The sequence below is a fragment of the Calonectris borealis genome, chromosome 10 (genome assembly GCF_964195595.1).
Source record: "Calonectris borealis chromosome 10, bCalBor7.hap1.2, whole genome shotgun sequence".
NCBI lineage: Eukaryota > Metazoa > Chordata > Aves > Procellariiformes > Procellariidae > Calonectris > Calonectris borealis.
In genome coordinates, this window is record NC_134321.1 from 22,921,657 (window position 1) to 23,210,014 (window position 288,358).

The window sequence follows — 288,358 nt, forward strand, 5'->3', positions numbered from 1 at the left end:
CTTTGTAACTACATTTGGAACAGATTGATTATTGTTATGCTTTATTTACTACGAAGGGGCTCTATTTTACCTGCATTATGAGGTGCTTCCAATACAAGATAACGTTAGGCTAGCCCCCTTGGTGTCTTGCTTACAGAAATATGCCACTTCAATGTGACTATTCACTCATGAAAACAAAGTGAATTTGATCCTTTCCCCCCATTTCCAGTTATTTAATCTTTTCTATTTTTGCTTCTTCTACACCTACGGCAACAAAAGAGCAAAATCAAGATGTCTACATGTATAACTGTAGCTTGTTGAGGTTGCCCAGCACAGATTGTTCATTTGTATCTCCTTAGAACTGGTCCAAAATCCAACTTACAGAAAATCATCTGTAGAGCCTGTATCCCATGAATATACAGTCACGATTGATATAAAATTTTAATAGTCAACTGTGACTAAATGAGATAAGTATATTACAAAGAACGAGGCTCATAATAAAATTCATTATCCAAGGTCCAATTTGAAAAAAGCAGCTCATCTCTTTCACACAAGGAATATCATTCTGACTTGAAAAAAAGTTTTTGAGTCTGAATCATTCAGATTTGCTTTTTTTTGTTATTGAGATTTTCAGTCTTTTTTTTTTTTAAAAAAAAAAAAACCCAAACCTAATTTGTTTAGGAAAAGGAGGCTCAGATAAAGAATAGCCCAAAGAAAAAAGGTGCAAGAAAAATACTGCCCTACAATAAAAAAAGTAAAGTTCAACAGAAATTCTTATATTTTCTTACAAACAGCATCACCCCTGTAAACAATTAGAGCACTTATGTATTCTGGACTTGACTTATTTTGACAAAAGGCCCAGCAGTCAGAAGACTGGCAAAGTCCAATAGATTGCAACAAAACTAGTTATACCTCAATATGATTTGGAAGACAATAGCCTAGCCACCTAGGATGAATTAAATGTTATGCGATGACTTTATCTTGGATGGTTTTTTATTATGTGTATATTAAAAGCAGGACGTTTTCATCTACTATGGGGTAATGTTAAAGTAACATCATTTTTATCCCACTAAGTGATTGATGGAGAAGCACAGTCCTTATGTCTCCTCAAGGTCAAAACTTTGTAGACAGCTTTTGCTTTGCTGGACAATTATTTGGATTGTCTGACTCGACCAGAGTCTTGTGTAGTTCAAGGAAGCCGTATTACCTAAAAGATAAATATTTTGAAGAAAATATTTTCAAATATTCCCCTTTTTCCAGATAAGGCACATGAGCTGCAGTAAGGCTAACATTTTGACATGTCTCCTGCTGGCATGTTTGAGCTGTTGCACGATGACATTGATCAGGCAGCTGTTCTGGCTGAAGAAATACCCCCCCCCTTCTCCAACACCACCTTTGGGGGGGGGGGGGATGTTTCTTTTTTTTTCTTTTTCAGCTGATCAGTTCCCCCATCTGGTTCATGGCCCTGCCTCACACACTGGCACTACTGCTTGTCAGCACAGCACAGAACCAAGAACTGCTTGTTTTAGGGAGGCAGAGCCCATTTAAATGTGCGTCACACTATGACATCGCTTGCCAAAGAGCAATTATGAGCCAGCCGCAAAGCTAGAAATAGAACTCGTGTCTCTTGACTTTCAATCCTTGGTATAATAATTAATTTTTATTCATTTTAAATAACTTTAAATAACCCTTCTTCTCCTCCTACTAAGTAAAGAAGAGATGGTCTCTTTCCATCTTTACAAAAAGGAAAAGCTAGGGAAATAGAGCTAGAGAAATCCATAAAAAGTATCAATATTTGAATAGTATTTAGAGTTCTCCTTCCTATCTCCCAAAATTACATACAGACTGCTCACTAAGATGTATTCCTCCTCCTTTCAGGAACAGACTTTCATATGCCTAATAACATGTACAAGTTATGATGTATGGTATTTTTAGAAACCTATGAGCTACAGTGCATTATAAAATATATTATTAAAAACTACTAGAAAAAACACCAAAAAAAGAATATTTCCATCGATACCAAAATTGCCTAAAGGACAGATGAACCAGGTAGTTAAAGCGTTCCTTACTTCACCAGAACCCTTTGTGTTCTCTGGCCGATGGGCTTTTAACCGTAGCCTCCTCTTCCCGCTCCCTGCCAAAAGCTGAAGACGACTTGTTTAATTTTCCAATAGTTACATTACATACAACATAGGATAACATGTTAAAGGACTTGATCTATGAAATCAGAGATCACATAGCAAACGAAATCACATGGGTCTGGCAACAGAATCTATGTTTACAAATGTAGAGATGACAGTAAAGTATAAAAAGAGCCATTTCCTTCTGGAATCAGTTCAGTTGTACCTTGAAGAGAAGAGTCATCAAAAGACACTGCTTGTTGCCACAGAGACTATATGGCAGGGTGGTTAGACAAATCAAGCAATGACCTGGCATCTAGACTACAGGCCATTTGCCCGTGAGCCTTTCTGTTTTAATCTATTCGAAGTGTAAGAAAGCAAAATAGCTGGTTACACATCTACAAACACAGAGCAGGTCTATGAATTCTTACAGAATCTACAGCAGCCACAAATTGTACCTAAACGCATTTCCAAGTACAATGAAATTACATGCAAGTTAAACATGGGCTCTACAAGTTTAAAAAGGTGCTTCGCGTTCTTATTAAACTATTCAAAATGGCATTTTATGCCATTCACGTTATTTACCAGCACACCTAGTGAACCAGCCTTCTGTTTCCTTTAGCTTCCTCACAGAAAGACAGCCTTGCGGTCCAGACAGTCCTATCTCTATATACTTGATCCAACTTGGGAAGCATGGCTAACTTAACAGGAGTGACTGGTTCGTCATTCAAACACAACTGGTGTTTGACTTTTTGGTATTAGAAGTCGCCAAAACCAGTTGTAGAATTACTCTGTCATCTGCCTATTCTACAGAAAAGCAGCAGCCTCTGTTTTCTGACCATAGTTTTCCCTTTCACTTGCTTGCTGATGATAATGTGGGCATCTCTTTAAAGTGTTCCTCTCCATTAGAAAAACCTCGCAAGGGTCGAGTACATCAGCAGAAACTCGTGAAAGAGCAGACTGCAGCAACAGTTGTCGTGTATGTTCTGTGCTAATGCTATGCACCACCTCCTTAGATAAAAGGAGATGTTTTGGAGCAAAAGATCAAATTTATTTCAAAAGTCCTTCAAGACTTCACTTCTTAAAATTTATTTAAAGTGAAGAAATAGAAAGATTGCGTTTCCAAATAAGAGTGTATGCACACGTACATATATACAGTTCCTGCAGTGCCTACAGTTTATTATGTGTTTATTGCGCTTCCCTGGCAGATACCCCACAGCACTAAAAATCTGAGAGAAACAGATAAGGCAGGATAATATTACTACAGGGATTTTAAGGTGCATTACTTTGCTGGAAGCATCAAACTAGTAGTTGTAAAAATTATATGCTGTAGGGAAGGGTTTGTTTCTTTTTTCAGTATAACTGTCAATCCAAGATATAGGGATATACAGAAAAGCCTGCAAGTTAGGCATTAAAAACCCTAAAGATATTCACGTCAGACTGCCAGAAGGCAGGCCGGCAAGAAACCATTCTACTGGAACCCACAGAAAACAGTGTAGGCAGTCATCGTTTGTCAGCTGCCTCCAGTTCTCCAGCAAGATACTTGCACCAAGTTGCTTCCCTCTGGGAACACTGGCTGCTCTCGCTGCTTATTTAAACTTAGTTGCCATGCCTGTTCTTCAGCGATACGCTTTTAAAACAAGGGTGAGATCTCAGCTAGAATAACTGCATCGGTCTTCCAAATTTAAGGAAAAGTAAATCAAACTCTGCACTGGGTGCAAAGAAGGCCTCTTTGGATGACTGAAGAAATGGAAAGCTTCTCTGGCAACTGTGGACTGCAAAAGATCGGCTCATTGAGACTGACAGCGCCCTGAAAAAGGATCAGAATTGCTTTTTCAGTACATACTGGTGGGGTGAGCAAATGGGCTAGAAATGAAGAAATAGCATTGGCACAAGAAGAAATGTGCACAAGTTGGAACTGAATTAAGATAGAAATAAAAAGATTTCTAGCTCTGTGAGCAGCAAAACTGTGGAAAATAACTGGATTATGAGAAGAAAACATACAACATGCTTGCCTGAAGGGATTAGTGTTGATAGCCCAGAAACTCCCATTTCAGTCATATCTTCCTATAGTTGCTGCTGCTTTCAATGTTTATTAATCACCCAGCAGCATCTTTCCCTCTAATTTAGTTCTTACAAGTGTCAGGCATAGGTTTGGCATCAGCAAGCGTCATTCTTTCAGTCGTCTTCTATCAATGGATGGAAGGCTGGACACCAGACTCGCGGTCTATTAGAACTCCCAGGTCTTCACAAGTTTAGCATCCATTCGTGCATATGGGTCCCCCTTCCTGCACCACCCATGCACCCATTTTCCCACAAATGCTACATCATAGCATCATGCCTTGCCTACATGAAGGGACTTCATGGGGTGTATCTGTGCACCAGGAAAGACACAGCATGAACTTTGACAGAGGATAGAGATGGAACTGTTGCTAAAAAATATTCAATGTATTTTGAAAAGAAAATGTAGACACTGATGACTTTCAAGCTGTTGCACTCTTTCCAAAGGAGTAAGTGCTCTTTGGAAATAAATACCAGCAAGTATGACAAATGGGAAGGAAGAACAACATCTTTTCCATTTCCCTCTTGATGAGTGCACTTCATAATCTGTCAATGCAGCATATATATAGCTCTTCCCGGTTGTTATACTGATTAAAAAGATCAATTCTTTAGATTAATCTGTTAAAAAAAAATGTTTTATTGTTTTACCAGTCCTTTCTTTCTAAAATTGCTTTTAAGAAACTTGGTGTTATACATAAATTCAGTAAGCTACGAAAGAAAGAACCTAACTTTCCTTTGTCTGTACTACTCATTTATGTATATTCGGTTGTATGCATGTGCTTAGAGCTTTGCTGAATCAAGTAAAAGAGCGGGATCATGACAAATGCTTGAGATACACAGCAAATGGGAATTCATTCTTTGTTTTGGAATCAGGTGAGTTTTAAAAACCCCTGCTATTAACATGCCAAATAGTCAGTTCAAGAATAGAAATACAGGAAGAATGGTGCTAATTCACAGTTCCTAAAAAGATACATATTTTCAAAAGGGTATTTATGTTAACAAGATAAAGGTAAGATCGGTCTGGTGTCATCTCGTTACGTCATCTCACTGCACTTTGCCACAGCCATATTTTCAAAATCCCAGGAGGGCTCACCTCAAACAGCCATCCTTCAGCCTCACGTAGCCTTCAAAGGACAGAAGTCAAAGCTATTCAAAAAGCCCAGGACGGCACTGAACATTAGGGCAGCTTTTCTATTTTTGTTTCCAAATGGTGATCTCTGTGTAGCCTACGGAAATAACTCCGTTCCCAATTAACTCTGCATGACCTGTAACTTCATTTCATGCGCTTTCTTACAGAAGGTATCAAGTGTGTCAGTAGGAAACAGAATAAGAGTAGCATTGCAGGATCTATAGAGAAGAGTGAAATGGCCGCACTAAAAAAATATTGAAAATGGTTCTGTGATGAATTTGCAAAATCTGCAGCCTCTCCCTACCTTTAGCGAATGAATAGCATTAATCTTCCCTTCATGCTCTTCAAAAAGCTTTTTCACTGGTGTACGAATCAGCAAAACCAGCAACTTGCCAATGTTTTCACAATAAGAAACCTACTCTGTTGTATATATTGAGAAAGGCAACAAGCTTTAACTTCTTGGTGATGCTAGGAGAAAACTGAATTTACACAAAGGACACAGCACACGTAGGTGCATATTTTTAACACCTGGTGCCATGGCCGCCAATAACTGTGCTTAGCACTTCCCATGTTAGCATCTTTATGGAGGTATCAAACTTCTCAGGACCTCCAAGATGAATTTTTTTTTTTCTTTTTATGATGACATACCAATGTAAACAATACAAGTCAGCAATGCTTAAGCTTGGTGTTAAAGTAAAACAATTTGGGTTAGGGTGTTCAGAATCAATTATGAGGTATGAGAAAGATATTACCCCCTATTTTAGTGATGGAGACCTATCGCACTGAAAGCTCAGATAATGACAGAGAAAGCCCATTGTGGAGCACGGCAATGAAATAGGAGGCTCTAAACCAGCACCTTGCCCATAGACTCTTCTTACCTTATCCAAAAATGGGATTAGTCTGTACTTCTGCAAAGCTGGTGCAGACTCTGCACAAATCACAGCTATATACATAAAGATATCCCCAAAACTACAGTGGAGACAGTGAGTCGCCAGAAACAGATATCCATAGTACAACTGGCAGTTAGCACCTCAGGTGCCTAATGGGCATGGTTTAAAAAAGCAAGTTTTAAAAATTAACAAAGAGGAAATAAGGAACTTGCACATGTTGACTGCTTGCACCAAGTCATTTCTGCGTGCATATATAAGGCAACAGTCAAATCTGGCACTTGATGGAGCATAACATTAATTTACACAAGTATCTAGAACACCCTGAGGTCAAATCCTTGCAGGGTCTGTCCAGCACATCATCCACAGCAAATATGTGATGTGCAGGTCTATGCTCAGATGGACTAAAGCAACACAGTCCTCTTCGAATGTAAAAACTTCCATCACACAGGGGATCGTGGCCCTGGTACACTGCAAGGCTCTTCACTAAGAGTTAAGTTAGAATTCTTGAGGCATTGGCACATCTTCATTACAGCTAGAAATGCTTTATTCATTCTAATTAGACAGATTTATTTTAGCTTGGCAGCTAGTAAAACCTGGTCTTAAGTAGTAATAAGGGATACTTCGATTTGTAACTAGAGGAAATTATTAGAAAAAAGAAAAATTGTCCTCAAAGCCTCAACCAGGGCTTACTGTGCAGTTTAAGATTTCAGTTCTAAGAGTACCACCAGGCCATGAAGTCACTTGTCTCAAGTCACAATTGATGACATGGTGCTCTAAAACCATGCATATGTCACATCTGTAATTGCCTCCAAAAAAATTCACCATATGTGCAATGAGTTATTAATGAAACTGCCCAGAGAGAACAGAAAATAGGAATCTCGTCAGCAATTTGTCCCGTTATCGGAAAACATATCCTAGACCTAGCAGTTTCCAAAGTTAGAAGCTACCAAGATTATTTCAGCCTTCCTAAATGCTGAAAGTATTCAGAGCAAATCAGTTCACATCGCCTCTACCAAAGCTTAGTTTGCCTCTTATCAGTTTGCTGATTACTCACCATGACTCCCTGGACCTTTACAGAACCAACTGCTTGGGACAGAGTCCCCATTCTTCTAAGTGTGGGCTTCAACCCTACTTTACAGACACTCAGCTTTACATTCAAATGTATTAAAATACACACATCGTTTGCTTGTGCTCTACTGACCAAACTATCCTATAGCTGTCCTCTTTGGCCCTGTATTGTGTCATCTACATAGATTACAATTATTTTCTTACTAGAACATTAAAATTTATGTAGTGTGATATCCCTATGACTCCACTTAAACTCATCTGCTCTGCAATAATTCTAATTTACAGCTATGTTTTGGGAACTATCAAAATTACATCTACCAAGAGGGTTTGTGGATTCTAGTTGCTTAGACCAGTGGTCTCTGAAGTGGGGTGCACACCCCCCCGGGGATTTGCATCATGATCCACTGGGGCATGGGAAGAAGATCTTAGAACTTCAGTAACACACGTATATAATTTACAAATATATATACCTACATCGGGAGTGCGTGCTCAAACATTTTTTTACTGATGGGGTGCTCAATCAAAAAAGTTTGGAGACCACTGGCTTGGACAACTCACACGCTGTACAAATCCACCATAAGCAATACCACCTCGCTTACACAATGTCTGTTAGAAACAGAAGCCACGTCTGTTTCAATTTCGTTCAATAAATGCCATATCAATTAAAGACAAAGGATACCATAATTAACTTGCATACTGGCTGTTCTACAATTCTGTCAAAAATCAGTAGCAGGCTCACACATTATCAATTGTCTAAATCACTCCTTTCTTCTCAAACATGGATATTGCATCAACTTGCACTGCTATGGCTTCTGTTTTCCCCATCCCCACAAAATAATTAAGTATTACGTGTTGGAGAGAATTCGTTGGCCAACTCTTCTAAAAGCATTTGGATACAATTTATCCAGATGTGCTGCTTTGACAGGTGCTCTTTATCTTCTGGAAACACAGACTAGAAAATATTACTTCGTAAGAATTAATTTTGTTTCCAAACCACAATAAGTAAGTTGAATTCATTTTTTCTGCCCTTATTGACCAATTTACCAACTGTACTTAATACCATTAGAATTCTTTTTGTTTTAATGTTTAAAATGTTGCCCCTAACCGTGGTGGCATAAATTTGCACTCCTTTGCTTCGCTTATCACTCAGAACAGGTTTTTACTTGTATAATATATTCATCAGAGTCCCCTTCCTCTTTTCCATTTCTATGCACTTAGATTTGTGTAAGTACTTGCATCCCCCTGAGCTACTTAGATAACAAAAAGGCCCCATGAACAGCTTGGACTTTTACTTAATCAGAACATAGTAATTGCTGTTCAGAAATTAATAATTACCATTCACAACCCCTAGATTATATTCCTAATCAAAGTAATATAGTTTATAAACCATGTGACTATAACTTTAAGCATCTTAACACATTACTATTCAGATTAATCAAGACTATGGGACTGATTTTTAGACATAAGCACAGCTTTTATTCATTTTTGTCGGAGGAAATGAAATGCCCCTTACCCTGGCAAATCCAGACATGTTTAGATCAAACGAAACAAGAATGAAGTGTCTGCTTTTTAATTCTAAGCGAATTTACAAAATAAAATTGGCGAAGTCTGTAACCGTTTAAGTTTGAGAAATGCCTTCATCCCGAACTTCACCGCTTGTAAAGAACCGGGACAGCTCCCGGGTGCAGGGGCTAGGCTGGCCGCGCGGGGGGGTTTCCCGGGAAAGCGGCACCACCGGCTGCGGGCTCCGGGCCTGCGCCAGGCTGCCGGGGCCGGCGGAGGGCCGTGGCTGAACCTAACTTCTGTTCCCATAAACATCCCTTCTGTAGGCACGATTTATTTTACTGCATTTATTTCCACTGGAATACAAATTCACCTTTTCACTAGCAAACTAGGAACACGTGCGCTTGTCCTGCTTTCGGCTGGGATGGAGTTGATTTTCTTCCTATTAACTGGTGCAGTGCTGTGTTTTGGATTAGTGTGGGAATAGTGTTGATGACACACTGATGTTTTGTTGTTGCTAAGTAGTGTTTACGCTCGTCAAGGACTTTTCAGCTTCCCGTGCCCTGCTGGGTGCACGGGGGGCTGGGAGGGAGCGTGGCCGGGATGGTTGGCCCAACTGACCAATGGGGTATTCCATACCATATGATGTCATGCTCAGTATATAAGGCTGGGTGAAGAAGAAGGAGGGGGGGATGTTTGGAGTGATGGCGTTTGTCTTCCCACGTCACCGTTACGCGTGATGGAGCCCTGCGCTCCTGGCGATGGCTGAACACCTGCCTGCCGAGGGGAAGCAGTGAATGAATTCCCTGTTGTGCTTTGCTGGCGCGCGGGGCTTTTGCTTTCCCTATTGAACTGTCTTTATCTCAACCCACGAGTTTTCTCACTTTTACCCTTCTGATTCTCTCCCCCATCCCACCGGGGGGAGAGAGCGAGCGGCTGGGTGGGGCTCAGTGGCCGGCTGGGGTTAAACCACAACAGCACTGTTCATACGATGACGGGTATTTTACTGTTGGAAGTTATTGTCAAATTTTTTGCGTATGTTAAAAAAAAAAAGTATATTTGTCTTGTATGTGACCTCCAGAATGCATGATATAGCAGGACAATTTTCTAATTTTACATAAATACCCGCATTAAAATACAACCCACTTCAAGAATTAAAATTATTTTGTGGGACTAAATCTTCAAGTTCTCAGGATCTCCTGAGTGGAAATGAGCACGGAACAGAGGATTTTACATCAAGCTAGCAGAGCGCTTAAATGGTAGTTTAAAAGCATGAGTAATTCCCACAGCCAGGGACATGTAGGATACTGCACTGTCAGTAGTAGTGCTGGCTATCTCTTTAAATTATCCGTCGAGCTGTGGCATTTTACACTTAATATTCCTGCTAAATAAAGAATTTTCTTTTCAGATGCTACAGCATCTTCCTTTAACAGCTGACCCACTCGTTACATTTTTCACTAGAAACAAGCCTGAACCAAAACTCAGCCCTCCTCAAACCTATCAAAGTTCACGTACGGGTGTCAGTTTTGATCCTTGAGCTAATCTAGAAAGGCTTTAAAAGACACTGCTTTATCTCAAGAATTTCAGCCTAAGTCATACATGAGGGTAAACACCAAATATGCAGCTTTGAGAGCAGGCCTGACGTACAGGCTTTGCACTTCATTAGCTGTGGAGGTAATAAAAGTATTGAACTGAACGAATTTGATCTCACCTCAAAACAGTAAGACTTTCTTTTGGAGTCTTTTGTATATTGTTTTGTATGTAAATACACACACACATGTTGATATATACTTATAAACATGCAGATGTGCGCATATAAACACACAGACTGTTCTCCCTTACCTGGAGCAGTTGAATTGTTACACTATAGACTGTATGCAATATTTAAACTGCAAACATCTTTCAGATCTTCATATTTTTTTTATATTTCCAGAATAAATTCCACTAGGCAGATATGCAATTGACTAAATGCCTATAATTAATAATTTTTACCTCTGTCAAGCAGTATAATTGCTTGTGGCTTCTGTTACACAGACGCAACTATTTGCCATCTGAAAACATACTATTTAACTTCAAACCACCAAAATATCCATACTGTATTTCACTGCGACGTAGCATAGTGGAAAGATTACATTTTGCAAAGCAGTATATGGCAAGGGAGGGCATTTTGACTCAGTAAAGACGACTGAGGACTTAATACGATTCACTTGAATTCCTCAAGAGATTTGAGATCTCCCCAAACACCTCTTTCATTCTGGCTCAAGCTCCTCATTTCCCATTTCTTCCTTGTTCCGAGCTTGCATTATCTCTCCCAGATGCCAGTACTTGGGTTTGTTTTCTTTTTCACCCTTTCCATTCTGTACTAAGTCATAGTGGAGGAAGAATGGCCTGAATCACATGGCTGAAAACACAACCTGACCACCCAAATTTACGGTTAGCTCCTTGATTTGGTTTAGTTCCACCCAAAAATGTTGTAATTCTTTTAGTTAATCTCTTTAGAGAGAAAGGAATAACAAAATGGCCGTGTTCCTCTGTGCTCCTCAACATGCGCAAGATCGACCTAACACAGCCTACGCTGAGTTCCCCTCAGGAACACGCCTGGAGGTGGGGGGAGGTTTTGGCAGAATCCCAGCCGGACCACACTACCCCGTATTTATGCCCTTTGGTATCATACAATGAACCTCTCGAATGAATCTTGGCACGACACACTGCAACTCTGAGGTTACTGTACTATTCCTACGAGGACTGACAGCACCTGTAGCTGTTCCGAAAGACTGGAACAAAGGCAAAGGTCTAAACTTCCCACCAACGTGCTCAGCGGCAGAGCTCTCCTTCCCTGGCACATTGGGAGTACTCAGCCGCACGACTGCCCACCACGCAACTTCTCTAGCATATTGCTCTATCAAATATTTTTGTTTTATTTCTGCCCCAAACTGTTAAAAACCACACAAACCCCAAAACCCAACAGAGACCAGCAGTTGATGGGGAAGTAGCAGAATCCCAAGTTTCCATTGCCAACAAAACATCTGCAACTTCATTACATGAAGATTTTGAAAGCTTGCTCACCATAACAGAAATAATTTAATAGCCATAGAAATCACATAAGACATACAATAATTGCTATATCGTTGAACTATAAACATGAACATGTTTATATATATTCCACAGTCTCTAGATGAAGTTTGTGCGATAAGACGATCGTTTTCAACACCCACTGTATTCTTGTAACATCTGTAGCTGTGGGAACTAAGGAACTTACTTATGTGCCACATCGTTACAGCATGTGACATTTAAATATTGCCTTGACAGAATTTCCAAACAATTATTTGGACACTCAAGATGTGCTTGGGAATACTGAAGGAGGAAGGAGGGATACTTTGAAGAGGGAAACAGATATAAAAGCTATGCAAGTTCATGGCAAGTGCCGGAAAAAGTAATTATCTCAACGTCTCCGTTCCAAAGTACCAGAAGTCTTTTTTCAGTGTGAAAGCATATTTAGGCACTGTGTAGGTTAAAAAGTAACGCTATTAAACAGCAGAAAAATTAAAACAAATGCAAGAAAGAAGCTTATCTTGCAGCATTATCTCATGGCACTCTGAATTTACAGTCCTTCACACAGTCAATGCAGCCACGTGAGGCACTGAATGAAGGAGCCACAGTGTAAGCTTAAATCCTAGGCAACACTGCAGCTTAAAGGCTAATGTTTAGCATCTTTTGTTGCTCAAAAATGATCTTGGTTTAGAACACTTTCTATTGAACGGGTGTAATTTTGAGAAAATGATTGTTCCTTTCTGAATCACAGAACACAAAATGATAGGATGCATGTCCTTTTGCCTTCCTACACTCTTTGTTCTCCACACCCCTTGCACTGTCTTATTATACAGCTAATCACATGCTAAACCTGCTTTTAATTCAGCCTGTGAAGACAGATTGCTGTATGTGGACCACTGAGTGGGAGCAGGGTTTCGCTTATATTAAAACGACGAAGTGGTCCTACCAGCTGCCCAGGCAGCTTGTCAGTCCCCTCTGGTACTACAAGCAATCAGAAAGTTAAACACATGCATGGCTTTTGTTTTTACAGCCAAGTTAAAAAAACAACAAACAAACCCCCCAAAACCAGGGGTATCATCTGTGGAACAGCCAGCTGATCACATTCGGTATGACGGCCATTTGGAAAGGATATTAACAGAGCACAGAGATCTGTTCGCCCGATAACAGGGTTGAACACTGTAAATGCAACTAAAAATGTAAAATAAATGGAGTTGCTTAGTTTTAAAAAAGGGAAAACAGGGAAGGGGGGACGGGTCGGGGGGGATAGGGAGAAACAGGGTGGGGGGAACACTAAACAAAAAAACAGCACTTCCAAAGCTCACCCATTAAGAGTTCCCTGTAGATGAGCAGACGCTGAAGTGCTCCTACAAGGGCTCTTGTTTATGTTCCATTCCTCTGTCGAGTCTTTATACACTCAGGCTTAGACTGTTTTTTTTTTAAATTCTTCCTTCAAAGACAATTTTGGGTAAATATTTTAAAAGCTTGTGAGCTGGATGCTATATGACTACAGAAAGGCTCAAAAGCTGGGATAGAAAGCTCTTTGGAACTGCCTGTCAGCTTTCACATCACTTTTGAAATTAAGCACGTTAACTATAATTAAAACAGATTATCAGCCACCTGCGCTTATAGCTTTAGCAAGGTGCTTGGCCCAGGCACTACTTACATTCCAAGAGATATCGGAGTTAGCCCACATCCACATCCAGCTTGTGGATGGAGAGGAAACTCGACCGGCAGCATTCGGAAACGCACAGCAGGGCTGACCCTACAAAGCGCACTGACATTGTGTGCGGTGTCTTCGTACCCAGCAGGAAGAACGCAGCAGTGTTCGTTACCCATATACATCATATGTCAAACTCAGGTTTACTGCTGAACACCTATATATAGAAAAAAACCTCCTTACAAATATAACAAAACATCTATTTTTGTGGCCTGCCTCATTTGGATTTATTATGTCTTTAAACACATTCTTTTTATGACATGCTGATGTGTTTACTAAGGAATATCTTTATACTATAAGCCCAGATGATGGTTTGTTGAGAGAGCTCTAGAGCAGGAGGGTTTCAGTGATTGACATTTTTACTGCCTTGCCTGACATGGTCTGCTTCAAGTTCCTAAATCTACCTAAAGAAACTAAGCAATATTGCACAAAATAAGGTTTGTCTTTTCACTAAAGCGTTTAGCTCTCAGGTTTGCTGTGGCATTCAGCACATCCCAAACCCAATTGCTTAAGTAGCTTTCTGTGAGAATGTGTCTACTGCAATCACTGTATTTCTACCCCTGAGCCATACAGACACAATAAGAGGGCACAGAAGAAAAGATGAAAAGGTCTTCCCTTGTGAAGATCACTGAAAGGAATGTTTCTCTGGGTTAGTATCACGTTGTTGTACACATTTAATTGAATCTACAGTTACAATATTTAAAGCTAAAAGAGACACGGTAAAATTAGCAGAAAAGAGACACCACACATCGGCCAAATGAGCAAAAATTGTTAACTATAAAGAAGAAAGAGGCTCTTCTACACATCCTGTTAACAAATTAATTCCTTCAACTTCAGACAGCCGTTTATTTCTAATGGTATCTTTCCAGTTCTGCATGGTCAGAACAGACTAGCTCACAAACTAGTTCATATAAGAAATATTTTACTGCTGTTGTAGCAAGAGTTCCAAAGTTTGCTTTATTTTTGAAAACAAAGGAAGGATAAAGATAACTGAAAACTGTAAGACAGCAGAATGATTTCAAAAGCCATCAGTTTAAGGATACTAAGATCAGGCACACTTCATATCATTTTCCAAGTTCATTGGTTCCCTCCTGAGGACAAAAGTGAAATCCTTGTTGAAGTTAGTGGGAGTTTCCCCACCGAATTTCAATGGCACCAAAACAGTCCCTTATATATTGCATTTATCATTCATTTGAGCCACATTTAAACGACAGATATATTTAGAGATGGATTCAACAAAAGAATGACCACAGTACCTGACAGAATGAAAATTCATCCTTATTCCTAATTCCAAGTGCAGCATACAATTAGCATGGACAGACTATCGCAGAGCACCTGCAAATGTACCGGCAAAACCCACCACCCTTGGGATAAACATTCACGCTGAGCAAATTCAGGCAAATCTGTCTTCCAGGTTTATGGAAGCTTAAAATTTAACAGTGTGTGTGCGCGGTTAGTTGGGTTTTTTCCTTGTTGTTTTTTTTTGGGTTCCCCCCCCCCCCTTCTTTTCATGTTTGATATGATTTTTCTAGTGATAAAAGCAAGAATACTGTAACTTTCAAACACAAAACCACAAAAGATCTAAACCAGCATTTCTCTACACCGTTTAATTCAGTTTCTAACCTAACTTAGATTTTGAATCTGAAGTCTTGAAGGTATTTTTAATACTAACTACAGTTTGGGAATACCACCAGTTTGACTTTTGTACTTAATGCAATGTAAAATAGGTTACAGAAAAGTAATGAATGCAATATACAGCTTCTGCTCCGTTAAGGCCTTCTTGCCATATTTTCTAGAGTTCAGAATCTGTTTCTGTCTTGCTTATTGATTATATGTAATCTCCTGAACCACTTTGTTTTTGGAATTTGAACCAAAAGAAACTGTAACCTCCTACCATGTAATCTTCCAAAACTCAGAAAGGCTAGAAACACCAGGAATTAGAAATCCAAGTCCTCATCTCCATGAGAAAGCTCACTCTACAATATTTAAGATCTATTTAAAAAATACACAATTAAATAAACATGTCACCATTTGCGTTAGCTAGGCTGTTTAATAGCAGCATATAATAAAAAATAAATCCAAAGACAGACACTGTATTGCTATATTTTTATATAGCTACCAGTGATTATAAGCTTTAGAGTCAGCTTGTGCTTCATCAGTGGTAATCATCAAAATGGTTTTAAATTTCAATTGATTACCCTATAAAAACACATAGGCCTTAACTATCCACACAAACAGTAAAAGCAAATACTAACAATGTTACCCCTCTTTCTCCTGACTCCCATGATCGTGTGCCTTTTATTCCTGTCCTTTTTTTAGGGCACCCTTGGAAACTCTGACTGTAGAAACTGCTAGGAAGGGAATGCCGGACAAAGTAGCTCTCAAGCAGTAGAAGGTATGCTCTGGGGAAACCTTTCCTCCTAGGTAAGTAATTCTTAGCAAAAGTCAATAGAAAAACAATATAAATATTTGATAGGAATATAACAAATTGCCTTAATACTGGAAGGGCGAGAGAAAAGAATAAAAAAATCCAGTGGAACATTTGAACCCATCTGGTAGATAAGTCATGTACAGATATCAACCATCTGGGATTTGAACTTTATACCTGACCCTCGGCTGGACAGCATTTGTTGCCATAGCTGTTTAATTAGAAGGATCTCCAGCTTGAAGAGGAGGAAACACTTGAAAAATATTTGCCAAAGAACACTATGCCTTAGTTTGAGATTTTTCCAGTGTCTTCCTTCTATTCAAGAACTAATGTAGTTATATTTATTTGCATGTGGACTGATTATATTAAGCCTTTCGCAGCCTTTGCGAGGAATTATTTTGTGACACGTAGGTTGAGGGGGAAAAAAAAAAAAAACAGTCTTCATCAGCAGCAAATTCCCAAGACACACCACTGATTCGTTCAACAAAAGTAATTACTTTAGCAAATGTTTGTGTATTTTAATGCCAAGAGGAGGATTCCAGGTATTTTTAAAGCTGGTTAGAGCTTGTCAGTCTAGTTTATATCCAGAAACTGCTAGTCAATGTGATGTAAAATTGACACACCACTTAATCAGAAAAATAAAATGTTTCTCTGATGAACAGATTTTATCTTTAACAAATGTTACATTTCATTGTTATTAATGTATTCAGACCTGACATCATATGGTCCCTAGATTTCCCCCTGGAGGTATAGATTTTAAAAGTCCAGAGGGAAATGATAATACCATACACTGATTTGTTGACACATGAGCTCTGAAATTACCATTGGAAAAAAATTCCAAGGTCTGCAAAGATAATTTCACAACCCAAAGTGCATCCTAGCCCTGTGCTTAGGAGTTTTAAAAGCTTTTTGAAAGGAAAGTTATGAAGAATGAATGAATAGCACACATCGGGGCAAGATTTTAAAGTAATTTTTTAAAGCACTGTGCAAAGTTCATCTTCCTTTTTAATGAACGCCGATTACTTGGACAAAATGTTTCCCTCCCTTCCCTCTCAGCATATTTACACACAGTGAAATCCATCTTTTGTGCTTTGATAGACATGAAAAATTGGAGACAGACATGGAAAAGGCTGAGACTACCATCACAGATCTCTTGTTTTCTTACCAGTCTCATCTGTTTTAGACACATATGGATATCAGTACCCTAAGGACATAGATACATTTTTCCTATTTCTTTGACGGAAAATTAGGTACACAGGTCCTTTTATTAATAGCATCATTAGCCACTGGTATGGAGGAGGCAAAGACTACGTACCTGACCTCACCACTTAGAAAATGAAAGACAGAATAGCCCCAGTGAGCTAATGCTTCTGAGCAGGCACCAATAGATAGCAGCTCATCACCTCGCAAAAAAATGTCTCTTGAAAGGTTAGACATAAGGGAGAGAAGTGCGTTAGCAGTCCTTTTTCATTCCCTAAAAGTATAAGAAGTCATGAAAGGTTTTCTTCTCCCCTCCTGAGCTTATTTATTTTCATTTCAGAAAATTCTGCTTTATGCTACCCCAGAATTATTACTAGATAGTAATAGATACTAGAAAACTAGATAGTCCAGATACTACATACCTTCAGACCCTGAATTCAGATCATTTTCAGTCACCAATAATCAGATGAAAGCTTCTATAAAATAATGAGCTGTGTTAAGGTTGCAGGACTCCCTGTTCTGAGAGCTTTCTTAGTCCTCATCTGTAGGATGACTAACATGACTATCCAAATTACTCAATTAACAAAAACCACCAACAAACCAGCAACCCTTCAGTATATTTACAAATACCACGCATCTTTCCCCTCCTCAAACCTTTATGACATTGACCACCCACGGCGCTTTCCCAGTGCGCTCAGAGCTTTCCCATAAGGCTCCTAAGTGCCTCACGGATACCGTCTTTGCTTTAAAGTCTGAGGAAATGATCAAATATTGATACAAAACACTACTAAGCCAGTAAGCTTATTTAACGGTTGAATACATACTATGAAATATAGAGTATCAGATACAGAAATAACTTGCATAGGGGTTTTTATGTGTGTGTGTGTTTTGTTGGCTTGTTTTTTGGTTTAAAGAAGCAGCTGAATAGCCACACGCTAGCTACTACCGCTGTTTAATGCCTGGGTCCTCTCCTAACAGTACTGGGACTTATATTAATAAGAGATCTGTGTGTCTTTCAGCACCGTATGATTTTCATTTTGGATATCTTTGCACGAACAGCCATCTCCATCTTAGCTTCCAAATGGCACATATGGCACATAAATTTTAAGGGAGCCCACTCCCAATTTCTTTAAAAGCTTCATTGTTTCACTATTTTGGAGGAAATGGCCCTGCCAGTGTGGTTATGCTTTTGTTTGCTGAATGTTTCCTCCAGAAGTGACAATGGCGTAAGAAGCCCTGGTCACGCTAACCCATCAGCTCTGACCCATTTTTTTGGCAGTCTACTTTTACCACGGATTCTTTTCCTTATCTATCACCACGTAGCATATCGGATTGTTACACCGACAAAACCAATGTGTCAGGACAGCCAGATGAGAGGAAGCAGGCTAGCACAGCATAGGCACAAAAAGTACTTATGAACTATCATTTATGCCCCTTTCAGCACAATTTCTCACTCTCCATCCCATTCTTATTCCAAGAAACACGAAGGCTATGCCTGTCCCTGCAAGACAGGCATTAAGTCGAATAGTCTCACAAGGCGTGGATATGAGCTGCTGTGCAAGACTCAATAATCCGAGTAACAAATCTGCTCAAGTACTTAGAATATGCAGGTGGAATAACAGTAAAATGCAGTGGTTTCAGAGCCTGAAAGAGGCTAAACAACTCGGGACAAGTTTTTCAAGAGGTTGCCTTTAATGTTCGGGTTCTTTTCCATGTGTTTGTTTTTAAAGAATTAACACTGGCCATTTGGAGAGAATTCAAGTATTTATCTCCATCTCACTGGCCCCTTTCCTCCACAAGTGTTTGTTACATTAACTTGAAAATACACAGACAGTGAAATTCTATCATCAGGTCTTTGTACACATGTCCAGAAAAATCAGCTGAGTACACTGCTATTGAGTATTGCTATTTGCAGAAAAGTGCTTAAATTCAGAGCTGTGTGCCTATGGCAGTTCAGATTAAGCTCTCCTAAATAGTCAGATTAAAAAGTATGCTTTTCATAATGCCTAGTTTTCACTTATTTTGAAATATCCAAAGATAATCTCAGACAGATAATAAACTGTGGAAAACATCGTTCTGCCCGTATTTCATTGATTTGGGGGAATAGTTCATTCTTCCTGATTTAAACACGGAAGGAAATTAGGCCATGCAAACATCTGCTGATACAAATGCATCTACCTATGCAGAATTCATATTTAGCAGTACACCGGCCTTCAGGCATTCTGTGGACATCCAATAATTCTAAATAAATTGCAACTGAGCTTTAAATCTAACCTGAATGCCTAAGATTAAAAATGTGCAATTTAACAAATGGTAACTGTTAATTTGGTTCTCAAACTTCTGTTAAACCAGCTTCCATTTCCTTAGGAACATAATAAAACCCAACAATAACAGCGCTGAAGCTGTTTTTATGGCTTTCATAAAGTTTTTTTATAACTATATCTGCCAATAATAGCTATTATTTCTACCCACTTCTTCCAAAGGCAAGCAAGACTCGCTCTTAGACAAGAGGATCCAAGGCAAAAGTACAAACATGCCTTTTCTCTTCCAGGAGGCATCAGAAGCTCAGCATCTCCTTCTGCAGCCGTCTGAAACGGCCCAGATGCTCTACCCATAGCTGCAGCGGGCAGGGGGCTGGCTGCACCTCCCAGCTGGACCGCTGAAAGGCGGTCAATAAACACCTTCCTGCTGGGGAAGGACTGCCCACAGACACACACTTCCCCCGCCAGCTACCCAGAGAGGGGAAAGAGCCAGAGAGTCATTTAAAAGCCAGAGGTGGAACAAACGTTCAGAAAACTTGGGCCAAAGAGATCCTCTTCCAAGGCTTGTGGGCAACGGACAAATTACAGTGTATATAAGGACAGTAGTTCATGGCTGAGATTGCAACCCCACTGACCTTTTAATAGAAAAATGTATTATCCGTAAGACTCAGGATATATTCTGAAGGTTCCCAAGCCACAGAAAGGTCATATTTCCCTTTGCACCAGCCTGCACTGGCTTTGTGCTCTGCCTTTTTGACAGAGCTATCACAACCCGCTCGCATTTTTCGAAATATCTCTTGCTTTAACGCAAAAACCATACAGGCTGCAGGTGAAATAGTACCGTCAGATCTCTGCTAAAGGTCATAGCGAAACGCTTCTTGTCAAGGAAGTGGCAGTGTGCGCAGCTGACGCTAACTGATCATGGAGCACAGACAGTGGCGCAGTTTCTCAGACAACTGAGTTGTCACACTGGTTTTGCTTTACGTACGACATTCAGCCAACCGGCAGCCAACGCAGAACAGGTATCACAGGTACTTCATGGTCACAGTAGCTCATGCCGCCTTCATTCAGCAGCGTAAGTGTTTGGATGCTTTTATCAAGGATCTCCTCTGAAAGATGGCATTTCTTGCTATCTGAATAATGTGGGAAAGCAAATGGTGTCAGAACTGTGGCTGTGAACGTAACCTGCTCCTCAAGATGATATGGTAAACAATTGTGTCCGGGAAGATTTCCATATTAGAAAAACAATTTATGTGAAAATAAGTAACTTTCAGGAGAGCTGAACCAGAATGCTTCGTGTCAGCGTGGCAATTCCTCCCGTGTAATTTGCAGTCATGGTATTGCTCCCTGTACAAAACAGGCCCCATTAGAGCATGAAAGTGGCCCCCTGATGATATGAAAGAATACTATTCATTACTCTGATATCACAAACTAATGAGAATTCATTAAATGCAAAATGCCATGCATGCTGCTGAGACTTTTCCAGAAGATCAACGCAGGTGTGACTAACTCAAGAGCATATTTAATTTTTAATTGATCAGTTTGCAGCATGCAGGTTTACACCTCAGTACGCTCAGCATGGAAATGCTCCGCGAGCGTAGCAGGTCAGGCAATCGTGCCTTGCCTACCTCACGTTTTGCTTAGGTTTCATTAACCAGTCAGATTCGAGAGTCTGAAGTAAATACATAGGTGATGAGCTTTGATTTTTTTTTTTTATTTGCCTGTTACTGCAGTTGTTACTACTCTCCTAATTAAGCGGGTCTGCCTTCCCCCCCACCAGTGGTGAGCACAGGAAAAACCCCAACAATCTAATAACACTTCAAACACTTAAGTCACTGATACCTGTCAGGCAGTTAATTATATGAATGAATTTATCGTCTCCTGCTAAAAGGCGACTGAACACAGGACACTTTGCTTACTGCATAAATTCTTGCTGGTTTTATCATTATTGTCAAAGAAAATGATTAATAGGCAGATACTGCATGGAGAACAGCAAAAGATTATTTACGTAGTATTCAAAAAACATATCAAGAATTAAAAATGACACTTGTATAGCAAAATGAATTCCTATTAGAAAAGGAATAAAACCTTCACCAGGCGTTTAAGGAGAAGTCTTTTTCATTAAAATAATTTCACATACCATGCTTTTCATACTATGATCAATTCACAGTATTCACTCATGTTAATCACATGATTCACAGCATTAAATTGATCAGTACTCACCAATTACTAAAACGTCATCTGACTCCTCCTGGAAAATGCATGATCTTCTTAAAACCAGATAAGCTCAGAGCTTTTTTTTCTCGCTACCTAATTTGCTTTACAGTCCACTAGTCCTCTTCAAACTGAAGAGCAGTAACACTTCCATATAATTTGTTCCTTGTCTATATGTTCAGAGCAGAAAGACACAAGCTGAAAGGCTGCTTCAGGAGTTCTTAAAATATAAAAAATACAAACCAAACAATTGGGTAATCTAAGAGCAACAGCAGAAGCGGTATCCTTTCAAAACAAATCCTAAATGCCAATTTCTAGGTAGATATGAGAAGACATCGAGCAATAGGACTAGCAGTGGAAGTATTAGAAACCTTGAAAGTAGTTCTGTTCTAAAAGTTGCCACGTACATTTTTACCATATGCATCACCTACAGCAAGCATTAAAATACAAAAAGCTACCTTAAATATAATTGAACGCCCCCATCACTAGACAAACAATTTTACCAGCTCAATAACCTATGGTTCTGCATCAACAAGCTCTTTTGAAAGGTCTGTGTAAATAAATAATAAAACAGTCTGTTAACTTCTCTAGACTGCCTTGGATCAGGTTTCTGACTTCTAGGGTTCCAATGCATATCATTACACCCTGCGTTGTGAAAGGACAGAGCTTCAGCATAGTTGAAACCCAGGGCTGCTCTTAGCCCAAACTAAAGGTTTGAGCTAAACATTGATGCAACTATTTTAATGCAAAGACATGAAAACTCAGAAGAGGCCTAGAAGCTGATTCCATTTTTAGCTAATTAACCAAACTGCCTTCAGGTCCTTTTACACTGGAACAGCTCAGTAGACTCAGCCTTAAAAAGAACAAAACTTTTAGAATAAAACTGATGTGGGGAGTGACTAAAAACAGCCTTCAGCTCTCACACTGGTCCATCGCTTCCACATTTTGCGATTATTTGACCCTTCTTAAAAAACATGCAGTCTTTAAGTTCCTAAGGTACCTTGACTTTTGCCCAGGGAAGCACAGCAACAGGAAGCCCTGCTGCTGGAGGGAGAGTTTCTGTGCGCTTCTGAGGCAGCTGACCCTCACCTGCAAGACTTTTACGTGAAGAAAGGCTTAATTATGTCCAAATATTGCAACTTCTGTGGTAGTCTTTACACTAAAACTCAAGCAAGGATTAAACTGAAATCACTTACTGACTCTAATAGCCCCTGCCTGTATATTTTTAGCTTTTAGCAGTAACACAGCAAGTGGTGCACAAAGACAAAGAGAGCGTGGTATAAGACAAAAAGAGCACATGAAAATACTAAGTAGGAGCACTTTAAAGAGTGCTCATAACAAAAAAAGCAAAAGGAGCTAATGAGGTTCTGGTCCTCTGCTCTAACAGATCTGTAACCCGTAACCTGTTCAAGCTCATTGTGCCCTTCCTGAACATAAATCACAAACCACTAATTTACATCAACAATCAGATTGAAATAATCCAGCCGTGTAAACACAGATAAGGTCTAGTTGAACAGAAGCAACATTTAAAGACAGTTAAATGAGTTAAAAAAATATCAATCCAAAACAAAACCAAAGCCATGTGTAATTCACCCCTTGAACAAGTCTGCTTTAGGTAGCGCAACTGAGCTCAGAGGAATTAATGCCATAATGATTTCCTCTCCAGATTCCGATGCATAGACCAGACAATAGGAGAAACACCAAAATAATGTATTTTAGTTTGCAAAATGCACAGGACACATTCACACACTCCTAACACAGGATTCTAAAGATACCACCTTCATCTTAACCTCACAATGATTTGTTATACTGGCATCAAGAGCTCATTAAAAATTCCTTAAGTGCTATGTGGCTACTGGCACTGTCGTGCTGAAGAGATCTTTTAACCCAAAGGAAGGTTTGCACTAGGATAATTGCAGTTGTACTATGTGAAAATACAAGACTAATGCTATAGAAAGCCATGCACCATATGAAGATTAAAGCATCCAGACTACTAATGATGACTACTTGCCTTCAGTTTTGTCTTGTAGCTTCTCAAGTGCAGCATTTTGCAGACGACAAAGAAACCCACATAGAAACTGAATACAAAAATAAACAACATTCTGGAGATACAGGAGTCAACATGGAAGTTTGTGGTTTATTTTTGGTTTTTTTTTAAAAACTTAGAAGTGAATTTTTAGTAATTCTTGCTAGTGTTTAAATCATAAAATAGCTATAGGAAAACCACTTTGTAAATGTCTGATCTTAATGGAAGGTGTCTATTGCTTATTACTGCAACAATACATAACATATATTCTCCTTTTCTGAGATAAGTTGCACAAACATTAACCCTGTAGGTGTCAGGAGGAATATCTGAGGTGGGTATTTTAGTTTCCATTTCAGATGAAAACTGAAATGCATAAATTAAGTATCTGATTACATACCCCATTATCGTTGGTTACATGTGGCAGTTAAATAGCCATAAGAAGAGAACACTACTGATATTTGCCAATGAACTACAGAGCAAACTATCTCTAGCCTTGGCTCTTAGTCCTGTCTCTTCAGCCCATGCTACCTCCCATAAGGTAAAGTCACACTTCAGCTGTGTGAGCACCGCGTCCCCCTGCTCTCCCACCATCGCTTGTTATACTCCCTTGCCAATGCGAACACAAGCTTTTTTGTGGGGCCTTGTGGTGAACCCTACCACTGCAACCACCTGGATGGAAACCCACCCCTTCTTCTCCCGCCGGCTTTGCCGCACGGCTGTACAACGCCTGCGCTGGCACCGCGCATGGACGGTCTGGAAGCAGGAGCAAGGAGCTGCAATAATGTATGGGAGCAATACTGAACATGGACTGTGGACTAACCTACTCATTGTAGTATCCCTTTACATTGACCCGTTTAATGCATTATTATTTAGAGTAGTTTGAGCTTTCACGATGCAGTGTGGATGCTCAGAACGTTTATGAATAAGCCCCTACACAAGATACACCAAACTGCCTTCATGCGCTCCAAACTTCCACGACTGCCCCTCCCCTACACAGCCACAGTAGCTCGTGCTGCCCAAAATGCAATTAAAGCCCAACTGAGACCCTTTCACTTGTCAGGGTGTTATTTTTCCTCGATGAAAACGCAGCACTGTTCTGTCAGTCTTCAGAAAAAACCCCAAAGCAGACAACCAAAAATAAAGTATGACTGAACCAAGATGGAAAATGTTTGTAGCAGAAGGAAAATAAGTGAAGAAATTCCATGACAACTCATACCGAGGACTAATTCTTACTTTTTTCCAGATGTGCAGAGCACTAAGAACTAACTATTGACTGTTTTCCTCCATTACTTGCAAATGGAACTTAAAGATGCAAGTAGAAAACTATGTATTACATTATAACAAACCCTTCAATTTATTCTCTGCGGGCTGTGGATCTGCTGATTCAGATGTCTCCAGTCTGCTCCTCTAACCACTAACCTCACCCTTACAGCTGGCTGGCATATAGCACGTTACCGAGGGAAGGAGTAATTCGCACACAGCTGATCAGCTCCCCATCTTTATATAGCACGTGTTCCTCTGTTTCACATGACCCTATAAATACAATGGTTAATCTGAACCTGTTGACAAACAATTTCCTAATTATATATTTGCCTAGCGCCCATCTATGATGGGTTACTAAAATGTAACTTTAACAGAAGTAAACGACTACTGATGCTTTAACCCCAGTTCCGCTTTCATGCTTTGCCAACTCTCTGATTTTGGGAGAGCTTTCCACCTGCAAATATCATCACAAGTGGAGATTCACCAGCAGAGGAAAGCGCTGTTATTTAGCACAATATTCCCTCACGGTGACCTTCAGAGCACTGGGAAGGGCTCCGTTTGCCCTCCGCACACGTACTGGGACAGCAGTGGGTTCAGTGCGAAGGGCAGCGACTCAAGCGGCGGCTGCTGTGACAGCACAGCCAGCGACGCTGCCTGCCCCTCGCTCAGCAATAGTGCCGCTGACAAACACCATTATTCCCCTGTTCAGAAATATCAGAGGCAACTCGCGGTGCTCTGGGCAGGAACACTTACCACCTCCTGTGCAGTAGTGACTGCTGTCACCAAGGAGAGTCCAAAATACCGCGGTGTGGCATGAGTCACGGCTGGCCAAGGCAAGGGGATAACCATCCTGTGTCCCGTAAGGTGGAAACCCAGTGCGAATCGGTCAGGAGGGACAACTCTCCCCCCGGATACCTGGGAACACCAGCCCCAGGTGGGTGCTGTCCCGGGGCTCGGGGATCATCCTGCTGCCCGCTCTAGGTTTTGGGGGTGAGCAGACCCTGCCCCTCCCAGCGTGCCTCGGGAGCTGACCTGGTCGTATCGTAGGCTTCACCTGGGCTCAGAGAACCGAGCTCTTTGAAAGGACAGAAGTTTCACCTTCAGTGTCTCAAGCTCAGCTTTGGTACATTAGTGAAGAAATCCCTTCACCTTTGTAATTTTTGCAGTTTTCCTCTAGGAGTAGGCCAACACCCCACAGAAGAAAAAAAAGACGTCGCTTAGACCGTGCAGTACATTTCTACATTACACCGCGCTGCTCGCTCCTACGCTTATTCCAGCGTTACCTAAACCTCCCCTACGCAAAAAGCAAACCACTGCATTTTCTTCTAGTACCACACATGTATTTCACCTTGCTAACAGGCATGGCCCCACGATTTTAAGGTCTAGTCATGTAAACTTAAACACATATACATGGACGTAGACGATCTCTCTGCCCCCAAGCCGCACGGTCTAATTAAAACAGACAACAAAGACTCAGTCAAATTTTTTTTTAAAGCTGTTGGAGTCCAATGGAAACAAGACCAACCCTAAAACCCAGTTAATAATAATTTTCCTTTTGGAGAGGGACTGTTTTCTCAGTGAGGCATAAAACCCCTCATTGAGGCCCTGCGCACACGTAAGGACTGCAGTACAAGCGGTCCAGTGTAGTCAATGCGATACACAGTGCAGCGGCACCGAGGGCGTGTAGAAATGCTTTTACCAGGGCAGCTGACACGCAGGGGGAAAAAACCACCTCGCTCCACTAGTATAAAACACACAGAGGCTGACTGCAGTCTCCAGCAGGGGCTGCATGGGCTTCACCGTTTTCTAGAAATGGGAGGAGGCGGGGAGGGAGAAAGACTGGGATAGCCTCATACTTGATGGATAAGAACATGAGCCAGAATGGTTACCGAAGCGTTCCAAAATGCAGGGAGAGTTCCAGGATTTCTGAAGGATATCAGAAAAGCAAATTAAGGTGGTAGAGACCTTTTTCCACAAAAGAAAAATTCTTTTTTTACGCTCTCAAACTCATTGGTGTCACTGCCAAAGAAAATAGGATCTGTTAAAACAACCAAAACCATTACTTGAAAATACTCATAGTGCTGTAACAAAGAGGAATGTTACTTTGCATTATGCTAGCTGTCAGGGCCAGCAAGCTGCTCTATAAATAAGCCCTGCTGTAAGCAATTACGCTAATATTCAACCTACAGATTCTGAACAGTAGTAAGGTCACTGATAAAGGAGAGAAGTGGCTGTTTGCAGGTGAGCACAACTTGCACGTTAAGCTTCAGAAAAACAGCCGCACCCAAGCGCTCCGAGGAACCTTTGAAACTTAGTCTTAGTAGGAACATACACCTTTATAACTTAGGAGTTTTGCACCGGACTTTTCTCAGACATTTCCAGCAGCACTGAGGTCAGGATGAACATCTGTGCTGTAAAGACTGTCTCTCTGGATTTAAGCACTGATCCCGTTTGTTTCAGGCTTTCCCTCTGCGTCTGGTTCTAAACCCAGATCATAAATAAAATGACTTTTATCTTAATTGAATCCTCTCTCAGGGATTATTTCCAGTTTCTATTATATTGACTCACTGTCTGCTGGGAACTAAGGGACTTTTTAGTTTTATTTTGGTATCCTGATGGTAAGAAGCTCTCCACAGTCTCATTCTGGTTGTAATGAAAGTTCATGCAGGAATTGAGGCTCTCTAAACTATTTCCTCAGCACAGAATAATTATGCAGTGTGAAATGCAGTAATTACTTAGATTATGTGATTTCTCAAGGGAAGCTTGCATGACAAAACGTACCATTCAAATCATATAACCGTGTAACATGAAAAAACTATAGCATGAAAATGGTTAGCTATTTTTAAATATATAAAATTGCTGTGAGAACGCACAATCACCAAGCGTCTCGCTTAATAGCTCCATTCCTGGAATAAACTCTACTGGAATCCACAGCAACTGCTCTTGGCAGGGAGCAGGCAGCATGTCAAACTCGAACCACTCAAAGAATGTGCCCAGCGATGCACAGCAGCCACAGCCTCTCATCTTATTTAAGTCGGCTGCGTTTTCACATACGCACACAGGTAAGATTGTAGCACTACACTAGCTTACAGACATTTGAAACTTCAGAGTTTTATTCTGCCATAAAAGCCACCTTCTTTTCTCCCCCCTTCCCCTTTGTCTGAAGCAAATGATGCTTGTGGTGTGCTAAGAACACATGCTGTATCTTTGGATTTGGGAGATACAATAAATAGAAGATTATAGTAGGCAAGTATTCATGAAAATAAGGTTTCTTTCATATTCCAATTTTTGACTGCTTGTAAATGAGGCAGAGGTATTTCCAAGACTCTGAAATCAGGAAAACTCCACTTTCCTTGAAGACTTTTTGCAATAATCCTGCATTTTTCTTTTCACAGCTTTAGTATAAGGACAAGTAAGACTCTAGCCTAACAATCATCTCAGACTACTTAGAGTTAACTATGCAGGGTGAAAGAATACAAGCAGTAGGACAGATCTTTAATGCATGCAGTTTTCAGACTTACCACAAAATAAAGTTTTATATATTCTTACCGTACCTGATTGTCCTGACAGAAATGCAGTATTTCCACATCAGATTCCACATTGCACTGCCATCTCCCTTCATGACCTTCTCTGAAGTGTTTGCAAAGTGAAAAAGATTCCAAGTAGCTCAAGGAACAAGTAAGTCTAGCAGCACACGACAAAGTTAGTCCAAGGTTCACGCAGCAGCCAAGCACTGATTCACGATTTCCAAGTGATTCCTCCGACCTCCACTCAAATGAACTCAGAGAGAAGCCAGCTTTCTCATCTGAAGTCTCGGGTTACTTCTTTCTTCATGATTTACAAGACTCGTTGTTTACATTATTTGCAAGCCAGAAGAGATTATTAGAGGCTGTTCAGAAAGCTACATATAATATTGCTCCAAGCTGTCAAGTAAGAAAACCCTACCTATGCAGCACCTACGAAAAGTTATTCTAATTTATTTCACTTCAAAAAAAAAAAAAAAGTCCAGTAACACAGCCCTAGAAAACCACTTACGAGAACTGTAAATGCTTACCAAATACACACTAAATCAAATGGTTTAGGCTGAATAAACTCTCAACTGTTTGCAAAATTTCTTCTGTACTGTAATAAACTTTTTAGTGCCAAAAGAAGTAATGAGTCATTTTCCAAAGCCGTATTTGAACACATACGAAGTTATGACTTTCAATAGTGAGTATCAGCTATGACACTTACCCTATAAATTACATCAAAAATAAAATGGTGAGAACTGACAAAAAAAAAAACCAACCCAAAAACTAAAAAACCAAACCAAACCCCAACTTATTCATTATGCATATGGAATTCTCTTACTGTGCTGAAACCTCGTGGACAGGTAAATGATAACGGGGTTTTGTCTTCATGACAGTATATATCCCTCAAAAACCCAAACCACATACATGATGTAGCACGCAATTTCTCCATGACGATGAGGATTTATGAGCAAACATAAATATTTACACTGATTATTTTTTTTTTTATATCAAGCTGAAGAATTTTGCCCATAGCTTTTCTAGGAGTAAGTTTAAACACACAGCATTTATTGCCAAAAGTTTGAATAGCATTTGAGCCTCAACGCACACTCACATGGAATCAACCTTAGAAAAAAGTATTATTATTGTTGTTGTAATTATTGTGAATCATTAACTGAAGGACAAGCCCTTTGAATTCTGCCCTGGTTTATCCAAGACCACCCTGAAAGTTAGTGTTGTTGCTATGACAGATTAAAACTTCCTAAGCCTTCGCCGAGCCCACTGGACCGCACTCTCCTCTCTACAAAGAGGTCAACAGCACGATCATCAGGGGCTCTGCTGGATCAAAGACATTAGATACATATTTATATTAAAAAACTTAAGCAAGAAGCTAAGTTCATGCTACTTCTTCATAGAACAGTATGTTTTTATGATTAACTATCTGTTTTCTGTTGCGTAACTCTACTTTGTATAAGACCATTTTATCCAGGATCTCATGACCGTTACTACTGTCTGAAATATATTCTGTTTCGGGGGTTTTTGACAACTGTTCCTGGAGCAAGCTATTGATGGCTCATAAAAAAAGTCAAAACAAGTTGCACAGCATGTTGTACATTTTAAATCAGTAGGCTTAATGAAGAAAAATTACATGAGAAAACTTACACATCTGTTCTTAACATAATCATTGAAATGCATTTCAATGATGGAAAAAGCTACATAAATTCAGGCAGACCAGCTGAACCCTGTCCATTACCTTAACTTGCAAATTTGAGAGATGAAGTGCCTACAAGATAGATTTTCTGACTTTTGTATGGCGCACATTTGAAATATTTCATTTAGCATAAATAAGCTCATTATATACAGAGTATAAAACTAGTAGTTTATTTTCTGTGTAGCATAAAGGTATCAAACAGCATGCTCAGTGGTGTCAACCACATCTCTTTGAGCTTATACTTGAGGCTTCAATGTAATCGAAGTATTTAGATTATACATTCCTTGATTCACCTTCAACTGCAATATTTTGATATTACCAGCATCAGCAGGAATAGCATTTTTATCTGTCTCTAAAGATAGATTAAGGTGGATGAGATCTACAAGAGAACAGTATTTTAATCACCTTCTTCATCCACGTTTCTAAAATTTGTGCACGACCAGTGACCAAATGGATTAAAATAACACATGATAGCATCATAGGACAGAAGTGAGATGCTGTGGGGTGGTTTGTGTGTGGGTTGTTGTGTTTTGTTTTGTTTTTTAAATTATTGCTGCAGCATTTCCCATGGTAAATTTATGAAATAGGGAAGAGAGTATTTCAGCTCCTGTCCTGATGAGCTGAGTTTGCCCACTAATTCCCAATGAGACCTGGAAAAATCAAGGCAGCCCTCCTCTAAGCAAGCATTAATTCTGCAGGGAACAGCAGGCCCAAATTTGGAATATAGAAGTGACGGACAACCTGCAAAGACAAAATAACATACCTCCAGAAAATGCTGAATACCATGCAAATCACATAATGAGTTAATATGACTCTAGTACTTCAGTTCTATGATTAAATCTCGGATGTAAATAAATGCTATTTATTCTGATGTAAATATGAAGAACAGATTGCTGTGATACGCTCCTTGAAATGATATTGGAGAGGTATGCTTAAAGCTAACAGCATCCTGTAAAGCTTCAGGAGGGCTGGGAGAACAATGCTAGATTTGACCACGCGCAGGTGCTAACAGCATCAGCTAATAGCTGATGATTTCTGTACATACACAGATGTGAAGAACTGGTGATTAATCAAAACCTACGGCTAATTCTGTCTCTCACGATGGGCTGCCTTTTCTAAAAACAGCTCCTTCATAGTATGATTACCAAGGAGGAAACAGAACGGGTATCAAAGAGGAAACTGACTGATCAACTATTTCTTACCATTAAGAAAAATCTTATTCAGGAATAGAGGAACTTTTCCAGCAGCAATAAGACAGTAAGTCCCTTTTGTCTTAGCTGTTTACTTTCTTTCCCTTTGTTCACAGTGACATTACTATGCCTGAAACAAGGCGCAGATTAGCATATCAAATGATTTCACTTTTTTGAAGCCTTGTTTGCTTTCCCTGTATGACAAGTCAAGATGAGCCCCAGCACTGCAGGCGCCATTTGGCATCATGTCTGTCTTTGACATGGATTTTCCATTTTGTACATCAATCATAATCTATTGTAATGATTCCAGTGACAACCTTCTCCCACACTCGCACGTTTGGCCAAGAAATCCCAGCCAATGCAGAGACTGTGGGCTGGTAACAAGGGCTGTTTGGAGACAGTTGCTGCCTGGCTGGCTTATTATTTGTCTTTGGGTGTGGCAATGAAAACTTCAGTTATCTCTTCCCCTTGAAATAAAACAACAGATTCCATTCACAGGACATCATTGCATCCACCCAGTCACACTGCGTGGGACCATGCTCCATATGAGGCAGAACTCCCCAAACAGATAGACTCAGTTTGCTAATTTTTTTTCTCCCATTATACTCCCTGGAAATCTTTATTAGACATGCCCTGCTTGCCAGCATCTACAGCACAACTCTCATCCTCAGTAGCCTGTCAGCACCGCTGTGTCTGGACCACAACAGTGTCCTGCTAATGCTTCACGTGCTACAAGCTGTCTTCGTCCTGCCGACCAGCCACAGGAAGGTGCAAGGAGAAGTTCCGCCTCCTTCCAAAATTTCTTCCCACTTCAGCATCATTATGCCTCCCTAGGACACTGAGTGACTGTTTTATTTTCAGTGGATAAATTAATAGGCACAATCGTGAAGGGCTGCCCCCTGCATCCAGTTTATTTCCACATTTCTACATTGAGCGGACGGACCAGGTCTCTTGGAGCTGCATTTCACTGTCTGTAAAACAGGGAAAGCAATTCTCAACTTTGTAAAATGTTTTGCATCTTTTTTAGGAAGAAATCTTGAATTCAAACAGCCGCAATCACTAATTCAAAGACGATGCTATGATACCGGCACTCTCAAGCGGCTTATGACAACGGAGCAAACAGTTGGGGCAACTGAAGACGCATCCACTGCCTTGCTGCCAGGTTGTTGCTGCCTACTGCAAAGTCAGCATAAAGGACTGTCTGCTGCTCGGCTGCTCTACCTGCGGTCTGGAGCACTGGCGGAAACTGCTGATGCAGGTGAGTTTGCACCAAGACAACCTGGAACAGCTCAGACAGACACACATTTTTTGTTTTGCTGACTGTACACAGAAGCGGTGAGCCGTCGCAGGGGAGTAAAAACAATTGGAAGAATCAATATCTCAAAAACGCTGGAACAAAATTCACCAGAAGTTGTTTGTCAGAGCCCTCAACTTGGCCGCTTCCAAGCACACACCACACATTTTAGTAACAATAATGGGATTCTCCCAATGTTTTTGATTGCCAAGAGAATCCAGAGCAATTACTAGCCCACTATGCGATGGAGAGTGCTTAAGGATTCTTTTTTTTTTTTTTTAAAAAAAAAAAAAAAAAGTTGGGGGAGAGGGTAGGGAGGTAATGGACAGAAAAGAACTGGAGGATTTTATTCTATTTTCTATTTTTTTTACACTGAAAACCAAAGCTGCTGCAGGCAAAGATATTACAGGGGACATAAATCATTCTAAGCATTTAAAAATGCTAGAGCTAAGGTTCCTTTACAAGTTGCAGGTGATGTATTACTTCTAAATGATATTAATAGAAAAGCAGCGCTTAATTTGGAGTCTCACATTCTATTATTCTCCCCCCTCCTGAGATTCATTTGTATTTTGCAGGAAAGCCTGCACGATAAGCAGAGTGCTCTGCTGGTACAGCCAGGGAGAGGAGCTGAGCGTGTCCAGCCCCTGCCGCGGAAGTCACTACGAAGTGGCGCAGAGGAACCGAGCGCCCAGGACGCCTTATCTGATTTGCTTTTTGATAAAGTCATGTGCTCCGGATGCGTGCATCACTTTACACATGACATGTGCAGCTGAGATAATCTTACTACTTCAACCGTGCATAGGCTCATCCTAAATTAGGTTGGTCTAACATTCCTATGAAGAGGAAAACGAGTATACTGCAGCCTTCAAGAGCGAAGAAGGCAATTTGCTTATTTTCCTGAAGTTTCTAACCAGGACAAAATGATCACAAAACAGAATTTAACAGCATTTCTATTATTATGTAGGTTATATTTATAGGTCATTTGACAAAAGGAAAATGTGAATGTTAGAGCTAGCGTGTTTTTGGAACTGTCAGGACAGTTCCAGACCTATTTTTAACTTAGGTAGCATTCCCTTTATACAACAGCTATTACCAATTATGGATTGAAAGGAGTCTTACAAATAGATGGGTTTTAAATTTTTAGATTGAAAAGCATTCTGGCTTTTTAGACAGTTTGGGGTATCTTTAAGTCTTCAGCTTGTAACAAAGCAACATTTTTAGTAGATAGGAGAAGGGGTTTAAATTAAATATTTTCACCACACGTTTTTTCCTTAGCCTTCACTGTGTTTTCTTTCCTTCCCTTTTAAACTTCCTTTTCTGATTTTTCACAAACATTCCGAAGAGTATGCAAAACACAAGGTTTCCTGGGAGTTTATAGCAGTGACATCCACATACCAGTCCTTCTGAGGAACAAAGTCAGCATGATTTTGGCATTTTGATAAAGGGCATCCCCTCCCATCCCCACAAGCTGGCAAGTTTGTGTTGCTTCGAAGAGGCCCCTCCAGCACCCTTCCAGCTGCCGCTTCTGAGTGACTCCTCGTATGTCTCCAGGCCTCCACCATGCTCCCAGACTCCCTTTTCTGTGACTTAATCTTGGAAGGCTATCAAAGGAAACTCAGAAAGCTTCCAATCCCCCTCTGCAGGGCACATAGCCAAACGCACGATTAAAATGTGACTGCTCCAGGGTCTGCCCAGCAGTTGCATCTAAATACAGTAGAGATCAGATACGGAGAGAAGAGCCTGGCAAACAACGTGCTCTCTAGGGCGCAGCGAAAGGGCAGGCACCACCAGCTACGCATCTGTGAGAGCCCCAGTGCAGATACCACAGTTCTTCAAAATCCTAACGTGAATCTTTAAAGCTCTGTTTGTGGAAGGTTAAAATCTGTACAAGTGAGAAGAACGGAGAACCTGAAGACTCACAGATGGTTCCTGGGTGAGAGGGAAGGGGGTGAAGAAGAGGAAGGTTTCAGAAAGCCTAGAGACTTGACTTACTGAAGACTGCAGAGAGGCAGGAAAAAGAAAGGCATATACACAAAGAACTGTCACCGGTCTGAAACCCAGTTTATCAGTTACAGCAGTGGTAAGGGGCAAGACATCAACAGCCCTATGTATGTGTGCAGGATTTTTGCCCAGCAATGCCGAAGTCCCCCAGCACACCGCGGTGAAATCAGGGGATGGAAAGTTAAGGGATCCTGCAAGATGTGTGTCCACCAGGTAGGAAGGACGAGCACCCTGGAAAGTTAAGACAACCAGAAGTATGAATTTAAGGCATGTGAACAATGTGTTTTGAACACTTGCACAAAGTGCACAAATGCTCTTCTAGATACAAAGTAGCATTAATTACATTACAATGAAGGCTTCAACCAGATTAACAGCTATTTTGGGTATTTTAATTTAAATTTCTCAACTTGAAATCACTTTACTTCCCAGAGTGTAGACAAGTCCTCTGATTGCTTTTAAGGCATTTTGCTACTTCGTATATTTATTTGAGGGTTTCCTCTTAATCATTGTTATGCTGAATGTGGGAATACTGCAATCTGCACTGTTTGCAGGCTGTACTTCAAGAGGATGGGGGATTTGGGGGGATAAGGAGGAGGAGAGAATTTTATGCTCTCAGCTGCTCTGCAATTGCATAAACATTGCCAACACGAACCTCCGGAGAGAGAGCTGTACTATAGGCGTATGACTCAGCCCTGCTCTGGATGAAGTCACTGTCAAGTGAAAGCAAACTATTTGTTTCTAACAACATATATGGTGAACTCTAAATGCAAGTTCAAGACAAAGCTTTGGTAATTTTTCCCACCCACTTTGCTATTGTTTTGTTCAAGATATTGCAAAGGAGCTCGTAATTTAAATGACAGCAAGAAGAACAGCAAACCAACTGACATCACTGTCTATAAGGGCACAAAAGAAATTCCCTGCTCTCATGAACTAGAACCTAAGGATTTCCCCCCCCGCTCACTGTTACTGAGATTTGTAAATAGCATACAGCTATTGTTTCCAGGAATACAGGATTATAGTATTGTATATAACACACTACCTATAACTTTTTTTTCCTTTATTAAATCTGTTTCTAAATAATGTATTTAACAATAGCATTCCCTTTAACAACTATGTAGGTAACACATGAGTCCTTTGCATCTTTTTTAATCTGCATTTTACTTAAAGGAAACAGCAGTACTGCTCCTTGCCTGTTACCAAGCACATTATCTGGCACATCTGAACCCACCTCACATAATCCTAGAAGCAGAGTCCATGCTGTTAACACCAGAAATGAGGAACAAAGATGATCAAAGCACAGTCTTTTTAACAGAGTTAACTAGAGGACAATCCTGACATAGGTAATTTAAAGCACACGTGCTGTCTTTGAAACTGCATCTAAATTAAGGCTGGCAATTCCTTTAACGGCTTCAAATGCTACAAATTTGTCTTGCGTAACAGAGTGGGAAAGAGGATGAGCACAGAGCTGCAGATGCCCTGCAGAGTGCAATATCAGAGTGGCTTAAGTAGCTTCTGACACCTAGTTACTTGGTGATTTTCTAGTATGGCAGCAATAAGGTGCTCCTATACCAAGTAAATTCATGAAAGCACTTTCATGTATAATCATCACTGAAACATCTTAATGGGACTGAATCATACACCAAAATATAGACCTGTTCTTGCCCGGAGATGGGCTTAAGCACATGATTCAGTCTATCCTGAATCACAATGTCGGGACTGCTAGTCCCAATTGAAGACTAGCAGAAACAATTTCAATTAGCCCCTGCTTCAAAAAAACAGTCATCTCTCACTTACCTTATTCCATCAGGGTGCCTGGAATCAGATGCTTGTTAGAAATGGCCCTAACTGTTCTGTAAGAGACTCATGCCTCCTTTAGACAGACCAAACTGATGAAAGAAAAATGAAAAATGAGAAGAAATAATTTAAAAACTGTTTTGTTTGTCAAGCAACTGGATTCCAGTAAAGTAGCCTTTACAAACTTGGCACTTTCTTTATGTTTTTTAAAATACTCTTATCTTAGCAAGAAGACAGAAGACATTCTGGGAGGAAAAATCCTCCCCAAAGTACACATTATAGTCGCCTTCACTGCCAGTCACAAATTTTCTCACCTTATGCTTTATCTTTAATGCAATGCTAATGGTAACAATTTCTCGCTTGGGCTATTACACACCAGCTGGCAGAAGCACAGCACGATGCACCCACTGGCTAAAGAAAATCTTCACTTCACATGCTAAACCTGAAGTCACATGACTTTAAAATAATCCATTGAGTAAAGCATGAGACATTCATCCTCAAAATCCCACAGAAACCCTACAGTGATTTGCTCATCTTACACTTTAATCTGTTAGAGAAATACATCTCTACACTTTTAGTATTTGTATTCAAAGGACACTGAAAACCAGCACTTAGGTGAGGGGTTATACAGCACTGACCAAAATGCACTCAGTGTTAATGGTAACAAAGAGCTGAAATTTGATTTTCATAAATTAGTGAATTACCAAACACTTTTTGGACCAGGTTTCTACCCCAGTCTCGCCAGTTTGCTGTATACAGACTGCTGCAACTTGGATAAAAGCAGCTTGTTAGTTTACATACACATTATTGGAGGCATCAGCATCATTGCTTTGTTTTGTGAATATGCATGTGATGGGCAAAGTCCTTGGCTACTGAAGCCGCTGCCAAATTTAAGAAATGGACTAAAAGTGCAGCTAGTTTACTCTGTCCTATTTCCCCCTTTCCCTTGCTGTGTTGAGGAAATAAACCTCACTGAATCAATTCTCACAAAGGGCTGCAAACTCTACGCTAGGTCGGGTGGCTGCCCTTAGCTGGGCTTCTCTTTAGGAATGTCACATGCACAGCTTGCTATAAAGAGTTTTGGAATTGGATTTTTACCTTGTAAACCTGAATACATTTGAAAACTAGCACCTCAGAAGGCAAAAATTGTCCTAGTTTTACTCTGTCCCATCACCCAGAATCACTGTTTTCCTGCAGTGCCCGAACTGGCTCTACAACTACAGGCAGGGAGCGGGACCGGCTCATTTGCCCTGCCCCCCGATCCCGCTCCCAGCCCCACAGCTCTGGGCAGCAGGGACAGGCCACCACCACCGTCTGCCTGAGCCTCTCGCTGTAATCTTGTTCTCAAGGGTTTGAGGAAGAAGCACACCTCCCAAACAGCAACACAGCGCGCCAGCCCTGTCCCGCCACTCCGCTCCGAGCAGGGTGTACGCGTTGTGTGTGCGCCCTGTCGCACACCCAGCACAAGCAGCCAACGCTGCTATGCAAGAAAGTTTGGAGACCTAGCACACCCTGCATGGACTTCTCTTGAAGTCCATGGATTTCAATACAGATGCACAGTTCCATGCAAGTGGCTCCCAGTGCAAGACAAAATTATACCATAAATCAGAATTGTCCGGGTCAGGCAACAGACATGATCCCACAAGACTTCCCTGAGTAACAAAAGCTGGAAAACACAGCTTGATTTCTGAACGTCGAGCAGCAAGCCACAGAGCTTCTGAAGCAACAAGAAACATTTACCACAGTTTTGAGCACTGACTGCAACTGAAAAGAAAAGTCATGCTCTGCTCAGACAGTCCACAAAAGGAGAGAGAACAGTCACATTTCTTGTCACGTACGGCTTGCTAAGCACTGCTGGGGAGGGCGAGTGCACGAGGAGCGATGAGCAGAGCTCTCATGGCCGAGCAATGAGTCTCTGAGTCATCCCACAGGATCAGAAACACATGGCTTAAGTGGGAGGTGGGCAGCTATTCCACGGCATCCCTACGTCTGCTCTGAACAGTCATCTGCTGTCATAACACTGCCCGTACATGGGGAAGGCTTAGGGGTTTGGTGCTGCTTCCCCCATGACTTGTCACTGCACCTCTCCACCTGAAGCCACGGCTGGTCACCAGGTAATAGTGGTGGCACGAGGGAATGTCATACAGGGATGTCTGAAGTTGGCTCCTGCCTACGTTCTCTGACACATCTTCCCCCGCACCATTAAGGTACAACAGAGGGCAGGCAATAACCCTATTGCTAATACTAAAAATTCATGTAGTACCACATGGAAATGCTACTCCAGTCCTGTTTTGGTTATCTGACTTTATACATAAAAATAAAAAATATATATGCCCAGGCACACACAAAACTCTTCGCCCCAGCTGCTCGGCTCTTTTCCAAGAGCATTTTAAACAATCTACAATTACTAGTAAAAAGTAATTGAAAGCAAGTCTCAAGAAAGTTTTTTTTTCTTTTTAATATGAACTTCCTTACATTTGGTTCGTTATTCTGGACCATTTGCTTTTCATGCTTGTTTGTCACTGTTCTTTAATCAAGAAATTATTTTGTTTAAAACGTGAGAAAGTTGCAACTTTCCTTCAATTTTCCTTTCCTCAAAATGATGAGAGCAAAGTGCTTCTATCTGATATTTGAGTGCTTAAGTCCTCTTTTTACTTCTGTTCATGCAAACACACTCCAGGAGGAGGGCTCAAGTACATCTAGGTTTTGATGACAAATAAATTAATTATCTGGAAGGAAATAGATGGACAGTCCTTAGCTATTGCAGAGGTTTCCATTAGGAGACGTAAAATAACTCTACATTCTCTCATTCATTGGCAACAAAACTGGGATTTCGCCGGGAATCCAAGACTTTAGTTTAGTTGTATTTATTTGTATTTATTTATTTAGTTGTATTTATTTGTGTCAAAACAGTCTGGCTACATTTTTATTATTTTATATGGTTTCTCAGCAAGGCAGACATTACAATGGGCTGGGAATAGGTTGGAAAATTTTTGGCTTAGAAATGAAATCTGTGAAAAGCTGCAAGAAGGGGAGAATAAAGCTATCTTTTGAAACTTCACGAGCCAATGGTCACAGATGAGGGTCCTATATTACTCAATGCCAGAAAGTGCGGGGCACCCCTTAAACCTTGAAAAAGATTGGAACCGTTCCCTTTTCCAGCCTTCAGTCACTGCATGAAAAATTCAACTGCAATTAGCATTTAGTACAAAGCACTTTCTGTAGGCTGACAATAGGTAGTCAGAGCAGAAAGTGTACATAACAAGAACAGAATCTTATGTTAAAGAATTGCATGGGTTTTGTTAACAATGAAGCCATCCCCACTTCTTCCCCAGAAAATTCAAATACATATAATTCCCTCTGCTTAGTAGCGTAAATCAAGACAAGAAAACAGAAGTTTAGATTAAAAAGCATCAGGCTAAGTTCAGGGACATGTTAAATGGAATTGCTTATTTTGCTGTTCCATTAAATAGGCAAGCTCAATGCATCTGACACCCAGTCCTATTCTTTATGATCACTATTCACCATCAATCATTTAAGCTGTATGTCAGACCTGCCTAAGTGAAGTGCCCATTGCTCTGAATGACTGTGATGTGCACTTTGTGCTGGGAGGAGATGAAAGATGAACTATTATATTACTAAATATCTCTGGGAAAAAAGGATCTTCTTTGCATTACATAGATTTCCATGACATTTCAATTAATCTCCTAGTGCTATATACAGTCTGTACACTACACAACACAAGCTAGCGTGCCTAAGGATAAAATATCAGAGAAGAAAAAGTACCAACTGAGCCTTAGCTGAGATGATGTGACTTAAAGTAAATGTTAAAACCAAACAGCATCATCACCTTTCACATCTGCATGCACAGAGACAAAAGTGGCTGATAATTAATGCAATAAAAAAGCAGCTTTACAATCTTTGTCACAAGTTCTCATTAATTCTCTACCACTCCCTTCTCCCCTGCATATTTGCCTTTCAGCAATAGAGTAGAATAGCAAGTAAAAGCACTGGTGGCATCATGTGCAGCCACCCAGTTCTGAAAAGCATTTCAGAGTTAATGTTTTCTTACCTTTTATAGAAACCGTGAAGAGGCTGGAGACATAAAAACTGCCAGTAATCCAAGCAGAAGGCCTTTAACTTCAGCATTTTCAAATACTTCTACTGCAGCAACTGTAGTCTGCAGCTAGGTTTTAACAACAGAAGACCTCTTTTTGTTATGATTTGAATGACTCAAATCCAGTCCAACACACTCCTCTCCTTATTGCTGCAGCGTAAGTATTTCTAATTGCTCCCAATATGTGCAGCTAGTCCTGCACATGGCACAGCACCTGCACAGTTACACTATCCTACTTTAATACAAAGAGGCAGTCGCACAAAGGATACAAATTCTTTGTATTGCTCTTTGATCCCGATTGCAGTTTATCTTTCCAAAAGTCCCCAATACTACCCGGATAACTGTTATTACACAGAAATCCCACTTCTCCTTTTGGCTATTTTAGGCCATTCTAAAAGCCCTCTGGTCAAACAACGTCTAAATATTCCAGTTAAGGTTTTTGAAGGACCTTTGGAAAGCATCCTTAAAGCTCACAGAACTTTGGAAAATGCAGGCAATTATCTCAATCAGACCTGACAACAACTGCCCTATAATCACAGCAGTGCTATGATCCCATCACATGGGAACTGCAGGCTTTTTGCCTTTCTCTATTTTTTTTTTTTTTTTTAATAGAGCAGCACACCACTCTGTTAATCGGCTCCTCCCGTGTAAATCACATCAGCCCCATTGTCTGCCAGCACCTATGAAAACTGTGGGCTCCTTATGACAGGGGAGGGAAAAAAAGGAGGGAGAAAAAAAAAAAAAAAGCCGGCAGAGGCGCAGCCCCTCCCCGCTGCCGGGCCCCTGCTGCCCCGCACGCCGCCCGCAGCGCTGCGGGAGCCGGCGCACGGCGGGGGGACCGGCCGGGCGGGGAGGGGGACAGCCGCGGGGAGCGCAGGGCCATCAGCCCGGGGCCGCCTTAAAGGGAGCCGCCACATTAGCAGCGTTCGCCATTTAAAGCCTCTGGCTAGGCGGGATGAAAGCAGGTTGCTCCTGCTCTGAAAGGACAGGCGTCCGAATGTAACGTCTATCTTTTATGAAAGACACTGGCCCAATTCTACCACCCTTTTTCCCCCCTCTTGCTCTTTCCTCCCTCTGCCAACGCGCACGGTTATTTCTCCGGAGTTCCCCCGGCCTGGCAGGACACGCGAGCGAGAGCGAACCACGCACAACCGCTGTTCCGCGGACACGTCACTGGCACAAGAGAAGGCTTCAATAGCAATTTATCGTTTTTTGGAAAGTTTTTGTTGTTGCTGTTAAATAACAACCAGTGTCCTAGTGGAGACTGACTGACTCTCGTGTCCAGTTTGCTGCTAAGTTTACTTTTCCAGAAGCTACAATTTGGGTATTTCTTATTCTGCTGAGTTTTTGATAATCACTAATGGTAAACATTTAGGATATAGCTTGCAATAGTATCAAAAAGGTATAGGAACTTACGAGTTCAACAGACACAACAAAACCAAAATCAGAATCTGAAGAAATACTTAAGAGCAAAGATTCTGGCACTTGGACAGGTGGTTTTTTTTTAAAAAAAAAAAGTTAACACTGTTTAAAAAATATGAAAAGAAACCCAAACTCCTAAAGCTTAACTTGAGGCTCTTTTCCATGCACACATATCTAGTTCCCCAAGTGCCTGGATAATAAGCTATATTTAGGGATCCTTTTGGTTTCTGGTTTTACTCATTGTCACTGTTCAGTTACGTAACTGCCTTGCAACTTCTTAGAAAACTGGTTTGTGTAAGTTTACTTGAAATGAAATTATAAATATATTTGAGTAAGAATTGGCAGTTTCTTTAGTGAAGTAAAGAAATAGGTGAATTATGCCTAGACAACATTCAAAAATGTTCATGTCACACTTTGTCCGGGATTTCCCTAAAAATATATTATACAGTATAGGGTGAGCGGTGGAAACGAACAGATCACGAGAAAAGCAACTTGCATGAAAAAGCACAAACGTGACGTGCATTTGATTTGGGCCTTTTAAAAAATAATTTCTTTTAAAGATTCTCTTTAAAATAATCAATTGCCTGTGATGCCTGCATTTACATATTGTGATTTCCTTCAGACCAGCATCAGAGCTGGTCCTGCTGCAGTGATTCCTAAGAAAACATTATCGCTTACTTTTAAGAAGCAAGTCCCCTAACAATATTAAATACTGTGAAAGTTCAAGCCTATTTTTCCTCCTGAACTTGTGTTCCCTTGGGCTTCATTAGCTTGGCAATTTTGAAGACAGTGATGCCATCATGCTAAGGTTATTTAGATTTTCATATCAAAATCTTCCATCCCAGCTTTTCATCCCTAATACCAGCCCTTGTTTTCCAGGGATAGTTTTATCTAAAGAGGAGCTGAATGAAAGGCCCTTGAGATCCAGTGCCTCCTGGCGAGCCCCAGCCTTCCCCAGTCTCCCTGGTGCTGCCTCTTGGCTTGGGCTGGTCCATTCCAAAGGCTTGGTCTACTGCCAAGAGGATAACACGGAAACCTTTTTCCCTTTATTTTCGAGAACAAACAGAGAGCAAAACAAATTTACGCTTGAGTTTTCCCTATTGGAACATTCTTCTGCCTGAATTTCTTGAGATTGCTTTTAAAGAAAAAAAAGGAGAAAAAAGGAAGAAAAAAAGCAGCAGCAGCAAGGAATGCCTTGCCCCGTAACCAGGAACAGCTATTCTCAGGATCAAGGAAGGAGAAGGGGAAAGCCATACTTTTAAGTATGACAGTTAAGCTCAAGAGACACCATCCAAGGATTTCATCCTGAAATGAGACTTTTCTGAAAACTTATCCTTTGACTGTTCACATTGCAACCATCATATCCTTTCAAAAAAAAAAAAAAAAAGCTATTTGTCACCTTAATTCCTTACTTCTAAATACTGGACTTTCCATGAGTAGAAGCTATGTACCCATGAATTTTCTGACAGCAACCAATGCTGATTATACCGCACTGCATGCAGAGAAAATGCTAATTAGGACTTTTGCAAATGAAAAGCACCACGCTCTCAACATACTCTTCATTTTTACTTGTCTTCCATAGGGAAACAACAAAGAAAATTAAGCTTCATCTCACGCTCAGCCTGGATATAAAACTAGCTCTTTCAGAAAGGCATTTACTGAAACCTTTGACTTAGAATTCCCAGGCCTAATAAGAGTAGGAATGTTTGGATGTGCTGCAGCTTCAGCGCTGGTACTGTAAGTGAGCAGTTCGCTGAAAATGTCCATAGTCATTTAGAGTTCTGCTATGCAGAGGCAGCTCTGGCAGCAATCTGCTGAAGCCTCTGACAAGTCTTTCAATAACAGCCACTAAAAAAAGGGCAAAGCGAAAATCATATAGTACAACACCTCCTTTTATAGGGATGCTTGTCTTGTCAATCCATGAAGCTCTGAGGCTTTACTCATGGAAGTAAAACAATCCACTGATGAGGGAGAGCGTTGTATGAAATAACCCCAGCGTGAAGTCAGTGCCTGCTAGAGTTACCAATATACTGATTTCAGATGTTGGGGTTGGGGAAAATCAGGAAAATTGACTTGTCTAGCTACATCTTTAACCCTTCATAAAATACATAAATTAAACTACTGTTGTTTACTTACTTACTCCCTTATAGTGATATGCCAGGAACATTCCTGAAAAATATTTCACTTGCCCAGAAAAACAGCGTATCCGCCTGCTTACGTGCAGTACAGAAATTGTAGGCCTGAAGCAAGAAAGCTGTTTTCCATGAGTCTTTCATGATTCCGTGGTGAAATACTTCAATAGCCACACACAAAAACTTCACGCTAGCGATTCGTGCATTGTGGAGCTCAAGAATATCACGAGACCAAGATAGCGTGGTTTCCATACTAATTCCATGATACTCCCTGTGCACACATTAAAAAGTGGGGATCATACAAGGAATACATATAAGGTGTACAAACCAAGATTTTGTGCAACCAAACAGATGCTGACCTAGTTCCTGGGAGGCTTAAAGGCCTCATTGCTCACAGAATACAGCAGCACACAAAGCTCCTGTACATTGGGTCCCTTGCTTGACACTGGAAATCAAATAGTCTCCACCTGCAAGTTGGTGGGAACAGTTCCTAGGTTGCTCATACGAAGAATAAGGAAGACTTCCACGTTAAAGGCTCTGGCAAACCAGATCTCTCTTCCTGGCCCCCTTACACATTTCTGGGTACCACTTCAGCAAGTATCCCTTCCCAATCGGGGAAAATGGAAGAGCTGTGTTCAAACAGAGCTCTCGGGTGCTGCTGCACTGTTGTGACACCCAGGCACGTTGGTGACATGCTCTACAGAGACGCCCGGAGAATCAGGGACAGAAAATCAAGCTCTCTTCCCCCCCACCCCTTTACTTGAAGGGAAACTCTGCTGCCTAGAAATACTCCAGTAGCTCAAAGCAAAGTTATTTTGCTTCAAACTTATTTTGCTTCAAACAGCTCTCAGATTTATGCACTCCCCCACAGATTAATATTAATCGCCATTTTTGGTTATTAACCTTCACTTTTGGTTATTAACCCTCTAAGCTGCCAAAATTTTATTAAGTAGAACAGTAAGAAATTTGCTGTTCTCTTAATGCTGAGTATCTTTTCTGCATGTCTGTTCTCTAAACTCATACAAACACTAGTTGATCAATTTGTTACAGAAGACAACAAATATGCCACGAATATCTGCAAAGCTTAAATATTTAAATTTCTGGATCATTTGAAACAGGTCTGGTAATACAACACTCCAGAAGGCCCACATTAAGATTTAGATATTAGGAAACAAAATATTTTCAGATACCAGCTGAAAGCTGACAGAGTCCAACTTAAAATATCCAGACCAAATACTGTGCAGACTATGAAAGAAATTGGGCAAAACAAAATATACACAGATAGATATGTATATAGCATGCCAATTTGTACAGATTTTTCTCTTCATAATGGACATAAGCATATTTTTCACATTAGCCCTTACTCTTCACAGCACTGGGCTTTTCTCTGATCTCACAACTGTGTAACTTCCAAATTGAACCTACAGAATCCGAGTGCAGTCTAAATAAATCCAGGGGAAACAAATGGATCTGTCTGGTGGGGAATCTACACACAACTGAAATTTAATAAAATCACAAATCTGGATTACGATGTTCCAGAGCAGGCGAGAACTAGAAGAGTGGTTCTTCGAGGGCAAACTTACCTTGTTGATGAGGACAGGAACTTAGTGAGCAAAATGCAAGAAAATTAGCCTGAGTAGAAAATACTAATTGCTTGACAGGACACTGGATGGGTTCATATTAATTGGTACACTCCATTTTATGGGTCATTCAAAGGCAAATTTGCTCAATAGGTTCATGAGAACACATTCAGTAACAAGAAGTCTTCTACTATCTTTCATTTTACTTAAAAATAATAGCCTTAATTCTGTTTAATTACAGCTCCAGAACAGCTTTATTTGACCTGCTGAAGTCAACTAGATTTTACATGCTGTTTCTTCAATAATTATTTAATCCTGGGAAAAATTCAGTGGTTTAGCTGATATAAGCTGGAAATTTCTTTAATGTCTCCTTTATGATTGTTTTGCTCTAGAGACTTACACCACGTGCAGGTGCATTTACTTCCAAATACCTTTTTATAAAGACAGTTCTCTAAAAAAATTTACAAGTATTCTCAAGATTATCTGTTTGAATTAGTTTAGGAAATGTCTGAGCACAGAGGTTTTATAAAAGTGAAGGGGATAAAGAAGAAGGTCTCAAAATCGCTGATAACTTACAGCTTAAAACAATTTTGTAAAAGAAGGTAGAATATAAGCTATTATAAAACTATTGTTTGAAATATAAAGAAGTGCAATCAAGGATTCCATACCAGCCTGCATCTCTCTGTTGCAGGCTTAAGAAAGCGTTACCCACTGAATGCGTACCAGTGAGAGCCAATGCCATAGAACTTAACAGAGAGACTGTGGGCGTTAAACTTTCTGGTTCATGAGGCCATGCGGCAATGGCAGCGGCCATACTGGTGGACATTAAATCACGTGGTGTCATTTTATTGAAAATAGTTTAAAACAAGGAAATATGCCTACATTTTTATGATCCCAGAGCAACTTAAAATGATTCAACCGCTGCAGTTTCTAGAAAACATCTCTATTCAGTGCAACTGAATCTATTCCTTTTCCCACCAAATGTTAAAATTCAGCCACTTACATCTATCTAATTCTTCCCCGTCTTTCTCATGAAAAAAATTCCACCAGAAAGAAAGACATTGTAATAAAATCTGCTATTTTCACAAAGATTTACCTAGCCTGGAATAAGATGTCAGCAATACCTGGTTCTGGGAACCTTATCCCAGAGAATGGTAAATCACAAACCAGCTACATGATGTTCTTGCTAAAATAAGTTTGCAGAAAAGCGGGGCGGGGGGAAGTTGACGTTGTTTCCTGCATTGTCCTACCACACAAAGAAACAGTGTTCCACTCAAACTGGGAGATGGGAACAAAACTACAGTCATGACTGGACATTGTCCAGTGTTGCTATGCTGAGCTGAAGACAAAGATGATATTACAACATGGGGGGGGGGGTGGGTGGTGTGTTTTTAGGAGATGATAGTAAGGCATACTCTTTACTCTCAGAAGACCACACACTGGAAAATAATGGAAGATTAAGAATAGAGAGGGCCTTTAATTTGAATAAGGTTAAACAGAACAGTTCTCACTAATGTTTTGTTCAAGCAAGCTTAAAACTACACAATGTGGGAAAAAGTCACATCCTCAGCCCATAACATCTCCAAAGGAAGACTTTTACCAAAACAACTGTCAATTTGAGAGGAAGGGACTCTGCCCTAACTTAATCAAAGGAAGTCTGCGACTTTGATGCACTCTTTAATGTGCAAATATGAGAATAAAAGATGCAAGGTGCCCATTTGATATGCAGTGTTAACAGCGCGAAGCATTTTTTTTCTAAATTGAGCGATCAAAGTAAAATCGCAGTGACTGCAATGACTCATACGACAGTACTCTCTGAAGTTTATACATGTGCTTTTATCAAAACGCTGAGCAATGGAAAACATGAATGACATTTCGACACAATCAGTATTGTTCACTCAAAGCAGTACAAAACTGCCAGGGAAGGTCAAATGTTTTCAGGACAGTCTAAGGTCATAAAAATCTGAGAGAGAGATGGTTTGCCCATGTGCGTGCACAAACACACCTTCCCTCCCTCCCCTTCATGCTCCTCTGAAAACGAATACAGTGTTTGAAGCTAGAACTGAATTTCAAGTTGGAAATCCTAGAAGAGAACGAACTAACCCCTCTCAAACAGAAAAATCCAACTATTTGGTCAATGCCTTTAATGGCTGTGCATTGTGAGATAAAGTTATATGATGTACAGCTGATACAGAATAGAGGTAATTTCTATGATTTCAAACCTAAAATTAACATCTGTATTATGACAGTACCTGAGCGGATCAGTTGAGATGCTGCTTCGTGTTTCCAGTGAGGTCCTGAGATGATAGCAAAAGAATAAAATTATAAAGTATTAAACCTATTCAAAACCACTATGTCCTTAAACGTCAAATGCTTAATGACTTTACAGTTTCTTCGTTTTTATTGACATTTTATAATACTTAGCATGCCATTAAACATGGATGGAAAAAAAACCAACCAAACAAAAAACCCAACAGCCATTTCCTGTACACTAGAGAAAGAGGAATTACAGAAACATTTTTCTGAGCTCGTCAGATCGTGATCAATTTTTAATATTCTAAAAGCACTCTACCTTTCCGTATTTGTTATACGTGAATGACAATACTTTGTTCTATGAATGACTGACACAAGTTCTACTGTATGCACCATTATATCAAGCATTTCCAGAACCTGTCTTCTACTTTCGGTCTTGCACTGTGCGCACTTAGCCGTAAAATCTCAGCTCAGTTCACCTGGGAATATACTGGCATATGCAAGTATTACAGCCTGCCTTAGGCAGCGTCAGAAACCTTCACACTGTAGGTGCTTGAAAACTTCAGGCAGTGCAAACACCCTTCTTGGAGGTGCCAGCTTGCTCCACAGCAGACACGTCTGCGTTACTCTGATCACGTTTGCTGGGATTTGTGCCTGAGCACAAACTGCCTTTCACCAAGCTGTGAAGTTAAACTAGATGCTTAGTTTAGGTCCCTCTGTAATTTCGAAATGCAAAAAGCGTCCTCACCAGAAGGCTTACTGGCAAAGAGTAGGGCCAGAACAGGGCAGTGTACATAAACCAAATCAGATCAGAACAGCCTTGTGCAGCTTACAAGTACATGTTCCTGGCCATATTGCTTCCATCCTCAGTACATCCACTAAGCAAAGATCGCACAGCTGCATACAGCAGGGAGCTGGGCAAAATTCTGCGAGAGCCTCGTCAAGTTCCGTTCTTCCATCCTACCCTCTTGCTGGCTTTTCTCACACTGGGCATTAGATTCCTTAATTTATTCACCGACAGAAGAGCCACCCTTACATTCTGTGGCTTTGTGTTCTCTACCCAAAAAGGCAACTACAGAGTCTTCCTAAAGAATTACTGCAGCAGAAAGTTTAGTTAAGATACTGGAAGTACAGAGGTGATTACAACAACGCTTGTATTCAAATAGCAATATTTTAAGGTGTAGTGTGGTATTACTAATTAGACTTGCTCTCATTGTGAATGACTTCAGGTTTAATATAGATATACATATGATATAGAGTTAAATTTTTTGGGTGAAAACAGTTTTCCCACAGGCTGTACTAAAACATTAGCCAAAGCCTCATAATGAACACTCCACCATCATCATGTTAGAAATTTTTAAATCATTATTTGTACTTATCCATTTATATCCCTTACACAAACTGCCATAGATCCACCTTTGCTTATATACTCATAAATACGTATGGTCTATGGAAGTCTATAAAATCAGCATTAGAATTACATTAGTTATATTTACAGTGGGTATTTGTAAATTAATTGCAAATCTTTACTTTTAATCCCAAGATTACTGGTATGTTTACAAAAATAAACAGGGTTGTGTGAAGGGAGGAGGCCATAAACGCAGCACATGCAAGAATTAGCTGTACAGGAATGGAAACAAACCATATTGTCCAAATAGCTTTCAAATAAAGCACTAAAGCTTTAAAATAGCTTTTAGGAGCTTATTCCACCCTGTAATTTGTTTGCTTTCAGAGTTCAAGACTTGTGAATAATGACGAATATTGAGGGGGTGGCTTACATATGTTGGCTTTGTGGCTTGTTGTTAGTTTAACAATTGAAAAGGATGAACTTAATTTACTTATAATTAAGTTTACTGCTTAACACAGTGTGCTGTGGAAGTGCCAGCCTGCTCACTGAGCGTGACTTTTTGCCTTGCTTTTAACACAGATTTAAAAATCTGCTCTTAACATTTTTGGCCCTTCTTACTATAAATAAATATTCAACAGACTCTGTCTTTGTGCAGTGACAATATGTCGTGCATAAAGAAGAGACGGTAATGAGACACAAGGCAGCGCTGATTAGCCCCCACCCCAGCGCAACCTTGATTGTGGTGCCGAATGACATTGAGCACGTTGTGACCTCAGGGACTCCTTATATAACCACAAACAGCAGGATTACAGCTTCATTAAAAATGCCTCCTTTTCTTTCTGAAGACAGACACCTAAGGCAGGCTGCCCAACGACCAAAAGCTTCAGTCAGGAGATGCATATATTTTCAAATACATAGGCAAAAGCACAGTTCCCACAGCAAAAATACCCATTTTGGGGCTGTCCTGAAACATGGCTAAAAGGTTCTGGTTTTAGCGAGATAGTTTTCTAGACATTTCCCTGCTGCTGCTAAGAGCAGTTCTGCGTGCTATTAGTAACAGCGTTTATGTACTTGGTAACTGCAGTTAAAAAGCCCCAAACACAAGAGGCCACAGATCTAATCAATTTGGGAGCTGGCCACACAGCGCCGCGATAGCTGCCAACGTGCTCAGCGCCCACCACGTCCCACAGGCACCGCCGTGGTGGAAGGGCTTCAGAAGTTTAACTGCTTTCAAGAAGCTGCGTACGTGGTGGGCAGCCTGGGCGACGGAGAGACCCCGCTGTAGCTTTGGCCCCCGCGCTGCCTCGCCGGGGAGCCCTTCTGCCAGGGGCACGGAGCCAGACGATGGGGTCTCGTCTGGTAAAGTCTCTATGTTAGAAACTTCCCATCCTTGTACAATTAATTTCTTCAATCAAATACAGAATCAAAGCAGCCCTATGGAGAAAGGCTTCTTACTGGTTTTCTTACGTGAAGATCAGATATGAAAACAGTGTCAAACACAGAAAAAGCTACATGAGCTGAAGTGAAGAAATCTCCCTGGATGAGAGCCACAACTACTGGAGAGGAAGACAGAAACCAAGACACACACGAAGGAGAGTTATGCACCCAAAGCTAAAGCCCGGCTTTTTAACCTGGTCACCCACCCCCAGATTCAACTTGCCATTGTGGAAAATCTCAGGAGTAGACTGACAACATGAAAAACAAAGTTTAATGGCCAAGGAAAAAAGCCAGGAGAGACAGGAGGAATAAAGTTTAAGATCTATTGAAAGATCAGGATTTGGGGTACAGAAAGTTAGTTAATTCTTATTGAATTTGCAGAATAATTTTAGTACAATCACATAATCATTGCCCTTCTTTCTTTACATCTAAAATCCCATTTAAATCTTTTGGTTTCTTTCCAAACACTGCTCAAAGATGGAAAGTTAATTTAAAGCATAAAAATAACCCAAATCCTGAACATAGTATCATTAAGCTACAGCAAACAAAATGTCTCATTCTACCCAAAGTAATTTCAGGAATGTCTGTTTCAGGAAAAATAAAAATATATCTATTTTAGGTTACTTCAAAACAAGGTTTGTTTGTTTTGTTTTGTTTTGTTTTTTTTTAACAAATTAACTGGACAGGGAAAAAAATATTGCACTGCTCTAAAGAAAGCAAGCAGGAAGGCCTAACAATCCTATTTGTTTATCCTAATGGGCACTGACTCAGGACATTTGTAGTCCAGAAAAAAATCCATACACTGTCTACTGATAAAGCTATTAAAAATATACTAGGCTTGTCTATATATGTACAATTTCCAGTTTGTACACACACAAGAAATGAAAGAAATAAATACTGTAGAACTATGCCCAAGGAATTGGCTGAAAATTGAGCTAAAAGATTAAACAGAAGAAAACAAACTGCAGAACAATCCTGCATTACCAGGGAAATGCTCTAAACAACCCTGCAGGCTGCGTGACTTTGTTTCCATGGAGTTTGCAAGGGCCGTCTAAGTAGGGAGTTGAGGAAATCTGCCCCAATTTCACTGTTGAGTCAGTTGAATGACATCTCTTCTTCATGCAAATTCTTGACATTTTAGAGAAAACGCAGAGGAATCATTGCATGAACTGTAACTAAAGCTGGCACACTGGGCTATATGCAGTTGGATTATTTGGCACTAACATGGTCAGCATGAAACTTGAAGAATGGGTGTAATTGTTGGTAATAACAACCTCTTTCAAGGCTAAAAAAATTTTACAAAATATGGATACACATAACTCCTGAATTACAAACTTGCTTAGCGCTTGCATCTATTTTCATCAGCTAGCACAGAAAACATAAATAGCCTACTTCTGCAGAATATTATGCAGGAGCAAATAAAAACATTACCAAGAAATCATTGGTCTAAAATTCAGACAGTTGCTGTCTTATTCAGTAGGCTTTAGGTATCCATAGACAAAGGAGTAAATACAATTCTAGTTGAGAGTCCTGTCCTGAAGCAGAAAACAAGACCAGGGGCTGTAACACCTGTTATTCGCACTGTGTATACGTGTTGCTCATGGAAGTTGTGTAGTGAGCGAACCCGAGGGTACAGGATTCCTAGCAATTGGGTATTTAAAAGATCATATTCCAAAATGTCTTAGTAGATTTAAGACACACAATTAGCTTCTCAGTACCTTGAGTAATGACACAAGTTCTGTTTTATTTTGCTTTTTTGTGATGAAAGAAACTGTTTTTCATAAATACAAAAATCAGTCTTATTGAAGATTACTTCTGAAACTGCATGGGATGGAGTTCCTTATACCATATGGACATAGAGAAGGTAGAGAATGAATACTTTGAAGAATCGACAATCTTAAATCTTGCTTTCCTCAGCTGTGATAGTAGACAGGGAGTGTTATTGATCTGGGAGACAGCATTACAGACAGAATCCTTAAACTATTCTGTCTCTCAGTATGGAACAGTGACAATGTAAATCATTAAGACATTTCTAAGGAGGATGTCAATGTGACTGCGGCAAGCACCAGCGTAACAGAACCACAGAGGAACTACGTTCTCGCTGACTGGATAAACAGAATATAGTACTTCTAGTAGTCCAGCATTGTCTCTATGCTATAAACCTTTTACAGAGAATTTGTTAACTCTCTTGATGGAATGCAAAGTTATATGGAGGTTGTTACTATGCCGAGTGGATAATCTTGTGAGAGTCCCCACGCCGAGACAGCTCAGTACGGCCGCCTCCCCTTCTCAGGGTCCCGTGGGCAACTTCCAGCCCTCCAGGCTCAATTCTACTGAATAACGCTTAGCTGGGATAGGAGCAGTCCATTTCCATCAGTGCAGATGGCCGCAACTGCTTCATTAGCTGTTAACCAGAGGATAAATGAGACCACAGTACTGCCTATTGTATTGCTGACGGAGGCTACACATAACTACATATCATAACCAGACATTCTGCAAACAGCAAGAAAAATTTCCAATTTGAGAAAAGCCAAGATGTTCTTCTGGCATGAAAATGCACAATGGTGGCAGATGAAATAATTGTAGTTGAAGCAAATCCACAGCTTGATCCCAAATAAAGATTGTTTAAATATATAATCTTTTGGCTAAGAAGTGAAATTCACTTGGAGCATCACAGTACAAAGATATGCCGTCTGCAAATGACAACTCAGAGTGCCTGTGTGTGACGGGAAAAGACAGCTCTGACTCTATCAAACCTTTTGTGCTAGAAGCAGCATGGTGTTGCATCTTTTTAATGCTGAGGAAAGGAACGCAGAATAATATATTAAATATTTAAGACACTGTGCTAGATATTGCTCAGTGAATAATTGCTGCTTGTCACAGTTTCTTTGTATGAACTGGCAGCACAGAAGAACAGGAATCCTTCAATCACAGAAGAAAGGCTGATGCAGTGATACTCCACACATTCAGTTACAAAGAAGGACCAAATTATTTCTTTCTATTCCAAAGTGCAGCTTCCTTAAATGGAAATATTTACCCTTGCTTGAGGACTGTCTGAAACCTAGCACTGCTGAACACTTTGGATCCCAGCCTTAGTACTCCACTTGGTAGGTAAAGCCAAAGCATCTCATCGTTACAGGCAAAAAGAAGGTAACAGAAGGGTCATACTCAGCCAGAACAACATTCTCCCACAGAAACAAAACTATATTCCAGCCATTACACTGGTCGTCAAACAAAATCATCCCTTCATATTCTGTGTGAACTTGCTGGAAGTCACTTCTGTGAGCACTGGTAGGATTCCAGGATGTCCAGCTTGACACCCCACACGCGTTAGCTCCAAGTGAAAGCCATAACACCGAGGTATCAAGCGCTGCACAGTATGATGCCTTCTGCATAACGCTGTAGTTCAACCACACACAGAAAGCTGCACCGTCTTCAGTCTGCTCCCCTCTGATTAGTGGCTCAGTGACCAAGTCCCCAAAGCACCCACAACACGGTGAAGTTACTTAGCACAGAACTAACAGAAAAAAGTAACAAGGCAACAATTTGGCCTCCCATCTCTAAATTCTGCTCAGCCATCATCTCAGCTCGAGTTCCCCCTCATTAGCGGAGCCTGGCTTTGCCCAGAGATCTGCCAAGCCATCAGGGAGGACATATTCCTGAAGAAACTCAGAAGGGCCCTGAGCCAAAGGGACGCGGTGGCTAGCAGTTCAGCATTTGCTTTTATTGCACAGTCCTTCGCCTGATATCACAAAGAAATGGCTCTGAAGGAACAAGCTGTGGGAAATTCTAATTTGAATATCATGGACCAGAAACTAATGACGAGATTGGGCTCCTCCCAGAAATTAGGAGAATCTGATGGATATATGGCTAGAAGCTCTGCTGTAATGTCTTTTCTGGCTGGAGCATCGTTTATCAGACATGCAGCTGTGTCCTGCATTAATTGGTGCAATATAAGTGAATCAAGATATCTTCCAGAACTGAAGGCAGACTTGTCTTACTCCTATACGTCTGGCACTGCTATGGACCACTGTCAGAGATCCAGTACTGCCTGGACGGATGTTTGCCCTGACGTGGCATGGCTATTCTGACCCAGTTTCCACCAACTCATTTCCATGTTGTCGTTCAGTTCTGGGGGCGACACACTGCAATCCTAAAACAGGTACGCTACAAAGGCAGAAGCTCTCAGGAAACCCGTAATGCTTCTGGCAGCTACATTCACGTGTGGATTCAATTCAGAAAACCTGTCTCACCGTAGCCTGTCTGAACCGTAGATCTAAAAGTAGAACATCCCAGCTCCAGAGGTTTCTGCAGAATTGCGTGGGTAAGTAGGCCAGAACTAAACATCACTCAATTGAGATTAGTCATTGGAACAAAAACTTACACAAGCTGAAAATATAGTTCAAATTAAACCTTTCTTTTGGATATACAACTTAATAGCTTTACTGACATAACTGGCACTGTTCACCTATGAAAAGGCAGCATTCAGAAGGAAGGACCAAGAACTTTAAAGAATACCATTGAAATTCTTGCTTCTAATTTTCTCTTCTCATACATTATGCTCCAAATATTTCAATGAACCATTTAGACAAGCAAGTACTTAAATACACTCACTTGGGGCTTGAATGACTTGGATTCCTCACTTGGGGCTTGAATGACTTGGATTCCTCACTTGGGGCTTGAATGACTTGGATTCCCAACTACAGTTCTGCTGGGTCTACAGGTTTTGTGCATCTCTGAGCTGGAAAGCCCGTGTTGCCTGTCCTCAGAGTGCAGCTCATTTTCCCAGGTCTCTACAGTTAAAGCTGGATTACAAATCTAAGCAGGCAACTGATTGTTCAGAAAATCAACTGGTTGATAAAAAGTTTTTGGTGGATCGCTTCCAGACACCACATGGCTCAGCGACCAAAAGGTTTGCTTCAAAGACAGAAACAGATCAGAGAAAAACAAGAGCTTTAGGAAAACTCTGAACACACTTTTCTACTTGCCATACTAGAAACGTAACTGAATTTGGTTGGGCTATATGCAAGCTATACGCACAAGCTTTCTTTCAGTTTTCCTCCTTCAGGAGGCTCCCCTTTGCATCACAGGGTTCTGTCATAATTTCGGCAGCGTTCAGCACAGAAACATGACCAAACACTCATTTTTATGACATGCTTTACAAATCAAAATATAATCACACTATCTCAAAGAGATTTTAAATCTCTAAGAAAAGCAGTATCTAGGAAACAAAGCCATCCCAACACAAACCTAAAAGCCATGAGGAAATAGCCAGACTAGGAAGCTCAGTTGGCTTTATTAATTTGAGAAGATTGTGCACAAGTAAAACTGCATTTCTGTGCAGAGACAACAGAATTATATTAAATAAAACTCAGTTTGTGCTTACAAAGTTGGGGCCTGCATTCCAAGAGCAATCTGCGAGAGTAACAACAGGGGGACTTGGAGAAGCTTAGAAGCTTCCTTTTCAAGAAATGGTCTAATTTCAGTTTTGTAGTAACACATTGTACAGTGAAAGATGTTATTTGAAAAATTAATTTTAAAAAATTCCCACCAGCTAGATTAACTCTGGCAATAACTTCCAAAGGTTAATGGCCCTGCCGCTTAAGACTCTTCACCACTATGCCTCACGATACACTTTCAGAGTTCACACCAACCATGTATGCCTTGTATTTAGCCACCCCAGCCTTCTACCAGGTTTTCCAAAGGAGCTGCAAGTCCCCCAGCTCTGAACCCTGAAAAATATATCTTTATCAAGGAACCACCCCCATGACAACAAACGGTTTAGAATTTATTATCCGCTGAACAGCTAATCAGCATTGTTTTTCACAGTGACATCTTGCCAAAAGAACTGATTTCATATTAAAATATTGCAGTGATGTGGTTTTGGGTTTGTTAGAAGTAAAGCCCGTTATTTGAATTACACTTATTCCCAGAGTTACATGAAGATCAGATGTTTATTAACAAGCTTCACTACTATTTGCAGCTCAAATTTAGACCCATGAAAACAAAACCAAACCATACATGCAACACGGGAATTGAGGTTTTCCAAAGAAGGAAGAGAAAGTGCGTTGCTGATAGCAGCAGCCAATTGTATATAATTCAATCTGAAGACATTAAAGTTTCCAGATCTATGTTTAATCCTCCGTGAGGCAAAGGTCCAGCAGGCTAATGTAATCTGAGAACTGAAGTGTTTGAAAACGTCTTGTTCAACAATATGGCTGGACAAACTTACTCTCCATCAGAAGTTCTCTTTTGTGTCTACTGTGGCCAGAGGCAGCTACCTTTACCTTCTTTTTTGTTTGGGTATCATCTGCAAAGAAAGTGCTGTTTATGAAAGTCATAAATCTGAAAACGCTTTAACATTATGTGTAAGGTTTCTTGATTACTCTGAATGAAGCGCTTACAGTAACCAAGTTAGTCTAACTGCTATCATTTGTGTGACTGCTTACCCACAGTGTAAGCGAAATCGTATCACTTGCAAGGAAAAAGCACAGAAGCTTCAGTATAGACAGAAGGGCACGCTCTGCACAAGTCCCCAGACCAGTATCCACCCATCTACCACAAAGATCTAAATTCTACAAGTATCCTTGCATGGCTTTTGAGATCACTTGACTGAAAAATAACAAAACAAAGGCTGTTGAGTAAAACTAAAATGGATGTGTAATTTAAAACAAGTGTTTGAATATAGTGTTACTATATATAGTGCGAGCTATAGTGTTACTACTGGCCTCCTAAAACAGCTAGGTCTGTACAAGAGTGATGCAGCGAAGTAAAAAAATGACATCAAATTGAATATGCAAATGAATACACCAAATTGGCCCCAATACGTTATATCCTAAGAGCAGAGACTTACGACTTCATCCTTTAAAATATGGAGACCATTTCTGTTGGGTATATCTCCTTCACGCGTACGTAAGAACATGATGGCAGACAGTTCAAAGCCTAAAAGATCTGTTGGCATAGAGCAGTACATGGCTGCACCACAGGAGTGGTTCAGTGACAGACTTTACTCCACTTTTCGTACTGGTTTATAGACTAGTAATTTGTCTCTCCTCCTCACATCAGCAGATTTTAAATCCCCAGTTCAGAATGAGTGCTGTGAGAGAAGTTTGCAGCTTAAGTATTTGCCATGTATTACCATATGCTGCAGGCACCTGCCTGTAGTTTGCATACAGCACATGCTTACATACGTACAGAAAAAAACAAAAGGCTTAAAGAGGAGCCTTATTCCCTTGCACAGATCTGCCGGCAGCATGAGCCACGGTCTGTGCTGCCAGAAGCATGTCAGGTACCACGACAAAGCTATTCATTCCTGTAGATGCCCAGAAACATCAGTATTACAATTTAAGAATTCATGTGACTTTCAGCCTATTTCAATACACTCACTTGCAATCAATGATTATTTCCCTGCATGTCAGTGATATTTTTCTTTGATTACCTAGCATTTAACAAGCAGCAGCAGATTAGAAGAAAGATACTATAGATCAATGTGCATGACCCTTTTGTTTCCCTGGAAATATAACGGAATTACACGAGCTGTTAAGTGGATTCAAAGACCTCGATCAATGTGCAATTTCCCTATTACTCTGTAAATCTGCACCTATTATATTAATTTCATCATTTCTGAAAAAGAAAATTGACAGAGATTCAATGATTTAAATTGTAGTGCGCCATATCAGTCTGTCAGAGGTTATGGTGCTTCTTTTAAATATGGAAAGCAACCTTTTTATCACTACACAAGCACAGTAAATGTTTTAGTAATTCTGCTCCTTCTGTAGGCTACAAACCTGCTGAATTGAAAATGGAGTTAGCTTTTTTTAAAACCATCATTGTTTTCTGTAAGGAAAGGCTTACAAATGTAAGTTAAATAACATGCAACTAGCAAACTACTACAGACTCTGAAAACAAGCACAACTGGAGCTACATCAGCATGTCTGTGGCAAAACAACAGAAAGGGGGTTAGCAGTGTGCGTGCTGGAAGCAGGATGGGGAAGCTACAGAGCAGCCTCGTCCATAGAAAGCAAACATGATTTTTCAGCTAACTGGCAGTTTACACTTATCAAGTGTGCTGAGCGAATGTACAGAGGCACATTGACTTTTAAACATGCCTGAGAAGTTGAGACAAGCACTTCCCTGAGAGTACCAAAGGGATCCCGCAGGCTACAGGCTCTTCTGCAGGGGTGCAGGGTTTCACCGAGGGCAGCCGCAGGACCACAGCTCGGGGGTTCTGCACAGGCCCACTTCATAGAGGCTCTTGTCCAACATTTAGAAACCCCAGCTTTAGGAAGTTATGCAAATACCAGTGTATAAGTGTATAAGTATAAATACCAGATTTAAAAAAATTATATATTTATATATTTGTGTGTATATCTACACGTATATTTATACAGTATAGTATATATAAAAATTCAATTTACCGTAATAATAATTTTCACTACCCTGACTTTTCATAATAAAAGGGGCCAGTTGAAACCACAATAAGATGACTACATGCTTTACATAACTTCAGAGTTCAAAAGTGATTGCCATATTCATTCTAAGTCCCAAACAGTATTTACAGTAGAACAGTTCAGGGTGCCTTTGTACCCATGGGCACTAGTACAGCTTCAATGTAACCCAAGAAATCAGAACATGCAGTGCCAGATGTGCCCGAGAGGGCCAAAGGTTCCGACTGCCATCTGGATGCAGCTGGACATGTTCGGAGAACAATCATACTTGGGAAACTGCTATATATGTGTATATATATATGTATACACACAATACTGAAATTGTTTTGGAAAAGCCCTCAAAACACAAAGAACATGGAAGGAAAATGTCAAAATACCTAAAGACAGGAAGCTTTAAATGAATCTTCCCCGTTCCTCAATTTCATACTTATTACCCAAATTCTATTATACCATTTAACTTTTCAGTACCAGAGAATTAGGTGAAACAAACAACTGGCAGAAACGTGCACACCTGGCTAGAGCAGGCACCACTTCATCTTCAGTTCTAGCCTCCACAGCTACATATTTTACCACTCCAAGTTTTGACAAATAAAGCATCTTACATGGAGACTAGTAAAAATTGCCTCCCAAATTTTCCTATTCATGGCTAAGCTAACTGTGGGCTTTCTCAAGCTGGACTAAGTTTTGTGGCCGAGACAAGTGCCTAATGAAACATGAAAGCAAAGCTCGGGATTCATTTAGCCTCATCTGTAATGAAGTGACAGGCTTCCTGCTGCTCCGCTTACACACCTAAACCTTTGCCTCCCTTGTTGGGTCTTTGATCATCCTTAAGTCTTTGATGAAAAATGTTAAAGGAGTTGACAATGCCTATTACTCAGCTGTTTTCAGTTTTATTTTAAAAAGTACTGGCTATTTTGTTGCCTTGAAGCACTGGAGTAATCTAACCAAGCAGTTTGTGGGAAGAACTATTACTGTTCATGTCTTACTTGGAATCCAGTATGTATTGGCAGCACTAAATTAAATATGTATTTTCACTGAGCTCCCCAAAATCAAAAAAAAAAAAAAAAAAGCGCCTTCAATAATAAAGTCTGATTATAAAGCAGAAGACATGTCTTTGTGGGCTTCAGAAGAGCTAAACACATGTGGAGAGCACCTCAATTTCACGCTGAGTCCTAGAGGCACCAACAGCAATCTCGTGGCTTCCACGGCCAGCTGACAGCAGCGGGCACAGCTGAGAGCTCACCCAGAAACAAAGAACAAAGCCGAGCGAAATTGCTTTAATCAGACACCTCGTGACCAACAAGCAAACAAACTTGTTTGTCAGAAACATCTGCTACATCTAAGAGAGTGAGCAGTGGGCTAGCTGCCCATTCTCTCCAGTGTCGGAATACATGCCATCTGATTAAAAATACTGCTTGTAGGATTACAAAATAAAACTATTTAAATAACATTTCCTGACTGAGATTAATTTTCTGTACTACACCAGCCTCTGGCAAAATCTTGTCATAAAATATCAATTATAACTAATTGAATTCTCCATAAAGATGAATTTAATTGAGGAAGCGAGCAAGATAGATTTCAACACTATCTCATTTTCAGGTGTGCAATGCTCCAGTGATTGGCTAGGAAAAAAAATCAGAAGTGAATGAAATGTGACATAATTTCTTTAGGAAAAAATGCTTACATTAATGGGTCATTAATTGGGTTGATTTTGTGCATTTGTTCTATGAATGCATCAGCCAAAAATCACTACAGGCCAAAGAGCATACAAGTAACATCAAAAAAATAAAAACAAAGAACTCTAATGGGTGTGGAAACATCAGTACTTGCTTGAAACACTAGAAATTAAAGAGACATATTTTTCATGAAAAGTATCTTGTGTACAAATTTTCACTTGAATACGGAAATTAAACAAAACTGTAGGAAGAAATGGTGTTTGGTTATTTGAAATTTCAGCTTCTCAGCTTGTTTAGTAAACACAGACAGTTATTTCCGAATTTTCTAAAATCTCATGCCCAACTCTAAAGGGAAAACCGCAACACCCATATTTTACAGAAATGACCAAGATAAAACATTAATTGCAGATAAAGATTCTAGCTGAGCACAAAGAAGGAAGCCATACTAATCAGGATCTTTGAAACCTCCCACCCTTATTAGCATCTTTATTTAATAGAAGCCATCTTTAATGAGGACCCAAATGTTTGCTGTACACTGACTATGCAAACCAGAACACGTTAGCTGTATAGCTACTCTTTCCTTCTGACCCTGTGGCATCCTGTTGTGAAAAACAAAAATAACTCACTGTGCGGGAGACCCTCCCATCCCCAAGAAGGTCTCCAAAGTCTCCTTTGAGGATCAGTAAATGAACATCTCTATGTTAGGGGTGGAAACTGAGTAGCAGCAGGACCGAGTCATAAAAGGTCAACTAGTAGCAGAGAGCAGGAGGCTGAATTTGATCCAGACATAGCCAGGAAACACTCTCACTGAACTCATTAGATGTTGTTTCTCCTTGCGGATTGACCCAATTAATCTCTTAATCTTCATCTATCCATTTCTGTCAGCTCATCAGGACTCGTGATCCCTGATCACAGCTCGGAACCGGCTCCTACAAGCACTAAGCTCAGTACCTGGCACAGTCAGGTAATCCTGTCTGGTACCGCGGCCTCCTTCAGAAGGGAAGGCAAAGTGTCCTTCACCAAGCAGCAGAGGAGGGGAAGGGGGGAATAAAAATCAAGCTTCTGTTCAGCTGAGTCACATTAAGCTATTACCGCTGCAGATGATTCAAACTTTCTGCGCAGCTGTGCTTGCTTACAGATTCCCCACCCAGTACTGAGCAACTGCTGTGCACATTTTGTGAAGTTAAAATGTGAAACATACCTGCTCACGAGAGAAAAAGTTCATAAAGCCAAATGCCCTGTAAATACAGGTGTGGTACCCTTAACTGAATTATTATAATTAATTCAGGAGAGGTAGAAAAGTCAAATGAGAATTTCTGCTGCTTTGACAGCAGAAACATCTATCTAATAGTTTTGAAATTGTTTCTTGCTTTTTTTTTTTAATAGCAATTATCAATTTCTTTATTTGAAAACCTACTAGACATCACCTATGGATTAGTTTCTTGCCAAAATTTCCTGGAGCCTAGGAGAAGTATCATTGTATGTTTGTCTTGTTTTTATACTCCTTTCCACATAACCATCAGACATCTGACAGTAGGATATACAATACCCCATATGGCTATTCATATATTGTTGAACGCATGCACCTTCCTTGGAATATATTCTGCATTACAACTTGCGAAATGTAGAGGCAGATCAAACTACACAAGCAAACGGTGTATTTATGATAATCATTATAAAATATAAAAAACTACATTGACTGCAGGGCATGCCGGCATATATATCCATTTTGTCATTCCACATGATCAAAAACTTCTCCATCTCCAGTGTTACTAGCATGCAAAAATAAATATAGATGGCTTCCTCCTTTGTTTTCATCTACAGCTTCGTGTACTAAAATAGGCCATGTTTGTAATGACTGACGGACTGCGAAAGCTTTGAAACAGGCTGCATTGGAGCTCCCTCTAGCCACCATTTCAGGAACTGTTCAATTACTGTAAAAAACTCGAAAAATTCTACCACCACTCGCGATCCTGGCAACAACGCAAAGATGGTAAGTTCTTTCACAGATGCTTGTGTAGGTATCTTTGGGTTTACATTTTCTGAGAGCTTCCTGCTCCCTTTCAGTACTTGAGGTGAAAAGGGACTTAGTGCAGCACTTCAAATGGTCCGTTTGGCAAATTGGTATTACGTATCACGAATGTCACCCTTTCTAAACTGAGTCCGGAGGTTTCAGAGGGGACTTTTCAGGCAGGCAGTGTCTTCTGAACGTGCGCTCTGAGCAGCCAAGTCCCCACCTCTTGACAATGACCTCTATGAGTCACCTTAAATGCTACTGTAATGCTGCTTCCTTCTGATCAGCAGATGACATTCTGCCATCCGCAGGCACCTAGGCAAGTAAGGGGCTTCCTTGGCCATAAACTATATACATAATTCAAATTCATTATGAATCTTGAGTGGCTTGAAATTGTGGCAATCCATATTCAATTACATAGCTGGTGGAATGGCTAAGGGAAAGTTTTAAAAGGTTGATTTCAGTCACGTTTACTACATTTTTCAGGGGATTATTTCTTCTCGTATTACACAATATTTTGCTTCAGCTAGTTAAGAGTTATTTTCAAGTCTGCTTTGGGAGATGACTAATTTATCACAGTTGAACTGTTTTTTTTTGCTCCATCTAGCGGTGCATAAAAATCCATACCATTCAGGCACAGTGTCTGTACATACTGCTCTGAGCCGTTTTAATGACTTCCCACAGTCAGTTACAGAGAGAAAATAATACATGTGCAGAAAATAACAGCAAGTCAGTAGTTGCTCTGCAAAACTGAAGTCTCACCCACCTATTTTAGGCAAAACCACCCAAAAGAATGTAAGAGCTGAGTATGTTTGCAAAGGAGAACTCCACATTGCAGAAGAAAAACAAAATAGCCTGATCCCATTAGGTGCAAGTGCCTAAAGGTGCCAAAGGAGAAATTCCCTAACTGAATTCCCCCAAAGCAGCAGCTTTTCTTCAATCCTTTGAGTTCGTGAAAGAAGAAATTTGGTCTATAAAAATATGAAAAATGACATTCCTACTCCACCTTCCATACCAGAATGCACGGTAAGACAGTCTTCACTCTTCACAAAAACAGTGCAAATTCATCTAGGAATCAGGAGAAAGGAAATTTTTCCACTGGTACCTTTCTCTGTTTCATCATAACGTGCAGCATTTAGGTCATCTACTTTTAAACTCTGGTTAACTAAAAGAGAACCCCTGCTAGGCTCTACTGCTAAATCCTGAGGTTCACAGCATGTTTTATTTAGCCAGCCATGATTTATTTAAATAGGAAAATGTTTACTTCTGCATTTCTGACTTTCACTGCATCAGAAAAGCTCAGCTTCTCTATTTGCTCCACGAAGAGTAAATGCCAGGATTTGATGATGCTACGGATACCAACTCAAATTGTTTCAAATGCCAGCAACTTATAATGAAACTACTTTCCCTTAATTGGAAAACTACCATAGAAAACAACCAATGATGGTGTCCTGTTACAGCTAATAACACGGATCAGTCTTTAGCTTCATTTTCTCCCGAGACACATCATTAACTATAACCAAATTCAGGATAATCAACTGCCGTCACTTCAAGGTAAAAGGGCTGGTGCCTAGAGTTGGTGGCTTTAATTTTCGTATTTAAACAGCAGTCTTTCTTCTTTGTTTTCCTTTACACAAATATATAAAAGATACTTATTGAAAGATTGGACAAATCCTACCCTATGGAAGAGAATAATTACAGTGCTTCAGTTCAGTACACTGAATAGAGTGAGTTAATTACTGTTTACATTTGGGAGGGAGATAAGCAAGTCAAAATATCAGAAATTCCTACTGTTTCTATCTTTGGGAAGCAACTCTGAGAAACTCTTAATTATACAGTAAAAGACCAAAACTGTCAGCAACATTTAGATATTTCAGTGTTTCACCCTGCCCAGTAAACATCAGAGCAGTTCCAGGGATATATTAAACTGCAGTAATCTACTATACAATTTTTGCATACATAATTTTCAAATTTTACAGTGGGAATGAAAGTACTTCATATATAGTAATGCCAAGTGATTAAGAAACACATGAAACTAAGGAACATTCAATACCAAATAACAGAAGAAACCATATATTGTTTACAGTCTGCAGTCAGAATAAAGGACATAGATAAACTGTTACAAAATCATGAAGGCAGATTAGTCTTCTGCGAGCAAATTCTTCCCTAGGCCTTGGACATTTCACAATCATACCTAAGGCAAGCACAAGAAACAGGAAGGGTAATATTGGTACAATGCTAACAAACAGCAGATCAAATCTAACTGAAAAGCAAATAACTTGTATTCTGTTTTTTCTGTAGATTCCTTCAGGGTCATAAAATAGCACATTATACAGGATGAGAATGAGCCTTATGCTACCTTCGCAGTTCTTCCCTTCTTGATCCTGATGATTCTCCTTTTATCCCATCCTCAAAGCCACATGTAACTATAAATAAGTATCAGCTTTTCACTTACACCCTGCCTTTTCACTTACACCACCTCTGCCTTTACATGAGCTCCAGACAGTTTGGAGTAGTATTTTAACTTACGATAGCAACAGCAGACTTAAGAGCCTTTCCCACGCCCCTGCCCCAGACAGTTTTTCTTTCTTGCTAGCTTCAGGGTCGTAAATGCCACTTCACAGAAATTCTGTTTCCAGGTATGTCTGCTGTTTAAGTTTGGAAGATCCAACCAGTAGAAATCCTCCAGTTATTTTAGAGCCACAAGATGCGTCTGGAAAGATGTAATCAACAAAGTGCCTTTTGGGCAATGGTAGCTTGGACTCTATCCTTAGACACCCATGGATACGTTCACATTCATCTGGTGGCAGTTACAGGGCCATTCAAGTACAAGTTCATTCCTTCGACAACAATTTTGTGCTCAGCTTAGAGAAAAATATTTTCATCAATTAGGTGACAGAAGTACATGAGTAATGATCTTGAACTTTTGCTAATGCTTAACACAAGACTTTCACAAACATAGGCAAACAAAATCAGAAGACAGACCTCGAAGCTTAGAAATGTAATCACTCATAGCTAGAGTATCTGCTGTAACAACGTAAACGTGCTGGTTTCAGAATAATCAAAAAGCAAAGAAAGAATGGTTAATCTCTATATAGTAACATCCATAAAATCTCATGTGGTGTTTGCCCAACCTTGAAACAGATTTCTAGGACTGTTAGCGGTAAAAACAACCTAATACAGATTATAAGAAACAGCCCCCCTCCCACCCCATATCCTCAACATTTGGGGAAGAAGAAATCACATTAGTTTGTACCCTTCATACCACATGACCATGTACATACAGTAACAAAACTCACAGTACACTTAAAGACTTATGGTACTGTTTATTTTAGTTCAAAATAAACTGCATTTTACGTATTTGTTTACAGTTTGCGTGTGTTTTAAATACTGGACACAAGGAAGAGAGCTGTAGAAAAGCATGGAGAGGAGATTACCAAGCATTGATGGCAAAAATTTACGGCTGTGCCATTCTGAATAACTCAAACTTGACATGAATCAGAATCCCATGGCATCCATGCAAGTGTCAGTCCCATACACACCAGTAAGAGAGGAGAGGAGAGATGGACTATACAGATGTAGCACTGACTGCGCACTTAGCGACCCCGAGCTTCTCTGTTATCTTGAAGATGGACTACTAGACCCCGAAGGTGGACAGCAGAACTGGTGCAGAACATTATCTTCCCTGCCAAGGAAGAGGGGGGCAAGAAAGAAAAAAGACAGAGGAACAGAATCATAGGGAACAGCGTTAGGAAAATTAAGCTTGAGAGTTTTTTGGTTTTGTTTTTAAATCCACAAATAGTGTCACTTGTTTGTAAGTACCATCCGATTAACCCATTTCAATCTCAGAGACAGGACTTGCAACACAATGAAGAACAACCAAATGAGCCTAGGCCAACACTTAGAGTTAAACTCTGAGGCAAAAGCTGTTTTGAAAGGGCAATTTCTGTTTTTCCCATAAGAAAAATTACATTAAGTAGTCATATACATACCCAGCCTACTGTGGCCATGGCTCCTTTATTTTTAACATGTTTAAAAGAAACTTCCCACAGGGATTTTCAGGGCCCATATTCCACTGAACATGCAGAACAGGTGCATTCCCCTTCTGTTGGTGATTTACATACAGAGATATTGATGATTAACATATCTGCACTTTACTCCTCCCCCCACCTTCTTTTAAAGTAGAAAGAACTGAGTTGCCAGCATCATGAATGGTGCTACAAACCAGAAGGCACAAAGGCTATTAAAGAAGCAGTTTGGAATACCTACATCTGTAATGCTATAATGTGCTTTATGGTGGGTGGAGGAAGGGATGCCGTCTTAGCAGGAAACTTGTACGAGGTCACTTCTTTATCAGTAACACAACCATAAGTGGTCATTTCCTTTAAACTAAATAACAAGCTAAATGAGGAGGATGGAAAGGAACACAATGAAGGAAGAAAACCAAGAAAATCCAAAAACAAATAGTAAATTTCATTATATTCTGCCAACTCCTGATTGTTTTCAAATAGCTTGCTGCGTATGAACACAATTCACCATTTTTGCATCACTAGATCACGTAGGCATCGAGTGGAAAATTACAAGTGTTACTGTAATTATGCTAGCTTTCCTTTGCCATAGGGTTTGAACACAGATGCCTTGCATAATCATCGGAACCTCATGCTGACTTAGCACAGAGTATATGATTTGGTCAGAATTCGGATCTGTTTTGCTTTGTTCATCTGCATATTGCATCTTTGTTGCAATACGCTGGCTCAGCTGAGCTACGTTGCTTTCCCTCCTTTGCTCAATTTGAAAAATAGTCAACCTTTTAAATCTCTGCATATTATAAAGAGAGGCTACAGTGCTTACATGTGCTAAGTTATATAGCTAGGCAATTGCTATTCAGTTAGAATTAAGATTCCTATTCAACATTTTTTTTGGTAGAAAATTTCAATAAGTAGTCATATCGATAGTATAAAGGATTCTGAAGTACAGCTCCTGCAGCTACAGCTTCGCCTGTGACTAATCATCGGCTGGGAAACTCCCACAGGACTGAGGAGTCTGCTGCGTAGTGGGGGACGACTTTAGAGATGCTTGTATGAAGGACATGTCAAATATTTGCTATGTGTCTAAGCCTGGGAAACAGCACAGTGCTCATCAGGGGAAAAAGTAAACCGAGAGTTGCAAAGAATCAAATTCATCTGTAAATACGTATTTTTCACTTTCAGGAATCTACGCAAAAAGTTCCCAATTTTCCCTGGCTGTGCCTAGTATGCAAGAATTCCCCCCGTGCTCTTGAAAAAACTAACGAAAAACCAAACCACTCTAATACAATATAGAAGCATCTGTCAGCTAGACACCATTGTACGTTAAGCTTCTGTGTTAACCAGTTATGGTAACAAAACAGCTACAATGCCTACCAGTGGCTCAGACAAAAAGAAATAGCACAATCAATCCTCCTATCATCTTCCATACAGTGGTTTGTTGCATGTAAGCCAACATTACCTGGTGAAACAAAGATTCCACGTTAAAATTTCACATAAGTACAGTATTTTCAGAATAATGTTTTTACCTCCCAGAGGTGCTGATTAAACATTAAGCAGGTAGAGACTGCAAGAAAATGATGGGATTTCTTTGGTACTATAACATCCTTTGCATTATCTTTTTGTTTTCACAGGTATCACTGGGGGAAAAAAAAAAAAAGAAAAGAAAAATCTCTAGCTTCAAGATTTTGAAAACGGTCTTTGGACATAAGGGCATCAAATTTAATGTTAGAAGGATGGAAGGTAAAGTGAATGGAGAAAGGAATGACTGACAGCCAACATTTCATGCAAATCAGAACAAGGAAATCATAATTATGAATAACACATGAGATGAAAAGATGCTTGGATATTAGTGGTAAGCAAATCTGTCCACAGTTGTGGCTGCATATATCAGCCTATTACATATCCATACAAAGAATATGGATATGAATAAAACTTGATTTTCCCAAGCATGGGCATTCTTCTACATTATATCTTCCTGTGTGGAGCCATTCCTACAGCCATTTCTGCTGTAACACTCATCACACAAAAGCCTGAACAGCTGACAGCTACAGCAGCATTAGGGCTACAGGGCATTAGAACCAAAATGAAAACAAACAAAACCCCCTAATTTCAGCAGAGTAGGCAGCCTTCTCCAAGGGTGGGCTGGTGAACTACCCTCAGACTGTAAACGAACCCTGCACGTGCAGGAGTGGTGTGAACAGCTGAGTAACTTGAAGGTTCAAGTGATATACTCCAAGTCGACAGCTATCAGGTGCACCGAAGTGTGTGTATGTTATAGGGTATCTAGTGCCTATACAGATAGGCTGAAGTACTAACTGAAGTTTGTTTATACAGAAGATGTGTTTAGAAAATGCTGGGAACACACCGTTCTTCAAACAAGAAACAGGATGATTAAGTTTACTTTCTCTGAATGCCATTACACCTCTGGGCTTTGCTTTGCACGTATTCTTGCTGCAAGGCCACGGAGATAATGAAGGCCATGTCAAGCAAGAGGCTCAGCAACTCCAGTACAAGACTGCATGGATCCAGGCCCCTTTGGAAGCCTCTCCAGGGCGTACCACCATCTCCTTTACTTTGCCTTTCACACCAGACGTCAAACCTGTATTCAAATGATCACTGACAAATACAGAGGACCCCACGGAATTTGCAGCTTCACACTAGTGTACGTTGTTTTTAAGGCTCTACTTTGGGAGGCAGGAAGGGAAAGGGAGGCAAAGAAGCCAAGCTACGGACATTACTGGTATTTTTTTTTTTATTTTAATTTCCAAACAAAAATAAATCAAAAAGAGCAAACACAGGAGGCATACGGGCTAACTGGAACACAAACAGACAAGTAACTAGCTGGAAGTACATTATATGCTTAGGCTTCCTAAGACTTCTCTTGTAATAGGAGAATGCAAGATAACTTGCATTATTTCTGTCTATTTTGAACATTGTAAAATGAGCAAGCAAGGGATTACTGCAATAACTGGAGTTATTAAAAGTGCATTATTTCCCTATTAACAATTCAAAACAGATGCCAAAGATAGTCTTGACTAGAAATAAAACTGCTGGAGTGAATAAAACATCCAGCAATTAGCTAACAGCAAATCAGAGATGCTCCAGATTTCACTGTAGTGCATTCATTAATTGCTTCTTTCAGAGCAAATTTAATTTTTAAGTCTGGACTACAAAATTAATCCCACTGCGTCTTTTCTAAATAAAGCCTCAAAACTGAAGTTAGAACGAAGCATCCGTTTCTGTTAGTTTTGTTTCTAATGACTTCTATTTATAAATTGATAAACTGAAAGACTAAAAGCTAAATTTAATACTATTAAATCTATGTGGAAATTTAAAGCCCAATCTTGATAGTTCTAGTAGCTGATTTTCATTCACAGCAATAGCATTCCCATATGCAGATCTGTTACAAAAACAGGTGCGTAATTTGTACTTGACTAAGAGATTACATATAGTGATGTCAAGTTGTAACAATCAGTTTGGATACAACAAGCTTCAGAAATCTAACTCATGGGTAAACTGAACAAATTCCTGACATGAGGAAGACGATAACAGTCTGGCTTTAACACGCCACCACATTTGTGGGACGGCATTAACATCACTGTGTAATTTGAAACTAAATTCTACAGAACTTGCAGCTCTTTTTTTCCTTCCCAAGAACAGAGTACTTCAGGATCACAGGGTAATTCGTGTTAGAAGGGACTTCTGGAGGTATCTATACCTTTGAGCAGTCCCCTGCAGGGCTACCGAGTTGCTCAGGGCTGTGTCCAGTTGAACTGAGTATTGTTGAAGACAGAGGTACCACTGCCTCTCCTGGCCACTCTTCCAGTCTTTAACCACGCTCGTGGTGGAATTCCCTCCTCTCCCCTGCCTTGCATCTAATTGGAATTTTCCTTACTGCAGTCTGCTTTTGTTGCTTCTTGTCCTATCCTCTCCTCGAAGAGGCTGGCTGCACCTTTTCCACACTCTCCTATTAAGGAGCTGGAGACAGCACCAGCCCTGAGACTTCTCCAGGCTGAACAGCCCACCTTCTCTCAGCCTCTCCTCACTTGTCATGTGCTCTGGCCCCCAGACACCTCGGTGGCCCTTTGCTGGACTTGCTCCAGTTTCCTGATGCCTTTCAAAAAGCCAGACGGTCCAGAGGAGGTTTTGCAAGTGGTGACAGAAGGGAGGAAAACCCTCACTCTTGCTCATACAGCCCGGGATGCGGTCGGCCACCTTTGCCACAGACGTGCTCTGCTGGCTCATAAACATCTTTTGCAAAGCTCATCTTACACCCAGGTAACTTGTGTGTTGGGCTGGGGGAAAGAGGTAAGAGGAGAACAAGGCCGTATCTAATCCCTGAACTCCCTTATCTAATCACTCATAAAAAAGGAGGTTAGCACAGATCGTGTGCTGCTGGTTAGCCAGGGAAGGGGGTGAGTGAGATGTAGAGCACATTAAGTGCTGGCAGCCAGTGACTGACCCACTGATTGCTCCATTACCATTAGGTGAATACGGGCAACGCTACTATATCATGAATTGTTGGAAGTTACCGCATCTCCACTGATTCTAGTTAGGGCTATGTATGTACACACAGTTGGAGTGTTTGAGACCTAAACTTCCTTGAGAGCAAACAAGGTCAATGATGAGTTTCCTTCACACACCCCAATCCTTAAACAAAAGCTGAAGGTCTTGCGGCATATGTTTGGGCATTATCCAAATCTGTATGTTGTTTTATGCATTAGCACTCTAAGAACTGTACATGCTTTACAGATCCCAGCCACCCTTAGGGCATTTATTTTTTACACAAAGACAGAAACACAAAAAAAGCTAGGGAAGTTGAAGATTTTTTAAGCACAAAGTTATGCTGCTATAAGTTTTAATTCCAGAAGAAATACTACCAATAAAAGTAGTAACTTACGTGGAGCAAGATATTGAAACATTCAAGAAACAACTGGTTTCCCCATCAACATCCCTATAGGAAGATCTCTAACAAGTCCTTAAAATTAAAACATTATAAACTAAGGACAAAGGAAAAATAAAAGCCTCATTAAAAAGCAAGTGGAGAACCTAACAGTGTTCAGGCCCTGCTCCTCACTGAAGGAATACTAAATTGTCTTACCACTTAACTGCGGATTCAGTACCACCAAATAAAACTGAGAGCACTGATGGGAGAAAAAAAACCCAAACATACAAACAGATGCTGCAATGTAAAACAACAGGATGAATCCAAACATGCATGGTTAGAGATAACTAAGAGATGAAAGATTCAAATCAGAAATAGGTTTATGCATTTACAGATTTAGGATTCATTGTTTGTTTTTGTCTTTCCTTATTACCAGTGCAAAGTGATTTGATTTTTCAGCACCAGACTTCCAATATTTTGATATTATTCATGAGCTGGCAATTACCACTAAGTTAATCACTAATAGTAAAAGTAAAAATTAAAGACAATTTTTTCATGACATGCACAATTTCTTAACAGTTTTCACATTTCTAATTACTTAGGTTAGCTGTCCTTTGATGCTTCTATAAGATGACTGTTGAAATAAACACTGGCCCTGACAACGAATTGTACTAAGTTGCGTAGTTACTGCTCTTCACATTTGATCAAAGAGAACTTGGAAAACACATAGTAAAGACATCTATGTTAAATAAAGCATTATTAGTTGAAAACATACATTTTTCGATATATTCAGGGCAGACTCTGCTTGGCATCAAGGGCCTGCATCTGTTTAAAAACCCCTTACTTCCATTCAAATCAAAAGGCAGTGCTGAGCCTTTTGCAGGTCCATGCCTTGAACCTTCAGAGTGCCACAATACATGGCTTACCTCACATACTGTCATATACTGAAATATTCAGGGGTTAAAAAAAGTGTTGCTCAGAACAACAGCAATATCCTACATAAATTATATAAACATTTCAATATATTTTTTATGTGAGAACTAAACCTACAACTAGCTTCTTCCTACCTTTCAGAGGCTAGGGGGATGTGCCTCTTAAAGCACATGAAACTCATTTTACTGTATAATTCAAGAGTGCCTGAGAGAAGTGAATAGAACTATCCTATGAGATGTTAAAAATGTTTGATATGTTTTTCTAGTACTCTTTTTTTTTTTCTTTTAACATGTAAACTACTATACCTTTTCTTATGTCAAATTGTAACATTAGATCTCTCTTCAAAAATAAAAAGCGGGTGGACCATATCTACTCTTACCTGTACTCTGAGTGTGTGGCAGGGACAGCTAGCTGGGTATGGTACAATGGAGCTGGACAGCAAAACTGGTGCAGAGTATTTAAAGACCTACGACACAAGGAAAAACACAAAGTCAAAACACCAAGTGTTTAGAAAGGGGCTTTTTAGGGAAAAGCAGGTGCTAATAGGTATATTTGAAACTCATAATAACTTTGAAATTTGATGTACAGCTGTCAATTCTGAATCCCAGGAAATAAAGAGGGAAATAGTCCCATGGTTTAAATAGACACATCAAGAATGACAGTGATGAACTGTTGCAATGAAGAATCAAAGTTTTGTTGCAAGATTAAGGTAAAATGCCAATTTAAGACTTTGTTTTTGCCTTGCCATGTGGAACAGAGGCAAAAGCTAAACACTGAGGGTTAAAATTCCTATGGAAATGAAGCTTCAGACTTGCATGTTACTCTGCACCAGTCAAGCTGTTTCTCTGTTAATGGAATTACAAACACAGTGCTTAAACATGAGGAGGAATAATGTGATGAATATGGACATAAGCTTTCTTCAGGCCCAGCAATTATAAACATATTGCAATATGCCACTTATAAATTTGAAAGAATCTAAGTTTCACCCAAGTTTTAAACAATATTCTGAAATGTGCAACACTAATTTAATTGCTGTCATTTGTTCAAAGCATGGAAAAATAAAAAAAGCTTTACAACACAAAAAGATATTCTGCACCCCAGATCATTATGTTTGTATTTTTTCATTAAAACCACAGAAAAGTTGCAAATGCAAAACAAGACAAGATATTGCATCTGAAGTAAAGCTCAGAAAATCTTTAAGCAACACACAGTCCACTTCTCAGCGTTTTTGATGTTTGTGCCAGGAAGCATTAAACAAGGTTTAGCACACTAAGTCCTCCATGATAAAACCACCTAATCAAATTTCTTAAGACACAGCATTCTTCTAGGAAATCATAAAAAAATTAAACAGTATTTCCTAGCTCTTAGAGCACATGGAAGAAGTATCCGTTAAATTGAAACTCCTCATTTAACTTGTAAGCATCCAAACTGACTATTAATAGAGAATGCGTGTATGCGTACATACATGCACCTCCCCCCCCCATCTTTTGCTTGGCATCTGGACAAACGTTTCAGAAGATTGATTTTGATTCTTCTGCATCCCTGAAGCTTAAAGTGAATCCTGAGAGGTCACTTTCTTATAAGATCAAACAGAGTGGTTAAGCAAAAAAAGTCAGTCTTTGTTCAGAAAGGAGTCAGTTACTAATCCTTTTAAAAAAAAAACCCAAGGTCAGCCTGTTCTGATTTCTGTTACCAACAGCGTGTCAGCAACTGCACAGCCAAGATGAGTTAGATTTTCTGTTTAAAGACAGCAACCGATGGTAACTCTACTATAAAGTACTTGAGCTTTTGGAAACAGAAGCGCAACCCAATTCAGTCACGAGGCAGACTGCCTTCATGGGACATACCCTGCTAATGCCTCGCAGCGCACAGTTACTAATTGGTGGCACCTTCAAACCACTTGGAAAGATGACACAATTCTAAAGAAAGATGGACAATGTTACTGAAAACATTGCTGGACCATGAGAGAAGCAGTTAGAACACACAAAAGCTGTATTTTCTGACAAGAAAAACATACGATGTTCACACAATTTGCTCCACACAATTCACAGAACAGGGCAGTACATCGTAAGTGTGCATTGCACGAGTCTCACAGTGGGTGGGGAACTGATCACACTGACGAAATCGCTGCTTCCTGCTTTGCGATTACCTAATTTCTTTCAGTAGAAGCAAAAGGAGGAAATTAGTATGCGGGTGTCCCAGATTCCCTTCCCACCATCTTTTTCCCCCATACAAACCCCTCTCTTCTCATCAATAGTACGTCTTTCTTCAGAGAATAAACCAGTAAACATATGGAAGAATCTGTCTGGATTCAGTTCTGCTCAACAAAGCATTTTGAACAGAGCTTGCTCCTGGCCATTCCAAAAAGAATCTGCCCACAAGGTTCCATAAATCTGTCCTACTCTGACTTTTCTAGGTTCCAAAAAAAAAATCAAAACAATAAAGAAGAAAGTTCTCCCTATAATCTCAGCTTGCTCATCGGCAGTTAAGGTTAATACTCACCTATCGCACAAGACTGGTTAGGAGCTCAACTGCTTTGAGTTTCTTTTCGAAGGCGCAGTAGAAATGCAAAAGTCCAGTCACCTTGACAGCAAAATGAAGTGCCAGAGGTTTGTCAAGCAGTAACTACACTGGCACTCTGTGTGTCATAGGTGGAGGTATGGAGTAGATAAAACAGATGACAATGTTCAACTGCAGGTTTGTAATTAAGTTACCACATATCATTGCTGTGTTCCAACAAGAACATCTCAGATGTCGAAGATGTATGTTCAATATATAAGGTTAGATTTCAACCTTTCCTTAGGCTGTTCAAAGATACGCTCTTTGTCCAACTAGTTACAGAAGCAAACATGAGGTTTGGACTCTGCTCCAAATTTTAAAATTCAGGGATATCTTGACTCAGTGGTTTGGTTCCTCTAGATCCCGCTGACTGATGCCCAATAAGCCCAGCAAAAGATGAGGCTCAGGCTTTACAGCCTCTGTCATAGCATACTAATTTCACCCAAAGCAAATAGACCTTCTGCTGGCGCAATCTAAGATCCATACGTGGCATTTTGTGCCTTCAATCACAGGCTAAAACAGTACTTCCATTCATTTCTTCCTCTGGAACCTATCAGAAAGTTCAAGATTCAAATGCCCTTTTTTTTTTTTTTAACTGTATAGCTAGATTTTTCAATCAGCCTTCAACACAAGTTCGCATTCAAAACAGAATCGATTTGTTAAGTTTTAACACCTAAAGACATCAGAAGAAATATATTTAAATAATTCGGAGAAGTAGTAATCATTTGCCTAATAATCTAGTATTATAGATCCTTGGCCCTATCAAGTTTAGTTTCTACATTTCTAATCTGTGGTCTTCAAAAGCTGATTTAAGATTATAAACAGAGCACAGCTACTTCAGCACTGACACAAGACAAGTGACTAAATTGATGAATGCTTCTTCCAGTAATTTCAGCTTCTGAAACATTACCGCAACACCCCAGGGGACATGGAACCTTCCCAATTTCCTGCTTCCAGGCCAAGTTTCTTCCAGCTCTCCCCAAGTACTCACAGACAGGTAACCACTTATCAATTTTTAAAGAAAGTTCTTTGGAGAACAGATGAGTCAAACGGTAAAAACAGAACCAAATCTAATCAATCTTGAAATCAGATCTCCCTCAGGATACCAACGTAACGAGAAAAATTCAGCTATGAAGTTAAGTATGCAGAGCCAAAGTAGGTTTAACTGTTCCTGTCACTTCTGTATAAATTCCATTATGTTTGCCATTAGAAACCACTCATTTTAACAACACTTTCATATCCATCAGAGAATGGAAATAATCATTCTTTTTATTCTTTCAGTACTAGACTTGCTTAAACGTACAAATAAAAAGAAACAGATTACTGACCATCACATAAAGCTAGAACTTTTTTTTTTTTTCATTTTCTCTTACAATCACCAACAAGCCTCCCAAACTCAGTAGAAAATTTTCTCAATATTGGTTTTAAAACAACCTGGGAGAACAGAATACCAGGCTATTAACTTGGAATTACTTTTGCTTTAACAGGCTGTCCTCTTACTGTTTTCAAAATGTCCTCTTAGCAGGCTGGTAACCACCCTCCTGCTCCTGGCAACTGGGCGAGCTGCTGTGCTACCAGCTGTAGCAAGCACCACAGCCCCCAGCGAAATGTTGAGAGCCTGGAGAAAGCTCGTCCTAACTCTGAATAGCACACGATATTTAGTACAGGATATGATATCCAACCCTTTTTTATTTTGCTACTGTTTAAGTATGTGTAAACCTGTGAGTAGGCTGCCAGCACTATTAAATCATCACTGTCTTAGAACTTCTTCCTAACAAGATTATCAGCTTTCAAACAGAAAAGACTGAGAGACTCTTGTCTCACGGGTACTTAGTAAAAGTGTATTGGTACAGGACCACAGCTGGAAGAAATGTTGTCTTTTTATAAAGTTAATGATGTGGCTGATGACAGGAGCCTACTAGGTACGTTTGTTCATCTTAACTGCTGCATTTTTCTACAGCCATATTACTTCATACACTATTCCTCCTCTTTGTACGAAATAACAATCTGTTCCCCTCCATCTGCCAGCGTTCTTCCTTTTCTTCTGGTACTTTTTTCCATGAGGTGCTGCGTCCCAACAAGTACGTGCAAGCACTGTGAAACATTCATAGCAGCACAGTCTCCTATACTGCCTCAGGCACTCCGTATACCCGGTCCCAGTTAACACATATGCTTTTCAAAATTAGCTTGTAAATAGCAGAAGTGGTAGACAAGTTCGTCCCCTATGTAAGCCCATTCACTTCAATGTCATCCGAGGTACCTAACAACGATTTCTTTGACTGGATTCATGCCTACAAGCTAATAAAAGGAATACTTCCATTTCTCAGTATTTTATCCTGATGAAGAATAACATTATTTTACAAGTTGAAAATTTTCTTTCTCACTTCAACCCAGAGTTATGGCTACAGCTGAAATTAGAAAAGACTATAGTTAAAAACTAGTAAAGTCTGCCCTGTTCTCATTTAATAAATCTAACCATCTCTGTAATGAGAAAGAAAATTTGAACGATAATCAAACTGATGTCCAAATAGGTGACGAACAATAAAAACCACAATAATACAGACTCATATCAACTCCAGCTAAAAGTTTGCTTATTAACATGCTAGAAGGGCTTTCAGAATCAACACACTGACTGAGCCCCCAAGACAACTTGCTTTTTGGAAACTCACCCCAGCAGAGAAAACTGCAGATGGCTTTATATGGCAACTCATACGATCTCCTCATAATCCAAGTTTGATTGTAGTTGTCTGTGGACATGTCCACCAAGAGGTGATTTAGCAGATGATCCATTCACATTTGCAAATCCCTACTGTTCTGACATTAAAGACATTCAGATCTTCACCCAAAATACACAGGACAGTATGATTTTGGCTTCTGAAATAGCATTGAAAAAACTTTTTTTTCATTCGATTCATCCCACTTTATGTCCAGCAGTCTGTAGCCAAGCGTGTCAAGGACAGGCTGTGGTGGCATATAGCAAATACTATGTTTTTCAGAGTGTTATGAATTACAGTCTTTTCCCTACATGCTTTTTGGAATGGCAACTATACAAAATTAAATGCTGTTACTGCTTTTAAGGTTGCATATGTAAAAACCCTTACAGTTCACATGTACTTGGCAGAGATCGTCACACACTATAGAAGACTACAACTAATACCTTTATTCCTATCATTTCCTTTCAACAAGATGGCTTTCTGCACACAGCTTCTTGGACACCAAGTCACAGGAAGGTAACAAGACCACTCATGGCAAGTAAACATGAATATAATTACCTTTCACTGTAGCCTGAGAGTAAAGAAGACCACCCAGATATCATAAAGTAGCACAACCGCATGTTCTAGACCTGCTACATTGGCATCTCCCTCCTTCCACCTCTGTCCCCCCTCCCATGCAGTAGTCACATAACCTACTTAAAAGCATTATAGGATAGGATTTTTTCTTAATAAAAATTAGAGATAATTTCATTAGGTATCAAGGACACTTAGTGAAATCTGCAGTTCTTAGAGATCAGCACATGTAGGCTAGAATAGGACCACTGAATTTTGCTCAAGAGTACATAAAATTTGGTTGTCATCAGAATGATTAAATATCAGCATTTGTGCATGCTACAATCTAAATGCAAACTGATAGGTTCTTGCTTTGAATAGTACTACCCTTTATGCATTTCCAACTCAAGCGTCCACAGGTGGATTTTTCAAAAGAATGATTAGGTACGCATTCACTGACCTCTCCCCCATCAAAAGGGCCTTAAGATAATTATCATCTCTTGGGAGAATAAAACCAGTATTGTCACAGCATACTAAACCAGAAACATCAGTTAGTTTTGTCCCATCCTAGAACACAATGCTTATTAATATTATAGATAATTATTTTAAAAATAATTATTATAAACTTTTTTGGTTTCATAAAAACGAAGTACTAGCATATATAAATAGGCAAGAAGTGGTTCTTTTGCATCCTAGCCAACGCACAGTTTGTAGGCAGCCTCTAATACTGGGTTAGCTGTAACTAGGGTGAATTTAATTAAGACTGTTAATATGTAGGCACTTGTAATTAGGAACATTTATTTCCCTTTTAATTAAGTCTTACTACAAAACCATCTATCCTGAAGGGCGATGTACAATAACTTACAATGCACATGAAATGCACTTCTATCACTTGTGCTTACTAGTCACTTCCAAAATCAGTAGAAAAAACCCCACACAGTCCAAAACCAGAAATTAGGAAGAGCAAAGAGACACAAAGCTGCGTATGATAGAAAGAAAAAATCTTTTAGATTAAATCAGAAAATTGATAGATTCACTGCATCTTTTCTATATTTCCCACGTCATTAAATTAGGTCCCAGAATGTCTCAAGAAACTGCAACTCACATTACAAAATACAGCCACATTTGTAATTTCACAAAGCAATAATCATAGTAAAACCAAATCTAAATGGCGACATCTATACATATTGGATTTGAAGCTCATGAAAGAGGAAAAACAGTAATGTACAAAGAATGAAATTACACAGATATCGCATAAGAGATTTACAGCAAGGCAAATCCTATTACTTAAAACAATGGTACAATGACATATGTACTATTCAGTGCAGCACCTGAAAAAATGCTTTTGCTAATCCTAGTGTTTGGCATTGTTTAGCTTTTCTTAGAGCAGCCTAAGAACAATCTAGCTTTTTAATTTTATTTTTAAGATGTAATAAAAAAAATTTATTTTTTAAAAGGCAAAAGTCCTTAGCATATGTATTATTAGAACACTGACAGATTTAGAGTAGTTAAGTTTTCATCGCAAAACTTACTCATGCATTAAAGACCTGGTGTATTTAACTGTTTAACATACGTATTCAGTATTCAAAAGAGATCAGTTTTAAAGAACATGAAGATTTTGTATCTATATGTTTTAGAGAGTTAGTTCTAAAAAAGCCCCCAGGCTTACATTTTCCTTCTTTTCAACTATCAGCATCAACTTTCTTAAATAGGAGTTAAAATACAGAATTACCGATAGTTCATATCTTGTTTTCTACAGCAATGGGCTGAGGTAGGTAAAAGATATCAAACATGTAAGCAGTAACAGAGAAAAATACTGTACAAGATGGTTCTCTAAATAAGACTGCAACATCACTGTTAAAGAAAGTAACCTACAGAGATTAAATATTCTTTACCACCACACGATAAGCACTATAAGAAATTCTGTCCCCTGCTGAGAGTTACAAAATCCTCAAATACCAGAACTCAAATTAAAATGGAGCCTAACACAAACATTACTACTTCTCCCTTGTATAAACATATGGCATTATATTTAAAGCTGATCCATGTATACCTGGAAGTCTACAACCTGTTTTCCAAGTTCACTTTTCTTATTTCAACTTCCTATGTACAATTCCAAGTTTATTTTGATTTTAAAACATTTCAATTAACCATTCATACCATCACTGTAAAACAAAAGGCTAAAGAAAACTTAAGAACAGATTTCAATACTCTTCCAATATTCATTTCGAGTAGTTTATTCTTGAATGTTTGAACTTACTATGCCTGTGTGTGGACAGTGCTACTGAACAGCGAAGCAGATTTACTCCAATTAGGACTCTCACAGGCACTGTTAAAATAACTGAAAAAGGCCACAGATGACAATTGCATCTGCTTAATATGTGATCCTCTGGCAAACCTAAATTTAACCCTGAAGGGCGAGGCTCTTTAACCAGAGTTCAGAAATGCAAATAGCAGGTACAGCCATTTCAAAACACTGGATTAGAAGTGAACCACTGATGGCAGCGAGGGTGGGTGGTAGCGGACAACGTAACTGCACACTCCTATCTATTTTGTTCTGATTTTTCCCTGAAGTGGAACAACATTGCAGTACATTTAAGAGAAAGCTCATAGTAAGGGTCATGTGGAAGCACTAGAATTCAGCTGAATAAAACCAGCCAGTGTGGTTTCCATATATACCCCGATGCTGACACCACAAACAGTATGCAAACTTTAGCGTCGTCCTTCCTCTGGCTGCAAGTGGATAAGCACTTAGCTCTTCTGCCAAATGTGACAACTCATGTAAAGAGCTGCTGCACTGCATTAAATGAATGAAATATTAAACTCCTGCTGTGCTGACTATAATGTTTGAGAAACTGTTCAAGTAAATAATAAGCAATTAATGCATCTTCAGGTTTTGATCAAGCATATATACAACGACAACAAAACCACAGCGATATTTTGCCTTATTGATATTATATTGCTTAAAACTGCAGTCCATATCCTTGTATTAGTATTTAGGTATTTAAAGGACAGATTACACTTTAATATGACAAAGCATTCAAACAAAATGGAAGAGAGCTTCTTGACTCATCACGGACAGAATTCCTAGCATCCTGCATTGCTGCTTGTATGCAAAATGGGTTTTTTTTGTTTTGTTTTTTTTTTTTCACTGCTAAACATAGGCTTATTCGCTTTATTAAGGTTAAATTTTTAAACACCCATATGCATAAACACAATAATCATCTATGCATTTCTAATATACAGATCATTCATCTGCTAAAAAGGTAACACCCTAAAAATGGTTCATGGAAAGAAACCTACCAAACAATAAACTGATCACTACTCCCACTTCTGGAATCCTCAACACAGATATCAGAGACGTGATGACAGATGAAGAAGGAAAAGGTACTCACAAATAACACCTTCTGCAAGCCATCCTTGAATGTGTTGTGGATTTGGTATTTATATTTTCTTTCACGCAATCTGAGGTAGAAAAGCTCTTTCTTAAGGAAAAAAAAAAAAAAAATCACATTCACAGCTTTTGCATGCTCATTCAAGATCAGCCACGGTGGAACATCACAGATAAGTACGCTGGTGATGTAACCAGCATCAGACACTGCATCAGATAAACCCAGAGACTCTACAGGGTTATATTTTGCAAAGCCAAAAGGTTTTTCCCAGAGAGGAGGTTTAGCAAGCATAAACCAGCCACGCTGTTTTCACATTCCCGGTGGGTTTGCTTTCTGCTTCCAGAAAAAGTCCCAAATCTGTATTTATTATTAACCTTCATCACCAAGGAAAAACAATATGGTTTCTTATTTAATATTTAGACTGAAATATAAAAGCACCAAATGTTGCATTTTCGAATGCACCATCTCTGTATGAACACTGTAGTACAGTCCAAACCAAGAAAAGGCCATTGGTCCTTTTATCTCCATGGTAACAGCAGCATCTGTGAAGACGAAGCCTATTCCCTCTTCACTGCAAAGTCAATTTATAGTCACATACTATGACATAAACTGATAACACAGCAAAGCTAATCAGCAACTAGGAGAAACAGGAAGCAAAGTACGAGATTAAGCTCTTGCTCAAGAGAATGTTCTTCTGCATGTTTCTCATGTGAAAATTACAAAATGAATAACCAAATCAAGCTGTTCCTTTGAGCTGATCCAGGTTGGGAATTTGTGAACTTCCCAGTTTAGCTAACAAGGATAGTTGCTGAACATTTTATAGAATTAGCTTCTTGTTTAAATCTCCAGTTATACCCTCTTAAATGGGGAGACAATTAAACAAAGCTGTTCTTTGCAAAAAAATTACTGAGGAACTATTACTTAAATATTACCTTTTCCCTTCAAAGTTTCCTCAAAAGACTTGTCATCATTAATAGCAACAGCAGAGCGAGCAGTTTCACAACTCTGCAAACTACTGCCCTCCCATCCCCCCCGCCCCCTTTTCAGCACCATCACTGGTGCAAATGTTTCAGCAGCATCATGCTTGTGCACTAACAGTCTTTAGCTCCAGGGGAATGACCATATGTACAGGCTGGATGAGTCACCTAAACTTGCTTTTATTTTTTTCCTGTCCACAGTGTTCCTTTGTAAAAAACCAAACCAAAACATAAACCAACCAACCAACCACAAAAAACCCAAAACCCAAGAAAACCCCCAAAAAACACACCACAAAAATTTCCTTTTTTCCTCCTCTTCCCTGCTTCTTGCCCCATTCCAATGCTCAGCACTCTGGCCTTACGTTATCAAGACAGCCAAGCTTCCTCCCTTGCTTCATGAATCAATAAAATGACCATCTGCTCACATTATTAAGTTAAATATATACCAGAACACACTGATGAGGGCAGCTCATCTGCCATGGTCAAGTGATCAGTTCATAGCTGTTTCATGGCCAGTTGTAATATTTCCAGAATAAGGGAGAGCAGGTGGCCAGCCAAATGCTACTTATCACAGCACTACCTATGAAGTTCCCCAGGCTAAAGAGAAGCATGGACCGTCAAAGATGCTGCTAAATTATGTAACTTTGCAAAATAAAAAAGATGGTAAGGCAGGACTTATTCTGATGATCTTTGGTCCAAACTGATTTGCAAACAACTATCTTTTGTGTCAAAATATCCTAAGGTGCTCCCTTCTGGTCAGTCATCTGCCTAAAGCTGAACAGTTAACTTTACAACCTCCTGTTCACCCCCACCTATCTGCCACACAAATTCCTGCTACACTGGAAACCAATATAAGAATTTTATCTAGCAGACATACACTTAAACTTCCATCTCAACAGAAGTAAAATTGATGATAATTGGTAGAATTCTTAGGGTAGCCACAGCCCTGGAGTCACATCACCATGTGTTAGTGCTATAGCAGTGCAATAGGAAACCATAACTAAGGGGGAGAGAAAAGTCCCAAAATTCTCCATTCCCCCACATGCTTGGATACTGCATCAAGAGGTACTTAACCAGTACTCACTTTAAGAAAACTACATCTGCCTAAACAGACACTTGACGTGGCGCCGCCCCACGCAGCAGAAAAAGAGCGAACTACCAGAATCTGCCTAATGTGGCAATTCCTAAATAGCTTTGTTTATATAGTTCACAAAACCTTCACTGTGAGCTTGATCCTGGAACTCCAACTCACGTGGGCTCATGGCATGGATCAGGTACCTTAGCAAAATGACCCCACTCCACAATGAACGCCTGATTCAAAGCATCCATACCTTGAAACACACACATACAACACTCTGCAAGACATTAACGTGATTACTTGGTATCTGCTAACTTTGCAAGTTAAATATCTTTTCTACAAATTAAGATAATTCAGAGAAATACGGACTTAAGACAAGTGGTTTTTCTATTGCACTGAAGACAGCCTAAAGGTATCTTCCCTTGTTCCAGAGAAGCTTTTTCATGATTCGAATACTGCCTCATTTTTAGCAGATACCAAATACAAAGCACTGAAGAAATATTACAATTCTAAAAGGTGCTTGCATATTGTGAAATTGCACATCACAGCCAAAACCCTCCAACAGCCATCAATACATCCCATAAATAAACGCCTGCTAAGAAAATGAAACTGTTCCATAAAGAGTCCCGTAAAACAGCTTTCCAACCTATCGTAAAGTCAAGCAGCTCAATCACCACTGGTGTATGAGGCAGAGAATATACAGTCTTGTCAGCTTGGTCCGATTCTTTTGTTTTTAAATCCAGTTTTTAACTCCAGATGTCTGGCAGTGCAGTGCACAGGTTGAATGAAAAGTGAAGAGTTATACAGGTATTCAGGAGGGTGCTCTCTGGATGATAATCACTCCAGATCAAGGAGGAAACACGCTGGTCAGGTAACTTAATCTATTAGACCTGTGAAACAGTTAATCATTTAAGCTATTTTTTCAAAAGCCCAGTTTTGAGGGATATGAAAACAAGACTGAAAAGTCAAATCAATGAGCAAAAGCAAATTGCAGAAGATGCATTACCTGGATTCCAGCCATGCTAATGCCACAGGAAGGCTCTCAGCTGCTGCATGCATGTGGAATTCTGTACCCACACATGTGCAGAGCTGAAGCCCACTGCTTGTTCACTCAGGTTTCCTACAAGAGTTCCAGTATCAAGCCTATCCAAAAGCAGTACCTCAGCCTGCAGTAGTTTCTTCATATATGAAAGATGCATTAGTAATTTAAAAGCTATTCCTCCCTATTCTGTAATTAATGCCATTGAAACTTTAATTTTAGACAGGATAAGAGTCGTGAAGTTTTTTAGCACATAGCAGTTTTTCGTGTGTTTGGTACAAGTTTTCAGTTTGGTTCTAGTTTTTGTTTTGATGTGTCCAGATATAACGATAACTGAAAAAACAACTATCTGGCTCTAAACTCATCTGAGCTCTTACTGTTTATTTAAGACAACAGAATAACTTACACAGTTTATGTTAAGCATGTGCTCAAGCTGCTGTTTGAGCCGACATATCTTTAGTTCACCGTCTTCCTCAGTTCTCCCCTAAAACAATATGAAGTTGGCCTGATGAGTAAGCATAGGATAAAGTCTGCCCACGTTTGTACCTTAGCAGAATGAATTAAAATGTTTTACAATTGATTGACTACTACAAAGTGAAAAGTTAGTAACTGCATAGCTCATTTAGCCTTAGCTTTTAACTTAGAAGAAAGGCTTTCCTTTTTAAGAAAAATATATTAAGTAGGACAGAATTGGGAACACCAGGGTTGCACTTTTCCTTAGCGTTACAGAATCTACTCAGCAAGATACTTGTACAGTATGTTACTCGATGCCACTATGTGAAAAGACTTAGACATAAAATGCCGAAATCATTATCCTAATGAGTTTGCAGTCTATAAGTACTAAATACAAAGACCCTGATCCCACTGAAATGATTGGGAAGAACTCCCATGGACTTCAGCAGCGGCAGCTTGTCACAATAAGTGTTCAGTTCTACTAAGTCCTATCAACACTAATAACCTGCACAGCTGGTGAACTATCTGCTGAGATTTCGGTTCCATTACTGCAAGGAATAAACAGATCACCTAAGCAATATCAAACACTATCATATAGGATAGCTTCTGCAGGATCACCGCAACTTAGGTACCACGCGAGTTGCAATTCATACACCAGATGACATTTACAAACCAAAATCACTCTCTACCACTTGCTGAATTTCTCTTGAATGTTTTGGGATCTACTACTAGGCAAAGCTATTTGTTACCATTTATTGTATTCTCATGTTTACTATTAACACATTGGTCTCTGCATGATTAAGATGCTTAGCTATTTAATCATTCTAGAAAACAAGAGCAAACCAGGCTTGTGGTTGAAGTTACAAGAGAAGTCACAAGGGATAAAGCACACATCCTTCACCCTGCCTGCATGAGGTCTTAACCTATCTACTCAAATACATAACCAAACCAGTGTACTCCAAATATGAAAAGAACAACTATCGGAACAAAGCCTTTAAAACCTCATTTTGATCTCACTAGTGTGATAGGAGCAGCTGTGCTGTGTGCTATTATCACAGCTGGCTTTCTTTGCTTTACAATGGTATTTCATATCAAACTCTGACCCTTTGTTTCAAAGATCCCCCAATTTTTTTTTCCAAAAATTTCCTCTCAACAGATTAAACAGTTTGAGACATTTTTCTCCTTGCCTCATTATCACTGCCCAAAAAGTGAGTTTATAATTTTAAGACTGATTAGTATTTTTGGACATCCGGGATATTCTCTAAACATCACTGTCAGGAAATATTTCTATGGCTTCAGAAGAATACCTACAGACTACACACGGTCTGATCTGGACAAAGTTCAGTGCCCTTATTCCGTTAAAGCGTCAACACCCCTGGAAACGCTAAAACGGGGATTGTGACAGAACTCCCCAGCAGCAGGAAGGCTCAACAGTCGCAGTTTATCTGCGTGCCAGACCGCTCCGCTCCATGCGATGTGCCGAGTGCCAGCACCGGTACCTAACTGACCACTTTGCCCTCATGCTATTAACGACCGGGGTGAGCGCTACGGTCCGCGGTGCGCTCGGGAATGGCTAGCAGCATTACCTACCAGCGGGTCGCTGCCTGCGAGGTACGAACCGCTCATCTCTTCCTGCCCTACTCCTGCTTCACTGGTATTGAAAAGACTTTAACCTACCTGGTCCTGACACATGCCACATACTTCGCCGAAGTTTGTTACGATGAACTTAAATTTTTAAAGAAAGAAATAATACTTTTTCTTAAGTACTAAGTGGCTTGCTGACAGTTACCCCACCTGTTGAGGTGGGGGGCAAAGCTGACAACCGTGCTGTTTATATAAGCAACGGGTAATCTGAGAGATCCTAAAGATTATTTTTATAGGAAAAATATCCATTACTGGCTAAAAACTCCCACATATTCACTCTACCACCTGAGACTGAACTACGTCTGAAAACCTGGGGCTTGGCCTGTGCCTGCCGAGCCGCCGTTCAGCACCAGAGGAGCGTGGTCGAGACAGAGACCCCACCACGGGTGAGACAGAGACCCCACCACGGGTGAGACAGGGACCCCACCACGGGTGAGACAGGGACCCCCACCACGGGTGAGACAGGGACCCCCCACCACGGGTGAGACAGGCGCCCAGCCCCCCACCACAGCAACCAGCCCCGCAGACAAACCCAAACCCTTCACGGGGGCCGAGGGGTCCCTACCGTCCATCAGCGAGGGGGGAGGTGGGTGCCTGGCTGCTGGCCCCAGTCAGCCCCCACAGCCCTTCCCGGCGTCCCCGCACTTCCGCGGGCAGCGGGGTGCTCCGTGAGGGAGCCCGGGGCTGCCCCGGCCCGGACACAGCCGGTTCCAGCCGGTTCCGGCCGCCTCTGCAGCGGCCCCAGCTCAGCCCCTCGGGGAGGCCGGCCAAGCGGGCCCACCACAAGAACGCAATTATATATTGCTTATTTCACTGTGTGCTTGTACTTTTATTATACAAAATGTGTTCTCAAAGTAAGAGTGGAAGAAACCCTAGCTATGACGGAGATGCTGTGGTTCTTGCGATAGTAAGGAAAGGATAAAACGCTGCGTTTTGTTTTCCTGCAAGCGCGTGCTCCCCTCCGAGAAACGTTAGCTGACTGTTATCACAGGGATAAAATATGCAAGCTCAAAGCAAAAATAAGCATTTGTAAAAGGACTGCCAAAAATGTCCCAGGTCAGAGTACAGTATTTTCATTTTCAATCACATTTTGAAATATTTTTCATGAATGTATGTGGCTCTATTCTGAAGCCTCTGAATTCTTTCTCCTACTATTTATTTTAATAAGATGCCCCAAAGCTTTCATAGAAAGCTGCTTCTAATTTTCAGCTTGGTTGTTACTGATTAGTTGATACACATTTGCTTGTGTTGAATTTCCTTGGCAATACTAATCTTATCCCTGTATGTTCTGGGCTTTATATACAGATGCTGATGCATTTATCTATTTTATCTTATATACTCTCCATTCACCCCTAGTATAGTTAGAAGCAGTTATTTAATCTAATACTTTTCCCTGCTAGTGCCTGCTGCTCTGCTTCAGAGGTGAGTAAAAGGTACTTTATGCCAAACAGCCAAAATGATTTCCACATTAAAGAGCAAAACCAAGCAGCCCCCTCTTCCCCACTGCTCCGGTGTGTGCCTCTTCCGCACTACATATCATTCATTTCAATAACTAGTTTACTTAATTTCTCCAAGCTTGTCCATTTCTTATGGAAGTTAAACTTGTTTCTATCATTTCACTGAAACTACTCCCTTTTTCCCCAAACCCCATCTCCCTCTGTCAGAAATTAACATGCACTAAATCCCAGCAGGTTCTCTGCTGGCATCGGCTTTTCTGGAAAGTCTTTGCCCTCCACCAAAATGAAGCCTCAGCTAAACATCACTTCAGTAGCTGCTGAATTAATTTACTGGCTCTCATCACGAAAAAACTGCAAGTATTAACCGTTACTGGCAGCAGACCAGAGTTGCGGAAAAATCTGTATATTATCACTCACAATAAATTCTTTTTCTATTTGTACACTGATACTACTATTAAAAGCATCTTTTGTTTTTGGCTAAGCAACTTAAGCCCTAAGTCAAGAAACTGCTTCCTTTTAAGTTACACTTAAGAACTCTGCTAAAACAAGGCTCTAAATAACTATTTATACCTCCCCCCTCTATGCAAAACAACTTCTTTTAAAAGGAAGGCTACAGGAAAAAAAAAATCTATCCCACCCAAATTAAAATAATTTTGCAAGCCTTCAGTCAGTCCTAACACATACTTCCACTTAAAATGCTTTGTATTAAATTGATCACCTTCACGAAACTCTTTATTGACTGCCTTATTTGACTACAGAACACATTCACGTGGTAAGTCGCTCTCAATACCCTTATTCTCTGGCTCCTTTTTGGAATCTGTTTTATGCCAGTTTTGCCGTTTCTTGATGTGAAACTATTCAAACTCCCTTGCACTGCACGTGACTCTGCGAAAAAGGATCATTCTTCTCTTTAAAGTAACCCAAACTCTCCGTTAACAAATTGGTGTATTTTTTTAAGTATTTTAAGTATTAAAGTTCTCTAGGCACTTTGTATGCCCACAGAGGACTACAAACAACATTGTATCTGTCATTCGCTGCACTTTTTTTTTTCTGCTTACCTTTCCAAGGATTTTGCTTGTTTGCTTGTAAAGAAAAGCAGAAGTATGTGAATATGCTCCACACCTGATTTTTCCTGTGCACTACATGCATTTGATACATTTTCATTTCAATTATATGATTCCATTCCTTTCACTGTAGCAAACACAATTAAGCACGAGGAAACTAGTGTACCGTGGAAGAAGCCAGGTAAATCAGTAATATCCTCCTGTCAGATACAACGTTGGCAGAGTAGAACTTTTCTTTGCACAAAACACAGCAGAAACATTGTGCGTTTTTTTTTCTTATGACGCTTGACCATGCCAAGGAGAGCAGCTAAAGGTTGGCAGCAGCACCGTTTTCAGGACGAGAGGGTATGTCCCCCATGCAGATCGCAGGATCTGCTTTGTCACCAGTGCACACCAGCTAGCGCACACTAGCAGGCAGAGCGGACCATACATTTTTGTGTCTGCTTAAGTCCCCACTTAAAGCACTTACTTTAGAAAAGGCTCAGCAGACCCTGTGGGTAAGGGTTGCTTTATCAATCACGATGTGTGTATAGCTTATTACAATAACTATTTTCGCTGAAATATCTATGGCAAGGCACAACCCTTAACAAGGTAAGAAAGCTTAACTTTATTCACTCCATAAGCTACAGTCTAGAACATGTATTTCCAGCTCAAGGTTGTTTGTGACATGGAATGATATCTGCTAAGCAAGAGGATCTGCAAAATACTAATTAGCCAGAAACATTTCAGAAGACCTGCGGTTAACAGCATCTGTGCTGCTTCTATCTACTTGTAACAAACACAATGATGCTTGAAGTACAAAGCAAAAGACATATTAAAAACTGCAAAAGCTTAAAAAAATCTCAATGACTACTTACCCCACTAAAATAACTCCTTGTCTACATATTTTTCCTTTTAGAACATTTCATTTTTCATTTTAGAAGTGAAATCTACAGAAATGTTACTATGGTGCTGTTGACAACAGATCCAATCAATTTGAAAATTGCGTTCCAAGTTTTCATGTAATCCAACTGCATTGGCAAAAATTTGTGATGAAGAAATTCATATATAGATATGCTGTACTCAAATCTGTTACCAGCTATTGCTTTTGTATCCAAATAAGAGATGTACGTACTCTGAACACAAGGTACAAATTTCCTTAGTCTTCATATGAGATCCTGAAGTCAGTTTATTGAGGTAACATTGCTATTTTAAATAATTACCCGTTATCCTCTTCTAACAGCTGAAGAGAACTGTTTTCAAATATCCACATGTACCGTGAAATACAAATTCACAACCAGTTCTTATCGTTTCAGCACAGCCCTCTAAGTGATGCACATTTAAGCCACTAAGTAGCACTGTTGGTTTTGTGGTGTGGTTTTTTTTTGTTGGTTGGTTGGTTTTGGTATCTTAAGTTTAGCACATCTTTTAACATCATTATACATTTAATTATCAGAAACTCCATGGTCTCTGGCAGAAAAATCAAAACTTTCGAGTAATATTTTTTAATAGCTAAAGACTACCCCATAGTAAATATTTATGTGACAAATTACTGAAGAAAAATTATTCTGCAAAAATAAACCACTAGAATTCCATTAAGCAGCATTTTGTACCATCCTACAGACTTGATTACTCCCAGAACACAGAATACGAGATTAATGTTAGGTTTACTCAATTTTATACGCAAAATGATTTGAACAGCCTTTGGACCACCTGACCAGAACAGCACTTAGATAACATAATAGATAGCTATTATTTTCAGTGCCGAAAAAACATTTTGAACCGTGAAGAATTAGAATGGCTTGGTGACATTTTTTTAAAACCCGATTGTATCATCCCACAACTTCAGCCACATGTCACTAGTTCTCTTCTGCTTCCGCCACCCATCTTTTTATGTTATACATATTCTTGAAACACATTGCAAGAAGGACTACATCAACTGAGGGCTTGTCTGATTTTTCAGCAAGAACAGATTCTCTTCCAAATATCAGACTTAAACTCTACTTGATTGACCATAGACAGAATTATTACCCCAAGCGAGAATTCTCAGGATGAGAAGAAATTTAAAGACATATTAGACATCCCCAGTCTTTTCACAGGTGTGCATGCCAGCTAAAATTACTGCTTTAAAAATGAAACAAGGCATTCTCAAGCAATTTTTGCAAGAACTGCAAACTTCAAGATTTTACTTGAGATGAAATTTCTGATTTTGTCTTCTCTCTTCGTTTTTAAGAAGAAAACTTCAGAGCCTGCAAAGTCCTTGGAACAGTCCTCTATAACTGTGGAAATATTTACCCCAGAGACTTTACTGGACAATACCCTAACTGTCCTAAACTTAAAAGACCTCAAATATGCTGTCAATAGAGAACAAATATAGAAGAAAGTCTATAAAGTTACAGGCTTGAGCATGATTGAACAGCAGATCAAAACACATAGGAAAAATCCACGACTGAACTATTTCAGATGCACAAAATCTAAACAGCAGCAGGAATACCTGGAACACAGCCCAGAAACAGTTGCGGACAAGGACTAAGTACAGTATTTTGGCCTGAGTCACTCTTCTGGGCTTCCTGATATCAGGTCACAGCTGCTGTTCTCTTTAATAAAATAATACACTGTTAATGAATCACACTCTAATAGGTATTTGGAAAGCAGTTATGTTTCTTCAAGACTGGGATACGCTTTTTATTGCTAGTTTCAATTTGACATATATTTCTTCCCTTATTAATTACATAATATATGTACAACATATTTGTTCAGATTCATTCCTTCATCCTTTGGACAATGGAGCTGAAAATGCGAAAGCCAGAAAAAATTCTGCTGCATGCACCTTTTAATATGAGGGGATGATACATATACAATAGCAAATAAGTATCAGCAGAAGAATGAATACTAACAAGCAGAATGTAATTAATGCCCGCAGATCTTCTGGTCTCTAAGTGAAGCCATATCTGTCACCATAAGATGTTTTAGAAACATTAGCAAACTAATGGGCAATGTAATACATCATTTGAGAAAAGATAAAGGAAAGAACTGCCTGTCTATAGCTCGGGATATCACGATTTACTAGATACTGCAGATGTTTTTATTCTTTAATACATATTTCTGACCTAACCCAGAACTACAATGTCATTTACCAGGGCATCTTCTCAAAAGCATTCAACTGGGTTACAAATAAATAAGAAAGTTCAAAAGTACTTCCTACATCTTTTGTTCATAGTAATCATGCATTTTATTCCTAGCTTTAACCTCTGTTGACTTCAGCTGCTATTCAACAGATCTTATATAACACACTGACATTACCATTATTTGTTTCATCTTTTCTACATAAAAATAAGCTGGCATTTCATCATTATTTCTTAGCATTCATTTACTGTGAAGGCATTTTAAATATTTTCTCCTTAATTGTTTTAAAAAAAATCCAGCTTAATAAGTATTTCAGCTGGAGGAAAAATTAATGGTCATTTAATTATTTTGGCAACTAGACCCACGGCAGATACCACAGTAAGGAGCTTAGGCTCAATTTTAGTAACAAGACTAATTAGAATATTTGCCCCAGAATTATTAGTTAGATGTTCAGTGGATCAACGTTGTGGTTTAACCCCAGCCGGCAACCCCCACGCAGCCACTTGCTCACTACCCCACAGTGGGATGGGGGAGAGAATTGGAACAGTGAAAGTAAGAAAACTCATGGGTTGAGATGAAGACAGTTTAATAGGTAAAGCAAAAGCCGCATGTGCAAGCACAGCAAAACAAGGAATTCCTTCACTCCTTCCCATCAGCAGGCAGGTGTTCAGCCATCGCCAGGAACACAGGGCTCCATCACGCGTAACGGTGACTTGGGAAGACAAACGCCATCACTCCGAACATCCTCCCCTTCCTCCTTCTTCCCCCAGCTCTATATGCTGAGCATGACATCTTATGGTATGGAATGTCCCTTTGATCAGTTGGGGTCAGCTGTCCCAGCTGTGTCCCCTCCCAGCTCCTTGTGCACCCCCAGCCTCCTCGCTGGTGGGGTGGGGTGAGGAGCAGAAGAGGCCTCGACTCTGTGTAAGCCCTGCTCAGCAGGAACGAAAACATCCCTGTGTTATCAACACTGTTGTCAGCACAAATCCAAACCAGCCCCATACGAGCTACTGTGAAGGAAATTAACTCTACCCCAGCCAAAACCAGTACAATCAATCATATTAATTAAACAGACAAGACTGAAGACAACTGATGTCAATAAATACGTCAATATGTTAATAAAGACACCAATGCCACCTCTCTCCCCAGGGTAAATATAAACAAAAATCTAGTCGGATATTTCATGGATGCGTTGCTGACTGAAGCAGTAAGTTATCACAGTTACAACAAGAAGCATATAATTTACATGCACTACAAGCTTATAGGAGAACCTCAGGAGATAATAAAGAAATCACAGCTGAGTTCCTAAGTCATGGGTGGTTATGGCTGTGGTAATCCCACTCCCTGGAGGTAATCCCACTCCCTGGAAACGCTAGGGAGCACCTGGCTGCAAAACTATTGCAGTCTAACTGGGAAATGTCAGTGGTGGAATTTGCAAAGTAAGAACTGTACCATGAGGTTTGGTTTCTTTTTTTTTTTACCCTCCCCTTTAATACTACTAGACGACTACTACGTAGATCATCACAACGTGACCAAGCAGGATGGAGCACCCACTGTGTCAAGAACAGGACGAGGTGGCTGTACTGAACCACCCGTATATCCACGAGTCACAGACCGTGTCGGCCTGTTCAGGGCAAGAAAGACGGCCAACCTGCCTGCCATCTGCATTTGCATGTCGGTGGGCTGCAGCAGCTCGTGGCACTACTCCCGACAGGCTGCATAAGCAGGTAACAGCCATGGCTAAGAACGTGGGAACTGCAAAGGGGCCCTGTCCTGGTGTGGGGTCAAGGGTGAACGTCGATCTTTTGATGCTATAAAGCAGTTGGTGTGAAACTCCGATACCTGGATTCCTAGGGCAGAAGAGATACGTTACCCTTGATATCTCTAAGTCATGCATTTTATTTATTAGTTTTTAAAACTTATTTTCAGCTTAGAGGAAGGTCAACAGAGGGATGTTTTAAAACATTCAGTAGTTTTGAGAATGTGAAAGTGAGCACCAGTTTGATGCTGTTTGGTGATGTAGGGTCCATCGACTCAATAATTTCAAATAAGAACCTCTCAGCAAAGTGATCGATGCTAAAGAAATGGAGAAAGAGAACAGTTCATGGCAAGCCTACACATGAAGTTATAACTTACAGAAGGAGAGCAATGCATTATCCAAAGGGGATTTCTTGGGAGAAAAAGCCCTGTCAATCAATATACAGCATGCATATAGAACCAATGCAACAGGCAATAAAACTTCTAAAGAAACTGCACATGAAAAAGCATCCATAATATTCATATCTGCTATCTGCAGAAAAAGCAAGAGAGTCAGATATTTCAAATGTGTACAGCTTCATAGCTGTATCTGCAGAATTAAGGCAAATTTAGGATAGGAACTTTGTGACAGTTTTAAGACATGGAAGTTTAAAAAAAAAAAATCCACTTCAGGACTTCATGTATTGCCCTAAATATTCAAAAGCACCAATATTCAGAGTATGTTATTGTTCCTTACATTCTCCTGAAGCCTAGATGATTTGAGATGAGTCAAGATTAACCCAAGAATACAAACAACATGCTTCATAGTATGCTCTGTTCAGAGGCTTGAATAATAAACCCACAGCACTCTGGTTTGAAATACCAACCAAAACACCTTTCGCCCAAGAGGCAATCCCATGTCCCAGCAACGTCCAGCAAACAATGCCTCCTCCTTTTCCTCCCCACTCAGCATTTGCTTTTCTGTTTAATATATGCCTAAACTTTGCATGGCAGAGAACTAATTTAGTTCTTCTAATGGGAGTGGAGAGACAACTACAGCTAAAACTTAATACAGGAACTCAAATCAAAAGGCCATCACGTCTCAAAAGTTTCTTTCCACAAGCGTTTCACTAGTACACACTAACATATATATATTTTTTTTTTTTTAAATTCACTAATACCTTTTTGGCTGCAAGTCAGGTCAAATTATAGAGAACTGTGGACAGTGGTAACTGTTTCAATATTTTGTTTTTTCCTCACTATAACAACACCCTGGTATAGGATTCCTTTTGTTACCCTTCTCTGTCTTCCTCAACTTTTGTTCATTTTTATAATGCAAATTATGATCTGGACAAAGTAATTAGGTAAACCACAACTCCCAGCACTACCTTGAAACATGATTCATTTTTCCACCACAAGTCTTCAGTTTATAATAAGCTTAGTTCTAAAAAGAGCATGCAGCTCTCAGCAGTGTCACTCATAGTCATGTCCAAAACACTCTCAAAGAAAAAAAATCCCAAACTGGAAAATTTTTTTTTTTTTTGAATGTGTGCGCGGGTTCTCTGATGCTTCTAATATGTGTAGAGGCAGGGATTAGATGTAGTATTTTCTTTGGTGAATTAAGAGTAAATGAAAAATCAAGTATCCATCCTCTCAAGGTTCTTCTGCAAAAGCCTTAAACAAAATACTTGCACATGTGGAGTTCAGAGTATAAAAGATAACTGTATTCAAGTTTGCACACAGAAAATTCATTTGGACTGCGTCCTCACAAGGACTACGGAATACATACTTGTAGACACAATAAATCCCCCTTGAGTACCATTTGCCAGTTCTTTTTTCTGGCAGCAGACGCGGTGGACTTGGCCAGCGCTCCTCAATGCAGCAGAGGCACCAGGCTGGTGAAACAGCTGCTCTCGCAGGCAGCCGGCGCGGGAGGAGCTGGCCAGCTTCTCCTCCGAGAGGCTTTTGGAAGCCAGCCACCATCTAAGCGCGCCTCTTTGAGAGCAGCTATATTGGATACTAATGACCTTGGGAATATATGTCATCGAAGTCGAGCTCCACTAGAAGAATCCTAAAAACCTCCACATACATTTTTTCAAGACGTAATCTATTGCATCTCTTTTTTATTCATATTTCAACCTGCACAGCTCTCTTCAGTTATAAATATTAAAAGCAGATATTTAAGTAACTTCAGTGACCTTTCAGACCAACACAAACAAGTAAAACAGCTCCTAGCAAGTGTCTGTTATTAAATCCACAGAAATGGGTCATTTTCACAGGACAACTTCAGCAGACTTTTGCATTTCAAGTTGAGATTTGATATAATGAGCAGTTCAACCTAGGGCAACATCTTGGAAAGTTTGAAGGAACAGGGTCGAGTCATGGAACACTTTTTTATTATTTTATATGCAGAAATGGTTTGAAACAACTTCAGAAATGCTGATACTACAATTCAGAATGATTAATACAAAAGAAATCCTATCTATTTATCCCATTTCAATTCTCCTCCACATATAGCAGCTACCAACTTGTTTTGATTAGGACAAATAATACAAAAACAAGGAATGAGACGCTGCACTCCTTGTAGTTACTAATTAGCTAGACCAGTGGAAAATATTCAAAGAATTACTTTTCTCTCCCCATTTTTTTCTTTTTCATTATAGGTAAAATATTAGCCACACTATGTCACACCAATGAAGCCATATTTTCCCCTCTGTATTTCAGTATATTTCAAAAAAGGTGTTTTTACAGCAATAGATTAATTTTTCAACAGTAAAGCTTTAGTTAGACTCTAGATAGATGATATGATGGCATCCTACACAATGAGTTTCATTTCCTGAGGACTGAGTTTCCGCCAGCCCTGGCAGACATGTTAACTGAAAGTGCTTATGCGGGTGTTTTAGCCCGGGAATTAAGGTGTGCTCCCTGACTGGCAGAATTCACACTTAGATGTAGTTCACAAAGCAGTCTGACAGAGAGGGAAGCATCACTGCGATATAGGTCTCTTAGAACGGACACAAATATAGCATAACCAGAGAACAGGTTTATCTTTAATGCTAACTGTATTCATTGCAGGAAGAATAAAGAAAACAAAACCCAACAACCGCCCGCCTCAACTTGTCTTCAGTTTTTAAAGATATTGGGAGCTATGATTATACATGCTTATAGACTGTATGTTCTTTAAAGTAAAAAGGAATGAGACTTGAATACTCTGAAGCAGTACCTGCCTTTAATCCTTGAGCCAAAATCAGCCCTACCATACAGACATGCGGTTGAACTCTACCCATTTATAAGAAGTCTAAGTTTGTGCCGATGTTTTCAAGAGGGCTAGGCCTCTTGAACTATACTGAACCAGACGTATAGCCAGAGACACGCAGTCGGTATTTATCCCACAAGAAACTAAAGGCATTTTAAAAAGGTTTTCTTTATCGCTGCTACATTAAGTGATTTCTGAAAATGAAATATAAAGTACTTACCATGTTTTGAGTTTAGTATACACACCATAACTGTATATTTTCCTTAAGTTTCTTCACAGTTTTTAGGTCATAATTAATAACACAACTAACACACACATAACAATTAGAATATATTACTATGAAGATGTTTATTCAGTCTTTCCCGAAATTCAAAATAAGAACACTTACAAGTCAGTTTTTTATATATAACATGCAATTCTATGGGAGTATGAAACACAGAAATATTATAATGAATTCTAACCATAAGCCTCTTGAACATAAGTTTGTCTAAAATGATTAGTCTCTTTCCTATGCAAATGCCCGAAAACAGAACAGCACATTACAAAATAAATTTGTCGTATATTGGCACTAGCAATCCGCAAGGGTTGCAAACACCCTTAAAAGTAACCACACCACCAAGACACATTTCAGTTTGACGTTTTGAAAATCCAAGCACAAAATATCATAACAGCGTTTAACTTTACCATCTAACAGTTTTAAAAAAAAAAAGCTTTAAAAATGAAAAAAATGAGTAATTAAACTACAAGATTCTTGAACTTTGTTTCTGACGTGGGCTATAAGAATAAAGGTCTTGACAAAGCAGCTATTCTTGAGGAGATCCCGCGCGTGCTTTACCACCACCGTGCTTGGCGAGCCCTGCTTTGTCCAGCAGGCCACAGCCGCGTCAGACCACCAAGAGATGCTAGAGAAGGGTACAAGAAGAAAGGAAATCGGGTTTGTTTAGCCTGGAGGCGAGCGCACCTCGGGGAGCCAACGCCAGCTTTCCGGGACCTGCGGGGCGGTTGCTGAGGGAAGCTCTTCGCTGAGGTGCGCAGCCGGGGAAGGAGACAGCTGCCAAACCCAAACAGGGGAGGTCCTGACTAAACCAGGCAATTTTTTTCCCCTGTGAGGACAACTAAGCACTCGAACAGAGCCCCAGAGCAGTTATGAAATCTTCAACTTCGGAGGTTTTCAAGACCTGACCGGACAAACCCTGAGCAAACTGGTCTGATTTCAGCGTTGACCCTGCTTTGAGCAGGAGGTTGGAGGAGATGAGCTCCAAGGTCACTTACACCTGAACAATTCTGTGATTCAATCATATTCTGAGACTTCCCCAGTTTCCAAGAACTTACGCTCCAATGACTCCCTAACCACAAGAGCATCTTAGAGGTTAATAAGCCCAGGTAAATTTTTCCTCCATGACTGTGTCTTTTGAATCTGTATGAACTTAATATCAACTATGTTCTGTGCCAGAGCATTGCAAAGTTTTATTATGCTTTACAGAAAAAAGCCACTTCCTTTTCTTAATCAGCCTTCATTTTCTGCTCAGTAGCTATGATTACAGGAGAGGTTGAATGATTACTCTTACTCTCTCTCTCTAAAACTCTCAATCCTATTGACGTTTTGCGTTCCCTTCCCCCATCCACCAGCCCCCCTCTGCAGGCTGAAGGGCAGCGTAATCATTCTTTGTACAGATCCTATTCCTTGGATCGCTTCTGATCCCTTTCTCCTTGTCTTTTACCACTCCACTGCAGGGAGTCCATCTACGGATCAAGACTGCTTTTTTGTAAGAAAGGAAGTAAAGCAAATTTTCACTGAATAGCAAGAGCAGCTGTCTCGCCCCATACAGTTGCTCTTCCGGCAAAAAGAAAACAAAAAAATTGTTTTTCATGGCAGGCTCAACTTTTTACCTCCTTATAGGAGCGGGATCATTGACGGCCTATTAATAAAAACGATGGAAGGAACTTTACCAAGCAGATTATTTGGTTGCAGCTTCCAGACGTAACCGCCTTTGGAGGTTCTCCTTGCTTCTCTGGCCACACAGAACAGTGGCGAGGACTAGGGCAATATGCCACCTTCGCTAGTCAAAAGGAAGACAGATGGTACTGGAGGCAGTGATCAAAGTTACAGTAGGTAAATCTGTTCTGTTTTCATAATTGTGGAGGCTGTTAAATTTCAAAAAAGCATGACTATTAATTCAGGTTTTGCAAGCCTCAGTAGTATAGGGTATTTTTGTTCTTTTCAAAAAAATATTCAAAGATGTTTCCAGTATAAATAAATTAGAATATTTTTTTCTTGCTGGAAATAAAGTTAATTGGCTTCCATTTTACTTAAATGGTAAACTGGGCATTCCTTGTAACATTTGCTCCAGAAGAATACTAATTTTAGACTAACTTAAAACACAACCAAAAATTCACATCTAGAACTAACTGCAAATATATCAGAAAAACACCAGTTTTCTGACAATGCTAATATTATTATGATGAACTATGCAGCTAGTTCCTAGACATCTGACCACTCAGCCTTACTAAAGAGCTATATCTGAGCAATATTTTTTCTTTATGCTACACCTGATGCCCCTTAAAAATTAATGGGGAGAAAAAAAAAAAGGAATTCCTTATGTTTAGGATTATATTTCAGATAATAATGTGGAGCTGTAGCATACTATATTGCATGCTTTTTTATAGAAGCATATTCTTCTGCCTTTATACAGGCACAAACTGAGAACTGATACAGTTCAGTATGTGAATGTTCAACTAAAAGAACATTAATGTCTGCAAGACAGTTTCAATCCTTCAGTCTTGAAGAGTATTACAAAGATATATGTGGATTGCTTGTGCAGGACAAAACCAACACTTGCTAAGACTGCTGAAAGAAACCCGTGGAAAGAACAAAACCAGCAGGCTCCTGAGGAAGCTCAGCAAGCTTCAGAAATCCTACAAAAAGCCTTGTTTAGTGTCTACAGCAGAGGGTGAGCGGAATGAAGGTCATGCCTTGAGAGGAAATGGCAAAGAATGAGAGGTGTTTTTTTTTTCTTTTACATCAGCACTGCATGTTCTTCCTCTGAGGTGTCTGCATGAACTGTAACACAAACTTGAAATAAAAAGTAAACATAGAAAGAAAGTTTCATCACACAATGCTAATGGGGTCAGTTGAGGCATGACAAATGCTTTTAAATCTGAAACACTTCTCAGTTTGAAGTTTAATAGACATGGACAACAAGGGTATTTTTTATTTTTTAAGCAAACAGCTGGCTATCTATACCTATATACTTAAAACTAAGCCAATACTATTCTGTTGTAGGCAAGAAAAGCTTTCTTGAATGTTTGGTGTATAGTCCAGTGCCTCACTTCGCAAATCCCGTTTCTTCATCCTCTAACCACACTACTTTAGTACCATCTTTCATGGAAAAAGTCTCTCTGGGGTTGGGACTAAATTTACACCACTCCCCCCTCAATCCATCCATTTCTCCTCCCCAAGTCACACAAGTTCTCCTCTGAGGGATCCAAAAGGCAAGTTGAATGTTCCAGTGAAGCACAGCCATTCTGCTTTGGGAGCGGGGATCCCTGGTCCGTTTGGGGAAGGAAGGCAAAGGGACAAGTAAAGGCGGTGGCTATCAAACCTGACATAGCCAGTGAGTGTTCTACCCACTTCAGCTCAGACAAGAATGCTTTTGGCAAATGAAGAAAATTAAATGCCAAGAGTGAGTCATCCATAGTAAGAAGAACACAACAGAGACAGACTTGCCAGCAGCTCTGAGTCGATCTCCGCTTCCTCAATGTATGGTGAACACCGTGTCACTAATCTGTGTAGCTGCTCGAGAAGGTATAATTAGCTAGAGGCATGGATGTAAGAGAGGCTTTTAAAAATAAAAAAAGAAGGATGACAAGTTATTAATGTAGGTGCTTCAGACTTTAGTCTTTAAACTGAAGGTTAGCGTACATAAAAAAATAAATCTTAGAACTCCCTGAAGCACTATTGTTATTCCATGCCAATAAAGTGAAAAAACCAGAAGGCTGCTTTTCTTATCCAGGGCAACAGGTGATCCAACACCCACATGTGGCAATGCAATATATATTAAGGTGCATTCGATGTATGTGAGCAGGTCTGCACAAAACTGCAATACGATTCAAGGTGAAATAGCTTAGCTTTGTACACAATCGGTACATGAATTACCTTGTTGCTATGACAACGGGAATCGCCTAGGTGGAAAACCACAACCGCTGGGGCTCCTTCACGCGAATTGGCTCTTGTCAGGCAACACATTGTGGCCTTACAGGCACTGCAGTAGCCAAATGAAGCAAAAGTTTCACCTCTTACGAAGATCAATTTCAATGTTAATTTTTTCCTTAGCAGGTGAAGGGAATAAGCTCGCTGCCGCAGGGAAGGCCAGATGGCTACGAAATACCGGCCACTCACCCCTGAAAAGAATTAGCGCAGACGTGATCTCTGCTGTGTACAAGCCAAGTATCTTTTGCTTCTCTGATCAGTGCAATGCATCTCATACCAGTTGTCTTCCAAAACACAGTTTTAAGTAGATTTTATACTGTAGAGCGTAACACCAGGTCTCTCTAACATGAGATGAGTCACTAAAATGACTCAGTTCTCACTTGCTCTTGTTATTCAGACACTGATACAATATGGCACTAGTCTGCCTTATTTAAGACATATTTATAGAAGCTTGAGTCACTGACTAATGAAAGCCGCCTTTTTGAAATGTAACGTTCGTTAAGAAGTTGGTGCACAAAATTCTAGCTCAGACAGAGACACTATGAGGATTTCATTAGTCGCATCTGAATCCACACTCACGATATAAAACTTATTCAGCACTTCCTATTAATAAGAACTATGTAGGTTTCCTTCCTCAAGGCCACATCCCTTGATGTGTATTTAGAAGACTTCAGATATGTGACGTTAGATAAAACTTAAGAGTTTTCACTATTTTTCATCACTCTTCAACCACACAGACACCCAGCTATTGCACAGAAGCTTTATTGTGGGAATATAATCTATTAACACCATACCTGTTTTATGATCAACCTCTACCTTGACTTCTCGGAGGCAGGAAAGGTGCATAAGCACGAACAAAATCAGAATTTATAAACAGAAATAAAAGAACGAGAACTGAACCTTAGACATGAGCTCATACTTTCTTCAGGGCTTTCCACTCTGAAATATCCCAGCCCAGACTGATTTATAAAACTGACAGTAACACAGTATTTCCCCGCGTGGTGTTACAGAGCATTTTGCTAAACAGGAAAAAAGTGGAACCTGCAATACTTGTTTAGGATCGCTTTTAGATTAAAATAACACCTGTAAGTTCCAAAACAACAAATGAAGTTTAAAAAATTGCTTCTAAATAAAAATTATTTACTTAACATGCTTGTCTGTCTACATCCTAAGTGTTGATCTAATTTATTAGATAATTTTAACATATCAGGCTGGAGACAAGACTGAAGGGCAAGGTTTCCAAGTTTTCAGTGGCAATAACTTACTCAACTCATAAAATGAAGGGGGCATTCATTTATGATGCGATTCTCATTAGAAGAGGTTCATGAAAGCCTATGATTGCATTTTAGAGAGTTGCTATAAATAAAAGAATACTGTGAAACAACATAGAATAAGAAGTGAATGAATTGTCTAGATACAGAGAAATTTAGTATGATGAATACCGCAACTGGTTGGCCAGTTCCAAAGATACTGCCTTTAGAAAGCGCAGTCTCTGCAGATGCGTGTTGCAAGGAGAGAGATTTTGCAACAGATAAAATACACATAAAAGCTTTCCTACTGCATTACTTACTACTGTCTGGATGCAAAGTTAAGCATACCTTTTCCTACTAATCTGTGGAAAGAAAACCATGTACCAGGTGTTACTACTCACAGCACCAGAATGTTCTACCCAGATACTGACCCACTCAATGTATAAAACTGAAGCACAAGGGGGTGTTGGAGGTTCAGTGTTGGGGTTCTGATTTTTTTTAAATATGCTTAGAGATGCCCCGTACAAAGACTGTCTTGCAGTCTCTTCAGTGCTGCCTGCTTCTGGTAGAAAAGAAGAAATGTGGTTATTTTTGGTGGTCACGGATTTAGAAATGTGGTTATGAAGGGGGTTTTGTTTGTTTGTTTGTTTCTTCCATTTGACTCCCACCCTCCTTTCTCCTTCTGCTTTGAATAGGATCAGATGTGGAAGCATTTTGCTCTAACAGAACCGACCCGTGTATCAAAGTGCGTTGGAGGTTTTTACAAGTACTTACTTTCCACTTCTCAACAGGAAGTATGAAAATGCCAGATATTTTCAGATCAAGATGAAGCAGACCAGTGAAATCGCATTGTATCAGAAGAAACTTCCATAACTGGTAGCAGAGATATTGAATAAAATAGATGCAGCTCCTCAGGAGAGTCAGGGAACTGCTGAACTGTTGTTTTTTTTTTTTTTTCCCAGTATAAAAAGATGATGTTAAAGCAGTTATTTCTTTCAGCTGATTATTGAAGGCTATTCAATCAAGCCCATGCTCTTCAGAAGTTAAATAACCTGGCAGGTTTCAATAATAGATGTTTCAGAGAAATATTTCTGTCATCTTTTAAGCACTTCTATTAAGTAAAGTAACTTTTTTTTCCCCCCACAGAAATAGATCTTCTTAACATGGTCTATGTCAAATATTTTAGTCCACTAGATAAAGGTCATTCTAAAAGGAAAACTAGATATTCAGCAAAACATCCAAATACGAAGATTTAAAAACCAGTCTGATTAACTGAAGGTTACTTATAGTGTACATATGTTTCACAATCCAAAGCATCTTATTACATTTTTTATAAGTTGACTATTCTCTTACATGAAGCATCTGCTGAAAGGAGGCAGATGAACAGATTGTTTCACGCTAAAAACAATGTAACTTGAAGCACCACTGCATTATAAATAACCCTTTTGATGAGTCAGCAGATGAGTCCCTTGTTCGTAGAAGTTTTGATAAGACAACACTTTGAATGAAATGATTTTGTCACCCAAAATGTTAGTCTCTTACTATACATGTGCCATTAAGTTTTTGTGTTTCATCAAAGCTTAAAAGCGACGAAGTCATCTCAGGTAATGGAATCAGATTTACGAGGGCTGACGCTCACCGTGCCAGGGGGATGGCATTTCTACTCCAAGGCGGGGGCTGGGGGCTTCGGACCACGCTATTCCTGCAGCATCCAGAAGAGGGCAATGTCTTGCTTTGGAAAAGATTTCAGACTCCACTCCCTTCGCTCAGATACACAGAAAACCAAACTGTATGCAAGCAGGAATAAATAGCAGTGCTATTAGGAAAATTACAAGCAAATATTCTGACAGGAAGCTAAAAGAGCATGATTCAGTTTAATTTTGCTCATTCCCAGCCCGTATTAAAGCTATCCAGAATAACGACATTTTAACTTCCCGCTACAAGAGCTGAACTGACAAAATTCACCCAGCAAGGAAGCACTTTGTTGTTTCTTCTGATCAGATGACCTGCAGACCATTAACCAAGAGTTTCCAAATCCAAATATGAACTTGATGCAAAACATTCTGGAAGTCCTGTCATCCCAGGTCAGGACCGCATAATCCCAGCGCTTCATTGTGCCCTTCTGACAGTTTGAGGCTCTCGCTAATGCACAGAGAAACAAGGAAAGTGTTCTTCCTTTTCATTGGAGACTAACAGGGAATGGTCAATGGTATCTGCTTTAAAGCTCAAATCTTTTTAAAGCAGAGCAAGAAGTCCTATAAGCTCCTCACGGGGTGGGCCCAGAAGGTCAACGCAGAAGTACCAGTTGAATTAAGCACATTTTTCAGGACCAGTTTGGGCCTTCTCAGACACCCAGGAACATCCGTAGCATGGCAGAAGTGGGCAAGGGAAAACACTTGTTTTGGAAACAGTAAGATCTGACTGATGTTTTTTTATTAGCTTTGGCTGGGAAACTTTTAAGTCAATTTGGAAACTTCCACTTGAAAATGCTATGAGAAAACATTGAGGCAATTAAGGAAAACTACTCAAGTATTTTATGAAGACATTTAGAAATGTACTCTTTTTTTGAGGTTTCAGGATGAAAATACTTTCAAAATTCATACAACTACAGAATTCCATCAGTAAATCTAAGCTTCAGATTGAAATGAAGAAAATCAAAAAACAATGAAAAAACTCCTCCTTTAAATCAGAACGAGCAGTGTGAGATCCAAAGGAAACTGTCTAAACTTTTAATAAAAGAAGTTAGTGCAGCAGACCCAGTTTTGACTTGAGGCAGCTGACGGATGACAGTAGCTGTAGAATTGGTCCAATTCATGACTAAGCTCTGCAACGCTTTACGCTGTCTTTTTCTTATGAGCAGAACAGTCTGGACATTGAGATACCAGATGTTGTCAGCCAGGATGGTTTGTCTGGGGTTCTTGTTTCTTTGTTTTGGGGTGGGGTTTTTGTTTTGTGGGGTTTTGGTGTTGTATGTTTTTTTTTTTTTTAAAAAGCATCAGAAACCACAATTCTCATATGTGTGACTGCAATAGAGTGCTGAAAGCTGCCTTGAGACATCACGATTGCTATAACTGCATTATAAAAATCGATCACTTTTCACAGCACAATAAACCACCACAGTGGTGCCTTTCGTGCATTTCAAAGGCTGAAAAAGTGCTGTAGAGAGTGACGAACTTCAACTCCTTGAGGTAATAGCTTGTTGAATAAAGCTACGATATTATAAAATGCAGCAAAACTTCACGTTTCAAATGTGTAAACTACACATATATGAAGTCTCCATCTTCATCATCACTCATTTATTTGCAATAGTGTAAAATATTTCACTGTTATTCTTATAAATTTGTTTCTCAGGACAGAGAAAAAGCTATTGTAGTTGAAAAGCATCATCAGCGTTAGAAGAAATAGATATGAATTGGCAAAGGTAAATAAGGACTGAATGGAAATGGGAAACTTAAGTTCTAAGATCGTCTTGGCATAGGCAAGATGCCTAGCGAGCTCTCTAGCCAGGCTTATAAAAGAGTTTACACAACAATTTCTGAGCAGAACAGGGAAATGAACTTAACAGTTAATCCTTAGGTTGACTTAATGTATATGAAACTTAATGTATATGAAAAACAATATGAATATGGTTTCATATACATTGTATTGAGTGAGCAATACCTTGTTTCCTCTCTTTGGACGAAATACCTTGTTTCCTCTCAAAATTGCCTGAAAACATGCTGCAGCTGTGGTAAGCAGCAGTCTCCGACATGCCAGCAGAGAATATTTATTCACTGAAATTTATAATGAGCATTCATTGAAGTTTAGGTCATAGGACCTCCAGGTTTCTGCCACATTAATATGTGTATCACAATTCAGGTTTTTGAGGTACACTGTTATTTTATTGGGTTCTTACCATTTTATCGTGCCTGTACGATCAGCGTTTCTACTCATGTAAAGGGAGACAAAGTGCTGTTTTTCCTAGAGTTAAAAGTCCCTATTAACCTGCGTGCTGCCTCCTAATCCTGTTAGGGAGCCATAGCTCCTCTTCCATAAATATCCGCTTGTAATTGCTCTGCTGACTGCAGCGATTGAGTCTAGGGGAAATCTGATCCTATCTCAAACGCTGGCTTCAGCAAAGCGTGTACAACTCTGCTGTTAAAGATTCACAGTACAGAACTCGGAGATAAAGGTACTACACACAGGCAGACTGACAGACGGCAGCCTGCGCTCTTTTTCTCCTACCCAGTACCCAAACGCTATCGGTTTCACAGCGTGCGCAGTCTTAGTTAACGTACGGATCCGGTGCTGGAGCAGAACTACAGCAGCAGCATGTTGGGGATGGCTTTCCTTTTATGTAAGTTCATATAACTTAAAGCTTCACAAAGCTAATATTTTCCTAACTCCCTACAACTTCTTAAAACACCACCAGAATAGTAACATCACAATTGGATTTGGCATTTATAAACGTAAGTGCGCACACGTGCCTGTGTAGGCGTTTCAAGAGGCCACGAAAGATGGCAGACCGATCGCCCCGCGTACCGCGAGCAGATCCCGCCCGCGGGCCGGGTGAGAGCCCCGGCAGTGACACCGCGGCCCTGGCCAGCCAGCCATCCCCGCCGTGCTACGGAGAAAGCCCCAGCGGCACGACGTCCTTGAGAGCAGCCGGGTCGCTCTGCTGCAGTCAGTTATGGCAACGGTACTGAAGGTGCCGCTTTCGTGCTGCCCGAACTAAGTGAGACTGCTGAGATCGTATCTCTGTATTTGGGCGTTGGGGTTTTTTTTTCAGTTGACCTATGCAGATTTATGTACCTTATTGACTTGAGATACTGATCTTCAACAGGATTGTTGCATATAGGCGGTGTTATTTCACGTTACCAACACTAACACATACTAGGACGTAGAGGTCTACAATTCAACAAGTCAAATAAGCTTCTCCGTGGTCGTGGACAGAAACTAATCACATTTCAAGCAAACCCTTGCAGCAACTCCTCATCCCCCCAATGCTACAAGATCAGCCAGAGGCACCTGGCATGAGCAATGGGATCTCCCAGGTGAGGCACGTGAGGGTGCGAGGAGGCTGCCGGCCGCGTTCACCTGTGGGGCTCCCAGGGGAGCAGGGCAGAGCGCGGGCAGGACTGCTGACCAGAAACCCCCAGCCCTGCAGTCAGGGAAACGGACAGGGGCATAGTCCACCTCAGCTAATATTGGCACGTCTGAAGAGATTAACTGAAGACATGAAATCCAGCACAAAGGGCAACCAAACCGTATCTTGCTCAAGATGTCTTTACGTCTGGGTTCGAGGCTCTGAACATCGGATCGCCAAGTACCCTGGACGGCAGCTCTGCCCAGCACAGAAAATCCTACATCCCCTTTGTCCGGCTCACGCTCAAGACCTAGGCTGTCCTCTAAAGCATAAAGAATAGTATTCCTTTTACTACATGCACAGCAACTCAGGGCAATCAGCCAAAGCTCCCAGGCCACCTAAAAGACACTAGTTCGTTGTTACATCTATGTTTTGTATAAGACAACAATAAATCTTTTCAGTTAGTGCCATCACCTTAAACTCCAGTTCTATAAGATTTCAGTAGTTAAGCTTACTGCTTCCATATAACTGAACGTATCTTCAATTTTTAAATCGGCTGAATGAAAGTAATGAAGCTAAAGTGTTTACTTAAATGCAAAGTTAGACAACACGAATATTCCTTTAGCAGGATTTCTGCACATGAAGATAAAAGGTTGAGAGAAAACTGAACAAGAATTGAACTATGGCACATACGTGTGAATGCAAACGTATCGTACGTGTTTTGGACATGCCTCGAATACATAGAGCTTCCTAGAATGCCATTTACAAGAGCAATAAGGAAAGGTAAGGAACAAGGATTAATAGATATTTTCACCACTCTGTTGGGCACAGTTGTTGGAAGTTTGGACTTTTGACCTAGCTCAACATCCACCATAACCAGACACCGAATACCAAAGAAGATACTAACCTCAAAAAGAAACATACTTCAGATCATCTTTTAACAAAAGCACCAATGCTGCATTACAGTGCCTCAAAGCCACTTACAACCCAATTAGTAGTCCGCTAATGCGGTGTTTTTACTCATCTCTAGTAACTCAGAACTTCATCTTACAGGCTGATACACAAGGGAAAAAAGAAATGCCAGAGTGTAAGCAAGATACAATCATTGTTTCTACAGACCCTTTCAGAAGGAGCAAGAAGCCTCCCATAAGTAAGACATGTTTCTGCCTATAAATAGATACGCTTTTTACATGCTTGGAAAAGATTTTACAGGTATGGGGGTGCTGACCTCCATGTTTTTATATCACGCACTATAGAGCGGTGTGAAAACTACGGCTGATACTGCAATGTTTTCCTCCAATTTTAAGTTTTTTCCAAACCATGCTGGATATGGCCCACTGGGGGAAAAAAAAAAAATCTAAATGTAGGCAAAAGCTCTTTTATTCTGCTTCTTTCCTGCCAATTCCTTTAGCGTATGGCCACCTCTCTGTACTAAGAAACAAAAGAGCACAATTCAGTGCATTCTCAGCTCTGCAAACGTGCTACTGGGACTGGTGATTGACTTGAAACACTAACACTGCCTCTAGCATAAATTTCCACAAGTAAGGAAAGTATATACCTGAGCTTTTAATTACTCACCTCTTGTACTTTGAGTATATCAACACACTAGTTGATATAACAATGAACTCTGCATCTACTATGTATAAATGCTACCATATTAGATGTAACGGTTGTGCAAATATTTGGCAAGCAACCACACAGCATTGCAAATCTAAAGCCGCCTTAGAGGTTACGACAAGCTCACCCTAACGAGACACAAAATAAAAAAAGCATCAGGGATGTTTCGTTTTATGTTATAATTATTTACATTACATTCTTTTCATGTGTGCTAAGTTTTTGCTAGCTTCACAAGTGTTTGCATTGGGTTGTACATTTGTTACAGCAATCAAGCTTTAAAATTGAAAAGATGTTTGGATCTAACTTTTATCTTTATGAAGTCTGGATGACATTTTTTTTTTATATAGGCAATTGGCATAAAAATTACAGATGTGGAAAACGTGCAATCAACTGTCGCGTTTGCTGTAGCACAATGTTCAAGAAGCATAAAAAAGAGCATCAGGAATCAAGGAAAATCTATTTGGCTTTACGAGTTAAAAGCAGATGAATGAAGAAACCTGGAATAAAGCTACCAAGAACAAATTGGGGGGGGGAGGGCGGAGACAGGTGTTCAGCTGGAAATGGAGAAAATACACATACAGAGGGAAGAGAAACCATTAGGCTTTTTTCCTCCTTCAGGATATTATGAAAACAAAAATCTTTGGAAATTTGAGCACTTCATGTCCGTGTAAAATCAGACCAAGTCTGGTAGTGCTAGCGGAGTATTTTTGACTTTCAAAAGACAGCTCTTTTCCTGTATTCCCTGTCTAATGGTTAAAGTGAAGACACAAATGACAGTGCCACGAAGACTGCAAGGTTTTAAACCCAACCCAGACTGAGATCACAGCTGCAGTTCAGAAAAGATCACCTAAAAGGTGTGTGCCCCCGTCCTGGTCACCCCTCCAGCTCAGTACATACACATCCACACAAGGCGTAAAACACCTAGAAAAACAGGCAGCCTCGGTGGTGTACTATGTCAGGCAGCAAACACAACCAGCCAAACAATGCTGCCATTTTTATCCGCCCTGAAAGTAAACCAAAAACCTCTGGAAAACAGATGTGGAAACAGAAATAAAGTGACTGTTCCCCAGGCAACAATCTTTACTCAGGAAAAAACCTTGATGAGATGACACTTTACATTTGGAAATGACCAAACCTACCAGCAGACCAGGGAAGGGAAGGCGGGGAAGCAAACTGAACTGCTTTTGAATTGAATTCCTTTCCTACCTCCTCTTAATTTTCTATCACCCAGGAACCATTCTTCAGATCTAGCAAGGCAGGAACTAAATTCTTATGAACAGACGTAATCTTAGTCATACAAATACACCCATGAATCCACCAGAATTATTTTTATAAAGATAAATACAAGTGTTCTATAATTCTCCTGACATTCTGACTGCCTATTACATCCTTGAATATGGAAAATAATAACTAGAAAATCGTTACTAGAAGGCCAAAGCATCAAACCCTGGATGTGCTAATTTCAAAAAAGGCCCTGATGCTGAGAACGAAGGGCAGAGCCTCAAAGCACAGCCACGGAGCTGCGTATTTTTTTTTCTAATATGTGAAAGTTCCACATTCCCAGTTATCAAACACTTAGAAGATTTACATCTCAATTTCACAAACTTTAAAAACAAATAGGTCATCTCCATGAAGAGTTTGCACCTGACAGCCAGAGACATACTTGCAGAAATACTCTCACATATTCTATCAGTGAATATGATAAACATCCATAATTAATCTGTACCTATAAACATGTGTATTTTTAAACTTCAAGGAAACTTTTTTATAATTCTGGTGTGACACATTCTCTTCCGCACAATTAACTTGCTATCTTTTAAACTTCAGTATGTACAAGAAATTTAAATAGTCTATTGCAATAAATGCAGAACTCCTACTTTGATAAAGGGATACATGTCAGGAAAGAGAGAGGAGAAGAGGTGGCAGAACAGTGCTGCTTTGATACAGGACTGGACTTCTAGAAAAACAAAAGGAAGCAGTAACTTTTTTGAGCAGCATTAGGCTGCTTAGCTACATGCAACTGCTAAGCCAGCTACCCTCCACGGGATGTTTTACAAGCACATTTGGGCTGATTTATAAACACAAACCAAGGAAAAGATTTTCGGGCATAACATGAGACTCTGTCTCATACCCAAATCATATATCAACATGTTCAGCTCCCATTTTCTGCGGAGGTGCAATAGTCATCAGGACTCCACAACTATCACTACAGCATGTAAAGAGCTCAAGTAAATTACCTTTTAGGGTTCCCTGCTGTTCAGACCAGAGGGTGCAGTTCTACATGAAAAAATACACCACAATTCTCATAAATAACTGTAAACGTCTATTTATATACGTCTATAAAACGTATATACACAAAGTATGCTCCCTGTGGAACCCTACAGAAAAACCAACAAAAACCCAAGAAGAGTTTTTTCTATGTGGAATGAATGATCATACTATGAGTTTCCAACATTAACAAGGACTTACATCAACCATACAAAACTTTCAGTCATGGATAAATATAACCCATTCCTGAATCTCAGTAGCTGGACTGGCTAGGCTATAGGTAGGTTTAGCAGGCTTAACTCACTTTGTGTTGGTAACAGTTACCTCTTGATCCCCTTCCTGGGGGATACAGAGCTTTGTTACATTTAAAAAGTCAAATAAATGCTGCAGAGTCATTGCTGGAGGGGGGACAGTAACAGCCATTCACAGTACTGTATAGCAGTAACTTGCAGTCCTTGGTTATCTTATCCACTTACAACTCAGCAAGAAGTTTGCAGGGTAGGAGGAGAGTCTTCTGTCATCTATAGATTTTCCATACTGGTTTACTGAAAGATTCAGTTTTGAAGCAATAACAGAACTTGAACGCACACGCACTGAGATAATCACTAGTAATTTTGCTAGTAGCTTTCTACACCCTCTACTGTAAGCTTCATGCATTAGAACATCAAGCCTTGGTACTCTTCTATATTGGGGTACAAAAAGATAATTAAAAGGCCAATTCCACCAAATAAACGGCCCACACCTTGTTATGATTCCCCCCACCCATGCTTGATGGAAGCTGCCATTCTCTGTTTGGATGGTTATCTTTCCTGCCAGGCATCATCCTCACCTACCAACCACCACCTTTCAGGTTTATCATTCATTGCGTACTTCTCTCCTCCTGAGTGTAGCAGAAATTGTATTCGTGGCAGCAATTACCCCTCAATCTTCATTAATACTGGAGTTGTTCTTTAATCCTTGCTGACTTGCCTTCACATTTTGTTTCCAACCCTACACCTCCTGCTTGCTAGATCACATTCTCTGCTCATTTTGCTCCCTACCCCTGTTACTGCTCCACAAGCTTGTGTTTCTTCCCTCTCCCTACGGCTAGGTCCCTGAACACCCACATTTGCTCGTCTTGATATGGTAAAGGAGAAGCCACTGTTTTGTCTGGACTGGCTTCCCTTCGGATTCCTCAACACAATGCAAGGACACAGCGATTCCTGGGGGAGACCGCCCCACTAGAAAACACTACTGTTTTCTTAACTTCCATGATGTTACCCATTCCTTTGACGAGAATGTTGATCTTTGCCACAAAAATAAATCATTTGGTAGCTAAGAACAAAGCACTCTGCAAAATTTAAAGCCTTACAGCTATCATAAAGCTGGAAGGAAGCTCTAAGAGCAAAGTGTACGTTCTGTGCGTTTCTTTAACACTTCCACATGTAAATGAATTTAAAGAAAAATGGTACCAATCCTGAAAAGGTAGGTGTTTGGAAAGGAAACTTTTTTTGTTTTTTTTTTTTAATACTAAAATTACTAAGCGATCACATAAATATTGACAACTCTCGTATCTGTTCATACTGAGACTTCCGCAGTCCCCTGTCATGATAGCATCTTTGCACTCCAAAGCATGAAACCCAAAGGCATTATTAGCCACATTATAACAAAATCATAGTCCTGGTGATTTCTCCCCCCCGCATTTGAGCAAGCATTGAATTTCTAATTTCAGACTCACAAAAGAGCCATGAGTTTACTGATGTGTTCCTTTATTACCTGTAAATTTCTTCATGGGACAGAAATCTACATTATCCGCAGATCGCTAAGGCAGCACCATTTCAGGGTATATGACTCACTACCCATACGTACCAAATCCAAATAGTCTGTCTTCTATACTCTACACAAGCCTAGGTCACTATTCTCCTGACAGCTTGAAAGTGTTAAGCTACTTAATGTTTCTTTTCTTAAGCTAAGTGTTCCTGTATTGTTGGGATTTTCAATGCCTGTAATTATCTCATGCAGTGTTACGAACTACACTTTTCTACAGGAATATTGCTTATAAATAGGATTTTTACTGCCTTCTCTCTGGAATTGGATGTTAATGAGCTAGTTGGGTAACAACTCTCATAATACCTCCACTGCATGTCGACTTTCCTTTTAGCTCAGTTTCCATAATCCAAGTATACTGGGAATCTAGCAATCTTTTGGAAGCGTGGAGGACATGACCCCCTGATCTGTCTTTTGTCATACCGTTGAGAAGCTTACACTTACGCTTCAAAGTTACAAGCCATTTTTCAAAATCAACTTGAGATAAACATCTTTCCAGATTCATTCTTTGATCAATATTGGCATGATCAGGGTCTGGAACCACAATTTGTTGACCCATGCTCCACCCAAAGTCAGTGAGACAAGGTAAGAACAAAAATACTTGCACGATCACCTTCCCATCACCGCCTTTTTATTTGCTTCTCTCTCGGAATGAAACAAACACCCTTGAAAGACTTGTACACGACATGGGAGCAGGTCATTGTCATATTTCATTGGAGAGGGAGCATGTGCCCGAGGGTTTTTGTCTGGAATAACAGAAGCCCCTCCCTGTTAATGCTATTAATAACGTGACTCTTTCAAGTGAAACATATCTAGTTCACTGAGACAAAAATCTGCTCTGAGCAAATTATCTGAAGGCAGATTTGTTACAGAACAGTGTTTGACTGTAGTACCCCATCTCCTTAGCAGATACCGATCCCACTAAGTAATTAATATGTTTCTTTAGCTCTTAATCCTACCCTGATCCATAGCAGAGGGAAGCATCCACGGGAAGGACACAGCAGCCGCTGGAAGGGATAGCTCTGCAGGAACCTAAACGTAAAATTGACCACGCGTCAGCTAAGCAAACTTAGCAGATGCTGAGCTTGAAGGAAATGCTTGGGCCCTTATGCTGTCAGCATTTGAGACCATTGCCTAGAAACGGACCTGAAAAGGACATTCCTTTTCACGGGTCAATTTTACATGGTATGCAAACCTAATATTTCATAATTGCCTTTGCACTAATGAGTAAGGAAGGGGCTGGTTTGGTTTGTTAGCTTTTTCTCCAGCACTAAGACAACAACAGCAAGTTGCACACATCTCCCTTGCTTTGCAACTGCTCCAAAACTTTGAGATTTTCAAAACCTCATAAAACTATATCAACTTTGCACTTGCCTAGAGCCAACCAAAATGGCTCTCATTTTACACTCTGGCTGCAAATACCCTGGAAATCTACACGTCAAAACTGAAACCAAAATTGCTAGGCAAAAATCCGAGGTGCTGTACAGAATCATGCTATTTTAAAAGAAAAAGCAAATTATAAAAATCTGAAAGCAGCCACAACAGTTGCAGGACTGGACGGCAGTTTACTTTGTCCTTCAACAGAAAGCAGTCAGGCTCTCAGAAGAAAAGGAAACTCAGAACTGATAGGAAGGTCTAGTGCATAAGGCTTGCCAGGAAACCAGCACGAGGAGTTCCACTGTGGTGGGACAGGAACAATTCCTTGGCGATGCTTAAACTTCTCTAGAGGTTTCCACACCGTGACAATACAGACACATTGACATTACCGAGTCAGCACCCTGAGCACTGTACACTTCTGTTCAGAAAGAACCTTTGGCTAAATACCTTTGAAATTAATTAATAACAGACAAGTGCAATTGTAGCATATAGATTAAAATTGCTATTGTAAATACAAAAACAACTGAAAGCCAAGTAAAGGTAACTCAACTTCAAATAAAATTCTTAATTTCCAAATCTCTCTTGTAATCAGAGCAAGAGAACCCCACTCATTGTTTGTGACTTGTTGGATATTGATCAAGACTTCCCTATTACTATCATGTATTTACTCTAAATGGTTCCACTCCAATAATTTATAATAAAAACTTATTCCTATGCTCAGCTACAAGGTTCAGTTACTGAACTGATCCGTGTCAAGAACAAGCCTTTCCATTAGATTAAGCAACAGTACTCCCTAGCCACCATTACAACCCCCCCAAAAGAGAAGGCACTGTTTCCAGCTGTAGAGCATTGGCCTAAACTAGGTTCCTTTGTTTGCACAGGTAACTATATATTTTTTTTCCTTCTCAAAGGGTGCTGGTGAGTTGGTTCTTTTTAATTTTGAAAAGGTCAACCAGTAGTACTTTAAACCAGTTTCGTTCAGACTAAGAGATTCAAGGTAAATATTAATGCTGTTGATTTATACTCCATGTAAAAGAAAGCTGTTATTTGCACTTCAAAAAGCAGTTTATTCTATCAACTCTGTTGTAATTGACTAATTTAACTTTAATGAACTGTCCCTGAAGTGTACAAAGTACCTTTTCTGAACATAAATTTCACTGCCCCCATCACCTCTGTGAAAAGAGACCATAACTCTTTCCTATCTCCCGAACAATACCCAAGCTGTCTGCTTTTCATCAATGTTACCAGCTCTCCATCAAGGGGATCTATAGCTTCCTCTAGTCAATTTTTTTTTCTTCCATAAATTGATCTTCCAACAGCCTTAAAAATTCTTGGAAGTACAATAATTCCTTCCACTTTCACAAGCTGAGGTGAAACAACTACGTTAATGTTTATCTTGGGGTTATACTGAAAATTAACTGAAGAGCATGTAGCAGGAAGACTGGATAATCAACAGAAAGCCACTAGAAGTTCAATCATTTGTTGTTAGCTATGCCTTGTTGATACTGATAAATGAAGCCAGGTGAACAAGACCAAGGTGGTGTTTTCCAAAACACATCTCCCACTGCTAAAGCGTCTTAGAACAGTTAAGGATCAAAACATCCAAACCTCCCCTCTCTGCCAGTAGCTATCCATTTCCAGTTCAGAACAATTTTTCATGTTGAGTGCTTTTCAGAAAACGGCATGGCAATCTTACAATCATGAACAAGTTTTAGATACTTTTGATTGCAGCCTTATTTATTGAATAGATGCACAATTTACATAAACTATTTATTAACATGAGTTTTATTCCTCATCTAAAGTATGAACCACACATCTCAAAGCTGTATTCTTGAGGAAAGTAGAAAAAAATATGGATAACAATGGTTTGACATTACTTATTCACCGATTTGCACTCAAACATACACATCATAAGGTCACGCTGATCTCAGATGCAAGACAAGTTTAACTGAAGTCATCTTTGCCTAAACTTTATGCAGTCAGTGAAATAGTAAGATGTCAGTCAGGACAGAAAAGGGGAGGAAAAGAGTAAAGTGACGATTTTCTATCACCAACCATTGTGAATTGGTGCTTTTCTAAAAATCTCAAGAAACTGTCATGTATAATTGGGAAAGCTCAGTTAACTTTTAAAATACTGAAGCAATAGTCCATTCCGGTGCGTTCAAATACTCATCCAATTCATTGAGAACTGAAGCTTACAGTATATAAGAATATATACATATATATCTAAGTACATGCTTGTTCTATCTTCAGAATAGACAACAATGTAGTCTGGAGATAAAAGAGAAAGGAAAGCCCCACGCAGGGGAAAGCCATGGTGAGAACAACTTAGCAAGATAAAAATATTGTATGCATGTCTGTACATGTATTAGAGAGAAGAAAAATAGAACCATGTATTTCTAAGGAGGGGAAAAAAAGTCAGAGGCGCTTGTTCCAATACCAGACAAGAAATTAAAAGCACAACATTTTAGTCAAAGAGATAACAAGGAAGAATGGAGAAAGCAGGAGTTTGGGTCACTGGAAGGCTTCAGAGTAATAGACACTTTCAGAAATCTGGAAATATTCAAGGGAATTTTGAAGTGATGATACAGGTCAAACTGGATTGCGTTTTCCCCGTCTTTTTATAAAGTTAAAACCCATGATTTTTTCCAAAAATATTTTTACATACACAAAATGTATTTTAGAGTAATCCAGGAAAATGAAGTTTGCTCCTATGGTCAAGCATCTGAGAGGCAAAACCACACCAGTTCTTACAAAGTAAGTTTTTCCTCTATTTCATGTTTTCCTCCTTCACCATCCACATCTTAAACACAGTACCAAAACCGGCCATTTACTTTCCAAGTAGTGACTTTGGATCTTTAGAAGGATGAAGCAGTCAAGACCTGTGTCTCCTCCAAAAACCAGCGTAACTCAGTGTTTGCTCTGAGTGGCGAGAGAAAGCAGAGATTTGCTCGGGGTCGTTGACACGTGGGACGGGTATCAGCTGCCATCGCTGTTTTGTCACACTGAGTTACATTCACAAGATGCAACTGATACGTTCACTGCCAGAAAGGGATTATCTAGCTGATTTGGAACCTTTGGTTCATCCATTTTGCCAAATCTAGGGCAGGCACGGCAGGTTGGAGAGGCAAGTCGGGTCACTGCTACACCGCTGGCTTAGTCTTATGCCACTATTGAGACAAATGGGGTCTCCACGCTGCCCTCCAGTAGGGTACAAACCAAACCAGTCTGCCTGGTAGGCAACTTCAGACCACCTACCAGTAATGCCGACTGTGATCAGTATTTTGTGTTGCTCCTCTACAGCTATAAACAGCCCACTGACTTTGGCAGCTGTACATTCACCATCGCATTAATAGGAATAAAAAAAAAAAATACTGCATGTTTAAAACATTAAATTGATAACACTAAAGCAAAATTCATAGTCTACCAGATCCTTTTAGTTTCTAAAACTTGTATTTGTGGTATTATACACAGTAGTAGAGGCTTCTAGCCTTTATATATTCCAATATGATGAATCACACTATGTTACTGAGCTACTCTCAGAAGTAATCTAAGCTTTAGAATAAAACTACTGACTACAGCAGCCTTAAGAAGAGGAATAGAAAAAAGATCAATAAAAATATTCTCTGGAAAATAAGCTTCTATGAATGTATGAGTGAGGGGAAAGCAATTTTGTGTCCAAAGCAAATGTTCAGTTTTATGTTACGTGTCATTGTAGCAGGTTACTTTAAACCAGCCCTTTCTAGGAACACATCAGTAGCAGAATACCCAAACTTCAGTAACCCCATGAAAGACTGAAACAGTCCCTGCAGGCAAGTCCCCCCCTCTTACGGAAGCCAGTCGGCTTCAGCAGCAAGCACTGCTCACGAGAAAACCAGCCCGATAAAGCCTAAAGCTGCTGCAACAGGCAGGGCTCGTGCCTGGGTTGCAGTCATTTTGGCTACGTACCAGCGATGTGTGGGCGTTAGTATCTCCATCCCCGAACTCCGCTGGCATCAGCTGCACGGACAGCCGAGGGTGCTCGCTCCCGTGTCGCCGGCCGGGAGATGGCAGTGAGAGCTCACGCATCCGTCCTGCGGGATTCACCCGCCACGCGCGGGCGTCATTCCCCGGCAATTACAAACCCTTTGGACGCTCGTTTGAGAATTACGCCAGGAGGAACCCTCAGCCACAACAAGTCCAGCTTGCGCGTGCTCTGCAGAGCAGAATTCCTCCCCAGAGGTACCACAGATCTTTGGGTGCCTGTTCCCAATGCTGTATTGAAGTAATCTGTCCCAACACCCGCAAAGATGCCAGCTCTACCACTTAATCGCTGGGCCACAGTCTCGGTAGGCATTCATGTTGTAGCACCCACAGCCGCACAGTTAACGTGCGGACTGTGCCACACTCACTGCAGGCTACTGTTGATTTTTGCTTTGCTGGTAAACGGAAAGATATTTTTCAATCTTCACAGCTACAAATGATCACAATCTCACCTATGGCACAACCTTCAGGCTGTCTCCAGCTCCCCATGACAGCTCTTTGGGTTATTGTTTCTTAATAGCACATACTTTTCCTCCTTGCAACATCTGACCTTTTAAATCCCCTTTCACCAACACTGCCACTATGTGAAAATCAGACTACACTAAGACAATTCTTTGTTAGATACTGAAAAACTGAAGGACAAAAAAATAAGGGCTTAGATCCCTTGGTTTTGCAGGGCAAAGATGCGATGTGCCTTCTGGAAAGCATCACTGGATGCTACGCAGCAGCGCTGGCACGAGCCTCGGAGGCGGGCAGTCTGAGGAACAGCTGGTACAAGAGCCAAAAAAAGGCAAGGATGATCTTTTAAGTGAAGCACCCAATTCTCAAACAGGTATTAGGAAGGGGAAGCAGTGACGATTCACCACAAAAGAGCAGAATCAGCCAGTGGTACCTCTTGAAGCATGAACGAAAGCGAGAGGAATCCACCAGAAGACAGCAGCAGAAAGGGCCAAGCCGCGAGCCTAAAACTCAGCGAAGCGGTTCAGATCCAGAGCATGGTCAGATTTGTATTTGCTAGATTTCTGTCCTTCAAGACTGGAAAGTCACAGACCCACTAACATTGCTCCACCTGAGCAGCTTTTATATTTGGTTTAGTTTCCTTAGGATGCAGCAAGTGAAATAGCCTTCTTTCTCGCTTCGAGGTGTTACTTGTGCCTTTAAAGGCTGCAGCAGTAACAAGGAACTAGAGCAGGGACTGTCAGCCTGTACGGGCAACAAGAACGAACAGAAAGATCCGAACTGAAGTTTGCTCTACAGCATTTCCTATTACAGTTGCAGATACAGCTCTCTTCGCTGCGTTGTGATTCCTGGCAGCAAAGGGGAATGTTAGGTTATTACAATTCCCGTTATTTGTGCAGACTGCAATCTCTCCTCCCACCAGGAGAAAACCCCGAAAGCATTGGATCATCAAGCTATCAAGCCTGCGATAAAAATAATTTCTCAGATATTAATATACATGTTTTCACAAACGTGTGCCAAAATTAAATATGGGTATACGTTTTTCTGAGATGCGCTGCTGGCACTACCACTTGGGCTGCGTACACCGTGACCACGCCGCACAGGGCAGAGCTCCTCATCCACAGCACAGACCTTGCAGCAGAGGTGACTACGCACACCCAGCTCAGCCCGAGGCTTCTGCCCCAGTACAGCTTTTATACCAGAAATACGAGATGCCACACATTCATGCCTCCTACCCCTCTAGTTCATCTCACTGCTGGAAGGCAACAGATAACCAGCAGGTTCCCAAACCAGATTTGTTATTTGTCTTGGACAGGTCTGCGCCTCAGTGCTGGAATTCAAGTAACAGGAGCCCATTATTCTCTGACTGGGATAAAGCACAGGCTGACCAGAAACTGAAAATGAGTCTAACGGCAGGAAAACAGTTTTCATTAGAGGAAAGAAGGAAAGAAGATGGGCTGAAATGGTCCGGATTTGAAAGCCTAAATTCAGACTTCTTGAGATGGCTTGTTTTTTTCAGGGAAGCTCTATCACATAACCACTGGAACAGTGGTTTTTATTTATTTTTTTACGTGCTATTTTCTTTCTTATTTCCTTCCTCACTTTTATGAAATTGGTTTTGTAAATGACTGTGACAGGTCACTTCCTTCACTCCGCAATCAATGCATGACTGGACTTTGAACACGTTTCAGAGTCGAAAGAGGTATGTGTCCAGATAACACGATCAGCTCTTCTCTTCTAGTAACTTCTCCAGCGCTCTGACGCCAAAGCTCAGTATTGAGCAGCATCCATGTTAATTAATTCTAATTTTAGTTCCACCTCTTTTTGACCACCAATAAATCCATGTTGCCTTGTAATCCAGAACTGGGATATGTTCCAGCACTACAGAATTTGGCATTTTAAAACCATTTCTGTACCTACCCTGTTTGTCAGTAACCTCAATACGTTTGGCATATGAAAAAAATACACATATCTGCTTTAGGATCAAGTAAAGCCTATGGGATGGTAATTCTAACAGCAATATCATTCCTGGAACTGCAGACAATATAGCATAGTGATGCCATTTGGTATGGAAATGGCTTTCTTTGCAGAAAGAACATGATCTGTTTGTCATTAAAACATGCTGAAGTTCTTCCAAGGGATCAGCTACTAGAAATGGCAATTCTGCATCAAAACCACATTCTCTGAAAATCCTTTACTTTCCCCTTACATAGTTTTTAATACAGTTTTTATATCAAGACAAAATTTTAATTCTGAAAGAAAAAAAAAAAAAACAAACCACCCCTTCCTTGCATCTTTAGAGAGCCTTTTAAACATAAGTAGTTACAGAAATATGTTTTTACTAGTCTCAAGGCTGTTGTCCAACTATTCCTCAGATATTTGATAAACTAAATATATTTCAAGGAGCTGCCAAAAATATGAATTTTACTTAATTCAAGTAACAAAGCTACATATTTAAAACGGTCTTTCTCCGAATCCTTCTGTGATGATGGCTGTTATCTGCTGCTTTCGTGGCAGGCAGTGCTTTCACTCGGGTTTATTACTGAGGAAATTAAGTGTTACAGCTGGTGTCAGACCAACACGACACGGTTTCAGCACTGTGCTAAGTTTCATATCCTCAGGCACCTTCACATTACAGTCAAGCAGAGGCGGCTTCCACTGACTTGAAATACAAGACAATAAGTAAGCGGGGTCTGACTGAACGGGGGAACAGGGAGAACAGCCTGCTCACAGCGCAGAGCACTTGCTACGCCTAACAGACCTAACGGCTGTGAGCTCGGTGTTCCTGCCTCCCGGGGACAGCAGAGGATCCCAGGCTGAATCTATTCCTCTGGTTCAGTTGCATTTCTCGAGTACAGGGGAAGGATCGTATTTGGCATCTTAGGAGCAAAGGAGCCTGATAAATAATACAGAGCACAGTAAAAGTATAATTGCATTAAACACTTGAGACAGTCTTAGTGCATGGTACTTGTCCCACTTACAAACATTTCCAATCTAACAGTCACTACACTGTAAGCAGAATCTTGATTAATCCCGCTGGGGATTCTCTCTCTCCGATTCTGTATATTCTGTAGCTTAGTATGACATTCCAAACTGGTGACAAATACTCAGAGATATTATATTTAGAGAAAAGCTTACTTAGATGAGGCTGAACACATTTATTAAACCCAAAATATCTGACACTACAAAAAACTTTTTTTGAGATGCAGATTCCAGAGCAACTTTTGAACTTGCCAGCTCATGCCTGACTACCCATAATGATGAACGTGAAATCTCTCTCCATTTTGTCTGCTCTTCTCCCCGAAATACCAGTATGCCAACATGTGACAATGAAGAGGAGTGAGAAATGCTGCTGATAACTGGTACAGGATTTGCAATGAGATATTTGGCATGGAAATATTCTAGTCCAGTTTATTACCCCATGCTGTCCTGAGAAGATGATACGAACTACTGGAATGGGGAATCAGCGTTCCCACGTTGACGCATTCGGTTACAGCAGGACCGCACAGCAGGCAGCAGGAAGCTGGGGCGAAGATCCCAGCTCCCCAAGCTATTTGAACACGCACAGAAATTACGTGTGTGCAAGAAATCTTCATGCACCTAATTTTGAAGAAAATTTAGTATTTTTGCCAGCAATTGCTGAAAAGTAAATTCCGTATCCATACTATAAGTAATAGTAGAGGCTTTAGATACTTCTTATTACAACTGTGAGCTGACCAATTTTCAGACCTTTAAAGCTAAAACTGCTTGGCAAAGAGGCAAAAACGTGTGCAGACATATCCTGCAGCAAAGAAGCAGAGTGACCCTGTTAAAAATTATCCAAAAGACAGGAGAGAGCACAGGCTGAAAGATACCACTGATGGCAGAGTAACAAGTGGCCGTTAGCGCAATGGCAGCATTAAAGCAGGTATTAGGAAGATGGGCTTCAAAGCCCAAACTTCAAGCCCAATACTCCCATCGCAGGCCACTGCAGAGCCCAGAATAGTCCACAACATGATTAACCTCACACAGCTTTAAGTTGCGCAGTGTAACAGTGCAAAAGCTCCAGGAGAAACCATGGTGGTCACCACCCCGAGAACAGCGAGCGATCTGTTAGATGAAAGCACATAAGTGATCTTAACTTTACTCCCCACCTTGCTGTTTACCTATTTGGTTTTTGGTCTTAACTCTGACGAAGTGCCCACCGCTGCATAGCCACATAAACCAAGATAATCCCATGCCACGGTAGGGCTTTGATACACTTCTCTTTCCATGTGGAGTAACGCTAGAAGCTGAAAACCCAGGAGTTCAAAAATAACCATTTGGGCTAGATCATATCAAGGTCATTTGACTTGCAGAAATACGAGGTTCCTAAGCCAAGGAGCTTAAGCCGCAATGTGAAAAACACACTAGGGACAGATCCGCAAGGGAATTCAGTTCAACTCCTTCGAAATCAAGAGAAAATTTCCATTGGTTTGTAGCAGCTGTAGCTCTGACCCTGCAGGCTGTAAATAACTTTCACCACAAACATACACAGCACAAATACCACTACACCTTTCTGCAGCCCGCCAATCTTTCTGTAGTCTTTCCCGTCTCATATGGCTCACCTAGCTCACCTCAAAGAATGGTTCTTTAGCTACACTCAGTACTGCACGAGTAGGAATGTATTTTTAGGGGTACAGACAAAACGTAATACCTGGCTTCTCTGATACCTATCAAAAGCAAAATGACAAATGAGAATCCTCCCAGGGTCATTAGAGACCATTAGTATTTGCTTATAAGAAGCCCTCCCAAAAACTGCAAGGGGAAGAATAGGTATACATGAAAAATGAATATAGAGTGAAATATGCTGCTAGTAATGATCAGTATATGCACGACAGGGCTGAACTGAAACAAATCTTCCAACATAAAATCCTCCACTTCAGCCCCCAGATTTTAATTTATTTTTTTTTTTTAAAACGGAATTCAGAGAAACCATTACTCTGTCCTGCCTGGTTAGCAGCAGGTCCTGACACAGACGGGATGACAGGGACACGACCAGCAAAACAGAGGTAGAAACGGGTTTGGGCTGTTTCTTAGCTATCAGCGTCTAGAAGGAATTTTATCGTATTAGCAAAGGAACTATGTGATGTCCAGTGCAGAATTATCAACGGCAAAGAATTTGAGCCCGCTTCATTAAAACGTCCACTGTAGTTTGACACCAAGCTTGTTCCAGGCCTCAGCACATCAGAAAGGCACGACCACCAGCAGCAGGCTGCCGCCGGCTGAGAACCAGCCAGGCCAGGCTGCCAGCGCCGCCGAGCCCCGGGAGCAGGCAGAGAACCGAGCCGAACGGAGAAGCCAGAGGCACCGCCGGGTCCCAAGCCCCACAGCGCTATTTCTCATTTCCTTTTTGCAGGCAGTTTACTGAGCTCTTCTTTCTGTGCACGCGTAATCCATTAAGCATCCCGTGAATACGTGCTTAGAGTCTAATGGCTTTTCTTGATCTTGTCTCTTTCATTACTAAAGCTGGAAATTAATGAACAGAAACCTCTGCCACCGTTACAGCGTACTTCGCATTAAGGAGCGCGTCTCAGGCACACAAACCTCCAGCAGCTTATTCCAAAGTCTGAGAAATAGGAGACTTCTGTAACGCACTTCAGAGCCTTACTTCTGTGGCCATGCTTTCCTGGCAGGTAGGAAGGAAGGAAATAATAGTGCAATAGGAATGCTCCCCCCTGGATGAGGAAAACCAGCCAGCACCAGTGCGAGGATCAGTAGTAATTTCTCAAGGACCAAAAAGTGCTCATTAACAGTTGAAAAAAGGCTCATTTCTTGACACCAAATCTAGTGATGAATTTTACTTGGCTTTCCCTCTTTGTACCTTAGCATTTAGGTCTTGGCAAAGTAAAATACAAGTTTCTAAAACAGATTTTATTTCAATTTTAATGTTTTTATAAAAGGTATGTTAAAGCAAAGAATTTGGGAGGCATTCTGGATTTTTCAGAGCATCTTATAACGCAGGCTGTATGGCAGGATAAACATTCTGTAAGCTTTTGTTTGACAGTCCGTCGGATACGCACAAGAGGGTCTTAATCATTCCTCCCTACATAAAGCACGTTTGTCAGTGTTTCAGTTAGACAAATAACACCTAGTACTTCATATTACTTCTCAAAGCACTTGAAAACATGAGTGAATTAATTTTTGGTGCGAGGTAGATAAGCATCTAGCAGGTAAGTACCACCCTGTTTCACAGATTGGGGAAGAGGTGAAAGGGTCTGTGAACCAGCTCAGCTCGTGGGCGCGTGCTGCCCGCTGACCCGGGCACTCTCACACAAGGTAGGGAGGTTGGGGGTTTTTAGGCTCTGAGAGGAAACACCGATAAAAAGTGGTAAATGCACACTATAAATCAAACAAGTTCACAAAATTCCCAGACCTAGATTTTAGTCCAATCTGAAAAAATAACTTTGAAATGTTCACGAATTCAGGAAAGCTATAAAACTGTACATGGCGTTCTCTTCATAAAACACCTACTACAGGGGCTTGATCATGCTACATGCCAGAGTTTGCATCCTTTTTTTTTTGCTTTCATGAAGGAAAATTATCATTTCAGTGAGAATCTGAAGTATGTGCCAACACACAAAATGTGGCAAATAATTAACATTATAAAAAACTATTTAACTTTTACTAAAGTGCAAGATGAGTACCTGAAACACCTCTTTCCTCTTCTCTTCTGCATTAAGGAGTCCTCTTTTCTTCAGCAGGTCCACAAATTCAACGAAGTATTTGAAACTTGGCCCATAGTCTCATTAAGAATGGCTATTTCACACCCCCATAGAAAGTCTAAGAGTAAATGCTATTTGCCGCAAAGCCATTCTTTAATTTTGTTGTTTGAGAACAGACCAACAGTATTTTCTGGCTAGAGATTTTACTTATATCAATGCAGACTTAATTCAAGAGCAGCTTGTGCAAAAGTTGCAGCGTGACAAGAGTTAACGTAAACCATCTGAACACCACTTACCGATTGATATATTCTCTTTAAAAAAAAAAAGAAATTACTTGTACAGAAGCTATGGAGAAACAGCTGGAAGCACATCTGCACAGAAGCCTCACAAGCAAGGCAGTAACGTTACACGGCAGGTTTTTCCTGCCTGGCTTCTCCCCCAGCTTACAGAAGTCCTCCACCGCCTCTGCACCTGCAGGGACTGGGTCCACGTTCCACCATCGCTCTCTGCAGTACCAGCCTGGGTTGGTGGGCACTGCTTTTTCCACCTTCTCCACTTACGGATTCAGCATGCTATTTTATCTTCAGTCATTTAAAAAGCTACTCCAAAAAGATGACAACACTTCTCAGGGAACGTGCAACGCATAACCAAGAAAAACGGACATTGCAGGGGCCTCCTACTACGAATATCATGGAATACTGTTCCTCTGAAACACCTGCCCATCAGTTTAGCGAGTCCTGTGGCCTGGAACCTTTAAGCCCGGGTGATTTAATTGACCCTTCGCAGCAGAAATGTTTCCATAACCAAGAACTGCAGAAGGAGTTTGTACCACCGTTTAATTTTCTTCAACTGTCTCTTTTTTTTTTCCTTTAAACCAAAGGTGGGGGGGAAAACCAATACACAGCAGTCTCGCTGTTGCAATTGGCTCGCTCGTTTTTAAGAGCGGCAGTAGAAATAGTTGCAAAGCAGAAAGCCGTACCAAACTCCTATCAACCACATTCACGGCAGAAAGGGAGCGAGCGTCTCCCTTTTCCACTTGGCAAGGACAAGCTGATTATAAAGCTGGATCCTTGATCTCATCTCCAGTCTTTAACACCATGTACTTGTTTACAGTACTAAAAGTAAAGAGGACTCAAAGGCATTTGGCTTCAGCGAAGGAAACACAACGCTGATTTGGGGGCTGGGCATCAGTAGGAGGAACAATGCTGCTCGGCTCGCTGCCCATTTAACATCCCAACTACATGTTCAACCTCTTGGGATTTAACCACTCAGGAGTAAGAAAACAGTTAAAAATGCTTCGGTATTTTTGAAGACTGAATCCAAGTTTTGCAGTTTGTATGCACCCTTCATTTTTAAACTAAGGCTTTAAAAATTCACATGGCAGGAATCTCTACACCAGTATTAATTCAGCCTGTAAGTACTGGAAGCTATTCAAGTAAGTGAACTGCACACACTAACTCAGACCAACTTATCTTTTGTCCATAAGACACCATGAATTTCTCCTTTAAAAGCAGCAAATATAAGTTAAAATGACTGCTGTGTCCCTTCTCCCCCGTCCTTTTTCAACCTGATAACAGGCACGCTTGCTTGCGCTGGCGCGTCCCAGAACGAATAGCTCTTAACACTCACAAACCAACTCACTTATTGAGCTGTTCCACCCCTGAGCAGAGTAGGGTAATTCACTGCATTAGTTCACATAAGTGTGCACACAGCGGTCGGTAGGAGAGTCACACAAGCCCGTTCCTGAAGTGGCACAGAGCAAGCCCGCGGGCTCCGGCTGACAGTGACAGCGTGGCTCAGGCCCACGGAAAGGTTCAAGAGGTTTTAACACATCACGCTGCCTGGTTCTGTACGTAAATCAACGCCAGGAGTGGGCCAAATTTTTAACTCTTGAAATTTTTCACACCATGGGGGGAAAAAAAAAAAGTTGTAAGTTTTTCCAAGATTTGAGAGCCATAAAGGAAAAGTGTGGTAAAATTTCAAACCAAGTCATAATCCAGTTTCAAAAGTTCAATTTTGGGATAAACACAGGTAAAATAATGTACCAAATCCTCAGAGCTTGGTTATTTAAGATTAACTAACTTTACAACCATTTGTTAAATTTACAAGTGTCTACCTAAATTTAGTATTTCCCCTCCCTACCCCCAAAATAACTCTTGAGGAATACTACCTACATATTTATGATTTACATTAGGCTTCTAACCAAGTCTTGGCTGAATAATAGAAGTACATGACACACACCTGGCTTTTGACCACAGAACAGGTAGAACACAAGAAACTTCTTACAGAAAAATGGAAAAAATCTTTTATGTAACATAGTACTTTGTTAGAAAAAATTGTATCCAGCAACAGTGTAACCATAGAGAACTCCGCCCTGGATCTTTCAAAGCAAGACGTGTTTAGCAATGGATTAGCTGGAATCAGTCGGTGTCTACCACAAGACAGGTTCTCTTCATTCCTTCTCTTCCTGCTCTCCACACCTTTGTCTCTGCCGGTGGTGGAAAGAGGGAAGAAAAAACTTCCTCCAAGGATCTCAGTGAATACTTCTTATCTATTCAAGTGGTTCCTAACATTTTTGTAAAGTCCTTTGAAAACAGCTTTACAGAAAATACTCATTTTTAATCCCCCCCAAATAATGTTTTATCTTAAATGTGAAAAATCTAATTCTGAAACTGCTTAGTGAAGACTTAAATTTAGTGAACGTTTGAAGATATCACCACAGAAGGCTGTGCTTTGAGAAAAAACTCCTGAAGACCTAAATACAGTGTAGTAATACCGGAATGAAATACAGCTATACATATGGATTTAATTTTTTTTTTTTAAAATATGGAACTTTTGTTTTTAAACACTGAACCAGTAGTAAGCACGGAATTTTGAATGTTCTGAACTAGACAATTTGGCAAGTGTTGCCAGCAGGACTCCCTAAACTCCCAGTTCAACTGGTTTGAGAGCGGGGCTTGGGGGAACCAGGGAAGGCTGAAGAGCGAGGAGGCGGCGGGCCGGGCCAGCCCTAGCACCGCTCTTGGCCCCCGCCTTGCCCAGCAGCTCGGCCGACCCCAGCAAGCTCTGCCAGCTCAGGGGGACCAAACCCTCCTGCCAGGCCTAAGGAAGCCGCTCTCCCGCCCCCAGCAGAAGACAAGTCCTTCTGTTTGGAGAGAAGGCTGGAACAGCCAAGCCGCAGGGAAGACAACTCAATTAAGGGCTTGCAGCTTTTATTAGAAAGCATCAGCACTGAAAAGGTCTCTCACAAAAAGGCTTTTAACAGCAAGAATATAGGCTTTAAAGACGTTCAGATAGGTCTCTGCCAATAAAGCAAAGGCAATTAAAACTTCAATGCGTTTCCAGTAGCCGACCGCTTATTTGCAAGCGGAGAGCGCTAATGAGACACGCACACAAAAAGGAGTCTGTGAAAGGGGGCAGGGCCTCCTGTTTTTAATCCAGTCAAAATGTGAAAGAGGTGCATCTTCTCTTACCAGAAAATGGAGAGGGGGAAGTATAAAGTCTCTTTGAACTGAGAAGGCAGCGGTGTTTGAGCTTCAATCCGCCAGTTACAGCAACGCTCACCCAGTGGCCACGTCTGGCCTCGGCTCACCTCGCACAGGGAGGAAAATGGCTGCAGGGCCCCTGAAAGCGCCAGTGCCGTGGTACTTCTGCCCTATCCCTGGCGATACCCACTTCAACAGAGCGCTACCGATGTAACCCCCTTTTCGTCCTGTAGCGATACTACACCTTTCATCAGGATTTCACAGAGTAGCACTCCCCTGCTGGGAGCAGAACGCCAGGCTCTCCCTTCTGCACGTCCCTCGGCCTGGTAAAGGCAGGCTCGCAGAGGAAGCATTAATGTGAAATAAGATTGCTGTTGTTCAGTCCGTTTCCCACGAGTGGGAAAACATTTCTATTCCAGAGTTGCAAATTTTTTGTTCCGGAAACTTCATTAAGGTTTTTCACAGTAGCCTTTCATAAACAGTTTAGACATAAGCAGGGCTCACTTGTCCTTGAACATAAGCCCTTATTATTGACAAAACTATTTTAAGTTGATACAAGGAGTCAAGGCTCACCACTGATTTCATAACATCACGTGTATTTTCCTTTCCATACTAGGAAAAGCACAAGTTACTCGGAATCGCAGCTCTACTTCTGCTTCGCACATAGGCAAGCCGAGAGAGGTTCTGAGGCTCAGGCTTTATCTGGACCATGACTAACGTTAGCTATTCATACTACTTAGACAGGGCCAAAACGTATCCAGGTGAATCCTCTGGCTTCCAACAGTATCAAAACACCTGGACAAACCTCACTCAGCTGGCAACAATCTCTAAATCAGATTGGGCAAACGAGTATGAAACAGCTGTAATAGAACCGCACGGCTGCTTTAGCATAGCTGGCCATATTCTGCTCCTGGTGGCTCAGGAACCGTTTCCATGAAAGCAGCAGAACTACCTAATTCAGCAACGTCATTCAAGCCCAGCACATACGTATTTAGATATACATGGCAACGTGCACACAAGCTCATAGAATCCATCTCTACCTAACAGAGCGGCAAAATTACAAATTAACATCGTCTAATCTAATATAGTCACTCGGGGGTACACTGAATGAATGAAACAGTCCCCCTTCAGAAAGAAAAATAAGGATCCTGGCTTGTTACAGGACTGTTTCTTCACTGGAAGGCTTAAACTTCACAGCACTACAGAGCGCTGAACTGAGAGGGAGGAGTGTTTTTTAGCGTAGTGACAGACTATCTACAAAAACAGGTTCACGGTGATCAGGTGGCTGTGGGGAAAAAATAGGAAGATACGACAGAGACATGAGAAACACGCGGTTTTCCCCAACAACACCTAGAACGTTTCCCACGAGCAAAACTTGAACTTTCCCTTTTCTTATATTTCAAGTATCTGTGAATATGTACAAAAACATGCCTGGGAAACTTTCATTGATTTTTTTTAAATACATATATATATTATTATTTTTTAACCCATATGTCACAACAGCAAGAAACTGTAAAGGATTCGTTTTTTTCTTTGTTTTGCCTTTGGGAAGAGATGGGGGAGAGGGAGAGTCCTCCCAGAAACATTCCAGTTTACTGCAAGCTAATCCCCATGGTAAGCAGCAGGTAGACAAGCCTACATGTTGCTGGGCGAGAGCTAGACATGCCTGCAGTTACCCTGCAGAAAAATCCATATAGAAATGAAGCACCTCCAATATATCTGCATCCAGCCAACAACTGAGTCAAAAATGCTTCTCCTACCTTGCAGGAGTTTGATATCTAAATGTTTTTCTTCAGCCTAAAATAACCCCATCCAATATTAAGGTTTTTTGCCTAGTGTGATCTAACAAGAAGTCAGCGTTCAGATTGCTAGGTTTTTTGCCTGCCCTGTTTTTCAGCTTCAAAACTAGTATTTCAGTGTATTAAGTTTGGGCAATAACACAGAGGACTACAGAAAGCGAGTAATACAAAAGGGCTACATAGCTCCAAACCCTGTAATCTTAAAACGATGCACTCCCAGCGCCAGAGCTACTCAAAATACTTTAAAATCACTGAGCTCAACTCTTAACGACGTTGAGCACTGCAGCTCCTATTCTGTTAAGCTAGAAGATTTATGACAGTGGGATTTATAATGCTTAGCTCCTCAGTATCAAGGCCATTTATTCACCGTAATAAGAAATCTAGGAGCTACTTAACACCTGACAGTAGCAGCACAGAACAATTTAAGAGAATTAAAGACAATTTCTATATTTAATTGAAGAACTATCTAGGCAGTTGAGAAGGCACAATTGCAAAAGACCACTAGTGAATGTTGCATCTCATCTTCTGTGAAGAACAACATGGCATTTTCAAAGACTGGGAATAGTTGTATTTAATGTAGGAGACAAAACGATGTTTTTTCATAATTTCTACATACAATCCCAAGTGTTACCCATTTTATGTAGCTATAGGAACATTATTTTTATGCATCAACATTCAGGTACCCAGAAATAAAATCTACTTTTGCATAGGAGAACCAACAAGTCGTGTCTTACTGAACCCTAAATGTGGCTTTGCCCTGTCCACATATAAATACCACCTGAATAAAACCTCAACTCGGTTTTAATCTAGAGCATAGTTGCTTTTACAAACAACTTATTTCAGTAACATCTTTTACATTCTTAGCTGTACAACAGCAGCTTGCAGGGTTGTTCTTTATCTTGCGACAACTTTAAAGGCAACACAAGGCTCCTCAGCGTGCTATTCTGCACATCTGAATTCTGCACTTTCCCTGTGGCTGGATGTGATACAGGAAAATAATTCGGTTGCAAAGTCTCTCTCTTCCTGGAGCTCTGAAGCATATTAAAGCAGCGTCTGGGGAAGTGACACGACTTGCTGGAGAACACATTTTCTGAAGAGTTACTTGGAACTTAGAAAAGTTTCAATGTTACACTATTAAAATCTATATTATAACAAAGGTTAAACCTCATTATAATGCCACAAGAATGCGGTAAGGTTCACATTCTGTTCCATCCAGAGCAGATCACGTAACGCACTTCACCACCACTTAGCCCTGTGGGAACAAGAAAAGTCTGAAGCCCTAACAAGTATGGTTGAAACAGCTTTTCAAGTGTCTACCACACAAATTGTACAAGGAAAGATCTCAGTATACAGGGGTTCATTTAAGAAAAAAATTGCAGTGGTACCTCCATTCAACATCACTATGTTAATCTACAGTGGAACCTTTTTCTTCCTGCTTTAAATATACAGAACTCTTTTCCTCCTAACATGTCTAAATGTAAGAAATAGTGCTGCAGCAGCTTAAATGTTAATGCATAAATACAGACTGTTGTCCTTAAATATGTACTTAGGTTGTTTTCTAGAGAACTGAATTTTTCAGACAGAAGTATCAGCTGAAGAGAGCAAATATTTGAATGGTATTCAGTACGACAAATGACGACTAACAGTAAAAACGGTGTCATTTCAAGAGCTGTACTTCATAATCATCATTTTGAGCAGAGTAGGGAACAGTGCTACAAGCAGCGGGGGTACAAACCCAACAGTTGCTGCAATCAACTTCTGTTTCTTTACAGAGATTCCGTAGCTTCATATAGCTGACAAATTTTTAAATCATCCTGCCTATTTTAAAAAATACATATTTTATGACAACCTCTACTGCTGGATCCCTAGCCATGTATGCAACACCACTATTCAGCTCCTAGTACCTGCATCTATTTGCTGCTAGCTACCTGGGTTTAGCACAGTCCACACCTGAGATGAGATGAGCTGTGTTAACGGTTACTTTTACTCCTAGATCTCAGTACAGTGTCAGAAAACTCTTACCCCCTGCTTCTTCTCAGAGACAGACCCTACTGCAAGAAAATACCCCCACAATTCTGGCGCTGCAGATCAACAGTCACCAGCCCTGTGGCTTTCGTCTGGGGAATGTCTCCTTTGGTGTTACCACCACAGCCAGCGACCATCCTCGACAGACGAATTCCAGGGGAAATTCAAAATGTGTCATAAGATCTGCTATGAGAGATTTGGCATCCTCAGAAACAGGCCAGACAGCCCTGAGCAGAAGGGAGAACGTCCACCAGCGCAGGCTTGCTGCCAGAGCCAGCGCAGCCTGGGAAGAGGGGTCCTACCCTTCCCTCCCACCACGGCAGCAGCTCTCGGCTCCCAGCGTCGCAGGGCGCAGGGAAAGCCTTGCTCACATCCTCCGAGACGGGCCTGCCGTGGATGCAAACCGGGCGAGACTGCTCCATTTTTGTAAAGCGACACCAACTACCTCCCTAAAGCTCCATCATTTCCTTATCCACATTCAGGTATTACAGCAGGAGAATCGCTGCCGTTACAACTTCCAGCCATTAGGAGACACGAATAGAGAGCTGTGCAGCTGAAGTACAATTTCCACTTCTACAGAGGTCTTTATTAGGGACCTGACAAAGCATTCTTACCACAGCCGTGGTGACCGACTGCCCAACCCTTAGTCTTGGGTAAATCTCCAACCTGTGCTGCACTTCACGCGTTCCAAACTCCAGCGTACTGCTGAAGGCGTGCAGTCTAACAAAAGCCAGAGCGATTTGTGCCGAGCTAAAAACTGCAATAATAGTCTTAAAAACTTTCCTTCTATCTTCACTAAATGAAAAATCACTCATACCAAGGCAGTCAGCAGATTATGCATAATTTAAGAGCCTCATCTAGTTTCCACCAAGTCAATGAAAAAATTTCCTACAAACCTTAATGTCAACTGAATTGTGCCACAGGGACTGAACTGCACAATTCCTAGCTCTTAGGTCAGTGCTTTGCACAAGACAAACTTTGCAAAGTAAGCTGTGCTACTTGTTTTTCCTCCACTTTTGCTCTTCGCTCAAATAAAATAAAATACTAATTTAAAGCCAAAGTAGGAAAACAAAAGTAAATCCAAGCATTCTATAGAGTAAACAGAAAAATCACTTCAAAGGACTATAGCTTCATGTTTCAAGTCACGGGCATGCTTCCCTTGACACAGCATGGCTTCTGGAGGGGCTCAGGACGTTCGGTAGGGCTGGGGAGGGGTGCTCAGTGCAGGGACGCTGCTCGGCAGCACTGACGGCTTCACCAGGGAATCTAGCAAAAAGGCAGAGATGTTCATGCCACCCAGATCACATCAAATATGGACTGAGCCATCAGGTTTTTGGTTGCTTTTTCTAATTAAAAAAAAAATCAGCAGAAGGAAAATCAAAGTCAGAAGCTTTTTTGCCACAGTTACAGTATGAATTTCTAGGAGGAGGAAGGGAGCAGAGCCACTTCTTGGCCCATGTTTGAAGCGCCTGCCGTCCTGTGCAGTCAAGGCCATACACCCTTTTGTGAGATGCCAAGAGTCTGAATAGTTAGGGTCTAAACAACTAACAACATTAGAAAATCGGGAGCAAGGCACAAACGGTCTTTATGAAGCTTAAAAAAGCGTGCTATCTTGCATGGTCAGGGGCTTACTCCAGTTTGACACTCGCACAGACGACTTTCACGGTTACTAACAGCTAGGCACAGTGTTTCACATTAAAAGATAATTCTGATCTTGTGTAAATCAGCGTGAGGCTTCTATATTTGAAAGTTTCCAGTTTTGTGGCTATCGGCCACTAATAACAGTGTGTGGGATATGGTATAAATAAGGAATTTTCCAAAACCCAGCAACTTAGGGCATGAGCTTTCTAGTTCAGGCAGGGCTAATGGTTTTTCTGCGTTCTCTTCCATGAATCTTAATTAGAAATTCCTTCATGTTTTTACCTCACTGCGCTCTCCTGCCATTACAAACATATGTTACAAAATCAAATAATGTTTTTAAAATATTTTAGTCAGCAGTTCACTAAGTTTGCCTCCCCTTTTGATTTAAGCTAGTGCAGGAAAACGTTAAAGTGGGTCTTTTCTGCCCAGAGATACTCCGTCCCCCCACTGCCCTGCCCAGGTACTCGGCACTGCCGCTTGACTTTCAGATCCCCAGCTGGAACGCTAACATTTGCCAAGATTCAGCCAATTTTACAGACCAGACCTCCTGCAGAGCAGACAGCTTTGATAACATATTTTTAGAGGCTCAAAAAGGAGAAAAACTTAGGCCGCTTCTCCTTGTTCTTGATGGAGCACATCAGCCCTGCTTCACTCGCAGAGACTCTTCAGACGCTTTTGGGAACAACTGTCATGTTGGGACTTCTATAAAAAGGGCTCAGATCCGGCTGGGGAATAATCTCAGTGTGAATCCACACTTGTTTGAGCAAGTCAGCCCCAAGATCCCTCAAATATTTCAATACGTTCTTGAATTTGGATTTCTCAGAAGTCTAAGGAAATCAAATCCCACGCTAACACCTCAGCTCTGCCCTCCTTCGTCTTGTGAAGCAGGAGGAGGTCCTTGGCCTAATTCCACTTTTTAGATCTTTCTATCCCACACCTCATTTGTGCAAGTTCTCAGCAGTGCTTTAAAAATTCCATCAAAAAAGATATGCTGTATTTCACATATTGTGTATTAAAGTGGAAGATTAAACCCTTTTTGCCTCATGGCATTTACAGGCCTGGACTGAAAGCATACGAAGTCTTGTGCTCTACTAGCTATTAACTATATGTTTGTTTCCAAAATGAGCAAGTCTTTCCCACCATCTCTCAGCGTTTGCTTAAAGTACTTTAGCCTCACAAATTCAACTACAGGCATAGATATCACATCTAGCTCACTTTTATGATGATACAGTGTTTTTAAAGATAAATGCATTTCAAGTACATCGTGTTATGAGGCTCTTTCACACTGCATTAAAAAAATTGAACCATACATCAGCCTCGTATCTCTGCACTCTCAGAAAGGTTCCTCGAGTGTGCAGATTACAGTTTCCTTATTGTAGGAGATACCTTATCACAGCCAGGACTGTTAGATGCCTAATATTTTAAAACAGTTGAAGTCAGCTCTTCCAAGCCATATGAGCTTCTCCGTACTGAACAGAAACCCGTACAAATGGTCCCCTACCACCTCTCTGCAAGGACTTGGGGCAATAATCTGCAGCCCAATTTGTGTGCAGCATGTCTACATGAAAAGTAAATGTGAGGTACTTAATATCTTGCTGTAAATTCGTAACAGGTTCCCTGCACACTTTCTGAACAGTTCTGTAACAGGCAGGAGGTAGAGTAGTGCCTGTGCCAGAAATTCATACTCTTAAAAAGGCTATGCTTTAGCAAAGAGGTTGATCACTGGGATCAGGTATGTTGGCCTCTCAGTTTATATGCATTCTTATGTATCACATCCCTTTCTCCTGCATTATTCAACACCAGGAAGAACTAACTTTTAAGACCTGCGCTCAGCCAGGATTAACCAAGCAAGTGCCACCAGTCTCTCTGTGAGCACCAGCTAAGTTACCCGCACAAAGTTACTCCTTTTATTCCCTACCACTCTCCTCTTGGCTTGAGCACAGCCAACGCCATAGCTTCTGGTTCTTCCACCTTCATAGTGTCTCTGCTCATGAGGAAAATCAATCCAGAAGTGGTCAGTGAGGCAACTGACTTGAACGGGCTTCCTGGCCGCCCAGCTACGACCTGTGATAAATTCCAAGTCACTGCACCACCAAGTTACTGGCCGCTAGTGATACACATTTTCGGTGCAGTGTGAGAGACTGCAGTTCAGGTTCAGTGGCTTAGTTTCAAGGCTGCAGGCATTTTGCATCAGCAGGATCCCTTCCTCATTTTAAGACATCACATGCACCTTTTTTTGGATGATGATGCCAAGTCAATGCGTTTGTAAAGACCCTATTAATTTGTTGCTTGGCTAATTTAAGCCATACCTAGCAAATCAGCATGCGTAAACATTTACCCCCCACACTCCCTCAACGTCAGAATCACAGCTCAGAGCGATCCAGAACCAAACACTTGATGGCTTGTCTCAGAGAAACCAAACCTTCCTAAAGCAAGCCATGAAAGGTCAACCTCCACAGCTGGCTCAACAGGACTCTTAGGGCCATCACACACAAAGGCTTGTCTGAGTGCCCTCTCTGTGGTTTGTGGTTTGTTTGGTTTTGTTGGGGGGGTTTTGTGTTGTTTGTTTTTGTTCATTTGTTTTTGATTTTGTGGTTTTGGGGGTTTTTTGTTTGGTGGTGGTGGTTTGGGGGTTTTTTTGGGTTTTTTTTTTGGTTTTTTTTTTCTTTTTTTTTAAACTTTCAGGATTTATCAAGGAATGACTCTTGCAATGGAAACCAACAAAAAACCAAAAGCAATATTTCTGGCCAATCCTTCAGAATGAATGAACTCGAAACCCCAGGTATAATCTGACCTATGTAAAACTGAAATAAAGAACCTGAACAAAATAATTCTCAGAATTTGTTGTTTTGGAGCTTTGAGGGACAAGGGCCATCTTAAGTCTGCATGTAGTCAGTCACTTTCACAGCTGAGTCTAAACAAAACCAGATGTGACTATCATTACTAAAAGCTACCTTCCCTTTCCTTCTTTGTTTCTTACTCTTTCCATTACTTCTCCTGCCTCACCTCCATTGCATTTGCCTTTTTCTTGATCCCCATACATCCTCCTGGAAGCTCAGCTAGCCAGGGTCCCCATGCCTGCCTTTTTCACAGCTGACATTTTGGCCTCCAAATGCATTTACTGTTCATGTACACACAATCCTTTCCCCAGGAGTCAGGTACCTGCTGTCTAAGGACCACCTGAACTCACCTAAATAGGTAAAAAAAAGAAAACACAGGACCCCCTCACAGAGCAAGATTGATTTTCTTGTATTTCCTGGAAGGAAAGGACATTTCAACTGATGGCAGCCTGTGACTACAGCTCCATGGAGGACAACTGGAAATTGCATCCATGTTATGAAGAAAATGCCTTCTAAGGTTATTTCTTAAATATACTGAAGGTTCAGGTATTGGCCACGTTTTGTTCTGTTAGAGACTGTGGAAAGATTCATGCAAACCATGTCAGAAGTGTTTACACTGGAGATGAGTTTCTATTGCTTAAAAATATGCTTTAAACAAAAGCTAAACAGAAAATGGAAAGGTCATTGAAGACACTTGACTGTTACATACTAGTTTTCTTGCATAATTTCTGGCATACTTGCATTTTCTTAATCTAATTTATTAAAACTACAGTAAATCCATTTCAGATAGCAGCTTTTCCTATGGAATTATAGCTGTTCCTTCACTTCAAAAATAGGATCTCCTGATGTAATTTAAAACATCATTAATAGTATTAATTCATTAATAACGAAATCAATAACGTGAAGCTGTTAAATTCTCATTCTACTATTTACTAGCTGTTCTGCATTACTGTTAGCTTTCTACATAAAGCACAGTAGCTTTTGTGCATTCCAGGCAAGTGACTCAGCTTCAGTACCATCAACGTGATTTCTTGGGAAGAAAAATACAACACATATTGCTCCAAAACAAATCACCAATATTCCCATCAGTTGAGTCTTAAAGAAAAAAGAACTTGAGACAGTTTAGGTAATTTACATGAGCTGACATAAAAACCTATTTTATACATGACAGTTCTGTAAGCGACTCGGTACCTTCAGCAGCTCCCGGGAGCACCGAAGCCATCTGACCCTCTGGTTCGAGCAGGACAACACCAGGGTGGTTTCTAAACGCTGTCACCTGTGCATCAGCAACCTGACACCCTCTTACAGGGGCATCGGGTTGACCCCACTTCTCAGGGCCGTGGAGTCCCTCCACTTTTCAGAAATGGAAGAGTAACGGGTAACACCTAGCACAGCACTGGTACAAAATGACACTAAAAATCCATTTAACGTGTTTCAGCTTTGGTACTGGCGCCTTCCGCCATCTATTCAGCATTTCTAAGTGGGCAACATTCTGTTCCGACATTTTTAGAATGCATTTTTCAAAGCAACAGAGCACTGTTTTTACAAGCAGTAGCTTGCACACATGCTATGTTTAACTTGGTATTTTATCACGGCAGGTATAAATACGTTTTCCCCTCCCAAAGGCAGTTGTGTAACAGGACACCAGCAGCAGTCTCGCCGCCTTAATACAGAGATCTTTGGGATTTTGAGATGAGGAGAAATTATTCACAAACAAGCCCCTGTTAACTAAAACCATGGCTACATACTCACAGCAGAGAACTGCGATTTCATAAGCAGCATAAACAATGCAAACGGCAATCTGCTCTGGGATACCCCGCTCCTAGGGCCGAACAGCCCCCGCTCCCCTTCCAGGCGCTATACACTTATGCAGGCTGTCCAACACGGACCCGCAGAGGTCTGCAAAAGCCCTTCCACAACAAGGGCTTCTCAGTCGGTGAAAAAAGGGAACAGACGAGCTCTCTTTGGTGAAAAGGGTTTACAAACACCTTAAAGGCAGCTTTGTGCTTCAGGAAATAGTTCATCAGCAAGCAACGTAGATTTTACGATTTCTGAACAGTAAGTGGTTAATATTTGTTCTAAATCTCCAATATCTCATGACTGCCAGCTTCATAATTTGTTATTATTAATTAGCAACTATTACATAAAATGAAGTATGCAGCAACAGGCACAGATGCAAGCGTTTGGATAAGGCCCCCCTTTCCATCACATGGGGAGCCAGCATTGTCTCCTTGTCACCAGAAGCTGTGGACAGAGCACGGTGCGTGTTATTTGATCAGGGTCTGCAGGCAGGAGGTTTTCTAAGAATGTTTTCAGTTCTATTTCTTGGGGATTTGGTTCTATTTTTTTCTTTGCACAAACCAATTGCGTGGCAAGCTGCAACACAAGCAATCAGCCAGTGTCATAAATATGCCAACAAATAATAAAAAGCTTAGAGCAATCATATTTCATTGATTTAAGTTGCAGAAATCCCACAACCTTAAACAGGGAAAAAACCCCTTCATTCAAACAACATACACCCTAGAAAAAGAATAAAGTGACATTCCCTGCCGTGCCCATCACAAAACTTGCTAAAATTCTCCCTTGCTGTAGTTTATCGTGCCCCGGAAGGCCCATCCACAGCAAAAGGAGATAACCAATATAGGACATTCGTCAAAAATCAGAATAAACTCTTAAAGCCATAACTTCCTCTCAACAGTTTAATACAGCAACTTCGTAACCTAGAATGAACCTCTTTTCAAGTAGCATTTTGAAAACGTGACTTGGCACACTGAAAGAGACTGCATTAATTTTTGCAGGTATTTTAATAGAATTAGGAAAGTCAATCTGAGTTGCCGTTACATGTACTATGACAGCACTGTGAAATGCCAATTAGGGATCAGGCACACAAGATAAATTGCTCCCTTAACAAAGGCGACACTGAACGCATGGGAAAGAGATAGGAAAGTAGCACCTCCAGCGTGCAGGACAGAAGGAATCAGGCAGCGGACAGGGAAGATCTTTTGTCTCTCAGTGGCACTCCACTTGCAGACCTCTGAGACAGGTTTCTAAAATCCTCAAAGCGATATTAACACATTAACTTAAGCCAAGTCACAGCAGAACGTGGGCTTTCATTGTACTCCAGCTCATTTCTCAAAATAAGAAAATGCTTAGAATACTCCTGATAAATCACTCTGCTGTACTTCAAAAGCATTGCTATGTTTCGTAACAAACAATCCAAGGTAACTACGGTCACGTACATTCAAGGATAATTTACAGTAAGCAGCCAAAAGTATTTTAGAGTCTTAAAGAGCAAAACATAACAAAACCCAATTACCAAAGCTCTCTCCCAAGAACAAGCTGGACTTTGGACACAACTCGGGTGGTGGGGTGTTTTTTTTAATAACAAGCCATCAGAAAAATCAGAGACCATTTCAAATGCAGAGAGAAGTAGTCAAGAAAGATTTTCAGCCTGTATACCCGATGATATCTTGCAACTAATCGCAGGAACAGCAGCCTGCTCAAACTGAAAAGGGACAATAAGCTTCTAGCTAAGAAGGGCCTGGATGAAAAGCGTTACAAAAAGCTATTAAAATTCAGTGAGGCCACAACATAAACACGTTAAGTATATTTCACCATTTCCCCAGCTAAAACTGTAGACTTCTGGGTATTCATACAATGATCCGAAGGTTTGGGTTTTTAGGGTCCCTGAGAAAATCCCTGCCATTCCCTCCGTTCTGCAGGCTAACACCGTGTCCCTTTCGGTTGTGACGCAGCTGCAGACGCCCAGCGCTGCTTGCGGGGGCAGCAATGGCCATTCGCGCTGGGGGCTGCAGACATTTTGAAGATGCTTAATTTTTACTTACGTTTACATCTAACGAGCAATCAGGAAAAGGAAGAACAGAAAGAAATAAGGTACTTCAAAGAAATAAATTCTGGCTTGTTTTTTTCACTTCTAAATGGGTCAGACAATTTTTGAAGTTGTTTATATGCCGGTTTAAACTAAATGGAGGAGTCGCAATGAATGAATTTTTGCTGCATAGTGCCTTTATAAGAGTGAAGAACATCCATTATGAAACTATAAAAAGCAGCAATAGCAAACTGTGCTGTGTTTATCTTGTCACTTGACATATCAAAATACCCACTTAGTGTCAGCATAACAGACAAAAGTGTCTACAAAAGCAGAATTTTGCTCTGTGTTTGGAATACTTGCCCTTATTTCAATGACAAGCCTTACTAATAGAAAAGATTCTTAGTTACATGGTATTTTTCAGTATTTATGACACTGCAGACCAACAGTCATTAATAAGAAGAAAGGCTCGATATGTGAATGTGACTTAAGATGCAGTTTAGTAAATATTTGGAGACAGACTGATTTTATTGGCTAGTGAGATTGCTGGATGCATTAAACATCATAAATTCACACCACAATTTCTCTGAGACTATTTGGACAAGACTGTAGAGGGACACACTTTAGAAAGGAATTCCTAAATAGCAACCACATTTGCGTCTTTCACATCACATCTGCTTTCATTAACCTTACAAGGGAGATGATTTATTCATTATAAAGATATTAAAATGCACTAAGCCTGCTCTTATCTCAAGGTATTTGTCATTATTTTGTACAGAAAATGGCACTTTGGAAGCTATTTGAAGTCACTGTTACTTCTTTTTAATTACTGTTTGCAATTGATTGGCTCCCAGTCAAGTTCTGTGGGAGAAAAATCTAAGAGGAGACTGTAGCTGAACTACTGCTTCATCAGGTCACGGGTCTCCCCCGAAGACGAGTAGGTTTGGTCCCGCTTTCTTACTCCCCCTCCTCGCACTCGGTTCGCCTCCAACACCCACTCCCCCGCCGCGGCGTTAGGGCCATTTACGTTCCCAGAAGCGGTCGCAGGACCTCGCCCACCAGCCAGGTGCCAAAAGCCATCTCTGCAGAGGGACGGAGGAGAAGCCGCGAGAAACGGGAGAGGGAAAGCTGGGGCAAAGGGGCGGCAGGCGGGGGTGGTCTCTGCACAGAAGTCCACCGCGCTGCAGCAGGGACGTGCCGCTGCCGGCTCTGTTCTCAGCTACGCTGCTTCACGAACAGCGTCCTCCTGCCTCGGTTAAATAAGCAAGGAAGTTTACTCATTCCCAATTCACACTTGTGGTGCATTTGGACTAGCAACTTTGTAAGCACAAGGAAAGTCTTCAAGAAACCTAGTAAAAAATTCCTAGTTAAAATTTGGTAAGCTTAGTTAAAACTAGCTCGCCAAAGTTTATTCTGTGGCATTCCGTGTGATCAAGCTGATGTGGAAGTTGCTTGATGTCATCTGGTCGGCCAAGATCTATCAACGCCAAGTTTATAATTTTCTCTAAGTTTGCTTTTTTCTAAACACTTCTCTAACTTCTCACCATGGACACCTTATACTATTTCACGCTCCACTTATTCCTCATTTTAAGTATAGGTATCTTTCATTATTATAGCTATCAAGGTAATAGAATATTAATACTCCGTGTTATCTTCTTTCCAAATATTAGTATAGTAAAATACCTAACCTGAATATATAGTTTTAAATTTGTATTCATTTAGTGTGCACACACACGAAAAATCAGTGTTCACCTTTTCTTCGTAATTCACAGTATTTTCTGTTTTGTCCAGTCAGCTTTTCTGCTTATTCTGGCCTTAATTTAATCACTTGGGTAAATTAAGTGATCAATCAAATCTCAGCTGAATTATAGACATTTCGCAGCACAGGACCCTAGAACAGGACAGTCCTAGTCAGCTCATCCCTGACTGCCAAAAGCAAGCATCTTCAAGATACTTTGGCTTTGATAGCAAGAGATTATCCCAACTACATTGTTAGAGCTTTTTTTTTAATTAAAAAAAAACACCAACAAACAAAAAACCAACCAAACACAAGCAAACCTGCGCCCTAATATATAGCCCCAAACACAAGCACACGCGCGCCCTAATATATAGCCATGCAATCTCCAGGGAAAGCATGAGCCCTCCTCTGATACAGTGCTCTTAGCTCCAGGTAGCTGCAAGACCAAAGGAAACCTAATAACTGGTATCGCCAGTTTTGAAAGCTATTAAGCGCTCACTGGGCAATACTGCTGCTTTTTTACCTTTGTCTGGAGCCTTCCAGGACATGCCTGATTCTATATTCTCAACTTCAGAAGTGCACGCTTCCCTGAGATGCAAGATAATACTTCTCCCCATTTATTTTTCTTCTTGCCTTACCTCAAGCTGGTGCAAGCCATTTTTAATCAAAGACCTAGCTACATGAATCATCCCTACAATCCCTGTTATACCAAGCTGATAATTCCAACTCCATTACCGGTATTCCAAGTTCTTCCCTAAAATTTTTGCAACAATACAGACACAGGATATTAATTTGGTTTTTTTCTTTCCATTTCTACAATTTTTATAATAAACATTTTCTCTCAAGGAAAACGTAGCTGTTAAAAGCATCCTAAGTATTCAGCTATATCTGCATATAAGTTGTTTCACTGTAATAAAGTAGTTTTGAATGTTTGGCTTACGGTCACTATCAGTTCTTTTTCCTCTAACTCACAATAAGCACATTTAGAAGGGTTTGCATGCAAGACAACAAACAAAGTGAACAAAGTCCAAGAGAAAAGCCACTGTTTGTAACAGAAAGTAATGAATAAAGTGGTACAACAAGACTTTAAAGAAATAGCCTAAACCTGGAAACCTACATATATTTTCCCCTATAAAAAAAATCTTAACCATTCAAACACTCCTGCTTTCCTTTCTTGGTTTTCCAAAAAGCAAATCCACACTACACCATCTTTCAAAATACCAATTTTAATCTGGATTCTTACCAAGAGTTCATTTAAGAATTAGTTAAGCGCACATTAAGTTTTAATGTAGAAAGGCGTTGTGTGTCAGCTCCATCTGCTGCAAAGCAGCTGAAAGGTAACAGCTACAACTCAATTTTTTAATTTTGAAAACTAGTATCTTAAGTTCCCCCCAAATGAGCATAAATGACAAGCTTATGTCTTCTAATGAGAACTATTTACAGCTGGGTGAAATTCATGCAGCTTTGACAGCTGTTTGCTGTCTCCTCCCTCATACAGGGCAGTTCATCTGCTGCTTCAACGACACAGCAGAACAGGAAGATGCTGAAGCCTGAGATCTAACATCACTTGGAGAATTTATAGAAGGAAGGAGGAGTTTACTCTGAAACGGCCCACGGAGATCAGTGCAGACTGTCCATTTGCTTAGTTCTTAAATGGAAGAGGAAATGCCCTGCTCCTCATATGTTACTTTACAGTACTGTTAGGAGAAAGTACGACAAAACAATAGCCGAGGTTTTAACTTGTGGAAGTCGGAACAGAAATTAAAACTCCTCTTTTGCAGGTTTCGTTAAGGGCACTTACTCTCTGTACTTGCATCATTTTATTAGCTAATACTTTTGACTCCTAACTGGAACTAAGAACATAAAAGCTTTAAGAATCGCATCATCCGTTCTGAATAAAGAACCAGCAATTCATTTGTTTGCATAAAAGTCTGACTGTACCTTTCCGTCCTTCTTCTATTGTTAATTATCCATTGCCTAATAACTTCCTACATTCTTTCAGGGAATACGTATCAATTTTGCCACTAGCTAAGCACACACACCAAAAAAAAAAAAAATCAATCAGCTTTTATGATTCTTTTCTAATCCTAAACCTTTAGTATTGCCCTATTTTGACTAAGAAACAGCAGCAGGATCTTTGTCCTCAAAGTGATAATTAAAATGCTCATTACTGAACCACATTAAAAGACCTCCAGAAAAGCCTCAGACTGGTAACGACTTAGGTTAGGCATGAACGGTGAAAGATGTACCATGTTAGCAGAAGAATGGAAGGCCAGCTGCCTTCAGCAGGATGAAGGTTAGGCGGAGCGTACGGCACCTCTTCCGTTAAGTCTGTAAGTCAATCTGCGCAGTAACCTACCAGCTCTCCCTCAAATGTGGATACAGTGGGTTGAAGTCAGGAGTTATCCTTGACGTTACCTCTGGCTTCTTCAGCTTTCCTTGCTTAGCATGTGTTCACACTGCTTATACCATAAAATTAAATCAAATAAAAAGGAAAGGAAAACAGGTTAAGCCCTTCACTCTTTTTGCCTACACAATTCCACCAACATAAACACATACATGTGTTAGCATCTACGATGGAGCTGAAACAGGAAATTAAAAGATTATTCTTTTCAGTGTGATTAAGATACGTGGAGTATAATGTATTTAAATGCCTTAAGCACTCTCAAAAACTTCTTTGAGTTCTCTAAATACTTAAGTCATTACACACATTTAATAGTTATAGAATAGGACTGCTGCTCACAGGCCATTTTGAATCTGTATTCATATATACATACATACACAAATTCAAATTTTTTTTCAATTCAGTTTAAATCCTGCATGTTTAACACTCAGACAAACATAGTATATTATGTAGTCTCAGAACATCTACATTATTGGAATGTAGTTCCACAAGCCCAAAGAAAGGTTTGGTCTTCGAGGAACAGAAACCATATATTCTATAGAGGAAAGCTTAATGTTATTGTGATTTACTTTAGGATTTTTAAGGAAATTTTGTAGTTATTATCAAGCGTCTCCTAGGAGGGAACAAGGACATAAGCCATGATTATGGAAACCCCTTAAAGTAATGAAGCAGCACTACGGAGACAGAGTGTAGATCCTGAGAACATGCTGCCTTTCTGCGTTATGCTATCAAAATAGCACTGCTTTCTTCTTATGAAACCCAGACTTCCAAAAATTTGTCCATCATTTCTTCTCAACAAGGCTGCAATTAGAGAAATAGATTTAAATGGCACATGCATTACATTATTAATGTTCAGGCATTGCAAGGATTGTATCACAAGAAAGCAGGTACATTCGCTACCCTGAAGCATTGAGAAATGACTCATCTGCTGATGCAAAGACTTGAAAGAGCTATCTCCCACATGCTCAGTCTTTATAGAAAGAGAATGGATTGCCATAAAATAAGGGTCTTATACAGCAAGGGCAAGAAGAGACAGAAGTGATTCTGATTACATTAGGGCTGGAGCTACATCCGAGACAGAATCGGTTGTTTAAATAATGGACTGAGCAAAGAGCAACTCCCTCCCTGTAGACCATTTTGTCATCACCATAAGGCACACAAACAGCAAGCACTTCCACAGACACAGTTATTTCAGAGAATGAGTCTTGCTCTGATAAACTCTTCCTAGTCAGAATCTGGGCACAGTGGCAGACACCAGAGGTTTTAGTAGAAACGCAATGGCAAACCAGGAAGCAGGACCTTTGGTCTCCCTTCAATGACCTCTCCACTTTTTCCTTTTGCAATATAACCCAGCAGAAGTTCTGTACTCTGAAATTATGGCATCAGCATAACCCCTTCAGACCTCCTCCATTTTAATCAGTTCATGAGCACGTCCAAGAAAAATTCCTCCAGCTCCATGCAACAGGCATTATAAAGCAATTTAGCCAAGTAGTGAAGCCAGAAATTACCGAAGTGTTCCAGCCTGCGTATCACTTAGCCTTGAAATTTTAAAGTCAGTCCTCTTTGGATTCAGCCAAAATACTTAGGCAGACAACCCTTGTTTTTCCAGACAGAATGCAAGAATAATGAAAAAAGCTGGCAACCGGTTCATGGACTCCTCAGTCATGTTTACAAAGTTCATCAATTAACCATGAGCATCCTTGGTTTGTTTGTTCAGCTTCCTCAGATTTCTTTTTTCTTAACAAAATTAGGTAGCTACAACACAAGACAAAGTAGCCCCCAACTGTTGATTCATTTAGTAGCTCTGCTCTTGATCTGAGTAAGTTCATTCTTACGTGAACTGCCCACCGTGCCGAGCCTTGGAGGAGAGCAATACTACTTCTTCCTACGAGGGTCCAGAAAAACTACCAGAAGGCAACTATTTCTTAAGAATCCAGATTTGGAAAAGTGACTTTTGCTGTGAGTTTCAAAGAAAGATGAATCTCAAAAAGCAGGTATAGATCGGTTTAGAGTTTGAAGGTAGGCCTATTTATGCTATCATTTTTAAGTGAGTGAGTGGTGTTTGACTGGTTTCTCTTCAGCATCCCAAAGCAATACACACTGTATTTCTTTCCCCTACAGCGTGCACATTACTTAATGGCAACACCTTTTTCCAGATTCTTATGCATTTCTCCAAGGTCTGTAAGTAACGCTGTTAAACAATTTGGACACCTAAATTGTGAAGGATGCTGTGGAAAGCATTCTCTAAGGAACCAGACTACATCTGCTCTGTTCAGAGGAGCAATGCCGATCAATTCACAATTACTTCAGGGAGCGCAGGACATTTTAGTGCCACGGGATTACAAACAACACAGTAGTTCAGAGTCACAGCAGACCCAGTTCTTGAAAGTCAAATACTCATTCACAACAGATGAAGTGCACAATCAAAGTAATGCTCAAGTATCTTGCTAATGTTATCTTGGTAGCATTTAGCCCTCTGTAGCTGTGTTTCTGAAAAGTCTATTGTCATTTTTGCAAAGACAGGCATTGGTCAGGAGGTTACTTACAGCAGTGCTTTTCAAAGCAGTTCATTTCAAAACCAAAGGCAGCAGAAAAAGATTAAGGAAAAAATAAAGAGCTGTGACATCTCAGGGAAGCCAAGCTTATCTTAGTATATTCCGAGCACATATTAAATGACGATGTGTGAGCTGAAAGCCTCATCTTCATTGCAGAGTGGAAACTTTCCTCAATTTATGCATCAGAGCTGAGGGGGTTATTAGCAAGCTAGTGATTTAAATGACTTCTTGCTGGATTTTTGATATTTGCTTGAGCACAAAGGGACTTTTTTCCCCAAAACTGAATAATGGCAAGTTATCTTAGTGCATACATATGATTCGTTTACAGTATCTAGAAAGGAAGGATTTGATTGATTTGAGTTTAAGGTTCATTTTAACGTGAGTGATATGCTCCAGTCTTTACCACTTCTACAGTTTTGAAAATCAAATTAAGTTTGACTGTATAATAAACAAAAGCACATGAAGCAACCGAAAGACTGAAGATATGCAGAGAACATTCTCTAACTGTACTCTTATAACACTTCAAAACATAGTTCTTCAGTATATGACTCATCACTTTTGCACCATACACAACACAGTTCAGAATAAAACTTGACTAAAATGAGGAGCAAGTCAGTTAATATTTATCTTCAAAAGACTTTTTCTACTTGTCATACAGGGGGTGTATTTAGTGCAGCTGTATTAATTTTGGCTCCAGTCTCTACTTTTGTATACAGATACTGTTTCTTGCATTAAAATTCAGAGGAGGAATCTTATTCCCCTGATAAAGTTAACTATTATAAATAAATTACAGGGGTATCCCAAGTAATGTGCTTGATTTAATCAACAAGAAGTTAATGAGGCCAAATTGATGGCGGAAATTAGGCAAGAGTAGCTGACAGGTATTTACAGATATGTTCAGTAGATAAGACTGTGGAATCAATATGGAATTTCAGCAAGCGAGGGCATCCGTTATGGAGACAAGTTGAAGTGCATTACTTTCTCCTCTTAACCTCAACAGAAGACAGCTAATGATAGGGCAAAGCAGAGAGGCACAAAAGGTTAAAGCTTTCAGTTAGTAATTTTTACTGAAGGAGTCTCAGAAACCTTTATAGCCTTCACTATGCTTTTATTATAAGAAGTATGCACGCAAGGCTTAAGAAAGTAAGTAAGTAAGAACTGCGTTTTGTTCATCTTTGAAATGAAGGCAAAATCTACAGCTTCATTTACAAAAGGAGTTAGAACAACATAAGTATAATTTGAACTCGTTTGATACAACATTTGGTTGCTGCACTTATCAAATCTAGTGCTATATCTTGTTCTCATGCTCCTACCTCCTATGATAATGGAGGCCACAGCAACCTGAAGATACTAAAGAAACAAGTAATATATCCACCAAACTCAAAGAACTCCTTGGCCTCTACTTTCATGTTGTAGAATACGAGGATGTCTACGCTTACACTCCACCATTCATCCAAGCTCAGCATAGTTACACTTTTCTAAAGAAGTTCACCAGTTGACAAGTCTGCCTTCAGGTGCACACGAGATGAAAAATGACAGAGCGGGCACATCACTGCTAAGGCCCTTTGTCCTCTTCTGCTCTTCTCTTTCCCGCAGGAAACTCATTATTTGGAGAAAATTACAGGTAAGATATTATTTCAGATGCAGTCTGTAGTTGCGAGAGGAAAGGAATTCTCCACTGATGCGTAAGAAGTTCACCACATTCTAAATTTTTAAAAAATTACTCTACTGTTATTTCTTTGCTATTCAGCAATATAAAGGTTTGTGTCTATTGTTTTATTACTTAGACCATAGAAACATTGGTCCTTTCTGCCCTTCACTATAAGATGCCTATAGAATTTTTCTTTTTTTTTTTTCCCCCAAGTTTGTTCACAGTTCAATCAAAAACCATAAAAATCTCCCATCACCAACACTTGGCTAATTAGAATCCCATTGACTCAAAAAATTTTCATTCTTTGTGATCTTGATTTCAAACAGTACAAGAATATACTCCAGGAGAGATACAGACAAACTTAAAATAGAGCTGAAGCATTAAAGACACAGTAATTAAGTCAACTGGTTTGCAAGATACCTTATACCCTGTTATGCTGGGCATAACAGGTTGATATCATCAATTATATGTGTAAATGTTCTTTTCCTTCTCTCCAAGTTAAAAGACTTACGCTCCCCTGCATGAGCACGTTAGTGTAAGACATCTCTTCTTCACAGCTACTGCAACGTGGACTGGAAACCTATGGCCAGGGGCACAATTTGTTTATGTGCCTGATAGCTACACGGATTCTTTTTCCTAATACTGGAAAACACATCTCTGGTAACATCTCGGAAATCTCTAATGCCAACCTAAAATTCCCCTATCCCACTGCAGAAACCTCTCCCATCCACCCCACCAAATGGGGAATGTTCATGGAACAACATAGTGTAAGGAAATTTGAAGATTTATCAAAGTATAAAAAAGGAAAATGAAAGTCACCAAAAAAACCAATCCCCAAACCCCCAAACTTAGAAAAGGATGTCCTTGTCTCTTTACCCTACTGATTCCAAAAGGTACTGATACAATGCTGACCTTTCGTGGTCTCTCATTACAGTCTTGTGCAGGCAGCCATATTGTTGTGTTTGTAGAGGAAAAACACAACCCTTTAGTAAATAACAATCAGTCCTGATCTTGTTTAAAGTTTCCTTTCACTTCTAAAGTCAAATTATATTGAAAAATTCTAGGTAGATTTTGGAAAAAAGTTTTCACATATTTATTAACTAAATATTAATATTTATTCAAAATCAGTAAGTTTTTCCTCTACATGCTGGACATGCTGGAAATACCCACGCTCTATACCTGCCTTCCCATAACAACATTTAGCTGCCCAAAAGCTGGCACCGTCAAATTCACACACAGCTTTTGTTAGGACTGTATTGGCACACAACGAACTAGACACCTAATCCTTTCTCGCTACTGTTCACGTCAGACAAGGGACAATATCTTTTCAGATTCATCTTGTGGGTCCCATATATCAGCATGTACTTTCCAAAGGCAGCCAACAGGCTGAGATGGTAGTTTTTAACGTGCACAATACACAGGTTAGAACTACTGACACTCCTACAACAGGGAAAATAGATTTCATAATGGTAAAGATAGTTACATTTCAGTAAAACACAAATTAAGTTACTGGTGATGTTAGCAACCAGCCATGCAAGGAGTCTGAATTGTAACTAATCCAAGGACACCGCGTACTTACAGAGCCCGGGTCTTCTGTCCAGCAGTTCGAGCAGTTTATACCAAACGGTAAGAAACGGTTTCCTGCTGAGGAAAGTAAGCAGGAGTCCCTGCCTGGGGGTTTAGGACTTGAACATGGCTGTAAGCACTAACCACCCAAGCAGCACTTCCCAATTTCCACCGGCATCCGTTCCTCCTGTTCTCCTTCCACTGCTCCATCTACCCAACACAAGCAAATACTTCACAGAAGCGTGTCCCCTGTTTAAGTTTCAAGAGCAGTATTACTGCAACAATATCCACATCCGATTTTTGCCAGGGAACTCTGTTAGGGGTCTGTTTTCCATGCCTCTAAATGGGAGTGCACTGCCACCACAAGTTAGGAGCCTCTGAGAATTCTCTGAATAAGGAGAAAGCTACTGAGAGCTCTGTAAAATCATGACAAAAATTGACTTTTCTCTTTCTCCAGAAAGCAGAGCAAGAGCTGCAGGAAAAACCAACCAACCACCACCACCTAGGCCGTAAACACACACAGCCAACCACTCCAACTTACTCGTGATAGGTCCTGGGAAGCAGTGACATCACAAATGAAGCTTTAGTCTTGATTCCAAATATTTATAATGCATATTTTAGGAGATTTGTTTTTCTTCTTTACTGTGACAACCTAAAATGTTCTTTTTGTCTCTATGTTTTTATTAACATACTATTCTGTTCTCAGTTTCTCCAATACATAGTTTGCTTACTCCATCTTCCATTTACTTACAATTGCACTTACTGGGATACTGCCAAAAGCATTAAAACAGCTCAGATTAGGAACCAGATATCAAAATCATGGTTAAGTTCTATTCCAAGGATCATTCTTGAATTACACTGAGACATAAAACTACCTAGAATACAGATTAAAAAAGCAAAAAGGGCCTTTGAAGTTATCAATAGATTTTTACACAGCTATTTTTTGCTGTATATTTTCCTATTTCGTAGAATTAGTTGAACCATGACTACTTGCGTAAAGCCATGAGATCAGAAAGAAAAACTATGAAAGTTCTCTCTTTTATTTGATTTTAAGTTGTCAATGTTCAGACTACTACATAAAAATTGCTGCACTGCATCTGAACCAAAGGTACCTTTGGTTTAAAATCCTATAAGTGCCTAGTATATGAATTCTTTTGAAAGAAACAGATTACGTGCAAGGAAGCAGATATTTCTTTCACCAGTGCATAGAGGCAAATCATTAAAGAACGCATTGCCTCCCCCTCATGATCCCGTCAGTTTGCACATACACATGGATTTCCAATAGTTAGCGTAGACTATTTTCAGTGTTCCGGACAGAAAAGTACGCCAGTTAATTCTGTTCCTAAAGTCAGATTTTATTCCTGTCCTCACGGGTATATCTGAATATAATCACATCTCCATTAAAAAAACAACCAGCCCAAACTGGTTTAAGTTCATGCCACAAGCCAACTTCAGGTCATACCCTCTCCTCCTCTGGAACTCCTGCAACAGCAGCAGAAGGGAGGTTCTGTTGGCCTCGCTGTGCCACAACTCCGGGTTCTAAAAATGACATCCCTCAGAGCGAGTTGTACAACCGAGCCCGCGCACACCTCTCAGCCACGCTGCAGGCCAGGGAGAGCTTTGTGCCGCAAGGGTACAGCACATTCCACGTCCTTCTGAAAAGCAGGCCCCAAGAGAAGCCAGAAAACAACTTCATTTAGTATAAGCTGCATAGCAGGATCTTGCTAAAACACTAGTTCATTTAGAGGTGATTCTCATTGTCCCAGCAAACAGATGTGCTAAATTCTACTCAAAATGCACGCCACGCCTGCTTGTCTTGACTAGAGTGAGGGCATAGGAACAAGAATTCAACCAGGTAATTATGAGCTGTTTAGCAGATGCTACAGAACCAACTTTAACCAAAGCCCTTGAAGAACAACATGAAGCACATAGGAAGTGTAAGATACTCTATGTTCTTTTCTTCTTTACACTCATATTCTATCCCCTAGATCCAGCCAGCTTTTCATGTGAATTCTAAAAGAAAAGAACAAAAGCAACTTGGAATAAACCACGGAATGGCAAAATCATGAAGGAAATTTAAACTACTTTATCTACACAAAAGAGAAATCCTGTGGCACTACAAGCACTCAAGTTACTGAATTAAGTTGTGCACACATGTTGCTCATTAAGCAAGCCTTATCTTACATAGTAACCAATGGGACTACTTGTGAACAACTCCTTCAAGAATTGGGAATAAAAATTAGCTGCACTGAATTAATGTGAAACCACTTACAAAGCTTTGTCTTTTCAAGATTGCAAATTCAACAACTGCCAGCCTGTCAAGAGAATTCTATCGAGCACAATCAGCACTTAGAAACTTACATAAATTACAGCTCTCTATTTCCAGTGGAAATAATTTTAGACAAAATGCTTGCATATGCTGGTTTATCCACCTGGATGGTATCTGATTTTTAGCAAGACTTGATTTTACTTTTCAGTAGAAAATTGGAATCTCTATAATTCAGAAGTCAAAATATTAGTATAATACATTACCTGAAGCAAAAATTTCATTAAATTGCAAACACACACCTACCTGTGTTTACACAACTATTGCAAAGAAAATTCAGCCTTTTTCCCTTTAATTCACCTATCAGTACAATGCCATTGTATTTCCTTGCCAATTCAGTCTACAAAAACAGTATTAAGGGGGGTAAAAACAGTTGGCTTAGTCCATGCAGAACATTTTGTCTACAAAACACAGGTGTCATGGCTGTGATGCTTCGAATCATTTGCAGTACCCGAAGCTTTTGAGTCATGAAACATTACGATAGGCCTAAAGATTCTTCAACATGTTGAAAAGCAATCCAGAAAAATAAAAAGCTTACTACGTGAAGCACAGAATCGTGGACTTCTTTTGAAGACTGTCAGGTTAAAGAGGTCCCCTCAACCATCCTCCTCCTACTAGCTAGCGCTGTCATGCAGTTACACATACTTTGAGGCAATAATACAATTTTGGCTGTATTGCCTGAGCACTAGAACTCGGTTAACTCGCTTCTTAACTAAACTGCCTCAAAACCCCACAGTATTGCTCTCGTTTTTCTTCTTCCAACAGAGGATATGTAAAAACAATAGAAGGTTTATGAAATAAGGTGTATGCTTCTCACTTACATTAACACTGTTAACTTTCTGAAATTTTACTATTGTAGCTGCTCGATGCTAAACCGTCACTCTGATCAACTATCAATACTGGACTGGCACGGTTTTTTTTGAAATGTGTTAGTAACTCTGCTTGGCAAGTCAGATCTGTAATTTGAAACACTTAGACCAATTGTTGAGGTATACACTTGTTGAGGTATACACTCAACCTGCTTTGAAAATCAGAAAGTTTTAAAACACGTCAAATTGGGTACTCAAAAAAAATCAGTATCACCAGGAAATCTCGAAGGTCTAGTTGCAGTTTACAATCCATTTCCATAAGCCCTTTCCTGAAAATCAAGTGCCTGAAACACCGCTCCTGACACTGCCAAGTCATTTTGTTATACTGAATGCAATAACACTTGAAGAAAAAGCTTTGCTACCAGGAGTTCATTCCACTTAAGAGTAAAAAGACCATGAAGTGAAAAATTTGTGAGAACAGTATAACAGAGCTCAAATAATAACTCCCTGTCAACTAAAGCAAACGTATGGTTCTGCTCTCTGTAACCATTCAAAATCTCCAATGAAATCCGCTCACAGTATACCAAGAGGAGCAGGGTAGAGGGTGTAGGCCACGGGGTGGTTTCAGATATATTAGTGCACTAAAAACAGTGATGCAAAACTCGAGCTAACCTGGCTGCATGAAGCAGCATCACTTTCTCCTCTTCCGACTTGGCAAGTGTGTTGCAACCATCCGAACCTCCATTTGTCCATTTGCCTTGTCAAAGAAACCTGTGACTCTCCTCAGAAGGCTGATGGGGAAAGGCTGCCATCAACCATCAGCCCGTGTCACCGAAGTTAAAGTGGTTGTGCAGAGAAAGAGCAACATCTAAGAAAATTATTCCGCTTGACACACAAGTTGTTGCCTTCTTACCATGTCTTACAGAGACAAGCCTTACTGAAGCAACAGAGAGCAAAAATTCCTGTTTAATCATGAACTCTTTCACCATTAATATAATTTAAATTCACTTTGTATCGTAAAGGCATTCATATCCCATACATGCCACATAGCACTCCACAGTACATATTTAATTTTGCCATCAATTCATTTCAATAGAACTTTCACCAACGGTGAAATGGTGAATGGTGTTTAGTATGCATAATTCAGAGGGTTTACCTATTTTTACTGTCACCCAAATATCTACCACAGTCTTTGTCAGTGGACTACATTGTTTTTACCAGCTTTTTTTGAAATTTTTTTTTTTTCTTCCAGTTCCTCTCCCAATTACAAATTAAGTTCTGAATGGTCAAACAGATAACAGTACAAGACAACACTGATGTCGCTATGCATCTGAGAAAGGTCTTTCAATTACCTGCCAGATTTATAAATAGTCAAAAAGTTAAACTATTAACAGGCCTGAAGAGCCTTTTACAGATGAGTTCTAAGCAACACTAGAGCTTAGCAGAAACAAGTTATGAGAAACCTGCTGAGCACTTTGGATTCTACCAATTACTGATTTTAGTAAGCCTTGCTAATCCTTCACATATTGTTTCATAAAACAATTTCTAAGGTATAACCCTAATATAAAGTTTGGGGGAAAAATAAATCCAGTCTGGTATTAAGTGTTGTAGACAAGCGTATATTCCTCTAGCAGTCAGAAGGGCAGAACAGACGTTCTAGTTGCATATAAAGAGGAATGCTGGCACAAGATTTCAGAAACAGATAATATAGGGCTAATTTGTTTTCATCTGCTCCAAGAATATCTGGAAAAAACAATTACAGTTGCTTATTAACAGCAGCTTAATCTAATTCTAAGATGTTAGCAAGAGATGTGTGTTACTAAAGAGAAGATCTACGCAGAAAATATTACCCACCTTTTAAGAACGCTCACACACTACTGCTTGCATCTCCAGCCTTCAGTACTTTCATAATTTTATCTAAAGCTAGAATTTAACATTCCGTTGTTCTAAATCTCATCAGGTTCCCGAAGTGTGGTTACAGTGCACAACTAAACACTTGAGTCCCGCGGGCAAGACATTGGGACTGAGATCAGAAAGTCTGCTGAGACTGCGTCCCTGACCCGTGGCTCAGGCACCTCACCTCGCCGTTCCCTCCTCCATCACCCATCAGTTCAGCACGAAGCTCTGCTGCCTGGACAGCACTCCTGGGCCGGGGGCCCTCATCGCTGACACCAGCCGGCAATGCTGTGTTTCTCTATTCACAACCATCTTTTCTTCCGGAAGATTGCTGTGGCAGATCTCCTTCCTCAGTAGCCTTGGGGCACACGGGCAAGTGTCTGCTGTCCTTCATCTAGGAACTCGCAGTCCAAAACTGAAGCACAAAGGGCTGAATGAAAGTAGTTATCCCAATGAAGTCAGTCGATTCCAAAATACTTGTTAAGTGTATGTACGCAGAGAGCATATGGTGTGTGGTAAAAGGGATAAATTGCCCATATTATGCAGGGAGATGACCAAGAACAGAAACCACAAATGGAGTGCTGAGCTGAGCACTCGATACTAAGACTTTCATAGCAATGCCACCTCCTACTAGAAAATCCTATCTGTTACACTTTTCATGTGATTCTAAATTGCACAGGATGATAGATTTTTAAGAAATATGAATATGTACTCCCAATCTTATTTCACAATTACCTTTTTTTTTTTAGTTTTCACTCATTTATCCTGTAAAAAGTAGGTGTTTCGTACTATTTTTAGGAATTTTTTTTTTTTTAACATCACAAGTGTAGAGCTAACTATTAAAGATGGCACAGACAACTTGATGAATGTATTGTCATTCTGAAATTCAGACTGTCATTCTGAAATTCAGACTAAAGTTATGTACTTTTACAGCCATTGGCAGCTCCACAGCCATCTCAGCTACTAGAAGCTGTTTCCGTATATTTTATTTCTGTTAGCAGTAATAAAACCGATTTAAATTAACATCAAGAAACTCATCATATTCCACTCTACTGTAAAGGGTCAGCCTGACATTTATGTAGAAATCTATTGGGGGAATTTTTAAATTTTTTTTTAATTAGTATCAAATGATGATTTTACACATTTTAAGGACTGGTTAAGAGCTGTAGAAAAGCCTTTATGGAATGACTAAAACCAGCCAGAAGAGGCCCTCTTCACATGTAGTCACCGAGTCATTCAGATTGCAAAGCAATACATTTGAACTTGAAAATGGGCTGGGCAGGCCTGCCTGTCTTTAATTCCCCCAAACCTGTGCTTTGCAGGTTATCAGAGAGGAGGCTGAGTCACACCGTTCACATAGATTTTACTGGTGTAAAATGAAACAAAGAAAACCAACAAAACGTTGCTTCCTGCTAGGCCTTCCCTCCGGCTCAATTACTGACGTTTGTCAAGGTCTGTTTAACAGCCATTCCTCCCACCCTCTACGCAGCACAGAATCAGGCTGATAGCCTACAGTTCTCTCCTGCTCTAAAGTAAACTAGACGATTACTTTTCCACTTAATCTAATGTACATCTTTACAAGAAATTACTCTTTTTGCATGATCCTCAACAGACAAAACTTTCAATGTCCTCCATCTATTTACATACTGAGAAGAATTAGTGTCTCAGACTTGTCTTTTGGTTCAGCTAAATCATTCAGCTGATGTTTGCTCCACAGCTAGCACTCCAACTGCCCCTTTTTTTTTCTTTTTCTTTTTTTTTAAACTATCCTCCAAGCTCTCCCCTCTTTCTTTGCATATTGTTAAATTATGTGGGTGTTCACAGAACTCCACACTTTTCTGGTAATAGTCTTGGCACCTCTCAGTTCAGGGGCCATGAGAACCCCCTGCTTTTATGCAGTATCGTTACTTATAGCTTACCCCATTTTGTACTTCATTTCTCCTTTAAAAAGCACACAGCTGGGAAGGACCAAAAAACCTGAAGAGGACAGGTCAACTCCAGCGGTCTGACTGAAGACGTGTTCTGCACAGGGCTGCTGGGACGAGGTCCGAGAGGTGCTCCGTGCTGCTGACAGCTGACCCAGGGGCCAGCTGCAGTGAAGAATTACACCAGGAATACCACGGAGCCGCTGCCATGAGTAGCTCAACTCAAATGTACTTCATCTCACCTATTTTACTGGCAGAAAAGCAGCAAAGGAATACCTAGGGAAATCGTTAATTAAATCTTATGTCTTTAAGCCATTCATGCTACTGTTAATCTCTTGTAAGAATAAAAACAGGAAAAGAAGGAAAGCCAGAGCAGAGGTATTGTTTCTGGGCAGGTTTTAGAGGTTTGCTAGTCAGAGATGCTTGCTGATCTTCCGAGCCCCTCTGCACCTTACACGCTGCTTGAAGCTACTCTGTGGCCTTGCGTTCATTAAACCCATAGTAGAGGTAAGAGGAACATCTTCTAGTTACTAAACCTTGAGACACGCTATTCTTGCAAACTTTGATATGATAGATTATACTACATATATACATTCTTATCTGTAACTGTCAGGTCATACTACTAAATACTGAAATTGCTTGTAAAACAAATTGCATTTTCTACTGAAAACATGTGAACAAAGCCAGCTAATTAAAAAGGATCATCACACTGACAATTTCATAGCTCACTGTGTATGTGTTCATTACATCTGAGAATGCAAAATGTTCAAAGCAATTTATCAATTTTAATAGATTTAACAAATACCTAGGCCTGAAAATTACACGGCATACACCGGAAGGAAACCAATGCGAGTTTATTACAATACAACAGTATTATAAGCAGAAAGAATTTTAAGGGCTTGTACAAACAATGGGATAATTTATTATTTTTTGTCACAACGAGAAAGCCAAGGAAAAAAAATCAAGATGATTTTTAATTTTTTTCAGTGTGTTACCCAGAATCGTATCGCTTTTCTGCATCAGCCTTACCTCTGCATAGTCAGATTCAGCCATTACTGCATTTCAGAGCACTTCAAAACAGCTTTTGGATAAATTTTCACCATCACGACAAGCTATAAAGCTACTGAAAACAAATCCACCAAGGCAGTAACTTTTGCAACTGAGCAACACTGTAAGATTCTGGGACATCGCTTGTATTGGATATCCCATTCCAGTATGAAAATAGCCAGCTGTTCCAAAAGAAGTCTCTCAGTCAAGAGTCTGAGTGCATTCCCTCAACTGCAGGAGACTGAGCTGAGCCCAAGGTTTCCCAATCCCACGCGTACAGACGCGTTTGCCATCAGACTCCTGGGCCTGCCAGACCCAGCTGCACATCACAGCTTCGGGGTGGGGACAGGCACAAAACAAGCAAAAAAACCCACAAGTTATGTGTATTTGCCTGCCCTTCTTCTCTTTACTGCTCAGAGACAACTGCTAAGAAGACCCTCCTGGAAGAATTAAGAAGTTTCATGAGGATGACAACGGTGCAGGTTTGACAGGATGCAAGGAGGGAAAAGAGAAGGACGAGTCTGGTTCAGAGCAGACCTACGCCACAAGTCAAGGCCCACGTCACTCCCGTGTATCAGCTCTGACCCACACTGAGTTCAATAGCCTCATCTGCGTCTCTCTCTGCATCTGCTAGAAATGCAAAGACAAAAGTTTATTACTGCACCAGTTCATCTCATACCCATGTAGCATCGAACATGAGCGAAAGATACTGCTTCTTTTAACAAGCCACTAAACTATCACAGGGTACAGGTTTCTACTGACCAAGAAACACGTGCCAAACTATCATCCATCTGACCTCAAAACAGTCTCCTGGCAGAAAGGAGGTAAAAAATAAATGATTGCATCTCAGCATTTATTTAGAGTAATCCTTTTATCTTAAGTGCTAGTGAGAGTCAACACTACAATCCTAACCGATACCTTTGCTTATTAACCGCAAACATAAGCCCTTAACTAATTTCACTAATATGATATCTGTCCAGTTAATGCTGAGACAGTACATTTTATTCCTGGCTTCTCACCCGCTTGCAGCTCCTTGCTAGACTTCATTTCACGAATCCAACTGCACAATTTGGCAGAAGGCACCGGCATAGTGGTCAGTAGTCAGGCATAGGTCAGCATACTGATTTGCTGATACTTTTGTGAGCAGAATGATGATTTCTTCTCTTCAGAGTTTAAGCACTATCCCCTAGACTGACCTTATCATTTCATTTGAGATGATTATACTTCATCTTCCTTTGCCAGAAATAAAGGAAAACAGTATGAGGCAAATTAACCACAACGTAAGGAAGCTACCTAGACATAGATAAAGAGCTAAGTGAGCTTTTGCCCAAGCCAAGACAAAAGCTGGCCAGGATTTTAGGCAGGCTGAACCATAAAAGCACATCCTCAGGGACATTTCACCTCTGCGCTGAAGAAACGCAGGTCAAGAGGCAGGATGGAAGAGCTGGACTGAAAGAACATTTCAGGAGGAGTATGGCTCTGCCTTCTGCTTGGGTTGCCTGATCCTGCGTTCATCTGTAGCCTAATTTTAGGCTATCATAAAAGTCTGGAACTGTCGGAGTAACTCAAGTTCATGCTGAATAACAGAATTAAATCAGTGAACAGCCTCAAAACAGAAGATTATATCAGCGCTCCAAGACTCGTGCTGCTCGCCTGCAGGTTTCTGCAGAGAACACATGGTGTTGATTTTCACCACCACAACCCTGGAGCCTGTATACGGGAGAAATACACCCCGTGCGGTATTGCCAGTTTCTATAGACTCACCAAGTCTGAGCAGACCCTTCCTTTGAGGTGTGGAATTTATCTGGCAAGACATATTAACACTCTTCCATCAGTCTTGCAGCCCAGTCCCTTAGCCTATCAGCCAAATAACACACACCCCCCTGCAATGAAATAATCTTAGCTCATTAAGATGCGTGCTAGGAGCAAGGGCTAGACTTCTATTAACATTTAGTTTTTAGGTAGCACCCAAAGCAGATCTGAAGTAACTAGCTTTCAGTGTATAGTGCCTATACACTACTCAAACACCTCAAAATATGGTCTCTCATAGGTGAACCCGACTCTTGCCAGAGCGCATCAGCAGCAGTGATGCCACACACCCCCATCTGAGCAACCAGATCTCACAGGAGACTCAGCAGGTCAAAACAAGAGTGGCTGCTATAGGTTGAAATGTGACCTCAATTATAGTCCTGTAAATTCACATGCCAGTGGACTTATTTTTAGTTTGCAATAGCTGATCAGCGTTAGTCCTTCCACAGCTTGCCAGCACATTGGCAACCCTACTGGGAGTTAAAAAAACCCCAAGGAATAAAGTACAGGCATCTTACAGCAATCTTAACTGTAGCAGCTTGTGATTTTGTTCAATGCAGTTGCTGTACATTAAAATAGGCTACCAACTTCCCCTGCACAGCCCTGCACTCAGGTCAATACCACACTGACTTTGATTTCTGTTGTAAGAAAAAAGCATTTCAGAGGATCTTTGCTCACTTCCTACAGACTTCGGTTTTTCTGATATCAGATTATTGATTATTCTGCAATTCACCCGTTTTTGTGGATAGTCTGCATACCTGTGAGTAAGAAATGGATTTTTAATTCTGCAAGTGAAGATCCTGGCTTTTTTGGTTTTTTTTTAAAGAAATAAAATACAAGGCCTTTAGATGCAAAGGACTGACGATCCCCAAAACAAGCTGCAGGGTATTACGGTGAACCCACAGCCAATATTTTGGACCTTGTGATCATTGATCACACTCCTTGGTTATCAATGGTCACGCTCCTTGAGAATCAAGGCATCTGCTTAACTGCAATGGTCTAATGAATGTGGAACACATTCAGATTCAAGTATGTAATTTTAAAGTTTCAGTCCTGTTCAGAGCACTTTTACAAGCTCCAGAAGTTTGACTCACACAGCCACACTTTCAAAGAGGTAGGTTTAAAAAATATTCTTGAGGTAACAAGTATAAAATACTAAATGAGTAAGTTAAGAGTAAAGTATCTGATAATTACTTTAAATTCTCTAAATCATCTGAATCTTCCAAGTGCATAATGAGTACTGCAATAATGAGTCAATGAAGGGTCTCACTGTCAAGTGAAGAAGAGGAGACTACTAAGAAAGCCTGAACAAGTGCAGGGACTTCTCCCCAACACAAACGTTGCCCCCAAAAACTGACAGCAGCTGGCTCACGGCTTTGCCAGCACAAACGACCATTTAGTATGCATTTTGATTGAAAACGCTGGAAACGATCTATAAATGATTTTTTTCAATTCTCAAAACTAAGATATGAGTCTTAAGCCATACTGGAGATAGAAGCGTTCAGGAAATGTCATGTTATCTATTACTGAATTTATCCAAGGAAGAAGATCCTTTATTTAAAATACAAATGGCATGCTAAGTAGAACTAATAGAAAACGCATTTTAAAAAAAATCTGTTGCTATTTAATGCTTTTAAATAAAGTTACGCTTTTTAAATAAAGTATTTTCTTAGAACAAAGACATCAAGACAGAAAGAATACAATGTACACATACCTGATGCTTCTTGAACTTTCACCTTCAGACCTGTAAAGTAATATACAAACAGTTAGGACATAATTACTGTTAGCATTTATAAGCTAGATAGTCTAAAAATGGTAGACCTTCTCACGCATTCTCTCCCTTTGTATTTCAGTTAGTTTTTCTAAGGCTTGTTGTACTTTCCGTACCAGGAGACATTTAAAAAAGAAACCAGTCTACTTAGGTTTAGAATAAATCTACTAGAAGTTAAAAAACAGTTAACAGTTGAAGTCAATAATTGAAATATTAATATATGCTGACACTCTCTGAACCCTAAATAAAGACCTTCTGTAAACACGCAAGAACAAAGATTTATGTTCCATATTTGCAAGTGAAAAGCACCGGCCTCTGACATTATTCTAGAAGCAGATTAGCTTGTACCTTTTTTTTTTTTTAGCCTTTCTTCACTCTTTAGTTGAAAAGGTCATAGGCAAATATGTTTAGGAATCTAATCCCCAAGCTTATTAGGCACTACTCAGAAAGGGCTAAGGTTTGCAAATAAAAGTAATTTAAAAGATTTAAAACCTCACACTTGTCTGAATTTCTCAATTGTGCAAAAATGAGGGATAAGATATAGTAAGCTACAGAAGCTCTTAAAGGGCATATTTTTCTCAAGGTGAGAAAATTTTATCAATCAAAACTGGAACAAAGCCCCTCCCACCTTCCCCCCAACATTTTTTAAACAAACAAATTTAAATTAATGTCATTCATACAAGGTTTCCTCCTCTGAAGAGAAACAGAAACATAATACTCTCAGCATTTCATGAAATAACACAAAATCCAGAAGAAACCATACAATGATTTGCCCAATTCTTTTCCTTCCTCATTCCAAAACAATCCAGCCTCAGTGCTACAGAAACCTTAAGTACATCAGCAGGCTCTGCAAAAACAGGAACCAAACATACAAAGCAGGAGATTCCAGAGCAAAACAAAGCTTCAAAACACCCTTTCCATGTCATAATCTTACCAGGGACCCAAATAAAAAGGTGATCAACATGAACTTGCAAACTCTTGCACTTAAGTGACAACAAGCTAGCACCAAAGTTGCCTCCTCAAAATCAATGACAAGGGTATTTCTTTAGGAACTAAAGAATCTTTCCAGTTTGACTGGGAAAAAAAAAAGTAAAAAAAAAAGACCAATTTCTTATTAGAATGACTTCCAATGACAACTTGCATATTATGCTAGAGGCAGTAGAAAAAGTTATGGCTAGTAAAAGTTTCATAAGTCTAATGCCAGAAAGCAAACAGTACTAATATCTAATTTTCAGAATCTACTGTAGAAATAGGCACCAAAAATTGACATTTTTTCCTCCCCCCTTCATTACATGCTCTGACATTAGCTTTATTTTCTTCAAGTTCAAAGAAGTCTGGATGATTTTAAAGGCACAAGCCAAGAGAAAAGAAGGAAAAATGAACTTAGTCCCTTGTCCCACGAGATGCTCGGGCATGGGAAGAGTGCCGTGATCCAGCAGACTGAGTTCGGTTACAGAACGGTGCCCAGGTGTACCTACAAGTAGGAGTAGCAGTTGATGTTCCCGACAGCTAACACCATAGAATATTTTAAAACGGAAGAGAAATTAGCACAGTGGAAAATTCTGTTGCCCAGAGCAAAGTGAATCACCTTCTGCCTGGAAAGAAGAATGCAGCAAGTGCTGTACGGCACAATCTCTCAATCTGGAACACCCAGCAGACGTGAGAACTCCCAAGGTTTGCTGTAGAGCTTAACTGTGTTTCAAAAAACTGAAGTTTTTACAATTTCTGAAATTGTTACAATTGTCTTTTTACTTGAGGTGATGAAGAATCATCACTGCCCTTCATTTAAGGAAGAATGATGATTTTCATCTAACAGTACCTCTCACCGCTATAAAACCTTCCTGTAGCATTTTGCGCACCCAACGCAGTACCCACCCACACTCTCAACCTGTGTAAGAGCTCTGAGAGTTTGGGTGTTACTGGCATCATTAACTGTTATCACAAGATTTATTTTACTGCTATTACTTACTATTTATATACTATATCTATAAATATTCAAGAGAACACTTTGTCAGTTCTTTTTAATGAAGACAGGATCTGATATCAAATGGCTTTACTTCCAGCTCTATGACTTTATTCAAAGCACTTCAACATATAAACGTGCTGAAGACTTCAGAAGTGGTCTGCATTCCCACCCTGGCACCCTGCCCTAATGGCACAAGCACTCTGACATCCATCTTCATACACGCCTTGCCACACGTACAGACGGACCAGACCAGAGGCGAGGAAAGAACCGGCACAGGGCTAAATTCTACCCTCAGGTTGGAGCTTCAGAAGTTCAAAGCTGAGTCTCTTGTGCTTCCCTTCTCATTTTTTAAAGCCAGTCTGGTCACTTTAAGTTGTGAGGTTTTTAGATACACTTACATATTCTGATAGTCAAAAAGTAACTTTAAAGCAGCTTTTTCTACATGATTACCTTAACCCTGCAAGTTATGTGAACGCAAGGGAAGGAAGAGAAATGAACCCACATATGCACCCCCACGAGTAATGAAAAAATTAATGAATGAAGTGTTTAACTGACACCTTCCCACACTCAGTTTTCAGCAATTACATCTTGCAGAACATAAGCCTTACAATTGAAAAAGATGTTATATGTAATTGCTTGTACTATGAAGTTTTCAAATATAGCTGAGACAACTGGATTTTTAATGCCTTAATTTTCTGCCTTTCTGCTTGACTAGAGTAACAAAACCATCCAAACCATCTAAATAGGGAAAACGTCTCTGAGTGCCCAAAGCATTCCGGGGTCACAAGAAGCAGCAACCAGCCATCCTCGACCACCCTTCCATCAACTCACTGTTCCTCTTGCTAAAACTCAAGAAGTATTTCAAATAAGGCAAGGAAAAGTTGCAAGGTAAAGGCACCTCTGCAAGGTGCTCTTTGCTGAGGTATGCCCAGCTGCACCACGGCTGGAACCAGCTGCTCTCCCACGCTGAACGCCTTCCAACTCAGCGCAGCTAACAACGGGGGAAGATGGACCATCATCCCCTTCTTTATTTTTATGATCCCCAAAGGTAAAAAAGCTGCTAAATTTTGCAACTGCTAAATTTGCATTTTCAAGGCTAAGATTTACTAAGTAAATTTTGAAGAGTTATTCAGAGATGGTCAATTTTACTTAGGGAATGAATAATTGGTTTGCAGGGGTGAATGAACACACTGCTGAAAAACCCCTACTACTTGTAGTTTGAAATAAAGCATTAGATTTTCTTTAAGCATTCTTTAAAAGCCAGGATTTTGGATCAATATTTAATGTTTCTGCTTACACTGTAACCATGTGCCAGGCTCGGTCTTAATTTTTTCCTTTTGACCCAGGCAAAAGAAATTATACAGTCACTGCTGAAACAAGGAGAAAGGTGAAAAAATTTCTGGCGATATATTGCGTTTTTTTTTTTAAGGTAGACCTTAAAGAAAGAAAAGGCTACAAGATATATCAGATCTTCTATGCTACAGTACTTGATTTTAAACAGAATATATTCCGTTTATATAATCTAAGTTATATCAGTGATGTGATAAATGTCATGCAGCTTTCTCCAAGACTTCTCCTCTTATCTCTGGCTGGTTTCCAATATTTCATTTTGAGTAGAACTCAATGTTAAACCACACGTCCCATTGAAGTGCAAGTTCGTCTTCTTCCTGACCTCAGGAGCTTCATTCTCAGTAGGAAATATGGCAAAACACATCCTCTTTAGGATTGTTAGTCAGTAGAAGCAGAAACGACTTTGCTAATAGCAGTGTCTACCGTAATTCCATTGCAAGCAGAGGCCAGGAGGAACAGGTACCATCACAACCAAAAACCAAAGGCAAAGAAAACAAAAAACCCAGTACTTAAGACTTACAGGGGACAGCAAACCAAAGTGACTATTAAAATCCTAACTGATTTTTGTTTCAGTTTAAATGAAGTACTGCCATCACCCTCCATCTGCCAGTCCACACATGTGAAAACTGGAGATTCCAGAAAACATCATTCATGTTACCAAAATGACTTAGTCTTTTGCTTCGCGAACCCAAGAGACAGCCACCACTATCCTATAAATACGCCAAGCAGGAAAATGACAAAGTACCTTGGCTTCCACTTGCTGAGTTGGTTGGCAATTTTTCAATAAAACATTCTTAGTTTCAATGAAAATTGAAAGCCATTTACAGGAATATCACAATTTTGAAGAAATCTTTGAGGAAAGCACGAGACGGAAAAGCCACTCACATTGGGAATGTGAGAGGTTCCCATTCCCAGTCAGCAAGTTTCTTGTTCATTTAGGCGAGAGTAGGGTTTTAAATCCCAGAAGCAGAGCTCATTCAATGGCTTTTTCTCACTCAAAAGATTTTAGCAAGTCTTTGGCTCACCCTAGCAGGAAATGTTCAATCCTCTCCATTATTCCCCCCTCTTAAAGTAATAATAAACAAGCTGAAAGTCTTATGTCATCTGATTTGTTGTTTACACTTAAAGCTATACTTAGAAGTGAAACAGCACAATGTAAAGCTGCTTCCAAAAGCAGCTTAAGGACTGGCTTTCAGTCTGACTCATGAAAGTAATCATTTCCAAACTAAAATATTGTTCATCACCATTAAGGCATATTATATAGACTGATGTACACAACTACCCCTGCAACAATTTCAAGCTTAGCAGATATTTTATCTGGGCAATGATTAGAGTTATGGCAATGTTCTATAAAAACAAATTATATAGAAAGTAGAAACAACAGTTTTAAAATTCTATTTGCCTAAGATTCATGTTCAGGATGCAAAATTTTGCTTTACATGGCAGGGTGGAAAAACAGCGAAAAGCAGAACTGAAATCTTACTGTAAAAGCCCACAAGTGGACAGGACTTTAATAGCGTTTCACAGCCCCACACCCACCCAGGTGGTAGTAAGCCAAGTCGGTCCTCCTTACCTTTTTAGAGTTGTCACTCCCATCAGAATAAAAAGAACGGGGTAAAAGCCAAGGTTTATAACAGCATGTCAAACTTCCATGCTAAATAATCATACTCCATCTGAAGTACATCTTCTTGTAAGCCACAAGAACGAATTTTACTTTAGGAGACCTACCACAGGTATGAGTATACAGTAACCGCATGTTAAAGAGGAATCTAATTGCATTTTTCACAAAAGGAAAAGATTGAACCAAATCTTTACAGAGCGATACTAGAATCAATGCATTTGATTAAGCCTTGCTTTGAGCATAGAACTTGCCTCAAGAAAGAAAACTACACCTGTTACAGGTTGTTCTTTTGCAGTATATTGAGTCTTTCAGCATTTGTAATGCAGATGAACAGATTACCTTCAAGGAAAAAAGCTTCAGGGAGAATTCATTAATGGCTATATAAACAGTACTACTTATATCACGAGTAGGCATTAGCATGTTTCGGTGTAAAGTTTCTATGGGTATATGCTCTGAGCAGCAATTCAAAACAAGGCAGATGTTGCCAGGGAGCTTCCAGCCCCACCTAAAGGCTATTGGAGCTTTCTAGGATTTTTATTTTAGTCTCCTGCGTCTGAATGATGTTACGTGCCCCTGTGGATCACAACAGATGTGCAATACTCCGTTAAGTAAAGAAACACTCTTATTCCAGGAGTTTGAAAAGAGTGGCCTTGCTTGCTGCACAAATAGTCGTACCAGACACCTAAAACCTCACTGAGCTCGGAGGCAAGCATGCTTGCTGTCGTGTCCTTCCCTCCTGCTAAGCAGGTCTCGATCAGCATCAGTGCATTGCCAGCAATGTACAAAACAATATGTCCAGTAACACAGACGTATGGAATGGAGATTTTCCGTTCCAAAAAATGGGTTAGTTTGCAAGACTTTGTGCATTAGACAGCGTCAGAGAAATTCTACTGGGCTGAAGACTCTTAAAAGAAGTGATAAAATATTAAGTATAGTAAGACCTGTCCAGTCAGTAGCATTTTAACAAGGTAAGTTTCAGGACGAGAAAAATTATTCGTTTCACCACTAATTATAGCCCTTTCTGTTATCATGCACAATGCAATGAAGGGATGAGCAGTCAGTGCAAAAACATGCTCTTGGGCCTGCCCATCACAGTAGTAATAGAAAGAATAAATCAATTACAGAAGTACGATTACTGCATTGCATTTTGATTTAATACTGAGATAAAAAACTATCTTGCACAGTAGGAAAACTGCTATTTTCATGGATTATTTGAGAACAGTAATATCCTAATAAGTCTTTTTGTTCTTTTCCAAATAATACAAGAAAGTCTAACGACCACCTTGAATCTAGCACTTCCATTCGATTCAGCACCCTACCGGACAGGATCTCTAACAACTTTCTACAGAACAAAGTTTCTTCCAGAAGGTTACCTCTGACAAGTCACACGTGATGCACGTTAGGGTTAGGAACAGATAAGATGCTGCTAGCAACCAGCAATCTTTGGAAGGAGATGTGTGAAGTCAGAACAAAGGTAAGCTCAAAGACGTCAAAAGACAAGACAGTGTGAACTGAGCTTCCCTATTGCGATGCCCATCAAGGTTTTTTTCACTACTTCACTCTTCAGAGCTATGCTTATTAAATCAAGTCACCTGCATACTGAAAACAGGAAAAACCATACAGAATTTTTTCCTTTAAAAGAAAAATGGTAACAGAAAGAGACCCACATGTCACTGATGTGATTTTTTACTTTTTTTTTTTTTTTTAAACTTAAACTGCTGCAAGTGTTCCAATGTCACAAACCAGAACAAGTATTTACTAGTAGAATAGAAAGATGTGAAGTTTGTTTTTAGGGAACGTAAGGCATTTGACCTAGTGATATTCAGCAAACTGAAGGACTGGCATATAACAAACAGCCTTCAAACCTGGCGCCACATCTTTGTCTGCCATCATTACTTCACCTCCCAAATAATGACTAGACATATTGCCAGGAGAATCTTTCCACACAAGATGACAGAAGTTGTTATAGCATCTGTGCACCCATCTCTTCTGCCCTGAAGCCTCTAGGAACTGAACAGGGGATGGATAGCAGTAATTAGCACCATCCAAAAACCGGCACTACAAGTAGAACTGCAATACCATCATGGGTAGCAATGCTCTGAAACCACTGAACACGCTACCAGGACTCCAGTGGCTTCTGGTGAAGTCTTTTCTCTCCACTACTGTCCCACACTGGTCCCACCTGATCAGAAAGCCGGGACCTGGCTCAAAGGCTTCATCCCAGAGAAGGTGTAGTTCAGCTGGAGGCTAGGAACTGCTCACCTTACTGGTACCTCTCTCCCTCTGTACATGCATCATCCCAGTTTTGCTTGCATCCAGCAGTTTACTCAGAAGGAAACTATGGAGTGATCAGCTTACAAACCTCTCCTGCCTGCTGCCGAAATACACAGGTAACGCTACCCCACGGACATACGTGAGAAAAGACAGCAAAATCCGGTGCTGCAAAGGCACAGCAGCTATCTAATATCACAGCTGCTTCAACACCACAGAAATGATGGGCCCAGTAACTCTCAGGAGGTTTTTACTGCATACTGTTTTTTTTAAATAAAGCACTGTATCTCAACAGCGGCAGATTCCTACTCTGCAGCATCCCTTATTTCAGAAGTCTCTGGCAGTAACTCCTTGAAGCATACAGAGAGCTTATAGGTAGGGAAAGGGGAGAGTCGTACCTCTCGCAAAGAGGACCGTGGCCATTGGGGAGTTCAGAGAGGGAAATACACAAAGATAACCCTGCAATTCTTGCACACTCCAACTCCCCCGAGCCCACAAACCCAAACTGGTCATGCCAAAGAAGCAACCAAGGTCACCGATTCAAAGCTGACTCAGGCCTGTAATGACAGGAGTCAGCATTTATCCGTCTCTGCCCTGCAGCCTGTGGGAAAGCAGATGCTATTTTGGATGCATGTCCTGTTCACAAGAGGCTGTCCGCCCCAGCCACGCCAGCTCCCGCTCTCTGGAAGTTCTAGGGAGGTTGCATTCTGACCAGCCTGGATCACACCTGACTGGCAAGGAACTATTACCTCCATTGGTTTGGATGGGGGCTGTAATTAAGAGACCCCCGCAGCCCAGCCCGCCAAGTTAGTTTGAAAGATAGCACAGGGTCAACATTTATGAGATATTTAGCTTTTTTCAATTCCCCTCAAGCGTTTTGGATAGTCTTTACAACTGCCCTAAAATCCTTCAGACGAATACTGCTACCCCATTAACAAGCATGTCTGATAAATCCTTTTAAGTGAAAATAAAATGGGTGATGGAACAAAATTGCCCTACAGAAAAATGCAAGCCATTCACACAGTGGGTAGGTTTGAAGTCTGGCTCCCTCCACTTTTTGACAGTGGGATCACACAGCCTACAAGGCAGGAGGCACTCCCTGGTATGCTCTGCTAGGACTACCAGTTCTTAGGTCCACCTCCAGTTCTTAGGTCCACCTCCAGTTCTTAGGTCCACCTCCAGTTCTTCCAATGGAAAGTTAAAAACTGCCTGTGTGTGTCTTTCCAATGCAGTTAGTGAAAAACGTCATCATGGAACACCCCAGAAGAGGCACATCTCATGGCTAGGTTCAGTGAAAGTCTTAGGAAAAACCTTTGCCCCTAAGCCAGAGGATGCTCTTATCTAAAAGTTGAGTGTGAGTGTTCCAGAGATGTGTAATACTGAAGCATTTTTTAACATACAAGTTTTGTTGTACATAACCAAAGATAAAAGTGAGTGCACTTCTCACGTATTCTGCGGCGTCACTATAAATTAAAATCAGATTAGTTGTTTCACTCTTCTATTCTTGCTCTTAACCAAAACTCAATGCTTGCTAGAAGTAATTTTCCAGGATGCCCTCTCTAATTTCTAGTACCAGAAATCTCTATCTTGCACCATATCATCTGTATTATAACAAACAAACAGTTTCTAGTAAGGATGAATTCTCCTCTTACTCCACATCAGATACGAATCTCGAATTCCTCTGAGCTAGCAGTGGTAGGTGAATAATGCAGAACTGTACCTCTAATTTCTAAACATCAGTTGTACTGGCTTATAGTCATACCAGCCCAGTACTTACAGCAGGATAGTTTATTCTGTTACAGAAGAGAAACAAAACAGAGGTATCAGTAAAAGCTGACATCCCCATATTATTTGAAGGAACTGTAGCTCAGATTATAAATGCATATTGGCACATTCAGTAGTGTCAGTTTGTATTTTACTCACGACATTCTTACTAGATGTACAGCTTTGTATTGTCTCTAGCAAGCGAGCAGCTCTTTTCCAATACAGTGCATCAGCTTCTTATAATATTACAGTGCTTCCACTGTCAAAGTGAGGAGACACCTCTTCATCCACATAATTAAACCAAATCCATCCCAGGATGCATAGCCTTCCAAGAAATTCCACATGAGTTATAATGGTACCGACCTCACGCTAAGGCCTCAGGACTCTTGGTCACTTCAAGACACAGGAAAAACAAGTACTTTTTGGTAGTATTCCATGTTTTTAAATACTGGTTTATGTTGTGATGAATGTATAGAAAACTTTCTGTTTCATTATTCTTAATGCTTCATATACTTCAGTTCACTGTGCACCATTCCACTGCTCATACATGCTGTATTCATACCCTCAAAAAAACCCATAAATACAATTTGACTGCAGAGAAGCAGGAAGAGTTTAGATGTGATTTTCCATTACCAAAAGTGAAGATCATGCATGAAAGTACACCATCCCCCACATGAAATGCCATCATGAAGATAAGTTAATACAAGGGTAAACATATGAATCACTAGCTGCAAGATCCAATGTAAGTTATATAAGAAGCATTTTCAGGCATCATTTTGAAATAATAAAAGAAAAAGACAGTAGGTGCCCAATTCCCATTGTATACCATAGCAACAAAGTAGGTAATTGTCAGTTCTGCTGCTGGAACTGTTCCTCTACGACCAACCCGGGTACTCACTCGTAAACAGAGAATTACCAGGTTATGGCAATTCTCCCCAAGTACACTGATATAAAACAGTGCAATGAATTCTACTGTGCTAGGGAGGTATAACGAGAAAGAGTTCTGTATTAAAGCACAACATGCGGCTGACTGCTTAAAAAGGACTTATTTGATAAGTTTACCAAATTGACTGGATATTAGGCCTACAACCGCCAATTAACGATGTTCACTGAAACAGCACACTATTTCACAAAGAGCATAACGAATCACATTCTTTTTGTCCTGTATTTTCTCTAACTCCTATTAAAGAAGGTAACTTAGTTTTTAGCTATCTGAAGTAAGAGTATAATATTGCAGATGTCCATTTTTTTTATGCAGATCTACTATGTGCAGTCTTCAAGTGTCTGCCTGCATGCACTCATACTTGTGGAGACCTCCATCCCAAGAAGCCATTCCAGCTCTTGGAACACCTTGCTCACGTGGCAGTGACTACCAAAACCTCTTCGGTCCTTACAAAGGCGTTACACACAGAGCCACTCCTAGTAACCATGTTAAGAAAATCAATTCGAAGTGTGAGCCTGGACAGGAACACTGAAAACAGCCACTTCCTTAGAGAGTAGAGCCATTTTTGTCTTTTAGAGCTAAACTGTTAAACCCAAGCAGACATGTCTCTCAATCCCTGAGAAGCAGCAAGTATTTCTCTCCCATAGATAACTTACTATATTCTATGATAAATACCATGGAAGTGCAGCTACTGGCATATGGTCTCCATGAAGAGCTTGTTGTATCTATTCCTGGACTGTCTACAGCCCTACTGGCCAAGAAACGTCTATTCCAAACTCTCAGCAACCGCTGATGAGAGATTTGTAAAAAGATCAGCTTGACTTCATTGCCCAGCCGTCACTCTGTTGCGTATGCTACCGGGCTCCAGGCTGGCTAGCGGTTGGGCTGAACGTACCCTCTCCCCACTCACCTCCTTCACCTAGGATGCATTTTTTAGTAACCTAGGTTCTCTTTTCGCTTAATGTCTGAAAATAGTTTGAAGCAATGGACAGGATACAAAGCCCCACATGTTTTCACAAAAGGCAGCCCCCTCCCCAGTCCGTGCTGTGTGCTTTACATCAAGGTTATAGGTACCATCTGTCCGCTCAGTGAGAGGCAGAGGAACGTGCTTCCTCCAGCATGCAAATAAAGACCCACACTGGGCAGATGCTACATCGTACCACCACCTGGATAGCCTGGAATGGCCCTCCATACCTGAATATTTAACAAAAACAGTTAAATACACATAAAACTCAGCACACAGATGCAACTACCTCAGGGCACTTCCAGCTAACTGCAGAAATATTGTCACCCTCCGCACACAATTGTCCACGTCACCTGGGGGAAGGGAAGGGAGGTGCAATTTCTTCTTTTCAGGGAACACATTACTACAGCTGCATGCAGGCTGAAGCAGCAGCGCGCTAAACACAAAGCAACTGAGAAATATCTTCACATTTCTGTCCAAAGTGTTTGCTGTCCATCTCTGGAAGGGGAAGCAATTAGACTGGAGGGTAAATTAAAAAGCACCCTCTCTCGCACCCCCCCCCTCCCCCGAGAAGCCTGGCATATGTCACAGAAGTGCCCCATTTCTAGCCGGTTACACTCCTCGCAGCCAGGCTCATTCAGAATGCAATCCCTTTATGTGTACTACAGAGTAGGACAGAAAATGATCCGTGGAATAGAAAATACAGCCAAGCAGAACACAGAGGAAAAAAGCTTTGTTTACCAAAGTTTTCTATTATCCTTCCCTGCAGCAGTAAGAGTTTCGTGAAATTAATGCCTCCAGAACAACACATCGCTGTGCTAAAAGGGCTCTGCAGTTTCCACCCGCTTTACGTGAAGTCCAGCACCAATACCTGTCTCGTGAGATTAAGCAATTAGAATCTGCAGTGAAGCCAACTTATGATCTCAGTAAGAATATTGCCAAAGAGCCATATGGAAGGGAAGTAAATATTTTGCTTTGATAAGCAGGGGGTGCTCTTAAAGTCAGCCTCAGAATAAAGGCTTGAATCTGAAGGATAACAGATTAAAATATCTTGGGTTTATGATCTCTCAAAACCATTTTACCTGTTTTCATTTTTCCCCCCTTACTGTTCAATTGATTCTAATTTATTAATTGTTTTCTTATAAGCAATTACATTACAAAAATTGAAATGGTGCATTTGCTTTAATTCTGTTTGAAAAACACCTCATTCTTATTACATTAATCATTTTACAAATGAGCCAATTCCTTTTTTTTCCCCCCTGCAGCTGAAACTTCCCAAACCATTTACTATTTCACCTCTGACCTGCAGACTTGTCTATCCCTACCACAGCTCAGGAACCAGTAACTTCACAATCAAAATTCATTTAGATGTTTCTTTACAGCTCAGTTAATTGAGTGAGATTTTTCTTTTTTTTTTTAAATAGCTGAGGAAGGGAGAATGCAGCCTAACCCCAGAAGTAATGAAGAACTGCATAGTAGATTTTTAATATATAACTGCACATCAGAAATCTCTAAGCAAGTTCAATGATATTGTGACCACCTTTGCTTTACGAGCAAGTGGAAGATTCTGCAGAAGTACAAAGAAGTATTAAGAAGCACTACCATATGGTGTTCCTCTGTATTCAGTATATCTACAGAAAGCATTATTCTAGCTTAAATTAAGAGTGATCATAAGTGGCAAGCCACTAGACAGGATTATTTCTGATTGCCTTTCCATTTACAGGTAAGGTCTTATGAAGAAAGAAAAATCTCTTTAAAATTGGAGTTTAACTAAGGAGTGCATCTTTCTATCTTACATTTAAAATAACAGTTAAGATGCAAGTATGGCTTTTCAACAGTCATGGCTCCAATCAAAATACTCCCTTATAGAGGTTCTTGCCTCTAATGGCAGCTAAATGCTTTTCAGGATATGAAGATATCTATAACAGAACACTTTATCATCAATTTAGCCTGCAAACATGCAATCATCAGCCATAAACAACTAGAAAATGATCAAATCAAGCTTCATCTTCCATTTGCATCAAGTACTTGTATTTTCCTTAATAAAATTATCTGTCTGCAGAGGGTTGTTGTCAAAATGTATTTTAGATGTACATGTGGATTAGAGTTAGAGTGAGCAGCCAAGAAGCCTTCAACAAGAATGAGCAATTTTCTACACGTGGAATTTATGTCTTTAATCCTCAGGCTTTGGAGGCCATTACATCTCTACACTTATCTTTCATATACGACAAGATCTCACTATGTTTATTCTATAAGGAGAAAGAACAAACAATAAAACTTATGGGGACATAGTTGGTGTCAGCCTTCCATCCCAGGAATTCATTCAGTCATTGATCCAACAGTAATTACAAATCAAAATCCAGCATCTGAAACCTCCCTATGCAATTTAAACCAAAGTACTTTATGGATAAAATTTGCAGTGTAAACTACACTTAGGTTTTATTTCAAGAGAGGCATCTGCACATTAAATTCCACACACAGATTATTAGAAGTCTGAGTCATTTGTCATTAAAATGGCAAAGCTAGCTTTCAGAAAAATAAAATGGTGCTTTTAGAGCACAAACTAGATTTCACACTGAGATGCAAGAAAAGTATTAAAGCCTTAACATACTTAACCTCTGGATTAACCTCATAGCCTACACTGGCAGTATTTGGGATGATGCCAAATATGAAGACAACCTGAAACATTTGGAGACATAAAACTTGCTCCCAGTGGACTTGATACGGCTTTCACTGGGAAGAGACATGTCACCACCCGAGACAGGAGCTGTTTGACTTTCCAGATCATTTTTGGTAGGTGTTTAAGTCCCCATCATTCTTTGCTAACTAACCATGTTAAGCTGCCCCTGAAGTCAACCTGATTTCAGTGGCCACATGGGTATACCAATTGCAACCTGAGTTTTGTTGCCATTGATATAACCCTTTTCTCCAATTAAGACCAAATTAGAAAACCTGAAAAGATGAAGACAAAACCAAGTGTATATTCTAGTACTATAAATCATTAGACAGAAGGCATAAAGAATGGAATGTAAGTCTTAAACTTGTTTGATCTCATCTACTCAGTTAAATCTTTAGAAGCACTGTAATTTGTAACTATTAAGTCTTTGCATGCAGAAATTAAAAAAATGCCCTACTGTAAGAGAAAATCCCGTAGACAGGATTCTGGGCTGCTTCTTAGATGCCTGGAGGCCTCAGTTTCAATTATAACGGCTGTACTTACAGCTAATGGTTTTCTTGCTATTAGTCAGATTCCATCTGTCCTAAAGCCTGCAGTGGTTATTGACTGAGCCATCCCCCACATGAAACGCCCTTCCTTAGATAATCCCGAGGTTACAATCTCTGGAAATTATTTTGGCACTGGATGGAGCAACATAGCCTAGTTCTTATCTTCTGAAAAATGCCTTACAAGTTTTTTGGTGGTTTTTTTTTTGTTTGATTTTTGGTTTTTTGGTTTTTTTTTTGTTTTGGTTTTTTTTTCAGGGTTATTTTGTTTGGGGTTTTTTTTGGGGGGGGGGGGAGGGCAGTGTTTGGCATGGTTTGTGGTTTTTTTTTTTTTCCCTTTCTTAAAATCAGTCCCCCCAGATGCAAGCTTCAGTATAATTACAACTTTCAGGGAGAGTTTTAACAACTAATCCATTTAGCTTTTAGAGGCATTACTTCAAATACCTGCTTCATCCTCTGTAAGTGTTACTCAAACTCTCCCCGAGATCCCTGTACCATCAGCTTTACCTGGTTTTCTCTCAGTTCACTGTTTGGTATTTTCAATTGCCTCTTACGTTGATACATTCTATTTTTTTTTCTTTAGATCAAAGCACTCTCCAACAGCTCATACTGACCTAGACACAACCAATGAGTCTTTAGAGGTTTTGTTGTTGGGGGTTTTGGGTTTTTTTTGGTTGTTCTTGTTTTTTAAATCCTCACAGCGTTACAAAACTAAATCACATTTTCTGTCATTGTTCACAGTAATAGATTTCAGTCCCGATTTTTGGTAGCACACTATCCTAAGTGAAAGCAGATCATGTCTATACCCATTTGCCCATAGTAAGAGCACATTCATGGTTCTGTACCTTGAAGGTTAGTTCTTCCTGCTAAAAAACACTTTGTAACCTTTTACACCACTCCCCCCCCCCCCCAAAAAAAAAAGTCCTTTAAAGCCCCAGGGGGACACCGGGACTTCATTAAGTGTTGTCTTATCAAGTTGGTGCTCATGGATATGGGTCCATCTGTCCCACCACAGCTACCACAGTTTAGCTCAGAGGATCCAAGCCCTACCTCCCCCTAGGGCTGTGACTTGCATTCCTCTTTGTTCCTTTGCCACAGCGAGCAGAGGGCGGGATTGAGAAGTAAACGCAGAGTTGGCTGCTAGCTGGTGCAATAACTTTGCATCTTTTCTATATATTCCTTATATAGACAGATACGAAAACCCAGTTTATACATCAAGACTATTCCCACAGTGACATTCTCAGTATTATTTTTACTGCCAATACCTTTCGTCTCAGCATTTTCACTCAAAAGCAGCATTCATTCCAGAGCTCTGCAGCTCCAGGACGTTTAAACCTTAGTATCGCACAATTGGAGATATCACAACAGACATCATTTGTCCTCCTCGCTATCTTTCTTCACCTCCTTTTGCCCTTGCTTGCTGCGCTGAAAGAATGTGAAGATTCTCACTGCTCCCCTACTGCCGGAAAGTCCAGGTGACCTCTGGACCATTACTTAACTTTTCAAAGTTTACCGCAACAAAGCCTGACTGTGTCTGCATTCCAGCATGCTCAACCTCCTTTCTTTTCATTTATGGACATGCGCATTTCCAGCCCCAGCTATTGTCTTTAACAATTCCTTTGCTGCTACTTTTTAGTCTCTTTTTGCTCTGTATCATGCACCATTAATGCAAAACAGGACCTGCTGTTTACTCCACGAACTAACACACTGTATTTGGGTAAGAGCACATTGGTATGAGAAAGTTTTCAAAGGAAACCAAATGGGGGTGGGAGGGGAAAAAGAGCAGGTGTATAACCAATCTCAGCCATAAACCAGCAAGTTTTAGCCAAGTTCAAAGACAGCGCTTATTTGGCTTTGTGCTTTCTGTTCAAAATATGATAATGTGGTTTCATTTGGATGTTGTCAAAGAAGTCTATAAACAAATGAATTTATTTTTAGCAGTGCTTGAGCTGCTAGCAAAATTTAAATAACACCCAATGAGTGGTAGTGGCACAAGCAAATAAAATGGTGATAATATTTGTCTGGCACTCAATACGTTAATTGCTTAACCGGGCTTTGCCTTCTAGAGGGTCAACACTCAAAACGTGTAAGAGATTTAGTATCTTTCAACTTTGAAAACCAACTCAAGTTTACATGCAATAGGTATAGAACTGGGGGAAGAGCATCCTTTCAGATGCTCATCCATCAACAGCCCATTTTTATAATACTCCGACATTACAAAAGCAATAACATTCCACTCATGGAAATAGCTAAGCTCAAAGATCAAACATCGATGATACTCCAGGGGCTTCTTTACATACATATTGAAATTCAAGATTCCTTTTCTTTTACAATAAATCAACTGTCCCCATTTGAATAGTCACTTTAGTTTATGAAATGATTTTGATGGATCACTGCTACCTGGCACAATGAGTTCCCAAACCAATCTCGCCTCATAAAAGGCAGCTCTTCTGGATAATGATTCCACGGTCCTAGCCTAGTCTCCATTTATGGGTACTGCAGATGTGATATTCAATCACTGCTGAACAGAGGCCAAGGAGAGCAGAGATAGAATAGGGTAAGCACATTTTGCTTGAAAACACATCTGTACTTTTGCAAGCTGTACAAAGTTTCTGCTCCACAAATGGAGCATCCCTGGCAGTGTTCAAGGCCAGGTTGGATGGGGCTTTGAGCAACCTGGTCTACTGGAAGGTGTCCCTAGGGGGGTTGGAACTAGATGATCTTTAAGGTCCCTTCCAACCCAAACCATTCTATAATTCTATGGTTGTTTAGAGAGACCTTTACAATTCCAGATCAACTCAAGTGTCATGCAACTAAAATATTTTCAGCACAATTCCTTTTTTAGATAATCACCAACTTTTCAGGTTTTGGCAAAGATTAGGCATCCATGCATTTGTATGGCAGCAAATTTGCCCACAGAAGCAGAGAGGAGATGGCAGGAGATAGGATATTTTTGTGTATTGCAAGCCTGCTCTGCTCATTATATAGATACATAAGTTAGGCCACCATCAAGAGCTGTAGTTCCTACACAACTACAGCAATATTAACTTTAATCTAACTAGTGTAAGAGACGATAGCAGCAAGAACATGGTGATTCCCATGGCAACATTAGCCCAAAATGTACCAGTTCTACTAAAAACACTTGGTCTTTCCTTGGGCAACTGAAGCCTTTTCTGCTGCATCTTCTTTGTTACAATTATTTGAGCTATAATGAGAAGAAAGTTAGGAGGTATGCCCATTAGTGGTGGATTTTTTTTTTAACGTGAAACAGAGAAGTACGTAAGTTTCTTCAAAAGAATTACAAATATCCAAATACAATTAAACTTAATAGCATAATGAATCCCATAACATAGGATTTAGAGGACATCTGGTCCTCGTTACTTCTGTACAGAAAGGTGTACGCTGTACAGACTTACACCTTATTAGGACCATCTTTCACCTTGTTAACACTGTTACTTCTGCTGAGAAGGCTGGAGATAGGGAAATTGTACTCCTAACCCCTAGATCAAAAGCAGCAGTTTGTTGAGTTTGATACAGAGATGGCTGTGTATGCTGCATCAAGTCTACGAGCCAATATTTTCTATGAATGCGCCTTGAACTGCAGAGAGCGTTTTCCCTTCCTGCAAACATCCCTTCAGCGTTTGTTGTAACACGCTCCCCAAGCAGGCAAAAGGGATAGAGGTATCTTCACTCCAATGTTTTTTCTGCCATGCAGCAATTCCTCTGTAGAAGGAGCTGGGCTGCAGCTGTGAGCCAGCAGTCAAGTCATCCTGCCTGAGAAAAAATAAGCAATCCATACGATTTGTCACTGGGCTATTTTTGTTTCAGCTATTTGCACCAAAATTCACAGGGCTGAATGTCCTATGCACTGTGCTCATTTGACTGTTAAGTTACATTGATTTTTTTGTTCCCCTGTTAGCCATGCGGTACTTTTATCCCGCCTACAATTTTGGTTTCAATATCCTCAGGGTGAACTGCATAGTTAATGTAATAATGCACTTGCAAATTCAGCAATTAAGCTTGTCCAAAGACAATATTAATGCAACATAACTACAAATCATCCTATTCCACACTGTTGTCACCAATACTTCTTATTCTTTGAATTCTCCAAGAAAACCCCCCAAAATGAGCAGTTATTACTGAAGGAACAGTCTCTTCTGAATTCTATTGCTCTGAACATCAGTAAAGCATCAAGGTTTAGGAGTCCTTCTCTTAAGTAAACTTCATTATGAAAGCTTGACTACTACGGGAGCTTTGTTATTAGATTATGCGAACCAGACCAACTGTTTGTTTTACAAGACAAGTTTAGCTCAGCCACTACACTACAGCAAGAAATACTAATTTCTCTACTTGTTTACAGAACAGCACAAGTTTTCAGAATGCAAAACCAGTACAGCCCAGGCCCTAAAACACTGTCCTACTTATCTTAACCACATCATTCAAAGACACTCCTGGAAGAAGTCTAATCAACCCTAAAATTTTAAGTGGGAAAGTTAAATCTGTGGCAGTAATACCAAAGTCAAGTCTGAAGGTAAATTCTTATAAAAAGCCTTATTTTAGTGCTGCATGCTACCTATCAGTCCCAACTAATTCATTTTCCATATCTCTACCTGCAACACAATATGTATTTCAGACTTATTTCTTCTTGATGTTAAGAGGCCACAGTAAATTTAGGTCTTTTTCCAGCACAATGGAAGTCTTCCTACTTACATTAGTGTTCCAGTTTACTGCAGCAGGCTCAAAAGCTTTAGACAGCAAATGAGGTTCCTGTCATTACTTAGTATTTCACTGTACATAGAAAGCCCTGGAAAGAGCTGAGGGGGGCTTATGCTATAAACTTCAAGCATATAGACTTCAAACATGATGAATTTGATTTAGAAAATGTAATTAGGGTTTGACAAAATTTAATTAGATGATAGATACTAATTTTGACCCAAATTCCTTTTTCCACTGTCAGGCATAGCTTGTATTTATCTATCTTCAATAGCTCAGTTTGTTTTTTTCTACCCACAAACCAGCTCTAACTAGTCTCTGTCCTTCACAGAGAGCACTGCAGATTTAAGTCATGTCTAGGGTAGAGAGCAACTTTCTCTCATTCTCTCAAATGCATTCACTCATTTTCACTCATTTCAATAGGATAGATGTATTAGAAGCACAAAGAGCAAGAATGTTACCATTAAAAATCCAACAATTAAGTCATTCAGTTAAAACAAGTTAATACCACAAATTCTTAAAGTGGTACCACATACTACTTGTTGTATCACTTACTAGGGATTGTTTACTTCCTGGGACATTACGCATGGAAATTTCCATGTGGAAGTGTTGAACCGGTTCACCTTATCTCTTAGCAATTAGTGGAAGGTTAAAAGGCAATTACTGGACATAATTAGTCTCAATTCCAGGTTCTAAGAGAATACTCGATTTACAGAGAATCTTTAAATTGCACTATATTAGACATCATTACAGATGAATTCCCTTTCTCAAATCATACACAGTTTTAGATAATGCAGACCAAGACACAAAGAGGAGACTTCAGTAAGAATTTTATGTCTGAAGTAGTAATATGGTATAAAAATGTCAATAGTCCATAGACAGAGTGGGAAGATTTGTCTCCACTTTTTAACAGTCACTTGAAAACTGATAGCCTGAAAGCATTCGGTATTCTCACATAAGGCACAATTAATATGAAGAGTACTCTTCAGTTAGAGCAGTTGTCTGCGCCAGCAAGTATGCAACTACTTTTGCTTGTAGATGAATTGAAATAACAATACAGGCAATTTATCTTGATCTGTCCTAAACAGATTTCAAAAAATTAACTGAACATATGGGACAGTATGGCAAGTGAGATATTCAAGCCAGCCAACATACGTAAAGAAAAGTATGTACAGGAACAGTTGAAAAGTCAAGTGCATTTTCCTACATGGCAAATCTTTGCTTCTTAAGGTATTAGTTATGTCTTACAGAAGGAGATACCTAAAGAAAAGAAATATCTACATAGTGCTGTTCACATAGTGTGGTATTTCAGCAGATCACCACAGGCTTTTGGAAAGTGAGATCCTCTGTAAGCACTGCTCAGCTCTTTGAGAGAGGGTATATATGATGCAGAAGACAATGTCAGATAATGGTAAGTATGCTCACAACCAAACATTCTAAAACAAGGTTGGTTTTATATTTTACCGAATGTAACTATAAACAGGGAAAATTACACAAACATTACTGTTAACTGCTTGAGAAAATTACACAAATGCTGAAGCACAATAATATTTTGATCCTGTTTCTCAACTGATGACAGCAACTTGAAAAGCCAAGAAAAACAAAACAAGCAAACAAGTCCCTTGCCTTCTCTTGTTCTGTACCACCTATGGAAGGCTACAGAAGCAGCAGCTATGGCACTGAAAACTAGTAGTACCAATAATCACAACTGTGTATATTAATACTGTGTATTTTTTTTTTTGTTTTAACTGGCCATTCGCACATCTGAGAGAAACCACCTAAGGGAGCCTTGCTCTTTTGCTTATTGCTGCTTTCACTTGAGCAAATACTAAGGTAAGATCTCATTACAGAAAAAAATTAAGGTCTGCACCATTCTCCATGTCAGGTTTACCAGCCTAGCATATGCAGCTACCCAATTCAGTCATCGGGAGTAGTAGCAGAAGAAACTAGCAAGTATTTATTAGAACTGGGTTTTTAAAATGGACTGAGAGAGCCTCGAGAAAGTGGGTACCAAGTCTGGGTTATGTTTACTGAAGCTACTTCAGATTTGTATGAAGAGACGAGAACATTTAAATAGATGCCGTCTAATTTTCAAATATGTCTCAATGACTTCAATATATATATATTCCATTCTTTAATTCCCCTCCCTTTACGAAGTTTTACCATATAGCACTTAGAAAGCAATTCCAAGTCACTCCAACTCAAATTCAGTTCCAAGAATCTCCAGCATAATTTTTTTCACCTGCTTCCACACTTGTTACAAGTATTTACAGCAAATAGAAAGGAAAGGACATGGTAGGTTCCTGTAGGTGGATGAAAAAACATGATGTATACTTTTTGTCACTTCCACAGAATGTGAATATAATAGTTTGAGTGCTTATTTTCTGTACCCTTTATGAAAGGTAGTCTTGTGATACACACCTACAGTATTATTAAGTTTGATGATTTCATTCCTGACATTTAAACTTCCTGCTTATAAAAGACTAGAAGCACTTTTGTTTGTTTCTAGTAAGTTAGTTCACAGAGTTGCATGCAGTAGCTAAGCATATATGACAAGATGACTGCATGGTACTGCTTTCAGATCTTATGAATAAGATTATTCATAGGCAAATAACTCAATGGAATTAACACACACCACTAGTGACAACGCATAATTTCGTTAGTCAACCATGTCAAGGTTAGGACAGGTCACTACATTGATGTTTGCTGATCATTTCTGCTTTCAATTAAATGTGCATAATGAATCTGAACATATACCAATGTCTTGTTAAATTCTAACATTTATAATAGTGCTTAATTGCTTTTACCCTAAAGAGAAAGCAGTAAGAGGATTGCATTCATCATGATTTGTCATGTAGTCATAATACTATAGAATTCATTTCAAAAAAAGAGACAAGATATTGTATTATTTTAAGTGTCGATCTTGAATTCACAGTATTTAAAGATTCATTTTTGCATTCATGCAAACAGTAATATGAAAAAATGAATACCTAGCTAGTGGATTGCATGCCTTTCACACGCCTTCTTGTATTTACCTTCTATTCGCTGTTCAGCTGCCATATTAAAAAACTACAGACTGCTCAGAGGAAAAGCAAGCCACAAAAAGAATGTCCTAGAGACAGAGGAGCCTGCACATTTCACTGTGACTACAAGTCCAAAACTAGGCTAGGACTGCAAGGAGTGCGTGTGGAAGGGGTTAAGTCATGTTGCTGCCTTTCTGGTCTCAAACTTCAAATCAGAAAGTCACAAATTCTACTTTTATTCTAAAAACATCTGGCTGAGCTTGAACATATTTTTCCTGTGAAAATTAGTGTAAGGTGAATGTTGTCAAGTCAGAGCCTGTACAAGCTGGCTGGATCTGGATCCCAACTCAGATCCCAGCAGTTTGCACAGACAACACAAAGATTCAATCATATTTTTTCAGCTAAGATACTTCTAAGGGATATCAAAAACAAGATTGTTGTTCGAGATGTTTCCAGAGATAACTCAGTCAATAGTGCTTTCATACAGATATATCTGCAAAAGTGAAAAGCTTGAAGAAGATACGTTAATACTTGAAGGATAACTCAGACTACGGCACTAGGTAAAAGACAGCATTAGTAAAGACACTTGCATAGAAATCCATCACTTAAGGGAAATACTTTCAATATCTAATTCCCAGCTTTCCACTATGAATTTTTCACCTAATTGCTACTGCAGCATGTTCTCATGGAAAGATGTAAACAGTTTCTATAAACATGGTATATTCATAATGCTAGGAATAAAACCAAAAAACATCACTTGGGTCAGTGAAAATGAATCTCAAACATGTGGCCATCCCAGCTGCTGCTGAAGTCCACAAGCCATAGGAGATCCCATGCACATGCCCCTATAGAGCAAACTTCCAATTCCAGTTACACTTAGCTGATCCTCAATTCTTGTTCTGAAGACTAAATGAAAGACCCGAAGTGCTTCAGAGTTATAGTGTCTGCCTTCTGAGGTTAGGGCATTCGAGATTTCATACGGGAGTAAAATGAACGTGATCAAGACTGTACTTTTGGTGAGAAAGGGGTTATTTTTTGGAGGGCAAGTTAAAATCCCAAAGCTATTCCCTCTCTCATACATCTTTTGATCTGGCCAGCAAGTCTTTATTCCAAGCATTATGTGTTCTGGATGGCTCAACGAGTTCCAGAAAAAGGTATTTTCTGACTAGTGTTAGAGGTTTCAAAACATTTACTTTGACTGGCTTTGCAATACCATTATCGCAAGTGCAAATGCATAAGCTCAGAAAGATTCAGACAAGTCTCAGTCCTAAAATAGCTTCTCCGTACAGAGATATCCCAGCTCTAAAGCATGCTACCAAAGTGTTTTCAAAAAAATTTAGGAAGTTAATATAGTCACAATGGAAAATCATCATTTATAGCTCTGCAACAAAATCCTGAAGTTCAGTCTGGACACTTTTCTACCCAAACAAGTTCTCAGTAGCTTGGGATAAAATTTTGTCAATACTGTGCCCCAAAAAGATGTACAAGAGCGAAAAATGCCTAATTTTACTTCTGTGGCAGACTGATTTATATGTTATCATTTGTGATATGTTAATCCATGGATGAATTTGTAATATTACGTAAATACCAATTAATAATAGTTACAGACTGATTAAAAATAAGCTGACAAAAATAAGTCGACAATTATGGGTAGCACCTCATGGAAGTACTCCACACAACCGCAAACTCTAGCACACATCTGCTCAGAAATATATTTTCATGCTCTCAGAATTATACTGCATGAAAGCAGCACTGATTGCTGGGAGGACAAGAGCAGTGCCTTTAAAATGTGGAAACAGAAGTTTATATACCCAGCTGCCTTTTTCAAAAGAGAACTAGAAGGAAACTGTAATATTCCTCAGTTCTTCAGGTTCACATTTAATTTGGCTACTCATGCATCCGTCATGATTTCCACAGGCTATGTATTTTGTATTTGGCATGATAAATACCTGAACAATTCCAGAAGTGGTTTGGGACAAAAACTTCTTCCCACAAAAAAATTAGTTTTGAGACCGGTTCTGTGAAGCAGGTGTCTCTTACGTGTTTCTATGTCACAGCACTGCTGTGACTTCTCTACAGACAGGTAGAGGTAACTAAAAATCAAAGTATTAGTCTTTTCAACTGTAAAGTGTTATTAATAATGACCAGAAAGTATGTGAAATGTAAGAGCATTTTTAACCTACACATATGCACAGTGAAGCCATAGCAGGTTAGTTTCTCAAGCTGTTGCTTATTTTTAATACTTGAATTTTTGCCATGCAGAAATCTTACTATAACTATTTTTCCCTACATGAACTACTTCATTCAATCATGCAAACTACTCGCCTAACCAGTCACTTTCATGTGGTTTGGCTCCACTATATTTACGGTGCTATTTCATTTTTGTATATAGGCTGTTTATTTGCAGACATTAGAATAAATCTGCTTTTGAACTCTTCATGCTATAGCAGTGATTTTATACCAGTTACATAAGTCACACTGAAGCACCACTTTTTCATTCACCAATGGAAAAAGCTTACTCTCATGCAATACATTATAACTTATAAAGCAGCTGATCTATGTATAAGAGCAATGTAGGCCAAAGAACAGCAGAAATCTGTTCATTCTCTTTATCCTATATGTTACAGAAATTACATCCTCAATATAGCAAATACCATCTTGTAAATTCATTTCCACTCCTTTCTCACTGGGTTTACCTTTTCCACTCACAGGAATTGCAGATACGTGATCTACTGTGCAATTTTGAAACACATTTGGAAGCCAGCCAGTTAAATCTCATTCTTTAAATGCTAGTTTGAGACTAATCTTTGCACTGTTGACAAACCATCACAACCATTTCATCATATGGATTTTCGCTCCCGCACCTGTTCGAATGGCAGCAGACCAGGGCAGTAAAGCAGAGAAAAATTCTACAAACTGTTCACTAGAAATCTGACACAAAAGGCTTGACAAATACTGCAAAAGATTTCCTGCTCAGCACATGCCCCAAGTCAATTGCCTAAAGGATAACATGGCAAGTGTCACATCTATAAACTCTTACGCAAGTTTTCTGTGTATTCTGTGAATAACTATGTTCTGAAAACAGTTAACAGAAAAAAGTACATCTTGTGCCACCCGGATATGTTGTGCACCATCATGGTACACGTATGCTTCAGCTGTGCTCTGTGAGACACTACATACCGCTCATCTCTGCCAAAATGCATGTTTAAATCGGATTGACATTGTTCTTTTTATGGGAAGAGTTATTTACTCAAATCATCTAGCTCAGTAAAATAATAGGGCAGTAAGATAATTTTAGTTTTTAATCAAGTATTATTCTACAGAGCAAGACACATCCAGCTGAAATAAAACAAAAGTTAAGGAATTTCTGTATAACAGGACTATCACTTCTGCCAACAGAGTTAATGAAAGCCTTTTCCTTCACGAGGAAAGGAAACTTATTCTTCTGGGCACTTATAGCTAAAATTACCACTTGAAAAAGAACTCAGCATATATTTGAATATATTACCATTAGGTTCTTCAAGGAAACTTATTTTAGAGAGGACATCTCAGATCATAACCTTGTTTTTGATAGTTTCAGACAAGTTTCCTAATATTCCAATATTCTTTATCCTAACTACACTGAAAGAAATCAGTACTTGCGTTCGACTGTCATTTTTGTATATGAGCCAAAGGCACACCGAAAACAAGCATTCAAACTCAAATTTTCAAGCTCAGGAAAGGTCAGAGCCTGGGTTTGTTCCAAGTCCACCTCTAGCTCAAGTCTTAGTCAAAAGGATTTAGAATAACCCTCAAAAATGCTACTTAAGTCACTCTAGGATCGCTTTCACTGAAGTAGCATACGCAAGTCTTCCGCAGTAACGCCAAAGAAAGACTTAGGGTAAGGTTTTCAGAAACACTGTTGAACGCCTGCATTTTCAGAAGTGTAACTGAGTCTGATTTCACGTATGCAAAACCTAAATCATAAAGAGGTCAGCAGCTGCCCAGGGCTCAGTACCTCTGACAAAGTTGACTCAGAACAGTACCATGTATACAAAATGCTTCCCACTCCACTTTTGCACTGACCTAGAATATATCGCTATAATTAAACGGCACCGCGTTCAAAATAACAAAGGTCTTTCGCTATGTTACCTCCACCACTATGGAAGCAAAGACAGGTACGATCAGAATTAACAGCAGCAGCTGCGCATACGAGCTATTACGAATTCAAAGGTCTTTGCTTCACACAGCACTTCTCTCGCATGCGTTCCTCCGACAGCTCATTGTGTGCTCACGAGCTTGTAGAACGCTCACCGAGCATCATTCCAGCAAGGGCAGCGTGCTGCTACGACTTCCCGGTTACGGGTGATAGCATCAGCTACCAACCCATCCCTTCCAACCATCAACTTCATAGCTGGGTTAACTTCAAATCCACAAATTGGAAATTATCAGTCCCTGAGTCACACAGGAGTCCTTTTTCTTGAGACATTCGTTTTCCTTTTTCAATTCACCAACATCTGGGGAGTTTATATAAAGGCTTTATATTTCAGTGCGATAGTCTTGCCACTTTGTGACAAGAAGTGCTCTCTGTTCCGCAGCTTATTTCCTAAGCAAGTGCCAAGAGCAGCAGAGACAGATAAAGGCTATAAGCAGCAGAAGCAGTAAAACAACGAGAAGGTAGTCTAAATCCTTGTTTATTCTACCAGCTCTTAATATTCAAATATACTTATTGTAAAATATTTAATTTTAAATTGAAGGGAGTCGGAACTAAAGGACAAAAGTGATCCTGATAACAGACGTGAATATACAGAAACACCATTAAAGATCCAATGCACTATACTGATGTCAAGTTAAGGAAAATATTAGTATCTCATTTCTTAAATGTTAATGACATTTTACTTAACACCTAAGCTCACTGAACCCACAGGCTCCCTGGGCAAAATTGGCCAAATGCAACTAAAATTAAGAAGTTAAGACAATTTAATAAATCTGAATACCTACACAGTGGTGATACTAGCAGGCACGAAGAACAGCTTTCATTTACCTAAATATACATTTATTAAGGTTACATTTATACCTGTACAACATACAGTATTAAGGGCAGCCAACAGGAAGGTTGCTAATAAAATTACCATTACCGAAACAGTGAATTATGAACAGAGGGAGCAAACGTGAGATTTAATTTCTTGGTTTCTTTGCATTCGTAACATTTCAACAAATATTAATCTGTCACTAAAAGCCATTCATACACTAGTGCTAACGGCAAAACAGCTTCTTAAGCTATAGAGAACTTTTTCAGATTACTGATTTCCAGATTCCACACCCTAAAACTTGTTTACAAAATAATCTTTAGTTCAGTTCACTGGTAAATATGAGTAGAAACTTCCCCAAACGTTCAGATTAACCGAGGTTTAAACAAAGTTTGCTCTGAGAACGTTTTTGGAACCTTACTAACATATAAAGTTCATCTTTACACGCAAACTGGCTTCTGTAGATCTGGGACACTGGCCGCAGGGGCCGGGGCTCCCACGCAGCCCAGCCGGGGCAGGCGCACTGCCGCCAGGCGCGGGCTTGGCGTCCCGTTCTGTTGTGAACTGGCCTCCTTTGCAGCTGCTTCTCCCTGAAACATTTAAGTTGCTGATTTTAAACAATCACACATTGCCTGAAGAATGCACAGCTAGAGCTATCATGATATCAACATATGGAGAGATTTTAGACTGGTGTGTCTAATTAGCAGAAACTCAGTTTGCAGTTAAAGAATTGTCCTAATGAAAAAGCCAATCCAGAGAGTCAAAATCCTTAGCTAGTGTGAGCTATAAATTCTCTCTACTGAAATTAAACTGAGGAATATTACGTTTGCACCAGCCAGGGGCTGGCACTACTGATGCGAAGAACGCAGACCTGAGGCAGATGCACCAGCATGTGGAAGTGAGGGCTCGGAGAACCCTGCAGCTGAACACCAAACACCTTAGTGGCAAGATACTGTAACTGAAGAGGCAAAAAAGCTTCTAAGCAAGTGCCGCTGAGCAGTACAGCAAGTTCATAATACAGCTGGCTGAAGCAGCTCAGTACTTACAGGTTTCCTGAAAGAGCTAGAAATTTTCATATGATTAGTTTTGCACGCCAATTAGTGCCATGTTTAAAACAAGCTTTGCTGGACTCCAACCTGAGCCTAGAGAGACCAGACCGGCTGCTTAGATTGCCCATCTACTGGGTTTGTATCCTACCGCCACAGCTTTGCTTTAGGGCCAAGAAAGTACATCCCCTGTCAGGAAGATGATTTAATAAAAGTTGTTAGACGTATTTCAGAGAATCCAGAAAAACTTTTAACAGTGAGCTTTGCGATCAGTCACAAACTATTCTTGAATTTATTATTTTCTAAAGCAATCCATTGTTTTCCCCCTCATTGTCTTCTACTTCTTAAATTAAATAGAAATCAAGAGGAAACTGTTCCATTTCTTGCGCTCAGTAACTCCTCAAAATATTTCTTTTTATTTGCAAACTCCCAAGAGCCTTCTGAGAACTGTCACCTGAGAGGTACGCAAATAAAATTTTCTATATTTTGTGCCAATGTTCAATAGATTGTATTGGTCCCTGAACTTCCACAAGGAAAATTAACTCTTGGGACATCTCAATTCTGTCAAAAATACTGTGTATATATAAGTTTATTAGATTTTTTTCACACAGTACTGAAAAATTTTTAAGAGTCAGGTGATCCAGGTTCTTTATAACAACCTGGAGCTGTACAATGCGGGTATGAGTCAAAATATATTCTATATTCAGAACGTAGTTGCTTTAAGATAAACCATGCTGGGCTATATAATCTTAAATGTTGTTTGTGACAAGAGAGCTTTTGTATATTTTGGTCTAACAGTTTCATGCATCACATATAGCAAATGTTCCCAGCAATGAGAGATTCTGCAGTCTAACATTTGGAAAGAGTCTATGCTACAACCAGAGCAATAATCCTTGGGGCCATTGGGGTGCAAAAGGCAGAGTTTATTGTGTTTTTCAGGAGTATTCATATCAAATTCATATGTAAAGTCTCATCTTCTGTTATCTACTGAAGTCAAATAATGACTAGTTCTAACATCAGAAAAATTGAGCCATGTAGTTTACAAAACTGCTGCTGCAATAGTTAAGACCTGAAATACATATAATGCTCCCTACCCGGTCAGCATCTAATTAATGGGAGAGATATAACAGAAGTAGATCAGAGTAAGAAACTGATAAGGAAAGGAGACTTAAAGACACTTCTATATGCCCAGCACAGGAAAGGGTGTATTAGAAAAACCTTGCGATGATTTTAATGGGCATCTCACCGGCCTATTTACTCTTCATAGCGAAGGAAGAAGACTGGATCTATAGAAGTTGAGAAGTACCAGAGACTTCTAGTTGCTGAGAAGAAACTGTCTTACATAACACATTCATTGCATTGCATCAATTAACTCATAGTTTGATTACACAGGATTAAAAAAGAACATTAATACTTGATGCTTCTGCAGACATGCCAACTAGAGTAACTATCTTTTTTTTGGGTGCCAATTAGTGAGAACATTGAATCAAAGCCTTGAGAGGATGAAGCCTTCAAAGATCAGCAAAATTAATACATCAGCTGAGTAACGTAAGTGTATACACTTCATATCGACTTAGCTGCCAATTTGAATACTATAGAACTGTCACAGGCAAAACAATTTGAATAGGCTGCATGCTGGAGAAGTAAAATTTAGTACTTGTGTTTAGAATATTCTATGACTCTCTTAGACAATTTAGTTCAGGATGGAGTAAGAGGTAGGAGATACATATACACTTCCAAATCAGGGGTGCTAATTTTGTATTTTATTTGAATAGGTTAAAACCACACTATGCGCTACTGGAATAGGTCTCTAAGAAGGGAGTAACACTGCTCCAGGGCTTAAACACTGCACTCCAAAGAGTTGTTTAAACTAAGTTCCTCTGCTTCAGCCTAAACCTAATAATACTTCTACTGTGATTTCCACAGTATAAAGAAAACATCTTCTGTTTGCGGCAGCTCTCCTTGGAAAAATATGAGCCCCTCTGCTCAGTGTTAGATCAATCTTCAATTTCTTTAGCCTTTTCTAGTGGCTTATTTTTCCCCCCATATCTTAGTCTGTGTTCCTCTGTAGCTAAAAAAATCACAACACTCATCACTTTGCATAGACTCAGGATTGGGAAAAAAAAAAAAAACAAAAAACACAAAACAAAAAACGCCACCAAAAAACCCACCCCACTAGCTCTCTTCTGCATATAGTTTTGTGGTCAGAAAAAGCAGTCTCTCTCCAAAGATTATATTAACTTTTTTTAGAATTTGTTTCTAAAACCCCAAATTGAGTATATTAAAGGCAATGAGATAGTGGTCAGCAGCATGCACCTCATCGGTTGTTTCTGACCGACCTACACAGCCAATGTTGTAACACTCAAGGTTACGCAAGGGTGAATACATCTCTGACTGGGAAGTGGGCTCCTCGAGCTGCTATATCTTAAAACATGCTATTCCTAAAAAAAAAAAAAAAGAATACAAAACAAAAATACCAAACCAAAAAAACACAGCACAGGAAGCTTCAACACAGCTGCCAAACAGGAGATCTTTAAAAGAAAAAGGCTACTTCTCCCAGGAAAGGGGACCCCCCAGGCCTTTAACTTAATAGCTACTGCCCAAAATATTAAGACCTTTAAGAACACCTCCTTGTGCTCTGACCTTCAGCTAACACAAATGGAAAACAGACTGTTTGAGTACTACGGTGTTTTGTTTTTCCACATTACGAAATTTAAGGAAGTCAATTGAACCCACTAATATGCAAGCCTGACAAGAATGTTCCACATGAACAAGCTTCCTAAAGCAGCCAGCCACAGTCTTGCCAGCAAGTAAGTTATTAAAAATTCCCCTGCTGAAAGAGAAATTAAGCACACCATAAAAATTTCCCATCATACAGTTTGATCTTTTCCTTCTTTGCGCTCCTGTCGTTAAGTTTCCCCCAAAAGTGCAGACGTCAGCCCCTGACAGCTTTCCTCCTCAGAGTCCTTCTCATTCAAGCTGCCAGAAACATTTTTGTCTCGGCAGGAATTGGATCAATTTACGACAGTTGCTAGCAGGGGGTGCCCGTATCTTCCTCTGATAAGTCTCTGCTTATCAATAACGCAAAGCTGGCAAAATACGTTGCAAGGCCAGGTGCTTAGCCAAGGTATCACCTTCGTCACCAGCAGCGTGTCCTTACCTCGGTGCCTCATCTACAGCACCGAGTGCTTTGAGAGCCATGGAGACAAGCACGCTGCGTATGCTCAGCTTTTGTCTTGGCTTTTTTTTAATCCAATGAAACACATTCTAGCGTGCTTCCTTAACCACAGTCATATTAAGCAGAGGACCTGTGTCAAAGTAGTGTGTTGATGGAGAAAGATAACCACTATAACCAAACCTGTTTCTGTCAGAGTAATGGTGAGTGCAGGATCTGGCACTTCTTTAGCTGGTTGCTAACAGCAAGTACCAGATTGTAGATTTTCTGTACGGTAATTGGTGGCCAAGTTGAAAATGCATGGTTCAGGTGACTAACTACTGTTGTAATCAGCCAAGAGCACAGAAGAACAGGAAAGTAAGAAGCAATTATCTCGGAATATTTTGAAGAGTGATGCTAGGTACCACTGCTACAGACCATATTACATGTTGGAGCCATTAGAGAAGGTCAACGCTGCTGCTGAATACAGGGATTTTAAATGCAATCAAGATCACCTACAATCACAGATGATTTTCTGTTGAGTATTTGTATAAATACTTGTCACGCTTCGTTTCAAGTTAAAGAAGGATTCTTACCACAGGTTCGTACAGCTCAGCTCACTAGCTATTCAGTTTTACTGTTGTGGGAGGGAGAGAAGAGAGGTGAAGCTGAAGGACTGAAGTTCATTACAGGTGGACTCCCCCACAAAAAAGGGGTTCTGAACATCAGAAACTGCCTTCCCACACGCACACTTACCTGGCTTACTGAGACCTTTGTTTAGGTCTATGGGATGAAAAATGGTACACAAAAGTTTAAGCAATAATTTAAGTGACAGCACTGCCAGAACTTCATCAGTTTATGCCAAATACACAAGTATTTCTCTATTTCATAATAAACTTTCACTTAATTGAAAGAATTGGGGCATGATTTTGCAACCTTGCAGAAAACAAAACAAAACCAAAACTCACTGCCCACAGTAATTCTATCTTAATCATCGATTTGATATTCAAGCGCAGCAAAGCACAGTATTATTCCTCCCTGCAGTCTTTCTTGTTTGAAGAGCGATTTACCCTCCGGGCCACTGCGTGGAGCCGAGATTCAGCACTGCACAGATCTTACTCGAGCGGCATTCCTTCCAGCTGAATGTCCCACATGACTGAAGTTGAAGACAGATGCTTAAGTACCTCACTGAATCAGACCCTACACATTTTTCTCCCATCAGCAAAGGACATTTACCTACTAGCAAAGACTAAGGAAATTCCAACACAGAGAGAGCTAATGAGAACAATTTATTGCAGTAGGATTTATTACAGGTCTTAACATTTCCCAAGATGAGTCATAGACTGAAACACAATAGCCGAATTTTCCATTTGCATTGTATAAGTTATACATCAGGAAAAACACCTTATTTTTGGACATTTATGACAGGTTTCACACAAAATGCCATTGCTCTAGTGTTTTTAGAACTAACTAGTCTCCACGATGGGCTAAAACTTTGTGATATTTGAAAACAAAGTGTATGTATTTGTATTTGAAAATAGCTGTTCAGCAGGTGTAGTTCCAGCAGCACCATGCCCACAACTGCCTCCTGTACTCAATGAAAATTGCATTGTGGCTGCTCAGCAGCAGAAAGGCATGCTCTCGAAGTACCTGACACAGGAGGACAGATAAACTGAAGGGAGAAGAGACTTTCAGCCTCATGATAAAGGTTCAAGGAAGGGTGTGAGGGCTGCACGTTGCATGCTGCCCAGCTCCTCCAGTATCCAGCTTTGGTGGGCAGCCTGTTTCCAAGTTCTTCACTCAGACACCAAAGAGAACAAACAAGAAGCTGCAGCACAGAGCAGAGAACCAGGCAGTCTGCACAGGGACCTTGTACAAGGAATGCGCCTTTGTAGGCTTCAGTTCCTGGAACTGTGTTATGTATCACTTCGGGTAAGTTATTGCAATTAGTCTATGGAATTAATTCTAAAACACTAACCAATACTGTACAAATGTGATAACCAAATTACATACAACATATCCTTCCACAACAGTTTATCACGTACTGATTTTATTTCAGTGACAAAAATAATTCAATGTAAAATAGAGTAGACAGGGACAACTAAAAAAGATTAATAAGAGCTAAGTTGGGCAGCTCATAGTGATGGACATTAAGCGTTCAGTATATTTGTTAATAATTTCACAATCAATGGAAAACCTAGGGTTCATAGCCCACATATATGCCAATGGCATTGAACAAGTAGCCTGTGTCTTACATTTCAGTGCTGACCGTACTATATTCTGTGCAGCAGAATCCTCCCTCACCTCACATTAATACTTAAACCAGTCAGTAGTGATATTGTTGATGGAGATCATTAGTCAGTTATGTGATCAAGAAATCATCATCTATAAATCTAAGCGCTTCCCACCCCCTAGAGCAAGCAGAATTATTGTCCCTTTTGCACCACATCCCTTTAGCCAAGATGTCAACTGAAGCAATAGGAAGATGTCAAGCCTGAAAAAGTTTCATGAATCTTTCCTATTCTTATTCTGTGCACAGAAAAGGTTTGGGTTTTGTTTTTTTATTTTTATTAAAAACATGTTTTCATACAAAACACATCAAAGATGCTTGCTTAGATGGACAGAAAAGAAAGACAAGTCAACCCACACAGTTAATCTTGATGTCTAACAAGTTGAACCAAGCCAGATGTTCCCTTTAGTCTCATGCTCCAAAACTATTGTATAACATTTTCTGCTGGGAGCTTTACATATGAATGAAGTGTTTCTCTCCAAAAGAGAGAAAAGAACCGTAAAAGAACCATGTACAACATGTTCTGGGTAGCATAAAATCCAAGAAGTTCTCCTTGAAGACTCCAGGCCTGTTCCATTTTACAGACCTAGAAGGTGAAGCAGTAGGAACATGGCACTACCATGGCCCCACCTGGTTCACCAGCCAAAAGTAACTGATAAAATGTTAAGTTACAATAGCTTCCTTCACACCCACAAAAAAGGTCAGTTTCTATCAAAGTCAAGTCTTAGTCTGACTGGCAAAACACAGAAGAAAACCTTCCAATTAGGTCACAGGAGCAAAACTAACATGGTTAAAAATAAACTCTTTCCAAACAACCATGTACGTCTGCCACTATGAGACTTCTGTATTTTCAAAGCATGAACAAGAACAGTTATTTTTATTGACATTGGAGTTCAGTCAAGATACTAAATGCAAATAAGAAGCATTCCTAGTTTCACGCAAAGTTAAAAAATGGAAGCATTGTTTCCCCCTCCAAATAGGAAGCAAGAGTAGTGTTCCACATATGCTACAAAAATATTTTTACTCCATAATCTCTTCCACTAGAAGTGATTGACATTAATGTTCCAAAGATCTATGAGCTCCTAGCATCCATCTGACCCAGTAACAGGCCTCACATGCACAAACAGAAAAGCTTTTCACTCTGCACAGTTTAGCACAACCGTTCAGTGTATTATAGTTGCATTGGCACAGGCTGAAGCATATCAGGCCACTTTGGTTTTAATGTCCAGTCAATGGCATCAACTAACATAAGCCAGAGATACTGTTACGGAAATATTGGTTTGTTTTGTTGGTTTTTTTTTTCCCCTCCAGCTCTGGTCATGTAGCTGATGACTGACCAGAGGCAGTTCTAGAAAGGAAATACAGAAGATGCACATACCAGCTTCTGTGGAAGGTAACTTTCAATTTTCTCAAGATTGGGCTGTATCAGTCAACTGAAAGATGACTCAAACTGGTACAAATGCTAAGTTGTCCCTTTCAAATCAAGTTATTGATAAGAAAGGTTAGCTTCTCACCTGACCCACAAACAGCAAGAACACTCAGCTTGAAAGTCAGATTTAGCTTAAGCTACAGAAATTCACGTCTCAAGTGGTAACTCCTAGATTTACTTGCTGGTGTCATCTGATGCAACCTTCAAGCATGTTTGATTCATGGAAAGAATACCAGATGCGTTGGATAACAGCGAAGTTTATACTAAGAGTTCATTTAAGTTCTAGACTAGTGTGTCTAGAACTAGAGTTACACTGATGAGGTGAACCTTCTTGCTAACTTCTCTGCATTTCTATTTTACATTCTATTTCTTTCTATTCTACATTTCAGAAGTGCATTTCACAGAGCAAGTCTGTTACCAGATATTTAGGGAAATCGTTCTGTTCATAGTAATTTTATCAGCTATCAATTTCCATTAACCTGTAACAGGGATACTCTTCTTCCTGCTCGAGGGGCTAAATTGTTCTGTATCCGTTTAGTATGAGCTCTAGATGAATTTAATCACAAATTTGACCACTCACACCCAAAACTTTCAATAGGTGGCTGTACCTTAAAACACAAAATCTGACAATGCATGTGTGCTATTACTCCACACAAAGATGATCAATTATATAATGTCATATATGGAGTGTATATGCATATACACCCAGAGAGCAGTTTCTCATATCTAGACACAAAAATCATACCAAAAAGTCAAAGAGCAAACTTCCACCTGAAGTTGCAAGCAAAATATTTCCACATCTGACTGACCTCTGATTTAATCACCCACCTATATTAACTGTGAAAAAGGCCTTAGAATAAGGTCACTATGTGGCATAGTAAGGAAACCAAATCCATCTCTTGGGGGTGGGGAGAAGTCTTTCACTGGCCATTTTGTCTTTTAATTCTCTATCATTTGACGTGATTAAGAAACAAAGTACAGCACCTTCAGGCTGATTCATTTCTTACTGAAACAGACTGTGTACAGAGTCATTATTTCCAAGGCATTAGCATCTTTGCATATGATTTTTCACCTGTAATCTGTGTGTCCTGCCTACATAATTCACTCAACATTTCCAGTGGTCTAGGTTCAGAACAATTCAAGGTTGGTGGCTATTGCAGGTAAGTACTTACAAAAGTTTTGCTACAACTAAGAGTAATGTTCTCTCAACTTCTACAGCAGACCAATTTTCTGTTTTATCTCAATATCATAACTAAACTCAGCAATAAAGAACTATTACAGAAATTATTTATCACAGCATAGAACACTTCAACTAAAACATCAGTTTAGATTTATGCTCAAAGTTTAAAAATTTTTCATATGAAATGCCAAAACATTTTGGTGGTGGTGGTTTTGTTGGTTTTTTTTTTTTTTTAAGAGAATTCAGTTTTTGTTCTTTTTTCATGTTTCTCCAGCAGCAGAGAAGTGTAAAACAAGTTTTCTCACCAGAGTATACCAGAAAAAGGGGGAATCTTCAGATGGTGAGTAACAGAGAGAGACCAATAGCCAAAACACGCTGCACATTCTGCTCACCTGACAGAGGATCTGTACAGGACCACAATATCAAAGCAAGCTGCAGGAGCATTTCATTATCTTTTCCCAAGGCACTTCTCGGCTCCACATCCCCAGGTCTGACTACCTTTTGGCATTTTCCCCTCCCCTCGTTCTTTCAAACGTTTGATGGCAAGACAGTATTTGTGTGCCTGTAGTGAAAGGGGAAGCTGGTAAGTGCAATATGTGTATAGAAACACCACTTGTTAGTATTGAAATGGACATTTTAAAATAAGTATTGCAAATCATCTTATGTTTCTAAAAATACCTATATAGTTCGAAGTACAAAATGAATGCATAAAATTAAAGTCTGATTTATCCAACAGTATTATCACTATCAGCACATTACTCAATCAAAAATTCAGCTCATACATACATCAGCATCAATAATACGAATGTCCTCCATAACTTAACCAGTTCATTAATTACTATCACAGAAAATGATCATTACATATAAGGCACAGGCTTATGGTAACCACTGACCCCATCAGGACTTCTCATTTTCTTTTTCAAACACTCCAGATTACAAAAGCAGCACTTGTCCTATGATCAAGTATTAATCATTCCGATCTGTTAAAAAAAGATTAGCTTTCTATCAAGCAGATTTAACACAACATGGACAGTTGTCACGGAGGAGTGGAATGCTTATCTACATAATTAGTACTTATTACTACAAAGGTATATTCTGATTTGCATCCCAGTTACGCAGTCTGATTGGGTTATCACTAAATATTGTTTCTACAGAATGTTTTCTCTGAAACACTAAAAATTATACCTCATATCTTTGTACAGCAACAGTAAAGACATCCAAGCTCTCATACTGTTGTTACCTATCTTTCCAATATATTCCTAGGGCAAAAAGGAAAGACTAAGCCTTTCTTCAAGAGATGCACTGCCTACAGCATACCTTCAAATTAACAGTAACTTACACAAAGAACAAGCAGATAACCACAGGGCATTTAGAATAGCATGCTGACGGCGTAGTAAGTTTTCAGGAAGAATAAATAAATATTATAATCTCCCCATTTACCATTCAAGTTACTTCTCAGCTAAACACAGGTCTGAACTGGACACAAGAGCATCAAAGCCTAACCAGCCCCAGAGGCCAACGATCCCGGCTCTGTGGGAGCACCCCCTTTTCAAAGGGGTCACCTTGCTCTGCCCGGCTCTTCGAACGGAGGCTTCTGTGGCAGCTCTCCCTGCCTAGCACCGTTATGAATTCATTTCATGCAAGGAAGCAACTGGGAATCCAAATTTTCTCCTCCTCAGCCAGGCCACTGTCTGGTATACTGTCAATGAGAGCAAAACCGGCACCCCATAAGAGCTTATCTCAGTCATTTGCTAAAGAGATCCTGTTCATAAGACTCATAAGAGTCCATATGGTTTACTATACTGTATTGGGTTACAAAAAAACCCATCAGCTCTGATCCAGTATCCCTGAGAAACAGAATAAACAATCCCAAAAGTGTAAGCAAAAAGACAGCAGTTTTCTTCTGAAAATTGTCAAATTGAATCAACGGGTTTTTTTTTTTTTCCTGAACAGTTTTTCAATACTTGAAGCTAAGTATTTCTGGTAAGTATTGCAGAGACGCTGAGTTGCTAAGCCTTTAGGTAGCAGCACTAGAAGGAAAAATATGAGCAGGCACCCAACGCAGATGGATACCCACAGCTGGCAGGCACTCTCAAGAAGCAGAGAATGAGATGGCAAAGTTAATGAGGAGCAATATCGATCACAACACAGCAGAAAACCTGGAGTCACTACCCTGTGTGCTGTGAAAACACTGGATTAAACAAGAACGGCTATAAATAGTAAGCAACTTCCCACACCTTAGCCACCGCAGCAGTGATTTATCAGTGGGAAGGCAACAACTGATAGGACAGCGATGGAAGCTAAACTGAAGCTTTTAGAAATGTGCAGAACAGGGCCTGATCCAGCTCCCAGTCCTTCAGTTTAACAGTCTCAGGAGCCCTTGGCTCCCGAAAATACTAGACTGCTTGGCTCATCATGAAGGGGACAAATCCGTGAAAGAAAGACACAGTATCATTTTAGGTTTTGAGTTTCTATATATCATGTGTGTTTTGCTTTCCCAGCAAAACAAAAAAAATTCAAACAATTCTCTTTTGAATTCCCAGATTTTGTCAAAATACATTTTAACTACTCCAAGTCTCCATTGTCCATTTTGAAACAGGATCAAGTAAAAAAGCCAAATATTCCTCTACAGTCCAAAGCAGAGTTTCAAAGAGTTATTCTGTTATTTCATCAGGAACCTGTTTTGCTTGGAAAATTGTATAACAAAGCTGCCTTTCTCTCTGCTTGAGAAAGGTGGAAAAAACCATTCCCTTATTTCCCCACCAATACAGTGAATTAACCTGACAAACAAATATTATTTTAAATGAGCAGTAAATTAATTTTTTGAGTAGACAATTAATATTATGATATTTAATTTCAAAAATCCATGATCCATGCATTGGATCTACTTTTTTAAGTTCATAAGGCTCACAAGAGTCCATATGGTTTACTATACTGTACTGGGTTACAAGAAAATCCATTAGCTCTGATCCAGTATCCCTCAGAAACAGAATAAACAATCCCATCTACTTTCATCTACTTTTTAAAGCCCAGGAAAAAAGTACACCTGTGAGAAAATAGATCAGGGCACGAGCTAAATCAGTATTTCCAGAAAGAACGAGGTCTCCGATCTTGTGGAGAAGAATGATCACCACAGCCCCTAGTCCTTTGCCAAGGACGCAGCCCTACAAATGACAGCAATTTGCAGAGGCAATGAGGTAACTTAACATCAAGAACAAGAACTAAAACTGTTCCCCTGTCACATCAGAAGTGCCACCGAATGGCCTTTTTGTGATTTAGTTAGCGATCCAGTATGTGTGCTCATAAATTGTTCCATCCAAGACAGACGTGCAACAAATAGTCATGTATGAGATAGAAAAATAAGAATATTGAATTAACATCTGCCTGTTCCAAATGTGCCATCTCCTCTCAGCAAAAACGCAAGAGAAATGTATTTCAGGAATGATTTAACAGAAATCTGTTCCAGTTACAAAATTATTTTCAGAGAATACAGCACATGGACTTTTTATTGCTAAAAAGTTATAGAACAGATTAAGAAAAATTTTCCACCCGATATTGAACATGGCAGATTTCAGCCATGGGGCCAGGAAGCCTATTTCTCTCCCAGATAATACCACCTTCGTGTTTCCAAGTGACACTAAGTATTAACAGGTTGACTGAGCTTAATTCAAGCTATAGAAGACTATCAGCACTGAGATTCCTCAGACCCTACATATGCAGCATACAAGATGCTGCACTGAATGAGAGATTAGTATTTACCTAGCAGTGACAGACCAATGCCACAGGCACTGAATATCTGAAAAAAAGGTTTCTCAGAAAAAACTTTCCAGTGTCCTCTTCTTACACTGCTAAGACTATTTTCTCTCCCCTTCTTTTCATCTTTCTTGCAATAGTTACATTATATTCGTATGTGAAAGTATCAGAAGTTCTGTAACACCCTGTGCATGTTTTTAGCTAGAATTTTGAACAAAAAAATCCTGACCACAACCAGCACAATCACTGTCAACATTCACGTATCTGTCCTATGGGAAAAATCCTAGCAAATCATAGTTAAAAAGAGATTTAGCTAGCCTTAAGGCATCAGTGAAGCCCATCACAGAGCCCAAAAAGTCTACTTTAAGTACTAAAATACTCTAACACCCCCAAACCACATCCTTTAATTCTAGCAACAAACAGTATTAGGTAGATTCCTTCAAGCACTGCAAGCCAGCTACAAAAAAGCCCTAACAGTCCAATTTTCATGTTATGAAAACCTAGAGTTTGGGTCTCTCAAGCATATTCTAGATGTGGTTTGGCAGAATTTTATGAGCGTTTTTAACTTTGACATCACTAAACCCTCAACTGCTTGGTTTCAAAATTTGGGACATACTTAGATTATAATCTACAGAGAGAGGGATTTTGCTGTTACCTGTAAAGCACTACGCTCCCTAAAAGCCTAAAAAGGAACAGTTCTCAAGTCAGACTTTTAATAGCTCATCTACTCAACATACAGAAAGTACGTATGACAGAACTCCTATTATATAGCAAGATACTGGTCAACTGAATATTGACTCAAAGAAAACACTCAAAAAGCCATTCCAGTGCACTTGCTTGCCAAGAGAACTCACCTCTGTACCAGTATAGCCCCATTAAAGGCCATGAATCATTGAAAGCATCAGGTAGAAGGAGTAACTGCAAACTGGAGAAGGCACAGGACAGAACATCTTCCCTGACCTACCACTGGCGCACTGCTCTCTTGGACAAGCTGTTGCAGTTTCCTACATCCCACTTCATCACTGTAACCAAAGCTTACAGCAGCGGACTGAGGCTCAAGGGAGTCATTAGGAAAACACTGAGATTCTCCGAAAGAAAAAGATTTTTTTTTTTAATGAAATATTTTCACTTACTGGCAATCCAGAAGGCTACTTTGCTTGCTGGAACACTCTTCTCTAGGACTTTATTACCTTGGAGTAGGAGGGAATCCCAGGATTCCTACAAAAGCAATCCCACATTTAAAAGGGATAATGCTATTCATGTTCATGCATGGGAACTGGACTTAATCTGCTAGTTCTGAGACTCAAAACACTTCAAGGCTAAAATGTAGTTCTGCTAATCAATATCATAATGCGTAGTTTTTAAAGACTTAATTCCCCAGTCTGTTTGTTTGACCTTTCCCCTCTCAATTTATTTAGGATTCATGGAACATCATGGCCTTCCTTACTGGCAAGAACTCTTACTTCAGCCTGTTTTACTGAAGTATCTTGAAAAGGTACAAACAAATAAGATATTTTGGATTCATTCACTAACTTAATTTTTACTGTGACAACTAAGAGTAACATATAGCATTCAACTAAGTCTTATTTTTAAAGTCCTTCTTAAAATAGCTTGGGAAGACTGTTGTTTCATTATTTCTTTCACAATTCGTCTAACAATAACTTGAATTTCCATTAAATTGTTTTTTGCATTCTTGACTCTGCCTATCTATGAATCTGAACTGCAATTATGTCAAAGACTATTTCATTCAGTGTTCTACAGAACAGTTTAACGGTGATTTTGGTGTCATTGTTCAATTCACTTTTCAGAAATTCTTCAGTCAGACTATTATTCAAGCATCAAACTCACCTAGCAGATTACATGGTACATACAGTATTAACAGTTTGATGCTGCAACCATAAACATCTAAAACTTTTCCTGAGTTTGAGACATTTTATAGATATTTGCTAAATAACTACTACTACTACTAGAGATTCTGTTATTGCTTAGTAATGGCACATGCATGCATTAATTTAATATCCCTCTGAAGTGTGTGGGGTTTTTTTGTTTGATTTGTTTTTAATTTGACACATCTTTATTCATTACAATTAAAACAAGAACAAATAATTCATTCAAGAGAGTTCAAATACAAATACCTCAAACTGTTGACATTTAGGTAGGTAAACAAGTGATCCTAAAGGACAAGACTTTCCAAAAAAAAAGCTGGAAATCTCAAGTTCTCACATGTCTGTGGTGCATTTACATAGTCAGACTTCAGACATCTTCTACCAAATCCTAAAGGATAATTTTGTGGCGTTATACTTACAGTGTCTATTACCAGTGTGGTATTAAGCATCTAATTTTTACCCTCTGAGTTTCATATTAACATTTATATTAATTACACAAATTGTTACTAATTATACAAATTATTATATAAATTATATAATATCATTCACTACTATAGTATAAATTAGTACCAATTATATAAAGTAGTATTTATCTCCATATGTCATTGACATCAGGTTGCTGCCCCCAGACGGATGATTCAGGAAGTAATTGTTTAAGACTTGCTATTTCAGTTTTACCAAAGGTTAAATTAAGTCTCACAAGTTAGCGATTATGGCTAAAACACAGACCTATTGCCTTCCTACCTCTGGCAGTTTTCACATGCTCTTTAATAGTCCCATTAATAGCTCTGCACTTAAGTTCCCTTCCTATTCCCCTTCCTCCAAAATTGCTGCTGTTCTATCAATAGAGATCGATGAACGAAAGATTTTTCTTATTAACTGAAGACGTACATACATACATAAAGAACACACACCGTCAGAAGCAGGTACTCCACACAAGGGTACTCTGGGAACATTTGCCAGCAGCTCAGCAGACACTTCAAAAATAGGAAATGCAAGCTTATCCCGTCAAACTAAGATGGCAAGTCTTCAATTATACACCCTCCGCTTACTTGGTATGTAACATCTATCCCCCCCATGAAGACAGAGCAGCTCCAAATGTGGTGCCAAACCTGCAAGTGTCTGCATTTCAACTGACTGATAAACCACGCAGATACCTTAAGGATGCCTCTTATGAGAGCTCCCTTAGTTTAGCAAGAAAAGGGTACGGTAAGAACCAGGAACAAACACTCAGCTGAGAATCCAAAGGTTGAAGATGTGTCTAGGATCCAGATAAACTGCAGAACTTGTTTACTTTTCCCTAGTAATTTCAAACTGGCCCAAACTGATACCTGTAACATCTAAGAACTCAGCCTTAACTGAACAAATTTCTTGTGTCCTCCATTTAAGATATAGTGCAATGGCAATAAAGGTGTAATTGAATAAACCATTTCTCCTTGTAACTTGTATAAAACTGTGTGTGCACTGAGAAGTTAAAAAAAACAGGCCAGGAGCTAACAGTTAGTTCAATATTAACTATGAATTCATGTTATCTTGCTTCTCACATGACAGTGTCACTGAGCTTCAGTTACCAATGTCACTTCTGTTGACACATTTCTTAAAGATGGACAAGGTCAGCTAAAGGGTTAGGGAAACAGACTCAATGGATAAGTGGGATGAGAATAGCTATAAGGGAGTAAGTTTCCCCTACAGAAACTAACTGCTTTTATACTGACAAGCAGCAGCAGCATTTGCTAAAAAACAGCTATTTGGAAAATAAAGCTTGGGATTGAAAGAGCGAACAATGTCTGCTGCTCTTTAGCAAAAGACTAGTGCATAAAACACGGCTTCACCTGAGAACCAATTTCTTCATGGCTTTTTAAAAAAATGGGCTTTTAAATTAAGTTCTAAAAAGAAGTTGAAGTTTTGAAAGTCAAAGGAAGGAAATCTATCTATTTTTAAATAAGTAACACTCAAGCTTTGAAAGCTTATAGGAAGACGACTAAAAAACACAGCAAGTCGATCAACATCCTCCAAAGGGAGCCACAGCACTAAGCGGTCCTTATAAAGCTTCTCAACGGAAGGTTTAAAAGCCACACATGCACAAATGTTGTATATCTAATTTTACAATTGTTTGCATTTTACTCAAGACCAATGGTCCATCTCTCCATGTGCTATATAGACATTTCCCTGCATGCCTTATTCATGCAACCACCTACAGCACTTAACCACTTGCTACAAGTTAAATACCCTCTCCAAAAGAACTGGAAGAACAGTATAATTCTCTCCACAGTAACGTCAATGCATGAAGTGTATTATTCTTTTTTTATAAACAGATACAGTGAATTTCAACCACCAAGTAGGGCTGAAAAATTTAAGTATCCTTTAACCTTGCTTTGTTTAAAGTCATGAAGCTTTCCAACTTCAGACAGGTAGAAAATGTAGTAGCAACCACTTCTGTTTGCAATGTCTCAAGTAAGAAAATGAAAACTTCAGGGAATCAGAGAACAAGGATGTCTTCTTGCATAAGGAAGACAAAAATACAAACCCTTAGAAAAACTAAACAGAAAAACTCCATGACCATAACAGAAGGTTTTATTGGATTAAATTCAACATGAAAATAAGGTTGCCAGCTTAACATATCTATCCATTTATGTTAAGATAGAAGAGAATTCCTCTTCCATTCCCAGCGCTCTTGACAGTACAGAGAAGAGATTCAATTCACTTGGTGCTAACAACCAACCTTGGTGCTAAAGATGAGACATGCAAGTATGGGAAGTGCTTTAAGCTAAAATTTAGGTGGTACTGCACACAGTAGTTCTGACGAACACTTAAAGAAGTTCTGCAGTAACAATCCTTAAAAATTGATTTTTAGTATTAGCATTTTTGCTTCCTCATAGATATAAAAAGGCAAAAATAAGCATGGCAAAACACTGTCCACATTTAAAAGATATTTCAGAACAGACACTTTCTGTAATAGAAGCCTTTTATTCTTTTTCCATAGTCACTCCATCCACCAAATACATAACTGAAAGACCAGCTCAAATTTGCAGTGACTTACAGCAACTATTTCTTTCAGCAGACATCAGGGTGTTTTAATAGCACTTGCCTCAACAAGTCACTAGCTACTCCAAGCCCCATTAACTGAAAATATATGTTTAGGAGTAGTTCCTTCTTCATTATGGTACTCCTGTTTGCTCACTGCTACCAGCTGTAAAAGGATCTGCTCCAGAGTAATTAGGTTCTTAACCAGCACAGAAAGAACAAGGACTTCCCAACCCCCTAACGGTAACATTTGTTTTATTTTTAAATGTGTAGCCAATGCATACTTTCACACCATTGCTGAGAAGGATAGCGGCTAAACTGTTACAAACTGCTTTTCTACAGATCAGGATGTTATAAATTACATATAGATGGGAATATCCAGTTTAATTCTGCCCATAAGATTAAATACACTTCCTGTAAATACCAAATGTGCTTTACATGCTCTTAAACACCTCTACTGGTCATCATGTTACTAAAAGCAGCCTTAGATAGCAAATCCACTTCGAGTCTGACAAGTAAGAATCGGTCCTTCAAGCCAGCAAAGCAGCAGTATTCAGACTGCAGCTGCACATTTGTATTTTTGATAGCACAGTTAACTCAATTTGTTTCTCTAGTTTATTTCTCTATAGCTTTTGTAAGTAAAAGCCAGAACTGTAAAGTATAAATTGCTACTTAATCACATTCACAGATTATAGTATAACCTAATAAGAAACTGTAAACAACATTTGGATAAGAAACAGTGACTACCTATGCAAACTACTTACACTCCATTACTACTCTTCTGGCAAAAGCACTAAATATAACGCTGCTTAAAAAGAGCTCAAGTTTGTAGTTCCACAGGTAATCATCCACAAGAGAAGTACTGCTGAAAAGCTGTCATAGTGTCAAAAAAGGCCAAGTCAGTCTTGCTTTATCACTTTGGAATAAAAGGAGAAAGAGTCAACAAGCTGCATTTGAGAAAGTTAATAGCCCTTCATACTACATGTCGGTAAGACCAGACCTGGAACAGGCTGCTCAGCTCCAGAAGCTATTGAACTTCACCTAATCAATACCAGAGATCACTAATGACCAGCTATACAAAAGGCGTTACTACAAATGCTGAAGTGTAATAGAAGGATTGCAGAAAAAAAGCTGAATTCAAGCTATTCATAATCATCCAAATGATGAAATATTAGGACATAACTGTCTTTCAAATGCAACCTTAAAAGCCTGGGGAAAAAAGTATTTAGAAGCAGACGAATTTCTTGTAGTATTTCATTTTAATATAATCAGATTTAAAACCTCATTTGCTGTGTATTATGCTGTAATACTGCCGCAGAAATTCCACCTATTCAAAGCGTACAGTAGCACTGTGCTCTATTGTTTAGCCATTTCTCTGCAAGACTCCACAGAGAAGGCAGCACAGATTAATTTTCCTATGCCCTCCCTTCGGAATACACGATTCACTAGAGGAAAAAGCATTTTTGCTTTTGATGGCTTGCAAGCTATTTTTAGAGGTTTGAAGTTAATCCAGCTCTGAGCTGCTCTAGCAGTGATATATCCTCTCAGCCTCAGCACAGGCATTCTGGCCAGTCTGCTGCAGGAAAAATTCTATCTAGGTATTAAAAAAAATCATACTAACATTTGTAACAAGTGAGACTGCTTAATTGTTTATGTTCACACCCAGGTATTAATGTGGACAAATGCCTGCTCACCAGGACTATCCTACCCTCCCCAGGAAGGAGTTTTAAATTCGAGGTGGACATCTTATGTATTACAAGTCTTGCAATTTTTCTCACCTAAATTCCACTCTCAATAAAGAGCACTGTTTTAGAGCCACGTATCCTTCAGCTTGACACTGCTATTTACGCACCAGACAAAACCATCTGGACAAGTAGTATAAGGGGTTAGCTAAAGGCACAAGGACAGTGTATACTGCTAAAGATACAGGCAAGCCTTTCAAAAGAGAATATGGTAAAGGGAACGGATTGTTTCATGCCTCATCTACAGAGAATTTGCAAAATGACCTGGCATAGCAGTAAGCTGGCACCAGTTGGCAAATGAAGATTCCTCAAAGAAGGGATGAAGCAAGTTAAACATTCCTCTGGTTTTAAGGAGAATGAAAATACAAAGTACACGCTTCAACAGATAGCCTCAAGTACCACACAAAAAGGCAGGATTTTTAGAATTGCATTTTAAAAGCCTATTCTGAGACAGCTAGTTCACTGGCATAGTATGTTCTGTTCATCCCATGAGCACAAGAGGAAAGGCAGGAAGGAGAGGGAAGGTGAGCCCCGAGTCAATGTCTAAACTTAAGTTAAAACAGAATGCTAAGAGGATACTCTCTTTTTGTGCCAAACAAGTATACACATGTGATAGTCCATGAGTTTCATAACCATAATCCTACATGCATTTCACTTCCTGCTTCAGAAGAAAACATAAGAACTTTTGGAAGTACTGCTGAAGGAGAATGGCTCTAACTCTGAACACCACTCAAGACACATACATCAGAGACAGCTGTCCTTTCCTACCTACGACGTCAAAACTGAAAACTCTCAGGCATGCAAAACTCATCCATGACCAGAGCCCTTTCTTATAAATCCCACAGATCAGTCAAAATTGACATGAAGCTGCAGTTTTAGATCTATATGCTGAAGAGGCAGCGATGCTGTCCACCTCTTCCCACAGCTCAGTTCGAAGCAGCACCTGAATGAAGAACTAGTAGGGATTGTTCCAAACAGCTTGTATTCTTAAAAGTTCTGCGCAAGCACTAAATTCAGTTTGCAGACTGGGGTTTCCTCAGCCACCCAGTACCAGCAAATGGGGGAGAGGGGGTACACCTCCTTTTATTGACAAAAGTGAACAAAATACTTAGTTTCACCAAAAACACACCAGTTGATTTGCGTAGGTATGCTCATTCTTCTCAGACAAGTTCAGGAGTTTTGCAGCGTAACTTCTGTTCTCCTACAGCAGGCTCAAGTCGGAGCGAGGGAAGGACCCTAACACCATGACAGGCCCATGAAACCCCACCCTGTTCTGCAGGAAATGCGCTCACACGCAACAGCCGCATCACGGCCATCCAGCTGTCCTCCAAAGAACTGAACACAACAGGCGGTTTTCAAACCAACTGAGCTGAGACACAAAATTCGCTTGAGAAGAACAAAAACGAGCCACAGAACCAGTGGCTTTCAGAAATTAACACTAAACTCTCATCTTTAGCTGTCTTCTGAATTATTTTTTCCACGCCTCCTGCCACACAGACATTTAGTCACATAGAACGAAACACAAACAAGTCAAAGTATTTCTCCCACATGAAAAGAAATTGCTGTAAAATGTCTCTTCCTTTCAGAAGAATATTCCGAAAGCACTCTGTTCCTATGGTGATGGGGTCCTACCTAGATGAGGAAAACCACTGCCTAAGAACACCACACAGACTGAAAGGGATATAAGCACATTCTGGATCCAGAGCTTTCCCATCTGTTCATGTATGATGCCTCAGGGAGGATACTTTTTCCTACTGTGAAGGTCTTAAAGGAGTTACAGCACCTACTATTATTTCAAGTGTCATTTTGTCTCCACTAGCCATTTAAACTATACCTGTATTAATATAGTTGGATTACATTAGGGAAATTTAAATTGCTTCCAAATGCATCCAATTTTAAGTTTAAAAATCAGATCCTAATTTATACAATAAGTTAGGCTATAATTATACAAGGAATAGAAATATAATAGAAAATATAATAGAAAATAGAAAAATAACAGTAATTTAAAGCACAAAAATAATTTCTTCTTCCCCCCCCCCATATCAACTGAAGAATCCATATTGCGAAGTTAATTTTGCTTGGTTTAACAAGAACCTTGCATCTGTTGGAAATACCAGTATTTACTATGAAACAGCTGAATAAACTATGTAAGAAGACAGCACTGCTAATTTGGTATTAACAAGTATTGCTTACAAATAAAAACAATTTATGTACAGGTTTAAAGATTAAACAGAACTTTACATTAAGGGTGTTCTAGGTTATGGTGGTGGTTTTTTTTTTAGTTCAGTAAGTGGGGAAAAAAGAAGAACAGAACGTAGCACACAGCTGAAACACAGCTCCACTCCAGAGGCAAGGCCAAGTATCCCTCAGTACTGCAGGAGTCCCAGGGCCATGGTTCACGTAACCTTTAACTCAGAAGGCTCTTCCTAGTATCTCCTAGACTTTGGACCGGTTAATATCACAAACGCACCCAAAGCCACTGTTTCATGAGGACAACTGAAAAGCTGACACAGCACATCTGCAAACTTATAACTGAGAATCCAGTTTAATGCAGAAAGCAATTGCTTCTGAAAGTTTGCCAATATTGCTTTTAGTCTTCCCTCTCTTCAGTTTCTCTATTCTCCCACTCCCACAAAAAACAACCCACACAAAAAATACCCCTTAAGTTCTTGGAAAAAGAGGGTAAATACGGCATCCAGCGGATCAGCTACTGGGAGGGCTCCTAGCCGTCCCATGCTTTCAAGGCTCCATTAGTGTTCATCTGTCAAAAACTTAAGCCTGTCCCAAGTGCTTTACTGGCTTAACCCTCACATTGTACACACGTGAGTGCAGACACAGGTGAGCTGTTCGGTGCAGCAAAGGAAGCAGCCTTCACACACGGAGCCTGATCTGGAACAGATGAGATCAGTCACACTTAATTTAGACATAACTCTGTGACAAAGTAGTATGTATATGTACACACACACACTTCGAAGTGTAATTACAATATTAATGCCCAAAGCATCACATTAAGTTCACTATTAACAACAATCTTAAATTGCCCTGGTTTTACTTGAATCAAAGTTATATCAATTTAATTATTCTCACCTGATGAGAAGCATTTACTCGGTTTTGCACAAGTTTAAATAAAATAATTTTAAAATAACTTTACACTTGGTGCCCTGAGCCTTGCTGGCAAGCTAAACGGGGAACATTAGAAATGGGTCACACTGGTGACATAACAGAAGTAGCTCGTCACTACACTGCATCTGCGAGTGCTGGGAAACATTGATTGGTGTAACCTGGATAATGCTTAGTTTATAAACTGCTTGGAGGTCCTTGAACACCAGGGCACTCCAGGTCTGCTGCAAAGCTTACTAAGTTTTAATGTGTGCTTTATATCCCGGGGCGGAGCGGGAAAGGGGCCTTGAGGAAAGAGACAGGAGGGAAAGAGGCTACAAACTAAACATTTGCATCTGATAAAGAACAGCAGCTGATTATTTAATAAAATTCCATCACAGCAAATAAAAATGAAAATTCAATGCTGTAACGTTAAGGACTTATTTATATTTCAGTTGTAAATGCTGTTGTTGCTTGTGCTGGTGGTAAAGATTTACCGATTTTTTAAAAACTGCACTAACTACAAGGCTTCTGCAGAACATATCTATTGTGCCTAAATTTAAAACGCACTATCTGTTTAAACCTGAAGTTTGCAGTAAGGAAATCAGTAGCTTCTCTACAAATTGATTATACTGAGCCCCTTTCCTCACACTCCTGCCCTTAAAGAATCAGGGTTTTGGCAAAGACTTCAGCAAAATATTCTTCTTTGCAAGTAAAAATATGGGCCAGTCTGTCACTTCTGGAACTTCACTGCAAGCCAAAGATTTTCCCCACAGAGCATTAAAAGTTAGTATGTGCCATAGCAAGATATATCAAAAAGACAGCTTAAAAATACCATCATCTCTTTAAATAAAAATTGGAATTCCAAAACATGACTGTAGCAGGTGGGAGTTCAAATACTAAATATTGTGAGATTTGACAAAGATTACCCCCTCTACGTAAGAGCACTTCTTTACCCTCTTTTACGCCATACTGAGCCTCAGTCCTTAACCTGTACTCTGAAGGTGACTGAATTCCCCAGCTTCCTGTATGACTGTATTGCAGAGGGTTGGGTTGGGTTGGGTTTGGTTTTGGTTTGGTTTTTTTTCCCCCCTCTTTTCTTTAAATCAATGATGTACTGAAATAACAAGTATGGCTAGGAAAATCTGTGAGAGCTTTTTACTGAACGCTCCCCACACAATCATTTTAAAACACTTCACTCAGCTGCCAGCTTCTCCTCTTGACAGCTGGCTTTGGCGTCCCTCCTGGCCACAGACTGGCTCCTCTCCACAGCTACGAAGTTTCAGCCAGAGGCTGGAAAGATTTCATTTGGAACAGAATGGAGATATCTGAAGCTCTTTACAATTGGTTGGGGTTTTATTCCCTTCAGCCCTAGAGCGCACGCTTTTGGGTGACACCAGCATGCTTCATGCATGCTGAATGCTCTACACAGGAAGGAAAATAATGGTGCAGAGGAGTCTTCACATAAACCTTCAGGCACAGAGATGAACAGTGACAGTACTAGCATTTCTTGGTTACCCCCAGAAAATATTCATCCTAACTCAGCAGAATCCTTAAATGCATTGCCACCAGTAGTCCCACTGACTTCATTAACTACTTGGGTGCTTCAAGTTAACGCATTTTTTGAAGGATTAGCAAAGCTTAGTCCTGCTTGATGCTAAGCTTCAACTGAATTTGATGTACTTCTACATCAAAGCTAAATGCCTGCTGTATTATTAACAAACAGCTGTCCAGGTCCCCATCTGCAGTTCTTGCTATAAGTGACAAAAAAGTAAATCATCACACTACTCCCAAAATTCCCCTGCAAGCAAAAATATGCATTGCTGGTTTGTATTAAGAACACATTACCGCCAAGCTCCAAGATGTCCTTATCATGCCTCTGAACCCCCAAATAATACTTTTATGCTCCTAACATTCAGCCTGTTGATCTATTCAGAAAATTCAAATGATGCACTACCCTACAGTATGCAGTAATCACCTCAAACATCAATTACAAGCCTAATAAAACCATTTGCAAGGGGTGATGGTTAGAAGCTTGCCAGGACTTTATGTCATTTAGTATTATTAAATTTGAATTCTATTATCATTCTGTGTTGTACAAGCTAGACTACAGTTAAGCTGATTTACCCAGACAGGTTACACTGCATGGCCCTCAAACACATGATCCAGAAACAGGAAGCTATCTATAAAAAGGCACATAAAAGCATGAGTTCATAATCTAGTGGAATACACAGAAGATGACAAAAAGAATCAGTAGTTCAATATCCAAACTCTATTTCAAGTTTACTGGGGTAAACTAACTGTAACCTCTTCCAAATAACACTCAGTCAACATCTACACAAATATAAACTCTACATTTATTCTACAGTTACCGATGGGGGTGTTATAGATGTATCATTTTTATTAGTAATTGTATAAATCCAGCAAAACTATGCTAACACATGCATCAAAACAACTGCAAAATATCAGACTAAGTCACCCATATAATGGATAATTAAAGGGATGAGTAAAAATATTAACAAGGACACTACAGCTATTCCATTATATCCAATTTCTACAGTGATAATCTAGTATACCCGGGTTTTAATGTGGTACACCTTTAAGAGCACAACCAAACCTGACAGAATGCATCAATGTATGATCATCTCAAAAAGATTAAGGAAAAATTATACAAAGAATGTGATAGTAACCTTTTAAAACCAAGTCATCAGTTCACATCCAATATTGTCAGAAGAAATTAAAAATTAGACCAAAATGTCCTCACTATTTGGTTTGACAAACAGATGTTACTTGGTCCAGTACTTGTATTAGAGTAACTGAGAGTCTATAAAACAAGCCCAAAATTTCAATAGAAAGGTGATTACTTCATAACAGCTAGAAATAACAATACCTGCTTGCATGCCCTAAGGTTTTGAGTGAAGGCATATCAAAGAAAACAGAAGTGGAAGAACATTGGTTAATTACTGACATTTAAAGCCATCAGTTAGCTGAAGACAGAGTTGGCTAATACCTTTACAGCTTCACCCCTTGTTATATCAAAAGCATTTAGACAGCTAGCTTGTTTTATTTGCTCTTCATGCAAAATGAAACCTAATACAAGAGGGCTCCGTACTAAGAGCAGTAAGGGGCAGGAAGATGGAACTTGCACTTGCTCTATCCACTTAGGCAAAGAAGTTTAAAATTCATGCTTGCCAGCTTGTCACTGTTAATAATCATTTAATTCTTCTATACGTGTGTGTATGTACATAACTTCCTTTTTGCCCGAAACCATACTTGGCTAAATTCTGTTAATTTGATTGCAATCAGTAGAAGTAACAAATGAGCAGAGAGTTTAGACAGGTAAACTGGAAGTGTTGGGAAAAGGATTACCCCCTAGAGAAGAAAAATCACCATCAACGTGTGACAAGAAACACCAAGTAATGTGCTTGGGAGGCAGACACTACACATGACCTACCCTCAGAAAACCAACAGAGCTGTGGAGGTTGTGAAGCATGGATTAATATACCAGGCAACTGCTCTAGTACTCACAATACTTGTTTTAGAGTATGTTCAGTTTGCCAGCCCTCATATGAGCAGGCAGAAAAAAACCAACAGAAAAAAAATATATATACTTAGGGATTCTGAAAAGCTTCAGATAACTACCACCTAGCTCCAAACTCAGCATGAAATTATCAAAATAACATAATTGCATTTGGACAGCCATTAAAGCTGACTAAATTGCAAGTTATTCCTTTATGTGTCAGCTAGAATTTCACCTTATACTTCCACCAAGAAAAGGTCATGCTACACAAACAGCTGAATTCAGTCCACTGTTAAAGAATCTTCTAGTTGAGAAGCTACATCATCTGCAGCAGGTTTAAATTATCTCACTCACTTCTTTGGGAGACTGGAGTTCAGGCATTGTACAGAACAAGCTGAGCACCCAATACTGACTCTGAAATAACAACCTAGGCAAAGGGATGTCAGTAAGGGACTACACATACTTCAAAGTTTTGAGACACAATGTTTATGTTTGCTCAGTTCTGCTGTACCTATTTTCCATCACTGAAGGTTTCCATAATAAGGGAGATAAACACATTCTTACGCGGGCTGCTCCCTGCTCTTCAAGGCTTACTGTCTCTTGTTATTTTATCATGATCTCTGGCCTGACCTTCCCCCCCAATACTTCAGTATGTGATCTTTTAATTCCTTTGGGAAAGAAGTCTTAAATTCTCTTACTTACCAAGCCTATCCTTTCAATTTATAAGTACTAAACTGTTTTTTTAATTGTAAGTATTCATCTCGAGACTCTTCAGTTCCACATTATACAGACATAAGATTACTGCTAAGGTTAAGCTTGCTATACCAGCTGGCCAGAAAAGAAAAGCATTTTCAGACAAGCTGACCCCATCCCTCCTGAAATTCAGCAAGTTTTTCAACACCCTCGGCATTTACTGAGGTGGATACAAAACAGGAAAGATCTGCAACCCTCAGAATCTGTCAAGGCTGGGAGCCTACTCCTTAAATAACTGTAGACAGACCATCTGATCCTCAGCTCCTCTTCCTGAAACACTTTTCAGTATTGGCAACAGGAACACCGTAGTAATTTCTGACTTTGGATTAAAAATATCAGTGAATGTTTTCTAAGCAAGATGAGACATTTAGTCACAGACACCTCTTAATTGCATTCATGTAGTATTTGTGGTTAGGTTCTCTGACTTCCTTTTCTGGAGGGAGGGAAGAGAGGAAAGAGGGGGAAGTCGTATGTTTTCTAGGTTGACTGTTCTGGAAAGATTTTCTTTCCTTTCTTACATAAAGAAGTTGTTTTTCATTAATGCCAAAGATCCAACACCAGATGGTTTCAGTAAAAAGCACTAGCACTATAACTAGGTTTTCTACACCTACTTTCATGAAACTTGGATTTCGCCAACACTCCTGACAAGTGAATGGCAAATCTCCATCTGAAACTCTGTCAAAGACCCTACTGGCTGTGTTCACATGCATTCATGATTTAATCCCTTATCACCTAATGCTTGGATCTCCAACACACATTTAAAAATGGTGGTAAAAAGTGTACGGCAGTAAATCAAATAAGCCTGTTGTCAGATGCCATTCTTGGCTACTCAGTAATCCACTTCTATTGGCAGCTCAAGCAATAAACGAAATACAGACTCAACAATTTTAATAAATATACTGTTGCTTTGTCAGCAGTACAAGCTACTGAGAGTCCTAGGGTAAAACTGCCACACTTACTAGCACTTCTGGTTGATCCATTTACTTAATTATAAACAAAAGATCAGACAGCAATTAATTTTGCTTTGGAAGTAAGGCTTTGCTTTGGTGTGGGGGGTGGGGGGGAAGGTTGATGCTTTTTTTTTTTAAATGATTCAGTCCAAGTAACAGCAAACTTCTTACTATGCCTTTTACTACTGCAATGCCATGATTTCTTCTGCCCTTTTCTACTGCAGTGCTAGGATTTCTTCTTTAGCATAACCTAGTTGTGAATTTTCATTAAGTTCATCATGTGCTTGAAGTGTTGTATAGCAGCAAAACACTTCTGAACTAGGACATTGTTTCATGGTTACCCACAACTGCAAGTAGCTTCAACTCAGGGAAGTCTGCCCACTTGTTACCAGATTTTAAAAAAAAATTACCCCCCCAAAAAAATCTAGAAAACCCAATTCTAAGAACACATACTAGAATGCCAGTGTACCTGAAATCATTATAATACCAATTGTAGAAAAGTGTTCTCCAAGAAAGCAGCGAAAAAATACTTTAAAGTCCAAAACCAGAAGAAAATCCAACTTATGAAGAGGATCTGGCTACTATACAAGAGGACCATTTAAGGGCTTTCTAGGGTGAAACTGTATTTGGATGTTTCATGACTTAGGAACATAAGCACTGAAAAAACCAAGGTACTATGCTTAGTCAAATATGCTGTAGATATTACCTTAAATTTTTTTTTTTCTAAAAATACAGATCTCAGCATAAAAATCTCACACTGTGCCTCATTTTCACTGCCTCCAGTCATAAGTTGTGCCATATCACTCTTATTTGTAAAGCTCTAAAAATATATTTTCAAGGAGGGAAAATTACTGCCATTTCAAATAGCAGACAGGGAAGTCAGTCTCTCTCCACCCCCTATGGTTGCTATACTTAGCAACAGCTACGCGATCACTGCTTATCAAGTCAGGCTACATTTCACAGCACATGAAGCCAGGATAGAAATGACATCTTTTTCTTCAGCATAGTGAGAAAAATCAAGAATTAGAATAATGATGCACTCTAGGCTCATTCTAAGATGCAGTAAACGACTTATTTCTCAACATCTTCTTAGCCACCCAACAGTTTCCTCGAATGAGCTGCTTCCTCAGCGACCAGATAGGTTATATTAGCAATAAGTGCACAGAGTGGTAAGATAGGAAAAAGTAATGCTCTCTGAAAATAGGGAGGAGGGAGAGGTGTTTAACAGAGATACCTTGTTTTTGCCTTCAGTACCATCTGTGCTATATTTAGTACTCACTCCAGCTGTGCAACAACCACAGAATATTTTGTTGGATGAGGAAGGACAAAAGGATATCAGTGGCTGTTTTGCTATGTTTGCCTGACTAAGGTAAAATAAAGCACATGTTGTGAAATTCACTGGAATCAAAGATTTTTGGGGTTTGTTTGTTTGGTTTTGGGTTTTTTGGAGGGTTTTTTGTTGTTTTTGTTTGTTTGCTTTTTAAGAAAAACTAGCAGGTAAATGGAAAGGAAGTTTGCTTAGGTATAAGTTATTGTTCACATTACTGTTTTGGAGGGACACGTGATTTTTTTTCTTGCTATCAAAGCAAGTTAGTAAGCAGGGCTAGGTTTTTCAGTCTCCCTTCTTACTGCAGTGATGTATTAATTCAGCTCAAAGTCTCCATTATGAAGAATCACATTGTCAAAAGTGCAGAAGACAACCCAGCCACCTCAGTAACAGCTCTTTTCCAGAGCTACTAAAGGAGCAAATCCAAAAGCAACTACTGTACACAGAAATAACATAGTTAATAGTTAATAAGTTTGTGCTGTGTAGCTACCTTTTGATGTTTATAATCCTGTTTTACCAACGGGAAGTCTTCAACACTGACTTTGATGCCTAACACTGGATTACTGGTCACATCCAAATAAAAATATCTGCAGTTCTGTGGGTAGTACAACATCAAAGAATTAGATATTGGTGTTAAGTTTGAAAATAAATCCAAACAACTCACATCCACATGAAGGAAGTGAGAAGAAACAAGCCCATGTAAAATTGTTATGTGAGGCCAAGATAACAGATGGACCCCAAATATAAACTCCTGGGAGTTTAAGAAAGCTAAGCAAATGCAGAAAGTTAAATTTGAGAGGGGATATCTGTAGTGCTTTTAGAAGAGCTAAGCAGAGTAAGCACAGAAGCTTCCTAGAAGCACTGCTTTCCGACTACAACAGAACATGAAAAATGAGCTCTCCTCTTGAATGAGGAAACACACCTCAGAAAAGCACCGGAATTTACAGAAATAGCATTCGCCTTTCAAACAGAGAAGGAGATTGGCTAGTAGAAAGAAAAAGGCAAAACAAGAATAAGTCACTTGCTGTCTAAATATAGCAGTCACAGGAGAGATGATAAATTAAGCTGATAAATAATTTAGTCTTCTACCTGCACTGTTTGGGGACATGGTATTTTGAGACAGGTTGTGGTTTTGTTTTTTTTTTTTACACATTGAGGAATATCAGAACAACATACTTTTGCTACATACACGTACGCCAAGGATGTTCAATTGCTATATAAGCCAGTAGCTAACCCCTCCCTCTCGTCAAAATACAGATACACACGTGGCAGGGGATCAGCATCAAAAACGCCAGCTTGCTTGCCCCGTCCATCCCATTCCTACAAGAATATTATAAACAAAATTATAGGACTTGATTAGCAGTCAAATGTTTACTAGAATTGCATCAAACATACAGAATGTCCTTCTCACTAACATACTAAAGAATAGCCTCAGTAGAAGACCTAGGAAAGATCAAGCAAACTCCAAAACTGAGCACATGCTGACCTGGAAAGGGGGACATTTTTCTTCCTTCTTACAGTCACCAGGACAACAAGCTAGCACCCACTAAGTCCTCAAGTATAAGACATCTTACCTGGTGTGCAAGGGTATTCACACGCTTCGTATGGACTGAATCCACACCTGGGACGTCAGGTAAAGACAGTGCTAGATAATGTGATAAAACCCAAGCCCTGACCTCTATTTAGCTTCCCTTTGCTAGCGTGCAAGTAGCCTACGAACAAAACAGACATGCATTTGGAGTGACCTTGGAGTTGCTATCCCTTAGTTTGCATGCTCGAGTAAGTCAACAGGAGCTATTTATTTCAGTAGAGTCAGTGAAACTCTTCAATGCTGCACCTACTTTGATACCCTGTACTAGGATCAGAATTTCTATCAAAGGTACATCAGAGCGATTTTTCTAGTTTTAATCCTCATGTATTTCACCTCCTTCTCTTTTGTTGGTTTCAAACCCGCTCGGTGAAGTCTCCCTGCCCGCCTGCTGTACGCTAACCAGGACCTCAGCCCACGCTGACAAGAAGTCATCCTGCTGCCATGTTTCCCAGTTTGAGAAAAGGATGCTGTTTTTCAGATATACTTAGGCTGGACCAGGAGCCAGGACCTCAGACATTAAACATGACCCTTCAAAGATACTTAAGCTCAATTCGTCTGTGTCTGGAAAATACAATGGAATTTATCAACTTTAAAAGAAGTTTTTTCAATTCAAAGAATAATTATCAGATAGGAGGTCTCAAACTGCAAAGCTGCAGCTAATGTGTTCAACCATTCTTCATTCACTACATTTTCTCAAGTGTATTGGGGAAAGCAATAGTACCTCTGAACATTATATTAAATACAAAATTAGCCAAGAGAGAAGAGAACAACTTATCTGCTTTGACAGCATCACAGCTTCACAATCCTCAGGGCATTGCAGTTTATTTTGGTTATTATCACCGCAACCCAGGCATTACTACTTATTAGAACTTAACTTTCTATTTCAACTAAGTCAGATTTCTAATTAGAGATTTAAGATTTTCCACCTCCCAGGAATCTACCTAATATATGGAGATCAAGCTACCCTACATTGTCATTACTCTTTGGAAACAGAAGCAACCTGCTCAAGTTAAAAAAAAAAAAAAAAGAAATCTTTGTTGCTGACAAAGAATTCATATTCAACTAAACTCACTGATAAGTTGGCAGAAAGCCACAGGCAGCACACTGGAGTCTTTTCTGTTATGTTCCCTTTCTTAAAATAAAGAAAGGATTTTAACTGGTGAAGATAACATCATATATTGGACATCAATTATTAAGACAGACTTCTTGAAAGAATCCCATTATTTGGGAAAGGAGCTATAATCACTATAATATAAATATATAAATCACTATATCTATAATAGTTAAGATATCATTACTAGCAATCATTTCTGCCTGAGTGAGAATTTTGCCCAGTTAACTCTCCACCAGTAGAAATATCTATTCAGCTGTACACAAGGAGTAAAGTGAAAATCCTGTGCTTAGTTGAGCATGTGACACAGATTTGAGATATTTTGTTGGCATTTCAGCTACCAAGGAGGATGATGACTTACAAATTGGCTATTTGTCTCTAAATGGTCTTTTTAGTTCCTTTCATAAAACAGTTTTAAAAGGAAAGCCACTAACTTTAACATTTTGCACTCAGCATGGCAACCAGATCTATCAAGAGTGAACATTTCAAAGTTTTCTGGATTCTAAATGAAATGATAAACCCAATCCAGAAGCATATTTCTAGGGCTTGGTTCAAAAAGGATTTAGTATTAAGCTAGTTACAGTTCATAACTGTTCCGCAGAGGAAACGGACAAGAGAACCTGCCCTTCAGTTGTGATTACCGGCCAGCCTCCTGTGGAGCCTAGATTCACTCCCAAAATTACAAAGCATATCAGACCAGTTTTAGTTAAGATTTATTGTTACAGTAGCAGGCTGCTAAACAGTCACTTCTACACAATGTATTTGTTTAGCCAGAATACAAGAGGTTGAACTCGATCTTAGAGGTCTTTTCCAACCTTAATGATTCTATGATTCTAAAAGCATACATGAACATAATGCATGAAAATCACGAAAATTACAAACCTGGACAAGCTATACTATTAAACAAAGCTCCGGTGACCTCTATCAAAGTCAGTTACCTTTGTAAAGTTAGTTAAATGTGTTAGTAATATCAAGGTTCATTGCATAGTTTATCATAAGCAAAGTATATTCTCAATTAAATAACATTATCTAAAAGGGACTCTTCATCTAGTTTAAAGAGGTTTAATAATTCCCTTTGCTCACAGCAAGATGACTCATGAAACAGCTTAAGAGGGTCACACCATGCCACATTTACAAAGTACCACTTCTGATCATTCCTTAAAAATCTGGGAAGCATCTCCTTTTTATAGATTTCACATAACAGAGCTGCTTAAAACAATGACAGTCTCTCAGGAGTAAAAATAGGAGACTCGGTTGGTACCCGATTTACTAGCAGTTTTCCCTACTCCAGAGTAAAATACTCAAACAAGTTCCTAACACTGCACATAGCCCTTAGAAGTAAGTAAGGTCAAGGAAACAACATGTTTTTCGTGAGTAACTAGAAATGAAGACCATAGCTTATGTCAGCAAGTTCTGGGGATATATCACATTACATAATAAGTAAAACTTATTAACTGAAGAAAAGTTACCCAACTCTCCAATGTGTTTTTAAAAAAAAAAAATTATACTTTCTTGCTTTCAGAGGGAGCAGGCGAGAGGCCAGGCAACCCTCAGTCTCCTGGTTAGGAGTTACTCTTATCAGATACATTTGGATAAAGGTAAGATTGCTGTAGGAAGTCATAAGATGGTTGAAAAAATGCAGGTGGGGAAAGTCACTACCCAGCACATAAAACCCTACGAGATGAAAACCTGATATCTATTTTTGAGCACCAATATCAGCACCAGTTTCTCACTGGTAAGTTCTGAGACAGGCAAATTTATACCATCTTAAAGTTGTCGTTATATTGAGAAAGAGAGCCAAGAAGGTGGAGAAAGAGACTAAAATTTTTTCTGCTTTTATAAGAGATTCTTAGTTTCCTTTAAGCTGTGAGGTCCAACTGAAGCACTAAAGATACTTACCTGTCATTTAGCCTCTTAGTCTACTGCCTAGATCAGATTTCAACACCACAAATCCAGCTAAGAAAATTATGTCTTCACGCACATTTGGACTGCTATCTGACTTCAAATATACAATCTAAGCCACAACTCTCACAGGACGATATTTCTGCCCTAGGCATGTGTATAGGTCAAAGGGGAAAATGCAGAGTACTGTGGGACTTCATTGTAGAGTACAGCTTATAATTATGAATTGTTTCATGTTAGCATGAGATTTCATCTATTACCCAAGTTAATATTAGACAGAAGACTGTACCGCTTGAATACTTGTGCGCAACCAAAACCCCCTTTAATCGTACTGCTATGAAGAGATTTCAGCATGGAAATCACCTTTTTAGGATTAAAAGCAGCCTGTGCTGCTTAACAGAGAATCCAGATTCAAATCCAACTATTCCTTTTTTTAAGCAGCAAAGACCAGGAAACTTACAGGGCATAACATCAGCAACTGGGGAAAGCAGAAGCAGCAATTATTTCCCTGCCTCCCCTTCTTCAGGTATCAGAGTTTACAGTTGCCTACACATAACCCTCTGATTAAATATTGAGCAAGCACACTGAGGTGTACTCCATCTAAAGCTACAGCGGGTGAGATTTTCACAGGAGCCCAGCCCTGGCCCATCAAGTTTCATGTCACTAGAATTAAATCAAAGGTCACTAGTTATTGCTTATATTTAAGAAGTCTCACATACCTCATGTGAGGTAGTTATCACTACCCTTTTAGCGTTTTCTTTGAAATGCAAGCCAGAGTAGCTACTGAATTACCCCTGCAGTCTCAAATCACTGCCTTGAGAGTTTTCTTCCCAAGCCGTTTGGGAAAAAGTTCGCAGATAACAAGTTCTTGCACTCGGATTATCCTTCTGTAGTAATAACGCTCCTCCCTTCCCCCATTGGTACCCACATATCCAAATACTTGATGAGCACAGCCACTAATCCCACAAATACAAGTGGCAAGGCAGTGTGAGCGTTCCGTGTCAGTGTTAACGTTGTACTAGCACTAGTGTCACAACCTTAGTCAAACTAGAAAAAAGTTAGTTTTTTCCTTTTCTGCAAGACAAAGTCATTCTCTCAACACATGAAAACCTCAAGCACTCAAGAAGTGGTGGACTCAATTAAAAGGTTAAAATACAATCAAGCCTGAAAGCTGAACATAGATTTTACCTTATTCAAATCTAGCTAGTTCATTTGCATCAGATCACAGCCCCACCCCCTGCATATAAATACCTCACTCCTCAGGTCTCTAAATAGGGGAAATCAAGACAAGAAAAGACTGCAGTGTATGAAGAGGGAAATCCTCCCAACTATTTACTTCACAAAGGTAAATAGGCCAGCAACAGGAAGGGTCAGACATAACCATTTTACTTGTCTCTAACTAGAGCCTGATAACTTCTATGGCACTATACAGCTAAGTTATGTGCATGAATCAAGACACAAGATGATAGAGGCCATTTTTGTCTTTTTAAACATTAAGACAAACATCAAAAATGTTTGGTTTTAGCAGTAAATTTTACTAACAAAGTTACACTTACGGTTTAAGAATCACCATCCACAGTCCTGCCTAGGTCAAGCAGAAAGCTAAGTAGAAAGAACAACTGATCAAAGCAGATATTCTTTGAAGTGTACACACTTTCCCGAACTTGAAAACAAGATTCATCAAACGCTTCTGCTATGGGTCTATATATAAAGATGGAATACACGAAAAAAAGTCAAAATACACCTATTCTTCACAACAAGGAACCATTAATCATAACCCCTGGTAGCGAGTAAAAACTCAGAGGGATACTCCCACTATTGTGAATTCTTGCTTTATTGTCACCATGAGGACCTTTAACATAAATAGCCCTATCTACTCATGAACAAAGGATACCACTGCATAACCTAAATATAAAGAAAGCCAGTCTAAAATGCAGTGCATACATACAGCACACCATACACATGCACCTTGGGGTCCATGGTGCCAGTGGATCCTGACACTCAGGCCAAAAATTTAAAATGACGATATATCAAGATGTTTTCGCTTTGAATAATAATGCTTACATTTCATTTCTGGAGGAATACATGTCTGCCTCGCTAAGGAAACTATTAAGGGAACAAAAGACTATCAAGCAGAATGTAGTCTGAACCAGTTTCTACTTTGAAATCACTGGTGAAAGGAAGATGAAGTGAATGTAGCAAGGTAAGCAGCAAGAATGAAGAAGAATGATAGCTCGGCTCTCTGCAATCCCTCCGCTGCAGCCATCGTGACCAGAATTGCTAAGAAGTCTCTCTGAATTTAGCACAATTACAACATCCCAGCTGCATTGCAGGGTGGGAGATAAATGCCTGTTTGCAGCCTTCCCTGGACACACGATGCGTGGCAACTGCACATGACCTGGAGCAGTCACAAGCACGAAAGACTCGGACCTTTTACTTCAAGGTATATGCATAGAGCACAAGTGGCACCTACACAGTTCAGCTGTTCACACTGTATCAAAGAGCGCATCCACGGAATAGACATAAGTTACCTCCAACAGGCTTGAGTGCACATGAAATTCCTAGAAGCCTTTAAGGTTCAATGCTGTATGTGTCTATCCTACCAAGAAACCATGTTAAAAGAATACTGTTATATAGTACAATACATTAGAAGTGATTTTACTTGCTTTTGGTTTGTCAAAAATTCTTCATTCTTGTGAAATATAAGTTTCTAAATTCAGAAAAGCCATACTAAAAGATCAAAATTGCAGAATGATGTGACATGCTTGAACCTAAACTGGAACACAATCATTTATCTAGAATCTCTCATACACATCCTTGACATTTTCTGTATTTCCAGGACCATTAATAGTGCACAGAAGACAACCAAACAGATTTTATATTCCCCAAGCATGAGCAGAGAACCATTACATCCATAGAAAGACAATGAAAAACAAAATATTGCTGCAGAAATAGAAGCAACTTAGACTAGTCAAGTGAACAGAGGTCATATTCACCTCATCTTATTAAAATATCCCATTTCTTATCTGTAACCAGCCCCAACTAGATATTGAGGTCTACTGATCAGAGAGTGTGCCATCCACTGCTAAGAACTGCCACACTCCAGTATTTCCCCCAAGCAGGAGGGTCACACCTGGCAGTGGACAAGGATTCCCCTTCAGCTTCTCCCTGTGACTGCTGGGGACCACTGTGACAGAAGAATTGCAGACATCTGGGCTGATACTCTCCCTTTACACCTTCATAAAGAAGTTACCATTCCAGCATGCCTTGTCTTGTTATTTCAATAATAATCAATCACCGCTCTCCTAATTTAAATGCAGTCAGAACTTCAAAGAGATTCTTCTTTAGTTACAAGAGTGTTTCCCAGGCATGACAAATAATAATCTGAGTAACTCTAACCTGGAGACACTCCATTTTCACCGCAGCAGAAGCCAAGCTCCAAAACAACTCAGTGTTGTTACACAGGGATCCTTATAGTATTCACTGAAGGCTGATGAAATTTGCTTGCTGTCAGTTTAAAAGGCTATTTCAACACTACATTGACTGAGGCAATAATCCTAAGGACTAAAAAAATCTTCTATACTATGTAGGACACCCACGCTGGATTCCTCCTCCTGCTTCCCCAACTTTTTGAGAGCACACAAGAGCCACTGAAGCCTTTGAGGAGAGGCAGCGTGTTGGGCCCCTCAAGTCACCAGCTGATTAGGCAAAAGCAGTAGACACTGTACAATTCTCTAATTCAACTTTGAACCAACCGAGCAACTGCCAAACTAAGTGTCATCTGTAATTAACTTCATGGAACAGCTTTCACGCGCCCTGGACCCTACAATGATCTCCATGGCACTCCACAACACACCCAGCTGTACACAGATGGTGCCCCTCAGGCTCCTCTTTTGGCAGGCATTCCCTTCAGAGCCACGCTGCAGAACGGTGCAGGCAAAATACTCCCTCCCCGCTCAGATCTATCTGTTCACTACTCCACAATGGAAAAACACAGGAGAAAACTAAAGTTCTCCCAGGAGTTGGAATGTGATCATAAGATAGCAGAGGTCTGAACGCAGCAAAATGAAAGATCTATTTCACAGAACTCAAACTGCTTGAAAACTAGAGGTGGGAGAAATTAACAGAGGGTGGCACAAATACTAGTTTTAGCATCATTCTCAGTAAACAGAAAGGATATTAAAAACAACTCGGTTTGCCAGTAATTCAAACTTCTTCAAATATACAGCTTGGTGCATACTGGTTCAACACTGGCAGCCTGGAAATTTGGTAGGGATTTGTTGACTATGGCAGCATTACTTTAGGAGAACCGGTTGATGATTGTTAGAAGTGCTATACAACTCCATCCACTCAGCAAAAATAGTACAGCAAATTCCAAACAGTTTGATTGCCAACATCAAAATGTGATATTTTAGAGACTCCAAATATAATCCTGAAAGGATTGTTTTAAGTGCTAGTGCAAATGCACGTTAGTACAAAGTTCAAGAAGTGGGTCATTATTTCACCTTGATCAATAGTCATTTCAACACACATAGACCTTATGCTACTCAAGTTTACACCTAAATTTTAGATATACCCAATAAAAAGAATGCAAAAAGAGGCACAGTTGTAGAAACTAAGTTGCAGAACTAATAAGCCATCTTCACAGTAGAGAAAACTGTTGTTGAACTGGACAGAAAACTGGTAGAGATGGCTAGGAAAAACAAAAACACATTAAATGTGTTCTTCTCTTCCTTGAAAACACATTTGTGAAACTATGTCCACAAGACGGTGGTTCCCAATCTGTAGGGAATGGGAGGGGCTTCATTAGCCTGAAGTTTTTCACAGGTCTTCCAGACCAAGACCCTGCACAACTCAGAGCCTGTCCCTTCTAGCATGATTATCAAGTACCATTGGACAGTCCAACTCATCAGTTAAAAACCTCTTAGGGCAGAAATCAGTTTGCAGAGATGGACACAACCAGTTCCCACAGCCTGGGAAAAGTGCCTACTGTTTGGCAACCTTGGCTTGTTAACAAAACTTCAGTTCGTTCACCCTATAGCTACATGTTCCAATGCCCAAAAAGAGTAATAATTAAAGTTCCTAACTATGAGTGATCCACACCATCTGCAGTTATTTTCAGCTAGTAGAAATCCAGCAAAGATGGAGAAACCCTGACAAACATCAACTCCCACCTGCATCCTAAATTTTGAAAAACCACAGGAGGATTGTTTGCCCCCCTTCCTTTCTCTGCTTTATTTGTCCAATTATTCAGAATAAAGGGCTATTTACACTTAGTAAATCTGAATTACTGTGGTGCAGTAAAAGATGTATTACATGTATGTCTTTGTCTCTACTCATGATTGTCAGGGAAGGCATCTTATTAACATGCAAATAATGTATATTATGTTTCAATCAATTGCTATAGAGAGCTACTCAGTAGCAGTATTTTTCTCATCTAGCACAGCAGTAAGACTCATTCAGTCTCCACAGACGCCTCACAGCAGAGTAACTTCTTTTCTGTGTCTGTTTTAAAATGGTATTATTTGAAGGGGAAGTTTACCTCTGCACTTTAAGACACTAGAAGAAAAAACTCATGAGAAATCTGCAGCCACATTCACAGTAGTCTTTCTAATGCTTTGAAGTGATGCAAAAGTAGTACAGATGCTGCCATTCAAAAGCAGATTCTACACCGTACGTATATATATGAATACACACACACTCTCCCCTCGGACACCGGTAAGCAGTTTAAAAACAAGCCAGCAGAGGGAGCAAAAGTCACCGAGACGGAACTGCTGCTATTTGGGATCGGGAGGGGTGAGACTCCATCCAGCATCATATAGTTTGATAAACAAAAAGGTAATTTATATACCCAGCTGTTTGAAGAACACAAGACTCAGGTTTTCAGATTCTGTTGTGAAAGCTGTTCTGTTTTACAGCGTTCACCCTGCTGAAATGTTTTGGCCACTTTGCAGCAACGTTATTAGTTTTTCCTTACACTAACCATACAAATAACAATTAAATTAAAACAAACAAGTTGGTATATAGCCATGAAGGAACCCTGGATTTAAAAAAGCTTGTTTGTCTCAAGTGTGACATTTAATGCAATCATTTTTCACCTAAATCTCTGAACAACCTATTAAGAGATGACTGTTACCTTGTTGACTTGCCCATCTGTGAAATAGCAATCATTATCTATCAGTCCTTAGTTTTGCCAAGGGCAAACAGGTCACCAGGTGGGACTAAAGAAACACCTCTTACTCCTACTTCTGTCCTTAATCACAATACCATGGTAATGACCATAAAAGGGTAACAATCCTTAGGCCAGATTTCTAGCTAGCACAAACCAGCATCTCCCCCACTGTAACACAGTAAGCTACAGCAACTAAGAATTGTAGTATTTCAAAGAAATACCGTGAAGAATCTGCAGAGGAGCCCCCTAGCAAAGGGGGTGGGAAGAAAGCAGCCCACATCAGGGACAGCTACCAAAGACCTAAAATCCAGCAGAATGCACAATCTCACACTATCTCTTCAAGTCACACAGCTCTACTGTACCAAAGCCTGCTCAGATTGTCCAGATTTCTAATTCAACAATTCTGCTGAGAAAAAAAGTACAACTAGGCAAGGATACAGGCAGAATGAAATTATGACAACCTCATTCACAGGCTCACTGAGCTAAGATGAAAGACAGAAGCACTGGCAAGAATAGCCTAAAAGTATCTGCAGGCTGCAAAACACAAAAAAGGTGGAATTAACATAATAGAGAGGGTATGAGCAGGAATGATAGGATCAAATTAGAATAACGCAAGTGTGGGCTGCATATCAGGAAGTACTTCTGGCCTGCAAAATCCACTTACTTAAGAAGCTTCCCACTTCCCCTCAGTGAATAGCATGAGATTACCTCCTTGCCACCTGCATTCAGAAGGCAGGAGCCCTCAGAGAGAAAAAGGCTCTAAATAACAAACACTTAACTCCTCTGGGTATAGGCTGCCTACTTCATGGGCAACTCTTCCCATCTTAGGGATTGTAACCCCAAATGAGCCATAAACTCAGGGGAAATTCAGTGTACTGCGATGCTTTGCAGGTCTGCACAGCTATATCATACAGGGCCCACAAAATTAAATAGTGTCAAAATTGGAAGTGCAGAGGAAGCAACTCTGGCTGTTCCTAACCAGCCTCATACCCTCAAGAAAGTCCTGGAGGAACCCATGTACTTCTGCAACTGCTGTATGCAGAAACTCCGCATCTAAAGGCCATGGTCTGGCACACAACACTGAATCCAGCACAGCAGTGCCAGTTTAGCGTCACTGACCAGCGCAAGAATAAAAGCCACCTAGCTTTACTGGGTGTAAAAAATGAAATTAAGCTTTTTGAGATGCTACTTGCAAGAAGCATTTAATAATTTATTATTTTAATTTTAATAATTTAATAAAGCATTTAATAATTTACTCCCCCTGTATGCTGTAAGAAAACACCTTGAAATACCTTGTTCTTTTTTCCCCTCATAGCTTCTGTGATCCACCATTGAATAAGCTCTTCCTACAGACACTTCTTTGAATCCGATGTATTTTGCTTCAGATTTTCAGAAAGGCTGCAACTTATTTTTTGGCAGAAGACACCTTCCCTAAGGCCTGATGGAGATTTGTCTCCCTATGCAAATAACCAGGGCAACAAGACTGCAATCAGATTCAGAAATGTGTATCTCTATTTCACATTCTCCCAAAAGTTTGTTACTTGAAGTGGATAAGGACAAAGTTTAGCATCCCTCACTCAACAGGAAGCTAAGTTCTTCAGAAGCACTGTGCTTGGCACATTTGTGAAGAACAGATTTGCTCCTGCTCCCCCTAACCCCAGGTTTCTATGCCGTTGTTCAGTGCCATCCCTCTAATATAATTTAAAAATGTAAAAATGTACTTTGTGGACAAGTGGGAATTACTACATTGGAGATTACACTAATTTTTAGGATTGACCCAAGAGCCACTGCCTTATGACAACAGCACACTGTTCCAAACTTACCGACTTTTCAGAAGTTAAGGACACCCTTGCTGGAGTTTGAGTGCCTCTACTTCACGCAGGTCATCACGCTGAACTCACAGCTATGCCTGCTGGTAATAACTGGCAGACTAAGACTCAGGTCTTCATTACACACCTCGCATGAGAAACAGAGAGTAATCAGTATGCTGGTGGTGAACTACATGCATACAGAGCATTATATACAGGCTTGCTTTGGAGTGAGGTTTTTTGGAGGAGAGGGAAGAGGATCTTCAGACATACGCTTGGCTCACAGTAATTACAGCAGCTCTCATTTGCTCACTGAGGACCTCGGATCCAAATATCTTCCACAAGCAGACCTTTGGAAGTGCATTTCAATTTCCTTGACAGTGAATTCGTAAGGTACACTGAGTACTTGCAATTCTTTAGGGCTGGTCTGCTTTAAATGGGAGAGGTTTACTTCATTTCAAGTTTAGAAACCATCTTTAAACTCATTATGTTATAGGATGGGTTACTTTCTGCTGTATTTGTTTTCCTCTCCCAAAATAGCATGTATTTTTGCTGTTTTCTTTACGGACCATATTTTCTCTCCCTCCTCCGATTTCCAGGAACTTTCTTGATACCAGCATACTACTTTGTTATTGCTGTGTTTTTTGCACACACACACCCTCTCCTCCTTTTTTTTAATACTTGTTTTATTAGTTATTCAGTACACATCAATTTTCAAATTAATTTGTCTTTACATGTTATCATTTAGCTGATGTGAAGTACAAGAATTTGCCAATACTTCAACAGAAATCCAAAATAATTTAGTTGAGTTTAGTTAGCAAGTTCAGGTCTCATTATACATCTTCCCACTATTGATTTCCTACAGTCTGCCGGAACAACAAATGCCTGTTCTAAGAGATGCTCACTCATCTGCTGATGTACAAATCACACTAATGATACTGAAACGAGTGCTTCAAAAGCAAAAGCACTCCCCCTTCAGTGTCAAATCCTTATTCTCATAGCTCAGTAGTCGTACTGTTCCAGTTATGTATTGAAAATACAATGAAAAGAATTGTTTTAAGTTATTTGAAGATGCAAGTTTACATTCTGCCCAAGCTCAGAATTATACCATCCCTATATGCTATAGGCCTGACAGAATATATAGTATACTGTGGTACTAAAGTGTTTATTTTGGACACAAACTATGCTTTCCACGTAAATATATTCTTCATGAGCAAAATAAGCTAAATAGGTAGAGCTGCATCTTTTACTAGTAACTGCACTTCTACTGCAGACTTCTTCCAGCAAGACTGTCAGTCACAAACCACACTTCCCTACACAGCTGATTGAGAAAGAGGAACTAACAAAAGCACTTCATCTATATCCTTGTGTTGACACAAAAGCAGAGAAAGCAAAATTTTGCCCAGACATGAGCATAATTTAACAGGTGCTGGATACCTCTACTTCACCAAAGCAAACAAAAATAAGCTGCTGTTCAAGGGCAGCACAGGCAATGAAATAGGATTTACGTCATATGAACAGTCTGTCTCAGTAAAGGACATCTCTGGAGGGGGGAAAAAAAGTCAGGCTGGTCTCTACACTAATGCAATCTCTGGCTTGCTGCTGAGGCTGTGTGCAAGGGTAGCATTCAGTGCCAACAGCGACATGCAAAGCCACAAGCTCATTTTATGTAGGCCATGAAGCAGCCTTCACATGTGACTATCACCAGAGCAACAACTTCCACTTACTAGATCGCACCAAGTACACTTCAGCCAAGACAGAGAGTATCTTCTAGACACAGTGAGGATTTCTTAAAGCCCTGAATTGTGACTTCCCCCAGAATATTTTCCCCAGAGAATAAAGCCAGTCCTAGATTCATTTAAAAACAAATTGGTCAGGCCAGGTGCAGAATTTAGACTGAGCTGCAAATAACAGCCCTCTAAGATCGTTCTGTCTTTGCAGACAGTTACTCTCTACCTCCTGCTCAAACTCTTCCCAAGCACTTTCTCAGTGGAAAAGCAGCATAGTTTTTAACTTCATTAGGTTAAGTACAAATATCACTCCCTAAGCTGGTAACATGCCAGTGTTGAATTTTCAGAGCTGGAAAAACTGTACTTGTATAGATTTGAGAAGATCCAGTATTTTGTTTTTATGTATTTACACTAAAAAGTGCATTACCAAAATGGATGTATTGAACGTCTTCCTTACACTGAAGATCTGAGTTTTAGAAGTTCTTGCGGTTTTTGCAAATGTTAAATGAAATGCATTAACTGAAAATTAATCTTATGCAACTTAATGGGTTAAATACCTATTGTTACCTTTAACATGCTGATTCATTACATCTAACAAAGCCTTGTAATCAACTAATTATCCTCAATTCCACTTGTGGATTTTAAGGTTGATTTGCACTCAGCAAATTACTACAAAATTAAGTGAAACAGCACCCAAACCTTTTTTGGTATATCCTTCTCGCAAGATAAGGAGCACATCTGCACCTGCTAATCCATCCCTCTGCTCTTCCCTCCTTCAGATAGCAACCTAGATAAAAGAAACTTCCTTTCTACTCTGGTCCTGTTTTGGAAGAACACAAACCAGAATATTTTTACCTTACTGGACTGGTGTTGTCTTCTTCCAGAAGTCTATTACAGGGCTCATTAACAGTTCCCTACCCCACAAGATATCAAGCTAAAGAATCTCTACGAATATGCCAGCTTTTCCAAATTACTTAAGCAGTCTTCAGCTGTATATTCTTCCCACCATAAAAACTGAAGAGTTTCAAGACTTGTGGGATTTTTGTTGTTTGGTTGGTTGGTTGTTTTTTTTTTTTTTTATTAAGTATAAGAACTAATCATAAGCATATTATCTTGTATAACATTTCCATGCTTCCTTTTCTATCACACAAGTTAACCACCATCTGGTAAAATGAAACAGCTGTCTTGACACTAGAGTGTCAGTGATCCACATCCACTTTACACAGGTTGAACTGCTGCAGACAGGAGTCTAAGCGGTTTCGAAAAAACAACTATTCAAGTCTCAGGGTACAAGTGCTATAGATTACTTCCTAAAAGCATTGATTTCTCGATGTATTTGACTAAGAGAAGCCCAGTTTCCTTTAAAAAGGATTCCAGTCATTTTAGCTTTGAAGTACTGAAGGGTAAGAAGAGCAATGATCACTGCTGGTACTTGGGCACAAAGCAGTTCTGCTGCCTCTGGAAGGAGGAAGACGGGGGAGGTCTGTGCTCTGGGGGCAGGAGGGAACAAGCTGGACACGCCACCTCACACGCTGCCTCTCTCCTAACACCAAAGATCCCCAAAGCAAGCATCATTGTCATCTGATACCGAACTTCAGCAAACAAGGGATCCTTACTCCCCACCCAAACATGTGCAAGGTGCGTGTGACATTTAATTCTGGGGTAACGGAGACTGAGCTTCTGAATGGGAAGCTCCGGACACCCAGAATCTGCAGGTGTGGGGTTTTCAAAAAGCCAAGGTAACCGCGAGACTGGGAGAAGACTTTAAAACAAGGGTATTTTCTGTTTTCTAAGTTGGAGACTTCCTCCATCTTTCATATCCAGCCAGAGAGTAAACGGATACTGTGGCTGGCTTGTGGCCCCAGCTCCCAGACAGCTGGAGCCTCAGCAGCCACTGCCACAGCCCCCACGCCGTGCAGCTGGGGAGCCCACCAGCGAGATCCACCCACCCAGTGGGGCAGGGTCTTCTGGAGAAGAGAACAGGTTTGCTCCCTACAAAGGGAGAGGGAGGACACGAACGGATATGGGATGATTTCGGGGGCAGTATTCCTCAGATGAAGGTGGCCCTGAAAATCTGCCTCCCCAGAGACATGCACATGGGCAAAGGGCCCGGCCCAGGACCAGACACACAGAGAGGGCTGTCTCCCAGCTTCCCCGCTAAGCCCTGCAGGCTATGCCTCAAAGCGATACAACTCTGCCATAAATATCCCAGATTAATTCTGATCCCAGCATCAAATCCACTTAAGAGACTTAAAAGCCTCCGGAGTCCCCAGAGCTGCCTGCCCAAAGAGGGCTCTGCAAATGAGTCTTGGGCTGGAGAAGAGAAATATTATCAAACAAGGCAAGCCATTTGTACAATTTTTAGTAATGTCGTTTGCAGGAGACAAATGGGACAAGATAGCTGAGTTGACATCTTGTACTAGAAGCACAGCCATAAAAAATCCTCAGGTACTGGACATGGATGCATGGGGTAGGATTTGTGTAAAGATTCCTTACTTTCTGGAAATAACTCCTTCTCCTTATGGGATTGATTGTTAAATGACAGCATATGCTCTCCAGTCTGTTTAAGGAGCTATTTGCTTAGTTTTCATAGAGATATCTCTGTTTATAAAAAAGCCTAAAATGATTACCCCGGCATCGCCAAAAAAACCCTAAATATTAACAGTGACAGCAAGAACGGAGCCAGGGAAGAAGAGTTGCTTCCCTTTCCACTCTGCTGCATCAGACAGGTGTAAGGCATTTGGAAATAGGAGCAGGCAAAGGGGACACTGAGCAACCAACAACCCTTCCCACGTCTCCTTCAACCTCCACAACAGCATACTAAGAAAACAATTTCAGACCACCACAATTTCAGGACTCCGAAAGCTGCAGCACTTCCTGCCCCACCATAACCGTCCCGCTGAGGGCACACATGTAGTCAGCAAAAGATCCGAGGCAGTTCCTCCGGGTTCACTCAGAGGCATCCCTCCCCGCACGTCCTCGCCCCCGCTGCCCTCAGGGCTCCGAGAAGGAACATGCGGCCAGGACGGCACGCAAACAGCCCCAGCCCTGTGCCTCGACACGTGTCAGCCCACGCCGTGGCAGAAGCCAGACGGGAGACCCTCACCCGAGGCATCTCCCGCACCCTGCGCCCCCAGGCAGGGCGCACGCCCGGGGACGGGGCAGACGGCCCGGCGGGACGGGCGGCCCGGCTCGGCGGAGGGCTGCCCCGGCAGCACCCGCAGCCCTCGTCCCAGGCTGGCGAGGAGCTTTCACTGCCTGCTTGCCCGGAGCGGCGAGAGGCGCTTCTCGGGGCGGGCGGTCCCTTGCGCAAGCGGCTCTCCCGGCGGCTGCGGGAGGGCTGCCCTGGCTCGGTGGCAGAGGAAAACTGCCGCCTAGAGCCGGGTGCTCATTTATAAATATAAGGAATTCGAGTGCACCGGATTACAAACAGCCCATTGTGTTGTATCAGAGCAGCGAAGTGGGCTCTTAATACGATGCATGCTTTTCCCACTCCACTCAAGTAAAACTAAGTCTTAAATACTTTTCCATAAGTAGAAACACGTCGGGTAAGCGCCACGACTTTAGTTATTGCTATTCTTGAATTCCTGTTACTTAAGAATCGCGCGCAATTAAGCAGCTTTCCGCACGCTGTAAAGAAGCACACGATTAATTACAGATTATAGAGGCTGGAAATAGATGCAAAGGCTGGGAGCGAACCCGTCTCCGAAACGGGCGAGCTCACGCGGGCACGAGTCAGCCTGCGCGGTGGCGAGCTGCCAATGTTTACTGACCCCTCTTCGGGTCACTTTCGTTAGCGGCGAGAGCGCGGGCTGCCCGCGCTGCCGGGGGTCCTCGGTCCAGGCACGGCCGGCGGGGAGCACGGGGCGCCCCCCGAGGGGCCAGCAGCTTCCCGCGGTACCCGCGGCACTCAAACCGGCAGTGAACAGGCCACCGGGAGAAGGGCAGAGCTCGCACCGCTCCGTTATTGTTGCTCTGCCGGGAGGGCGGCGTGCCCAGGGCATCCTCCCGAGCGCAGAGGGCTGCCAGGGCCCCAGTGGCGGAGAGCGGCGGTGGCCGCAGGGAAAGCCGTGGGCAGGGAGGGCGGAGAAGCCTGCCCGGGGGAGCCCCCAGCCGCGCTGCCGCGGCTCGGACTCCCCAGGGCCCGCTCCCCGCGGGATCCCGGCTAGAGAACCGGAGAGGCACCGGCACCCAGACAGGCTTGGGGTGTAGAGGCTGAGGCCACCCCCTCCGCCCTCCACCGCAGCTCAGCGGGGGCCCCCTCCTTCGCGGCCAGCTGCCCACCGAGAGGACCGGAGCTCGCTCCCGGGCACAGGCTGCGGAGAGTTCCGCTGGTTCCCAGGGCTTGTACGCGGGGTGGCTTTAGGAAACCGAAGGAAACGAAAGGGAAGGAAAGCCCCGCTACAGAAACACCCTCCTCGAAAAAAAGGGCAAACAAACCCAGGCAGCGCTTACTTTTCATGCTTTGCGTTTTCCTGGATGGCGCTCAGCACCCCCGGGTAGGCGGGGGGGACGCCCTGCTGGAGCCTGCATGTGGCCAGGTGCCGGTGATGCTCGTCCTGGAGGCAGGCATTTTCGTGGTACAACTTGGCCACTTGCTGCTCCAGCTCGTCTATCCTCCGCTTCTGCTTCTCCAGCAGCTCCTGCTGCGTCTCAATAATCTTGTTCAGCTCCTTCAGGTACTCCGCCGCCTTGCTGGGGTTCTCCGCTGGGCTCTCCATGGCCTCCCCACACCTCTCACCCTCCGAGAAGCAGGTGGGGGGCGCAGGTGCCGGCCAGCCCGCTCCGCTGGGAACTTAAGCGAGAGGGAAGAAATAAATAACCCGCCGGAAACCAGCCCCCCTGCGAGCTCTGCTCTTCCCCTCCTAGAGCAGCGGCTGCCCAGGCGAGCGGAGGAGCGGCGCGCAGTGGCTCTTAGTCCAAGCCGCCATTGCTGGCGCTCGGCTTCCCGCTGCCGAGCGAGGGCAGAGCCGGTGGGGACTGCGGGCGCCGAGCCGCCGGCCGGAGCCGTCGCCGGTGCCGCTCGGAGCCCCGCCGCCGCCGCGCTGGCGCACGGGCGCTGTCCCGCCCTGCCAGAGCCGCAGCCGGGTTAGCCCGTCGCCTGGCAGCGCCCGCGCCCCCGCGGAGCTCGCAGCCGGGCATGGGAGCCCGCAGCCCGCCCGGCGCTGCGGCTCCCCGCCGGCCCGGGCTGCTCCTGCGCCGGAGCCAGCCGCCCGCCGCTCTCCTGCCTCGGCCACGGTGGGCTGCCGCCGCTGGGGATGCGCTTTAAGTAGCCGCGGCTGCCTCCTGCGGGGGGCCGGCGGCTGAGGGGGCTCGGCGGAGCGGCGGCCGCCGTGCCGGTGCAGAGCGGCGCATCCCCGCGCGGGTGCGTGGCCCCCTTCCGCGGGCGCGGTGGGCGCCGCCAGCCCGTCCCCGCGCTGGGGCGCGCCGCGCCCGGCGGGGGAGAGCCCCGGGAGAGGTGCGGGGTGCAGTCCCGGGGAGCGGGGAAGGCCTCGGCCCCGGAGCGCTTCTGCCCGGCAGTGCGGGGCGGCCCCGGCCCCGCGAGCGTGCCGGAGAGGGCCCGCGGAGAAGCGCGCCGTGCGCGGAGGCAGGCGGGGTAGGGCAGCCGTGCAGGGAACCGCGTCTGCGAGACCTGATAGAAGAGCGAAGCCTTTCCCTGGCACATCTGGGGCACGATTATTTATTGTTCTAATAGCACCGGGGTGCTGGCTGCCGCGGAGGTGGGAGCTCCAGCCGTATGCCCCAAGTCAGACTCGTGCGAAGTGCTGGTAGCAGAGACCGCTGCCTTTCCCATCAGCAGCCTTGACATTTAAAAACTCTGTGGGTGAAGCACTGCTTCCCGCTAAGGTTGCATCAAGCCAAGAAAAGTTGCAGAGATTTGGGTTCTGTATCATCCCGTGAATGTGTGTTGGGAATGCTTGTGAAAACCGGGAATAGGAAAGGGAAACAGAGGGAGATACTGCAGGAAGAAGATAGGAAGGCGAAGACAGGCTTTTCTCCTCCCTTCCTCTCAATATCTCCTTAATTTTTTTCTCATTTTTCTACCTCTTCAACTTTAAACTTTGCAAGTTTTCAGTTAGTAAAATTTTCTTACAGCAGTTGTTTCTGCTGTCACTAAAGCACAAACCCATTCTTGTGGAGTCAGCTCTTATGAGCGTTTGCCAGGATGTGTTGCTTTTGGAGTGTGGCTGATTCAGCAGAGTGAGGAAGTGGGGGACTAACAGCAGCCACGGCTACTGGAGAGGTTGGGGTCTCTGGGCTCTCCTCGTCTGTCCTTGGTGTGAGGGGCTGAAGCCTTTGGAATGGAGCTCCAAGGCAGAGGGTGTATGTTCCAGCTTCTCCCCCTCCGCCTCTTACTGCTTGTCAATATGGAGAAAAGGGGCCTGAGGGGAGGATAAAGCCTAGAAACGCAGAGATTCGTCTGGCAATTTTCACATGCATTCTGATTTCAGGTAGAAATAAGTTGTCGGCAAAACTGTTACTTTTGCTTTGGATATATGTGCAACAAAGGGCTGTTGTGACTATCAAAGTGACTGAAGCATAAAAGACTAATTCTAGTCCGAGTGGGGATCATGAATTCACAGGAAAGTCTTTAGCTGCTCTTTGAAGAGGCCAAGCTGCTTTTCCAGTAACTTGATCAGTATTTTTCTTCAGAAATGTTGAAAATAATTTTTTATTCAAAATACTATTTGTTCAGAATATATTTGCTGAAGAGCACTTTACTCTGCTCTTTGTGGAAAGAAATGCTTATCACAATATCTCACTGAGGCAACCTGCATAGTAGTATTTGAGGCAGCCAGAATATTTGTCAGGGATTAAATCCATAAATAAAGCAAATGAACTTGCTTCTTATATGCAAAATAAAATGCAAAGTAAGACACTCAAAACTCATTAATGTATCTGCAGACAGTAAAAGCTTATTAAGCATTTCACAGAAAGGACAGCTGAGGTGGAGCAGCAGCAGTTACTACAACTAAAATCTGTTTGAAAGACATCTTTTTAGGTAGAAATGACTGAGTTCATGGGACCCATGCAACACTGCTAAAGAGGCGGGAGACGTTTTAAGTGTGATTACTTTCCCGCTTTCTTTTTTAGATTACTAGAAAATGCCTCAGTTCCCAAATGGCAAAGTTGTATCTTGTTCAGTGGCTTACAGTTTTGCTAGATAAGCTAACTCAGGAATAATAGCTTGTGGAAGGGCTAGCTTCTCTTTTTTGTCTGGCTGATTCTGGAGTGGTTTTTTGAGAGGATACCAGTAACAAGATAATGAACTTGACCTGCCAGTCAGAAGCTTGACTGCTTGTGCTTTCCCATGGATGACATGGAGAAATCAAACCTACTGGAAACGCTCTTCCCAGGAAATCATAAATTAGACTGAAAAATACAGTAAACCCTCAGAAATGCCCTCGGGTTGGCACCTGGCTTCCTGGACCATGTTACTGGTGTGTTTAGTTTGTTGCTGGCACTCAGCATTTAGAAACAGGAAGGAGTACTCTCTGTCTGAGGGGATTGTTTCTGTGAGCCTCAAAAGGCCTGTATGCTTTATCACACTCTGTAAATTAGCAAGAGGAGGTAAATTTAAAAGATAAGCATACTCATGGAATCAATAATATGTTCAATCTCTATTTGTGTGTAAGACACAGATTGTAAAAGCAGATCCAGCTTGTTCAGATTTGCTCAGTTAGAAAATTAAGTGACATCAAGCCTAACCTTTTAAAATACGAAAATGACCAAAATAGCGTTCGTAATACTTGCTGACATCTTACTTCAGACTGTCCATTTTTATAAGCTAAGCAGCACATGGGTAATTCTTGCCTGGGAAAGTGCCAAGGAGGATTTAAATATGAAAAGAAATGTTGCTCATTCAGTAAGTAGGATTCTCTTACTACTTTATTGTTAGCAATACATAAATATCCCATCACTCTTTGGAAAAACCTTAGGATAGCCTTAATTTTAGACTGTCTCAAGTCTTGGTATTTTCTGGCAAATTGATACCCTGCAGGGTACCATTTGTGAGTGTAGGGGTATTAGTTCCAACGTCTGGTCCAAATTCTGATTCAAAGAGACATCTCTGTTAGATGCCCAATAGAGAGCAGTCATGTTTGCCTGTCCGGTTCTGAAAACCTGGCTCTTGTACTTGCTACGTGCCTGTCAAACTGGGATGTTTTGTCAGTTTTAAGTTTATTGCACTGCATAAAAACTAAGCATAAAATGTTACTATTTCAAAAGTGTTTTGGTGTGGCTAACAATGCCATGATTGAACAAACAGCTGAAGTAATTTTTTCAAAGTAAGATAAGTCCAGGGAAAAGCCTCTGATACGTATTTTCCATGTAAAATTAATTAGGTCAGTGTAATATAAAAAACAAGGACCCAGAAGTCATGCAGTGATTTGTGCTCAATCTTAACTCTGCCCTCCATCTCTCTCTTAAAAAATTCTCTTGGAAGCCACTTCTTTCTTGCTTGCACTTCTCTCTCTTACTCTCCCCCCACTTTAATTCTCTCCCTCTCTCCTTGGTTTTGCTGCATTGTGTTTTGACATTAAGGAATTTTATCCTGCTATTAGAGTTTATCCTGCTATTAGAGTTTATATGTGAGTACCAACATCTTTCACAGCACGTGCCTAACATATATGTACCCTCTTTCAGGACATACATGTTCCTTACCTCATAACTGTGTACTCACCATGCACCCAGAAGTCCTTGTTCCTCTCCAGTGGGCTGATGGTGAGGAATCAGCTGAGTAATACCAGAAAAATCAACATTCTTTGTAGCCCATCTGCTGCACACTTTTGAGATTCTCTGGAGAAAGAAGGCAATAGAAATCACACTGCTGACCTGGACGATTGCCCCAGTACTGCCCACGAGACTGATACCTGGCTCTAAGGTATTAAAATTAAAAAAAAAAAAAAAAAAAAAAGGCAGGCACAACCTTAGAGACCTGAAGTCTTTTAGAAACTGTGGTGTTTCTGGCTTGTTCTTTCCCCTCTCCTGGTTACGTATAACCCACTTTTAAAACCTGACATCTTATTTCTCTTACCAGTATATGCACAAGCACAAAACTTCCTTATGCCTTTTCTTCCCACAAATCTTTTTTACAATAATCTCTTTTAAAATATGATCATTTAACTTTTTCTTAGATAAATGGAACGTATTGATAAATTTTCTTAGATAAATGGAACTTGCTCTATGCACCTCAACCCCTCTTCTAAAAAGGGAGAATACTTGACCAGCTATAAGGTCAACCCTGGAGTTTTCTGCACTTTATTCTAGAGTACTGCTTGCATCACCACACGGTGCATGTATAGCTTTTATGGCACTGAACAATTAGGCTGTGTTTTCACCCTGACCAGCTTATAAACTATTTGAACTATCACAAGCTAAGCATGACAGAATTACAGTCCATATTTTAAGGCATACACACAAGGCAGTAGAAAGTTTAATTTTATGAGTTCTGATTCCGAGTGTACCAATCATTACTGTTTGTATGAATTGCCTTTTGATTTATGAGAGAAATGATAAATTGGCTCTTCCAGGATATGTAGCTTAATCTGGAAGTTTGCCTGCAGCATTTGGTCCAGAGCTAACCCATCTGAGTACCTAAGTGTAACCAAGTCTTTAAGGCTACTGAGCCTTTCATAAAAGTATTTATTTCCTTTGTATTTTTGTTAGTTTTTGTGAATTCTCTGTATATATCTTGTTTTGGTAAGCAATATTGGGGAATGTTAGTAGGCAAAAAAAATTGTGTCCTCTTGTGCAAACTCCTTAGGAAAGGATTATGTCTGTCTTTGTGTCCTGTAAAATAAAAAGCACTGTTAATGTAAGGTATCAAGCAACTCTAACATAAAAGTGTGGGATAAATTAGCAAGGAATATTTTGCTGCTTTGGGGAAAGAGGAAAAATCAGTGATGGGCTTATAAAGGAAAGAGTATGCTGTTTAAAGACATGGTTCACAGTTTTTCATGGGGACTATGATGTGGCAATGTGGCCGTGGCACTGCCTGCAAGGCTTCCTGCGCACTGGGGGATGTGTGTGCTGATACTCTGGGTTGTGGGACAGATGCTGCATTCTAGCACAGTGGGAAGAAGGGGAATAAAATCATGTGGAGCACTTGCAAATGCAGCACCTGGTGTGATCTGTAGAGGAGCTGCAAACCACTTCATAAACCCCTGGATATCAGCAGTGCAAGGGCTTTGGGATCCTCCTTTGTAGCAGAGGACCACAAGAAAAAAAGTATGCATGCTTCTGCTAAACATCTATGAAAGTATATGTCGTTATCTTCTGCTGCACTGTGGCAATAGATGACTGCTTATCAGTTAAGCCGGGGAGAGATAGCAACTTACACATAAAGATTTACTCCTGATATGTGGTCAGACAAACATGATTTCTAATTGTGTTAAATTTCCTGGGGGTATATGGACTATAAATTTACCTTGAGCTACTTAAGCTTCCTGGTTATGGTGATCATAGGGATTTTCATGATCAGTTATAAAACCAAACAAGCTCAAAAGAAGATTGTTTAAAATTCAATTTATGATAGTCCATATTGAGAATGGTGCTTAAGAACAGCTTTGGAATGGTTCTGTGACTTTTTTTTTCTACTCAAATTAATCTTTCAGAGTGAAACCAAACAAGTCAATTTCAATCCAGAAAGAATTTTGCTGTGAAAGTGGTAAGTAATTTTAAAAAGGGGACTAAATTGAACTTATAACTCTAATTTAGCAATAAATATAATGAAATTTTAGTACAGCTGTAATTGTTCCTCTGTTAATTAAACAAGTTATTTTATAAATGGTGCAGAAAATAATTTCTTGATACTTAAGCTGAGATTCAAGCCAAATCAGAGTTGGAATGAAGGATACCTTTCATTAAAACATAATATTTTAGGTTGTAGGATAAACTGTGACTGAAGGAGAAAAATATATGCTACAATATCAAATACCTAGTGTCAAGAACAGGTAAGTGCCGGAAGAAAATACTTCCCATTAGATAAAGATGAACAGCACAGGCTTACTGGCAGGGACAAAAAACCTTAGACATCAGAATAGGAAGCTGAATACTAAAAGAGGAAAGTAAACAAATAAACCCCTCCCAAAATTACAACTTCATGAATTCACTGAAAGCAAGGAGAAATATCAAATGCTAAAATATCCATTTCAATGTTTCATCACCATTTCTTGTGATTACATTATTTCATTGCATGATTTCATGCTTGTTTTTCAAGCTTATAAAGCAATAAAACATCATATACAATATCAAATACCAACGTTTCAATATAAAAAGAAACCCAAGTCTGTTATGGATAAAAACTTAATAAGCAAACTTGCTCATAGAAACATGCTGGAGGTTTTTGTGTGTGGTTTTTTTTAAACCAGTACTTAAAGGAATAATTACCTATGCTGCCGGAGTTGAATTCACCCAGTATGTTCCATTTTAAGATGTTGTACTCCATTTTGATTCCATATATTTCCATTCTAATATTTTTCTATACTTTAATTGGTTGGAGTCAGTTTTTCTGTGCTTACCGTATGCTTCAGCCTGAATTATCGTGGCGAATTTCAGCAAACACTGCTTTTCAGAATAGGATTATGAGAAAACATGAAAAGCAGATAATATTCTTTTCTTTTTTAAACATCCATGGAAACAGAAATTGGGGAAAAGTCACAAGAAGCAACTGTGATAAGATATGAAGTCCTCAGAAATATGTATTTCTTTTGCCACAGGTGTTTTGAATTGGACACCTAAATTGATGAAAACTAATTATTTTTATCATTAATTTCTTGTTCTCATGTCACATCTGTAATTGGCATGTTGCTTACTAGGATGCTATGAACGGAAACTCACTTAGATGGCATAGTAATATTTTTTACATTAGGAAAATGATTCTGCCTTCAAAGAGAAGTTGAAATAGTAAAAAAATCTAAAAATGGGGAAACATCCCGAAAAATCAGTATCAAATGGTATTTCCATTCTGTCTGAATCCAGTGGATAAAATCACCAATAATTTGAAAGCAGGGCATACCATAATGTGTATGTATATCATCAAAGAGAAGAATTTGTTGCATGGTTAATCCTAATTACAGCATTTAATAACTTCTGAATGCTCGAAAATTCAGCCTTGCCTATCCTTTTAGGTAGTATATGTCTCCATACCTCCTAGCCATTATACGTTCAAACTCATATGAAATCTTGTATTCCTATAAATGGTTTAAAACAGCTAGTATTCAAAGTCAGATCTACAGACCACTCAGGAAGCACTTATGTGACTGAAAATGAAGATTATGACAAAGGCTTAATGTGTTATTGCCATCTATAATGTTTTATTATTTGTGTGTTTAGATGGTTTAGTGAATCCTTGTCATCAACAAAACTTGGAGGGAAAAAAAACCTATTTACTCATTTCATATGAATCGCAACAACATATAAATCATGAAGGCTTGGTTTCCCGATACAGTCCAGACCACCTGTTAATTGAGTATACTGTTATGTACATCTGACCGGTTTTAATAGTGATGTGGACCGTTTCACCTGCTTTTTCCAATTGTACAGCATCCCTAGGACAGCTACACTATCTGCTGTCAAGATTAACATACATAAATATAACATTTTACTCTTTAATGTATGTTAGCAGCTAGAAATGGGCAACGTTAATTCAGGCAGTCATTAACTAAAACAGGTCACTAGCAAGTAATTATAGGTTGCTACTGAGAACCAGTAATCTCAAGTCCATCTTCAAACTCTGTCATAACAGACGACAACTTCCCATCTTCGTATCTGCAAAATGGATGCTCTAATGCATATGTCTCTGAAGCGTATCTTGAAGTTGCAAATGCTTTTCCACTAACAAGATGGCACAAGGCAGAGATCCCGAAGGACGCCAACATTACACAGTGAAACGTTCTGTGGAGAACTGGCTCCAGTCCCAGCAGTGAGGTACCAGCATCCCCGTACTTTGCTGAAGCTAGAGCCCGGTGGTCAGTACTGCCAGCTAGCCCAGCTGCAGCGCTGCGCTGACAGCGGCAGGACCTGCAGCTCTGGAGCAACCTGAGGCACAGAGAGTTCACAGATCTCAGCGTTGTCCTGTATAGCGAGATTTAACATGAGCTTCCAGGACGAAAATGAGCTGTGTTCATGCTAGGGAAAAAAGGGTCTCTTTAAAATCTGGACCTATAGCAAACATAGGATAGCTGTTCATCGTTAAATATTAATGGGGGCAAGAGAAGTGGCAATTTTACCTGAAGGGTGGAGGTATGTTACTTACCTTGACTACAGTATGTTTATTTACAGTGTACATTATTCTTTGTCCCCACCCTGAATGAAAATGTGACCTAGAGATGGTGAAGAAACATGTAAAAAGGTGAAAATGAGAAACTCTATATCTGCCTGTCAGTTGTTTTGATGCTATGAGAAATTAGTAAATTTTTGATCTTGTGGTCATTGAGATATATTTGTACTAATGCAATTAGAAGAGTCTATGTTTGCTCTGACTCACCATATTTTCACTCTTATTGGTCTGCAGTTATTCAGATTTTTGTACGATTTACTTTTTTTCCGGGGGGAAACTATATATTACTATATATAGTAATATATCGCTGTCCAAGACAGTGTGTGTATATATATATATATGTGAAGAGAAGGAGAAATAACCTTTCATTTGTAAACAAGGAGTAAAAATCATACCCCAGCTTTATCACTGACAACAGCTGAGGGAAATTTAAGTTCTTTCATTTTATTTGCAGCAATACTTGATTTGCAAATTCAGACTGGAAACTCTTCTATCCTTTTCCAAAAAAGAAAATACATCACAATATGGACACATCAATTTCAATTGCTTCTTGTCCAGATAAACAGTGCTAAGCCTCAAGACGTCTTAGGTAAAGATTCAAAATCAGGAAATGAAAAACTGAACAATAAAATGCTAAGGTCAGACAGGATCAACCTTTTCTTATCCCTTCTCTTTTATACTGTTGAGAAGTATATAGGAGGGGATGAAATGTGTTGATGCTGGACTGTATCATTAGTAGCAGTCTGTTATTTACAATTTCAGCCTGGAAACCTTGGAAAGTACTTTATCACTTGATCTTCAAACTAGTATTTGTAACTCGTCAGCCTCTCTCCATTTTATGAGCATTTGTACTGGAACTGCATTGAGAAGCCCTAGAGCAATGTAGTTAAGCTCTATTGAACTCTATAGAGGTTTACAGATAAGGGAGTTATTTCTGTCAAAGCTAACATGAAAAAATATATTTGCTGCTTCATAATTGCTGTATAGTGGCAAAAAAGCATTTTTATTTATTATTTCCTTTTTTCTACTCTTGCAATTGGAACCTAGTCTTGCATAAGCAAGGGCTACAAAACATTTTGAATACTTGGGGCACTCTAGTCTCAAGGGTATATTGTCCTTACGGAGTATGTGGCTTTTGTTGCATGTTTCCTGTTACTATTAAAAATTCACAATTAAAATGCTTCACCTGAACATAGTGCAACCCCCGTCTCTTAGTAGTTGGTCATACAAACAGGGCTCTTTATGTGCTGGTGAGTATGAACGATCAGAATAAAGGCTTCATTTGGATGAGTACTCCTAAAAAGCATTGATCCTGCTCTCTTTTTAAAGATCTGAGAAAAATGCAGTAATTTCTGGAAGTTTTTCCAGCTAGGTTCTTTCCAGTTGAAATTTAAAAAAAAGAGATGTACTTGCTTTTGGAAGGGATTTTTTTTTTTCCCCCCCATAACTGAACTATCTCTCAAGAGGAGGCTCTATCACAGACTGAAAATCTGTCATATGGAATGACAAAATATCGTGGCAGCAAAATGTTCGGTGAGCACTTATGAGGGGGATTACAGACTGGCAGAGGGAACAGTTTTTCTAAGACAAAGGAACTTCCAGAACTGACCCTGTCAATGACTATCTGAAGGCAAAAGTAACTTGATTCACTCTAAAGATGAATTGGAATTCTACTCAAAAGGAAAAGTAAAAAAGGAATGTGCTGCTTCTACAAAGAGGAGATGGAGATGTCAATTCTGGAAATGCAATACAAAAAGAACTAGCTATGTTTTCTTTCATAAGTCTGCTTTGTGCATCTTGCTGTGTCAAAATTAAACTGGGTCATTTATCCAGAGGAAAATAATGATCCAAATCATTATTTGGATCCTTGAGATCTCCAACAAGGTGTTAATCAGATGTTTAGAGGTTTCTCCTTGGCTAGGCTCTTAGAACTCAAGGAGAAACACCATATCAAAAGAAGTTCTTAGGACAAATGACAAATTTAGTTTATTCCCCATCCCTCAACAGGAATTGAGATCTTAGACTTTTAAAAATATGGAATGGACTAATTGGGAGCTTGTGACAAACTGCTGTGGGTTCTTCTGAACTCAGGAACTCTCTGAAGTAACTTGCTTCTTGAGATTTCCTAAAGAATAGCAAAGATAAATTGCTGTGCTCAGGCTCCTCAGCTACCAGGTTCTGTGAGGCTCGTGTGGACAGTGCAGGTGCCCTCTTTTTACTCTTCAGCAGCCCTGGAGAGATTTACTGACATGCCATACACAGTGAGAAGAATACATAGAAATGCAATGCCTGGGTGTTAGTGAGTCTCCTTGAAATTGCCCTTCATTCAAGTCAGACAAAAGCTATGAACAAATGAAAATGTTTATGAAATCCAAGACAGCTAACATAGTTGCAAAGGTTTATAAAGACCCAAATAACAGGAAAGGAGAAAATGGTATCTAATCTGTGTAGGTAGACAGGTCCAAAACGCAGCAAAATCTGTAGGATCTGACATGCAGTAGATTCTTTCCTTCATCTTTGGGGGCCTTGGTGTTTGTGCACACTTCAGGGTTCAATCACAAAGGAAGAACTTGGACTGAAGTGTGTTAGCTTTTTAAACCTCTTTCCCCACTCTTCTGGAATGGGCATAGGAATGAATACAATTTTCTTCATAAGTGTTTTGATCCTCAACCTGTTCAGGAGACTTTTTCTCTGTATTGACACCTAAGTGAATTTCTATCTTTGGAAATGCTGCTACCTTCTTAGTAGGGAAGGTGCAGTTTAAATTATATGATAAATCTGATCTATTTCCCACATGGAAAAGCTAATCCTGATCTCCATATAAAGCTTTTTGTTGGACTGAGCTTTATATTTCATAGCCCCATGTAATCAGGAACTATTCTCTGTATCTTGAATTAATTCATGTGAGTAGCTCTTTACTGAAGTGCAGAAGTGGCACTAATCAAATACTTTGGGGTGAGTGATCTTGAGACCTGTCCTTGAGGAACACTATGACAGGACTGTTGACTGTGAGCTTTGTTTTGCCTGTCAGTGATCCAGGCATTTAAATCCAGTGATCCAGTCTCTTACTGCATTTAGTTGCTGAATTACTATAGGAAAAAGATGCATTATTAATGTTTGGGTCTACCTTTCACCTGAAAAAGATATTTTCCAAAAAGCAATGTAAAGAAAATATCTCATAGTTGTATTTGTATTACTCAGATCTGTCGAGGAACATAGTTCTTCCATTACTTTAATGTATGGCCTGGGAAGACTCTGCCTTTCTCTTCCACATTGCAAAAAATTCACTTTCCAGCTAAGGTTTTTCAAAAACTGGTTGTCAAAAAGTCATTGTTTTGTCATTTCTTTGTTTGATGCTAACTATAAATTGACATTTTAAATAGATCTCCAGGAATTTCTGAGGTAGAATGAAATAAATTCATTCCTTGGGAACAAAAAGGGCTTTCAAAAAGGTGTAGCTAGGTGAGCAGGTTTCAACCCATTGCTTTTTGGCTTCTGTTCTGTTATTGTCTGTTAGGTTTTTTCCCCTTTAAACTCCCAGAATGCCTGCCACTACATCTGCTATGTATGCTAGAAGGGCAAGCATGGAGCATTTACCTAATGTAAACATCCTCCTTGAAGCTAGGTCCCACCAAAAGCAAAAGCACAGCTTATGAAATCATGCAGACCTTTGCTTTGTTATTTGTTATCATTTCAGAGAATGCCTGACAAAAAGGGATTTATCTCTGTAATATTCAAACTCAAAAAGTGAAGTAGGCAAAACCCTTGTTCTGCTTGCTGCAACCACAGCTGTAATCTGACAAGGTTCTTCTTTCTTCCCTTTTTTTCTTTTTCCTTCCTTTTTTCCCCTCTTCCCCTCCTTCCGCTTCCCCCTCCCCCTCCTCTTTCCCTTCCCTTTCCTCTTCCCCTTTTTCTTTCTCTTCCCCTTCCCCTTTTTCATTTCTCATTTTCCTTTTTATTTTTCATCAGAAAGGTGCTGATGACATTATTCATCAACCAGGTTCCACTTCAGAGCAGTTACAGCGCCACATTGTGAACTCAAGGTCAGCAAAACTGTAATTCAGACACACTACTCTTCATCTTACACTGTTTCAGTGCGAAATTATGAAGAATTCTTGACAAGGTCTGCACATACATATCATTCCTTCTAAAAAAAAGAAAGTAAATATGCTGCTTGATGAAACACTGCATATCCGTTCTTACAGAATCCAACTGGCAAAGAAGGCAGTCCCTTGTTAGGCAAAATCCTTGTTTGTAAACAGTGTTCTGCCTTTAAATTGATTTTAATGCTTTGCCTTAGAGAGCTTATACACTTATTTTCTCAACATAAGCCCACTACAGGTGCCATCTGGTGGCAGAAGTAAACTAAATCTGCACAAAATGTTTTATGGAATTATTAAGGGGTAAATTTCCAGCAGAATGCAAAGGGATTTAACCATGCATTTCTCATGAGGAGATGTGTGCTACTGGGTCAGTATTATAACACATGGGTCGCTCTAGGTTTGAAAAATTCCCACAAATACAGGGATATAACTTGGCCTGTGACTGATTGTCATACCAAGATAAGTATCGCTTAGTACAGATACTAGAATTTAATAATTCCCAATTTAATGTAAAAAAAAAGAAAAAAGAAAAAAAAAAGATTAAACTTGTTTCACTTCCTGTCCATGTACCTAAACTGCCCCCATTCAGGAATTTTCGCTGATGGACTACTCAATGCCTTCTTTTAGGGGGAAACACTTTTTCCTTAGTAAAGGGAAAATACACACTACTGCATTGCAACTGTTCACTTCTGTATACAGTCTGTTTTGGTATACATAACTTATTACAGATACCCCAAACCTTTAGGTTTTGTAGCCAAGACTTTAATAGATTTCATGCTTGAACTATTATTACTATGACATTTATGAAAAGGTGAAAAATCCTGTGGGAGAACTACTTGAGATTCATCCTCTCAAGGTAAATTTAGGGACTTCTTTTTGTGGGAAGGTTTTCTTGTGGTATTTTGGCCTCTGTCATAAGTATATACATATCTGGAAATACAGTTTTCTACAGCAATATATGTTTTGGCCAGTATCAGCCATATGGATCTTAAACACAGGTTCCATGTTCTTTTCTTAGTATGCAAGGAAGTGTTCAGACTTAAGAAGACATATGCTGTGTGGCAGTGTTACATCTGTTACGAAATCCTTTTGAGAAGGGAGAACTGAATAATAAGGTGGATTTGCTTTCTATCCTTGTCTCTAGATGTCAGCTCTGGAAGCAGAGTTGCTGACTAAGAAAGAGTGTTTGGTGTTGGCTTACAGTTCTCAAAAGGAGCTGCCTGAATGCCTCAAAACTCAGTAGATATATAAACATGCAAACCGCATCCTGAGGTGCATCAAACACAGTATAACCAGCTGGTCAAAAGAGGTGATTATCCTGCTGTATTCAGTGTTGGTGTGGCCTCACCTTGAGTACTGTGTGCGGTTCTGGGCCCCACAATTTCAGAAGGATGTGAAGGTCCTTGAATGCATCCAGAGGAGGGCAACAAGGCTGGTGATAGGGCTGGAAGGAATGTCCTATGACAAGCGGCTGAGGACTTTGGATTTGTCTAGTTTGGAGAAAAGGAGGCTGAGGGGCGACCTCATTGTTCTCTCCAGCGTGGACGTGGAGAGAGAGGTGCTGAGCTCTTCTCCCTGGGATCCAGGGACGCCTGGGAATGGCTCAAAGCTGCGCAAGGGGAGGTTCAGACTGGACGTGAGGAAGCATTTCTTTACTGAGAGGGTGGTCAAACACCTGAACAGGCTTCCTAGAGAGGTGGTCAATGCCCCAAGCCTGTCAGTGTTTAAGAGGCATTTGGACAATGCCCTTAACAGCATGCTTGGGCTTTTGGTGAACCCTGAAGTGGTCAGGCAGTTGGACTAGATGATCATTGTAGGTCCCTTCCAACTGAACTATTCTATTCTATTCTATTCTATTCTATTCTATTCTATTCTATTCTATTCTATTCTATTCTATTCTAATTCTATTCTAAACACCCATACAAATAATCCCTGCAAAGTATGTAACTTCAGGTCACTAATTAATGCCCCACTAAGAAGATAACCTGATTTTGAATTTAAAAACTCCTATTCTAGCTGGAAACATTTCCGTCTTAAGAATCACCATTAAGCATATGTGCTGGTTATGGCTGGGGTAGAGTTAATTTTCTTCACAGTAGCTCGTATGGGGCTGGTTTGGATTTGTGCTGACAACAGTGTTGATAATTCAGGGATGTTTTCATTCCTGCTGAGCAGGACTTACACAGAGTCAAGGCCTTTTCTGCTCCTCACCCCACCCCACCAGCGAGGAGGCTGGGGGGGCACAGGGAGTTGGGAGGGGACACAGCTGGGACAGCTGACCCCAACTGACTAAAGGGATATCCCATACCATATGACGTCATGCTCAGCATATAGAGCTGGGGAAGAAGAAGGAAGGGGGGGACGTTCGGAGTGATGGCGTTTGTCTTCCCAAGTCACCGTTACGCGTGATGGAGCCCTGCGTTCCTGGAGATGGCTGAACACCTGCCTGCTGATGGGAAGGAGTGAAGGAATTCCTTGTTTTGCTTTGCTTGCATGCGCGGCTTTTGCTTTACCTGTTAAACTGTCTTCATCTCAACCCACGAGTTTTCTCACTTTTACCCTTCTGATTCCCTCCCCCATCCCACCAGGGGGGAGTGAGCGAGTGGCTGCGTGGGGCTTAGTTGCTGGCTGGGGTTAAACCATGACAGCGTATTTCATTAAGCATATTTTTTCAGGAAAAGTAGCTGCTGATGGTCACACCTAGCTGTGTGTATCTACCATGTTTCTATATCTGCATTGAATATGGGTGAAAGCCAAGTGGTTGGTCCTCTTAAACCATCTGTGTTTCCAGTGCTGACTAAACATGTGTAACTTTTTCTGGTATTGAGCCACAACAGAGAGAATCATCCCACCCCATCGATTTGACAATGCCGTTCACCTCTCTCTGGTTGCTGACTACTTAAGACAATGTGCAGCTTGTATACACTGTCTTTCAGCTGTGTGGCTGGCCCCATTCCTAGGTGATATTATATCTCCTGACTTTCCACAGTGTGATACAAAGCTGTCTGCAGAAGCGGCTCGGTACACTGATGTCTGGCCCAAGGACATCAAAGGAAATAAGAGAAACGTGACCTCCACCATTTGATACAAAACTGAGGGTGCAAACTATTTCTTACTCTCATGCTTTTAAGGATTCAAAACAACCAAAAAAGGATTGATTGTGGACAAGTATGAAGTAAAGGATAAAAAAAAAATCTATGTGAAGGGTCTGAAAACCCATCCTAGATAAAGCTTCTTTCTGTTGCTGAAACAACAGCAAGGGATGAAGTCATCACTAGATGCCAGCAACAATTGTCTGTTATGCTGTTCTGTGAATCACCCTTTTGAACGCAGCTCGCAATAACCTGTAATTTTCATATGCAGAATGTCCAATTTCAATGCAGTGTTAAGTGAGAGGGAGGAGAGCACATTTAGTTGAATCATTCACATACGTAAGTGTCAACAGGTACTGTCAAGCAAAAAGAACATGAGTCAACCATATAGCAGCACTGTTTATGAGGAGGGACTTCTTGTAGAATACCCAATGCAGAAAACATCCAGCAGCCTTCTCAGCTCAATTCACTGTCGCTTGGCACCACTGACTTAGTCAAACAGGGCAACCGTTAGAGGGCAGTCAGACTGGCAAACAATCTGCTCAGAGGCTACCATCTAACTGCTAAAAACGCAGTCTGAGTCAGGGAGGGCATGGAGAGGTGACATGTGGCGCTGTAATCCATCACACTCTAGCTGCCGCACCTATGAAGCTTTAATAGTCTTGGTGCCTGGCTACAGCTTCACCGACTCAAATCCTAATGCCATCATTTCTATAGCCATGTAACTTTATCATGTGTAATCACTCATGTGGGGGTTAAGGCTGAGGAGAATGGCATGGAAGCAGCTTTGATAAAATTGGCTGCGTGCAACTATGGTTCTGAAAATGTAATCCAGGAGCCACCAGCGGCATGCAGAGCCTTTTCATAGAATCATAGAATATCTCGAGTTGGAAGGGACCCATAAGGATCATCAAGTCCAACTCCCTGCTCCTCGCAGGACTGCCTAACACTAAACCATATGACTAAGAGCGTTGTCCAGACGCTCCTTGACCTCTGACAGGCGTGGTGTCGTGACCACTTCCCTGGGGCGCCTGTTCCAGTGCTTGACCACCCTCTCAGTGAGGAACCTTTTCCTAATGTCCAGTCTGAACTTCCCCTGATGCAGCTTCACTCCATTTCCTCGTGTCGTGTCGCTGGTCACCAGAGAGGAGACCAGCACCTCCTCCTCTGCTGCCCCCCGTGAGGAAGGTGCAGACTGCGAGGAGGTCCCCCCTCAGCCTTCTCTTCTCCAAGCTGGACAAGCCAAGTGACCTCAGCCACTCCTCGTAAGTCTTGCCCTCGAGGCCTGTCACCATCTCGGCCCCCCTCCTTCTGACACACTCTAATAGTTTGATGTCCTTCTTAAACTGAGGGACCCAAAACTGCGCACAGTGCTCGAGGTGGGGCTGCACCAGTGCAGTGCAGAATGGGGCAACCACCTCCCTCGACCGGCTAGCGATGCTAGCTTTTCCACTTGCCCACTGAAGAAAATGATTCAAGAGAGAAGTGCAAGGATTTGAAGGGGAAGCATTATGAAGGTGGAAAAGCACAGTTGCACTAATTACTTTGGTAGGATGAGGAAACATCCACAAAGACTCCCATCACTGTCAGTATTTCTATGATATGGGCCTGAGTAGACATGTCTGTTGTGCTGTGAGAGGAAAACAACATCATGGAACAGGAAGCTGACAGAGAGCTTTTAATGGCATAGCTGCAAAAATGTCTCCCTGGCAGACAAAGTAACAAACATGTTTTCCATGCAGGATACCAATAAAATAAAACTACAGTCAGTAGCATTTAGCAAAATACTTTATAAAATGAACCCAAGTTTAGATTCAAAAATTAAATGAAAAATAAAAGAAAAAAAGGGAAAAAAAACCTGAAGGGAACAGTTAATTCGTCTCGTTCTCCCATTTCTCCAACATTTTGATTTTCTAGTTTAGTAATAATGAGGTAAAGCAACAGTTTATTTGCAATATTGTACTGATTAGCATCAGAGCTAAGAAAGTAAAAAAGCTGCAGTGCAAACAGGAAATACAGTATTTGCACTGTACTAATGAGAACACCCATGAACAATAAGGAACAGCAATAATATTGAGGGATAGAGAGCAGGAAGGGGTGAAATCCCCATGCCAGAGAAAAGAATAAGATACATGTATTAGGACAACAGAAGGAAATTCCAGCACGGTCCATTGAGGTTTTCTCCAGAGCTTCAGATCTGAATCCTACCAGATCACTGAGGCATGAACCTATCCCTCTGGAAAGAGAGTTCACTGGCTGCACCATCTTTGTTCATTCCCATTCCCAAGCACACAATTAGGATTCTTGTGTCTATACACTGTGCTCTGGAGCTTCTTATAGACAAATAATTGCCACTGTGTTTCTTTAGCAGTAACCACTGAAGCACTTGGGAAGGTCTTTGGTGAGCACGCCATGAGCCCAAGGCTACATGTGCCACAGAGCCTGGGTTAGGATTTGAGCAAACCTGGCATGGGGACATGGGCAGCCTAAACCCATTCCTGATGCCCAAGAGCAGGGAACTAAGAGCTGTCTCCTTCCAGCACCCGAGTAAAGAACTCACGTTTGCTATTGTTTTCCAGCTCTCGTCTACTATTAGGAGGGACACCACATCAATTAATTCTGAAGTAGTTCCCTGGGAGTATTTTAACTACTGAGCAGAACTGTTGATACGGAGAGCTTAACAACCACATCTGTTTAGGTACCTCCAGAGCACATTTAAGACTAATTAAAGTCTAAGGATCTAAGTTACTTTCCCTTCTGCTGCCTCCGTTTATCTTCAGTATCTTAAAATCTTCAAACGCTCACAAAACAACACTGATCTTTACTGTAATGAAACAGAGCTTGTTTTTAATACGATGTTGTGGTCTTGTAACTTCAGATCCTGAAGCTGTTGATCCCAAAAAAAGTCAGTGATCTTGTCATGCAGTAGTTGCTTCAAGACATATATACACTTATATCAGTATTAAAATAATATACTATCAGTCTTTTCGCTTGACTTCAGGCTGCAATTGTTGCTCTGTAAGCAGCAACTGCCTTTATAAACTGCCTTTCAACTAATAGGCCAAAGTATAATTTCTCAGTTCTGCTATAAATAGTTTAAAAGCTGACCTTGCCCTCCACCCTCAATACGCGCTGTATGGAAGAATTGCTATGTCCATAGCAATTGCAAGTGTATTTTAAATTAGCTCTTAATTCTTATTTTAAAATCATCTATATAAGAGCTCTTACACCTTTTCAAAAGCATGAAACCTTGACTTTCTGCAGAATAGTTCCTCTACCTGCTGTAAGCAGTAAATGTCTTAGGGTGGGAATTTGTATGTTTATGTGTGTTAGTAGGCAAAAATGCAAGATTCTGAAAGTCATTAAATTTTGTATGTATGATATGTATGAGTAGTTGGATCTCTCTCACCACTGGCATATACAATTACAGCAAAAGAATTTGTTGTGTTGTGCAGTTTGACAGAGTAAGGTAAAAAATATTTTCACCTAAACAGCCTTTCTTAGAATTTCAACAAAGCAGTAAATCTTAAACAATCTATGTTTTTTCAGTTAATATTTTCAAGGGCTTGTGACAGGAAATGCTAATTTTGTGAATCAATACACACTAACATTACGCATGTAATATGCTTTTTAAAATGTAATTTAACATAATGGAAATTTCCTAGAAAGGTAGATATTAATTTTCAAAAAGTTCTGATCATCCATTTAAATTAAATGCACACAAGTTCATTCATCAATGCATAATGCAAACTTCTATTTACAAGACAGATGCCATAATTTATACATCGCAAAGATAGTCAGCTAATGTAACACCTCTGTTTCAGGCAGCAGTAATACTGCCTTAGTTAAGGAAATGCCAACAGATTAAAATGTTCTCACGGTTCATAAAATAGTTTAAAGGGTGGTTTGACAGCACTATTATAAATGTTGTGAAGTCTGGTGCATTTGAAGCTTATGCTCTGCATTTAAATTAAAAAAAAGGTGCTGTGAGCCTTTGAAAAGGTGGAAAAAGATGGCAATGTCATATTCATCTGTTGATATATATAGTTATAGTGATTATATAGTAGTTAAATAGTGGTTTCCTACATGGCCATATTTCAGTGTAATCACTGAAGTTTCTACTATGCTTGTACTATCTACAGGGATGGTATAAGTTCCATCCACTGAAAGAGTATCAGCAAGAATTTATCTACAGGTAAGTATGACAATAAGAAGATACTTAAAAGGAGCTGAGAGAGGGCTGTGTGAAAGAAAGAAAAACTTAGCCTCTCTTTTAGTTCAGAAGTGAAAACAGTGCAAAGATTATTAATGGTTTACAGAAGATGAGTGCACAGTACAGCACTTGACCTGATTATAAATAACATATATTAATATGTGCCAAACTAATTCCATTTACAGCCACAGCTAGTAGCAAAAAATCTCCGTAACTGTGGGCTGTTCAAATCAGCACTTAAGTTTTGAGTCAGCAAATCAATTAATTATACATTGATTTTACCATGCGTGTTTGCTCAACCAGTGCACAACTGTGAATTTGCCCCCCAAGTTCTAAAGCATCTGTTGAATATTTACATCCAAGCTCATTTGTTTCTTTTTGGCTTGAAGCACGGGCAGAGAAGTTAACATCTGTTTGCAAAAGGCCATGCAATCATATTGTAACCTACAAAGTGCATTTGGCCGGAGTGGCCTAAGGGAGAGAAGATGCCTTGCCTGGTTGCAATTAGACAAGGCTCATAATAGATGCATGTATTAATTTTGTAGAATAAATAAAGAGAAGGAAAATATGTGTCTTTTCATAAATGAATACTGTATTTTGCTGACTAAAGCAGAAAATAAGTGGAGATAAGTTTCCCTTCCTATTTCTGATTTTTACAGGAAAATCTGTATGTATACTTACCCATACATAAACTCACACACAAAGAGAGGAGTTGTTATATGAATATAAGCCTGTATGAAACAGAGTCCCCCTTTTGCACTGAATAGGTCAAGTCTCGTTGATTTTAACAGTTATTGAAGAAGCACAGCTCCTTGCTAGGCATAGAATAATTTCCGTAAAAATCTATATAAAGCATGTGCTTTGAATGTGAGTGTAGAGTTGCTGAAATGAGTACCTTAGAATTTGCTGAAGCTAAGGGAAGTGAATAAAAATATTAAAGTAATGGGAACATATTTTGGGAAGTGATGACCGAATAGGAATAAAATAGAGAATGTAAAACCGATGTGATGTTTTAAAATGAGATTTTCTAGTCAGGATTCAAATATCTATTACATGCAGCTTTAATAAAGTTTATGCCCTCACAGCGCTATATAAATCTAGAGCAGAAGACAGACTTAATCCCATTAAATATTTGTCAGGGATTTAATGTAGTCGATAATATAACAAGTGCTATTGGACCTGGTATTACAGTTATCCTTTTTTTACCGAACACCAATGCCCATGACGTGAGATAGGACTCAGTGATTGGACTTTATATTTCTTTGAATTTATCACGGTCAGATGTTAAAGCTGCTATTGTTTTCTCAGCTCTTTTTATCTATTAACTCTAAAGCTAGCTTTATTTCCTTATTACAGAGGTGTCCAGTGGAAATGCTGTAACAGGAATATTTCTATAACCTTCCTTTTAACAGAAATGTGGCAAATTGACCTACTGATTCTGTATGTTTTTTTCCTATTCAAGAGCAGAATATCATCATCAGCTTCCACAGAGTCAAAAGGCTGCTGCCAAAACCAACTTCCTTTGCTAAGATAGGGACATATACTGGTTCTGCAGTCCATTTCAGTCAAAATGTCAAAACTGTTAGCTCCATGGCTGAAGTGAACAATGCATAGTTTGTGGTTTCACCGCAATTTATTTGATGAATATGAACATATGTAAAATGAGTATTTCCAACATGTGGCAACTCATAAAACTTTTTTTTACTCGTGCATAGTAAAGTTATTTTTGAGAACTTTTAATGCTGTGTTTTGTAGCCACTCATCAGGTGATGTTTTCTGTATAACAATGGAAGGAAGTAAAATAAAAAATGTGTTATCATAAACTAAAAGTGTTTTGGAAATTCATGCCAGGTTTCATATGAAGATAAATCATATCCAGACTGTCAAAGCATGCATTTTCCACTGACAAGCTATCAGCATCCCATGAAATAGTGAAACTACTCGTATCTGTTAAAAGTAAAACCACATTTATCAGTTCATTATCTATAGATTTAGGTCAGCCTTTCCAGGATTTCCAGTTGTAATATGAAGAGTCAAAGTAAAACCAACACAGAAAAGCTAATTCACTCTCCAGCAAGGCAAGAAACACACAGTATGACATAGGAAAGCCCACTTTTCCTGTTTTTTAAGGAAGAAGATGGAATTTTGCTTTCTTCCCTGTCTTTGGCACCACATTTGAACTACAGTATCTGGAGAGGAAGGATGTTCTGAGACTCAGGACGCCTGGGTTCAAGTCCCCACAGCTTCCTGAATGATGAATAAATGAATAAAATTGTTATTTCCTTTCTGGAGTGGGGCACTTGGAGACATGGAAGTCATAGCTAAGCAGAGATCATCTGGTAGGGTCAAGTCTTCATGATGCCTCCATGGCTGCTTTAATGCCAAACTGTGTCATGCTCCCTGATGCATGAGAATGAAGTTCCTGCATAGCTGTCTCTGGGGGGCTCGTTTTTCACAAAAACTATTTGGACAAAGACATGATTAGAAATTCTGAAAACATACCAGATCTATGGTACTATACTTGCTGCCCTGCTCACTGATTTCTGGTCTTGGCTTTCCCCAAAGGTCACTTAAACTTTTTACTTAAGCAATTCCTATCTGAATTTCATGTAGAGCTAATGGCAAATATCCCCCCACACATACCTAATGGCTCCAAATCCATTACTTTTCTCCTGATCCTAAACATTTTCCTTCTTCACAACAGGATGAAGCTGAGACTTCAATATTTTTCATGGTGAGTGGGGTGGGAGAGAAAGAGGGCATTCCCAAGGAATGTCATGGAATTTGGGTCATTCTTTTCAAAGAAAAAAGATTCAACTTTAATTTACACTCTGAGTTGAATCAGGATCTTGCACATGGCCATAAGTATAGCATATTTATGTCTAAATGTAGTCCCTCCGCTCCAGTGAAAATTGTGGATATTTCATTACACAATGAACATTTATCTAAATTCTCATAGTGAAAGATAGATAATCACATGAGAACTGCATGTATGATATTAGACTGCTTATATGGGATGTAAGTACATGATGTTTAAGTCTCTGGTGTGAATTCACAGATACAGGTTGGGTCTTTTCTATCACAAATCATTGCAGATGAAAGTCTCCATATTCTGATTCTTAATGACATCTCACTTTTCCTTCTCTTCAAGTTGGTCAGGAATTTAGTTGATGAGTTCTCAAAAGGTATCGATTTTTTCTAAACACCTGCTTCTCCCAAGAAGTATAAATGAAGGTGCTAGTGCTCAGCCCTCCTGAATTCAGGACAGAATATTTTCAAAGCCTATGAGAACCAATATTCTGAAATGCCTCAAACAGTATCTACCACTGTTTTTCAGCTATAGCTGAAAAAGAAAATAGGCAGTGAGAGATATCAGAATTGAAGAAGGATGGGGAACACAAAGGGTGAAAATAGGAATAATTACAGTAACGCTATTTTAAAATCTGACTTCTCTTTAGCTGTGAATATAAATACACACTGCATAAAATTGCTTTTGTCAGATTAATATTAGTGCCACAGGTAGTATTCTTTCCTACTACCAGGTGTTTCTGAGATATTGAATTTAAAGCTCTAACTGGTTCTTCACAATCCAGCAGATTTCATCTGACATGTTTAGTTTTGGAACAAACAAATCCAAAACTTCCTGCTAGTGATATTTTCACTCCCTTGCTATCATTTATTTTCAATAAAAATTAGAGTTGCTACTTTATCATGTAGAACACCCAAAGAACAGCAGGATCTTTGAAATCATGCTACTGGTGTGAAAAAATAATAAGAAAATATTGTAACAGTATAACACACTGTTCTCAGATCAACATTGGGACATGCCACAAGATTTGTGATTTGGTCCTTTAGGTCCATTCAAGAGCACAGAACAGATGACAAGCAGGCATACTGCCTTGAAAAATATATTTCTTTCATACAGCAGTATGAAAAGTTGTGTTCATCCATAAAAGCTTTTTAATTAGAAGTACTTTTTTTTATTTGCATGGATCTAAAATTAGCAGAATATTGAGGATAGGGAGTATTATAGACTCAGACATTCCCACCATATAAATGTTATTTGTTGCCAGAGGCATAAACTTACAGTTGCCAGGAATGTGATAAGAAAGTTGAATTCACAAGACCAACACTTGCAACAAAACAAGCAGCCAGTATCTACATATACTGCTTAAGTCAAGGTGCTTTATTATGCATACCATATGCATGCAATAAATAAATGTGCATATCACCAAAACCCTACCTCCTTGTTCAACAATTAGATATATAATTCTAAAATTGTTTAATTCAGAATCAGAAAGTTTAATAAGATCTTGGATTCTTCCCATTCCCTATTGTTTTTAGTGATCCATATTTTGATATTTCGTTTTTCCTGATTTTTGTTTTTACTTCCTTTCTGGGTGATATTTGAGAAGATCCCTGCCCTACTGAAGACTGAGTTAGATAACTGTATTCAGTAAAATCTTGATCTAGCTCTTTGGTCTCTGGGAAGCATAACCCTGATTCCTTAATCTTTGCTCCTGTAGCATCATCTAAGTGTAGTAGACTCAGAGGAGTCACTTATGGCCCTTAAGACCATCTTTTACTGAGATCTCTGAAAAGGACTACTTGAATCTGAATCAACAGTCTTATTTACTAGCACAACTCTTCACAGAAATGAAAGCCCGGAAAGCAAGAGAATTTCACTGTTGAGACCAAAATGTTTGTGCATTCTTTCAGTTGGAAAACATGAGTTTTACTAGAAGAAACAATTTCTACTGGAATAAATACGATCAGTTTGTAGAACAATGTTGAATACACTCAAACTACAGTCTGCAAGAAGAAAACGTTACTAGTCTGATTGTAGAAGTTGAACTTGGAAAGTATTTGCTCAGCTGTAACACACTTTTCTAAAAGTAATATGTAAATAATAATCAAGACAGAGAGCATGCTGGCTGCCATGGAAATGAAGATATATCACAGCATTTTGACTACATAGCTTCACTCATGTAGAGAAACAGGCTGGAATAAGAGGAATTTTTAATGGATATGAACATTGTTTACAGTAATCAATTTAAAAGAAAGGGCATTGGGATTACAGTGTGACAGTGTCTCCTGGTACCCAAAGGGTAGCCAGCCCCTATGGGAGAATAGGCAAGTGAGAGGCATGATCTATAAATCCCATGAGACATGGTGATAGAATTTCAGAACAGCAACGTCTAGGTGTAGCTTTTTCAATCAAAAATTAATATTTTTAATGACTTCAATAAAAATTAAATTCCTATGAAGAAAGAAACTTTTCCATCTCTCAACTCACTGTATGGTATAAACAAGATATACTTTTTGAAATATCTATTTCCCAATCTATGAAATGCCTATGTACTGAAAAAGACAATTAAGAAACATAATTAATACTTACAAGGGTTATAAAAGGCATTGAATTAATTTGAACTTCAATCTCACATTTCAGCAAATGTTGTCAAAAAGCTTGGATAGCTACAAAGGAAAAATTCTTGGACAAAAGGTGACAAACTCATGATAAGTATCATCATTAAACCCAAACGTGTCACAAATTGGCAAGACAAGAAAATCCATGAAAACTCAAGTGAAAGGGAAATAGCTTTTTGTAGCTATTTTAATAGTTTAATAATAGTTTAATAACAAGCTGTCTATCATAACAGTTCCTTTATTAAAAAAAAATCTCAAAAATATGAAGATCCCAAGAAAGCCACTGCTTGCTTATATGCCTAAAGTGGACTATTGGGAGCACTGTGTAATGCATTGTGATATTTTACAGCTAGAACAGCCTCACTCTTGCTAGCAGAGAGCAGTGGGAGGTTCAGGACTGGACACACTCGCGTTGTTGGTTAGAATTATAACTTGCGGAAAAAAGCAATTTAACCCTAGAGATAAAAATGGCATTTTGCCTCCCAAGACAGACATTATGTCTAAGGAGTCAGGAAGAATCCAAGGAAAGACAAAACCATATATATGATCATATAAAGTCCTGAAAGCACAAATTATACCAGATGCATATAAATTAATAATATTAATTAGATGAGACATTCTTTAATAACAGAGATAACACTATTAGTGTAATTACTGACCGCCCGGTCAGGTACTGGGAAAGAATGAAACACATTATATTTCCAGATAAAGCCGAAATAAGTCTTAATTTCAAGTTCTTTCCAACTTAATGAACTGTCTACTGACTCACTATGAATGGGTCTAATGCAGCATCTACATTCTGGTATCAATGCTCTATTTTAAACACCAATAATCAGACAACTCTTCTACTGGCTGTGAGGCAGAGTCAAGAAATTCACAGTGGTCTCCTTGCCAATGCTGGACCTTAGATTTAAGAAGTTTCTTCCTAGGACTTTAAATAACCTTACTGACCAAAGCACCAAAAAGTGATGCTGCTGCAGCTTTTCATCCCAGTATACACATTATTTCCCTTTCTCTGTATCAGAGGCTCCTTCTTCCACAGCAAGCAATTAGAGGCACCCCCTTACTGAAATTTTATTAAAATCCAGTATAATCATATTCAGTAGCAACAACAGATAAGTAGAACAATATGTGCAGATATGTGTACACTGAAACAACAATTATAGGCTTCAAGCTGGTGGGGTAGATGGCAATGGGTAAAGGCAAATTAGGCTCCTACCACCTGTAGGGAGGATCAGCAAGGACAAATGGAAATAGAGGTCAATGTTCCCAACACGTTCTTCTAAAATTCTTTCATTGTGACACCTTTACTGCTTTACTCCCACTCCCTCTAAGCTTGGGTCCTCTCTTTCATGTTTGATGAGATATCCTTTATGGTCATGTCCTAGATTTCCCAGTACTCTCTGTTCCAGTCATAATTGTTATGGAACAGTTACAACTAAAAAAGAATTTGCACCTTAGAACAACAAATTGCATTCAGTGCATGCTCTCTGTGAAGCACAACTCATATTCAACATATTTATACATTTACATTTTTGTTATTGATATTATGGGTCATCATTTTTTATTGTTACTGTTTTTAATACATCGCTTTCAATCTTTATGAATTAGGTGGGTTTTAGATGTCTATCAAGTTTTGAGTTCATATGCGGTGGGCCACAGTAGTTGTGTTTAATTCTCTTCATAACTTGTCACTGATAAACTGCCCACGTTAGTAATAACTTACAGTCTCTGCCATGGTTGGCAGATTTTCTCTTGCTCTATGTATTATTTGTTATCAAAGAAAACTGCAAATTTTTCCAGGTGACAAAGCTTGTAGAACAAATCCGTCTTTTCCATTCTGGAGCAAAAGTACTTCTCTTTCCTGACTTGTTCTGACTTAGATGCAGTAATCTGTTGCGCGAAAGAACAGAGCAGTATAAGGAAGGTGAAGTGATACAGAGGTATGGTGGGAAATGATTTATGCCGGTGAAGCTTTCTTACACATGTTCAGTGCTGCCCCAGTTTGTACTTGCAACAAGCATCTGTTACACCTGTCATCCCCATATATCTCCTTCCAATTCTGAAATAATCTTTCAAAGACCTGTTTGCAATTATGAGCAGCATTTCATAGATGTCGTCCTAGTTGTATGTGCTACTGACTTCATGCCTTTGTGGACTAACGCCTGCTGCCTTGTATCACCTGTTTGCTGAGCATAAGTCCTTAGGTCTTATCCCAGCACAGTGGCAAAGATACCAGCAACTGGGCGGTGGCAGCTATCTTTATTCAATTCAGACAGCATTACTCCCAGTTATTTTTCCTTATTCATATTACCATATGCCTAGGAATCCTCCTTGCAGACTAGATGCCACTGTGCAACATGCTGTACAAACAGTATAAAATGAAGACTTTCTGTCATGGACAACTGCAATAAGCTCAAATAAAACTAAAGAGACAAAGTGATGCCCTCTAGAAAGAAATCTGGCAGAAAACATTATTGCAACATCAAAAAAACATAGTTAAAGGGTATGCAAACCTTGGAGGGGAGGGTGGGTAGGAAAGTAATCTCAAATCCTTTCTTTTGGGTCAAGTAGCTGCAGACACTGAGGATGCTTTGATTCAATAAGAAAAGTAATCCTCTTTCTACTTCTCTCACTGTCATCTTGTGGAAACCATACACTGAGTTTTGTACCTGTCTCTATATGCTTCATATATAAGATAATGAAAAACTGACAACCGATTTTTTTAATGCAGAAAAACGCTGAGAATGTGTTCATTTGTCACTGCATCAGAAACTAATTCAGAAAGGCTTTCAAAAGTACAAACACAGAACCCTTTATTTTGAACTATCTCCCAATACATGTGGCTCTCTAGTACATAAACACTTATCAGCATTCAGATCTTCTCTCAAGCAGATGAAAGGATTACCAATAGCAGTGATAGGCACTTCAGAAATCCAAGGATACTTTAAAGAACTGGGATACCTTGAAGAAGTAGTAAAGAAGGATCCATTTCATTCCTGGTTTGTAAAGGATTAATAAAATATGCTTGAATAGTCAAGTGTAACAGTTAAAAGATCATTTTAACACACTTATCAATGTATTTATAATCATCTGCAGTCCTACTCTCATCTATTACATGCTAATAGATGCTTTGAATTTGTCATTCAGTGATTGAGAATTCTGACATGCTTCATTTCCCTGGCTCAATTTCTTCTAGGAAATTGTAGTCTTTGACAGAAAGTGCTCTACAAAAGCTAACTATTACTTCATAAAAGTACCCTTAGTTTCCACCACTTTCTGAATAGAGTTTGGAAACTTTTCATTCTTAAAACATAAAGCAGATGCCTTCAGATTTTTACATTTATTTGTTACATTATTTAATGAATTACAGCAGAAAAGCAAGAAGAAGCTGGCTCAGAATACATTTTTACCACCAGTTACTTATGTTATCCAGTCTTCATTCATGTAAGAATGCCTATAAAGAAATCCACGTAGTCAAATAAGTCCTTCTCTTACCACATAGGCTAATCTCCCTGTTTTTGCAGTCAAGTAGAACCTCCTCAAGAACATGTTGATTTAAAAAAAAAAGTTTGAATTATCCAGTGTGCTTAGCCTGCTGTTACCAATTCTATTATGTTTTTTTATTCATGATTCCTGACCTCTTGTGGTATAAGTCCACTATAGTTTGCTTCAGATATTTTGGATTTTAATTCCTCTCTAAAAGAATATAGTGAACAACTAAATTAGAACTTGAAAATAAGCAGTAGTGGAAGAAGTAGAAGTAGACCATATTATCAATATATTGCAATGGGATGAGGAAGGTATGGTGTAAAACCTGCTATTATTATACACTGATTTCAGTTTGTCATCAAACTGGATGCAGAGCAAAAAAATATCCCGCTCAAACTGGGATCAGGAAGCACAGAGCAAGTCTTCATATTTTGAGATTTACAGTGGTAAAATGATTCAACACACCTCTCTTTCTAAAGATTTTTATAACGGATTATGACATTAACATGCATGATCCATACTAAAGGTAATAGTAGCACATCAGCTAATTTCCTTCGGTAAAAATGCCAGGTTGCACTATCTGCAACTTTTAGGATTGAAACCTTAATTCTCCATTCCTTCTGCACCAAATAATCACAGAGCATTTATCAGAAGCTGTGCAATATTTTTATCACAAAGGGTAATAAAGAACAAAGAAAGTAAACTTGGCAGATCACAGCAAAAGTGATGATGCCCCAGTGGTGAACAGGAAACAAACTGGGAGAGGAGTTGGTTAATCAGGATGTGAAGACCTTTGTTTGTCATGCCATTAACCTTTGCACTGTTTATGGCCTCTGGTGGCAAAAGCCTGTTAAATTAATTTCTCATTTAAATTTTAAATTCTGTTATATACCTGAAGTTATTAAATGCAATTCAGTTTAACCTAAAGCACTTGACTAGAAAGTCTGCATGAAATCAAATCTGTATTTACACTGTTGTCCTCCCACCTCATAAAATAAAAACTCCAAAGGGAGAAGGGAACTTTTCCTCTATTTAACAACATCCTGAATTTTAAAATAGTTAAGCTATCCTCCATTTCCTATATAATCATTGATACTAAGTGACTTTATGCTTATACATCCTGAACACAAACTGATTCCTATACTCTTATTAAAATAAAGATTTTGAAGGTATTTTGCTATGGAATTGCAACAACTATGGCTTCTTGTTGTGTATAAGTTGATTAATTGGTGATAGGACTTACAAGGATTCTCTGTTCTTGTTTCATAGTTGCATATTTATTGCATTATATTCAACAGCTGTTTAAATCACTCCTTGAAGCGGGGACCAGAATCAAAGTCACTGGCCTGATCCTTACACCAGTGATTTAACATCATCCTCTTCTTCAGCTCATTGAACTCGAATTCCTTTACGGAAGAGTGGCATTTCTATGAACAGATGATGGAGCAAAAAACTAAGTTTGTCTCAAAATAGACCTTCCTGCCTCTTAGACTCTCTCGAATCAAGTCCTAAGTGTGAGCTTTGTGACAGTATTATTCATGCTATGGTTCATAATATTCTAAACGATCATCTATGAAATGACTGCCCTTTTTTTTTTATTGATCACTTTCTCCCTTTCTTTGGTTAGTGCCCACTGACAAGTGTAGCCAAAACCTGCCTGTCAGGAGCTGTCAGTGATTCATTAAAATATTTGTAATTACAACAATAAAATTGTAATTCTGTAAAATCATTACAATTCTTTTTTTTAGTTAATAAGTATTTAATGGACAAGAGAAGAACAGTGGATGCCATTTACCTCGACTTTAGCAAGGCTTTCAACACTGTCACCCACAATATTCTTGTTTCCAAGTTGGGACAATAAGGACTGGATGGCTGGACAGCTAGATGAATAAAAAATGTTTGGATGATCAGGCTAAGATAGTGGTTAACAGGTCATATTCTACCTGGAGACCTGTTACAAGCGGAGTTCCTCAGGGGTCTGTGTTAACATCTTTCCTGTTTAACATTTTTATCAAGATACGAGAGAGGTGATGGGGTGCACTCTCGTCAGGTTTGCATATGACACCAAATAGGGGAAAACCTGCTGCTATGCTCTAGGGCGAGATTATCATTCAGAGGAATCTAGATAGGCTGAAAGAATGAGCTTTAGGAACTTCACATTTTTAATTAATGAATTTTGTAAAGTCCTGCATCAGGGAAGAAGAACCCCCTGAAACCTACAGGCTGGGGACCAAGTGATTGGGGAGCAGCTCTGCAGAGAAGGCCTGGATGTTCAGTTGAACAGCAAGCTGAACGGGGGCCAGCAGCATGCCCTGGCAGCGGAGGAGGACAGCATCCGGGCTGTACTGACGGGAGCAAAGCCAGTAGATTGAAGGGAGTGATTATTCACTTCTACTCACCATTCATTAGACCACATCTAGAATAATGTCTCCAGTTTGGGGCTTCGCAATACAGGAAAGACATTCAAAATGGGAGTGAATTAAGCAGGGGGCCAGCTAAGATGGTTGGGAGCTGAAGCACTTCCCCCTGTAATGAGAGGCTGAGGGAATTGGACTTGGTCAGCCTGAAGGAGATGATAGGATTTGGGGAACTTAAGAGCAGCTTTCCAATACCTATGAGGAGGTTATCGGGAAGATGGAGCCAGACTCTCCACAGCAGTGCTCGGTGGGAAGACAGGAGGCAATGGGCATAAGCTAAAGCAAGAGAGGCTCAGACTGGACATAAGAAAAAACTTTCTCACCACGAGGACAGTCAATGATTGGATGAGGTTGTCCAGAAAGGTTATGTTTTCTCTGTCTTCAACTAGATGGCCTGCTGAGGCCCTTTTCAGCCTGAATTTTCCTATCTATTTCCTAGCTATCTGCTGCCTATTGTGTTATAATCAGGCCTCTTTCTTTTTGAGAGGGGAAGGCCTGTGAAACCTGGATGGACACTTTTGACACTTAATCCTAGTGATAGGCAGGATTTGACATCATTGCCATGTCCTATTGTTTAGCTGAGACATCTCCCAGTCACCATACTATTTACTGTGATGCACAAACTGTCCCCATACCAGGAACAGAACTGCTAACATTTTGGTTTGTGGAGCCAAATAGGAATTTAACAGTGCAACACTGACTATCACAATGCCTGGATCCATTTGTAGCTCCAGTTGTTATTTACAGTATTTAAAAAAAAAAAAATTTCTCCCCTGACACCAGTCTATCAAAGCTAGCAATCACATCAGTGCAATACAGACTGGTTGTAGGCATTGTAACCTCTGCAAAAACTAGATTTGAAAGATGAAGCGACATTGTTTGAAATCCCTATTTCATACCTTCCACTTCTACAATCCCTTGATAGAGTACTGTATCAAAAGTATAAACTCTTCTAAAAAATTCTTAAGGCAGTAGTGGTTGGAGAAGTAATTCTCAAGAAAGCTCTGAAAAACTATTCCTGCAATTTGACCCCCAAAATACTAAGTCTCTGTCTGCCTTGTCACAACTTCCACAAAGCGCCAATATATAGCATATATATAGAATGTCTATTTTCCTCTACAATACTTTAATATTTACCTCAAATCTGAACTAGTATCAGCATATGCAGCTGTTTGAAAGCAGAGCAGTGTTATTTTCAGAGAAGCAGCATAAAAGAACAGGGGCAAACCCTCTGAAACCGAGTTTTCTACTTGGCCCACAATCACAGGAAGGTACTGAATCATTCCGTGGTTGAAAATCTCACTCTGAAGCAAGCCAAAGAGCATAAAGATGGCACATTTTAAATAGAATTTCATTTTCTCATAGGGTACAAGCGCATCCTACGTGAACATATGTTTGTTCTCATTCAGTACAAACAGAAACCTCAGCCCAACTTAATCTCCTTTCTCTGTCATATCTACAGTCTCATGAACTAGCCTGCAGTGCGGCTAGCTTTTCTCTGCACTGTAGCTAGTTTTTGTTAGGCATGCGTGAAGGGATTCCTTTAAAGGAAGACTTGCCCTAGCAAGTGTGCAACATAGAGCAAGTCTCTGGGAATGGAGAAGAGCGGGTTCCACAATGAATGCTCATGTGATTGAGAATTTGGGGCCAGCTTCCCAGTTTGTAAAATGCTTTGGATCTTTTTTACATAAAACATGACTATGCCGAAAACTGGTGCTCAGAAGCAGGTGTTTAGAATAATCTCCATAACTCCAGCGTATTTTTAATACAATACAAAAGATAGCTTAAAATGAGCTTAGCACAGCACTTGCAGGGGGGAAAAAACCCCACAACACAAAACAAAAACAGGAACTGGCATAATTTCAGCTTTCTATCATCTTGGCTCTTTACAGTAAGAGAGCAGTGTGGCCAGCTGCCAGTTCTCTCAGCAGAGAACAACATATGAAAAACTCTGAACTTTTCCTCGTTATGGGCAGACTTGTGTCGTCACATCAAAGTTCCCAAACCGCAAATCAGGTGTCATAGTCACAGACACAAAAAACCAGAGACAATGGTTGTTAAAATTTAGGTCCCTGTTTTGTTTTCATTTTTACAATTTGTTCCTACCCCATTCGATATGTTTTTTTAGCAAGTGACTGGTGTTTGCTACTGACTCCTATCTTCTGAAGCAACTAGCAAATGAGCAGCCCAAGACAGGAACTATAGTTTTAGAATACTCAGTGAAGCAGGTGGAGTATTTATAGCTTATACCATCATTTTCAAGAATCCTTGGACCTTCTGATGTTAGCAGGACGGCAGAGCAGGTCAGAAAGGCTATACGCTCTATTTCCTTCTAATATAGCCTTCTCTGTATACTCTCCTTTGTAACAGGAATCTTTTCTTCAATTTGCTTGTGAAGACTCAGTGCCTAAAGAACTTGAGTGTCTCATGGTAAACTTGTTTTATTAAAACTTCTACCAAAACTACCATTTGAAGGCAGAAAAATTTAACACCTTTCTTAGTTATTCTATTTCTGCTTAAAGTAGTTTGAAAGAATCCTGCTTGCCACCATGATTTCACTGTCATGACCCTACACTCACTGATGCTTGCTCTTTGGGATTGGATATTTCTGATAGGAAAAAACTGACCTTTGGCTCAAGATCATGTTTGGTGCTTTTGGAAAGTGTATCTTCTACTCTTCTACAGTTTAGGGCTATATTAAAAATCTCACTGTGTTTAGGAAGGATGCAAAACAAATATTGTGGAGATTTCCTAGTACAGTTTGTTAATTAGCATGAACATTAAGCTCACCCTGTAAGTGAAGTCAGTCTGCTGTGAAAGGAAACAGACTACCCGCTAGCAAGAGGCACACCTTCATTGAAAGAGTTTGAATGAACTGCAGGTTTGCAACAGCTGTGGATTTTGGCCCTTGCTTTTGAAATACTACTTGACCATCTTCTTATCTTTTCTTCAGTGTATGACTGACTCTCTTTTGAGATCCAATACTCAAAATTACCCTTTTAGGAGGGGTTGTTGCCCTATCTCTTTGCTTCTGCTTCTAAAGAAAACTAAGAATTATGGAATCAAATAAAAAAGTAGTAAGTAAAAGTCTCCATGGAGTGTTTGTGTTGAATTTTAAGCCCAAAATAAATTAAATAGCCAAAGAACACAGAAATTCCCTTCTGGCATCCAGCATTGATTTTCGACGTATTTATAGAAAAAGTGGAAGTGAAAAATAATGTGTACTTGGGTGTCATCCCAACATTGGAGTGGGGATGGCAGGAGAACACTTCCAGTCTTGGGATTGCAGCCCCAGGCCCCCCAGTTTAGATCTAGTCACTTTCATTTAAAAAAATCCAAAAATGAGTTTTAACTGATGTTGCTGCAACACTTTAAGATACTACTGAGCCCTGCTTATCTGCCCTGCTCTTTTGCTAGTGCTGATTTCTCCCACAGATTAGAAGGTATGCTCATCTATGTACTGAATATTCACTCAGACCACTGACAACAGTGGATTTGCTTGAAAAAATCGGCCCGTGAGTCTCTGAAGCCTAGGTATACACTACATTTTGCCAGCTTTATCTACTCCACAGGCAATGAGTGCCAGCTGAAGAGTGATTAACAGCTGGTGACATTTAATGTCTTAAATCTTCGCAGCTGTCTGCTCACTGAATGTGAATCAGCAATTTTCATTAGGGAGGATTCTACCAGTCAGAATGGATTTCCCTTCCTCTCAATACTTTCGGTCTTAACTGCTGCATTGAAGAATTTTATTTAAATTCCTTTTGGTTATTTATTTTATAGTAAGTTGTTTGATGTGCAAAAGAACAGTGTTGTAATTTTTTATATTCTTGACATTCTCTGATATGCTGCTATCAAGGCAAGCCATACATTACAAAAGATACAGTGCTCTTTTGATCTCCTTCCAATGTTTATCATTAGGAAGGTGAGATTAGTAAGAAACTTCCACAATTCTGACACACAAAAAAAATTAATCAAGACCAAAGAACACAACATTTACACCCAAAATCAAAACATAGGAAATATAAAACTCCACAAAACTATGTTAAGGAAATGTCTGGGTAAACGTCTGCAAATGAGCATGGACAGGATTATATTTTCATTTAAAATAATTAAATCTGAATCAATGAAAACATTTACATTGATTTCAGTGAGAATTTAATTAGAACTCCAGCAACTTTGGACAGGACTACAGATAATTCAGGCCAATTGGTTAATGTGCTTTACTGAAGCATATAGAATTATGTATTACAAAAATATTATTATTATCATATGCGTATGCAATATATATTATTATCTATAATTATATATTCGGTATCAGAGTGCATATCAGAACATGAAACCCACTTCCAGCTCAGAAAAAATGTTTTATTCTACTTCTAGAGGGCACAGCGAGCAAGAAAGTGTAGCTCTTTCATTTTCTAAATCTCAACTGTAAAAACAAATTCCAGGCCCTCGGTTCCAAAGCTCACAAACACTATGCTCTAAAAACAGAAAGGTAAGAGCCGTGAAAGTTTAATAATTTATATGAAATGTCTCAGTGTTTGACCAGTGTTTATGCTTATTGTACCTGAAGGAAGGAGGCATCCAGGATTTTGACAGAGTCATTGTTTTTTTAATGTGATAAGTCAAGACATTGCTGTTAAGGAAATGTCAGTGATGTGCGGTTATTAACTACAATAAAATTATAATATAAAGGGAGTTTTCTGAAGGATGGAAGTTAGAACTGTGAACAAAACACTTCAGTGGCAAGTGAAAACAGTAGGGATGCACAGCAAGAGGGGGAAAAAAAAAAAAAAAGAAATCAACACAATGGAAGTTCTGAGAAAGCAACAACATTAATAACCGGACAGTAAAAGAAGCAATTCAGGACTCAGCTCTCCTTGGTTTTCTTACTGTTAAGACGACTCCTTTTACCTTTACCAAATTTCAGAAACAAAGAAGAAAAGAGAAAGGAAAAGAAAAGAGAAGGGAAAAGAGAAAAAAGAAGAAGAGTATGCAACTGGAAACGTTAATTCTTATTCTAAATACTGGCAAAAGTCTGAACCATTTTGCAGCTGTCCACATATCATTCTGGAAGTCCATAGAAAAAAGGACCAGAACCAGGATTTGACTCTCAGCTCCATATTTAAAATGTAAACATGTCTTCTTCTAGATCCCCCCATAAATTTCATTTTCTTCCTCAAATAAGAGAAGAAAAATCAGATGGCATTACTACCATAGAGATTGTATATTATAAAACATATTGTTTTTTAAGCCTGTGGAAACAAGTCATCCAATAGACTGCTGATAACTTTAAGCACCCAAGCAATGTCACTCAGCTATTGTTATTTTTTATATCCAAAGAAATAGACAGTATCTGCAGCCCTGTATTATCTTCTAGAGTTTTTCTATCCCAAAAAGATCCCTTAGCATTAACACTTTTGTTTCTAGACTTGCTATGATTTCATGCCTTACATTATTAGAGACATTTAAGGGAAGAAAAATATGTATATACATGCAGTAAGAATTATTACTGACATCTATGACTTTTGATTGTCTTGATATAAAGAAATACTCAAATCCTAAGAAATAGTATTTTATAGTTAATTAAGTTACTGGAATAATACCTATGCTTTATGACAACTGATATGTTGTCATATTACAGTCATATTACTGTCATCTTACAGTGCTTACATTTGCTTTATGTTCCCTTCTGAAATGGGATTATATGAAATATTGTTGGTGCAGTGACCCCAGAGGTACCTTATAGTCCTAGACCACAAAAGATGTGGCATATATATGTTTATACATATAAAGATATATATGTATATATACACAGTCAGATCCTACAAATCTATTGTCTATTAATATTGCAAAACAGACATGGAAAACTTGTGTGTCTCAGTTTTGGGCCAGGTTTGCAGTTGTTCTTCCCTTTGCCCCCATCTTCCTGCAGCTTTTCTAAAGAGGCCTTTAGCTCTTTCTATGTGCTATTAAGGTTTTATTTGTTTGGTTGGTTGGTTGGTTTTTGCTTAATTTTATTTTGACTACGTTTCCAAATACAAAGCAGAAAGGAATTCCTGGGTTCAGGTCTTGTATCTCAGAGCTGTAACTCCACAGTTATAGTGCTATAAAGGAAGCAAATTACTTCGTGATTCCAGGTCACGCTGCAAAACGGGCTGCTGAACAACAGCAGAGTGTTATAAAGGAAGCCTCTCCAGCTCTACTCATTAGCTTTGTTTCCAACCTGTGGCTGTTTTAAAAGGTTAGAACAACAGGGAAATTACAGGGAGCGATAAGAATAAACTGTTATTAAGACTGGCTCTCAGCTAAATCCATTTTTTTTCTTCACTCTTTTCATTAAGATGGCAGGGGACACATTCTGCAAGAATTAGAACGTGTGGAAGGTTTATCATCATCATTGTAGCACTTTGAACTGCAGTCTGTGGGGAAAGAAGAAACTCACTGAAACAAACCCACAGTTCTGTTTTCTAATCAAAGCAAGTACCAGTTCCAGGTTGATAAATGTACTGCCATTTAATTAACAAATTAGAGCAAAGAATGACGGTGCTACACAGAAAGAAAAGCTCTTTTAAGCCTCTGCCTGAGCTGTGTGAGCATAGTGGTAGGACAGAGCACAGGAACAAAGCTCAGGGATTGGCAATTCCACATTGCTGAGGAATTCCCTCACTGATGTCTGAAATAAATCTGCTGTTCCTGTCTGAGAAACCCCTAGATTTCTAGTCAACTACTCTCATCACTTTCCTTTCTAGCCCTTTACTGAGATATTAATGCGATAACTACATTTTATTTCATCTATTATAAATGTTTTAATGTTAATAAAATAAAACTCTCCACAGAAGAATGGAAAATATTGCAAATGGGAAAATACCAAATTATGAGTAAGTGTTCAGAGAATACTGTGGGGAAAAATACATCTGGAGTTTCTGGCAGCTCAGAGTAAAGCATCTGACGGTAGACTGTGTTAAGAGAAGATCTGTACACAAGAAATAGGAAGCAATTATTCCATGTTTACTTTGTGGAGGTAAGAAAGACGTCATTTGGAGTGCTATATATATATTTTTGGCTGCATGCTTTGTAAGTAAGTAAAGATTAGAGAGGAGTGATAAATGTGGTAGAAAACAGGCACTGCTTAGAATCTTAACCAAAGTAAATAGGTTTGTTTATACTAGAAGAGAGAAGAACAAGAAAGTCAGCCTTCCAAGCATTTAGTAAAGACAATATTGATTGTTCTACATGACACTGAGGAGAATACAAGAAGTCAGCTTTAAATTGTAAAAGAGAAAATGCAAGTTGAATACTAGGCAAACCCTCCTGTCTCCAAAACCAGAAAACCCACCACTCTTCCCCACCTGTCTAACCATAAGCAGACAGAGCTAGGGATACTTTAAGATTCAAGGAAATCTGGGACATCATGTGCTGCTGCCTACTTGTGCTCATAGCATGCCCCGTGAATTCTGCCTCACTGCATGCATTACACAGTGTCCTATACGTAAGCAAGCAAGGGCACCACTTGTGAAGCCACATCTGGGAGTCACCCTTCAAACTAAAGGCTATGATTTAAGGTGTTAGTAACTGCAGCATACAGATAGGCTGCCTTCAGAGTTCTCTAGTGAATGGGTAAGCAAAGGAGACTGCAGACACTCCTTCTCTGGAGATTTTGAGAATGAGTTTAAATAAAACATCTATCAAGAACAGTCTAGGTTTACCTTATCCTCATTTGCATGGCAAGGTGGACTAAATGATCATTCATGGTCCCTATAGTCCTGGTATTTATAGATAGTCTAACCTAGATTATCTAAAATTATGATTCTGGAACCCCTAGCAGAAGTTCATGGTTCATGAAAAGGAAGATAAATGCAAATCAACAAGGAACGATAATGAAGGTTATATTACATTAATCCTAAATAAGTAGAGGAAAGGCCATGCAAAATAAGAACTTGATGTAGCAGCACTTTGGAGATCAGGCACTGCTGACACATACTTTGGCTTTAACATCCTGAAGAGGACACAAATCCTTCCTCAAATGTAATGAAAAGATATCATATAAATAGAGCCCTCATGCAATAAACACCACCTGGTTCTTTTATAGTGCTCTTCAACAGGTTTCAAAGCATTTAGTAGAGTACATCAAGTCTCACTAAGGGTGCTGGCACTATGTGGGCTAGGTATTGCACTCCAGATGCATCTGCAGAGTTTGAACTTCCTCTAACCTTAAAAAAGACACAACATACTGATTATCAGAATAATTCTGAAGTTCAAAGAAGAGCAAATACTAATCCATCTTACTAGCTTTCTAAATACCTTGTAATGAGGATCATTTGTTTCTTGCATGTTTATACAGCTGATCTGAACGCTAATCAGGAAGAGGCAGGGGATACTTTCTGCGTAATATGCAAGGCTGATGAACACAAGCGCCAGATTTTATTGGCATGGGCCACACCACAGCAACTATGAATGCTTCCTTACACTGGTGATTGCCATTGTGTGTTTGAATGGCATGCAGGGAAATGTCCTCCTTACAAATAACTTACCAAAAAGCTAAAGTAAGTTATCCCCAGAGGGCTTGTAAATTTGCCAGCAGAGCAAAAAAGCACAAAGTTAAATTGCAGTTCAACAACTTCACAGGTAATATTATTTACCAACTATTAATTTGTTTGCTATCTTGCTAACTGAACTGAATGGAGGGGGGGAATATCTTCTTGTAGATTGCAAAAAGGTTGTGCCATCTGAAGAAAAGTTATCTCTAGCCATTATTCAAATGATGCCTGTGAATAAAGCCAGTTAACACCAGTTCTTCCCTCTTTCCAGTGAGGACCCCAGCTACCCTATCACCATACGGGGGAACAGGGTAGACTCACCAGACATCTCTGCATTACTGCCTAAGACTGTGTTGCAATACCTGCATTGACACATACATGGATTCAATTCTTAACTTGCTTTGATGTAGTCTTACCTTTCACCAATTTGCCAAATCATACAATAATGCTGTGCCTTCTAGAATAGAAGACATGGCCTATATTCCTACAGTCCAAGATTTACTTCTAAAAACACTTCTAGAAACGGGATATTTAACTTTTCATATCTCAAGGTCACAGCATTTATTTTGCAACACTTTTCATCAACTGCTCTAGAATTTTACAAATATTTTTTGACATTTTCTTTATATTATCATTTCTATACAATGCTCTAAAGGCTTATTTTGTGAGATTCCAACCTGAAAGTTTTATCACCAACTTACAATGAGCGATAATTTTACCCTTCATTTAAGGTTACTTTGTCTGTGCACGTGTATTTACAATGTCCATGTGGGAAGCAAATAATTTCTGTCAGGGTCTTTTTCAGCAGCTCTCCCCACTGTCGGAATTATTTTCAAGGTTAACACTGATAACGATTCCAGGCTAGAACTGTTTACAGTGTCTACAGGAGAAAGTCCTGCTTTAGAGCTCATAGTTTTGCTCATGTGTTTCCACAACGTCCTCTGCTGTCTGCAAATTGCTTTATATGACACAGATTTATATGTGAGGAGGATAATAAGAAGTCTAATGTGTCACACTGTGTCACACTTGTTCGTGCTGCACAATCAGACATCCAGATTTCTGTTAGGGATTTGTCAGCAAGAATGACAGGAGTTTCAAGGATATAATTTTATGTCACATTGGGTCAGATCCAGGTGTCCCACAAACACGTATGTACCAGCCATTGGAACATAATGCTGACATCAAAGTTGATAAATTCACATGGGCCATGTAGCACAATACAGATATACCTTTCCACAACATCACATCCATGAAAGTAGCATGTGGAGGGGACACTGTTCTTTGTAAGAGGGACATCTAATCAAGCAGCTCTTACTTATCTTTTGGCAGATAGTTCAGGTGGAATGTCAATAACGAATCTTGAATAATGCTACACGTGTTTGCCCTATTCTGGGAAGAATTTTGCATTTCCACTCAGATAAACCCCCACAAGGATTTTACTGAAGGATAGCTAATCATGGGATTGTTATCCGATAGTAAACAATTCAGAGCCAAACTTCTGTAACCCTTCCTCCTACTCTGTCCCACTGTTATCTTCATTCTGATGGGAAAGCTGTGCACTTCCAGCATCAGCCTGTGCACTTAACTTGTGAAACAGGCTGTACATACAGTCATCCTGACTACTAGATTTTAAATACCTGTAAATAGTTTACCTATATCTCCTTTTTTTAATAAACCAAATTAGGAAAAACACTCCAATTACATCCTCATTAGATTTATTAATAGCATTAAACCTAACCCCCCAGACACTTTGGATTCATTCTAATTCTTTTTCTCCCCTAGGCAGACACTTTATTCTGCAGACAACGCTGCTGAAATCTTTATGTTGTTACCATTCCTAGATTTTTCTATGGTTTTTTACTGCTCTAGTGTTGTCCTTTCATCCAAATGGGAAAAAAAAAATCCACAGACAAAACATGAAAAACCACATACCTCATCCTTTCTAGATCACTGCAACAATGAAATAATGTTAGGTCAAAGAACCGTTATGTAACTGTAGTGCTTGTTTTGATTTTCTGGGCCATACAGTGGCCTGAAGTAATCTCCATCTGGAAGGCTTCCTCACTCTCCTGATGCATGTATATACACAGACACACACACGCACACACCCTGAATGCATTATGGTACAAACAATAATATTAAAGTGGGAGGGAATACTCTTGCAAAGAGTCTGCACTAAAATCTTTACCTTCTAGGTGGTGTCTTCCAGGACCATTTAGAGAGACAGCACTAGCAGCGAACTCTTGCGTACACTGTGCAAGTCCAGGAAACTGCTGGTCTGCAGATCACTGCCAACTTTAGGAACTTGCCCACCACCTCATAACCAAGCAATGCCACTTCGTTGACTACTTACAGTAAGAATACAGTAAGAATAAAATGATTAAAAGACTACTATTTAAATAAATTGTTTTACTGCCTAAACCTAACAGGAGAAATACTGTTTTCAATAATGACATTAGTACAAGCTACACACTAAGCTTTGAGTAGCTCTGTTCCTCTCATTACTTAACTATATTGCTTTATTCTTGTCTAATTATAATTGCTTACATTTTTAAAAATAATAATAGTAAAATTTTGTCATGCTTTTTCCCTGTTGTCCACCAGATAGCAATTTTCTACTGGATGAAACATCTCAAAATCCTTCAGGAATATGTACATACCAATTAATTATTTGGAAAAAAAAAAAGCTTTGTTGTTTGGGCTTTGAACATAGCAGGAGGCTTTTGAACTACAGACTGAAATTTTTTGCAATTAAATAATTTCCATATGGATCTCTTTCTCTTCGCAAAGCCCTGATCTAGTATATAACAGCAGCATGCTAAAAAGTTTATGCATTTGAGTAGAAAACTTTAAGTGAAACTAATTAACTAGGCATAACTTTATCTATGTATTTAAGTACTTTGATGAATCAGGCACAACATTTTTGGTTTCTTTTTTTCCACTGAAAAAATCTAAATAAATAGGGAAGGAGAAAGCAGAAAGTAAACACATGTACCAGGAGCTTATTCCAGATAACAAATAGCTCAGTACTTAAATATCATTGGGCAAGACTGTCCTACATCAGATTAAGAAACATATTTTCATTTGAAATACATAATGCTGCTGATGCAATGTAGTCGAATCAGATTCCCATTTACGTGGGTAATGAACTATAGTGTATTAACAGTAAAATACTTCTAAATGTGATGCAGATAAGAACACTGTTTTTGTACAAAACATCAACTTCCACTTTCAACTCCAAAAAGTCAGCTTCAAAAAAAACAGCACTGGGCTTAATGGCATTGCCTGGCTGAGCTGCAGTAAATAATTCTTGATCTACAAGATTCTTAGCAGTGATATGCTCATATGCTTGTCAGCGCAGATTGTCAAAACCCAGCATGTTTCTTCTCTTTCTGAGCCCTACATTGCTCTTCTCATGCACAACTAATCATTAGGAAAGGGGAATTTTGACTGATTCTTGGAAACGTGCTCAAATGTTCAGATGTGCTAAAAAGTAGAAGTAGTCTTATTATCTTAAAGTTTAAAACAGATGCTGGTTTATTGACGATTGATTTGCAAAAATTTTCCTCAATAGCTTTAGTCTTTTAACATTGAAGGCAAATTATTTTCTATGGAAAGCTAGCAATGCGTCCCTGGGAGTTGAAAAGAGCTGTGTATCACAGACTACATCACTATATGACTACTAACTCTATGTTAGCATTTTCCATTTACACTCTTTCTTTTCAGTGTGAGAGTGTCATAGACTGAGCAATGAACTCAGCTCAAACACAGGTTTTGTTTTCAGCTCTGCCACTGGTCTGAGAGGGTCCTTGGGCAAGTAATTTCTCTGTGTACTTCAACTTTCCCAATGATGAGATGAGGTCAACAGTTCTGCTTTACATCACACATGGATTCTCAACAACAGAGTTCAAAATACTTTGCAGTTCTATATCAAGCACTAAAATAGGGCTGTGGGCTCCAGAAACAACCACTCTTTCCCTTCTTTCTCTTCTATTTTCTTCCCCACACAAAAATCCAAACAAATAGTCCTCAGTTGAAAAGTTTTATAGGTTTAAATGTTTTATACAATGCAATTTACAGGATATAAAAATGTTGAAATTTACTTTATGGGGAGGGCAAATAATAGTATAAAACTGTAGCAAAATGATGGTCTGTAAAGGGTAACATAGTGATAAGAGAGGGAGAAAGAACCAGTTCCAGGATGGATCATGAGTTACATCTAGTTGTTCTTCTTGGGGACACATTTCTGCAAACTGAATCAAAGGGAATACTGCATCATACACTGTCTTACAAGCTTGGTAAGCCAAATGAAGGGATGTCAAGAGCCATGTTGTAACAGAGGCAAATGAAACATGCTTTAATGCCCAAGACATGGGTCTTAGCTCGCTTTAGATACTTGTTAAATGAGTTCTTATGGTTTCATGTTCTAATCATTTTCCATTAAATGGAAAATTAGAAGCTATTTATGAACTTTGAATAAATGCTTCTGCATTTTTTACAAGTGACACGATCCAAGGCACATACAAATTCAGCAGCTGCAGGCAATCAAGGCACCACTATGCCAGGAATGAACTTGTCTTTTTGCACATGTAAATCCATATAATGAAACTTAGTCACCAAAACTATCCACAGATTTGCATAGTCATACTAATCAAGACATGCTGATAAAAAAGACAAAAACTGTTATTCACAAGCTTTTGTATAGGAGCAGTTGTAGAGTCACAAAATTACAGGATCCAGTCTCTATGGGAGGGGCATACTCCTTCTGTTGGAGCCACAAGTTTATCAGCTACTCTAGATATGGCACTTCCCATAATTCCGTCACTTATAAAGAAAGTACAGATTTCTAGATGTGCTTTGTTAGTTCTGGACTGCAACATTTGAACTCCAAAATGCAAAAGAAACTACCACCCCAAAACACTGGAAAATTGCTGCTAAAAAGTTTCGAAGAGCAAGTAGTGACCAAGCAATACATGCTAAGAGCTTATCTGAACGTACAGACATTAAGGCAACAGAAAGGTATGCTGAATTAGAAGCCTGAGCAACAGGCTAATCAAGATGACAAACGAATTCATAGAAATAGGTGATTATTTAGTCACTCATAAGAGGTACAAGTACACCTTTACAATATATACAGGTACACTTTTACAATATATACAGAAGCTGAAATATTCAAAGAACAGTGACTTAGAAATTACCTGTTCTCAGAGAACAACAAAATTCCTAAAACTTATTGACACTGAAAATATTTTAAGTTAGCAGTTCTTACTGCTTGAATTCAGCTATATATACTGTGCTGTGTTTTGCAGAGCTGCAGTGCTGGAAAAAAAAAAAAAACACTTTAAATATTTTATTTACCTGGAATGAAACAACCTAAAAAATTAATAGCAGGCTTAGTACAGTCCTATCTATTCATGAAGATGGAATGAGAGAAATTTATAATGATAACTTAAGAGAACTCCTGAAGCACAACTGAACAGTGCAATACATGAGACTTGGTGTCAAAGAAACTTTATGGCCAAATTCCAGCAGCAAAACAAGTGTTCTTGACCCACACAAAGATATACCATATTAACCAGAAAGGAAGGTGGCCCAAAATTTAAGACAACTTTCAATTTTTAAGTTAAACTACTTAGAGGAAACCTTCTCTCCCTCCTTGCTGTCTCCTCCCAGAGTTTTATTCCACACATCCAGGCTCTCATAAAAATGGGAGATGAAGACTGTTAACATTATTTCCTTTGCTAGTCTCACTATGTTATGCAAACCTACATATAAAGTAAAGGCTGTCTCCTACTTCTGTATATTTCATTTTAATGCATTGCCCAACACCTTCTCTACTATGCTTATGAGGCTACTACTGAGAAGCTGTGAATTTATTTATAAGAACTCTCTTTAAGAGAATGTGTCTTGCCCCTCTCATCAAAGATTAATTCCCACTATTTCTAAATTTTGGCTTGTTAGTCTTTAACTGGAACTATTCCAATTCTTCAGAAGACTAAAAGTCTTCATATGGCAAGCCTATGAGGCAAAAAGCTTTGCTTTCTCTTGCTGAATTTAATTTGTAGAAATGTGAACTGTACAACTAGGTATTCATGTTTTATATAATGGTTTACCAAATCCTACGGAGAAACTGATTTTGTGAGTGGTCTACCGATACCAAAACGTCAAAGTCGAGACTACTGTCTTTAAAAATGCCAAGATTGAAACGTATGTGAAAACACAGCAGGTGGTACATTTGTAACACATGAAGTCAAGCTACCTACTATGGAGTTTCCAAGTAGCCTGAAACAGTGGTTGATGGTGATCGCCACTGGGGTCCCCACACAGCTCATCATACTAAGACACAATTACACAATTTCAAGCTCACAGAATTTCAACGACATTTTATTTAGATGAGTGACATTAATAGCTTGCTTTCTGCTACTGACTTTCATTTCTAAAACCATGACTGCCTGAAGACCTAGCTTTTACTGCTGGAATTGTTTCATTAGAAGAAAGGCTTCACCTTGAAGATTATTTGGCAAGAAGAGTGGGAAATTATTATTTAAGGTCCTATTCAACAGTGGGTTCTATATATAAACTGGTTTATTTTATTGCTGAAACCAAAGAAATTTTATTCACAATAGCAATCGCTAATCATAACAGCAGGATGCTATTCAAAGATAAGCCTACATGCAAAAGCCAGAATGAATTCTGACACATTTACAATAGTGTTCTGCAAAGGGATACTGCTCTATAATTCTGCCTGCTTTGTTGCAGGGCACATTTAATGACTTTAAAATGACATTTGACAGATTTCATGAAAATATGTGTACATCATAGTACACAGTCTAACTATATCAAAGTAACTGCACTTACAAATACTGGGCGAATCAGCAGAAAGACAACAGCCGAATCATTTAGAAAGTTTCGTTTGGCAAAATGTTAAGCTAATTTATTGCTGTCTAAATGACAATATGTAGTTGTTGAGCAAGGTTGCAGAGAGATTTGAGTAAGTCTGAAGAATGTGAAGCCATCATTCTTGGTCTGTAAGAGTATTATTATGCAAATTATATGTTATTTGCCAGGAAGCCCTGAACTTACAGTGTTGGGAATCAAGTGCTCATATATCATTAGATCAGCTCACAGGCTAAGTCAGAGGGAAGAGTGCTGCTGACAGACATATTAAGAGCAATGCACAAAAGGATGCGTATCTGCACATACAAAGGGTTTGAGTTCCGGTAGGAGGCCAGACATAGGTATAACAGATACAAAAAACCTGCACAGTTTAGTTTTGAAGGAAAATAGTTGACTTAAAAGGTTTCCTGAAATAGCACAACTTTTATCTAAGTTATACATCTAAAGTTCACAGATTCCAAATATCTGTTATTCCAAAGCTACATTCAAAACTATGGCTTAGTGTATTTTCCAAATACCCAAACACGCTGCCTCTCCCTGCCCCTCCACCCCCCACGCCCTCCATTTAGGAGGCAAACTTATCCATCCGGTGCTTCCTACTGGGATTCTTCTACTTCTAATGCCTCTTGCGAAATACTAATTGGAAAACACCCGATGTATTTTCACCCTACCTTTAATGTGTCATGAGGAGCAATAGTTTCTCTTACGTCAACCCCATTACTTGATAAGTCATTGCATTGCAGGAATATTTGTACTTTCTCCCAGCTCAGGAAAAAGGATCGCTCTAAGCACTGCTCTAAGGACAGCTGTTACCAGCACATACCCAACTGTTTATGCTGGGTAATTCACTGATTCAAGGACACAAATAAGCTAAGACAGACCTGTTCCTAAATAGCAACTGAAAAGAGTTAGGCTAAAAAGGAAGAATATTATGAACCAGAGGGACTGATTTATGCCATCACTACCTAGAAAATGATCATGAAAAAAAATAAGGACCAGCTACACAATACTTGCACCATGATTCATGGTGACCATCACCTGGAGTGGACACGGTCTGGAATGGTGATGACAGCAGTACCAGCTCAGTGAGGGTAGAGACCTCAGACTGACGGGGGACTAACCAGCTTCATGCCAGGGACATAAAGAGCGATTTCTACAGACATTGCACTATTAACATTACTTGGAGAGGAACGGAAGATAACACACAGGATTTTATTCTATGTAGCTGGCAGGTGTAAGTAGTAAGTAGTTTGAAATAATATTTTAGATAAGAGCAACGTAATAGATGAGATGTATTTAACAATGTAAATGAGAATACAGACTTTTAAATTGATTTCAGAATTAACATGTAAACTTATTTTAATAACAGGAAATAGCTTGTTTAATGTCATCTGACCTTATTAGGGGAGAATATATTCCTTCTTGGCACATGGTCTTTCTCCTGAACCCAGGACAGAAACATTATTACAGACTTCACTGCATAGTAATAATCACCTCAAAATTATGACAAGCTTGGATAATTTTGTGACAAAGTAAAATAAGTTTATGGCAATGTTATGGTAGGGTCTTCTCTTGCCTGATGCATGAAATAAGATTAGATGATACAGAATGTGAAATTAATCTTATTGTCTAGGATTGTTATTTTAGCAATGTTGTAAATCCAATTTAAGAAATTAAGGAAAATGTTGTACTTCAAATTATGTGCTATAACCTCATCTCATCTATTAGGTACCTAATTATGAGCTACAATCACATATGAGCCATGAGCCTCAGCATGGATTTTAAATATGTGTATTTCTAACAATTGTTCTAAGAAACATTCAGCATTATATGACTTTAAAAAGAAAAAAAAAAAGAGAAAAAAAGAAGCTTTTTGTTTTACAATGCACAAATTTCACACTAAAATTGAAGGACTGATTTACAGGAAAGGATTAAACTTCTATTCCTAATGACATATAATATAAATTATTTGATATTAAAAAATAAAAACCCAGCAGCAAAGCTCACTGCTCATCACTGTTGGCATGAGAGAGAACAGTTCTTTCAGAGAGGCTAACTGTGGAATGGCAAGAGGAAAGGCAAATTGTAGAGAAACACACTTAATTCCAAGTGAGGGCCAGAAAAAAATCTTATTTGTCTAATGTTATGATTCAAAACAGATTAACTGACACAGAATACCATGGCAAACAGGACCTTCAGCAAGAACGGGCAGAAGATATGCCAAGTTACTTCCGAGTAGATTGCTACTCCGAAGGAGTACTCCATGTGTTTTCACATATATTTTCCACTGTTGTTTCCTTCACTGTTTTAATCACAATGATCCAACTATGAAGTACCTTCCTATGTTTTCATCATGCACCTCAACCATATAAACATTAAACAACATACCTGCCTTGGGTGGTAAATCTCTAAGCCTTCCATTTCCCCTCCCCATCTCAAAACGGCTTTTATTCTTAACAGGATTTAGTTGTGCTTAATTACCTCAGCAGGCATAAGAAATTAAATACCTGTCTGTTTATTAGAACTTCTTCCTAGGTACAAAATATATTGTGTTAAGGAGGACTGAAAGTGCTGTGTGCTTTTCATAGGAGTATTTCTTGCAAGCATATGTTCGACTTAAAAAAAATAAAGTGCTGAAAAGAATTCCAGACAGACAATATTGGAAGCAAAAATGTTAAGATGGAGATCATTTGCCTAAAATTACAAAAAAATCTGAATTAAAAAAAATGAAAACACACAATTCCAAGCAGATAAGATACATTTACTGACTATTAAAAAAATAATAAGTCAATCATTTTCATAGTGAACTGGCATTTCTGTTCATTTTAATATAGAGGATATTGTAATTTAATACCTATTATTATTATTACCACCACCATTAACTTCTGGAGCCTACATAGATGCAATAAAGTGAGTGGTTTTAAATTCCACTTTGTGCATATCAACAGAATTGTTAACTACATTTGAATTACACAATATAAAAAAAAATCATGTTTA

General features: G+C 39.9%; 1 protein-coding gene across 1 annotated transcript; it reads right to left on the reverse strand.

The window, feature by feature from the left end:
- Positions 1-66,146: 66,146 nt before the first annotated feature.
- LOC142086392 (IQ motif and SEC7 domain-containing protein 3-like) lies at positions 66,147-238,918 on the reverse strand. The gene is made up of 4 exons (XM_075159423.1): positions 238,351-238,918; positions 163,526-163,555; positions 73,061-73,147; positions 66,147-66,520 (listed from the first exon to the last, which is right to left on the reverse strand). Exons 1-4 carry the CDS (start codon positions 238,614-238,616, stop codon positions 66,454-66,456), a joined length of 450 nt encoding a protein of 149 aa, XP_075015524.1. The 5' UTR covers positions 238,617-238,918; the 3' UTR covers positions 66,147-66,453.
- Between the last annotated feature and the right edge of the window lie 49,440 nt (positions 238,919-288,358).

Bases quoted from the DNA above. Each gene is read 5' to 3' on its own strand.
- LOC142086392 (XM_075159423.1), bottom strand. From the start codon at position 238,616: ATGGAGAGCCCAGCGGAGAACCCCAGCAAGGCGGCGGAGTACCTGAAG. The intron at 163,556-238,350 runs GTAAGCGCTGCC...ATTACTTTACAG, and splicing joins GAAAACGCAAAGCATGAAAA to GTCTGAAGGTGAAAGTTCAA. The intron at 73,148-163,525 runs GTATGTGTACAT...CTTGTGTCGTAG, and splicing joins GAAAGTTCAAGAAGCATCAG to GTCTTTAAATACTCTGCACC.